The sequence below is a fragment of the Barbus barbus genome (assembly GCF_936440315.1).
Source record: "Barbus barbus genome assembly, chromosome: 21".
In the NCBI taxonomy this organism is placed as follows: Eukaryota; Metazoa; Chordata; class Actinopteri; order Cypriniformes; family Cyprinidae; genus Barbus; species Barbus barbus.
This window is the reverse complement of record NC_136749.1, coordinates 2,359,084-2,647,441: the sequence shown is the minus strand read 5'-3', so window position 1 is coordinate 2,647,441 and position 288,358 is coordinate 2,359,084. Positions and strand designations below refer to the sequence as shown.

Genomic DNA, 288,358 nt, shown 5'->3' with positions numbered 1-288,358 from the left:
ACTACTAATCACAGACTATGAGCATTCAATTATAGTCAATTATAATCATTCTTCTCCCTGACTGATCCTGAATACATTCTCACACAAACAGCAACACGAGAGCTGATTCTTGACAACATGCCAACAGACCACAGGGAAGAAAGGCTTGCGGTTGTTTTTTGTTTTGGTTTTTTTTTGCACTAAAAAGAAAACAAAAAGGAAAAAATAGGTGAAAACGTGTACGAGACAGTGCTCGGGGAGATGTGCAGTTAGATGTTTTCTTCTTGTTGGTGATGTTATTACTCCCACTTCCTGAAGCTGTTCCTCTTGCACTCTTGCAACATGCATTCGTCAATCAGGTGAAATCTGGCATCACATCTGCCGTTAGTTCTCTATATGGTAAGTGTGCACTTTACAACAGACAAGAAGTCAGAAACCGAAAACATCAAAGGCTTGAGTCTTGTAGTGTGCACTAGAGTTTAAAAGACACTAGTCTATATGTAGAATTCAGAAACCCTTGTTATTAGCGACACCACTGGCTGTTAAGTGAAGTGCAGCCAGCCACTTGTTGCTTGTGCACTCATGCATGTAACTTACAAGAGACTGAATGTGATTCAAGGCACCGATATACTCACAATGAGATTCTTTTTTGTTCTTTGCTTAAAATTAAAGCAATATACTGTTAACGAACATCTAGACGCTGTACATGCTGCTGAGAGCACACGTTTATGAATATGTAAATGTGCTGCAAGCTTTCCTCTCAAAAACTAAATAAAATGACAGCGGTGAGAAAGCATCTGATCATAGCGATATGTTTGCACCACCTCACCGGCATCATGCAGTGTACACACATTGTTGTGATAGTTTGATTAAGTATATTTGAGAGTATAGTTTGAATGAATTGCTTTTTTTGCATAACACATGGACATTACAGTACAGAATAGCACACCTAAATGTCACATCCTGAAGGAAACGTCCTTCACATTCAGTGTCCAGTCTTTCATAGGCAACATAGGAAGTCGGGGAAGGTCTGGTCTTTATTGTTTTATTAACAGCTTGTCGGCATGAAACGGATGTTGCGAATGCCTTTACTACTATATTGTGACATATTTGAGTAAGATGGTTAGCAGACATTACACAGAACTTTACAGAGTTTATTTTTCTTGGAATCAGCTGTTGAAATAGTTTCTGAAAATTCTGATATTAGAATATAGCTATATGCTGTTTAGATAGCAACATACATTTGAAACAACACCGTCGTCTCTGGTAGCATCCTGAACTATAAAGCGACAGCAAAAACAACTCAGTCTCGTTGCAGTTTGTAACTGTTTCACGAATTGGTGGCTAATTTGTATGATCTTATCTGTAAGTTTCCATACAATCTGCTACATCCCAATGACGGTTATGTTTAGAGGTGAGGTAAGGACGGGCCTTCATGCTTCCTTTTTTCTAAAAATCGTATGTTTTTATACAATCGATATCATACAAATTCATACAAAACCTCATAGTAAATGATTACATTTTTCCATGAGATCGGGTATGTAAAAACTCTGATTTAAACAACTCTACAATTTAAAAAAACCCATTTAATTAAGTTGTAAACCTCACATTTAAGCCTAATAAGTGATTATAACTGGTCTGAATACAAACAGCAGAAGGGCTGAATGAAAATGCCAATTCATTCTTATGGAAAAGCAAAAATACAGTGGTTACCCCAAAGCACTGCGGTTATAAACACTACTGTATTAGGGATAATACGGAGATAAGATGAAAAGAAAATGCAAACAAAATGTTTCTGAAGATGAGGGATGTGATGAGTTTGCAGGTGTTTAAAACATTAAAAAAGGTAGATGCATGTACAAATTGTTCATAATAAGACCAGCAACATGCATTAAGAAATTAAACAGTGTAAATTTTGATTCTAAGAGTTATAGAGAGGGTAAAATGAAGTCACAGAATGCAAAGTGTTTGTTGCATTGACTAAGAAGATTATTAGCAGTGATTTAAGGGGACACTATTACATGACAAAAGCTGGAATTTTGCTCTTGTCATCGTAGACAATCAAGCTCTGTTACCAGTCATTTACCTGTAGGTCCTGAGCCATTGCATGGCATTTACATCTCTGGTAATGAGCTCAAAATGAGAGCTGATGCCCTTGAGCAAAGTTTACTGCAGAAACAAATACATACACTACTTTCATCTCCAGTAGATTCACTCAGCATTCAGGGGCTAAAATGTCATTTTGGAACCTGTATAGAAAACCTAATTGCATAAATAATTAATATCATCATTTGTTTTCTGGTGAATACTTATATTTGACATATTTTTGTTTACAGTGACCAGGTTTAATGACCCTTACTGATTCTTTTGGCTTTCCGTGACTTCCAGATTGCAAAATGAGCTACTCTTGTTTGGACATGAAAGGAAAGTATTTGCAGGGTGGGCTTATCTGTCTCTCTGTGCCTGTCAGCACTGTGAATGTGTGTATGTGTGTGTCTTTGAGTTGGATGATAGTGAATGTGGGCTCAGGACTGCCACACAGAGCTGCTCCTGATTGTGATTATTTGTATAGTTTTTCACTTTTATGGAAAAAGCAATATCCAGTGTTTATCAGCCGCATATAGTTTAGCATAATGAGGCATGAAATAGACTTTCTTTTCCCTCTGACCTGTCCCCTGCCAACATTTATTCTGCCCAAAGCTTGAACAGCTTGAAAAAAAAAAGTGTAAAATCAGTGTAAAATATTTCAAACCACTCTAAAACTGAACAATTTCTGGTTAAGTTTTTAAAAACATTTTTAGCACTTTTTTTCAGCCGCTTCACTGAATTTCTTACTGATGAAGAAAGAAGTCGAATCTCTTGTACAACAAATTCAAAAACATCAGATTTGTGAGATTTAAACTTTAAACTGTGAGAATAAAAACATCTAAAATTCTGAGTATATATTTTGCAATTTTGAGAAAAAAATTCAGATTTCTGAGATAAAAAGTCTAAAATGTATTATTATTATAAAATCTTTATTATTACCTTTTTTTTATTAGTTTCCACAGGTGTGTGAATGGATATTAGGCAGCAGTATATACATCGTTTACAAAGGGCAACTGCAGAATGCAACCAAATAAAACTGAATTTCTCCCACTATTTGTGTGTGCTGTGTATTTTTATGCTTATTAGAGTATTGCATCATTAGCTTAGCGGCATGCTCTTGAAATCAATCGAGTCGAGTACACTTCACATATGGGCGCTGCTGTAGTGATCAAGTCAGTCGCTTGTGAGGTTTAATTTCAGATACTGACTCTGAAAGTGACTGCATATGAGTCTGCAGCTCACTAGATCCTGGATCAGAGTCTTAGTTTGGAAACACATCCCCTATAACTCCCACTGAATCCTCTTTCTATCACAGACCCTCCGTCAGCCAGTAAGTGGACTGATTGATGGCAATGTTCTCTTTCCTCAAGCTCACAGTCGCTATCGGTTGTTACACTTCACAGCACAGCTGTCTTCCTCCAACACAACAGAACACAGCTGCTGCAGTCTGACTCAGCACAACTCAACTTAACTCCTGACTGACAATCATTTCCTTATTATTAACATATGAAACCTGTCATTGCATGTCCTTGAGTGATCTCTGCAGTTTTACTAAAATGCCAGTTGTTTGGATGCAAGTGTTAAAGAAAGTCATGGATAAGCTATATGTGCAACAGAGCATTACATTTTCTAAATGTTATAGTTCTTATTGTGAACAATTCATCCATGCATATGTTTACATTTTTTGACATTGTTTTGACCTTGTAATGTTTAATTAAAACGTTGTAGCTGGATCTTCTCACTGTTGATGTATGCAGGACTTCTCCAAACATTTAGTCCTCTTAAACTCCGCCCCTTCGATCTAACACTCATCTGCCTTGTTGTTTGATAGCCACGCCCACATTTCAACATCCAGTCAGTAACTGATGCATAAAACCAAGCACCGTCCTACATTTTTTTTTTTCAATAATCAGTCATGGATCTGTCACTACTTTAGTCTAAATGAAATAAAAATCAACCTTTTTTTGGTTTTGAATCAATAAGTTAGCCTTAAGATTATATATAAGCTAATGTGATTTAAAAAAAAATGTGCATTTAGAAGATATATGCATTTGAAAGTCTCTCTCCACTAAAATATGGATCAATGATTTTGATTAAACCAAACTTTTTGTAACTTTTTTATAGCAGTACTTTCAAATTAAATCTAAAGGTGGAATCTTTAGACTGATGGAATACAACTGAATGCAACTGTAGCTGTCAAATACGACTTTGCAAGGATGTCATGTAAACACAATGCTATTGGCCATTATTAAAAAAGTTAAGTCACCTTTATTTCTATAGCACTTCATACAATACAGATTATGTCAAATCAGCTTTACAGGGATAAACAGGAAAACAATGATTCAATGATGCACATAGAATAGAAAAAAGACAAATAAGATGAGCCACTCAATTACATCAATACACTGAAGAACTCAAAGCACTTCAGTGGGACTTAGAGGGTATAGAGGTAAACGTTCAAACTTTCCAATTCTTTATTATTAGTTATGAATTACATTATCATGTAAGTATCATGGAATAACAATGAACAACATTTTTTACTGGTCTTATTAATCTGTGCAGCATCTGATTTCTGAGAAACGCTGTTGAAAGTAGATCAGGTCGAGCACCAAAACACATTTGTAGCCAATCAGCAGTAAGGGGTGTGTCCACTCATGAATGGGGAGGTGCCTGTTGTATAGCATGTTTGTGAATTTGGGGGTGGAGCTATCAAGAAAGGGGAGTGGCCTTCTGGATGAGGTGTGTTTGGTGATTTCAAATATCAACAGCATGTCTCAGAAATCACTTACTGTACCTTTAATTCGTAAATATTTTAATTATTAATTCATGTTTGTTGATAATATGAATTTATTCAACTTAAAACACATTGTAAATGTAAATTAGCTAACAAATGGTATAAAATATTATTGTTAGTTCGTGATAAGCTAACTAATGTTAATTCAACTTTATTGTAAAGTGTTAACAAGAAAAAAAAGATTTAGGAGAAGATCTTGTATGATGATGAAGTGGATCAGGATCAGACTCTGCTTATTGATTTAATTTTCTTTTTATGTCAGATGGGATTCCAGCAATATTTGAACCACCAACTGTTATTTTACCCATAAAGATGGTAAAAGTTCAAAATCCATGAAGGTGCACCAGACAGCAAAATGAAATGTAGCTTGAGTTACTGTATTTGTCAAAAGTCAAAGAGGGACTGTGAAAAAATACCAGTCACAGTTATTCTTATCTGAACAGGATTAGATTTGTCAGAGGACACAGACTTGTATATAAAAAAACAAACCAAAAAAAAAAAACATTGGGTCGTTTACCTCCTCATGGAAAGCTATCTCTTGTCCAAATAGGGAAGATTCACAAGTGGCTCAAGCTCTGATCCACGTCAAACCTGAAAACACCCCCTGGGTGTAAAGATATGCCGCACACTCATAACCTATTTGAGTTTCTAGCCTACTATGCTTATTAAAAGACCAGTTTTCCCTTTACTCTTTCTCATTTTATTCTAATAGCATATTATGTTATTTTCAGGACAGAATGCAGGAGCTGCTGTTTTTCATAGAAAGAAAGTGGGTGATGATTTATTCTGTCAAACTCCAAATCAGACTTTAAATTGGACTTCTGCACTATATTTCATGTATTCTGAGTCATACGATAGCTTTGTTTGAAGAAGACCAAAATTTAAGCGGTAAACGTTTTAGACTGAAATGATATCAGTAAATGCCAAACTAACAGGAATAATGTGATTGTAGGCTCATACACGGCACGGTGATCAGACTACAACTGACCTTGGTGCTGTGCACTTACGGTAAAAGACAGAGGTGATGCACATTCCTTCAAAACTGATAACGGATTATATCATGTATAGCTCGATTGTGTAACTTAAAGACATCAGGCAGCGTTTGTATATGAATGCACCTCCACTGGAACTGTTTCTCTCTGAAACATCATGCACAGTAATACCACACTTTAAAGGTTAACATGTAGGTATCTTGCAAATGAGTTCAATTAAAAATAGAAATTTTAAATACCATGACATGACACACAGGACCCCAGAAATGTGGCGGCAGCATGTTGCTATCAGCGCAGTACTTGACAGTGGGTTGAGGGCTCTTGTGCGATTTGTGCCAACCGTACAGCCCTGCTTATACATTAAATGGGTCAGGAGGACTAGTTTGTTCAACACCAAAATATTCGCTAATCAAACCAGTTTACTTAAAAATACCTCATATATAGAGTGCTGCAGCCGTGACGTCAAAACCCGGAAAGCTGATTCGCTATGGGTGCCGTGAGATTTGATAATGGGGATTTTCAATTTATGAGTAAACAACAACATAAAATAAAATAACACTTAATTTCAACATTTATTATCCTTATCCAGTACTATGTAAAGCATGCTGGGAACTAAAAATCCACGGCCCAGTTTTCAGTTATCAAGACAATTTCAGTAAGTTACTTATTTATTTAAAAGGGAATACGAATAAAAACTTTCAGCTCAAAAGAGTTTAAATTGCACACAATATTAAGTTGTGTAATTATGATCTACATCATTATGCCAACAGAACTCATCCCGTATGGAAATGTAATATACTGTATATTGCCCTATATCAGGAGTGGAATTGCATATACAATATATTGCCAAAAGTATTGGCACCCCCTTCTAATGAACATGTTTACTACTTTAGTAATTTCTATGAGCATAAATCTTAATGTTTAAGCATATAATGATATTCTAGGGAATTGTGTGCTTCTAATTTTATAGCAACAGTTTGGACAGGACCTTTTTCTATTCTAACATGACAGTGTCTCTGTGTATAAAGACACGGTTCAAAAAGACATGATTGATTGAGTCGGTGTGGAAGAACTTGATCCCAGCTGAACACCTCTGGTGTGACTTTATATGCAGACCTTGAGCCAAAAACTCATCACCAAACACCAATCAATCATTTATATAATATCGACATGTTTTAATGGGTTTTAGGATGGATATACATGTACATACACATACATATTACACATAAGTATTTGAATGGTCTAGATATGTATGTTAATATATAAAAAATAGGTTTCATACAGGACATGCTTTTACTTCATATGACAAAATATTTAATATATGGAAATTTTACTGTATATTGCATTTGTATATGGGAAAATAATGTTTGCAATTTAAGAGGTTTAATTAAATAAATAAATTTGGATTTTTAACTCACAACCATGCATTAAGTTGTGGTATGTCTCCTGATTTTGTTTTCATAGCGCAGGTAACAAAGGCTGCAAATGGTAATGATGAACCAATAACTTTGAAAAATGAAAACGCCTTCCAATAATAATTAACCAAACTCATTCAAATTGGAATCACAATTCCACTTTATTCACTGTAACGGTTGACCTTTCTTGGTATAACCAAAGGGTATTATTCAAGGGCTGAGAACAGTGTTTTATCAGAATAAATGAAGGCCTTTCTTCCCTTTCTGCAGGCACATGTCTCAATTTGTTCTCAGAGAACTGCCGCATTGGACTGGCAAGGCTGTCGACTCGTATTCGTCTTCATTTATCGTTATGGTCATTTAATAACACTCAGCAGGGAGGGGTGAAATGTTGCATGAGTGATATTAATTTTTATAGTGACTCCTCAGATCTGACTAATGGAATGTAATTACAAGACTAGGAAGAAAAATGAGTCTTGATGAGTCCCAAACATTTCCAGATTATTCCAGAGAAGATTTTGTAACCATGAGTGTGCCAGATTATGGCACGATAGAAGATCAAACAGAGAGAAACTAGACTTACTAAGTGCTTAATAAGTAGCAGTATTTTGTCATATCATTTATCATTATCCTTCATCACAACAGGCAGATGATAGCAATGATAAAATGTGGATAATATGATCAAATTATCTGTTAAGGTCTTAAAGCTGCAAAGCTGCTTTTTGAACCAACAAATTGTTTATGAAGACAGCAGGACATCTAGCCAGTAATGTAGTACAATAATCTAAGTCCTCTTTGCAATAGTTTTAAGATGAAGAATGTTGTTCCGTAAACACTGGAATATGGTTCCACATGCATTACTCTATTGAGGAAAAGTTGTCCCTAAAAAAATGACCTATGATCATAACACAGTAAATCAGTATTTTTGTATTTTTACTGCTGTACATACATAGTTTTGGGTACATTACAGCTATGTCCCAGGTATATGGATAACTGTATTAAGTTTAAATTTAAATTGTAGTCTGTTAAATTCAGTCATTATATTAATTGGTAAAAGCAAGTAACAACAAAACTATCAGTTTGTCCAACAGGGGGAGTGCTTAGGAGAACCGAAGTTTGTTATAGTTAATTTTCTATTTTCTATCTAAATTTCTATTTTTATTTAATTTTATTCAATTATACTTACTTTTAATGAATTAAATGGGTTTTTTCTGACTAATTGAATAGTTCTTCCTTACTCTATGCTGGGCGACTTCATATCATAAGCTTCGGTATAGCAACCTGTGAGGGCCTAAGTTATGTTTGTGAAATTATCAGTAACTATTAGTTTTCAATGAACAAGAATCGATTACAAAATCTACAGATATTTCATGTGATCTGATCAATAATTTATGAGGAATGCCATGCCTTGCCTAAAGTATTTTCATGCCTACCTATGATTGCAATATAATTTCCACAAAATAGACTACGATCGGTCACCTTATATTCTGTATCAGTGAGAAGACTTCCTCTTCCTGTGGGGTGAATCAGCTGCAAAGTGGACCAGACTCTGTGCCATTTCATTGCTATGCGAGCCTAGGCAAGCCCTGCAAAAAAAAAAAAAAAAAGTGAATGTCAGTCTCATGCTGCAAGCTATGTATTCAAAATGAATGGATGGACAATTAAAACATCAATTGCAAAACAGGTGGCAACATACTCAGGGACAAAGCAGCTGGGAGTGATGTGAAGACAAGCAGATTCAAGAAAACTGAGATTTCTACAATAGAGAAATGAATAGCAGAGTCAAATGTTGTAGAGTTTGTAAAAAAAAAAGTCTCAGTTGGCTGAAATATCCAATCCTCCTTTCATCTATTTGGAGTCTAGGTGTAATATGCACAAGGTTATTAAGAGGTCGCAATGGCAAAGCGAAAGCACCAGCCCTCCTTTAAATGCTCTCACGCCTGTATTGTTCCATCAAATTACACCTGCCCTGCCTGAGCTACGTAGTTAATAAAAGTCTGCCGAGAGTCACCCGCCGCACAGCGAGCGCATGAGGTCGAGATTGTCGCCATGGAAACGTGAGATAGCAAGCACCTGTTCCTTCCCAGGAGAGGGGCGACTGAGCCTTGTCCTCTAGGGAAGGTGTGGCGATTCCTTGGCTGCCAGATTCAACCCAACACAAAGATAAAACCATCAAGCTCCTGCTCAGCTCTGCAGCCAAACGATGTCAACAAACCAGCGAACAGAGCTGGCGGCGCTGGTACTCATGCTTACCATGCAAGACTTGAAATTGGGAGAACTTTGTAGTAGGAGCTTCAAACACCAATCAGCCAATTCTGAATAAACCAGAAACAAACATGTGAGGTTATAATGCAATCACACCAGGGCGGAATTATACTGTGCGAGAATACAAATGTGAATGCTTTGCATGATGCTGATTGTTTTGGTCTGGTGGTAAAAAAAACTTTCAGGTGGAGTTACTTTCAAATGTGAAACAGATTTTACTTACCTTGTTCTGGAAGGCGTTTGCCTGCATAGCTAGCAATAGCAATGCCATCAAGGGTGCAATTCCCATGTAATGCACATACTGATACATTACATTCCTTGAATGCTAAATGAATAATGAACGGTTAACTCCACTGACTTTGTCAAAGATCATGTCATGACATCCAAACCTGGAATACGGTTCGAATGTAAATCACTATAAATCTACAGCAGACAAAACGATCATTTTTGTGTTAAGCTACACAATAACATGCAAAGCTAAAAAAGAGCAAATGATACGTAGTCACATAAGGTTGAATGGAGATGAAATGTATATTTGCGCTGTCGTTTGGGTGGGCCACAAGTATCTCATATAGCACTCGGCTCAGGTTCTGCTACCAGTCTTATCATTAAATCTCACAGCTTCCACATTTTGTAACATTATGTAGTTCTGTTAACATAAATTCTGTTGCCTTTTGCATTCCAAATATTAATGTGTCAATAATTAATCATTTTTCTTCATTGTTTAATAACCAACCATTGCCTGAGTGCTATGAAAAGAAAAACAATGATTCCAACATATGAGAGGACAGCTTATGGCTCAAGACAGTGTGAAATGCTGTTTTTCATTCTGTAATCTAACATGCAACAATGCTACAATTAAAAAAAAAGTACTTTTCAGTCAGAAATTGATTGAATCACAACTGCTTTGTAAAAGACCGAGGTGATTTAGAGCAGAGGCGTTTGTGACGTCAACTGAAAGAGATGGCAAAATGATTATGCTTTGATAAAAATGAAGATAAATTGCTTTTCTTTGGAATAACATGCCCGACGAGACCAGGAAATGTTCATTAAGAAGCCCATTTGGATTTCAGTGCTTCAAGCATAAACATCACAAATAACAAGCTACTAAATGCTGGCTATTAAATCTGTTTCTGGAAATGATCAGTCATGATTGATGTCGCATGAATGTCTCTCACGACTGTCGCTTTAATATTATGCCGGGATCTGCAGGCCCATCACGAACAGATGTTTTGAATGTTATGCAAATCTTTGCAGCTTCAACACCTTGAGTAGGTGTAAGGTCCTACGCCTGAAGGACGATAAACAGCCTTGAAAAATATAGTCTTTCAGAATGTGATATTGGATGTATGTGAGATAGACGTATGTTCAGTTTAATTAATGTTATTTAGGTTAATATTATCAAAATAATCAAATATGCATAAGGCATGCTGTGCTGTTACTAGTCTAATGATTATGTCAAAAGGAAGCAATTCAAGTTCTGATTTTTAATACAAAAATAATCTCAGTAGCAATCATTAAAAAAATTACTAAAAGTATTACATACATATAAAAAGTGTGTCTCTTGCCAAGGATAATAATGTCTGAACCTAAAATCACTGGACTGGAGAGAAAAGATCAGTGAAAGACCTTTAATTCAACAGGGCATCCCCCAGAAAAGAGTTGATATGTCCAGCCAACAAATGCAAATATAAAAACCAATAACTCATCATAAAAAAGTGGATATTGCCATAATTTTACATCAATGAAAAAATACATAAATACATGCATGGCAGTTTGAATATTTTTTTTTTTTTGCAGAAGAAATGAACTAATCTATCAAAAAAAATAACATTACAGTTTGTTCTGACATATTGCAAAAGGATACTCTGTAATTTCAGATTTCATCAGAAAAAACAGACTGCCTCCACAGTTCCATACATTGTGCTTTTATAAAAAGGGAAATATGAATTCTAAACATATGCACTTGATGTTCTTGATTCATGCGTCACTGGACAACATTATAGCAACACACCAGCATATATGAATGAGCCTGCAGAGAGCATAACAGGGTTGATGCTTGCAAAATCCAGTTAACGTCCTATTTGACCGAAAAGAATGCATGTCACAGCAAACCTCTACAGTTATATATGTATTCATGCAAAGCTAGAGTCAGATGATTGCGTGCCATTTGTGCATGCCAGTTCTCCCAATGTGTCTCGTCACACATCGGAGTTGAGGCTGAGGTTGGCTAGCCGCGGGTCTGAGTTGATCTCGTATCTGTAATGGTATCCCTCCATATGATCTCTGCACGCATCACGGATATTGTACAACCACTTCTTGATCCCTTTCCTGTTAAGGTAAAGGACCAGAAGGAAGATGACCCCAATGAGGGCAAGAACCATCCCCAGGAACACATAGGAGGGCTCCAGCGCGCGGTTCATCCCATCTCCGGCGTTGCTCCAGCACGAGAGCTGTGATTGTTCCAGGGTTAAAAGTGGGACATTTTTTAGTTCTGCCGGGCCAGAACAGGTTAGGTTTAATCTGTCTACCACAAACTGATGCCTCTCCAGCCAAATCAGCATGTCCTCAATATTGCAATCACAGCGCCAGGGGTTTCCTGCGAGTCTGACTCGCAAATCAGGGATCGAACTGAGCTTCTCTAGGGTCACGTTGGACAGGACTTTCAATGCATTGTCTCGTAAGTCCAACTCTTTAAGTGCCCGATTCCAAAACGTATCATTCTTGATTGTAACAAGAGAGTTGTTCCTCAAATCCAAAACAGTGAGGTCCAACAAGCCCGTGAATATGCCTTCTGGAAGGAGCACCAGGTCATTATTGGACAAATCAAGATGGGAGACCTTAGACAGGCGGTGATTGAAAAGATCTGCAAACACACCGATGTAGGAGTGATTGTATAACGATTTGCTGAGGTTTAGAACCTCAATTTTGTTGTCTTGAGGTAAAGCCTCAACGCTGAACTGTAAGATCCCATTGTTGCTGAGGTCAAGTAAATGCAAACGTGGCAAGTTTTTAAACACCATGGAGTCTAATTGCTCCACTTGGCTTCCAGACACATAAAGGTTTGTTAAATGTTCCAGCGGCCTGGGGAAAGACTGATTGTTCAGATTCCTGATATGGTTTCCATTGATGTTAAGTGCGGTGATGTTTTCTGGAAGGGGCTGTGGGATGGATCTGAAGTTTTGGCTAACACAGTTCACTAGAGTGGTTTCACAGGAGCACTGGGCAGGACATGAAGAGAAGGACGAGCAGGAACACGTCAGGAAGAGTAAAACACAGAGAGTCAGGTTACACATGTTCCTCTGTTTTCTCTGAAGTTTAAGCAAATGCAGTAATCCAACATCAGACATTCTGAAGCGATCAAACGGCGGGAAAGTATTTCTCTCCACAGAGACGAAAGCAAAGTGCTCTTCTCAAACAACCGATTAACGTAAAATCTCACATCTTTTTCTTTGTTCTTTCGTTCAGGATACCTCCTCGGACTTTTAACTCCTCGGTAGTAAGCGAACGAGCCTGCGTTTATTCTGATTCCGTTTCTATCCTCACTTCTTTTCCAAGTCCAGAATACAAAAACGAGTTTCGTTTTCTCCCAATCCTGTCCAAAAAGTCCGAGCTGTTATTAACGTTCCTGATATTTTAAAAAGACACCGTAGATCCACAAACCTGTAATCGTGTGTTTTGTTGTGTAAAGCTCGGGGCTCGGCATCTCTGTCCCGCTGCGCGCGCTGTAATGACTCCCCCCGCCGCTCGCGCGATCCACACTGAGCGCTATTCACCGGACTGTACCAACATGAGCAAACAGGGGGCGTCAGGGACCACACACGATCCTGCAAGATCCAGCAGAGCTGTGAAGTTTTCCAAATGGTACATTCTTTCACGGGAATGTGCAGGTAAATAAACCAGTAGTTACACATTCTTGATATAAAACATTAGAAACATGACACAGCCAATAGACACCATAAATACAAGTGTCAAGCTTCTGTTACGCATTTAAAAATATCTATCTATCTATCTATCTATCTATCTATCTATCTATCTATCTATCTATCTATCTATCTATCTATCTATCTATCTATCTATCTATCGATCGATCCATCTATCATCCATCCATCCATCTATCTATCATCTATCGATCCATCGATCCATCCATCCATCCATCCATCTATCTATCCATCCATCTATCATCCATCCATCCATCCATCCATCCATCCATCCATCCATCCATCCATCATCCATCCATCCATCCATCTATCCATCCATCTATCATCCATCCATCTATCATCCATCCATCCATCCATCTATCATCCATCCATCCATCTATCTATCCATCCATCTATCATCCATCCATCCATCCATAAATCTATCTATCCATCCATCTATCATCCATCCATCCATCTATCATCCATCTATCATCCATCCATCCATCCATCCATCTATCATCCATCTATCATCCATCTATCCATCCATCCATCCATCCATCCATCCATCCATCCACCTATCTATCCATCCATCTATCATCCATCTATCCATCCATCTATCATCCATCCATCCATCTATCTATCCATCCATCTATCATCCATCCATCCATCTATCCATCCATCCATCCATCCATCCATCCATCCATCCATCCATCATCCATCCATCCATCCATAAATCTATCTATCCATCCATCTATCATCCATCCATCCATCTATCATCCATCTATCATCCATCCATCCATCCATCCATCTATCATCCATCTATCATCCATCTATCATCCATCCATCCATCCATCCATCTATCATCCATCTATCATCCATCCATCCATCCATCCATCCATCCACCTATCTATCCATCCATCTATCATCCATCTATCCATCCATCTATCATCCATCCATCCATCTATCTATCCATCCATCTATCATCCATCCATCCATCTATCCATCCATCCATCCATCCATCCATCATCCATCCATCCATCCATAAATCTATCTATCCATCCATCTATCATCCATCCATCCATCTATCATCCATCTATCATCCATCCATCCATCCATCCATCTATCATCCATCTATCATCCATCTATCCATCCATCCATCCATCCATCCATCCATCCATCCACCTATCTATCCATCCATCTATCATCCATCTATCCATCCATCTATCATCCATCCATCCATCTATCTATCCATCCATCTATCATCCATCCATCCATCTATCATCCATCCATCCATCTATCCATCCATCCATCCATCCATCTATCATCCATCCATCCATCTATCTATCTATCATCTATCTATCGATCCATCATCCATCCATCCATCCATCCATCTATCATCTATCGATCCATCCATCCATCCATCCATCCATCCATCCATCCATCCATCCATCCATCCTTCCATCCATCCATCCATCCATCTATCATCCATCCATCCATCCATCCATCCATCCATCCATCCATCCATCCATCATCTATCCATCCATACATCCATCCATCCATCCATCCATGCATCATCTATCCATCCATCCATCTATCTATCTATCTATCTATCTATCTATCTATCTATCTATCATATGATAATAAGAGTCATGTGACTCATGTGTTAGGTATGCCCCGTAAGCCCCGCCCCCACAGGGCTGACGCAAGAGAGGGGACTCCCTCGCCAGCTCGCCATGACACTAGCAACCAGCATACAGCGTAGTCCGTCAACAAGATATGCGCATAGCATAAATAACTAGAAAGTTTACAAAAAATATGACATGTTTGTGTCACAAGCGCAAACTGTGAAGTTTTACACCCCGAACCGTCCAATGACAAATAACGATACTGCAAGCTGAACTGTCCAATGAAATGTAAGGATACATGTCTGATGGGCCAATCAGAATTCGTCTTACTCGTGTGTCTACACCTCTAGCTCTTACTCAGCCGACGAACTCCACTGCAACATATTTGCTGCAAAACATCAAGGTTTCGTTTAAAGATGTTTCTGTGGATCTGCCGCACAGGAGACAACACAAACATGAGCTTTTCCTTCATCTAGCGTCAGGTGAGCGAGCGATACTAGCGCGGTGTGTTTAATCTGGCAGTGTTCAGTCTGCTTCATAAATATGATGATGTGTCAGGTCTCAGACATTATTATATCATATCTGCGATCGGGTCGTGTTTTAACGATTCATTATTTACTCTAAAGATCACAGTTTGATTGAGTCCCTGACTGAGAGAGAGAGGTTTGTGGTCTCCAGATGGTCACTAATGGCTTGAACTCAATCATTTGCTCAGTTGTTTGAGATTTAAACACATTTATGATCACAAAATGATCATTAATATCATAAAACTGATGCAGTGAGACTGAAGCCATATTTAGCTGATGGTGCAGGTGTCAAACTACAAGTGCAGCTCTTCATAATGTTTCAAGGATGTGGACTTTTGATTATGTGTGTTATTAACTAGCAAAGGTTATGCTAAACACTGACCTGGAAACTAAAAAGGATTATTCCATGAACTTTTGTTTAATTTATTTCTACTGAAGGAGTTTTATTATTACTTTTCTAATGCCATCGATGTATATATTTAATGTTTTGCCTTTTAGACCCAATCTTAAAATATGACCATCCATTTGAGATTTATTACATATGAAAACTGATAATTGCAATAAAGTCCACTGTTGAATATTGTTAGTAAATAAACTATTGAGTTTTAAAAAAGATTATTTATGTATTTATTTATTTTAAGGATGGCTGAATTAAAAAAAATGACCCCCCCCCCCCCCAAACAACAACAACAACAAAACAAACAAAAAGCACCCATAACTAAAGAAAAACCCCATCTATGTTATGCATAATTTTACATAAAACAGAACTAATTTGAGTGCTTTATGTGGTTTTCAGCCTAGTGTAGTCATGTAGGCACAACTGTGTGCGATCTGGTCAATTTTGCAGTTTAGTTGCTGTTTTGGTAGGATTGTTGTATAATGAAGTTGATATTAATCTGAAAGCCATTCTTCCTTTTCAGGCACCTTTTGCAATTATGGAGGCTTAAATGGTGGAGCGTTTTGGGGGGAAGGAGTCTTTCCCCTCAAGGTTGATGGACTCTTGAATGGACAGTACAGGATTTGCCTTTTGTAAAATACAATATATAGATAGATTACAAGTTAACTTATTTTTTGAGGAAACTGGAATATATTTGTATGCTTTTGTACAGAGAAATTAGTATTTTCTTTGATGCTAATGATTGTTCCAGAGGTTTTGTGGAAGGTGTTGACGCCATGGTGGCTTGAGATGAGCTAGATCTTCACTCCCGGGGCCGCTAGGGTGCTGTGGAATCTCAACACTTGCACAATTCTAGCGCCCTGAATTCACAGAAAGGCTATACCTATTCCCTAATTTTTTCATTTTGTTTTCTTTAATTTATTGCAGTCATTTGAGAAATTAATTTCTATGTTTGTCTGAGAAGTTGTGGGTGGAAGTGGGTATTTTTAATTTTTTGGGGGATTTGTAACTTAGCGGGTGGGAAGCTAAAATGAGTCTGGGAAGCCCAGACTGCACAGCAAAGTGCTGCTCTGTGAGGCACGCAGAGGAAGTGATCGCCGCTTTGACCAGCGGCTCGGAGGCCCGTCTGCGGGGCTTTCTGTCTGTCCACTGTCACAATGCAGCTACCCTGCGGGACGAGTTTGGACGCACGGCTCTGCACCTCGCGGCCTCTCTGGGTAAGTGTGACCTGCTTCAGTGGCTCCTGGACAGCAAACACGCCGACATGCTGGCGAAGGACAAGGAGTCAGGGTGGACCGCACTGCATCGCAGCGCCTTCTACGGGCAAATTCACTGCCTCATGGGGCTCATCAAGGTGAGCACTGCCTCATTAATACCAGTGTTTCACTGACTGCTGCCAATACAGTATTTAGAAAGAAGGGTGACCGCTGGCCAGTGTAATGCTGATAAACACTACTGGTCAAAGTCTGGAGTAATTAAGAATTCTTAATGTTTTTGGAATAAGTCTCTATTACAGAAATACAGTAGTATTGTGAAATATTATTATAATTTAAAACGTGTTTTTTATATAAATATATTGTAAAATGTAATTTATTTCTGTGATGCGCAGCTGTATTTTCAGCATCATTACTCCAGTCTTCAGTGTCATATGATCTTCAGAAATCATAATAATATACTGATTTACTGCTCAAGAAAAATTTCTGATTATTATCAATGTTGAACACAGTTTTAACTGCTTAATCTGTACTACAGTACCATTCAAATGTTTGAGGTCAGAAAAAAATGAAGAAATTAATAATTTTATTCAGAAAGGATGCATTAAATTGATCAATAAAGACGTTTGTAAAGTTTCAAAAGATTTAGGGCTGCCACTAACGACTATTTTCATTTCGATTAAACTATAGACTAATTTTTGGATTAATTTAAACGATTAATTTCCCACACAAAAAAATCTACAATTTTACTTAAGAATATTTTATTAAACCAAATTAAATCCAAATTTCTATGAAATCCTTTTTTAAAGCAAGAAGCAAGTGTCCATCTCAGTCCAAATCACAGTTCAGTATTATAGTGTAAGAATGACAACATATCCACGTGTTCCTGTCTAATAATAACATTATCATCAAAAAACACTTTTTAAAGGAGTATTTACCAGAAATATTATTTACCAGAATTTATTTAGGTGGAAAATTTCAGCAAAAATACTTATAAATATAAAATATAAATATAAAATCAATTAATTGGAGATGCTTTTTATTATTAAAATTTAATGGAACCATTAAAATGGAATCCAGAAAATAAAGGAAAACAGAATTTGGTACAGATAAAACTAAAACTCAATTAATTAGTCAGGCTTTTTGATTTAATAAAAAAAAAAAAAAAACTGAATTTGGAAATAAAACGGATTTCATAGGGCCCTATAATTATATTTTAAGTGAAATGCTATAGCTGCTGTAATTACATGAATATGTGGACATCAAACCGTGTAAACTCAGAGTGAGGTTTTGAGCTTTTATTTTGAAATCACGATGTATTCTCCTGATTGTGTGTAGATTTAAGTTCCCAGAAGAATGTTATAATAAGCCCAAACTCACAACAACATGCAGAGATGAGTTTGAGACGCTCCACATGTAAATGATAACAGTTTCTGTGGAGCTACTGTGAACGGAGACACACGTGCTTAACCTACACGCATGTACATAATTAAAGACCATATACTGTGTTAGTACTGCATCGCATATAATTATTTAATTAAATAATAGCGTTTGTGAATTCACAATTATGCTTAATTATGATTTAATATATCATGCAGCCTTGGAAAATAATCTAATAATGTGTTTTATGGATTCTCGTCTGTGAAATGCGTCACTTCCGGTATTTAGCCGCTTAGTCGACGCGAGCAAAATGAAGTCGACGATTTTTAAAAATCGACTAGTCGACTAAAATCGACGAATCGCGACAGCCCTAAAAAGATTTATATTTCAGTTGTTCTTTAGGACCTTCATTTCATCAAAAAAACACGAACTAAAAACATCAAATAAATGCTTGATGAAGTGAAATGATGTGCACAAAATTAAAAATAAAATTGCAGTTCATTTTGGTGTTTCTAGTACCCAGAAAAGTGCTATATAAATGTAACATTGTTATTATTATTATTGAGGCACAGAAACTGCACACTCGGGTTTTCACAACAAAACCTGCCCAATTGCTACTCAAAACTAGCCCAATGGTGTTTCGAAGGGGGTCCCCTGGGAAAAACAATTGTCCATAATACACATATTTGGCCAGGCTCTCCTGGTAAAATTCGCATTGCAGGGGCTAAAGGTCACGTTATTGGGGTCACCTCAACCTGAGGACATGAAAAACAGCCCCTGGCAACTACAGATTGGCAAGACTCTGCACACTTCACCTTTTAAAATGAACTGAAAACAAACAGTGTGCTTTTTTCCCATCCAAAACTGGCTGATATTGGAACGCTCATATTAGTGATAGACCACTTCTGTTAATTTGGCCAAGTGAGTATTATATTCATGGACCAGTAATCTCCAAATAATGCCTGATTAACTGGCCCGGGTGATACTTGAGTCAGTCACCAGAACAGCTTAATCTTTTCCTCCCCATTCCAGTGGTTTATTGGTTTGTGTGGTTGTCTTTGATTGCACGTGTTTATATGTTCTTGTTCCAGCGCGGTGGAGCGCTGTCCATCCAGGACAAGGAGGGTCTCTCTGCCCTTGACCTCACCATCAAGGACCGCCCAGCTCACGTTGTGTTCAGAAACACTGGTAATCAACATGGATTCATTTTCTTATTAATATATATGACTGTGCCAGTGCTGAAGAAGTATTTATGATAATTATTAAATGAGTTGTTCACCTTAACATTAAAATTCTGTCCTCATTTATCCATACTCGTATAATTCTATACCTGCATGTCATGAATATGTTCCCTTCTGCAGTAGCACTTTTGCATATTGACACACAACATCTAGTTATTAGACGAGTCAGAACCAGTAGTGTTTTTTGGTTTCATTAATCAGTCCAAACTAAGTCATTCACCTTCATGCTCCAAGATTGAATATGTGTACTTGTGAATGATATAAATGAAATAAATAAATAACAGTCAAATGAGGGTTTTTAATGACATGATGGCGATTAAATGAGAGTATGATTGTTTTTGGCTTAAACCTTAAAACGCTGAAACCAAAATTGTCCCTTATTAATCCATTTGTTTAGTCTGGCACCACCATTTCTGGACCCAAGAACACTATCAGATTCAAAAAGCAAACCACAAATGGTGCTTATATACACTCAGGCCGTGCTGTTAGACACCATATTGAGTTTGATTTAATTCTCACTTGAGACTTTGATCTGTAAACAGTATTTGTTTCCTCATAACTTAACAAACACAAGCACATAACTCACTTTGTTGATGTGATCTCATCGCAGATCCTACTGAAGTGTACACTTGGGGAAGCAACACAAATTTCAGTCTGGGACATGGAAACCTGGAGAGCAGACACCATCCTGAGATCGTGGATCTGTTTTCAAGGTCTCGGATCTATGTGAAGCAGGTAAATGAAAAAGTCAGGTTTTTTTCCATGTAGTATTTTTTGTTTCTTTTTAAAGTTTATTTTAATCAATGATTGTTGTTCCTTTTTTTTAATCAATTCAATCAACATTATTATTATTATTATTTATAAACAGGGGTGAACATATGTTTTTCAGCCTATTTTATATTTTAAAGTAAAAAGGGAGTATTCAGTAAAAATACAATAATTTTTTTATAGATATAAATATATTAAATATAGTATATTATTTATATGAATTGTCATAATTTTTTTAAATATTATATTTGAAAATAAAAGTGTTCAATAAAAATATTTTTTTTTTAGTGAGTATAGTTTTTTTATATGAATTTATATAAAATTATATATATATATATATCATTTATTTCCCTATTCATTTGTTATGTCTCCCAAAAGCCGTAATAAATATGCTTTTAGTCCCGGTGTCCTCAGATTTGAAAGCCCATGACATTGTTGATTTATGACACACAATTAAAAAATTAGACAGATTTAAATAATTACAAAATATGATCATATTTCCATAAGAGTGTCACTAAATTAATTTCAGACATTTTTGAAGTGGTCATGGTGAAACATCCAATCATTTGTTATCTCTGAAAAGCCCTGAATGTGCTCTGTACAGGACATCCAGACTTACAACTGTGGCATGTACAGCCTCAGAGAAATTCACTGAAATAGAATGTCCTCATGTGAGGCGCAGGGTCTTAAGAGGTGCGTTCACGCCATATCGTAATTGCGAGGTACCAACTTGAAAAAAGCATTCACGTCCTCGTAGAACTCGTAATTACATCTTGTGAACTGGGAGTTTTCAGAGAGCTGCGGCTTGTACCATGCGACCGCTGCACCTCACGCTGAACCAGGGTACCTAGCGGCGCTTCCAGTAGGAAATTAAGCAGTTGTTTTAAAATTTGTGTAATTGAGTTTTGCCGATGTAGATGTCTTCATACAAAAGTAATGTGAACATAAATGAAAGACATGCAGCACAGAGTTAGATATCTAGGCTATCCATGTAATAACAACCTAAAGAAATAATTATAACGTGTAATAATAATGCATTTGCATAGCAACTGTTACTTGTATTGTGTTTTACAGCTAACAGTAACATTCTTCCACGCAGGCTTATTTTGTCGCTATAGAAACTATAGAAATAATCCCCAGTCCTAGGACGTGAACTGCACCGAGTTGAATTATGGTATTTATGCCATGGTGTGAACGAACATTAGTTATGCATTTTTTTATTTTGGTCGCGCATGCACTCCTGCACTTATGGTGCACCCCTGTTTATAAAGCACTTTAAAAGTGTACCAAAGTTATGTGCATTTTTAATATTTTTGACACTCTCAAACTTCTCTGCATCATTATACATGTATATGGATTATTTTCTGCTGATGAGGCACATAGTGTTATGAAATCCTCATCTGCAATGCAACTCCCCGAGGTTCGTGCGAGCTAGCAGGGCCTAAAACTCCCCAGGGTTACGTGTGACAACAAGAGAGGACGGTAAAAACAGGACCTGCGAGTGTTGCCTTGATAACAGGCTCCTCACAGGGAACCTCCTGCAAAACAAAAATCTCCCGGCAAACCATCCGAGGACACTTAGACCTCTTTGTAACTCTGTAAATTGTTCTTGTTGATGAAGAGAAGCTCTTTGTGTTGGAACTTACGCTGCTAAGGTGAGCGTTGCTGCTTTGGCATACCTGACCCTGAAAGATGCCAACATCATGCTTTAACGCTGTATAAGTTTCCATTTTTCCATGGTCATCACGGGGACTCATTTGCATTTTGGATGGATAACCAGCATGTGCTCATATGTGGATGGGAAATGTGATCCAGTATTGTTGCATGATCCCATTGTCAGCCTTTCACTTGGGATTTGGGCATTTTTGAAAGGAGAAGCCCCAAGAGGTTAAGGTGCAATTAAAACGAGTGCATTAAGCTAAAAATGTCAGCCTTTTAGGATGATGGAAAACTTCTAGAGATGCGTCTTACCCTTGAGAAGACACTTCAGCAATGCATTTCATTTCTTATTGTTCAGTCGGTGTGTGTACTTACATTCGGCTAATTAATTTCTAAAGTGCAGGGCAGTCCTTTAATTTTACACTGCTCATTGTGATGCCGGATCTTGTTTCCTGACCCTTTCATCGGCTCTCCAATGACCCCTTACATGGAAAGAGAGCTCATTGTGACCCGCCACGCTGTTCTGCAGATGCTTTCGGTTAAATATTAAAACATTCATTCAGGGATAACAGCAGCAGATTAAATAAGCGCTGTGAATGCATGCGTATGGCAGCCAGTGAGAGCGGTTTGGACGCTTTACAGAACATCTCTTGCTTCTGTTTCAGCCTTGAGGAGTGTGTTAAATTAGTGATGATGTTGACCTTGGCACCCCTGCTCCGCTGTAGTCGACTCCGAGCCAATCCAGAGCTGGCATGCTTTGCAGAGAAAGGGCAAACCTGTCATGGCTAAAAGTCAAGCCCTCGTGATGAGCAAACGCAGCTGGTTCGTTCTGGCATGCAGTTATTCTGTCCAGGTCTCAGTTCTTAATCAACCGATAATCTTCAATGATGTCATATTTACAGTGGCCTTTTAAAGTATTTGCTACACTTAAAGAGGTCTAAATTTTATTGCGTTAGATGTCTTTGCAAAAATGGCCCAGAAAAGTGAAATTGGTCTTTCCGGGTGTTTTCTTTCATTTTGCAGATGCAACATGCTTTGGTGTTTTTGCAGTGGCTTTTAACCAGCTCGACTCAAAGGTTGTGTTTAAAACTACAGCTGCCGAATCATTCAGTGTGTTTGTGTGTATGAATTTACCTCCTAGAAATAGGCCTAGATCATTTTATTAAGCAGTGATGCAATTAATAAAAAGTGACAGTAAAGACATTTATAATGTTACAAAACCTTACTGTTTCAAATAAACTCCTTATTTGAATTTTCTGTTCATCAAAGAATACATCCTGAAATATGTATCATGTTTTGCACAAAATAAAAATGGGCAGCACAACTGTTTTCCACATTAATAATAATAATCTTGTTTCTTGAGCAAATCAACATATTAGAATGATTTCTGAAGGATCCAGTGACACTGAAGACTGGAGTATGAAAATTGCTGAAAATTCAGCTTTGATCACAGGAATAAATGACATCTTGCAGTATATTCACATAATAAAGTTATTTTAAATTGTGATAATATTTCATAATATTGCTGTTTCTCCTGTGTTTTTGATTTAAAATTATTAGATAAAGGCATATTAGTATACAGGCTGTTATGCAAATATAGACAATCATTGATGCATTTTTTACCTTAGTACCTGCTACTAAAAATTTACAACAAAACTACAAAAAAAAAAGGTAATTGTCAGTCCGTTCTATTATTCCAAACTTTGTTTTACTTTTAAAAAGTGCATTTATCATTTCAAAGCAAACATGAAATGTTTGCAGAAAGAGTGTGCTACATAAGTGCTTTAGTGTGCAAATATCGGTAAGCTGACGGTCTATCTTCGTTAACATGGTCTTGAATGATGATAGTAACATTGTGTTTTTGTGTCTTTTAAGGTGGTGTTGTGTAAGTTCCACTCGGTCTTTCTGTCCCAGAAGGGTCAGGTGTACACATGTGGACATGGACAGGGCGGACGACTCGGACATGGTGATGAACAGACATATCTGGTAAGATGCTTTGGTGTGGGTTGATGCATATATTTCTACATCTGCAGTTTTTCTAAGACTTGGTGTCCATTTTCATATCAAAGGTTCCCCGGATGGTGGAGGGGCTTTTGTCCCATCACTGCTCTCAGGTCGCAGCGGCCCGAGATCACACTGTTGTTCTGACAGAGGAGGGGTATGTCTACACCTTTGGGCTCAACACCCACCATCAGCTGGGCCTGGCACCACCTCCTGCTTCCAGCCAACTTCCTAAACAGGTAAGTCAGCCTGGATTTATCCATGACACACAGTATCACAAAACTAGTGCTGCATTAAAATAAAAAATTCTGGGTCAAGTCAAGCCACCTTTATTTATATAGTGCTTTTAACAAAATAGATTGTGTCAACGCAGTTTTACAGTATTCAATAGGAAAAATAGTAATAATGCAAAACAGTAAATACTCAATTTTCAGTTAAAGGCAGTTCATCATTGATTCAGTGATGTTATCGTCCAGCTCAGTTCAGTTCAAATAGTATCTGTGCATTCAAGTTGACAATATCGCTGGAAATTAAGTGCCTGGGTTTCTAGGTCTAGGTAATTCCATAAATTGCATTTTTTTTATGTTATTCTCTATTGACCACAGGTCACATCTAAGTCCCTGAAAGGAAGGTCTGTGATTGGTGTTGCAGCTGGCAGGTTCCACACTGTTCTCTGGACCAGAGATGCGGTGTATACCATGGGATTAAATGGTGGCCAGCTTGGTAAGCTCCTTAAGCACCCAGATATGTTTATCATATACAAACAAACAGATTGTTTAACTGATCTAAAGTCTCTCAGGTGTTTCGCAAATCCTCTTCATGCAATTTCATCAGAGCATCTGATTAATTTGCCTCTTCCCATATGAAAGCTTGTGGTCTGACCATTGTGATACATTCAGGTTACCTGCTGGAGCCCAATGGAGAGAAGTGCGTGACTGTTCCTCGACAGGTGTCCGCTCTACACCACAGGGAGGTGACCATCGCTGTGGCTGCAGCCAGCAATGGGGCCACTGTGTGCGTGACCGAAAAGGGAGATGTGTACCTGCTGGCAGATTATCAGTGCAAGAAACTGGCATCCAAGTGAGTGGTCTGTCGTTATGTTGTCTTAACCAGATTTTGTTCAGTCTAACCAGAAGACATTTCTCATCCATCTCAATCATCTAAAATATTGTTTTAGTCCTTCTGAAATGTCTGAGTCTGTCAGTCTGTCATCAAAATGATTTTGTATAATTACCTCCCAGAGGCGTCTCGCATGATTGAGTTCCCAAACATCAGACGTCCAAATGCAATATAACTTGACAGCATTTGTTATTGCATTTCGTCTTCATGCTCTGAGGCACAATTAATTTATTATGCAGGAAACAAGAGTCACAGGTTTCCCTGGCTGAAGCTACTCTTTATTATTGTATTACTGATACTTTGCAACAGTTTCCCAAGAAGTGATGATTTTGTTCTCTTGAACACATGAGATGGAACCTGCTTTATTTGTAAATGTTTAATGCAATGCAATTTTTCACAAGTTTAATTCACAGCTTTAAATGGAAAGTTAGCTTCTGTTAACACTGTCCTTGTGTTGTCCTCCAGACAGCTGAACGTGAAGAAAGTTCTTGTGAGCGGTGGTAGTTTGGATCATCGTATCGAGCCTCAGCTTCTGCATGATGGTGGAGGGGAAAAGCTGGTGATTTTGGCTCTAGATGAAGCTGGAAGGGTGAGTGATATAGACACATGCAAAAATATTGCCCAAAAATACCTTGTGTATTTAAGATAAACTTGGATTAAAGCCCAAAGCAGTCTGTTCCCATAGTGAACTGATCTGTCCTAATCATACAAATACACCTATTTCTCCCTAAAAATGCTCATGATGGAGTTGTTCCAATCCCTGTTTTAATATCTGTTCTTTTACTGAAAGAGTGAGTCTATCACCCAACAGTCAAATGAAGATGCTGTCTGAATATTCACATCAATGCTCAAGAGAACACACCATCAGTCTCAAATTGATATCAATATAGCTACTAAAAGCAAAATGTCTAGCTTTCCTCTGTAGTTGTAAAAGCTTCAAAAATAATTTTATCTAAAGTGCTTACGTTAATCACAATTTAGCAAATTAAAATGACTTGACATACATTCAGTACAATCCATCATCATGGAAAACTTTCATCTGAACTTTAATAAGTATGGAGATCTTTGTGGTCTAGATAACAGTGAAAACTAATGCTGTGTTTCCTAATATTATCACCTAAAGTACAAGAATAACAAAGGGGCTGAGACCGAGCCCTGTGGCACACCTTATTTTGCAAAAGTTTGGTCAGGCAGATTTTCATTTACACAAATTCAGTGGTAGTGATCTGACAGGTAGGATCTAAACCAAGCTAGGGACTAGTGACTGTCCACAACTGCCAACATGATTCCCTAGCCTGTGTAAAAGAATGTTTGATCCATAGTATCCAAAGCAGAACTTTGGCTCTAGCATCCGATCACAGAAATACGTAAGTTGTTACTCTGACAAGTGCCAAGTAGTAATTGGCCACTAAACCATTAAGTTTCCTAACATTTTTCAGTTTCATTTTTATTGCTGACTTTTTTTTTTTTTTTTTTTTAACACCCTCATAATACACTGTGATGTACAGTTGGTTATAATGTCTGTTTAACCAAGATGTTCAGTCTTGTGGGTCAGTACATGCCTGATAAAAGCCTATCAGCTGGACCAGCCCAGTTAGTGGAATGGGGTCCAAGTTGGATTTAGTCATGCTTAATGATTTTGCATTTTCACAGCGTTGATACCAGTGTGTTTTCATATCTATAAATTTTAAAACGTGTTTTTTCTATAATGAAAACTTCTTATGCTGCTATTGATGCTGGCATTTAATTAGCCAAGCACGTATGCCTGGCAATATGCCAGAGTTATTTGCTTTTATATATTTACAGCTTGTTAGTCCATCTGTTTATTAAATGCCTGCTTTAATTAGCAAACACCATCATTTTTGCTATTGCTCATAAGGGATTTAAACAAACCCTGGTCCCTCTGATCACATGGCTTGTTTGTTTGATAAGAGGTGCATTACTGCTTTTCTAAGAAGTCTGACTTAAGATTTTCTGTGATGTGGAAAATGCTGATGAAATTGTGGAATCCAGTCATAAAAATGGAATTTACTGAATAATGTATGGTCTCATGGAATTTGGTGAATTTTGGATTATTAAATCTAAAGTCGGACAGTGCTAATAATCAAATTGTGATATGCATTATTGTCTGAATATTTCAGCGCAAAAAGTCTATTTAGGAAGAGGAATTATGTTTTGATGGCATTTCAGGATTAATTTTTTATGTTATCAATTTTTAATGTTTCATGTCTTAATTTGATAACCACCATTTTTGATAGTAAATTTGTATTAAATTGCAGCCTAATTAAACATTTAATTGAGGCCTGTTATTGTAAAATATGATTAATTATTAAATGGGTACAGTATAAATTATAAAATTGTGACATTATTTGTGATTATTAAAATGTAATTAAACCATTGTAAGGAATCCAGAAATATAGAAATCAGAAACAGAAAAATAAATTAGAATATTGCAGGAAATATAACAGAAAATTTCATAGAGCCATAAAAATGACATTTGTATTAAACTTTTATTTATTTTAATTAATTAGACGTGATATTTGATTGCTAACATTTTATTTAACCATTACAATGAAATCCAGAAAAAAAACATACAGAAAATCCAGAAAAAGGTACAATGTATTTGAAAATACATAAATAAATGAATGAAATAGATTTCATAGAGCCTTTTGCCTGTGTGTTTTTGACTTGAGTCTGTAAGGCACCTACCACTCAGAACACATTAGCAACCATTTAGCTGGTGTTGTATTCATTATATTCATATTCCTGCTTTCTTCTGTGTTTCTCTGATGTTTCAGGTGTTTTGCTGGCGCTCTACGGGCACGTCAGTGAGACCGTGTCGCTGGGCATACAGCCGACAGGTCTTCATGTCAGACATCGCCCTGAGTAAGAACAGCATGATGTTTGTTACTCAGGATGGAGAGGGCTTCAGTGGACAGTGGCTGGGCCAGTACAAGAAAGCTGTAGACAAAAAAGGTACTGAGACCATCAGTTTAACCTGAAAATATTATAAATAAAACAGATGACCCATTACACATGAAAGCTCTGTTGTGTCAGATGGCATGGAGGTGTCCGGTCACCCAGACGGAGGGGGTGTTTATGAGCGAATCCGTCTGGAGAAGCTTCCTTACGTCCACAGAGCCGTCAGCATCACCATGGATTCTAAGGGCCGAAATTTTGGAGTACTGCAAGCCGATCCCAAAACCAGGTGCGGATAATGATGGGCACAGATGTGTGTGACTAAACGACTTTTCATTCGTTTGGAATGCTGGAATCTAACATTTCTGGCTTTCGGTGTCAGTGAATAGTTCCAGTTTATTCTGATGAAAGTTGTTTATTATACAAAGATAAACAAAAGTGGTCGTAAAATCAAACAGATTTAAAAAAAAAAAAAAAATGTTTTTATCAAATTAACATCAGCAATACCAGGAAGTTCCAAAAATTTTTTTTTTTTTAGACATAAAGTGGAAGTGTTATTAACCATCTTAACATATGGGGAAAGACTGTAAATACTGAATTAGTATCAGCCATGTTACCAGTTGATGAGTAAATCTGTCCCTAAATACTGAGTTTATTTGGAAGCAGAGCTTCACAGCTTGACATCAGCAACAGAAGAAATATGAGAGGCATTTTCTCCTCCCTCATAAAGATGATAAACTTGTTTGGTTTGTTTTGTTATCTTAACTATGTATGTTTATATGGTTGGTAACATTTTTTAAGTTTCAGTTAAGTTACTCGGCTAAAATATGTGTACACAGTGCTGCAATAGGAGCTCAGGGCAGCACTGCTGCTTGAAAACTGTGTTAGAACACAGAACTTATGCCTGCAACGGTGGTGGAAGAATGCATACACTCAAACAGGATTAATACAGTTAAATCAAAATAGGGTACTTGAAATAAAAATAAGCATTAGCTGAAATACAATAAAATATTTAAAAAATATTTCTACTACAGTAGCTGCCAAAGCAACATTTCTCATTTCATTTACCGGTAGTTTAATGTGATGCACTAATATAACTGAAAATTAATATAAAAAACTATATAATATTATAAATATATTGAAATATTGAAACAGTAACTAATATAAATGACACAAAAAATTACAAAAACTTTACCTAAAATTAAAATAAAGAAAAAATATAAAGAAAAAGCTATAATAGTATCTTAAAGGAACACTCCACTTTTTTGAAAACAGGCTCATTTTACAACTCCCCTAGAGTTAAACAGTTGAGTTTTACCGTTTTTGAATCCATTCAGCCGATCTCCGGGTCTGGCGGTAGCACTGTTAGCTTAGCATAGCATAGACCATTGAATTGGATTAGACCGTTAGCATCTCGCTCAAAAATGATGAAAGAGTTTTGATAATTTTCTTATTTAAAACTTGACTCTTCTGTAGTTACATCGTGTACTAAGACTATACCTAGCTGGGGACTACTTTCAGGTGCTGTGTAATATCACTGCGCCTGCTGCACTCACGGTACGGCAGAAAAGTTCCTTGATTATTACGCCGGATAGAGAGTATAGTTCCTAGCCATTTCGGCCTAGAAAATCGCAACTTTTCATTTTCCGTCAGTCTTAGTATACGATGTAACTACAGAAGAGTCAAGTTTTAAATAGGAAAATTATCGAAACTCTTTGGTCATTTTTGAGCGAGATGCTAACAGTCTAATCCGATTCAATGATCTATGCTAAGCTAAGCTAACAGTGCTACCACCAGACCCGGACATCGGCTGAATGGATTCAAAAACGGTAAAACTCAACTGGTTAACTCTAGGGGAGCTATTTTCAAAAAAATTGAGTATTCCTTTAATACTGCATTCAAGAACCATTAATGGAATCAATTTTTTTACAAATCATTATGTTCCTGTATTTAGTTCTGAACTGGTTCCCAATCTTAATTGTTTTGTATTATACTTTCAGCCTACTTGTTAACTTTTCTTCTTTTTCTTCAGCTTGTATGAAGTTCCCACCGCTTCTGCGTCCACGTTCTCCCAGCACTTCCAGCGCCTCCTGACCGAAGCCGATGAGATGGACAGCATCCATGATGTGACCCTGCAGGCTGGCGATCGCACCTTCGCAGCGCACAAATACATCCTGTCCGTGCGGTCGGACTTCTTCCGCAAACTGCTCCTGTCGGAGGGCTGCAAAGAGGGTATAGAAGATGGAGAGGTGAAGAAAGGAGAGGACGCGGTGGGCTGTGATCTGCTGGTGCTGGAGAAGGTTCCTCCTGAGATGCTGGAGCAAGCGCTTCACTTCATCTACACAGACTCCTGTGAGATGCTGGTTCATGGGACCCAGCCCATCATCCCTCGTTCTAACCAGCGCTCCGATCCTGAACCGCAGCAGCAGCTGATCCACAGTCTGCAGGCTCTAGGGCTGGAGAACCGCTCCGCTCTGGACGTGTACCGCTCTCTTCCTGCTAAGACTCAGGATGCAGACAAGCCCAAGGCCAAAAACAATAAGTCTGGGAAAAAAGGCAAGACTGGTAATGTCGGTGAACCTGGACAAAACCCTGTAAAGATGCTGCAGGGCGTCGCCAAAAAACTGGGCTTGGGGAGCCTCTCAGCACGGTGAGATGCTTTTTGAATGTATATTTCCTCTATAGTTCACTTGTAATGTTAAAGGAATAGTTGACCAAAAAAATGAAAATTTGCTGAACATTTCCTCATCCTCAGGCCATCCAAGATGTAGATGAGTTTGTTTCTTAATAGGAACAGATTTGGAGAAATGTTGCATCAGTGTCTCAGCAATGGATGCTCTGCAGTGAATGGGTGCCGTCAGAATAAGAGTCCAAACAGCTGATAAAAACATCACAATAATCCACACCACTCCAGTCCATCAGTTAACATCTTGAGGAGCCAAAATAAGTCCATAATCCATAATAACACTTCCTCCAGTGAAAGAGTCATTTTGTCCGAATCAGGAGAGAAATCTGCACAGATCAAGCACCGCTGACATGTGATGTGAAAGACAACAGGAGATTGACTATTTGTCTTAATGATGGATTTGGTTCTTACAAACATGCATCTTTTGTCTTCTCAAGATGTTAACTGATGGACTGGAGTGGTGTGGATTATTGTGATGTTTTTATCAGCTGTTTGGACTCTCATTCTGACGGCACCCATTCACTGCAGAGCATCCATTGCTGAGACACTGATGAAATGCTACATTTCTCCAAATCTGATGAAGAAACAAACTCATCTGCATCTCGGATGGCCTGAGGTGTTTTTGCTGCTGTACTTTCAGTATTTTTGTATGTAAATGCGGCGTCATTATTGGCTATTGCTGTAATTCATCGAGGTATCCTGGTTGCTAAATAATGAGTATTTTATGATTGACTAGGCTTGATGGGGTGAAGTTTGAAAATGGGAAGATCAGTGTGGTGCAGAAGAAGACGGGCAACAAGCTGCGATTCAACCAGAAAAAATGGTGTGTGTTGTGTTGAAGCAACAGTGGAGGTCATACACTCTTTCATTGGCTGTGAATACAGATCTTCTCATTGTGTGTCCTCAGCTCGTACCTCTGTGACGTCACGCTGCGCTCGGAGGACGGCAAAGAGTTTCCCTGTCACAAATGCGTCTTGTGTGCTCGGCTGGGTGAGATCAGATGTTTTATTTCACACTTGTGTCCTCTGAAGTAGACTTTATTCACACTGATTCAGTTGAACGTTGAAGCATTGAAAATATGTCTTTGCATCTTTTTTTTTTTTTTGGCTAAAGACAGGCATTTTCATGAAATGAATTAAAAGTTGACTGAAATCAAATAAAAAAACTAAATTTATTTTAGCTTCTTGCCAATGCAACACTTCTTATTTTCATTTACTTTATTGAAATAGAAATAACTAAAACTAAATAAACTAAAGCTTAAAAACTATAGACATAAAAATAATACAAAATTACAAAAATACATAACGAAATTACAAAAAATTTGTCTAAAATTTCAAATGGAAACGGAAAATCTAAAAATAAATTAAAGAATTGTTTAAATTATTAATGAATGTTAACATAATATTAAAAACTATAATAGAATTATCATTGATACTAAAATAACACCGATCAGTATGATTTAAAAAAAATTGTTTTATTTAGCATGGATGCATTCAATTAAAGTCATTTTAAAACCGCTTTGACCCTATTGAAGCAAAAACTAAGATTTTTTTTTAGAATGCTCTACTGCAGTTTTTCAGACAGTAATAGTTGAAAATGAGTAGAAGTGACTAGAAAATGTAAAACTAACTGATTAATTTCTTGCTGAAAATCTTTAATTTGATGATCCTTTAGAGCTTGACAGTCCCTGTTCACCTTCATTTAGCAGCTTGGACATTCTTCATGTCTGTTTCACATAAACAAAGTGTAGATTATCATATTTGAATAAGAAGGATTTAATTTTGACACTTTTATTCCTGCAGAGTATTTCAACAGTATGCTGGGCAGCCCCTGGATTGAGGTAGGATGAAATGATGTGAAGTAGAAGCACCGTCTCTCTGAGCTGGAACTGTTGTGTTCATGTGAATGTCTTCTGCCCTCTTCAGGCCACCAGCTGTACTGCGCTGGAGATGCCCACCACCTCGGAGGTCCTGCAGGCCATTCTGGAGTACATCTACACCGACGAGTCTCCCTCTGTCAGAGGTTCCACCCCAGTCTTTGTGCTCGGCTGTTATTACATTTCTTTCCTCCATCACAGGTGTAATCCATGTCTGTCTTTATATCTCAGAGTCTGTGAATGTGGAGTTTGTGTGTAACGTGCTGGTGGTGGCGGATCAGCTGCTGATCACCAGGCTGAAGGAGATCTGTGAGGTCGTCATAACTGAGAACCGTAAGTCTACAGTCTGTCATGTGACTTCAGAAAATATACGCTATCAAGTTTGCAGGGCTTAAAGTTCTCCGGCACCGTGCCGGATCGACGGATTGACTGCGCAAAAAAAAATCACTTTCGAGTCCATGAGTTCACCTACCAATGGTATGAAAGGAGCACAGCTTTCACTCTCTACCAAACTAACATTACTAGCCAATCAGATTTTTTGCTCTTAACAAGATAAACACGAGACACACATAATAGTATCCAGTAGCAGAGCTGCAGCCCTGATGAATAGAGAAGCGCGACACGTGAAAAAAGCTCAAAGCAGCAGAGCCTTGTAAACAGCTCAGAGTAATCATGTCATCTCCATAAGAACGATATGATTGCCAGAATATATTTACCGGGATTTTTGAAAAGGTCCTGTTCACACATGATGTGTGAAAAGGGGCTAAACTCTTCCTCTGCATATGCTGTGAATTTAAATAGCTTAAAGTTCATCTGGGAAAACTGTGTGCGTTATCTCACTAGATTTGTAACGAAAATCATTTATAAAACTTTGTCAACACAGGAGAATACATCGACCTATTTCTAAATATGCCATTTATTGTACATCGCGATTTCAAAATAAAAGTTTCTGAGTTTGCATGTGGCCAAATATTAAATTTAATGGATTTAAACGTTGTTTAATCACACTGTAAAGTGAAACATCACCAGGCCGTTGGCGCCCTCTGCAGGTATTTGTTATAATACATAATGCACTTACGTTGGTTATGTTCATATTATGTAGGCTAAAGGCATAATACATTATGTATTTTAACAGTGTTGTTCAATAAAATTGGCTTTGAGACAATTATTACTGCCTCATTATTAGTTTATATATAAATAGTAAGTAGTCATTCTAAAGCCTGGTTTTCACTTAGTAACTTTGTGTTACTAAAAATATCAGATTACTCAATTGTCAAAATAATCAGTAGATTACTTGATTACCAAAATTATTATTTTTTTGCTTTAACCCCTGAGTTTGTGATTGGTAAGATGTTTTTGAAAGATGTCTCTTCTGCTCACCAAGGCTGCATTTATTTGATCAAAAACAGTAATATTGTGAAATATTATTACAATTTAAAATAACAGTTCTTTAACAGTTCTATCTGTTAAAACGTTATTTATTCCTGTGATCAAAGTTGAATTTTCAGCATCATTACTCAGTCTTATAAATGTCTTTGCTCACTTTTGATCAATCAATTTAATGCATCCTTGATGAATAAAAGTATCTTAAGTAATTGATTCTTAAAAATAAATAAATAAAATCTTACTGACCATAAATTGAGCAGTCGTGTACACAGGCCAAATGTTGTTTTTAGTGCTCATCTGTTCATTTTCATTTACTTTCATTGAATGGAAAAAAAGCAGCTTAAATGTTGCCCAAAATCTGCCTGATCTCTTGTTGCCAAAAATAAATATCAGTTTTTGACTGTTAAAAACGTCAGATATAAACACAAAATTGTCATACACAATACCTAGTTAAATATATAAACTATAACCAAACATGCTTTAGACAAAGTAAATTCACGAATGCACACCTAAATAAGCATTCAGAGCTACAACATAAGCTAGCACGCAACAGCCAAATAGATCTAAGCAATCGCTGTCATTTTCAAAATTATAACTGGCCAGTTGGTAAAAACATAATAGTTCATGAGCCATCAGATAACGATACATCACTGTCAATAAATCTGAGTTTTTTTCTGTTTAGAACCAAATGCAATGAAAAAAGTCCTGAAATGTTTTGCTCTCAGTTCATGACAAAAGAACAGCTTCCAGGAACAACTCCCACTTGATATTTTGAATAGTATGGAGAAGTATTCTTATAACAGTTGAACTTTTTTCGTTCACTTTAATTGACTGCTATTATTGCATTGCATATAATACACTATGCAGAGTCCAAAATGTTGCAGTGCAAAACTGACATCAAAAGGAGGTGATTTTGTCGGTGTATTGTGTGCAGTGACGCTGAAGAACGCGGCAGAGTTGCTGGAGTTTGCCACGATATACAACGCTGATCAGCTCAAACTGTCCTGCCTGCAGTTCATCGCCCTCAACATGGCAGCGCTGCTGGAGTCCAGGTGAGATCGAGATATTAAACCCTGCTGCATAAATCTATTACATCTCACACCTGTTTAGCCTGAAAGCTTGCAAAAGTTTCCTCAGTTCACTCTTAACCTTGAATTTGTACATCCTGATTTTGCCGAGTTAGATGTGTTCCTAGGTCAACATATTTTGTTGACCCTGGAACAATATTTTAATCCAAAAATGTAGTCTTGACCATATCCCTACACCTAAACCTAACCTTACCCATGAGTAACCCCTAACATCAGAGGACATGATAGATGAATGACACTGATGGACAAACACTGATTGTAAGCCTAAACTTCATAAAAACTATAACCTGGTTCTTCCGATCTGATTGGTTAATCACAATGTTGTTCCGGGGCCAACAAAGATGTTGATCCAGGAGCATGTCGCACTAAAATCAGGTTCTGTGTGCAGCTCTGTTATATTTTAGAAATAAGGTGTAGTAGGTTGAACTTCCACTTCTTTGGAGGTAATGCAAGTTAAAGCATTGTGAATAGAAAATACTCTTGTATGAATCAGAGAGAAATTACATCCCAGAAAATAGAATGCTTAAAGAAGTCTCTTCTGCTCACCAAGGCTTCATTTATTTGGTCAAAAATACAGTAATATTGTGAAATATTATTACAATTTAAAATAGCTGTTTTCTGTGTGAATATGTGTTAAACTGTAATTTATTTCTGTGATGCGCAGCTGAATTTTCAGCATCATTACTCCAGTCTTCAGTGTCACATAATCCTTCAGAAATCATAATAATATGTGACCCTGGAGCACAAAAGCAGTCTTAAGTCGCTGGGGTATATTTGTAGCAATAGCCAACACTACATTGCATGGGTGAAAATGATTTTTCTTTTGGGTCAAAAATCATTAGGATATTAAGTAAAGATCATGTTCCATGAAGATATTTAGTAAATTTCCTACCGTAAATATATTAAAACTTAATTTTTGATTATTAATATGCATTGCTAAGAACTTCATCTGAACAACTTTAAAGGTGATTTTCTCAATATTTAGATTTTTTTGCACCCTCAGATTCCAGATTTTCAAATAGTTGTATCTCAGCCAAATATTGTCCGATCATAACAAACCATACATCAATGGAAAGATATTTATTCAGCTTTCAGATGATCTATAAATCTCAATTTCGAAAAATTGACCCTTATGACTGCTTTTGTGGTCCAGGGTCACAAATGCTGATGTGCTGCTCAAGAAACATTTCTGATTATTAATGTTGAATACAGTTGTGCTGCTTCATATTTTTGTGAAAACTGTGTAACATTTAATTTTTCAGGATTCTTTGAAAAATAGAAAGAACAGCATTTATTTGAAAATGAAACCTTTATAAATTATAAGTGTCTTTACTGTCAACAATTTATTGCATCTTTGATAAGTAAAAGTATTAATTTCTTCCTACTGAAAACTAACAGATGTTGCTCATGTGTCTGTCAGAGCTCTTGAGATCCTGAGCGATGATGTCCTCCTGGATCTAACAGCTGCATACAGGAGGATGGTAAGTCTAAATCATCGCTCTCGCCTGCTTCACTGAAGCTCTGCTCAGAGATCCTGACATCAGACTCCTCTGACAGATCCCAGCCATGCAGAGACGTCTCATCACGCCGTACGCCGACGCTCCGGATCTCAGCGCCTATGAGGACCGAGAGTGGGACTCGGCTGTGGACTGTAAAAGCGGCTCTGAAGCCGATCACTCCAGGTGTGAGATCCATCTGCTGAAACACTGCTATATGGATATGAAGGACAGTCCAGCTGTATTCAGAGTCTTCTCTGTGTTCAATCTAGTGAGAGCCTGCTGAAGAAGGCCAAGATGAGGGCTAAGAGGAAGCCCCGGCGGCGCTCGGACAGCTCTGGTGGATACAATCTGTCTGATGTCATCCAGAGCCCGCCCACTGCAGGTCAGCTCACCCACGCTGCATATTAAACACACCTATTAACTGTGTTTGACATCACTCTCACTAGTGCTTATACTGGGGAATATAGGGTTATCAGATCCCTCTGTGAGCTTTTTTTGAGCTGGACCAGTGAGCAACCATCCCAAAATACCTTAGCAATCACTCATAAGACACCCTATCAACAGATAAATATCTAATATTGATCATCTAAATTAGTGGTTCTTAACCAGTGGGCGTCACCAAATTTCTAAAGCAGCCACAGAATTAATTAAAATGATAATATGTAAAATAATCAAACTTAATTGATTAGGTTTGTGTTATTGTAGTTGTTATGGTTATTAAATGGTTGTTGTTGTTAGCTAAAACTCAAATTATATATAAAAAAAGTTATGTTCTTGAAATAAAGTAAACTTTAACTGAAATAAAAAATATATATATATTTTTTATTATTATTTTAGCTAGCTGAAAGACATTTCTCATTTTCAGTTAACTTGCTTGCTAAAACTTGAATAACTAAACTAAAACTTAAAAATTAATAAAAATTAAAAAATTAAGTAGGCATATATAAAAAAATAAAAATGACAAAAACAACAAAATTGCTTAAACTTTAATTAAAAGTAAAATAAAAAAGTAGTTCAAAATATTAATAAACTATAATAGTATATCACTTATACTAAATTAACACTGGTTTATGTATTTCTTATAATTATTTCTAATTAAATGTTTATTTCTTTAATTAAAAGCTACTACTGCAAAATGTAATTATTATTACTACTGTTTTAATAAATAATATACAGTTATTTAACAATTGTGGTTAATTTAATATTTTGACACTTGCTGTTTCTGTTAATAATAAAAAAAAAATTGATAATGGCATATATATATATATATATATATATATATATATATATATATATATATATATATATATATATATATAAAATGGCAGCAGAACATGGAAGAGGAATATTATAGGTTTCACGAGGAGCTTTCGAATATTGTGTTGGAAAATAGGGGCCTTTTAAGTAAAAAACAAAACTTTAGAAGCACTGATCAAAATGAGCTTTGTACAGCAGTACACTGAAAATCATGTGGTAATCATGAAGCAAAGATGAATTGTTAGGTCATTTCTGTTATTTGAGCAGTTTTAGTTTGGGTAGGATGTGGCTGACCTGGCTGTGTTCCTCAGGTTTGGGTCACTCAGTGAAGGCCAGTTCAGTGGAGTCTCTGCAGGAGCTCATCACGTCTGACTCTGAGGGCAGTTATATGGGAGCGGGCAGCCCTCGAGACCTGCAGTCCCCCGTCTTCCACGACAGGCCCGATGCACAGGTGAAGCCACAACACCTGCATAACATCAACTCACAAACTACACAGACACACATTTCATTCTGTCAGTGATAAAACATCACATTATTTAAAATGCTATTGTCAGTTTCACTTGCTGTAGAAAGCAACAGCTACAGTATGGTAATATTTAAGTTCAAGTTCATTTATTTATAACAGCCACAAGACTGACCAAAGTGCTGTACATAAAAATCATAATAAAACGTATGAATTTAAAGACCAAATCCAAAATTATTTACAAAAATGAAAATTCTTTTCAGTGTAACTTTAAGTTTTATGTTATTTTAATGCAAAATATATTAGACTGTACTCTTATATAATTATGTATTGTTTAACAATAACATTAGTAAAACGTGAAGATATACTAATAAAACTGTTGCTTATATTTACTATCAATCAGATGTCTCTTAAGATTTTTATTAATGTTTTGAAAGAACTGTCTTCTGCTCACCAAACCAGCATTTTATTTATTTGATAAAAATAAAGTAAAATCAGTAAAAACAAAAATGTAATTTTGTGAATTATTACAATTTAAAATAATTTTCTATGTGAATATACTGTAAAATGTAATGTATTTCTGTGATCTGCAGCTGTATTTTCAGCATCATTACTCCAGTCTTCAGTGTCACATGATCTTCAGAAATCATTATAATATACTGATTTACTGCTCAACAAACATTTCTGATTAAAACTGTTGTGCTGCTTAAGCTTTTTGTGGAAACTGATGTGTGTGTGTGTGTACAGTAGGAATTTTAAAGAACAGCCTTTGCAGTAGAATATTTTGTAACAATGTTAAATGTCTTTAATGTCACTTTTGGTCAATTTAATGCATCCTTGCGTAATTAAGCTATTAATTTTGTTAACACTTTATTTTAGGGTCTCATAACTCTGATGCTTATTAGCATGCATTACTAGAATATCAGCCATTTATTAGTAGTAATTAAACACATATTAATGCCTTATTCTACATCCCTAATCCTACCCAATACCTAAACTTAACAACTACCTTACTAACTATTAATTAGGAATTTACTGAGGGAAAAGTGGTAGTTAATAGTGAATAAGTGTTCCCTATTCTAAAATATTAATTATTTTAAATATTCTTATTAAAAAATAAATAAACACATTTTAATGATATACTTCACTGGTGTAGTGCAAAAAGCTGTGCTTTCTGGATTCAAATAGTTAGTCTGCTTGAAGTTTCATGCTGCTCTTTTACATGCAGTCAGATCAAATGATGAAACATGCTGTTGAATTTTTAAATATACTGAAATTTAAGTCCCTCCCACCAGAGATCTTATATCCCTTTAAGTATGAGGAAATGATGACAGAATTTTCACCGTTGCAGGAACTCTTCATATAAGAATATTTGGTGTTTGCAGGATGAGAGACGAGGACTGATAGGACTGAAGACTCCTCCTGGCACCCCTGTTTTGAAGAATGGCCCTGTCCCGACTCAGTCGTCCACCCCTGAGCCCATCCCTACAGTCAAAGCCAGGTGATTGAAATGCTCTGTCACAGCAAACAGTGGGTATTCTTGATTGGTATGGCTGTAATTCTGAATGTGCGTTCAGTCACTCTAGACCGGCTCCTGTCCTGGACCTCAGGGCCATCATGGAGATGGAGGCCAACTCTCTGAACAGGGGTGCTACACCCAAGAGTCCCAGCTCGTAAGCCTTCTGTCATGGTAGATCACCTACTTTAGACAGTTTACTGTGCTCTGTTTTTAACTCCGTTCTCTGCCTAACACCAGATGGAGCAGCAGCACTAAGGTCTCGGTCATCCCCAGCAAGATGTCTCAGAAGCAGAGGAAGATGATGGCTCTGGCCTCCAGAGAGGGCAGCACAGAGAGCATGTCTGCTAAATCTCCGCCGGCTCTTACTCCCGTTAAACCTGTGAAGACCTGGTGAGAGCCTTATTCCATTATGTCTCTCAAATGAAGTGGGTATAATGTAGGGTGACTATGGCCCGGTTTCACAGACAGGGCTTAGACTAAGCCAGGATTAGGCCATAGTTCAATCAGGACATTTAAGTAATTTTTATTAACATGCCTTAGAAAAAACATTACTGGTGTCCATCTTGAGACAAAACAAAGGCACTGATATGTTTTAAGACTAGTCAGTGCACGTTTATTTCACTTGAAACAGCTCAGAATTACATTTTAGTCTAGGACTAGGCTTAAGCCTTGTCTGTGAAACCGGGGGTATATGTCCTCTTTTCCCTGGAAATGTCCTCCTTTTTTCTTTTTTTTTGGTTTCATTTTTATATTGACATGCTCTCTACAATCCCCATAGCAGTGTTATTATACTGTCACTGAAAATTGTATAATAGTTTTTATTAATATTTTTATTTTTAATTACATTTTTTATATTTTAGTTTGTTTATTTACTTATTGGTATGTCTGTTTTTTTTTTTTTTTTTTTTCAAGTGTAGTTTCATATTTTAGTACATAAAGGTAAATTTAAATGAAAATGAGATGCTTCCTTGGCAACTAGCTGAAATAAAGCAAGTTTAAATTTTTCTTTTTATTCAGGTAAAGTTTATTTTAAATAATGATTTACAGATAATATAGATAGTTTTAGTTAACTATAATCACGTTAGACAGTTAACTATAATCACGTTAGACAGAAATGAGTTCACAAGCTAAATGAACTAAATAAATAAAATGCAATGTGCTGATTAACATTTAGTTAATGCATTTGGTATCATAAACTAACAATGAACAATACTTATTTGATACTTTTTTAAATGTTGGTTAATGTTCATTTCTACATATACTAATCAGTGTTATTTTAGTATTTAGATACTACTGGTTTTAAATTAATAGTTTGAATAGTTTGTTCATTTTAAAGTTAGTAATTTTGTGTTGTGTTTGTCTTTTTTTTTAATGTCTATATAGTTTTTCATTTTTATTTCAGGTTTAGTTATTGTAGTACATTAGGTTTAACTTAATGAAAATTAGATTTTATTTTTTAAATAAAGTTAAATTCTTAAAATATTTTGTTTCAGTTAACATTTTATTTTATTTCAAGTAATAAAACAAGTTTTAAATTTTAACATTTTAACATTTATCAAGATGTAAATATAGTGTATTTATACCTGCGGTAATGAATCCTAATGCATTGAATAGCGCATTAACTGTTACTATTTTCAGTTTTTAACCATTAAAAAAATAAAAGATGGAAGCATAAAAAAACAATATGGCCACTTTATTAGTTGGTGTCCTAGCTTAAGTCTATGGGTGATTTTGGCAGAGCCATTAACTTTGGCTCATTTGGACACAGTGATTGGCTAATGATGTTTTCGTCTAAATCTTATGTTTCGTCAGGTCGACAGCAGTTCAGTCCCCGCCCTCGTCCTGTTCCTTCCGGGATCTTCTAGTAGAGGAGGAGCGGCGTGGGAAACCCTCTCCAGTGTCCCCAGTGACGGCCAGGAGTCCAGCGGCTGCCCCGGGACCGCCCATATGTGCCAAAAGAGTGACCTTTAAATGTGCCGAGAGCAGCGAGCCGGAGAAACCAGCAGGGTGAGGATCAGCTCATTCAGTGCACTATATCCGTTCAGTAAACACCTGATGCACATCACACGCTGAACTGGAAACTCTTTCGGTCCCGCTTTATATTAAGTGGACTTAACTACTATGTACTTATTTTTTGATGTAAGTGCAATGTATTTATTGTATTGCAAAACACTTTTGCTGCTATTGAGGTGGGATGCGGGTAAGTTTAGGGACAGGTTAGGATGGTATGGGTAGGTTTAAGGCTGGGTTAAGGTGTAAGCGATGGGTCAACGGTGTAACTAGTTACAGATGTAATTACATGCAGGTATTTTTTAAAATATAAGTACAATGTAAAAACATGCATGTACGCAGTAAGTGCATTGTATCAAATGATTAATTTCAATGTAAGTACATAGTAGTTAAGGCCACCTAATATAAAATGGGACCACACTTTCAAATCTGATTGGCTGGATGTACATGATCCCGCTTATTACACGGCTACTCGCCACATAATTAGACACACTAATTGTTTACTATTGTCCTTTTGCATTAACACACTATTTTCCTATTTAATATTGTAACAATACAATCTGTATTGTTAAAAGCGCTATACAAGTAAAGGTGACTTGACAAAATATTGATCGGAGTTAAAATATTTTATTAAAGTGCAAAGCTTCTGCTAAGAAAAACACTTCCTAATAAACGGCTTAGTCGAAGTTCTGACAAATGGACATTTATGGCGTAATGTACAGTCGTATCACAAATTGGCACACAAGTAAAGATGAGGACATGAAATGATATTCGAGAAGAAAGAATTTTAAAATCATACCTGTTTATCTTGAATTCGTTTCAGTATACAAAACCGTTGTTCTGGCAACAATACTTTAGTGTTACAGCAGTCCTATTATTAATACTGAAGTCCTCAGTAAATACAGTACAGCAGTTGCAATAGCAGAATAAAACTAGAGAGAGGGTGACGGTGTGATATATGAGAGACATGAAAGAAGTGCCAGCCTCAAATACCAGTGTTATATTCAGCATTTCTAATGATGATGGGTGTTATCAGAAAATAAAACACCTCGGAATGATATGAATGACCAGAGAGAATCAAGTATACCAGAAAGCTGTGTTATAATGTTTATCACTGCTCATGAAGCCTAAGGAGCTGAAATGATAAGGGAGTTGCATTTCCCCGCACATGCTTTAAGTGGTTGGCCAATCACAACAGCCTGGGCAATCAGCTGACCAATCAGAGCAGACTGACACTAAAACAGAGGCAAAGAGATGCTACAACAGTGTACAGTATGAGAAAAACTGTTTTTTAAACTTTAAATTGTGAAAGTATTCTAGCAGACCCCAAAAATAAGATTATTAACTTTATATTGCATTTCCGGGGTTGTAAAGGATTCAGGCAAAATAAGGTGCTGCCTCCCATTGAAACCGTCTGCTTGCGGTTCACCAATGATGCCTTACATTTCATCTTTTGTAGACGCTCACCAGGTTTTGGGTCAGAGCTCTTGTGTGAGAGCAGGTGTTGTTCTGGTTCTCATTCATCTGTACGCTCCAGCAGGTGGCGCTGTAATGCTTCTGTATAACATATATATCCTGTGAGTGAGCAGTCTCGTATGATTGAGCGGCTGAAGTCAGTCATGTACAGTACATCTGCCGGCACGCTGTTTCGAGCGTGTGTGTTTGGAAGAATGGGACTTGTTCCTTTGTTCTCTTTTTCTCAAACAAATGGAATGTGCTTAGAACTGCAGCAAGTGAAGTGACCCCGAACTTGCTCTGTTTTTAATGGTCCGTTATTTCTTTATCTCACGCAATAAAAAGATACATTTTATTTTGTTGTATTTTATTGAAAAATATGGCTTTCCATACTTTCCCCAGTGATCTACTTTAAACAATGTGGAAATTAATAGCTTTGAAAAATGGCTGTGTATAATTGTTTAGAATATAAAAAATTGTTTAAAATATAAAAGTAGCTTTTGGAATTTAAAGAGAATTTTTCACAACCATATTAAAAAGCTGTCCACAGTTTGGAAGCAACAAAGTTGCTAAATAATAATAAATATATAAATAAATATAATTTTAGATATATACATTACCATTCAAAAGTTTGAGTTTGGTAAGGTTTTTTTTTTTTTATGATTTTGAAAGATGGTCATTTATTTGCAAAAAAATGTATCAAGGTCTGTAATACTGATAGTATGCTTCAAAATAGATATATATATAATAAAATGCAATTTTCAGCATCATTACTCCAGTCTTCAGTGTCACATGATCTTCAGAAATCATGCTGATTTGCTGCTCAAGAAACATTTCTGATTATCATCAATATTTGAAAACAATTGTGCTGCTTCATATTTTTGTGGAAACTGATACATTGTATTTTTTTAGGATTCGTTGATGAATAGAAAGTTCAAAAGAACAGCATTTATTTGAAATAGAAATTTTTGTTAAGTTATAAATGTCTTTACAGTCAATTTAATGTGTCCTTGCTAAATGACAGTATTGAATACATACCAAAAAATAAATTTTTATGCAGAGGAAAAGTAGCTGGTAAGATCATACACTTCTTTACTACCAGTTTCTGTCGTTTATTCAAATCCACCCCATCTGTAGATCGTCTCTCATGTTGGTCTGGAGTCTTGCAGCATGACGGCAGTGCAAACCAAACTGACCATGTTTTGGCTTTTGTCATGGCTGGTTTGTACACTGTGTTTATTACGCAAACCAGTGTTGTCTGAAGTTCAGATGATTCAGACGGTTGTGTTGTTGTTGAAGAGTGGACCGCGATGCTCTGCTCTCCAGGATGTCTAGCGGCAGGTTCTTCAGGAGGTTTCTCTCTCCAGCAAGTGTCGCGCTGATCTGACCCGAGGCTGCAGATGTGTGACTGTGGCCAGGCGTCTCTCTGTCTGTCTGTCACATCAGCTGCCCGCTGGACTCGTGTTTATGACTCCAGCGCTCAAGCACAGGGCTGAATATTTATCAGCAGCGCTCCACTGCCCGGCTGAGATCGTAATCTCTATTGATAAGGGCAAACTTTATGTCACAAACACACTCATCCCTGGGGCTCGACGTCACCTGTGTTTACGAGCACACGCTGAGAAGGCAGTAGCCGGTTGGACAGGCTTTAGAAACTCACCGTGTATCACTGTTCTCAGGTGAAAAGAGTTTTGGCTTATTTATTTTGTGTGTTGTGTATTATTTAAAGTTTTTAATTTGTGCTCATTAACGGAATCATTTAATGACTTTCAGTACTTACAGTAACATTTCTGGACCACCTTGCATTCTTACAACAATGTAGCAAAATATGCAATGTACAAGTACACTGTCCATTCTTTCAACCTAAAAATAACTGTTCATTAGCAGCATCATTAAAGCATAGTTCACCCGAAAATGAAAATTTGCTGAAAATTTATTCACCCTCAGGCAATCCAAGATGTAGATGAGTTTGTTTCTTCATCAGATTTGGAGAAATGTTGAATTGCATTACATCTGCAGTGAATGGGTGCCGTCAGAATGAGAGTCCAAACCATAAAAACATCACTATAATCCACACCACTCCAGTCCATCAGATAACATCTTGATAAGACAAAAGCTACCTGTTTTTAAAGAAACAAATTCATCATTACATTGTTTTTAACTGCAAACCATGTCTTCAGGCTAAAATATGAGTCCATAATAACGCTTCCTCCATTGAACTTTTTGTTTTTTCCCATCAGCCCTTGGGTGCTGAAGGCAGTTGGCAGCCCTCCGTCCACCTCTACATTTGCCTCCATTGTGGAGGAGGAGAGAAAACAGGAAGCCGCATTGATCCGCAGCCGCGAGAAACCACTAGCACTCATACAGGTAACGTTCTTCAATCTTGTGTGCATTTGACACAGTGACGTAGACATACTTTTATTCAGTGTCAGCAGATGTCGGCCAAGACGGTAACTAACCTGGCAATAACATTGGACATGTCAGGTTGTCAAATTATATGACATCTATTATTCAAAAACCATGCTGTTTGAATCAAACGTGTTCTGCTTTTAAACATTTCTACTTGGGAAAATGTATTACTGTTTAAGAATTTTTTTACATTTTCCTGGTGTTTATCATTTGATCCTTATATTTCGCTCATCTCGTCTTTATCATAGATTGAAGAACGAGCCATTCAGGACCTGTTACTCCATTACAAGGCCACTAATAACCCAGAGGAGCTGATATTGGTGGAGAGATCCCCTCAAGGTCCAGTCGCCATCCCAACCTGGAACAAACACTGATGCTAACGCAAGGTTGCTCATGACTTCCTGCTCATGCTCACGCTTCAGCTAGTATTAAGGTGCATCACAAGCCGTGTTCTGTTTTCATCACCTTATTCTGCAGCAAGCACACTTGCTTTCTTTGACTGCTTACTTTTACATTCTATATGCTTTTTCCATTAATTTAGATGTTTTCCTGTAAGAAGAGACTGGAATATAAAGTGTAATCTGTTGTTCTCAGCCCGAAGAGTTGCCACATGTGCCAAAATGTGTTTTTTTTAATTATTATTATATAATGCAGTGCTACAGTAATCTGCATCTCACAGCTCGTGTGTTTTTTTTTTTTTTTATGAAGAGCAAACTCACACATTGTAACCAGACGACGAAAATCCAATCAGCCGTGAAAAGCAATAAAGACTTTATTAGGTTGCTCACAAGGGCTGTTTGAAAGAGCTGGTGTAAAAGAAAATCAAGTGCACAATGAAAGGAGCTGAGATTTACAAATATGCATTTTATATGTTGCTTCCTCATGCAGTTAACATCAATAAAATTATCATTTGGTGTTCAGTATAATGATAGTTTATGTTTGTCACTAGAAGAATATGATTGGTACTACAGATTAAAAAAAAAAGAATACCACAGTCATCTTTGCTTAGTGTTAAGAGAAGATATTTGCAGTGGCATGCAATAAAGAGATGATTACAAGCATCAGCGGTTGTTGTTTTATGTGTCTTTTATAGGCATCTCTTAAAGTTTACCCTGTTACCCAGACAGACCCCGACTAAGTTACTGCATATAATCTGCCAGGAGAGAAAGTATTTAACATATAAATATAAAAAATTTGCCTTTAATCACTTCCCATTCCAGCTTAACTTCAACGCTATGACTCTGTCAATGCCAAGACCATATAATATTATTTTAGTTTTTTCATTTTATGCATTGGTTCAAACAGTCAAGTTTGCCAAAGACCCAAACCTCAAAATTGCTATGAACAGTATTTGTCTGATTCATTCACTTTATTTCTTCATCCTGTTGTATTTATACTCTTTTTACCAATTATTCCTTTTCTGCCCTAAATAGTCATAAAGATGTCAAGTTTGGTGGAATGCTTCCAGATTCCTACCACTACTCAAGCACACTGCCACATACATCTGTCGGACACTAGGTGGTGCTATACGAAGTACATTTTTGTTGTTCTTAATTTTGGCACCCTCTGAACCCTTTAGTCAAGTCCACAGAAGTCCATACATCATTTTTTATCCCTGAAATATTTATTTATTTATTTAACATGGTCCAATTGTAGCAATTAAAGGGATAGTTCACCTTTAGTTGGTCCCCATTGACACTGATGTGTTTTTTTCCATACTATGGAAGTCAATGGAGACCAGCTACTGAAGGTGAACTATCCTCTTAAGAATTGCTGCTTACAAACTTTCAATAAAAGAACATATACAATTTAAAATAAAACGGTAACCAAGATTAAAAAATAAATAAATATAAAGGAAAGTTAAATTTAACAGAAATATGTGCAATATGTTAATTACAACACTATAGAGGAAAATAAGGTATTTCCAGCATACATCTACATGCATATACAGTGCCCTCCAAAAGTATTGGGACAGTAAAGACAAAATTGCTCTGTTGGCTGTGGAGTCGAGACATTTACAAATATGATTAAAAGATAATATGAGAAAAAACTACAGAATGTCACATTTTATTATTGGGTGATTCAACACATAGATGTTTTACTAGCTAAGAAGTTCAGCACTTTTAGAGTTTCATCCCTCTATCTGATGTGAGCAGAAGTATTGGAGCAGTTGCCTCACAGGTCTTTCTAAATGATCAGCTGTGTCCTGTTGCATTAATTCTTCAGATATTAAAAGCAGGGAATGTGTCGTATCAGTTATATCCATTACTTCTGTATTCTGAATCTTGCATTCGATGATGACACACACAAACCAGGATGAAGACGAGGGAGCTGATTTTGAGAGAAAAGCAAGCAATTTGGATGCTAAAAGAAAAGAGGAAGTCAGTTAGAGCTCTAGCAAAAACAAAGGGCATGGAGAAATCAAGAGTTTGGAAACCACCAGCGACACCAGCAACCAACAACGACCTGATCGGCTGAGAAAACAACAGTAGTTGATGACAGACAAATCATAAAAGCTGTGAAAATGAACCCTAAAAGACATGACTGTAAAATTACCAACAACTTCCAGAAAGCTGGGGTGATGCTCTGACAATCTACTGTCCTCAGGAGACTTTGACACAGAATTACAGATGCTACACAGCAAGATGCAAACCTCTGACCAGCACCAAACATAGAAAGGCAAGGTTAGAGTTTGCAAAAAAAAGCACAAAGGTGAGCCAGAAGAGTTTTGGAACTGTGTTTATGGACCGATGAGACAAATATTAACCTTTATCTAAGTGATGGGAAAGCAAAAATGTGGAGAAAAAGGGAACTACAAATGATCCCAAGCATACAGCCTCATCTGTAAAGCATGGTGGAGGTGGTGTCATGGCATGGGCATGCATGGCTGCCTCTGGAACAGGCCCTCTCAACTTTACTGATGACTTAATGTATAATGACAGTAGCAGAATTAATTTGGAAGGGTACAACACCATCTTGCCTACCAATATTCAAGAAAATGCCACCAGATTCATTGGGAAGTGTTTCATATTGCATCAGGACAATGACCCAAAACACCCTGCAGGTTCAGTCAAGGAATTTATAAGGGCAAAGAAAGGGAAAGTCTTAGATTGCCCAAGATTTAAATCTGATTGAACATGAATTTCACCAGCTGGAGAGGAGAGTAAAGGCAGAAACTCCCCAAAACAAGCAACAATTGGAATTGGCTGCATTAAAGGCTGAGAAAAGTATTTCAAAGGATGAGAGCAAGAGTCTGGTGATGTCTATGGGTCACAGACTCACTGCTGTGATTGTGTGCAAGGGATCTGCAACTAAATAATAGCTCTTAATCTTTTATATCTGCCTTATGTTCAACTGTCCCAATACTTATGCTCACATCAATGAGTGGGATGAACTCTAAAAGTGCTGTTCTTTTTATTTGGTAAAACATGTATGTGTTGAAACGGCTAATAATAAAATGTGACATTCTGTAGTTTTGTCTCATATTCATCTTTTAATCATATTTGCAAATGTCTTGACTCCACATCCAACAGAGCAATTTTGTCTTTACTGTTCCAATACTTATGGAGTGCACTGTATATGTATTGTATGTATGCAAAAAATAGATATAGTCAAATAAATAGGGGTGTGTAAATTTACTCTACAGTTGTCATGTCAAGGGTACACACTGAAATCTTCACCAATCCCAAGCGGATTTAATTGTTTGTTTCATATTTTATTAAAAATCTTGATTTTGCCCATGAGAGAGAATCTCTCTTAGACAAGATTTTTTTTTTTCTAAAGATCCTTTATCATCCCTGGGACATTTTATTTCATTTTGAATTTTCTCCTCCTAAATCATTGGTTTGATTCTCATAAAATTGGTCATGCATCATTCCAAGATCTTTATGATAAAATGTTGGGAATTTTGATTTATTAAAGGGATGTGAAGATATAAGCCAATTAAACGATCTGGCATCACCAATTTTGACTGTTTGACTCTGTATCTGCTCAATACAATGCCCAAACTTTATGAAACTTGAAACACACAGAGAACAGCTCAGTTTGAGGACATGCACCAATTTGCGCCCAAATCTGCCAATAGGGGGCGCTACAACTAAAAGCATCATTTTGGATAATTGGGACATTTTTTCACCAGACATCTCAATGGCAAAAAAGTGTTCCAGTTTAAACGAGTTCACCATTCATTCTTCTGTCTGTCCTGTCAGCTTACCTACTAATTGGCTGTAATTAATGTGAATGTTTAAATAGTTCTGTTATGTATTAACATGTGGGATTTTGTCCAGACAGGAGTGAGTTGAGGCATAACAGTCTCATCATACCTCTGTGTGTTTTAGCAGAGCCGTTGACTCAGTGTTTCTTTACAGTCGTCGGGGTCAGAGCAGAACGTGTCTCCAGTGACGTGAATTGAGTGATGTCAGCTCTCTTTCATTTGTCAAATTTGCGCTCATGCAGTCATCTCAAGCCCGTCCTAATGAATTGGATGTTTGGTGTGATTTGATTAAGCAGACGGTCCTTTCCTTTCGAACAAACCTCTCTCTTTGCATATGTTATAGTCATCAGAGTATGAAAAAGCAGAGTGCATCAAATGACCCCTCCAGAAATAAGTGCATGATGTTTTAGGGTTCTAATGTGCAGTAATTACTGCGACCGTCCAGTTCAAGCATCTGCCAGACACGCAGTGAGGTGAATGATAATCACTTACTTGACTGAATTAGTCAGAGAGAAGAGATGAAGCCCTGCCAGGTTACCGGATATAGAAGACACTTTTCAACCCTGTTGTTGAGTTGCTAATTTAATTAAATTCTTTGTCATCATTACATCAGTTCAATAGATTGTCAAATATATGCCAAATATATTGTGTGTTGGAAACATATCAAAAGCAGCATTAAGGGGAATACGAACGTGACATGTTTGAGACAAGCTGCATTTCAAGCAGTTTGCTGTATGTCACATAATTACTTATCTATCATGTCTAATATTTTTCACAACTGTTCACTACTAATGCATCTATCCATTCGTTTTCCAAACCGCTTGTCCTGTGTAGGGAAACACCCTGAGTAATGGCAGCTCATTTGCCCGCAGGACGAAGTAAATCACTTACTTTGTGTAATTGTTTTAAAGGATGAACCATTTGATATGATGCTCCATGAAGGGAAATACATCAGAAAACCACATCATCATCAACAAACATGCATTTTGGTCTGTGTACTTTATGAAATCATTACAGTCTTGGACAAGCAAATGGAAATCAAATATTTGGATCTCCTAATGTTCTTAGTGTTGGATTGATTTATCTAATGTTCGTATTTGTTTGCTCTGAGATTTTATCATGCTGAATTCCTAAATTCCTCATGGAAAACTTTCTAGTCTTCTGTATGGAGAAACCATCCAGCTATCCTGAAATTTGCCCAGGATTCATTTGTGTAGACTCAAACCCAGCTCAACCCTCATAATTGTGCCAATATGCCACTGAAAACAACAATATTCATGGATAAAGTAACCAAATAGATTTCTAACTTAATATGTGATGTTTGCATGAATAATTCTATTTTTTATATATAACGACTTGTTCTGCTTATTGGTTAATGGTTTAATTTAATTATTATTACTATTATCATCATTAAATGAATAATTCACTTAAAAATTCAAATTAACAGGAAATGTGCTCACCCTCAGGCCATCCGAGATGTAGATGAGTTTGTTTCTTCATGTGAACAGCTTTGGAGAAATGTAGCATTCCATCACTTGCTCAGCAATGGATGCAGTGAATGGGTGCCGTCAGAATGGGAAACACATTCATCATAAACATGCTTTAACTTCAAACTGTTGCTTCCTAGTCAAAATACAAGTCCACAATCCATAATAACTCATCCTCCAGTGAAGATCTTGTTTGAATCAGGAGAGAAATCTGCACAAATCAAGCACCGTTTCTAAACAAGTATGTGGCTGGATTTTAATGAAAGTAGGATGACCATGCGTGCCATTTTTCCCGGGAGCATCCAGGCTTTGATTCAAAGTACCTTGAGAGCATTTCGAAAACATAAGGAACCAATACACCAATCAGTCTGCACATGCAAAAACAAAGCCAAATCCTAGATATTTTAGGCAATATAGAAATCCTGGCCAGGATACGTTTGGGAAAAATGGCACGTATGGTCACCCTAGATGTGGCCGACAACAGGAGATGGACATTTTCACTGGAAGAAGTGTTATTATGGATTATGAAGCAATTGTTTAATATTAAAACAAGTTACAAACACAGCTTTTGTCTTCTCCAGATGTTAACTGATGGACTGTAAGGGAAAGGGAAGTGGTGTGTGGCCAAGTATGGTGGCCCATACTCGGAAGTTGTGCTCTGCATTTAACCCATCCAAGTTACACACAGTAGTGAACATACACCCGGAGCAGTGCTGCAGCGCCCGGGGAGCAGTTGGGGGGTCGGTGCCTTGCTCAAGGGTCTCACCTCAGTCGTGGTATTGAGGGTGGAGAGAGTGTTGATTATTCACTCCCCCACCTACAATCCCTGCCGGACCTGAGACTCAAACCCACGACCTTCGGGTTACAAGTCCAACTCTCTATCCATTAGGCCACGACTGCCCCTTGTGACTACATGACTGTAGTGGTGTGGGTTACTTGTGGATTATTGTGATGTTTTTGTGATGTTTTTATCAACTGTTTGGACTCTCATTCTGACGGCACCCATTCACTGCAGAGCATCCATTGCTGAGAAAGTGATGCTACATTTCTCCAAATTTGTTATCATTGATGTCTTGAGGCTGAATACATTTTCAGCAAATTTTCATTTTGTGTGGACTATTCCTTTAATCATGTTTTTATTGCTGTATTTGAATGATTATTTATCAATAAGCATAAATAAAACAATAAAAATGGTTCTGCACATCAGTTATTGGACTTTTAAAAATAATATTAAAAATATAATTGAATAATCTTTTTTGCACTAAAACAATAGTTGTTGATTCGTAGTCTGTATCCCTATTGTTTATACATTATATTTATTTTATATGCATTATATAAGAATAATTTATTTCACCTTATCAAGTTTAGGTCATTCATCTCTGACACGTTACTTTTGATTTTACAAGGGAAAAGTGACGAAGAGACTTTGCAGTTGATGTTTCTTGTGTGGTTGTTAACCCAGATGCCCCGGCTTTTGGCTTTCATGTAGATTACCAGACTCTTGTTAGTCAACTGCTCTGAATAATTAAGGCTACGAGTGGAGAGTATTCTGAGCGTGCCCAGAACGTGCCTTACCCTTTCAGTGACGTCACTGATCTCCCACGCGTTTGACCTCATGGGGGTTCCTCCGTGCACGTGCCGCTCAACGCCAGATAGGATTCATTACGAAGGCAGGATAGAGTGTAGTGAGAAACAGACTTCTGAGAAACTGCCATGTGTTGCTGGGCGAGGATTGATGATGCTGCGCTGGGAAACACTTTGCTCTTTACAAAACGTAGAATAGGATTAGATGAGCTCCTCTGTGTTCTGACCTGAAAGGCCTTTTCTCCAGGACATACTGCTGTTATATGGAAAGTGACCAAACGTTATTTTAATTTAATTTACTTTTTGTTTTATTTAACCTAATTTTATTTTATTTCAAATATTGAAAATCATATTCCATCAATAATAACAATTATGTGAAAAAAGGGGTCAAATTTAATTGTTTAATGTTGAGTATGAAATATCACTGGTTGCTATATTTTAACTTATGAATTGGAAACTGGTCATTTATTTAAGATATTAAATAACGCCCATTTTCTTCCTGTAAAAATGGGCATGGCCATTTGTAAATTATAAGGGTCTTGCTTCCTGTCTCATTCACTTCCAGCTATTTTTAGCTGTACAAAATCACTCCTTCTGCTGCTTAATATTGCAAATTGACGTGTGTTACCATATTATTTTAATGGGTTACCTTAATTACAAACACACTAGTTTGTAGTGCAAACCGTTTTACTGTTTACTGCATGTTGTAATTCTCATTATTTCCCTCGTGGCTAATGAACCGGACGTTTCGCCCATTGGCTTACTTCTGTGTTGAAGAATAAGGTGGATATTTCAATGGTTTGTTCTCAATCAAAATGTTTCAAATAAAATGTAATTTTAATAGCCATCAGTTCATAGCCTTTCCCTTTCTTTTTTTGTGCAGAATAGGATGCTTCCTGTTAAAACTCCTTAACTAAAAATTCACCATGAATTGACATCATTTTGGGGGGAAACACCAGCTTGATCATCAGTATGCTTTAGCAATAGATTTGATCGTTTCTGTGATGTTTTGTAGCAATAGTTGCTTAGTTTCACTTTATAGTTTACAGCTCATGTGTGTTAACTGGCTAACTTTTACATTTTTATTTCCGTACTGTTATTTTTGGCACTAAATGAATGATTCCCGTAGCCTGTAATTGACTCTGAATATTAAGGTGGAATAGGAGAAATTATTTCACATAGAAAAAAATACATCACTTTAATGACCTGACATGACTAGAATGAATGAACTCATAAGGGACTGGAAACTCAATTCTGCAATGACTTTAATTCTGGCGTTCTCCCAAAACTAACTGAGCAGCGGTTACTATAGTTACTGAGGCTACTGGTCCAAGAAAACCAGAGTACAAATGACACATTCAAGCTCTCGTGTTTATGTCTCTGTCTCCGTGAACTACAGTCATTAACACAATCGTCAATGAGTCAGTTTGACACATCAGAACATTCAGTCAAATGTTTGGACACACATTTTATTCTGTATGTATACACTCTACAGTGATCGAACACAAAGAAATAACGTCCAGGAGTTCTGAATGAAAAACTTGAGAAGAACCTTTCTCTCAAAACCCTGAGCTGAGTGCAAGTGTCACCGGTGTTTTAAACACAAAATATTAAAGTTAATACAATACTATATAATATCCTCTAAACAGTCTAGCAATCTGACATTTCCTTTAAAGGTCTGATAACTGAACAGTTGCAGCTTTAAACCCCGTGAGGCATGATCTATAAACTAATATCACTGTAAATACTGTCAGTTACATGTTTTCTTTAAATGGACTTAATTTTTTTGTTCAGTTTAATGCATGTTTGTGTTTATACAAGGTCGCTTCATGCATCTTGACTGATTTATTTGCTGTCTGATTGAACACATAAATGTCTCTGCAAAGGGGTATCAATTTTCATTTCTACACTACATGCAAATATAGTTGACTTTAATGAAAAGGGCAATGCAAAGCCACAACATTTATGCATATAATGCAAATACAGTATGAGGCCTGAACGATGTTTTTACACTTGGCCGAGTCTCAAACATCAGTAATCAGCCATATTTTTTATGATCAGATAGCAATCTGACTACTAAAATCGCATAAAGTGACCAAATATAAATGCAACAGACATGTTTATTTCTTTCTAATTTGGTTTCTGCAGAGCTCATGCAAAAGTGTGGGTTTGTGAAGAAAAGATCAGTTAAATTGAACTTGATTGTAAACATTACGCTCTGTAACTGATGATGACTGGTGAAGATTTTAATGAGGCATATACAGACTGTTTGAACATTTGACCCTTTGAAAACAAATGTCCATACAAAGGTTCCCTCGTGGGACGTAAAAGTGCATGCATGAACACCTCCACACATTGTTGCCTGATGTGTTCAGCATGTTATTTCTTCAAATAAACACAATAAATGGCAAATAGCAGCTGATAGCTGACAGCACATGGTGTTTATTACATAGAGAGAGCGAACATGCCATACACAAGAGTTCAGCAGCAAACACATTTGCACACTTAGTTTGATTTGTGAATGTGTCAGATGTAATCTCAACATCTTTTTGTTTATTAGGATGCGGGTGTTTCTCAGCGGCGTGACTCAGATACAGTAAATGTGCTGTTTACTGCTGGAGAGCCGCAGCTCTCGTCTGGACGCTTCAGACTTCTGGCCCGGTCACTTCTGAGTCACTTATTGAAAACTGCAGCTCACTTTCAGATGTGCTTATGCCTCTATTTCTGAGTGGGCTAGTGATTAGGACCATGAGTGGGATTTTTGGAAATATGACAAATTAAGGCCTAAAGTGATCTTAAATCATAGCAGAAAGTCTTAAATTCATGACGATGCATTTACTTGAGATGCACATTTAACATATGAAGTCTTCATTTCTGAGAAACTGAATAAAATTATGTGAGTTTATGCTTAAAACAAGAACAAACATGGCATTGGGGAATTATTTTTTTCTGACCCCATTGGATGATATTTGTTTTGTTTTAATGATACTGTAAGTTTACTTCATTTTGATCAGTTTCTCATAAAACAAGACTTCTTATTTTATGTAATTCCCTTCTCAAGTAAATGCATCTTGATTTCAGAGTCTTTAGACATTTGCACTGGAAAACAAGACGAACATACTGACAGTTTTTTTTGTAGTGTGATCAAAAGGTAAAGTAAAAATGATTTTACTGTAGATCTATTGGAAGTTATATTTTCATATTTTAAAGCATTGCTCATACAAGAAATTTACATTTAATTGCATATAATTTCCAATTTATTCCTTAAAATGTCTTTAAAAGGTCTAAAACCAGGAGAAACCCATCAATTCTTGCAATACTGAATACTGATATATGAATATGACACTCACCATGGTATTGACCACCACAGGACTTTTCTTTCCTTATTCTGAAATATCATTCTTGTTTTTGTTTTTTTGAGGGGTCCTAGCTCCATTCCTCCAAATTCTCAGTTCTTTTTGCCAATAGTAAGCTGAAAGGATGCTATTTTTGTAGGCCAAAACCCGCAAACAAGTTGCATTTCAGCACTTCTGGTTCCATCGTCCCAAACATATATTTTGATTTATTATTGTGGATTTTTGTTTTAAATGCCTAAAATAAGGTCTGTGTTGACCACAATCTCAGGAGATTTTTACATTTATTGAAATAATAATAATAATAGCTTAAAGGTGCTGATGTTGAAGTCAAGGGACCGTGGTATAATCCAAAAGCCAATGGAAAAATGCTATTGTGTTTTGTCGAGTGAGCCAGGCTGATATGAACTTACAGGTTGGCCTATAAAATTATGTCATCGCTGCAGTACTTTATAAAAGCCAATCAAATTTGAGTGTGTGGCCCACAATGATCAATTCAGCTGTTCAGTTCAGAAATACATCAAAACTTGGCACACATGGACGTCCTGAGGACTCCTGACAAATTGTTTGTGATGGGGGCGCTGTAATATAAGAAAAAGAACTGCAACTGGAAATTAATGCTTTCTTTCAGATGTATCATTGTGGTCAGTTTCTCCACTTTTCCAGATGATTTTTCCTCAGTGGAGATCATGCCAAGCGAATAAACTGAAGCACAGAATCAAACTCTTCCATTTCCAGTAATCTGACAATAGAAGACTGTGTTTGGTTATTATAATGATAACATGAAAACCGTATTTTTTGTAAGTAAGACAGCTTAAAACACTTCAGCTTTAGCATTTGAGGGTGTGGATAAATACAAATACAGTATGAATATGGGTCAGTGGTCAGTTATAGGTTATGTATTATTGCATTCATCTCTTCTGCTATAGGTCTACTGGTCTTGCTCATAGGGTTTAGCCTGTGTTAACCTAAATGGGATCAAACAGATTTAAAGGGCTGGGTGAGTGCAGTGACGCAGGGCTTTGTGTCCGCTGATGAATCCTGATTGACAGCTGCTCCACTCTGACATGAGCAGAAGACTCGCCTCTGCCTGGCCTCAGTCTAACACAGATGGCCCTCGGTCATTTAAGTTATGAAGTTTGGACGTGGCACTTGGTGGCATTTTTAAAAATGAATGCTCAGTTGATGTTTCTATGAAGAACCTTTAACATTCATGGAACCCTTCCGTTCCACAAAAGATTCTTTATAATGGAAAAAGGTTCTCTATATGATCTTATAAGAAGTGTTCACTGAAGGTTTTTTTGGGGAACCAAACACGGTTCTACTATGGCATCACTGCAAAAAATGTCCTTTTGAAAGCTTTATTTTTAGGAGTGTAGATCAAAGTGTACGTGACTTTCAAAAGTCTAAGTGCGCTAACTAATGGAAGTGCAGGTGTTTACAGATGTGTAACAAACCAGATGGAGTCATTTGTTGTTCAAGGCGCTTTTCTATCACGTCCCTAGAGGGCAATAAAAGACACCAATCTCCCTGACACTCACCCTTCATTTACTTTGTTATATTGACTTGCATTATATTTCTTCTCACATGCAGATTTGCTAGAATGACATTTTTGCATTTTCAGCTGCATTACTGCTTTTATTAAACTTTCAAATAATGCACTTCTCTATGGTGTGATTTAATATGACTAATGCACATTACTTGTTTGTGATTTATTTTCAAAACAGGGTTTTTATCTATCTATCTATCTATCTATCTATCTATCTATCTATCTATCTATCTATCTATCTATCTATCTATCTATCTATCTATCTATCTATCTATCTATCTATCTATCTATCCATCCATCCGTCTGTCTGTCTGTCTTATCATCTATCACCTTGTAAAAATCTTGTGTTGAATGTGCATTTGTAATTTATTTCTAATCTTAAAAGTATGTTTAAACAAATTGTGCTTGCAGATAATGTAATATTAATGAAAAAGCCACTTAAGAGCACTTAAAGAGAGACTAATTCATTTCTTAACACACCTAAGTGCACTTTTAAGTACACTATGTAATAATGTCAAATTAAAAGTTCTACTCTAAAGTACATTTTAAATAATTGTTTTAATATGTTTTTTAATGATTTTGTCTTGCTTTAAAGCAGTACTTATTGTGATGTGTTGACTAGCTTACTAAAGCACATGTAAAGTACTTGATTATAAATTCAACTGTAGTGAGTTTTTTGGTATTACATTTAATGTAAATATGGTCATACTTTATATTAAGTGGCTTTAACTCCTATACTTGCATGAAAAATAAGTGCAATGTACTTATTGTGGTTATATTGTATTTCAAAACACTTTTGCTGCTATTGAGGTGGGATACAGGTAAGGTTAGGGTGGTATGGGTAGGTTTAAGGTTGGGTTAAGGTGTAAGGGACGGGGCAACAGTGTAATTATAAATGTAATTACAGATGTAATTACATGTAGTTATTTTTAAATATATAAGTACAATGTAAAAACATGTATGTACAAAATAAGTGCATTGTATCAAAAGATTAATTTCAATGTAAGTACATAGTAGTTAAGGCCACCTAATATAAAGTGGGACCATGTGTGTAATACTTTATTTTAAGGAGTCCTTGTTACACATGTATACTATTTTAATAACAATAAATAAAGCACAAATGCATGCTACACTAAGCCAAACCCTAATCCTAACCCATACAGTAAGTAGCTACATGTAGTTAATTAATATTACTCAGTAAATGTATTATTACACTGTGACAAGGACACCGTAAAGTGCAAGGTATCTGTGTGTATCTGTGTGCTAAATGACTAAATGTGAGTTTGAGCGCACAGCTGTGGAGAGATGGGCCGTGTGTTTTCATTGGGTTGCTGGTGTGTGTGTGTGTGTGGTGAGGTGATAGGCGTGACTTGAGGCGCACAGAAAGCTCCAGCTCTGCCAGACTGCTGTCATACTCCTCTCTCCTCTCTCCAGCACTGCGTGCGCGGATGCCCCTCTCCACAGCAGCACACAGAAGAAGGACAGACCACCGCAGCGTCTCTCATCAAGCGCATTATGCGTCTCCTCAGCTCTCCTCCTAACATCTCCAGGCAATAGATCGCTCCTCGACTCCTCCAGCAGACGCGACCATGGCTGAAGAGGACAGCGCAAACAACAGCGTGTTGAGCTGGGAGCAGGTCCAGCGGCTGGACCTCATCCTGACCGAGAGCATCCCGATCCACGGCCGAGGAAACTTCCCCACGCTGCAGATGAAGCCGCGGCGGATCGTGACGGCGGTGCGGAGCCGCATGCGGGAGCAGCGCATCCATGTGCGGGATGTGCGTCTGAACGGATCCGCCGCCAGCCACGTCCTGCACGAGGACAGCGGGCTCGGCTATAAGGACCTGGACCTCATCTTCTGCGTGGACCTGAAGGGAGAGACGGAGTTTCAGATCGTCAAGAACATAGTGCTGGACTGTCTGCTGGACTTCTTACCTGATGGGGTCAATAAAGAGAAAATCACTCCGCTGACCCTGAAGGTGAGTGCTCAGATTCATGAGAGTAGTGGACTTTACAGGTTCAAATTTACTTATTTGTAAAAGGGAAAGTTTAAATTTTCGGTGTTTTTTCCTGGTAGCAATTTCTTTAATCACATTTAGGCTACAGTTCATTTCCACAGTTCTGCAAATTGTTTTTAAAAGTCCAAAATCTCATAAGAATTCAATGCAAAATATTTAAGTTATTTTTGCGTACAAAATCTGGTTATGTTCTTCTTGTACAGTTATGAATAAAGAATCCTTGCAACACTAGCATGCGTTATAAATAATAATGTGCATATGCATATTCATTTTATATTTATGCAAAGTTATTTTTCTGGGCTGTTTCTAATTGTACAATTTTGCATTTCACACTCATTTCACAACTAATGTTTTGTATTCCTGCAAACAGTACAGTAAACAGTGACTTTACTTTAGCTTTGAGGGGCCACCATTTATTATTTATCAGTAGACCTTTGAATAACCTCAAACCGAATCTTTAACAATAATTCATAAGAAAGTTATACTCAGCAAATATGAAGTATAGCATGTCACACTGAAGGACACTGCTGTCACTGCTTGACTTCACATTGCATTGTGATTTTCCATTCAGTACGTTATTTAAGATCATCTGTAGACTCCAGTGACATTCAGTAGAAATGAAATTAGAGTAGTTTACTGATAGGCTGGTGAAATGTTGGTTTTCTGTCTGTAAGAGGATTGCGCTAAAGCAGGTTAAAGCCGATCGAGCGTTCTCAGCCTATTAGATCTCCTGCGACAGGTAATGATGGAGAACTGATATGGCAAACGGATGTGCGTTTGAATCTCTCAATGCATGAAACGCTGAAACAATTCCTTGTTTTATTTTGCAGGAAGCATATGTGCAGAAGATGGTGAAAGTGTGCAATGATTCGGACCGCTGGAGTCTCATCTCTCTCTCCAACAACCGGGGCAAAAACGTGGAGCTCAAGTTCGTGGACTCTTTGCGTCGGCAGTTTGAGTTTAGCGTCGATTCTTTCCAGATTAAGCTCGACTCTCTGCTGCTTTTCTACGAGTGCTCGGAGAACCCCATGGCCAAAACGTTTCACCCCACCATCATCGGCGAGAGCGTGTATGGAGACTTCGCCACGGCGCTGGACCACCTGCGCAAAAAGGTGATCTGCACGAGGAACCCCGAGGAGATCCGAGGAGGCGGCCTCCTGAAGTACTGCCATCTTCTGGTCAGGGGTTTCCGAGCCGACTCCGAGTCGGAGATGAAGTCTCTCCAGCGCTACATGTGCTCCCGCTTCTTCATCGACTTCTCGGACATCAGCGAACAGCAGCGCAAGCTGGAGTCTTACCTCCAGAACCACTTTGTGGGCTTGGAGGACCGCAAGTACGATTATCTGACGACGCTGCACGGGGTAGTGAATGAGAGCACGGTGTGTCTGATGGGACACGAGCGCCGGCAGACCCTTGGGCTGATCGCCATGCTGGCGGTGCAAGTGTTGGCCGAGCAGAACATCATACCCAACGTGGCCAACGTCACTTGCTATTACCAGCCTGCCCCTTATGTAGCAGACGGTAACTTTAGCAATTATTACATTGCCCAAGTCCAGCCAATCTTTACCTGCCATCAGCAAACGTACTCCACGTGGCTGCCGTGCAACTGAATGCCAAAAATATGACCTGAATCATTGCGTCTTTGAATTTGTTTTGCAATTGACCCTGAGTGCTACCGTCCACTTCCCCAATGTGCATCGATGTGAAATGAATGGGGTTTGTCTGTTATCTCAAATGAGTTTGTAAGGCAACTTCTGCTTTGCCTTGCCTAATTCTCGGCCGATCTTGAGGTTTTACACTTGCTAACAGTTTTCAAGTGTGTTTCTGACTGGTTGACACGTTGAGTCCCAAACATTAGATGCATGAGAAGGGAAGTGCGAGGTTTTGGAAAGCTGCAGTTGCACCCTTTAGTCCAAATGGAAACCGATGTATTGCTAAGAACCTTTTACAAAGATTCTCTGAATGAGGGGAAGAAGTCAAAAACCAACAATTACAGTTTGTACAAACCAAAGATTTTAAGATTGTATTTTTATACTACCCAGACTATCAAATGATGTGATAGTGCTGTCTATATTTGTACATGTGAATGCATTCAAAGTGCCTAACGTCAATGCAGTATGCTGAGGTGAGCAAAGCAACCTCAAAATCGCGAGACATGACAAAGAGACTAAAAGCTTGTGAACGTACATGATGTGTCCTGATTTACAAAACAAGCGTAAGTGTCATATTTGTTTGTGGTTCAGTCTCTGTCTATTAATTGAACTCTTAATTTATTGTTTCTGGGCAGCGTCCACAGCTTTGAGACGCCATCTTTTAGTTTAGTCGACATTTGCACCGGCTTTACAGAAAACCGTGGTGAGAGTTGAAAGCAAATGTGGCCCGAAAACAAAGAAAACACTTGTTTTGCAAGCGAGAGCAAAGTTTGTTTCCAGACTTTCTAGATGAAAGGTCCCACTTCTGATAGTGGGACGCTGTTTGCTGTAACATCCGAGCAGGGAATTCGACAGCTCCTGCTGAAGTAAAACCCGCTGTGTTCCTGCTCTCCCGTCACAGCTGCTCCGCCGGCTGAACCTGACCCCGTGTTCACCCACTGTTAACAGAGTCTTAACCTGTTCTTGATTAATAGCACTGCAGAAGGAAGCAGGCGAGGCCATGGCATATATGTTTAGACTTGACAAAGAAACTTGAGAGGAGAGGGAAGAGGAAAGCGAGAGTTTGAGGGAAAGCGAGACGCAGACGAGAGCGAGCGAGGGAGGGAGGGCTGGAGAGATGGGTGCAGCTGGTGAAGGGGTTTATCTCCTTCGACAAATGTCTTTTAATCAGTACAGCTTCTTTCAGTACTATGGGCAATTTGGCTGAACAGACTCGAGGATATAATAGGACTGAGAAGCACAGATCAGCTTGCTTCACTGGAATGCAAACTTTGCAGTCGAGTATATTCCTCATATCATAGCATGCAACTGACGTGTGCTCTATTGTAGACAATTTGGCATTATAAAGATTGAATAAGCAGAAATAAGCTTGCGTTTGCAGTGCACAACACGGAATTCGGATTATTTGTCTGAATGAGATTTTAAAAGGGTCATATCATACTTTTTCATTGAGGTCCACTCATAATAATTTAGCTTCTGATTTTAAATTTTTCGACCTCTTTCTGATCTTCAGATGCTAAAAATACCACATGTTAAACCTTGTGCTTTGTTTGGCTCATGCACAAGATTTGGGTTTGCTGTCAGGTCCAGTGTTCATTTAACTGTCTGATTTTTGTAACGGCATACTCTTTGTGAGTTTCCAATCACATCACTGATGCGTGAATAATGTATTCATCTGTCTGTTTTTTGGATGTTTTAGTCTGGATAAATATTCTTTTTGGACTGGGAAGCGAGTTTTGATTTATAAAATCAAATCAAAGTATGTTTATTCCCAAATGTATTTGTCGGCCGAAAAATATTTACTTGAGGTACATTCCTGAGATTTTAAATGAATATTTTAATAATTACAACAATAATAACAACACAGTTGTATGTTCACGGCTCTGATGTTGGTTAATTGTCACATGACATGCAGCTAAACAAATACAAACAAAACAAACTGTCTTTTTTAAGTGCTTTGTGTGAATTATTTTTATTTGTACAAAAATAGATAACTGCTATAGCAGCGAATCATATTTTAATACACCGTTTCATTCATGCAACCTTTTTCAAAAGTGATTCAGGATTCCTCTGTTTTTTGTTGGACTGTTTTCTTTATTCTTGCACTCCTGCTTATATGACTTACTAGGAGCTGCGGTGATATTTTAATGTTATTTTATTTTAAAATAATTTATTTTGATTTAGAAATTATTTTTTAATTAATTATTAGCTTCTTGTGAATGCCAGATAAGGAAACCCTAATATAGTACGTCCAAAAGATGAGGCAAAATGTGATTCTTCAAAATATGGCCCTTTACTTCAATGGATGCATTTCTGAAGAAATTAAGACAGCTGTTGCAGTGATTGACATCCAGCAGAATTTGCATTGACATTTGATTTGAATGAGTGTGATCTGCAGTGTTTTTACAGACTGATTCTGTGCTGATCATGACGTCTCTTTTAGTATTTTACATGTCTGTGGTGCTCACTCGCCCTCCAGTTTGTCTTAACATTTTGACAGTATCCTGTGGATTTTGCTGGCAGCGGGATATTTGACTCGCTCTGTGAAGTTTGAGTTACTTTCTTGGCGTTTCTGAATGATGCCAAATGCTTAGTGTTCAGATGTCTTGTAAAAAAAAAAAAAAAACATTTTTGGGACAAACACATATTATGCTTGTTTTTCTTATCGTATCAGTGAATTTAATTGTCATTCTGCTTTGAATTCTTTGTTCAAGCTGCTAAATGTCATTTTTTTTACTGCTTATTTTGTGCAGATTTTTTGTGTTCAATTGATTGACGATTTGACACGTTTTACTCAATAAAAAAATAAAAAAATAAATGTGTTGAATGCAGAATGTCCTTTATGTTGCATTTAACAGTATATTCTCTCAATACTTTTTCTTTATGTTCATTTATTCAGGTTTTGTTTTACTCTCCTTTGTTAAATATGCAAATCTAACTTTGATTAATTATATCAGAAAATTGAACACCTCTCTGCTTTTGAACCATATTTGAGTTCAATCAAAGAGCCAAGAAAGTTTTATCTGCTGGATAAATGTGTAGGATTTGTATGAACTAAAAAGAGGCAGTTTTGTTCCACAGATGAACCAAAACGGCCTTTAAAAAGGTACTTTATCATGTAGTTGTTTTATATTTTTTTCTGCACCACTTTCAGCATCTAATGAAAAAAAGAGATAAAATAAAGATAAATATGATCATATTTCTATGAAGCAATTTAAAAAAACACATTTATAATGTATATGCCCTCTGAATTTGAATTTGTGACAGAACAAGTTTTTAGAGAATAACTGATTTAACTATTTGGTGTAGCTACTATTAAAATATATATAAAAAAGTGAGTAAAAATTTTGGCCTAAAAGGAAATAGGAGCAGGAGCAGAATGAAACAGGGACTTAAAAATACAATAAAATAAATATACCAAAATATACCTAGGGAAAAATTTCCATCATATCAGCTAAAAAGAAATTACATTTTAGAGGCTGATCCAATTAATAGATGCACCAATAGGGACAATCATAATTTTATATTAAATTCCACCACCAGATTTTTGCCGAGGATCTTAAAATGATGTATAATGTATTACTACTGGATACTTTTCAGCATTAAACGTCATGGGTAGAATGAAACATAGGGACTTACAACCCGCAATGAAGAAAGCCAGCAAGAAGAACTGGAGTTCTCAGAGTGTTCTTATGGCTGAATTATACATTTTGAACACTTAACCACAAACAGGTCAGTCGAAAAGGTCATTTGGGGTGAACTGCGTCAGAACGGCTACAGTAACTCTGTGACTTCCACTGGTTTTACAGGAGCTCAGGCTTCGACAGCAGCTGCACTCAGTGAGCAATAAACATATATGTGTGTGTGAGATGACATTTGTGTAAAGCCACAGTCTGCTGGACATGGATATGACATCAGCAGTCACCCGGGGCAACCAGACCTTTAGATGGGTCAACCTTTAGTGCCCGCTAAGAATAGAGCCGCTATTGCTGTGTGTTTCTGCTTGATTGAGCAATGATTTTGTCAAATGTGACGTCACAGCTCTTGTGTTATGTACAGGCCAGTGGACTTTGAACTTAGTGTGCCAATGGAAACACTAGCTCTGTACCTCCCCTACATAGGCACCTACCTTCTAAGACAGCATCCTAACCATCATGGAATCTCATAAATTGCAGATGGTCACTTCTTAGATACAGAAACTCTCTTAATGGGAACTCATACATCACTGACTCGGAAGCAAACATTTTAAATGATACACTCAGCTGTGTAGTGTATACGGTTATCTTGTCAATCACAATCAGAGTCTGATAGCCCCTCCCCCTCTGCAACATAATTAAAGCTGCAACAGTTGACAGCATGAAGTGCTTTTTTTTGTTATTTACATGCATCATCCTGGTATTTACATTGCTCTTTTTTTTTTTTTTGTAACACTATACTACAAAACGCCATAGAATATGGGATAAGTATGTAATTGGAAATGCACCTACTGATTCTACTAATTTAACATTAGCATGTTGTTAAGCTTACAGCAAAATGCTGTATAAAGTATAGAAATGCTTATACATTAGGGATGTGCATCTCCATAACTGAGGCCGATGCGATACGCATCTCAATGCATAGCCAACGATACGATACATCAAATATGAAGGAACGTAAAAAAGAAAAAAGCAATTATTCCATCCATACTCAATCAGTGACGTGAAATAGTCCAGAACCCCCAAGAAATTAATAAAGCATTTCATGCCTTCTACCAAAAATGATATTCTTCCGAACATAATCCCGATGATACAGAAATAAATAATTTCTTACAACAATTAAAACTACCAACAATATCAAAAGAACAGGCAGATGCCCTAGACGTTCCACTTACTCCTGATGAACTCTATAAAGCATTACATATATGCCAAATAAACATCACCCAGACCTGATGGACTCCCAGCTGAATTTTATAAACTCTTTTGGCAAATTATGTGTCCGTGATTTCACAGACTACACTGCAAAAAAAAAAAAAGAAAACTGAGCAAACTTAAACATTTAAGGCAAGATTTTTGAGTTTTTGTTGTATAACATTTTTGTTGTTTAAACTTAAAACATCAAGTTGAGAAAACTCAAAAATCTGCTGAAACGTTTAAGTTCTCTCAACTTTTGATTTTTTACAGCACTGTAAGGTAACAGTTTAAGGTAACCAGCTTCAGCAGATTTTTTGAGTTGTCTCAACTTGTTTTTAGTTTATGCAACAAAAAGTTGATAAAACTCAAAAGTACAACTTTTTTTTTTTACAGTGTGTAGTGAAATAAAAAACTACATCTACAATTCTGCCACATATGAACACAGCCATTATGAATTTACCCCACCAGTTACCGCCCTCTCATCACCGAAGCACTAGCTACTAGAATAGAAACTATTATCCCGATGTTAATCCACCATGATCAAACAGGATTTATTAAAAACAGAAATGCTTCAGACAATGTCCATAGATTATTTAATTGAATTAATCTTGCCCAACACAAACAAACCAAAACTATTATTGTCTCATTAGATGCTGAAAAGGCATTTGGTAAAGTAAACTGGGCATTTTTATTCAACACCCTACGCAGATTTGGTTTTGGAGAGTCCTTTATGCATTGGATACAAATATTATACACCTCCCCTAGGGCTACAGTAACCACAAATGGGGTCGCATCACCAAACATAACAAAGCTTCACCGGGGGACCAGACAAGGATGCCCACTTTCACCGTCATTATTTGCCATTTTTATAGAACCACTTGCAATAGCAATATGACATAACAATAAAATCCAAGGAATACAAGATACTACCGCACAACATAAAATCTGTCTTTATGCAGATGACTTACTATTATGTTTACAGGATCCCCATAACTCACTACAAGAAACCTTCAAAATGATCAATATTAACACTAACATTTCAGACTACACAATAAACGGGAATAAATCAACTATACTACCACTTTCTGAAGATGCTTGGGATTCTACAGCTCATAATAATAAGTCCCAAACTTTCTTTTTAGAAACTCAATTACAATATTTAGTTAAATGGATTCACAAAAACAACTGTAGTGACTCATAGATAGAACTGGAACAAAATCAATGTAAAAATACCTCAGTCGCAGGTACCAATCTTCCCTTCCTACCAACTTCAATCATAAAAATGAGCTAATTCAAGCACATTATGACAACTCTGACAGCTTGGTGGAAAGTGAATAAAATTAATAATTCATCACTATCGCCATGTAGATACACCCCAATCTGGCTCAACCCTGACTTTCAGCTGTATAATAAACCTAGATTTTCTTCAATCATGGCAACAAAAAGGAATAACACATCTCAAAAATATCAACTTATATCACTTAACACTCCAGAAGTCCAGGAGAACAGTATCTCCAGTATCAACAAATAAAATCCATAATACAATCCAAGATTAATATAATAAATAACCCACTGCATCCCTCTCAGTTGATTGAAGAGATATCGAAAATCACCAATTTAAAAAAATGTATATCTTCATAAACTTACAGTGCCTTGGGAAAGTATTCATACCTCTTCATTTTTCTCACGTTTGTTATGTTGCTGCTTTAAATTAGTTTGTTTTTCTACATCAGTCTACACTCCATACACCATATTGACAAAGCAAAAACAGAATTGTCACAACTTTGTAAATTAATTACAAATAAAAAACTGAAATAAGTACACAGCACAAGTATTCATACCCTTAACTAAATATTTAGCTGAAGCAGCTTTATAGCCTCAAGTCTTTTTTGTTTGATGCGACAAGCTTTGCTCATCAGCATTTGGCAATTATCTGCTATTATTCTCCTCGCCTCTTCACCTCTCAAGCTCTGTCAGGTTGGATGGGGGCAGACACACATTTTCAGGTTTCTCCAGAAATATTTGCTTGGGTTCAAGCTCAGGCTGTGGCTGGGCCACTCAAGGACATTCACAGAGTTGTCTATAAGCCACTCTTGCTGTGTGTTTAGGTCCATTGTGAAATCTGTAGTAATACCTCTTCTATGACCAACAATACAAACCTACAACTAATACAGTACAAGATAATTCACAGGACCCACATCACTCAAAGAAAAAAATTAAAATGGGTCTAAGCGACAGATATTTGCTCACAATGCACACTGGGTAGCACCGATGACTTTCCACATGGACCTGCCAATTTTGAATATCAGTGACTGATAATTTTTCCATCATTATGGGCTTGTCAGTCCTCTGTCGTGTGTGTCATGTGTTCCCGCCTCTTGTGTCCATATTTGGTTTGTTTCCTGTCCTTGTTAAATGTAATTAGTTAATTCTTATCCAGCCGTGTTCGTCTCATTATGATTTACCTGTGTATTTATAGTCCTGTCTGTTCAGTTTGATTTCGTCTGGTCTACTCGTTACCCCCGGTGTTTGATGATCAGAATACACCACTGGGGCTCTATCTGAATGAGTGAACATCTCGAGTGGATTGAATCCACACAGAACCGGATTCACTCCTAAATTCCGATTCCCCCCTCAGGGCTTGGGAAAGATTTTAAAGGGGTCATTGGATGCCCATTTTCCACAAGTTGATGTGATTCTTTGGGGTCTTAATGAAAAGTCTATGACATACTTTGGTTAAAATTTCTCAATGGTATTGTAAAAAACATTTTTTTTACCCTGTCAAAATCAGCTCTGTTTTTAGCAAGCCATTCTAGTCCATGTTGCTTTAAATGCTAATGAGCTCTGCTTGCTCCGCCCCTCTCTTCCATGAGGAGCAGTACTGTTTACCTTAGCTGTGAAACTGGCTTCCTAGCACATATTAGAAAAGGCCATTTGAGGGCTCACGCAGGGCGGGTCTAAGGTAAGACGGCCTTGTCAATCAACTATTGTGGGCGGAGCCTGTACAGAACTACATCATTCTGACAGGAATCTCAGAACAGCCGGATTTGAGAAAGGGGATTTTGCAGTTTTTCTCAGTCGCTTTGGTACATTTCTCAGATCAGAATTGAAATTCTCGAAACTCCCTGTTCAATCTTCACATCATTGTGTCACTTGTGCACATCAAAAAAACAGTTTCTCATTTCTTTGAACAAGTCGAAAATGCTTTGATACATCCATGCAAATGATTATGTACAATTCTCTGCTGTTTCCTACATTATCAATTGCTTATGTCATGTTGTTCAAAATGTATTATATAGATCTCTGTGCTATTGTCTTACCCCTCGAAACATCTGGTCATTAGTTCATCGTTTAAGTCATCAAATGCTTGTCATAAACTGTCAAGCATATTTTCTACACATCTCTATTAGGCTTTTTGTAAATTTGCCATGAATTGTGCAAGTGAATCTTGACTCTCACTAATGAAGAGACTATAGATCAACCAATTATAAACCAATTCTCTGAAATAGCTCAAAGGTGCATTTCATGACCCTTCAATTGGAAACCATATATAGACAGAGGACAACACAAAAGTTACAAATTCTGACGATGGATGAACATCCAGAAAACGATCAGGGACAACATCCGAGAGGAAGAAGAGGAGTGAGGATGCATGGAAGTGTACAGAGACAAAACAGAGGAAGAGGAAGAAGAGGCCAAGGACAGAAGTGCATATCAGATGAATTAATGTTGTCTATCATGGCCTTACAATGACTGAAGGGTGCAGCTAAAAGTAGGGAGATCGACCATATCCTCAATAATTCAAACATTTTGAAACATTCTTTCAATCAATATCCCACATACAGTAATGTGTAAATTTGTACTTTTGAAAGTAAATATGGCATACATAAGAAGTGCAGCCTTCTGCATTTCAGTACAAACTGTAGCCATAGTTTACATCAGAATATCCCTCCAGAGTACACTGTTATATTGACAACATGACTAAGCAATTTGACTGTCTTATCCGTACACAATGACACAAGGACTTGTCATTCTGAGGGCACTGACATGTTCATTGACACAGATATTTATTTTAGAGAGATGAACTAAGTATTTGAGCAAGAGACTGGCTTTTGCAGGTAATCCATGGGGTTTTGCTGTTTGTACGAGTTGTTTTGAGAAATGCACTTACTGTTTTGCAAATGTCAAGGATGATTTGAGAAATGTACCAAAGCGATGGGGCGACCAAGGGATTTAAAAAAAACACTGGGTGGATTTTGCATCCAATGACCCCTTTAAAGGAGACGGGGTAGTAAATCAATCCTCCGCGCTGAGGGTGAAAGGATGACGATCCAGTGGGTATAGGCCTACTCTCTCTGGTGCACCACACACTCATTGAAATATTATGTTCAAGCAGAGCATTCCTTGCTGTTCCACTCTGAGGCCCCTGAATTTAGTATTTTTTTCTAAAGTCAATATAATTTTCTATATTTACTCAATCTATATCTTATTGATTTTTATTTCAGTTTTGATTGTAATTTTAGTGCATCAATTTAAACTAAATAAAAAAGAAATGTTGCCAGTTACCAGAAATAAAATACATGTCATTAGTTTCAAATGAATCTTAAGACTCCCTCTTCTATCCAAGATCATTGTTTCCTTTTTTTTTTTTCCCAGTTAGTTTTTCACATTCAGGGATGGACTCGTGTGTGGAGGACACATGTAATTCTGCCTTTAAATTTGGCCAAAATGCCTTATCTTCATCATTTTGATCAGTCTTCACATCAAAGAGCGCCTGATGCAGTTTGGACGCTCTATACGCAGCTCGGAGCTGAGGTTCGGATCAGAGCTGCAGAGTGCAGACTTCTGATCTTCTTTATGATCCTGAGCAGCCACAGGAAAGCACACATGAAATCACGAGCCCTTTGTTGAGTTTATTTTTTAAATCAGAGCCCAGCAAAAACTCTGGCAGTCTTGGAGTGATGTGAGTTATTTCTCTGTTCTTCACGGATAGGTATAGTATAGTACTGAGTAGTACTAAAACGTTCCCTCCGTCGCCTAATGCGTTTTCCAACCATGGACTGGAGGGCCGCCGGCTATTCCATGGGACCTTTTTCCTTTCGTTTCCGTGAGGCATTTTTTCCAGATGAAGAGATTTATGGAATTGGAGAAACACTGAAGGAAAGTGATACTGTTTCCCTGAGCAAAGCCCTCGTCCCAGTGTTCCTGCCGAGGAATTACCTCCACATCCAACAACTCTCCGCCCGCTGCCGACTGCTGACGCCACACCAATTCACCATCAGCCTCGTCAAAACAAACTCACTTCTTAAAGCACACTTTTACAGTAAAATACACACATATATATACACAGTATATACAAATACACAGATATGTATTTATTACTATGTATGTATTACTTTATAAGTACTAATAAACAGCCAATATTTTAGTAATATGCACGCTAATAAGCAACCAGTTAATAGTGAAAACTTGTTTTTAAACTAAAGTGCTGCCAAAAACAGTTGTGCTGCTTCATATTTTTGTGCAAACCATGATACATTTGATTTTTTCAGGATTCTTTGATGAATACAAAGAATAAATTGAAATGTTTATTAGAAACAGAAAGTTATTTGAAGTCTTTACTGTCACTTTTAATGAAAGTAATGCATTCTTGCTGAATAAAAGGATTAATTTCTTTCAAAACAAAACAAAAAAATGTATTGACACAAAAAGTTTGAGCAGTATATAGAATTGATAATGAAAGTCTGGATCATTCAAACACAACAAGACAATGGTCTATGGCAAAAACACAATGTGTATTTACTGTATGTTGATATTCAGCATAATGTAAGTCAGTCAGTTTAGCAGAGTATCCAATGTGTGCCAGGAGGACTTAAGAAAGAAAGACACTTTTTATTTTGAGTATTTCTGTACATTTAAGGTTTACCAGATTGCAACTAATAGTATTTAGAGATAAACTATAATTTCCATAATATACATCTTTGTTTGGAAATGACAATGTCCAGGCAAGGCAGGTTTATTTATACGGCACATTTTCTACACAATGGTAATTCAAATCTCTCTACATAACGTCGCTGTCGGGAGGAATCCCCACATCTCCAAAAGTATTATTTTTCAGGAAATTTTAAAAAACTGCATATTTTTTGAGTTATTAAACATTGTATCGTTAAAGTTGGCATTATACCTTATATTGCTATCATATACTGTTGTGTACCAACATTAACATAACATTTCCCCAAAATCATGTTTAATCCGAGATACAGAATTTCTGATTTGGGAGCAGGGAGATACGAGATTACGCTGTCATTGATAAGAATGGTACGGACAGAGACGTCGCTGCTGCCAGCAGTGTTCATCAAAGTCTGCGGTCGCGTTGAGCCTTTTGACAAGAGACAAGGCTTTAAGAGCTAATCAAAGCTAATGATTGTGGTTACATACATCTTCCTAAACTCTATTTTAAAAGATTAAGAGCTATAAGTGATGCAATACAAAAAACGATGAGCTGACTAGGCTGTCTAATAGGTGGAAATTTGTCTAACCTGCAAACTTACCTTCGTGGCTCACGGGCTTCCTTCTGCACCGAAGCATTACAGCTATCGATTTTTAACAAAACAGGCCTACTCAAATGTATCTAACCTAACTATTTTCACTCGTTATTGTCTAAAAAACAGTTATCCAAAGATAGGCTTACTTGGCACCAGTAGACAGCCCTATTTTCTCCCATAAATAAAAACGTATAGAGATAAAACTGTTATATATATAATATATAAACTGTTATTATATAATTCATATAACGGAATCATGAATAGTCAGTGTTTTGAGGACATTTATATTGGAGGACGTGTTGCTCGATGAGGATTCGTTGCGACTTTCAATCTTGAGGAGACATAAGCGAGGCTTCCGCGGAAGAGGTGGAGTTACGAGACTTCTCAGACAGTTGAAGTGTCCAATGGAGTTAAGAGATTTGCTCTCAAGCTATTTTCAACACTTTAGATTGGTTAATAATTTGCAAAAATAACAGACCCATGTGGGGACTGACCAATAGCATCGATTTGTGAAAAAATATGAAATTGACAAAATTTGGACATAGGAGGTTTCCGCCCAACAGCGACGATAAGCATAATATATTGTAGAGAAAGAAAAATAAAAAATAGTATAAAAATAATAAAAAATAAAAAAAATTAAAAATCTTCAAACCATTTGTCCTCTGTGGGATGTAAAATAATTTAAGAATATAAAAATTAATTAGAAAAAAAAAATTGTGACAAATAGCCATACAAAATAGTAGAATTAAATGGACATAAATTCTAAATAAAAAGACTAAAGTGACATATCCAGCTGTTTATCTCATCAGTGTTGTGTAGTGGATGGCACTTCATACCAGGTGAAAGAGGGTCTGTAAATGCTTGATGACACAACTAGGTAATTAGATTTGGGTACCATTCGCATAGTTATTTGGTGTTTTTCATCATTTGGCCTAGTAGGACTGAACATGAAAGGTCCAAACATTGAACCCTGAGGGACTCCAGTTTCAGCAGTTTCGTTTTCCTACAAAAAATCTCTGTTCTTATCACACACATCTCATACACAACATGAAAATGTTAGGCACGTACTGTTTTAAAAAAAAAATAATATGTGCCTCCTGTGGAAAATAAATGCTTATATATAAAAAGAAATGAAGGTAAGATGAGCTTTTGAGAGAGGTGTGGTGCTGCGAGAAAACAAAGAATGTGTGTCTCAGACCTGCTATGAGTGTTTTCTCATTGTTGTGCGTGTAACTCTGTTGTTCAGTATTTCAGACTGGGTGGGGTCTAGGAAGGTGATCCCTTTGTCTGTTGGATTACAGTCATTAGAGTTAGCAGGTTTGCATTTAGGCACTAGCTGCTGCAGAGATTATCACACATACATGCAGGGCAATAGGAAAGTAGGGTAAACCCACAGACAGATGAGACATGGAGCTAATGGAAATCCACAGAGCTGATGGAATCTGTCATTAGGGCTCCCAGAGAAATATTTTGCTGCTCAGACACTGCTCTATCATATAAAGAGGTAATAGAATTGAAGTTTTCTTAACCTTTTAAGATGAGTGTTCTTTCTACTATGACAACATACTGTAACTTTCAGGTCTTCTGCCTAGACTGTCTGTAGACCCATTTATTAAAACGGCTCATTCAGACATTTTTGCATTTCTGATGTCAGACCCTGAAACATGTTCACATGACCTCTATTGGTTTTTCAGAAACTTGGCCAACCCAGTCGCAGATGAGGTAAAGTAATGTGGAGGAAGTATTGTAGATACTAAGAAAGAAAGAAAGAAAAAAATGACCCTCCTGATTCTTCGGCTCCTAATGCGTAAGTATCAGGTACAGGTGTAAAAGGTGTAAAATAAGTATTTTGTTTGGTGATCACTCATTCACATTCAGGGGAATCAGAAAGGCATCTAGCCAAAACCATTTTATGTGTCCTACACAACAACGAAGGACTACCAATTTTGAGACTTAGCTACTTACACACCGATGAAGTAACTGCAGTGTATTGTTCTCAAATTGAAAACAAGTGATCACAGGAAATATCCTCCTTCAGTTTGAATGTATTTCAATCTTTTTTAAGGTCCACCAGGAAAGAAAGAATGAATGAATGAATGAATGAATACATAAGTTAGGTTACTTAGTGAGTCACTCCACAGCACCACACTAAATGTCATCTGGGTTTATGTGTAGAAAAGCACTGAGTGGAGGAGTGGACCAGAGCAGGTGTTGCTTGACGCAGCAGGGTGTAACCAAATGTTTACAATAGGCGTACGTGACATTCGCAATATAGCTAACATCAAAAACAAACATGGCACACTGCTTCACACCTCACAATCCACTAGAATGTCCTTACAAGTACAATACCATGTTAAATACGGTTCTGTCAAATACCATAGCAGTTACTGTTCATAGTGAATTAAAATGGAATTCAAATAGTGCACTCATTTTTATACTGCAAGAAAATGTTACTTTATGAGGTGAGTAAATGAAAGTAAAATATTGCAACGGATATGAATAGCTATATGTAGGCTCAAATATTTGAATGGAAATGTACAAAACACATACAAGGATATCTTAAAAATATAACTTGTGAGTCAAATGCTATTTTCTTAATAAATATAATGCTAATAATGTGAAATAAACATAGAACAGATGGATTTTTAGGCATTTATTTTGGTATGTCCAAATCAAATGATCACTTAAGGGATTTTCTTTTTCTGATGACAGAAGCTAATATGTTATAGTTTCATTGTAGTAACAGTAGCTAGTAACCAGGGTCAAAACCGCTTTAGACCCAATATTTAGATTATTGGTTGACCAAAATGGGTTTTTAAATGCTTTAGTCATAAGTGATTACATTTGGTCGCCTCTAATCCTGAACATTGTGCTATTTTGGAGGAAATGACCTTTACACAGGAAAAAAAAAAAAAAAAAAAATGCGGTAGGATTTACTTTTAAACTAATTCCACTCAGAAATTTCACTAATAATTACAATGACAACTAAGAAAAACGGAAAATGGCATTTTCTTGTAAAACGTAGTCCAAAAATTTTTGTTGTAATTTGAAAAATCTTTTTTTTTGCAATGTAACTTTTCTGTTTTTCTACAGATTTTCTAAACATATTTGATATTATCACCATAATAGCAAGAAATAACAGCAATAAAACCTTTTAAGTACACATACTTAGAGAAAATCATGATTAAATAGAACAAATGATATGTGTTGATCATTTCTACACACTCCTGCCATTCTGAGACAGGCTCAAATAAACAAAATTGTAAAATTCTTATTGAATCCTTTTTTTTTTTTTAGCAAAACTAAACTAAAGGGAAACACCTGTCACTTTATCCACATTACTATAAGCGTGGAATCCCAGAGAATGACATATTTAATAGCTCTGTTAAAGCCATCTGTGCCTGGAAAGAGAGCAAATGTATATCTTTATATGAGGCAGTACAAAGAATGGCTAGAAAATTGCTTTTTTGTAGGTTAATAAGAAACAAGAAAGAAAGGTTTAAAGAAGAAAGCAGATGGGTTTCTTTGCTCAAGATCAAATATTGTTTTGCTAATGTTCTTATTATCTCCTTCCAAATATTCCCACTTTTCCTGCAACAGTTTGGAAGTACATCCGTATCTTTAAACATACGCATAATAAAAGCATTCTTTCCACTAACTTTTATAAACATACAACGCAAATTCCATAAATGTTGGGAGGTTTTTTTTTTTTTTTTATAAAATGAAAACTAAAAAGACATTCAAATCTCATGAACCAATATTTTATTCACAATAGAACATAGAGAACATAACAAATGTTTAAACTGAGAAATTTTACACATTTATCCACTAAATGATAAATGCCTGCTACAGGTCTCAAAAAAGTTGGCACAGGGGTAACAAAGGGCTGAAAAAGCAAGAAATTTGGAAAAGATTCAGCTGGGAGAACATCTAGCAACTAATTAAGTTAATTTTCATCAGGCCTATAACATGATTAGCTATAAAAGGGATGTCTTGGAGAGGCAGTCTCTCAGAAGTAAAGATGGGCAGAGGCTCTCCAATCTGTGAAAGAGTGCGTAAAAAGATTGTGGAATATTTTAAAAACAACATTCCTCAACATCAAATTGCAAAGGCTTTGCAAATCTCATCATCTACAGTGCATAACATCATCAAACGATTCAGAGAAACTGCAGAAATCTCTGTGCGTAAGGGACAAGGCCGAAGACTTTTGTTGGATGCCCGTGGTCTTCAGGCCCTCAGACGACACTGCATCACTCATCGGCATGATTCTGTCATTGACATTACTAAATGGGCCCAGGAATACTTCCAGAAACCACTGTCGGTAAACACAATCCGCCGTGCCATCTGCAGATGCCAGCTAAAGCTCTATCATGCAAAAAGGATGCCATATGTGAACATGGTCCAGAAGCGTTGTTGTATCCTGTGGGCCAAGGCTCATTTAAAATGGACCGTTTCAAAGTGGAAAAGTGTTCTGTGGTCAGACGAATCCAAATTTGACATTCTTGTTGGAAATCACGGACGCCGTGTCCTCCGGGTTAAAGAGGAGGGAGTCCTTTCAGCGTGTTATCAGCGTTCAGTTCAAAAGCCAGAATCTCTGATGGTATGGGGGTGAATAAGTGCATACGGTATGGGCATCTTGCATGTTTTGGAAGGCACTATGAATGCTGAAAGGTATATAAAGGTTTTTGAGTAACATATGCTGCCCTCCATATGACGTCTATTTTAGGGAAGGCCTTGTGTATTTCAGCAGGACAATGCAAAACCACATGCTGCAGCTATTACAACAGCATAGCTTCGTAGTAGAAGAGTCCGTTTGCTGAATTGGCCTGCCTGCAGTCCAGATCTTTCACCTATAGAGAACATTTGGCGCATCATTAAACAAAAAATACATCAAAGATGCCCACGAACTCTTCAGCACCTGGAAACCTATATCAGACAAGAATAGGACCAAATTCCAACTCCAAAACTATAGAAACTCATAACCTCGATGCCCAGACATCTTCAAACTGTTTTGAAAAGAAGAGGAGATGCTATACCATGGTAAACATGCCCACGTCCCAACTATTTTTTTAAACCTGTAGCAGGCATCAAATTTTATATGAGCTCATTTTGTGCATAAAATTTTAAAATTTTCAGTTTAAACATTAGGTTATCTATGTTCTATTGTGAATAAAATATTGGCTCATGTGATTTGAAATTCTTTTAGTTTTCATTTTATTCAAATTTAAAAAATGTTGGTAAGCAAGATGGTATACTGTATAGGGTGTATTTTAGGTATCATAGCAACACTCCCAACATGAAGGCTGTTCTAAAACTAGGCAGTGTGATTATGGCATCTTCTGAGATGCTTCACAGATCCAGCCAAATGGTAAGCAAAATCTTTATTATATATTAAAAATATACTGTACTGTACATTATTTTTTCATTATCCAAACATATTCATTAAAATAGTCTAATTTAAAAATTATGTATTTTATTTTATTTTTGTGCTATTAGAGTTTAGCAAGATGATTGTTAAATGCTGCGAATCAAGTTACATGCACTTAAAGTGAGTTGTTTCTTATGTAGATTTTGTTACAAATTTTAGATATAGTTCATCCAAAAATGAAAATTTGCTGAATATGCCTTCACTCTCAGGACATCCAAGATGTAGACGATTTCGCTTGTTCATGGGAAAAGATTGGAGAAATTTCACATTTCATCACCTGGTCACCAATGGCTCCTCTGTAGTGAATGGGTGCCGTCAGAATGAGAGTCCAAACAGCTGATAAAAACATCTAAAAAATGCACAAGTAATCCACACCATTCCAGTCCATCAAAAGTCCAAAGTTTTTTTAAGCCAAAAGCTGCATGAGACAAATTCATCATTCAGACATTTTTAACTTCAAACCATTGCTTCAGGCTAAATTATGAGTCCATAATCCACGCTTCCTCCAGTGAAATAATGCTTCCTCCAGTGAAAATGTCCATCTCCTGTTGTCTCTCACATCAAAATCCACCCACATATTTGTTTAGAGCTGTTTTGCACTGTTTTCACCTGTAAATGGTGCTTGATCTGTACATACAGTATTTCTCCCCTAATACATGACATTTTTTCATGTTTTAATACATGATTTTTTCACTGGTGGAAGCATAATTATGGATTATGGACTTGTACAATATTTTAGCTGGAAGCAATGGTTCAAATTTTGAATTGATGATCGATTCATTTCTTACAAACAAGCAGCTTTTTGCTTTACAAGATGTTAACTGATGGACTGGAGTGGTGTGGGTTACTTGTGGATTATTGTGATGTTGTTTGGACTCTCATTCTGATGGCACCCATTCACTGCAGAGCATCCATGGCTGAGTAAGTGATTTCTACAAATTGGATGAAGAAACAAACTCATCTCCACCTTTATTTTCAGGTGAACTATTCCTTCAAAAGCAAAGCAGCTCACTAGGTTGTGATAAATATACACACTATTGCACATGTGGAAATGACTGGTGACAGCAATAAACTCTTGAAAAGGGTCTTTTAATAACTGTTATTCACTCACTGCTGGCACTGTGTGAGATACACATCACCAAACCCTCACAGCAGACACTGGATCTGAGATAGAGAAAACAAACAGAGGTGTGGAGTTAGAGATCAGAGCCGACAGGCGAGAGCAAATCAAATCACTTTTATTGTCACATCACCACAGCACATGTGCCTTCGTGAGTGAAATTCTTGAGAGCGTGCTCCAGACAGTGCAGAAACAATTTACATATAGACATTACCATACATACGTACAGACTTATACAGATGACAATGTGTAATATACACATACATATACTCAGTACAGACAGTGTACTATTAGACAGACATACAGTTACCGATACACATTATACACAGTATGCAGTACACATTCTACGTTATATACACACAGTAATATGCGAAGATGCAGCAGATTATATATAAACCGGATGTGCAAATGTCATGGATGTGCATTGGATGGTATCCAGTGCTGGCAAAAGGATTGTTGTATTTGTGCAGTAGTGTACTGGTAGTCCAGTTTGAACTGTATGGGATTAAAGTGCAGTGCGTGGTATATTGTAAAGTGGGAGTGTGCTTGAGTGAGCAGATGAAGCATCTACATGAAAACACAATCTACTTGACACTCAGACTAATACAGATTACAGATTCAGTTGAGGATGTAAAGCACCACCAACACGTGACTTTAAATGATGTCCAACCCTGATGCAATTTTGCCATTTTGCACTTTGTGCAACTTGAAAAATAAAGTTGAAAATGGCTAAATAATTTTGATGTTTTCAAGTAATGGAAAACATATGTTACTATTGATCACATTATTTACAGCTAATTTTACAAATGAAATCAATGTTTGACAAGACCAGTAGGTCACTTGCAATGAAACCTCTTTTTATTAAGCCAAACAAGTTCATGGGTTCCTGAACAAGCTATGATTCGTCAGATTTACTATCAGTTTATCCTCCATACAGATAAAAAGAAACAGCACAAACATTTGATATCCTTCTTATATTCTGGCACCTCCTTAGCCTAACATGCACGCGATTCGATCAGTCCGTAGAGGTCAAATTTGGGAAAAAACAAAAACATCTCTGTTTGTTAACAGTTTGGGAGGCTTGATTTTTTTATTATAGAAAACAGATGTTATATTAAAGCTTTCCCTGGCAAATTCTGTACTTCGACACCTCCGAGATCATATTTCTTTAATTTCCTGAAAGCTAATGCAGCCTCTCAGCTCTATTTGTAATACTGACTTGGAAGTTGTTTATGTTGTATTCATAGCATTTTAATTGAATATACAGTATGCGGTGGCTCGAAGGCACTATGTGTGGACTCAATGTTTGAGAAGCACTGTTCGTTCAGAAAACCTGCAGTTTAATGTGCACCAGGGTTCAACGCGTGACTTTCATTTGCGCCGAAGTTGCTGTTTCTGTGGATGGAGCTTCGTAATTGATTGTTTGACAGCTGTTTTCTTTTTTGTTCGCCTTCCAAACTGAGAAAGTAGCAAGTAATTCCTTACACAGGACCAGCTGGACTGGTTCACAAATAAAACTCAGACCCCGAGAGAACGACTTACATCAACACATCAGCAGAAATCCAGCTCAGATTCATGCAGATATCTCTAGCTGATCTGTTGCAATTTACAGTACAATTAACATTTACATTAAGGTAATTCTTTGAATAGTGTCTCCTTTGAATATTAATATGATTTCTTTCTTATCAACTTCTCTTAATGTTCATGTTAGTTAACTATACTAGGTAACAAGTCTTGTAAACATACTCCAATAAACCATTGATTGATATTGATTGAATCAAAAGTTGTATTTTTAATCCAAACTTGATCAATACTGTAACAAATGCATTAACTACTGTTAACTAATCGGACCTTATTGTAAAGTATAATTTAATAACCTTAAACTTTTTATGATTTCTATTTTTTTCCCCTAATTTTTAAGAGATGTCCTCTATAATAAATCGATTAAAAAAGAAAAACAAGTAGTTAAATTAATTTTTTTCTCTAAACAATATGCCGTTATTTTCACACCAATATCATCACACACAATCTTGAAAATCCAAACTATCAAAGGATATACCAAAACCACCGCTCAAATCAGCGTGAAAGATATGCTAACTCACCGATGTAATCGCTGGATCCCTGCGCTAGGAGACAATATACAAGCAATGTTAATTACCCATAACCCCTAGGTCTTTCAATAAATATCTGTTTTATAGCCGTTTTATTCTGAATTTCCTGTGCAATATGGCCCAAAAGAATGACGTATGTATGGGCTCAGTGTTTGGATGCTGAACTCTCCCCTGTGAGCTTATCAAGTTCTGACAGTGATTCTGCCCAGATGGAGAAATCAAACTGGACTTCAATTCCCATCCTTATATTTTGTGTTTACCTGACATGACCAGATCTCATAAATATAGCAACAAACATTTAAAAAAAAAAGGCTGCCACTGGGAGAAATGTCAGAAAGAGAAATGAAACTATATTTAGTATATATAACATGTCAATAAATCAACTGGTGCTGCAGGACAGTGAAACTACAGCTGTTTGTCAGGAAAAACGCTGTTTATAGGATAAATAGTTTGTCTGGTAGCTATTAAGAAATAACTGATTGGTAGCTATTACAAAATAATTGTCTGGTAGTGATTAACACAGTAAATACCATCAGCTATTAAGAGTCATAACTAGCATATCAATGCCTTTTATTGAAAACATCATTTTTTTCATGTCATTTCAATAACTTTGCAAAGTGGTTTTGAATCATTAGGCACATGTTATTTACAATTAAATGAAAATGTATTATAGTTTAACTGAACTTTAGAGGGTTTTTGAAGCAGGACTTAAGTACATCTTTATATGTAATTTCATAATTACTTCTATTATCTTGAAACATGGCTAATACTATAAGTGATACTGCTGAATGTACTGACAAGCATTTATTTAGATCAACTAAAATATACTTTAATGCCATTTCTGTTGAAACGGTCTATTAAAATGTCATGTACTTAATATATTTGTAATTACACATTTGCAATGATAAAATTGCAATTTAGTACATTTAAAATATATTAACTTAAAATGTATTAAATGTTCTATTGAATAACAAACTACAGTTAAAATTATAATCAAGTGTTTTGCACGTGCTTTAGTATGTTAGTCTCCACATCAAAATAAGTGTACTTCTTTAAAGCACACCAAAAGATTGTTTAATCATGATTTAAATTAAACTCAAAAGTAAATCTTCTTCTTGTAACATCATTACAAAGTGCACTTTTTAAAAGTGTGTTAAGCAGTAAGGACGTGTTTGTGAAAGTGAACAGTAAGTGGCCTAGCACTAGCCATATGAGTTTAAATTCCAAATTTTATGTCAAATTTAATTATATTGAGAATCAACAGTTTAATATGGTTTATGTGTTCTAAAAGACATTAGGGGGTCCTTTGTCAGTCAGTTCTGATTTTAGCATTATTATGACAAGGACAAACAGTACAGTAGATTTGGGAACACTGAACAATGAAAAGCACATTTCTCATTTAAATGTATTCATCTGGCAGATGCTTTTATTCAAAGTGACTAACAAATTAGCTATAAGCAATTTATCTACTTTTATACACAATATGCAAAACTCTTTGTAGGGTCCATGTGACTGGATTCCAGTAATGCTGGAGCATAACCTTCATCCACAAGTACTTTTCCCAAAAAAAAAAAAAAAAAAAAAAAAAAGAGAGAGAGAGAGAGAGAGAAAGAGAGACCATGACTCATGCAATAATTTGGAAAATATTAAATTTTTTTCTTAAGCTGAAAGTTACATATATCTTAAGCTGAATATCTTAAAGGGGTCATTGGATGCCCACTTTCCACAAGTTGATATGATTCTTTAGGGTCTTAATGAAAAGTCTATAACATACTTTGGTTAAAATTTCTCAATCGTATTGTAAAAAACACCTTTTTAAACCTGTCAAAATCAGCTCTGTTTTTAGCAAGCCATTTTAGTCCATGTTGCTTTAAATGCTAATGAGCTCTGCTCACCCCGCCCCTCTCTTCTGTGGGGTGATGAACAGTACGGTTTACTTTAGCTGCAAAACTGGCTAACTAGCACATATTAGGAAAGGCGATTTGCAAAGATTCATAAAAACCCTTATACTCGCTTCTTTTATAGGTGAGCCTGGATCACGAATGATTCTCGCGATTAGACGAATTTAGGCAGATCGGGGATCGGCGCATTCACATCAAAACGAAAGTATCGTTAATCCTCTGTGTCTTCAGCGGCTCAGATGTCGGGAGTAAATGACGACTGCTATATTCATTATTACATCCATCAACAAAACACCTCAATCGCTCAATCGGAGACATCTTGTCTTCCCCTGCACTGGAGTCGACACAATGGCGGACAGCTCTCAGCTCACTCAGGGCAGGTCTAAGGTAAAATGGTCTTGTCAATCAATTATCGTGGGAGGGGCCTGTACAGAACTACGTCATTCTGACAGGAATCTCAGAACAGCCTGATTTGAGAAAGGGGATTTTAAAATAGGGATTTAAAAAAAAAAAGTTAATGAATCAGATTCAACTCTTTCTTTTGGGAGACAATAACTTTATACACGTGCACTTTCATATTTAAAACTTTGCAGGATGTTTTCATTCACTTAGAGCTGTGTTACACACTGAATGAAAGGTCATTTTCAAAAATCCATAACATTAACTAATGGAACCTTATTGTAAAGAGTTACCTAATAATGGTGCAGGAATCATCAAGAACATGCAGGAACACTGAAAAATGGACAAAAGAAAAGTGTGTGATTAGAGTAGCCATATGTCTAAAATTACTGAATATTTCACAGATGTAACTTGACAAACTTTGGCAAATCCAGTGTGTTTAGTTCTTCCTCAGAAGTGCTGATTGTATCCACCTGGTACCTTGTAATCATGGCAGGACATCTGATAAAAGACTTGTGTGGCCTTACACTCCCGTTGGTTGTGTGAGGCTAGCCGATCAGATTAGAGCTTGCCAGGTTGAAAAAGTACTTTCCAGATTTTGAATATTAGAGGGTCAGTGAACAGGCTTTGGGAGGATCACTGGCAAACTGACTGAGGCTGATAGCTACTATATTTGACAAGACAGACCAGGAACAGGATGGTCAGGTCAGTGTTGGCCTTTTTGCACAGGCTAACCACATGTATTTACTCTTTGGTTAAAGGCATGTTCTAAAATAGTTGTTGCTGGAAGATCTGCATGAGAGCATGTGTTAGCATGTGTGTGAGGCTGTTTGTTTGTGTATGCGTGTGAGGCTGACGGAGAGAGAGCAACGAATTCTGAAGCTTCTTTCCAAACGGCTCTACCAGATCAAGAAGCCAAAGAGATAAATAACCTTTTCATCATCTTTTAAAGACATTTGAGTTTCATCCTTATATATCTTTGTGCGGTGACTCTCTCTCACACACACACTGACTCAGGAATTGACGCATGCGCTGATTTGTGACTGCGTGTTTTGAGTTTGAGCTCCATCAAGTTGATTCTTTATCGTCTATTTTCTATCTTAAAAATAATTTTATACACTATCATTTTCTTTTCTATAACGTGTGAATATATCCCCTATAGCATTCTAAAACAAAACCAATCAGAGCGCCTTGTTACCACTAGTTTTATTTTGATTTCTCGAGTCTGCTATTAGCTTATGTTTGACGTCAGCGAGTTCACGGATGTAGCATTAAGCTTTGTAAACACGCTAACCGAGCAAGCTACAGAAACCATAACGATAAGGACATTCTCCAATGAGAAACTGTGGGTGGACAGATCAATCCGTGCTGCGGTTAACACACGCACTGCAGCTTATAATGAGGCTCTTCTGACCGGGAATATGAGCAAGTACAAGGCATCGTGCTATGCTCTCCGACGCGCAGTAAGAGCCGCTAAACACAGATACAGAGAGAGAATTGAGTCTCATTTCCAGCTCAATGACTCTCGACGGATGTGGCAGGGACTGAGGACCATCTGTGACTTTGGAAACAAATCCTCTGCGGAGGTGAGAGCAGATCTGTTGCTGGCCGACGAGTTAAACATCTTCTACGGCCGCTTCGATTACAATGGCGGCGGCGCGTCTCTGCCGTCCAGTAATCACCATGTCGGAGGATGAGGTTCGGAGGGCGCTAAAGAAAGTGAACGTCAGGAAAGCAGCCGGACCTGATGGGATAACCGGCCGTGTTCTGAGGTCCTGCGCCGATCAGCTCGCTGGTTTGTTCACTTCCATCTTTAATGAGTCCCTTGCTACCTCCGTGGTTCCCACCTCATTCAAAAAATCTGTCATTATCCCTGTGCCTAAGAACAATAAACCCTCTTGCCTGAATGACTATCGTCCAGTTGCCCTCACATCTATAGTCATGAAGGTTTTTGAGAGACTTGCAAAGAGCCACATCTGCTCCTCCATCCCTGATACTTTGGACCCTCTTCAGTTTGCCTATCGCCCAAATAGATCTACTGACGATGCCATCTCTCACATCCTCCACTCTTCCCTCACACATTTGGACAGCAACAATGGGAATTATGTAAGGCTGCTATTCATTGACTATAGCTCAGCTTTCGACACTATAGTCCCCATCAAGCTGGCATCTAAACTCACAGACCTCGGCCTAAACTGCTTACTCTGTGACTGGATTCAAGACTTCCTCACCGGCAGACCTCAAGTGGTGAAAGTTGGCCAGTTCACCTCAAACCCCATCACCCTGAACGTAGGAGCCCCACAGGGCTGTGTCCTGAGTCCCCTGCTTTACTCTCTCTACACACATGACTGCGTGTCCTCTCACAGCTCCACATCTATTGTCAAATTCGCTGATGTTACTGTGGTTCTGGGCCTCATCTCCAACAAAGACGAGACCGCTTAATTGGACGAGGTAGAGAGACTCACATCATGGTGCCAGGACAACCGTCCCTCTCTGAATGTGAGCAAAACTAAAGCGCTGATCATGGACTTTAGGAAGAGACAGCAGCAGCCCTACACTCCTCTTATGATCAGTGGGACCCCTGTGGAGAGGGTGAGTAACTTCAAGTACCTCGGTGTAAACATCTCCGAGAACCTGACTTGGACTACACACATCCAAACACAGGTTAAGAAAGCCAGGCAAAGACTGTACCATCTGCGACAGCTGAGGAAATTCAGGGTCTCACCAGCAATCCTGAAAACTTTCTATTCAGGGACCATAGAAAGTGTATTGACTCAGTGCATCTCAGTGTGGTGATATTCCTCTTATTACTATTTAAGTCAACAACATACTGACCTGTACTGACCTGCACCTTTATATTTATATTTATATTTTTTATCTTTTATTTTATTTTATTTTATTCTCTTATTTTTTCTACTTTTTCTTTTTCTTAATATCTGTATACTTTATAATTGCACTGTCCTTGGAGCAGACCTGACTTACATTCCACTGCTGGTTATACCCTGTATAATTGTGTATGTGACAAATAAAAATCTTGAATCTTGAATCTTATAGCCCATTAGCATTGGCAGCATGGCTGCCGCTAATCTCGCTTAGATTGCTAATACTCTATTCACACACATTACCATTGTTTCACTGTTACTTGCTTAAATGGCGGATTTGTGTCTACCTTTGAGTGCAGGTAAGGACACATTCGAGCTGCATTTGGTGCAGCTGGAGCTGGAGGCCATGGAGAAGCAGATCCGCGACCTGGTGGAGAAGCAGGCCCAGCTGAGAGAGCGGAGAGCCACGCTGGAAACATCCCAGGCTGATGCTCACAAGTCCGGGGTAAGTATACAGCACGCTGCTAACACTCCCACCACCTCTACTCCGTGTGTTTCTGTGCACAGACCCTGTGCACCCAGGACACGATCTTCCCAGATGTCCTTCACTCCGGCGCCAGGAGGCCACGGACCCTGGGTGCACCAGCAGCAGAAGACGCGAGCCAGGCCCCGGGCGATGACCTCTCCCCCTCTGCCGCCTCAGGTCTTCGAGATCTCCACCCGGAACTGCTTCGCTCCCCTTCGCGAGACGGAACGCGAAGCTGTGATTGTCGGAGACTCCATCATCCGGCACATCTGTGCTACGTTAGCTGAAGGTAAAGTGCACACTCACTGTTTCCCCGGTGCTCGTGTTCTCGATGTTTCTGCGCACATACCCGCGATCCTGAAGGGCGACGAGAGCATCGGTGCTGTTAACGACACCAAGCTGCGGCAGACGGAGACACTGAAGAGGGACTTCAGGAGCCTGATCAAGACGGTACGCAGCACATAGCCCGCGATGACGATCGTCATGTCAGGACTGCTTCCCACGTATCGAAGAGGACACGAAAGGTTCAGTAGACTTTTTGCTTTAAACGAATGGTTATTGTCATGGTGTAAAGAAACTGTTCTTTTTTAATAATTGGAATATTTTCTGGGAGCGTTCTGATGGCCTGCACCCCAGCAGAGTCGGAGCGGAACTCCTGTCGGACAACATCTCCAGGACGCTACGCTCCATCTGACTAGTAAGCCAGTTCTCAAATAACTACTATGATGATTTTTGTTCTACCCACTTAAAAGATAGAAGTACTTGCATTGTCCAATCTATACAGACTGTTTCTGTTCCCCGAATAGCGAGGTCAAAATATAAATTTAATGCAGGATCTAGAAAAAATCTGATCGTGATTAAACCAGAAAAATGCAAAATAAATGATCAAAAACCATTTTTAGAGCTTGGGCTCCTAAATATTAGAGCACTCGCACACACAGCAGTTATTGTAAATTAAATGATCAGAGCAGAGTGGCTAGATTAACAAATAACCAGACGCCACCCAATCTAAATATTCCCTCAGTTTAATAGTAATGACTTTATGAATTTCTTTACTGATCAAATAGATAACATCAGAAATACAATATCAAATGTAGATTCTACTCTGTCTAGTATTTCAGCTTCATTCATCTCACCCAAAGAAAAACTGCAATGCTTTACAACTATAGGACAGGAAGAGCTAAATAAACTTATCAGTGCATTTTAACCAACAACATGTTTATTAGATCCTGTACCCACTAAACTACTGAAAGAGTTGTTACCTGTAGCAGAAGAACCGCTTCTCAATATTATTAACTCATCGTTATCTTTAGGTCACGTCCCCAAACCATTCAAGCTGGCAGTTATTAAGCCTCTTATTAAGAAACCACAACTAGAATCTAATGAACTGAAGATTTGAAATGGGCCTGTAATTTGTCAGTTTATGTCTAAAATTTTAGAAAAAGTTGTCTGCTCAATTGCTCTCCTTCTTGCAAAAAAATGATCTCTATGAAGAATTTCAGTCAGGTTTCAGGCCTCACCATAGCACAGAAACTGCACTTGTTAAAATGACAAACTTTACAAACTACTTGCTTCAGACCAAGGCTGCATCTCATTGCTAGTATTACTTGATCTTAGTGCTGCGTTCGACACTATAGACCATGACATACTCATAGATCGATTACAAAACTATCCCTGTAAGACCCACTGTTGCAGAATTACAACAATTTTGGTTATCCCCAAAAAACCTCTAATTTTTATTTTTTCTGGCTCAACCACATTAACATGATCATTAGGTCCTATTGTTTGTTCTCACAATGCGATTGGATCCAACATTTGTATATAAGGCCCGCCCTCAGGTCAAGAAGTCACACAATCTCCAATTTTTCGATCGAGCAACATCCCTTCGATTTACTGGACTGGATTCATCTGATTCAAGTAAGTAAAATGCTTTGAATATTTTTTTTTGTGTTTATTACAGTGTCTAGAACATGAACATAGGTCAGCCATACAGTGAAATGTCCACTTCCAAAGGGCCAAAACTACAAGATCTACGCAGACAACTACTTCACCTCTGTTCCACTGGTAGTGAAGCTCCTTGAGCAAGGAATCCATTATGTGGGAACAGCCAGGCAGGTCCGCCTACCCAACTGCAATCTTGAAGATGAGAAAAGCTTGAAGAAGAAGGGCAGAGGAAGCTTTGACCACAGAGTGGAGGGGAAACACAACATTTGTGCTGTCAAATGGTACGACAACAGGGCAGTCACACTTGTGTCATCCTTCGCTGGACCAGAACCTGTGCAGGAGATTCAACGCTGGGACAAAGCCACCAAAACCTACATTGACGTCGAAAGGCCTTACAAATTTATGGGAGGTGTGGATTTGTTGGACTCATTTACAGCAAAATACAAGTATGCCCTGAAATCCCGGCGATGGTACATGTACATCTTCTGGCACACCGGTCGCTGTCGTCAACGCCTGGCTCCTCTACAGGCGGCACTGCCAAGCTCTCAGGATGCCAAAGAAGGAGATACTGAACATGAGAAAGTTCCAGGCACAGCTAGCATCCTCTCTCATCCTGGTAATTATCTATTTCTGCTATTTGCCTTGTTTGTGATATATTAGACTAGTATCTTCATGTGCGTTTGAGATGTATATGAATTCATATATTTATTCTTTTTTTTCTAATCAGGTGGACACAACACTCAAAACTCCAAAGAGAGGACGACCATCTTCAGGCAATGGAAGCCCAGTTGCAGCAGGGAGCCCTTTGAATGCTGGAAAGGGACCATCCTTAGGTGATGGGAGTCCAAACGGTCCCTCTTCCAAAAAATCATGTGCACACCCCCCTCTGGATGTGCGCACGGACCTCACTGGACATTTTCCACTGAAGACAAAGAGAGGACGCTGCAGAAATTGCAGTAAAGGGTATACTAATACCCAGTGCAGCAAGTGTGATGTCCGCCTCTGTTTTTCAGAGGACAAGAACTGCTTCTGGGACTATCACTGTAAATAATGTAAATAAATGTCAAAGTTCTTGTTGCTGGAATAAATGACTCTTCATAACAACATGACTGAGATTATTATTCATGTTATATACTGGTTTGGGAAAAGCAAAAGCCTGCAAATGAATCCTTAGTTCTATATTGTTGCTCAGACAGTGAGTGAAAATACAGGATATTCTGCTCCCCATTAAGCCCAATGTTGCAATATTACAACATTTCTGTAAAAACTTACTAAAACATAACATTTTTGAAAACACTCAATTTTCAGCCCCAAAGGCCTCCTACAACAACATCTGAATGGTTGAAAAAAAAATTGTATGTGTTTTTCTATATTTGGGTTTTACACTATACTGGTATTCAAGGGCAGGCTTTATGATAGTTTAGATCCTGTCCGATCGCTACCACTTTGTTCATTTAAATGGGGAGTCATCTCAATTATCACCAGTAAAGTATGGAGTACCACAAGGATCTGTCCTAGGTCCTCTGCTATTTTCAATATACATGTTGCCTCTTGGTAATATTATTACAAAATACGGGATTAGTTTTCATTGTTATGCTGATGATACTCAACTATTTTGAGTCTATAATCTGCAAGGTCAAAATCATAATGTTGATTGCTTGGAAAACTAATGCAAGATGAGTTACAACGTCAAGTTTAACATTAAAGTTAAATGGTTCCTTTAAATTTCTAACTCTATTTATAAGCAATATTAGTCATGGTTGCTGTACCCATGAATAATAAAACATTTAAATTCAACTTTCCAGCAGTTTAAGTGCACAAGGCTCTATTCTCGGGCCTGTTCTATTTTCACTTTACATGCTGCCTCTTGGACCCATTATAGCTAGGCATGATATAGCTTTTCACTGCTATGCTGATGATTTGCAAATTTATTTGCCTATGGGATAAAAATATGCTGACACAGCTAGGTCATTAATTAATTGCATTAATGACATTAAATTATGGTTAGAGCAAAATTTCCTTCACCTAAATGAGGAAAAAACTGAATATATTTTATTTGGAGAGTCTGTAACTTCTGACATTGATGTGCTGACTTCCAAGCTTCGACCAACTGTCATAAATCTCGGGGTGACTTTTGATAGTAGCCTGAAATTTGATAAACAGATTGACAGCGTGGTTAAAGCTAGTTTTTTTTCAGGTACGTCTTTTGGCCAAGGTCAAAACTTTTTTGAATCACTCTGACCTTGAGAAAGCTATTCATGCTTTTATCAGTTCAAGATTAGATTACTGTAATGCACTTTATGTTGGTGTCTCACAGTCGTCCCTCAATCGCCTTCAGCTGGTGCAGAATGCCGCGGCCAGTCTTCTAACTAATACACGTAAACGCGAGCACATCACCCCAATTCTTTATTCACTCCACTGGCTTCCAGTTTCTTTTAGAGTTGATTTTAAATTTTTATTGTTTGTTTTTAAAGCTCTCAATGGCCTTGCTCCACTGTATGTAACTGAGATGCTGGCTTTTCGTCAGCCAAACAGGGTTCTTAGGTCAACAAATCAACTTTTGCTGGAAGTACCGAGGTCACGGTACAAACACTGGGGTGATCGGGCTTTTTCTGTAGCTGGGCCCAGACTCTGGAATAAGCTTCCCCCCGATTTGTGCACCATTACTGACATGGGTCTTTTTAAAGCTAAGCTTAAAACTCATTTATTTAGACTGGCTTTTAATATCTAGCAATGTTGTGACATTTTTGTGTATTTTATGTAATTTTTGTTGCTGGTTTTATATTTTTGTTTTATTGCTCTCTTTTCATTGGAAAGCACTTTGGTTCACCTTGAGTGTTGTAAAGGGCTGTACAAATAAATGTTGATTAATTGATTGATTCATAGAATGAACGTATGTACAGAACGCGTGTACGTGTCTCTTTCAGATGTGAAATCTATGAATCACAAATGATCTTAAACTTGCGCACAATTGAATGGTTTCAGCTCTCTGCCTCAACTAATAATTAATGTCATTAACATATAAAATATCACCAATCATCATAATTTAGAACAACGAGCTACAAGAACAGCTTACATTTTCAAAAACCTGCAATACTCTGACAATAAAAAATGCGTACGTCTGCACTTTTCCAGCTTCAAACATTCAGAACATGAAGGAAAATATCACTCACAATCAGGCCAACACAACCTTTTGGTTGCAGGATTTTCCCAGAGGAAAAGTGGAGGCATGTGACTTACAGTACGGTCATGTTTTGTGTACTTTTATATTCTATTCATCACATCTGAAATCACGTCTCTGGCATCTTCAGTTTTCTCGTAAATTGTGCCTGGATCAACATGAGAGATGTTTACAGTGCATGGGAGTGATTATACATAGAAAAAGGAGAGAAGTCTGCACACTGAAAATAGCTGCTCCAAATGAATTTATTAACAGCTACGTTTCGACATTTTACAACCCCAACTTCTGATCAGTAGGGGCAATATTTCTTAAATATGAATGCTTTTTGCAGTTTTAATTAAATTTCATTATTTTAATTTCAGTTTTAGTTGTTTTTTAATATCAAGTTAAACTAAATTGAAATGAGAAATGTTGCCTTGCAACTAGCTGAAATAAATTACATTTCATTTTTATTTTAGTGAATGATAATTTTACATTTAAAGTAACATTTGTAAAGTAATTAAGTAATAAACAATTTTTTTATGGTTTCAATTTCAGTTAACTATAATAACCCTGATACTACAACATGCAAACTACAAACACTTCTGTGGCTTAATTTGAGAAATATGTACTGTATGTCACCACATGGAGCTCTTGAAAAAGTTTTGATGGGAAAATGTGAGATGCGAAAAATGTCAGAGACTTTTCTTTAGTAGACGGTTTCAAAGTCTAGAAACATTCTTACAATTTGATTTAACATCATATACCAGTTTCTGGCACTTGCCATACGTTAAGTGAGCATGAGCATGTGTGGTCTGTCTAAATCTGTTAAACTGGTAATAACAAACCTTGGGGATATAAAACTTTACACATCTATGAGTGACATTAAGGCTCTTCTGCGACTGTTCTCAGAGGGAAAACAGTGAGAAAAGCTCAAAAACGATCATGAAGGCTTGAGTTTGACTCTTTTGTATGGATTTATGTGTGAGATCACTTACGCGTGAACGGCACACAGCTACATGTATCTGCCTGTCCTAAAAACAGGCAATCACTCAGGCCAAGGATTCACATCAGCGTCAGCCAGTGCTGTGAATCAAACGCTTGGATCAATCCTCTCCTGCTGGATACAGGAGGGGTGCAGTCAGGGATTTGAAGGAAAATACTTGCATAGTCAAGCTCAGAGCCTGAGGTGCTCCAGCCAGCTGCTTCAACACGATATCAGCGCTGTAAGGATGAGAAATGGGTTATTTTCCCCCTACAGGACTGCAGAGAGCTATGCTATGTGACATGTAGAGACAGGGACGGTTCTGTTTGCCATGGAACAACTGATTTCTGAATAGATGAGTGTGCTGTTGACATTGTCAAAACTCTTCTTGCTGAATGCAGTCCAAAGTCTTCTTTAAACCTTGTTTCTTTGGGTCTCATCCTTTTGCCTGAAAACGCAGTCTGTCTGGAATGACATGAAGAAACAGAAAAAACTGAGACAGACTAAATCCAGAAGAACTGTGGAGAACAACGTCTCCAAGATGCTTTGAGAAACCTACCTGCAATGAACATAAATAATGTACACACACATACTCCAATATTATACGTATAAGTAAAGGAACATTTACCAATGAATTTTTTTCCAGGTTTTCTTTTTTTTCAACTGCTTACACACAAAATCTTTACTTGTCACACAATTTTTGAAACCAGAAGCACAGACCAAATCTGCAAAACCATACACTAATTCTCGGCCTTTGACTCAGTTTTAAATTTCATAAAACTCTTTTTACAAAACACAACACAATTCTCTATGTAACAAAAATCTAACAGGAATTAATATTATGGCAAAGGTGTTTGCAAATGTTTCCTTTTGATATGTGTTTGTGATATTTTGAATGGAGTCCTTCATTTTGCAAGAGATGTGAGGCATTTTGCATTTTTTGTGTGCAATTCTTGGATTTGTGTGTAAAGTTTTGAAAAAAAAAGAGGCAAAGTTTTGAAAATATGTGTAAGCAGCTGAAAAAAATGATGCCTAATGTATGTCTGTTGACATAAACTAAATTCAACAATACTGACATTATGGATGAATAATGTTGAAATTTCATTGACTACTTGTTTCTTTTATTTTAAAGCAATATAGAATGATACTGAAATTCACCGTGATTTACATGGCATTCTGGTTCATGTCCAAAACCATGTGGTAATACCATGGTGTTTTTTGGCACTTTGTTATATGGGACATGTATAATGTGAAGTGTTAAGAGTATAGGTGTGTCTGTTTTTAACCCAGCTTGCAGGTTGCTCCCTATATCATGACCACAGTTTTTTATAACCATGTTTCCAAAGATAGGCTCACCTACTCCATACTTCATTCCAGAAATTCCTGCTTCCAGCTTCACAAGGTCGCCTGAGGGTCCTGGACGCTAAACCCACATGATTCTAAAGTATTCAGTCCCTCAATACCTGCCGGGTGTGCATGTGAAACCAGGTACTCATGTAACCAGCGCTCACGAAGAGATGCTCCATGTGTGCAGTCATTCTCACACTGACAAGCTTCTTGTTGAAGCGTTACAAATATTACTGATGTCAGCTACAGTCTCATACAGCAGTGGAAAACTCTCTCGAGCTCTGAGTCTGTCTTCACTTCAGTGCAGGTAAAGGTTCACACTCAACGCACACACTCTGTTGACGTGGATGATGATTAATCGGAAATGGAGATGCCTTTCTCATGAAGAATCTCCATGTCAAAAATCCATTCAGATGATTATCTGGGAGCATTTTGGTGAGCTTCTTCAGATTTGTGATTCACATATTCAGACCTCTTGGAGAACTGGTTTGAAAGAATCAAAGGAAACGAATCACTCAAAAGATTAACAAACCTGGTTCGCACACTGGATATCACTATTACTGATCCGCAAAGCTTTTATTGCTGTTATGATTTTTGTGCTTTGCACTCGCATATGTAAATATTATAAAATGTTACAGGAATGACGCATATTTGTAGCCAAAACCTGGAAATGAGTTGCATCGTTTTTTTGTGGTGAACAGATATGTTTTATTTGACATAAAATAAATCAGTAATTCAACCTTGTGATTTAAATTTTTTTAAAGATTAATTTCTCTTGAAACAGGCGGTTGCTAACAAGTGTCTAGAAGGGGTCTACAGAGGTTGTCAGACATTAAACATCATATAATTGTGCTTTAATATTAAAAATAAATTGCAAAAGTTTAATAGTGGTGACCATAGCCACATCACACCAAGTCCTTTGACTTAATATTTATCTGTTTTGGGTCCTAATTAGGAGACAACAAGCACACAAAGCATTATGCAATGATGCTTATATTGGTGAAGCTGTAAAAATGGCCATTCCTGTGCCCAAAACGAGACGTCTGCAGGTGAGAGTCCAAAACAAGCACTTGTGTGAGAACGCTGTCCTGCAGCACCTCACAATGAAGAAAGGGAATTTTCCATTGACATGACCACAGTCATTTATTATATTCAGCAACAACATCAGCTCGTTCCGTGCGTCATGTGTTATTATGCCGTTTCTACATCATTGCATATGTGCGAAAGAAATCCAATTTCAAATGTTTACATCACACCCATCTCAAACCAATTAAATTTTCAACCAATTTTTATTCCGATTGAGGTGTTTACATGAAGCGTTTTCATTCAGATTGGACTGTAATCAGAATACAATGCTCCACGTAAATGCTCCTATTGAAGTCCTGCGACTGTGTTGGGTTTTCAAACCTCTCCTGCAGCACCCAATTTTGTATTTCTTGCTTATATTTCACCCCACTTCAGGTCTTGCAGTCTAATGAGCTAATGAGTTGAATCAGGTGTATCAAATGATGGAGACGCACTCTACAAAATGTGCAGAGCTGGAATGAAAACCCCTGGTATAGGCTACGTTTAGCTTTTTACTTCTGCTGATTTATTTAATTTGTAACTATTATTATGATGAACAAAACGTGTAGGAATCATTAACTTTTATTGGTCACAGAGCTTATTTTCTGCAGTAATACAAAAGCCAATGGAAAAACCCCGTTGGTTTTTTGTCAAGTGAACCAGGATGACGAATTACAGATTGGCCTATAAAACTACGTCATCACTGCAGCACTTTTGCTTTGGAGTTAATTTGATAAAAATCCACATTTAAGCAACTCTTTGTGTTTAGAGAGAATTAATTAGCAGTCAAGTTGATGATATTATAGCACATGTGAGACATGTGATTTAATATGCGAGCAGTAGTTTCCAAGGGTTTTATAGCAGTCAGATTCTTGATCCTGGACCAGCATTTCTGTGAGCGTTCAGACTTTAAATAACGGTGAATGAAGACTGACAGGAGACAAATGTATTCGTGTGCAGATGTGGGATCACTGATGTGTCATCTCTCTTTTTCCCAACACAGCTGCTTTATTCCATGATCTTATTAACTTTTGAGAGTCACAAAATCAAGTGTTTTTAATTAGTTTTGAGGGCTCTGAAAACATCGCCAGATGCTGTAATCTAGTCACATTCCTGCTCTGTTGATCTTTGGTTTTGTTTTTGAGGTATTGGGCCAGGGAGATCTTTGGGAGAAATGACAGTTAGTGACTGTAAAGATATCCATGTCAGCGCACGTTTAAATGATTTTATATGAGCTGCTGTGTCAGATTATTAATGGCATCTAGTGTCATATGTAGTGGAGACGCTTCTGGAGGTTTTGTGAATCAGGAGATTGGCTCTTCAGACATCATATGACTTCTGAAGATTTTGGGGAAAATGGTAATAATTGCTCTACACATAATGACACTTTTTTTAACCTTAAAACTTTAATTTGAGTGACGTAAGGTAAAAAGAATTAAATTTGACTATGTTGCAGGAGAGACCATATTAAGTGGTGCAGGATAATTAAGCAATATCAAACATAATAAAGCTGCTGCTCTAGATATCAGATTTTTTTATTATGCTTTCATGCAACTGTTATATGCAACTTTAAAATGCCAGAATGATGTTTTCTTATGAGAGTGCTTTCGCTGAGTTTGTGAAGTCAAACGTAGCTCAATTTAAGCATCAAACTGTGCTTTGAACAACAGTGCAACAGAAGTGAAGCTGGGCAACAGGTATGATTCCTTCCCTTTGTGGTGCTTCGATCACAACCATCACAGCTATAATCCAGCATTTCTCCTGAGAAACTCCCATTTTTACACTCTCTGCCCAGTAATATTATTTTGAAAAATACATGTTTGTTAAATAAATCACCCAAAAATGTCATGACAATTTGAAGGAATGGTTAGGTTTTGTCATTATCTGCCCACACTCTGTTTCTTCTGTGGGATACAAAAGCAGAATTTGTAGCAAATCATACAATAATGGTTTTTAGAGACCACATCTGACAAAGTCCAAAAAAGCCATTACAAATCCTTTCTGCTGAGCTTCAGTTCACACTTCACAGAATGATACCTTGAAATTCTCCTGTATGATTTTATCATATGAGGCAGATTTCATAGTTTCATCAATGTCATAGAGCTCTTCTGATCCAGAAAGCTAAACCAAACCATTAGACTGTCACCATCGTGATTTGCATTCAGTAATAAGAACCTCATGCCGGCTGTAGTGTTTGGTTAATATTTTTCATTTTATCCATCCACAGAACATTCTGGAATTAAATGTGGTTGAGTTAAAAAACAAGAAATGTATTTCTTGGGTGATCTATCCCTTTTCTTTCATTTTACATTAAATAAGATAGTCCTTATAATGTTAATCTGACTTATTGAGATATAAGTTTTCTACATTTTTAAATTAGTTTATTTTAACATTAGAAGTCATGGGGAAAATCTCAATATTTTCTTACTGAGTGGTTCTTTGAGCAAGCTCATGGATGGCTGGGAGAGAGTGGTTTGTGTTAAATAAAGGAGGTTTTACAGAAGCCATATATGGATTTATTTGGCATTAGTTAGAAAAATGTAGATTCTGGATCTTCTGGCTGTTGTGGCTAAATAAACTTAAGGATGCTGCTGTCTGTGTTTATGTGTGTGATTCTGCAGCTGTACTCACATTTATTTGTATACAAGTGACAAATAGACTCATAGTCCTAATTCAGAATAGTCTCTTCCTAATACATTGTACATAGTCCATGCATATTCTTTTTCAGTGTAAGTGAAAGGTGATTTGTGAAAGGAATAATAATTAAAGCCTCTTCTTCTGGAAGCACATTTCACAGTTTCCATCAGTGTTGGGGGTAACGCATTACAGGTGACGCAAATTACATAATCAGATTACTACTGTAACCAGTAATGCATCACTTTTAAATTTACAAATAAATAAATCAAATATATTGAATGACAGCTCTCCTGTCCCATGTTGGAGAAACCGGGAGTAAGTGCAGAGGTGTTGTGTGTGCTGTGTGAACATGATGATGCTGTAGTTCTAGAATTCCTCAAAACTAATAATAACAGTTTAATGCAAACTCAAAACAAGCAATAATTAAATATGTGTAATTATTAAAAAATATGCAACACGAAAATCCTTTATGTATGTAATCCCATTTTATTAACCAGTGTTTTTCCTGCTGACCTTCAGTGATCCAATTCAACCATACTATTATTAATAATATAAAAATAAAGAAAGAAACACACATTTACCTAAAGTTTCACAATATTTACCTAAAGTCATTTTTGCTTAATAGTCTTTTAAGCAAAAAAATGACTGTAGGTAAATATTGTGAAACTTTAGGTAAATTTGTGTTCTTTCTTTCTTGTTCTTTTTTCCATCAGCTGGTTTATTCCAAAATTCTAAATCCTAAAGTCTGAAACTAATTTAAAACACATGCACCAGGAATTGTGTTGATGGATTTAGAAAACTTCGACACAATTTTCAAGAAACATTTTAACTGAATGACTATAAAAATGAGTTGTATTCTTTAAATAAAAAGCAATTACATTTTATTTACATCTTCGATAGACATGTACACACATTAAATATTTTATTTATTTATTTTTGGATGTCATTAGTGGTTATACCATGTATTGAATGTGACATAAGCTGTGAGGCATCTCACATGTCATTTGTATATTCAGATCAGCATCTAAAACTGCATTCATGTGTCTGAGAACTGAAGGAGACTCATCTGGTATTCTGTGCATTCATACTAATGTTTCTCGGCATTTCTGATACCAGAGCTCTGCCTCGACTGTCTCATGTAATCTTAAGGTCATCTCAAACAGACAAAACATTCCCTGAGCTTCACACACACACACACAATGCGCTCACGGGCATTTCACACTGCGATAAACAAACTTCACTCGGAGGCAAAGCTTTGACGTCAAATATTGTATCAATCCTTTGCTTCTTAGTGACATACGCAGACCTTTGATAAAAAAGAGGAAAACAAAACTATCACTGGGATTTTATCATGAAAGGGCTGCTGGAGGTTACTATAGAGACACGGCATACCTCACTGGGTAAGCTTCATTAGAGATAAGCACGAGGAGGAAAGTAGCTCATGTAAATGTAACACACACATTAATAGCCCTTACTTGATAATGATCCTTTTAGCGCCATAGTAACAAGCTGGGGCTGAATAAATGGCTTGTGAAAACGGTATCTATATTTTTCTCACCTCTTTTATGTTTTAGATAAAGATGACCATGCACATGGATCCAGCACTCTCTGCAGGTGATGTGATCCGTATCATGTGAACATACATCTGATGATTGATTAAACACAGGAAAAGGTCAAAGTCATCATCGGCTGACTTATGGACAAACCGTGATATTAACCACAGTCCACTGAATTGGTAAACAAAGATGCTGGTTTGTTCACGTCGATTGTGCATCGAAAACATTAAGAAATTGTGTTGTATGCAAATCAGAATATGATTTTTTAGCAATGATGACTTGGGCTGTTTTTGATTTGGAGTGACACGTAGACGGCACGATTGTGCGATGTTACCTTAATGCAAGACTTTAGTACTTTGTTTTTGGTCAGCCAGCAAAAAATAGCTCCAAACAAAGCCACAGGAGGATTGTTGCTCATCACAGTAGTGCTGTTTTCATCCTGAATGAGTAAATGATTCAATGGCTCACCCATAAATTCACTTATTTTGTTCCTAAATGAATCAGTTTTTAAATAAATCAGCTGAGTGCACGATTCAATAGTTACTCGGTCTCTTTTTGTTCCTAAACGAATCAGTGTTTTTCAACATATTAGTTGAATTAATTACTCATGGACTAAAAGTTACTTATTTCATTCCTAAATGAATCAGTGTTTATGAACAAATCAATGAAGTGAAGAATTCAATGACTCTCTTATAGTCCATTATTCTGTTCTTAAATGAATCAGTGTTTTTGAACAAATCAGCTGAGTGAATGATGCGATGACTCAATCATCATCATTTGTTTTGTTCCTGACTCATTCATAAAGTAATTTGTTTCGTTGAATGAAATGAAATATGTTTTTTGCAAATCAGTTGAGTGAATGATTCAATGATTCATTAATCACTTGCTTCATTTATAAATGATTCTTTTTTTAATCAAATCTTTTGCATGAATGAATCAGTGATTCACTTATAAAACCAGTCATCTGTCACCATTGCAATGTAACTAATGTAACCTCACTGAAATCATTGAAAAAGTAATTGAAAAATCCCAAATTTGACCTCATAATGTTTCATCAGAAAGCCATATTGTAACTCAGTCTCTGACGGTGTATACAGGACCTCTCCAGTCACATTCACACACATTCATCTGCACACACTTCTGAGTGCCGTTGGAAGCTGAATTAAAATAAGAATGATTCATTTAAAAAAAGAATAATGAAATGACAGATACAAGCAGCATAATTAAAGGGGTGGTTGACTGCGATTTCACTTTTTTAACGTTAGTTTTTAACGTTGTGTAATGTTGCATAGTGTAGCATAAACAATATCTGCAAAGTTGCAGCACTGAAAGTTCAAAGCAAACGGAGATGTCTTTTAAAGTTCTGGCAGTTTAATGCCTACATTGACGGCTTGTAGGGACTACAACGAGTTACTTCCCGGGTCCGTTACGTCATGAACCCAGATAAACCCCTCCCCCAGGAACATGCAGCAAAGGCTGCTTTAGAGAAGAGGAAGAGAAAACTAGGGGTGCACGTAAAAATCTATTCATATATGAATCACGATTTTGTCTTCTAATGATTCTAATGGATCCACAAGTTTCAAAATCAGTGTTCTAAAGCAGCAGCTCTCAATCCTGTTCCTCAAACATCCTGCTCTGCATCTCTCTCTCTCTCTCTCTCTCTCTCTCTCTCTCATTCAGATCGTCAGATCAGCTCCAGCAAACTGTTCCAACTATACACTTATTTTCACAGCTATGAGAAGCGTTATAGATGGACACGTGTAAGGTTGCTGTGCTGTATTAAAGCTTTAATCAGGATAAAAGCGTATATTAAAAGCTAACAGAAGCAGTAGCATTTACAAATAACAGCGTATCTAAAAGTATGAACCAACAACAAACAAAAAAAAAACATACCATTAAGAGCCGTGCTTGCACAGGTTCTGAGCGATCCTCTTCAATAATATTCTCTGGGTCTCAATCGGGCTCAAATTGATAAGCAATATAGACGGCGCCATTGTTTATAATACAACCGGAGCACATGCAGCTGAGCTGAGGGGCTGGACGTTCAGACAGTAGAGACGGTTTAGCCAATCACAACACACTGTACCAGCTAACCAATCAGAGCCCATTGCGTATTTCTGAGGGAGAGGCTTCATAAAACCAGGAAATAATCGGGCCGTTGATCAGAGAAGGAGCGGTGTAGAATAAAGGTAAATTATGTGAAAAATAATGTGTTTTTTAAAAAACGAAGCATGAACATGTTTGACTGCACCCGATAAACACAATCAAGTCTGGAAAAAAAACGATCAACCACCCCTTTAATATTTATTTCCTTTCATCTGCCACCTGGTGAGAAATTTTGCACTTTGAACAGGATGCTTCATCAGTGATGTAATGAAAGAAAAAGACACAAAAGACAGTCATCATATAAACAATAGTCTCCCTCCTTTAACTTGTTCCTGAGCCAAGAAAAAACAAACACAAGTCCCTTTTGCAGGCAGCCAGAGACATCCAAATGTTTTCAAGTGCAGGAGTGTTGCATTGCCATGTGTGATTCAGCAGCCAACTTTAACCAATATGAATTCAGATTAGCAACAAACACATGCCGACTAGATGTAGACAACGGATAAGGACAGTTTATTGAGTTTACTGAGTGCATATTGCTTCAGTTTAGATTGATTCTATTCCCAGGTTTTCGCTCATTGCTCTCCCTGTATATTTATTTCTTTGTCAGCGGATGAGGTGCCACTCGATGTGTTTTCCAAGTGGAACAATTCTTTTCATTTCACTCACTCGCCGGATACAGTTATAAAAAAATGAGTGGATGTAATTCCATTATGTAATGAAGCTGTTAGTTCTGTTGAGGGCATTAAACATATCTAAGACACATCTAAGTACATGTCTAGTCTAAGTGTGATCTTTTTCTTTATTTAGAAATCTGGCTCAAGCTATTTTCTACTGCATTTCCTCTGAGCTTTTATTATTTTTCCTCATTTGAACAACTTTTTGTCTGTGCTGAAAACTTACCAAACGTTGCATGCATGCTAATTGCATTTTGTGTAATTTAGGGATGAATGGGATATGGCTGCCAAGCAAGTGCAGTAAAATATGAAATATTTTATGTTTGTAAAATCCCTCCTACAAAACCACCACTGTCCCTGCACCCCTTTACCTAAATTCACTACTTCAGACCTATGTGCCACTAGAAGCTTGCGCTCTGCAAGTGAACGTCGCTTTATCGTTCATCCCAAAGAGGCACAAAATGACTTTCATGGACTTTTAAATTAAGTGTTGCCTCCTGGTGGAATGACCTGCCCAACTCCATCTGAGCAGCTGGGTCCTTAGCCATCTTCAGGAATCGGCTAAAAACACATCTCTTCCATCCTTATTTGACTGTCTAATTCTAATTATATATATAAAAAAACACTTACTGTTTTAGGCTAACGTAGACTTGTCATAGTGCTTGCGTATTGTTGCTCTTTTGTTGGTTTTGATTGCTTCTATTGTCCTCATTTGCAAGTTGCATTGGATAAAAGCATCTGCTAAATAACTATATGTAAATGTAAATATATTATTAAAAGCATTAGCCTCACTACTCAATTTGAGCAATATAGTGATTTCTATAGAAACCGTCAGGAAGAAATTTAAAGTGACAGGTGTCAATGTTAAGCTGTAATATTAGATGAAAGTCAGCTACATGATGTACCCAAGACCTGGCAGGTACAAAAGAGTCTAACTGATGAATTCTTCAATGGGGAGACATCAAAGAAAACGAAATACAACCTTGAGCTGTGGATTGATTTTTTTCCCCATTATAAAGACAGATGTCAGTCCGTTTCATCTACATCTTAACAGTGCTTTCTCACATCCTCAAAATTCTGTAATTGCTGCTTTTGTATTTGTCATTTCATGGCTGGTGAAGACAGGATGTGATACTATTAGGCAAAGAGATAAATTACGTGTCTGAGTTAGTGAGTTAGTCATTATCATTGTTTGCCTTGCTGTTAAAACCCGTTTAAACCAGTCTAAGCTGGTTATCTGCTTTCCCAACCTGGCCGAATTAGTCAGATTGGTCTGTTTTGAATGTTTCAAATTATGTTCTGGGAACTTTTCAGCTAAAACAAAGAATACCAATATATGTAAACCAATCTTAGGCTCGCTTCTTTTTTACAGTGGACTTGTGTTAATCCTAATTATGGTCATTACATTACTGTTACTTTTTGTATTTGGTAACACTTTATATTAAGGTGCCTTGTTACACGTTTCAATTACTATTGTAGCAACAATAAATTATGCATAATTACATCCAAGTAACCCTAAGCCAAACCCTAACCATATAGTGTGTACATATAGTTAATTAATATTACTCAGTACTTAAATGTATAATTTTAAGTCCGCGGGGAAATCAACGCCACCGTCCGCGGCTCACTCAAGTCCGCCGTCCGTGAGGAAGTCAAGCCTGCCATTCGTGGCTCACTCAAGCCTGCCGTCCACCCTCTCTAGCCCGCCGTCCACCATACATGTGCCCCTGGGACTATTAATTTAATTTTAGGGGATGTCTTGAAGTCCTGTTCCCACTCCTCCAGTTCCCACTCCTCCAATGCCCGTTCCTCCAGTGCCTGCTCCTCGCAAACGCCCTCCAGTGCCCGCCTCTCCAGGGCCCGTTCCTCCAGTGCCTGCTCCTCGCAAACGCCCTCCAGTGCCTGCCTCTCCAGGGCCCATTCCTCCAGTGCCCGCTTCTCCAGTGCCCTCTCCTCGCAAGCGCCCTCCAGTGCCCGCCTCTCCAGGGCCCGTTCCTCCAGTGCTCGCTTCTCCAGGGCCCATTCCTCCAGTGCCCGCTCCTCGCAAGCGCCCTCCAGTGCCTGCCTCTCCAGGGCCCGTTCCTCCAGTGCCCGCTTCTCCAGTGCCTGCTCCTCGCAAGCGCCCTCAAGTGCCCGTTCCTCCAGAGCGCCCTCAAGTGCCCGTTCCTCCAGAGAGCCCTCCAGAACCCGCTCCTCCAGAGCGCCCTCAAGTGCCCGCTCCTCCAGAGCGCCCTCAAGTGCCCGCTCCTCCAGAGCGCCCTCAAGTGCCCGTTCTTCCAGAGAGCCCTCCAGAGCCCGCTCCTCCAGAACGTCTGCAAGTGCCCGTTCCTCCAGACCGCCCTCAAGTGCCCATTCCTCCAGAGCGTCTTCAAGTGCCCGTTCCTCCAGAGCGCCCTCAAGTGCCCATTCCTCCAGAGCGCCCTCAAGTGCCCGCTCCTCCAGAGCGCCCTCAGGTGCCCGCTCCTCCAGAGCGCCCTCAAGTGCCCATTCCTCCAGAGTGCCCTCCAGAGTCCACTCCTCCAGAGCGCCCTCAAGTGCCCGTTCCTCCAGAGCGCCCTCAAGTGCCCATTCCTCCAGAGTGCCCTCCAGAGTCCACTCCTCCAGAGCGCCCTCCAGTGCCCACTCCTTGCAAGTGCCTCTCCAATGCCCGCCTCTCCATGGCCCATTACTCCAGAGCGCTCTCAAGTGCCCGTTCCTCCAGAGTTTTATTAATCATCTCGTTTGCTCCTTTGTACCATGTCTTTATAAGCCTTCAGTTTCTGTCTAGTCTTTGTCTCTGTTTAATGTTATTTTGAATGATATATGTGTGAAGCTCACAAAATACTCCTTTACGTCTACTCCTGTCTTCGTGCGTTTATCTACAACCATGTCCTGTGACAGTGTGTGTGTATATATATATATATATATATATATATATATATAAATTCATAAGTACTGTTAATGATACACAAAAAGTGATTTGTTTTCTATTCAGAATGTCAAACTTCATAAACATTAAAAATAAAAGTGAACCAAAACATGTTGATGTCAGCTATTGTCATGTACTAGTTTGAATGTGGAAGGGCAGATTTTCAGTGAACCACAGCTTTCAGTCTGTTCCTCACATCAAGTCATCGTACAGATTCAGTGGATCAACTGAAGCTCAGCAGCTAGTACTGCGTTCACATTCATCTAATACTACGTTCAGTTTTTTTTGCATGGAAAAGAGCAGCTCAAGGCATTCTGCTGAACATCTGCTTCAGTTTTCATCAGGAAAAAGTCAGTGATACAGCTTTCAAATGACATGATGTGAGTAAACAATGATGTAAATCTCTTTAAGGCAAGATATCTCACCATTTTCCCCTTGTAACGGTTCTTGATTCACCAGTTCCCTACTTCTGCTGATGGATCTGGTGTGGGAAGGGGTGAATGAAATCTGGGTGCAGGTTTAGAAATGAGAAAAATGTGCAGAAGTAAGCATTTATTTATTTATATTTATGGTAACACTTTATTTTAAGGTGTCCTTGTTACACGTTAAATGTACTTACAATTATAATAACAATAAATCGTGCATAATTACATGCAAGTTACCTTAAGCCTTGCATGTAATTATAAACCTTAAGTGTATAATTACACTGTAACAAGGACACCTTACAATAAATACAATTTATTTTTTTGTATTTCTATTCCTCCAGTTTTGTCATTTTTACAGCAAATTACTCTTAATTCATCAAGTAAATACTTGTAAAAGAAGACTAATCATAATTCAGCAAGCAAACATAGCATTGCTAAACATATTTGTAACATGAAATAACATTGTAATTGTCATTTTAAACTTTATTAATTAAATCTTTTTCATTCTTTTTTCATTACTTTTGACTTCATTGTAGTTTAATTCAAATATAATGCTTAGGATTAAAGGGGTTAAAACCAGTGTTATTTTAGTACCATTGAGACATCATGTTTTTGTGTGTGTTTTAATTTTAATTTGTTACATTTTTGGTAATTTGTTTGTTTTTGTAATTTTAATTACATTTTTTAATAAGTTTTATTTTTAGTTATTTCAATGCATAAAATATTTTGCAACATTATGCATTGAAATATAAGTTAAACTAAATTAAAATTAGAAGTGTTGCTTTGGCAACCAGCTAAAATAAAGGTTTACATTTTGTATATTTTATGTTATTTAATTTCAGTCAATGTTTGTTTTATTTCAACTAATTGTTTATGGTTTTGATAACACCTTGGGAACAGTGTTTGAGGAATATCAGTACAATGCTGTTTTGCAAACGCTATAATAAAACATCTAAGGCTGGTTGCACAGTTTTTACAATAGTCAGTCATAAATGTAGTTAGTGGTGGAAAAAAGTGGGATTGGTAATCAAATCCACACGCACTATCCCCTGAAAAATGACCAGTCACCATGAAGAATGCTCCTTTGGCTCATCTCTTGAGCTTTACAAAGACTCTGGATTTCCCACTGCATCTGACGTCATGTGTGAAGATGCTTATCTGATGGGCCATGCAGCAATATTAGTGACGAGAAGATTCTGGCCTCCGTTCTGACAGAGAACGTTCTGTGGCATGAATTACTGACAGATGCTCTGCTTTTGCTATCAAGAAGGACGAAGCGGACAATGGCGATGTCCCTCTGATAAGATATTAAACTAGAAGCTATATGGCAGAATCTTGGCTGAAAGGACTGAGAAACAAGTATATTCACATTTGTTTGTGTGTGTTTCAGTTTGATTTCTCTGGGTTTAACAGAGTTTTCAGAATGCATTTTATTCAGCTGCTTGGTGTATGAATATCAGATATGATTTCTTCCAGCGGTTCAGACATGAAGTGTTTCTCTGACACAACATTCCTTTGAACCAATAAATGTCACACTCCCATCTGCTGCTTTGTAATATGTTGTTCATACTTTCTGTGCTCAGAATTGCTGTATCTTTCCCTCCTTTTAGAAACTGAGATGTCTTTACTGTTGTTGAAAAATATTCTATCTTATGAAAACTATATGCTCAATGACTTTTATTGGCTTAAAAACATTAATTATTTCAGTAGGTGGTGACAAGTGGCTGACTTTATAAGAGAGTCATTGAAACGTTCATTTAACCGATTCTTTTAAAACGCTGATCGGGGTATAAAAAGTACTGAACAACTGTACTTTAGTAATGATACTATGTCAAACATTGCACATTATTAAGTATATTTACTAAGCATTTTAAATTGACTTTTAAAAAGAAGATTTTCGTATTTTAGATGCAAAACCTCAAAAAGCAGACATTAAAGTAAACCGATATTCTGAAACCTTCCCTCAATATGTTCAGCAAAAATTTTCATCAAACGATTTTACAGTAGTTTGACATTTGAATATAGTGATTTTAGACTAATAATAAAGACTAAACATGAACTGTGTTCACACTTGAGTCAAGTTCACCCATCTACAGTGGAGGTTGTTTAACAATAAAATACCATTTCAGTCTTTCTACTTCAAAATTTTATATTTAATTCATTGTGTCTTAACGTTTATTTATAATTATTTGGGAAATTTACTAGCAATTTCTGAGTGAAAACTGTTTCGAAGTAAATCCCAAACCCAATTATACCAAAAGCCACATCACTGCAGCGATTCATAAATTTGTTTAATATTGAATATGAAAATGTGGCAGCCAGTACAATAATTCAATAAGGAAAACGTGGATATTTCAGACAACACACGTCTTGAGAATAAACCCACATGCAACTGAACAGATGCAATAAATACAATCCCAATACGTGATATACAGGGGCTACAGACATTCTTTGCTTCTCTAATATATTCTCTATATGCAATCCTGAACAGAAATAACTAGAACACCTTACATCTAATACGTGATTGATGGCGGTTGTTCTGTTGAGTATAAGCGTTTAAGCTTGCATCGACCTTCAGGAGCTAGTAGACTAATTGTGCATGTCTCTCATGGATGTGGCCTTGGTGTGCTGAGATGTATTGTGAGATCAGTGAGAGGAAGGAGAAAGCTTTTATGACATGACGTTCTGTCTTTTTCTGTGCGACTCCTTTCCCGAAGCTTCATCCTGTGGAGATTACTGGATGTACCTTGCGTTGTGTCACCTCGTCCCAGCCTTGAACACGTCCTGACAGCCATGTCATGAGCAAAGATCCCATCTCATAATGGGAAAACGTTCACCTGTCACATGCTCATGGTCACTCTGAGCTGCAGGACACCCTCGCTGCCATCAGGGTTGCTGTATCCCAGAAGCCTTGGCTGCATTTGCGTGAGCTTTGTGTCAGCTGTATGTGGCCAAGGTAAATTCCTCATTACTCTTGCAGAGAGTATAGTGTTGCAATGAATTGATAAAGGATTTTAGAAAGGTTATTCATATTTGTAGTAAAACTATCCTCATCATGAAATACAATATAAATATATACTGGCATTATCTAACTATCTAAATAAATTACATTTTTAGGCTACACTTTTAAGTGTCCTTGTTACAATGTAATTATACATTTAAGTACTGAGTAATATTTTTTAACTACATGTACTTATTATATGGTTAGGGTTAGGATTAGAGTTTTACTTGCAAGTAAGTATGTATAATTTATTGTTACTATTAATAGTAAGTACATGTAATGTGGAATATTTTAACGTCTGATTTCAGTAAAATATTTGATGTTTCTCCATCCATGTTCATTGATTTTGTCCTGCAATGTAACGCCTTATTTCAGTATTAATGGTGTGCAATATGCAAAATAAGTGTGTGTGGTCCTGTTAAACCCTACTTTATGGGGACAAACTGTTCCCACAATGATGGCAAAATCTGAAATCATTGTCCCTGTGGGGACCGGGAATAAAATTATTAAAAATAGTAAATTATGTTTATTTGAAAGTGTAACAATGCAAACAGGTTTTCTGTAAGGTGTAGGTTTAGGGTCAGGGTTAGTGTTGGGTTAAGGGATAGAAAATATTGTTTGGTCTGTATAAAAGTAATAGAAGTCCATGGAAAGTTCCCAAAATTCACAGAAACAAATGTGTGTGTGTGTGTGTGTGGGGGGGGGGGGGGATGTAGCATATGATAGTCTAACTGTTGGAAGTTAGACTGAAGTTAGACTGAAGTTGAAGTATATGTCAAATATTTTATTTTAAAGTGATGTAGTTACACATAATACATGTACTTACTATAATAATAACAACATTATATATTATGCATAATTACAAAGTAACTAACCCTACACCAAACACTAACCCTGATCTTAACCCTATAGAAAGAACAGTACATAGGTCATTAATATTGCTCATTTCTTATTTATGTAATTACAAAAATATATGGAAACCTTTAAATGTTCAGCTGTAAAATTCCCATCAAAAACTTCAAAATGCATTTTTAGAATTATTTATTTATTATATTATTATTATAGTTTACGAGTACTGAACGTAAAAAAAATTTAATTTAAGTGCTGAAAATCATTTAAAATTACAGTGCCGTAAAAAGGTTTTTGCCCGCTTCTTGTTTTTTAAATTTGTCACACTTAAAAGATCCAGATCATCAAACAAATTTTAATATTAAGCAAAATAACACCAATAAATACAAAATGCAGTTTTGAAATAATAATTTCATTTATTAAGGGAACAAAGCTGTCTAAACCCGTCTGGCCCTACGTGAAAAAGTAATTGCTCCCTAAATCTAATAACTGGTTGTGCCACCATTTGCAGCAACAAATGCAATCAAGTGTTTGCGATAACTGGCCCACTCTTCTTTGCAGAATTGTTTTAATTCAGCCACATTGAAGGGTTTTCGAGCATGAATGGGCTGTTTAAGGTCATGTCACAGCATTTCAATCGGATTTACTGTAAGTCCGGACTTTGACTTGGCCGCTCCAAAACCTTAATTTTGTTTTTCTTGAGCCATTCAGAGGTGGGCTTGCTGGTGTGTTTGGGATCATTGTCCTGCTGCATAGCCCAAGTGTGCTTGACCTTGAGGTCACAAACTGACAGATGGACATTCTCCTTCAGGATTTTCTGACAGAGTGCAGAATTCATGGTTCCATCAATTACAGCAAGTGGTCCAGGTCCTGAAGCTGCAATGCAGCCCCAGACCATCACACTACCACCACCACCATGTTTGACTGTTGGTAGGATGTTCTTTTTATTAAATGCTGTGTTGGATTTACGCCAGATGTAACGGGACACACACCTTCCAAAAAGTTAAACTTTTGCCTCATCAGTCCACAGAATATTTGCCCAAAAGTCTTGGGGATAATCAAGATATTTTTTGGCAAATGTGAGACGAGCCTTTGTGTACTTGTTGGTCAGCAGTGGCTTTTGCGTTGGAACTCTCCCATGGATGCGGTTTTTGCCCAGTCTGTTTCTTATTGTTGAATCGTGAACACTGACCTTAATTGAGGCAAGAGAGGCCTGCAGTTCTTTAGATGTTGTTCTGGATTCTTTTATGTCCTCCTGGATGAGTCGTCATTGCACTCTTGGAGTAATTTTGGTAGGCCGGCCACTCCTGGGAAGGTTCACCACTGTTCCAAGTTTTCTCCATTTGTGGATAATGGCTCTAACCGTGGTTCGCTGGAGTCCCAAAGCCTTAGAAATGGCTTTATAACCCTTTCCAGACGTCAACTATTTTGTTTCTCATATGTTCTTGAATTTCTTTAGATCGTGGCATGATGTGTTGCTCTTTAAGCAGGCTTCATCAGACAGGTTCTATTTAAGTGATTTCTTGATTCAACAGGTCTGGCAGTAATCCGGCATGGGTGTGTCTAGTGAAATTTAACTGGTTTCACTTTATTTCGATAGTCCACTTTAGACATTTTACTAACTATAAGTAACTTTGTAACTACATGTCAACTACATGTCAGGTAATTCTCATTAATCTGCTAATGAGAATTAACTCTCAGAGTACACTGTTAGGTTTAGGGTTAGTAGAATAAATTGACATATACTTGCAAAGTTTCTCATAGTCAGTATGTTGTATGTTATGGACCCATCAAAATAAAGTTAGAAGTTACAGCATTAAGCAGACAGTCTACTAATACTCTAATGACTGCTAGTTGACATGTAGTTGCAAAGTTACTTACTGTTAGTACAATGTCTAAAGTGGACTATCAAAATAAAGTGTTACCATTTAACTCAGCTTTCTAAAATAATGTTGTTTTTTTTCTTTCATGATTTAACAGGAGTAAAAAGTAAACAATTACTTTTTCACGTAGGGCCAGGTAGGTTTGGACAGCTTTTTTCCCTTAATAAATGAAATCATCATTTAAAAACTGCATTTTGTATTTACTTGCATTATCTTTGTGTAACATTAAACAGGAAGGGGACCAAAACTTTTTCACGGCACTGTAAATTATATCAAACTGACTTAAAAATGGAGTTCAATCTCAAATAACTTAAAACAATGAAATTCAAATTGCTAAAATTAATTTGATTTTGACATTGATCATATATTTTTTACAGTGATTTGAGAGTATATTTGTAATATAAAAATTAATTTGTCACACAAAGCTGTTGAAAATTAATTGGTCAAGTAAAAATGAATCTCAAACATACATGTTCCCTTATACATTAACCTAAAATCTGGAAAAATGTCCTCGTCCATTTGTCAACTATAGCCACATAAAAGCAATGTTGGCTAAACAGTCTCTCCAGTTTTGCATCTTTCATCTAACAACGGTCTTTATCCTAATCTAATTACATTTTAATCTACTTTATGCCATTGAAGTTATTATTTACAGAAAGAAAAGGCACCGTTAACCAAAAGCACAGACCACGTTTGACACAACATTTCATCTCTTGTGAGGTCAAAGATATCGACCATAATAGAACAAAGGAATACGTTGTATTTCTTGCTGCCAAATGATTATTGACAGCTCATTATTCTGTATGTTTTACTTTAGGGAATTTGGGATTTAAATCTGTTCTTTATCCACAAGACCAACCTCCAACCAAAAGTCTAAGTGTCTAAGTGAAAACACACGGCTGTAGACGCTGTGTGATGTGTTATCTCTTGTCTTTGAAGCCCAGCTGTATTGCAGGCGCTGGTAAGCTGTGAGAGAGAGAGCAATGTCAAAGGCCAATGTGCGGATGCAGCATGGAGGCCAGTAAGGCAGAACATAAACCCATCAAACTGCCCTCAAAGACAGCCAATGCCAAAGGCTAATATGAGTGCATTACCCACATCATGAAGTCGTGTGGCAGAGAGGAGCATTAACAGTACGTGCTCTCTTCAACTATGTTTTGCTCGCTCATCTTCCTTATAGTCCTAATGCCGCAGACTCTCAGCGATGTCCAAGAGATGAAACAGATGTGCAGCTTATATGCCAGAGATGGGCTGGGTGCTGGAAAGCTAAAAATATTATATCCTGGTATTTATATATTTGCTGTGAGATTCTTCAAAAGGGATTTGGACCACTTAGCAGCTGCTAGCAGATTGATTCAAAATGTTTAAAGTAATAGTTATATACAGTAATATACATTTTGTCATTATTTATTTTCACACATCTGTTCTCCCTACAATGATGGGTAATAATGTCACGGTAGTCCAAGAAAGAATAAAAGCCATTGTGTGACTACATCAGTTACACTTTATTTTGATATTCCACTTCATACATTCTTCTAACTATAAGTAACTTTGCTACTACATGTCAACTAATTCTCATTAATTTGCAACTACATGTCTACTAATTCTCAGAGTAGACTGTTAGGTTAGGTTTAGGGTTAAGCAGACAGTTGTCACGATTGCCTGACTGTGACAAAACGAAGAACACTGGAGACGAGGATAAATTCAAACTAAAGTCTATAATAAATCATCCAAAACGGGGAAACACAAGACAGGAAGACTCACAGAAACACAGCATCGACATTAATACCGGATGCTGGACTGTGGAAAACACAGGGTTTAAGTAACAGAAACTAAACGAGGTAATTAATCAAACACAGGTGGAGCTGAATTAACTAAATGGGGACTTAACGGGAACAGCAAAACCAAATGTACAAGGGAAAACTAAGTCATGGGGAGCACAAAGACAGAAAACACACACAGACAGTCCTAGGGTGTGACAACAGTCTACTAATACTCTAATGACTGCTAGTTGACATGTAGTTGCAAAGTTACTTACTGTTAGTAGAATGTCTAAAGTAGACTATCAAAATAAAGTGTTACCTCACTATCTTTATGGTGCCTTTTTTGTGCTTATCTTGCTTACGCTATGTCTACGTCCTCCGTCGTCCGCTGGAACGCCACTCTCTCGTGACCATGTGTACAACAGTTAGCAGAAGCTAGAGATTGTGGTTTATAAAGTTTTAAATATGGATCATATTCTTACACATGCATTGATTCACTTGAGAAGGCCTTTATTATCCCCCAGGTGCCATGTTGAGCCCTTTTTAATGATAAATGGATGCACTTTATTTTACTTCAAAATCTGGACCCCTATTCACTGCCATTATAAAGCTTGAAAGAGCCAGACAATTGAACTCTGATTAATATAACTCTGATTGCATTCATCTGAAAGAAGAAAGTCATATACACCTAGGATGGATTTTCAGGAGAACTATCCCTTTAATCCTACCCAATACTTAAACTTAACAACCTTATTAACTATTAATAAGCAGTAATTAGGAGTTTACCGAGGCAGTTAATAGTTCGTTAATAGTGAGAACTGGACCTTAAAATAATAACAAGATAATCGATGCACCTTTTCTGCTAATTCAACAAGATTTTGGTCACACTTTAGTTTGGGGGCCAATTCTCATTATTAACTAACTATTATGACTTTTAACTCAATAAACTGCTATTTTGCTGTTTATTAATAGTTAGTAAGATAGTTGTTAAGGTTAGGTATGGATTAGCTAGGTTTAGCTTTCAGCATCAGCATGGCTTCATTAATAGAAATATTACAGATTAAATACAGACTGTCCCATCTATAGTAAATCTGTTAAACATGTGTATGTCTCTCTTCAGGTGTGTGATGTACCATGTACACTCAGATCAAACTGAAAAGCTTTAAGAACAGCAGATGAAATGCTAATGTATGCTTGTTCTATGGACAGAGAGAATCCATTCAAACAATTTCATGGCCTGTGAAAGAAACAAAAGATTGTATATCTATTCTCCATTTTACTGGGGTGTGATGAGATCACAGAGTTCATCATCTGGTTTCTGTCTTATTTCATCAGAGAAAAAAACATTCAGACTAATGAAAGCAATGAAGAACTGGAATGAAGGTTAAACTAGGACACTGACAGCAGCACAAAGTCAACAGAAACAGCATTTTCTTTAGAGGTGTACAGCAAAAAAGGGCTTCATTTTTTAGGCGATAGGAAAGAGAAAGCGTGATTATAGGAAGTGTTTTGAGTGCTAATCTCAGGCAGCTGTTTGACCGCTGGCTTCCTTTGTTAATCTTGGTCGCGATCCCTCCCACTAATTTAAAGCATGTTTTAGACTAAATGTTCTGAAGCCTCTTTAAAGAGGTCTGTCGGTTTGTTTTCTTGCCATGTTGATGGATGGAATTATATTTAGGTCTTGTTTATGTTCCTGACACAAATAGACTGTCAACATCCATCACTGTACAAATTCTCATTGTGTCCGCAAGTGTCTGACCAGCTGATATGGTTAGCTTTGCCAGCTGTTTTAGAGCCAGATAGCTAAGGTGTACTTGACTAAATAATTAATTGTTACTGATTTGTTTATTTTAATCATAAAATGCATATACTCCGCTCTTAAAGGGATAGTTCATCCAAAATGTAAAACTCTCTACTCACAGTCAAGTTGTTCGAGACCTGCATGAGTTTCTTTCTTCTGTTGAATAGAAAAGAAGATATTATATATAGGCATTGACTATTGAATCCAATGGCTACACTCATGCATGTTTGAAACAGCTTGAAGGTGATTAAATGATGATTGAATCTTCCTTTTTGGGTGAACTATTTCTTTAAACAACATGCAGTACATGAGTTACAGAACTGTTAATGAGTTGTAACTGTATATGATAAAGGGTAACACTTTATTTTAAGGACCAGTTCTCAAAATTAACTTATTAGCGTGCATAATATGAGCATATTGACTGTTTATTAGTACTTATAAGCACATATTAATGTCGTGTTCTGCATGACCATACTTTAGATCCCTCAGTCTTTAAACCCCATACTTAAATTTAACAACTACCTTACTATTAATAAACAGTTAATTAGTTAATTGAGTTTATAGAGGGAAAAGCTGTTAATAGGGGAATTGATCCCTAAACTAAAGTGTGACCTGATAAGCAAACAAATACCTACCTCCACAATTTGTACTTTAAAGGATTTTCATTGTAACATGGAAACAATAACAGTGCAAAATTTGTCATCTGATTGATGGTTTATACTATTTTATCAAGTAAAAGGTCTTCTAGTACAATTGTACAAAAATACACCTTCAGCTTGTGTTTTACGTGTGTTTGCTGTCAAATCTTTACTGATTTTTATAAAAAAACAAGAATAACTTTAGTAAGATGAACACATACTGTACTGAAGCATCTTAGATTTACTTGATAACGCAGATATCATTTTTTTAGAAAAATCCTGTTCAATATATCAAATCTGATCATCAGGATTTTGGAGAAACGTTTATTTGTTCATCTCTCAATCATCATTGCGCTGCATTGTATTATATGTTTTGAAACTACCAAGCTTTGATCATCAAACTAAGCATTTAAATGAGATGATATTTTACTTACTACTTACCAAGATTTTTCTGACCATACTTTCATATGTCAGGCTTTGATGTAGCACAAAGACGACAGCTCATTCAAGCCCTAACTGTAGCAAAAATGTTGCTTTTTAATGTTTCAAGCCAAATAAAACCAAGAAAGTGCTTATTTCTGCTATTATGGCATGCAGTGTATTATAATACAAATGTGCTCATTTGAACTCACTCTTTCACTTCTGTGTCATTGTGCTCAGCACACAGCCTCAGACAGCACTTCAGGTGCTCTATTGCTTCTAGAAACTATTAAGAACAGTTTTTTATTATCAACTGTTTCACAATGCAAATGAATTAAATATCAATCATGAAGTGATGCACACAGTTGGTGAACAGTTGTTTCACATCAGAGCTGTTATTATACCATTTCTTTCACTGCGGCTGGAACATACTGACCAATCAGCATCCAGACCTACAACTGTTAAATCTATCCCATTTCAGCTATAGCCTATTGCTCTCTAGACAAAAAAATTAATACAAACATTCATCTTCCAATAAAGATCTTCAAATGTGTTTTAATTGATTCTAATGCACCAAGACCATCAAAATCAAAGAAAAAATTATATTAACACTACTTGCTCTATTCTTTTTCTATTCTATGTGTTTTCTTTATATTATATAATAAAAAAAACTTGCTACATGTACTATGTTAAGCTAACTGAGACGTGTCATAGCACTTGCATATCATTGCTCTTTTGTTGATTTTGATTGGTTCTAATCTATTTTGATTGCCCAGATACAATTACACAAGCTCATATCTATCGATACACTGTTTGAGTGATTATGAATGTCGATTTCAAACATTTAATTCAAAACCGTCTGTCATTACTTACCAATTTTATCCTGCAAACAATGTTATGGTAAAGAATGTATGGTAAAATTCCAGTACCATACATTATTTTTATCTGTCGAGTAAGTGAGCACAATAACATCACACTGACATACAGTACATTCAGACAGGGGTCCACTATATGATGTTTTGTATGCAATTTCAATGGCAAGCCAATTTAAAATGTTATACAGTTTATTCATTAAAATATCTGTTGGCCAAAACAATAATTTGACAGTCAAGCCAAACTTCCTTTCTAAAACATGCAATTAACGCATCTGTATTTTTGTATGTTACCTTTCAAATGTTTACCTTTTAAATGTAACTTTAAAGTTTTGTGTTTTATCATTGTTTCATTTAGATTTCGCTGAAAAAAAAGTTTCCTAAGCAATAACAGTGGAAATGTTTTTAGTGAAGACTACTGTATGTGTCTATAAAGAAGTTGACCCTGACAAAAATAAATCCATGAGAAATATTGACTGGAGTAAAAAGTGTGACAACTAGCTCGTTCTCTTTAATATACCCAGTTATATTTATACCAGTCTGAGGCAGAATCTCTCACCGAGTCTTCAAGAACTGTAGACTGGCATATCCTTCATTTATTATAATACCTGCTGGGCCATGTGGTCCTGTGTGTTCACAGCAGGGGCTTTTTTAATACAGTCTCTTTAGGAAATCCTTTTAAGCCAGTATAAAGTGATTCCATCAAAGGCCTTGAATTACTGCACCGTTCTGGTTCTAATAGCAGAAAGAAGCAGCACGACCTCCTTTATGACAATCAGCAGCATCTCAAAGACTTGAGAATGAGGTTTGAAGACTCACGTGTCAGAGGCTTTAGTCTGATGTGAGCTGCCTGTAACCGATTCCTTGCTTTGACCTTTATTAAGACACTCAGTAAGTCTTCTGCAAACTGAAAACCAGGAAATGAAGTGATGTTGTCATCTGGAGTTACAGTTCATGTTGCATGAGATATCTGCATCCAAGTCACGAGCAAAAGTTTTCCATCTTGCCTTGTATGTGTGCAGACAACCAGTGAATCCGTGAGATCCCAGATTAATGTCATCCTGCAGCCAGCGCTGAATCCTTAGGAAATACGCATTTTGATAAGACAGTGGTATAAGTCAAGTCAAGTCACCCTTCTGGGAGAAACCAGGCTCAGTCAGGGGGCCAGTTCTTCTCTGGCCAGGAGATTGTTGTTTATTTATTGTTTTAATTAAAATTTTAAATGTATAAATATATTATATTTCTATTTTATATTGTTGCAATTTATAACAATAATAGTATTATGTACTTAGGTATTTTATTATATTTTTAGTTATTTTATTTTATTTTTAGTTTTATTGTATTTAAGTTGAGGTCCCCGGGCTCATCCAGGTGTCCCGCCCTCTGCCGACGATCAGGGAGACATCGTATATCTCAGACACACATGTGGTTTGAGGAGCTTTAGTGCTCTGCTTTGGCCCTAATCAGGGAACTTTAATCTACCAATATGTACTGTTTCATTTGCATGATTGCATCTCATTTTCAGAACACCCTTAAAATGCCATGAACCAGAAGTCATTCATATTTGCCTAGCAACCATCTAAAGCACCCTAGCAACAGCTAGTTCCCACCCAGTATCCAAAAAATGCAGGAGTGCAGGTTCATAAAGTGTTTATAAAATTATTCAGTTTGTGCACAGCAGAAGCACAATTTGTAAGGCTAACACTGTTAATTAGTCTTTAAATAACTATAAAACTAAGGTATATGCAAGTATTTGGAGACCATTTAAAGGGTTACTCCACCCCAAAATGAAAATGTTGTCATTAATCGATATCTTTCATACTTTTCTGGGCCTCGACAGTGTTAATTGCTTGGCAGTCAATGGGACAGTCACAAGCCTCCCGGTTTTCATCCAAAATAACTTAAATTGTGTTCCGAAGACGAACAAAGCTTTTATGGGTTTGGAACGACACGGGGGTAAGTGACAACATTTTCATTTTGGGGTGGAGTAACCCTTTAATACAGAGCCATTTTGGAGAGTATCGCATACATACGTAAACAACATATGCAATGTAGGTACTCGGATACGTTGATTACATTCAGATCAAAGCATAAACAACGTAAACAGTGTATCCGCGTACGGTGCTGCTGACACAGAACAGCATATGTTGTTTACATACTGGAGCTATAGGGTGATGCAGAGGAGAAAAATTGTTGAATAAAGTTGTTATTTTTGTTTTCTTTGCACACAAAAAGTATCCTCGCAACTTCATAAATTACGGTTGAACTCCTGATGTCACATGGATTATTTTAACAATCTCCTTGCTACATTTCTGGACCTTGCTGTCTATGGGAGGGTCAGAGAGCTCTCGGATTTCATCAAAAATATCTTAATTTGTGTTCCGAAGATGAACGAGGGTCTTACAGGTTTGGAACGACATGAGGGTGAGTAATGACTGAATTTTCATTTTTGGGCGAACTAACCCTTTAATGATGGATTTGTTTCAAGATGTTAACTGATGGACTGGAGAGGTGTGGATTACTTGCGAATTATTGTTATGTTTTTATCAGCTGTTTAGACTCTCATTTTGATGGCACTCATGTCATAATTTTAGGGTGAGCTATGCTTTTAAAGGGACCCATACAGTTGGTTTGTTGGTCCTACTTGTAGTAGGATATCCATCACAATTTATTCAGTGGGCTCCTAATAGTTGGTTTGTAGAAATTGAGAAATTTCTACAATCTGTGACATCTGATGGATGCATGAGATGGATGGATAAATGTATTTTTAGTGGCATTAATTTAGTAAAATTTGTTGAAAACCTATAGTATCTCCATCCACTCCAATACCACGACCCCCTAAACTCATTTCTGCATTATGTCAGCAGTGCAGCAGGATGCACGACAAATTCACAACCAGACCAATCTTCAGAGGAGGAAGTACCATTTCACTACATGAAAAGTTCAGGAGTAGTAATTTTATCATGGTTTTCTCATCTTGATATTTGCCCAAAATATCTTGGTGACTGCCAATCTCGTCCACATCCTGGACAAAGTGGAAGAATCAGTCTTCTTTCTCACCATCTCTATCAATGAAGTGGCAAAAGAAATAAACTAAAATAATAAAAACACATGGGTTCTTCTTAGGATGTGATCTGTATGAGGGGTGAGGGCTGCAGATGGTTCTTGCTGGGAGTTTAATTTTTCCAGTTATGCTGCAGTATCAAGGGACGAGTATGATCTCTTTATTACAAGACATCATGGCACACCGACTCAGCAGGGGCTTGTTAGTGGCTTCCCAGATGAGCATCCAGACAGATTTATACTCTTTTTTTTTTTTTTTTTGTTACTGGAGGAGGAACTCAAAAGGATCGTAATGGGATTTTAACCTTAAAACATGCGACACAGCTGTTGTAAGCCTTTAAAAACATTAGCAACAATATTAGAAACATAAGACAAATTGAATAGAGAGAAATAAACAATAACCAAACCATGATACTTGGAGCTGGAAATTCATGATGACCACAAGCTCATCAGACTCATCTGTTGTGTAAAGTGGGATGTTATTATGGTCCAACATGCAACAGCTCAGGTTCATATGACCATCTAAATATAAAGGCTGAAATCACTGGAACATCTTGAGCTACGTGTGTGTTGTTTTATTATGACTTATCAGTTTTACAGTATTCAGTTTTACCTGAAAATGTCCTGAAGACAATATGAATCTAAAAGAAGACATGTTTTTGAATGGAAGCAGTGACAGATTGCTTCCTTGTACTGCAGATTTATCTGGGAAAAATACTGATTGTATTCTTGTTCAAATGCACTTCTTCATGAAAATATCAAGGCCAGTTAAAAATGTATTGTCATGAGAACAAATGCTTTCTCAAGTACAACAATTGTTTCTGCTATTGCTGCCAAAACTATCTGTTGTCAACAGAGCGCAATGCATAACTCAGCTGGTTGCATTGTCAGCACTGCCGCAAGCGGATATTAACATAAACTGCAGCACACAGTGATTCAAGACTCAGATCCATTCAAATTGAGTTTGGACACTGTGACGCTCTGATATATAACACATTCAATATTTGGTCAAATAGTTTTATTTAAAACATTAAAAAATTAAATAAATGAAAACAACACAAAACAATATTTACCATATTTTCCCAAATATAAAGCACATTATTTTCCATCCGAAACATGCTGTGACTTGCATTCCCAAGTGACTTATATAATGCAGTTAACTTCAAGAATGCAAAACATGCAAAAAGTGCACACACTGTAAAAAATAAGTGTAATTTTAACTGTAAAATTTTGTAAAAACGCTACTGAAAAAAAAACTGTTAATAGGTTAAAAATATGTTCCCGTACTATATACAGGGAAAACGGTAAAAGATCTAACCAGACATTTCATGTAATTTTACAGTAAAATGCCGTTAATTGTACAGCTTTTAGGAGTAAAAAAAATAACAAATCAATGTATAATTTACAGTCAAAAACTGTAAACTGATATTCCCAGAATTCCTTGCATGTAGTGGTTTTTTTGGCGGCCTGTTTTAATTTTAGTTTTAGTCTAGTCTTCGTGTGAAGCTGTCATTTTAGTTTTTATTAGTTTTAGTCACGTTCATACTCTTTTTAGTCTAGTCTAGTTTTAGTCGACGAAAACTGATGACTATTTTCGTCTAGTTTTTGTCGACGAAAACATAACATTTTAGTCTAGTTTTCTTCAATGAAAATTGTATTTTAGTCTCTTTTTAGAAATACAATTCTATTTAACCCAGTCAATATAGTATAAGTACCTAGTAACGTTAGTATAGACGAAATCAAAATTTTCTTTTAGCCAAACCCATTTCAAACAAGGTTATCTTATTATATTATTGTTACCTTATAGACTCAAGAATACATCCATTCCAGACACGGAAGATGCTCGGATTTGAATTTACAACATTTATATTACCAACCAAACATGTTAGAAGTACACACACATCTTCCAAAGACGAACCCCGTCTGGCCGACCATCGGTCCCTTTCTCTGTGTCAGACTTTGTTGTCGTCTTCTAAATAATGGTGCGAGTGGGGCTTGAGGAAGTGACGTCGCCTGCGTCTGCCTTTCAGTGCGACCTGAAGTGAGACACCGGAAACAGAAATACTGCAAAATAATAATAATAATGCGACTAAACGAGACGAAATAACATTATAACATTTCGTTTCGTCTCGTTTTAGTCAACGAAAATGAAGAGACATTTTAGCATAGTTTTTATTTTGTAAACCACATTTAGTCTCGTTTTTATTCGTCAACAATATTGCATTATACATTTAGTTATCGTCATCATCACATGACCAGCATTTTCGTCTCGTCTAGTTTTCGTCACGTGATAAAGGTTCGTTGACGACAATATTTCGTCATAATTTTTGTTGACGAAAGAAACACTACTTGCATAACACCACATTTGAAAGTATTTTGTTTAAATCATTTTTTATTATTTTTTTATATATATTTTGTTATCAGTTATGTACATTTGGGCTTTATGTTACATCTTCTGTTGTTTAATGAAAGTTCATTGCATTATTTAAGCATCACGTGTGTTACCATGATGGTGTTTTGTGTTTGCATGAATGACTCTGTGCACCTTCTATATATTAGTATATACTTCTGCTTGTGGCGAAGCTACTTCTGATGAGCTTCATGTGGCTTTCTCTTTTACCACCTGCATTATTATGGTGGTTGTCTGTATGTTAAAGGTACAAAACAGATTTTAATTGCAGTGTATAGTTGAATTTAGTGGTTTACATTCAAATTTCGTTGTTTGTAAATTACAGTTTTATACCGTAAATTTTACAATTTTGTTCTGTAAATGTGTTTACAGTTTTTCTGTATTTTTTGCTAAATGATTCTGGCAACCATAGCTGCCAAAATTATTTTGTAAAAACTACAGAATTTTTTTACAGTGCACATTTGTATGGCTGTTGAGAATGTCAGCTCAAATGAAAGTATATGTAGCACATTGCCCACATGCCGGTATTTCAGTTTCATGTCAAATATACATTTTAGACTTAATAAATGTTGTTTATGTTTGTTTCATATTTAAATATCTTATTCATATTCTAGGAGAACTAAAATACATGAGTGTAGCATTTATAATTATTGTAAACAAATCATTTTAAAACGGTTTATTAATCAATATTTTACATTTTAATGTAAAATGTTCTCAATAAGTTATCAAAACAAAAAACAGTTGTTCTGAACATTAAGAGGACATTTTGTTTTGCAAAAATGATGGAAATATTAGTTTTGAATGTTCTCTGAACATTCAGGAACAAGTGGCATCATTCAAAACATTGTTAGATGAACATTCAACTAAAACATTACAACATTGCATAAACAATGTATAAATTATGTTTTGAAAACATTATCATGATCATTATTACTATCAAGACATCAATAAAGACAAATGTTCCATTAATAATACTGAAAGAATGTTTTTTTTGTAACGTGAGGAACATTCCCTGTTCACGAGGTACACAGTGATCCAATTTCTAAATCTGTGGCGTTTTCTTCCCAACAATGCATTTTTGACCCAGTGCAACCTTTTCAGAAAAAAAACAAAAAAAAAGCAGTAGATTGAAACTACTTTTTACAGATACTTTGCAACATTAAGCACAATTTTTATATTTATAATAAACATTTCACTCACTTCATCTGCTGTCTTTGATGATGTTGACCATCAGTCCTGGTCATCTAAATCTAAACTGCCTAAAATATGCAGGTTTGGCTTTGTTTTCCTGTTGACATTCTCTCTACTGTCCTCTCTACTGTGTTGGGGAAAGTTACTTTTAAAAGTAATTAGTGCTCTCAAAGTTAACACGTTAATAACGCGTTAAAGGTGCCATAGAATGAAAAACTGTCTTTACCTTGGCATAGTTAAATAATAACAGTTCTGTACATGGAAATGACATACAGTGAGCCTCAAACACCATAGTTTCCTCCTTCTTTAGTGAAATCTCGTGGATAAAAAAAGACCACTGGAAAACAGGCGAATCTGAACACAAAACTGACTGTGACGCAACAGTCAGGATCACTACGCCCCCAACATTTGCATAAACCCGCCCTTGTTTTAGGCCATGGAAATAAATAAATGTTATGTTCCAGGCTGTGCAGGGGATGTGAAGTGCAGGGATGGGTTAGTGTCTGTATTCAAAAAGGCACAGAAAAGCAAACACTAAAATTCTACTAAAATAACGCGAGCCACAAAAGGGACATGGTTAGCTCCTTGCTAGCGGTAGCCTGTTACACTGCAGTACATAAGATTTCACTTACCACATAAACGGAGTAAGGAGAGACGAGGATGATGGCGAATGATTTACAGATCCTGAGCACCACTGACAAGCATCTGTAGCAAATTAGCTCAAAGTGAGATGAACACAATTAATCATAACGGGTTGTTATCAATTATATATTCATCTTCAGGAATTAACTGTAGCATTAATAGTACAATAAAATGATTTGTTCGTCCGCAGTATGGACAGTTTTAATCGTCTATTGACTCTAAGGAAAATTATTTCTCTGGCCACGAAAAATTATTTCCTCGCTAATACATCGCTCATAGAGCATGTAACAAAACCGGAACGCTGAAGTGACCTCGTTCTGTTAGTAGCAGACACAGACAACCAAACGTGAATACATATGGATGTTTATTTAACTACACTACAAGGGAACATGTAACATCGAACTAGACACAAACATACACACATTAAACACAGATGCCAATGCAAGGAAGGCATGGAGAGAGAGAGAGCGCTCATGCGCAAGAGAGTAGAGTGTAATGGCAGGTAAACACATTAGCTAAACACAACCTTTTAGAACCATCAGAGAATCACATCACCTTAATTAAAAGGGGTCGAAGCGCATATAAATAGCGGTTACTTGCATATTGGTTTTGTTGGTGCGGAGTAAAGTGTCCTGGTGCATGTATAATGCGTAGATTCTTGATGAATTCCTTTAGGAGTGAGAGCTTCGTAATTTCAGCCACGGTTTGATTGGTCCAAAGTGACTCGCCAAAGTTACTGGACTTAAAACTGACAGAAGCTCGGACTCCCCCCGAAAGGGGAGTCGTGAGATTTACAAGGTAACAATGCGTGTCTCCAGGGCACCGAAAGTAAAGAGAAGAGCTCGCCTTTTGGGAGTGGGAGAAGTTTTATCTGGTTTCCCTGTAACACCCATTTTTATCTGGTTTCCCTGTAACACCCATTTTGGTTAGTTTGACCAGTAACAAGGCACATAGTTTCAGCGGGAAAGTGTTTCTTTGTCCCCCTTCACACCTCATTTGCATATTTTATGACTGATCTGGAGACACGGTGTAATTTTTCCCACATTATAGTAAAAATAGTATGATGCATTTCACGATCACATAGTGTACATCATTGTTTGAGGAATAAAGAGCAGATAATTTTGACATCAAGAAAGAGACATCTAAAATATATTAAACCAGAGATACATTCATACACCTGAATATGAGTGCTTAGAGCTTACTAATACAAATAACGAGTGGTAATATAATAAGGAAACATACAAGCAACACATGCATATACCAGATACATTTGTAACTGATTAATTATGGTCTAAATAAAGAAAATGTCTCTATGTGTGTGTTATGCATCTTAATCATGGGGGGTAGTCGACTGGTCAGCCAGACCTGGTACCGAGGGTCATGTAGTTCTTCCTGGAATGTGTTTGAAGTCCGATGGAGAGAACAGATAGTCGATTCTGTTTAGCATCTTTTTGACAGTGGGGGGGACAGCCACTGGTAATTTAGCACCCATATAAAGGTAGAATGTGGGGTCAGGCTGTGAATTATATGCAAATGTAAAAAGGCTAAAAGGGTGTCTTAAGACATGAAGTCCCAATGACCATCAAGGATCATAAGAGATGCTACACATCTGATCTTGTAAAATGTGTGGTAAGTACTGCCGCTCCATAATATAAACAGTTCGTGCAAGATTTCAAGAGTTTTATTTGTCACATACACAATTATACAGAGTATAAATCGCGTGTTATCGCAATTATACAGAGTGCAATCGCGTATCTTGAAAGTGAAACTATAACGCGATCGACCAAACGTTCAAAAGCAGTTTCAATGCCTCGCATATTAATAACGGCTCCCTGATGCCCGCATTTTATATACAGCATAATTACCCTGCGATATAACTGCGAGAGAAAGTATTTAAATATATATATTTTCCTCCCTGTGTTTCCTTATTGCTGTGAGTTACTGAAATGAGCCGCACTGTGAAACAGCCAATCAGAGCAGAGCTCAACTTTGAGCAGCAAAGTTTCTGGAGATTTTTTGCCCTTACCTAAGCCACATAACTTCTATGTAGATATCAGAGAACAATTTAAAATACTGTATCAATGCATTCTATGGCACCTTTAACGCAAATTAATTTTAACGGCACTAATTTTTTAACGCGCGATTAACAGCGCATATTCTCTGTTTGACCCGTGGCCCAACCCATAGTTGGAGAAATGGAGATGCACAGTGTTGCCAACTTAGCAACATTGCAGACCCCTTTAGCAACTTTTTCCTTTCAAAAAAGTGCCCATTTAGTTTCTGAGAATCGCCTGTACTGCCGCGCGAGCACGAGGTCTTGCTCTCCCAGCACACGCACACCTCTCTCTCTCTGCTCAGTTTCTGTTCAGCGCGCGGCAGATAGAAACAGCACTTTAATTCAGTTAAACACAGTCTGTTATACAGATATTATGTTGCTTCTCTAATTTTACATGCAAGTATAGCCGAAATCACAGCACAGCTATTGTCTTTATCTTTTCTGTATTTTTAATCGATTGACAGCCCTAAAAGTAATGCATTACAATATTGTGTTACTCCCTAAAAAGTAACTAATTATGTCACTTAGCTACTTTTTACTTGCGTTATGTAACTTTTGCGTTACTTTTGCATTACTTTTTAAATATGAGCAGGGCTTGATTGTTTTTAATACAAGAAGTTCTAATTACAACAAATTGAAAAGCCCTTTCACACCAAAAAGTGTAATGAATAAACCTCAGGCTGAAGGAAGAGTAAATTCATGTCTGTAAAGTAGAACGCTGGATAAGAAGGTTCAACACTCTTCAGCAATAACAAAAACAATGAAGCACAATTGTTAGTTTATCTAAAGTCCATTTTGCTTATTAGTATGATTGAACTGGATCATCAAAGGTCAGCAGCAAACACATTGGTTAATAAAATGGGATTAGATACATTTGTGTTGTTTAACATATTTAATTAGTTTGCATTTCAATGTTTTAATTCATTTAGATGAATACAAAAAATCATTTTTTTTTTTCAAGTGGGATGAATTTATGCACATTCAGTGCACTGTCAGGCAATAAATGGGGAAAAAAGTAACTGGCGTTACTTTTTGAAAAAAACAAAACAGATATTTTCTTGTAAATTAAAAAGTAATGCGTTACTTTACTAGTTACTTGAAAAAAGTAATATTATAACGTAACTCATGTTACTTTAAATGCCTTACCCCCAACACTGCTCATAAATTATATGTATGCGTATTTGCATTGCTTTGACCGTTCTATGTTGAATTCCCACCTTCTCGCACGCCATGATTGATTGATTATGCACAATGCCTACACGCTATTGGTCAACTTTTCAGTCATTACCTTCAGCAAGTTTGAAAACAACAGGAAAACAAAGCCAAAACTCCAACATTTTAGGCAATTTAGAAATACCAGCCACAATATAAGTGGGGGAAAAAGGACATATGGCCACTGATGCGTCTTATGGAATTCTTTACAAAAGACACACATCATTTGGCCAAAACAAGTTATCTTGGAAAGCAGCATAATGTTCATTTATTCCTTTGGAAGAGGTTTTGCATCAGGACGTGCAAGAGATGCCTTCAAATTGGAAATTTGGAATAGACCTCACAATGTGCACAGAAATGCTTCTAGACTGCATAGATGAATACTACCTCCAGGTAAAGTTATGACAGACCCCCTTCAGACAAACATGGCAGCATCGTTCTCCTGCCACACACGTGCTCTGACATGTCAACGGCTTCTGATGCAGTGCTCTGGAGATCAAGCACAACCAGTGCAGAAGTGTCCAGGAGCCTCAGGGCTTCCAACAGCTGCACGCTCTCAATGCCATCGTCCTCCTGGAAGTATGACATTCCTGGAATGATTAACCTAAATATTTTCCTCAAAAATTGAGCCCTAGACTGAAAACATGCACAAGGAGAGCAAGAGAAGTGTGAGAATGCATTACTGGCCAGAGTGGCTCTCTTCGGTGTATAAGAGGCTGTGAGGGCTGTAAGCAGCGTGTTTAAGCCAGTCATCTGGGTAGTCAGACCATCTGCTGACTGATGCATTACATGAAACCTTTATGATGGGAAAAGAGCGGATGCTTGAACGAACGCTGCAGTCCTGGAGAAAAATAAAAATAAAAAGCACCCACGAGCAATTAAATATACGACTCTCTGGCTCTATGCATTAGCAGTAGCCTTTTAATTGTACATTACCGCTAATTAAATGTGAAATGTTAAAATCTGTCACAACCATAATGCTTTTTTAGTGCTTTTAGGCTGTGAGAAATCAAAATAATCCAAATTAAAATGAGTAATTTGCCCAATTACAGAGCAGTAGAAGCCTTCCTGCTTTTTAATTTAGATATATAAACATACAGTCTGTAAGCAGTGACATTTATCAAAGATGTTTTGCTTTTTAAAGTGTTAGTGTGAGAATGACTGCTGCGGTGCAGACACAATTCTTGTGTTTATGTCAAACATTACTGTTACTAATAATCTTCCTATTGTTATTATTATTATTATGAATGAAGGTCTTACAGGTTTGGGACGACATGAGGGTGAGTAATCAGTGACAGACGTTTCATTTTTGGGAGAACAATCCCTTTATATATATGTGTGAATAGTAGTTTTGTAAATATGTATTTCTATGATTTTTAATTTATACCTTCTAAAATTCTACAGTCTAAAATTTTACAGTGTAGCAATAGTGACGCTGGCCTGAGAAAACACCATGAAATATATAAACTAGGTGCACAGAAAACGGTGTAGGATTTCTCTTACTGGTGTACAAATGTTTACATGATCAAGCCCCTAGTTATCTCTCAGAGCTGGTGCATTCTTACTGATAGCACACGTACATCTCCGAGACGTCTATTTGATGTCTGCATTTACATCTGCAAGACGTATTATTTAGGGTGTTTGCTCATCTGCAATACGTCTATAGGACGTTTCCTTTTAGATGTAAAATAGACGTCTATTAGATGTCTTTAAGATGTTTATGATTTAGAATGTATGTAAAACTAACATCTGAAAGACGTCTGCCAGACGTTTGTAGACAGCAGATGCTTTCCAGATCAAGAGATCTTTAACAGACATCTTGTAGACGTACGTGTGCTATCTATACTCCCACTAGAATTCTAAGATCCAGTGATCAGAATCAGTGTTGGGTCCGAGTCCACCTTGTTGAGTCCTAGTTTTTAATCAATTGAGTTTAAGTGGGAGATGTTTATTAAATGTGGGCTATGCATTTTTTCAAAAATGCTTTAGAAAACTGAGTCGGGCCAGTTTCAAAACAAACTTGTAGCCAATGAGCAGTAAGGGGCGTGTCTACTCATGATGCAGGAGAGAGCGCTCATCAGTGCACATAGCCGAGCCGAGCGACTACAGAAAGATAAGAGATGGCAGAAAAAAAAAAAAGAGGAAAACGTCTGCGGAACAAAAGAAGGCTTACCAGACCGGGCCTTCTTAACAAACTTATTTATTTAAACCGTTAATGGATGATTAATTTGGAGGAGCATGGGCACACCAGGGAGCATAAAGTTGTATATTCGATTTGACCAGATCAATCAGCGTCTGACTTGAAGAGCGCGAGCGATTCGCAAGCAGATGCGGTAAACGGTAATCGCAGTTTCTCCAGCACGGCTGGCTGCACAAGCTTTGATAATGACAGCTAATTCACAATTTACTAGACTCACTCACTGGTTTCATCCCGTGCTTTAATAGGGTTACAAACTCTTTTCATTATATTAATGCTATAGCGTATTGTGTCATGTTTATCAAAATAAAACCAATAAAAAAGTGAATCAACACACAAAAGATTGTTCTACATTGTTCAAGAGCCGGCATCAAGGGGGTGCATCCCTTTCCATCCTCTCCCCTCCTTGCTGAGCGTGTTTGAATGTGAAAGTGAAATCAGAAATCTCAGAAATCTGATCAGAATCTCCTTTTAGTCCCTCATTCAAGACTTAAACGTAGAGGGGGTCAAGCTTATTCTGTGGTTGGGCCTCGGTTATGGAACAATCTGCTGCTAGAGATTATTGCACCTTCCCTATCCATTTTCAAATCCCTTTTAAAACACACTTGTTCAACCTGGCCTTCTAATACCCCTCTCTCATTACATTGTAGTATGGCTTTCATTTTTACTCTGTCTTCAGAATGCTTTTCTGTCATTCTTTCCGGTCTTTTAAATTTATATGTTTTATTTCTGTTTTATGTTAGATTTAGGGTTAGATTTTTGACGTACACAGCACTTTGGTCAGTCTTGTGGCTGATTTTAAATGTGCTTTATAAATAAATGAACGAACTTGAACTAGGAATTAATGAATGATTTTCACTCAGACATTTCTAGTAAACTTCACAAATAATTACAAGGAAACTGCAAGTAACACATTGAATTAAACGTGAAAGTTTGAAGTATTTTTTTAAATAAGTTTTTCTTTTAAACATGCTCCAGTAATCTTGGTTTTAACGACAAGTTTGAAAAAATTATTATTATTTATCTTTGTGTGTGTGTGTGTGTGTGAATTGAGCACAGTCAACCAAAAAGCCAGGAAACAGCCTCTGATTGATCAGGTGTGTGATGCAGTTGACAGATGTGTGTCACTGTACGGTGTGTGCTGAGTCTGTCAGACTCTCCACTGGATAAATTGTTTCTTTCTTTGTCCTTTCAACCTAAAATTTTCTCAAAAGCCGCAAAGAGCCTTAAATATGACTCTCCGCTGCTAATTAGAGACTGTCTGTCCTCGTTGGGCATGGAGCTCACATCAGGACAGGCTAAATATGAAAACGAAACACATGAAATTTAGTGAAAGAAAAAAACTATATAAAAAGCAAAAACAACAATATCCTTTGTCTAGGCAGGTTTATGTTCCTCACTTTAGTGGTTTTAACTGTTAAAGTTAGTGTAGCCTTTATGTTCATAGTAGTTTGGCGTGTTTTGTTTTTATTATTTGTTCAATGTATAAATATACTTAGACATTTGGATAGTTTAAAAAAATCTTTAATCTGCTAAACAGCTAAATCAAGTTTAAATATCAGTCAATGCCAACTTGTCCATTATAGACTTCTAAACCATGAATCAACAGAACTGGGTTACTATCAAGTGCTCAGCTTTAATACAATACTATTTTTGCCCTTGGTTGTAATCAAATAATCTGTACTTAAACTTTGATAGCTAATGTTGTTTCCACTTGTGGATTTGTTCACGCTTTAAATCATAAACTTTTTTTATTTTTAGGTTTACAAACTCTATAGCTACTACAAACATGCAAATGCAAAAAAAAACATTATTTGCACAGGGGTTTATCATATGTCTTAAAATATAAATATATTTCACTACCTTGAATCAGGGTTATTACAGTTAACTAAATAAAATCAATTAAAATATATAAAATTTTTGTATATATATATATATATATATATATATAAATAAAGCTTCAAACGAAGCTTCAAATTGAAAAGGTCAAGTTTGAGTTCGTATGATGAGAAGATGTGTAATAGAAAATCTAAATATCAGAATCTATTGGCTGAATTCAAACACCACAAACTATCAGAAAAGCAGAATATCTGGTGATTTACTCATATTAAATGTCTGATTGGTGTGGCATCATATCCTGTTTGTTGACCGACTGTGGTGTAGTGTTTTGTAAAACCCTTTGACTAACTAAGGCAAGTCCTTAATGACATCATCTTCCAGGAAGTGACATCATTTTTAATGAACAAACAACAGCACAAACATCAGTGGTGTAAGCAATGCATGTGATGAAAGATGGTTTGTGTCAGACTAAAATATTTAATCTGGGTTGGTCAAGTTACAGAAATCAATATGATACTACTGTATCAAAGCTAACAATAAAGATATGAAGAAAACATCAGTTAACTTCAAGCTGACAAGCTCATGCAAACTACTGTAACTGTGAACGTCTAACGTTAGCTCTTTATTTCCATCCTGTTCCTGCCAGTGTGAGATTAATCGGATTATAACGAATCAAGTTTGAACTTGATCAGAACAGATTTCAGGAAGACTATTTTACTCTTTTGTGAAAATAAATGCTTAAATTACCAGAAGTGGTTAAAAGTTGCAGAGAAACAGCACGGAGCTGGAAAATATTATTCTCCAAGTATTTATATTGTTTCGTTATAAGGGGTTTCCCAATTTTCTGGTGAATATTCAGTGTTTACTTCTGTTTTCCATTCTTCACGTTCAGTTCACAAGCAAAGCTCATCATCTTTGATGGAGTCCATTAATAGTGTTTTAAGCCACAACGGCCAGATCCAACTTGGCAGTACAGCACCACCCTGGATATTGCAAGAAAATTGTTGCCACGTATCAATATCATTACATTTTACTGACGTGACATCTCGTGACGTAAGTCCTTCCAGCACTGATAGAAGCCACTCTCTGTGTGATTGTATGTGTGTTTTGATCCAATCCCCAGAGAAAGAAGAATGCTTTCTCTCTTCATATGCTTCCCTGACTGACCTCAAATGACTCATGCGTTCTCCAAACTCAAATTACACTGCTTAGGATCCTTCGGCACCTTCCACTGCCATTGTGCTCAGAAGAACGTCACTCAAAAAGTGAGATGCAGCTGTGTGATTGTTCAAATCAGGTGTGTTAAAAATGGTCCAACTCGTGTTGTTTTCCTGTGAATCTTCAAAATGAGAATTTTTGAAGAATTCTCACGCAGAGCTTCTCCATAAAACAGCAAATGCAGTCAAGCTCTCTAAATAGATATCAGAAAAGCACAAAAGTCTAACGATGGCTTTCACATTTTGACAGAAAAACAACAGACAGACTCACAGCAGGTTTGTCAAAACCAAACGTGATGCACTAAAAATGAAAAATGGAGAATGCCATTTAAGAGCTACAGTGAAAAGAGATTACAACCAGTGTTGGGAAGGTTACTTTGGAAATGTAATAGGTTACAGATTACAAATTAACCTACTGTTAATCACTTTCAAACATGAAAAACAGACAGGGTTAACCTTACAGTAGTACACAACACTGATTACTGTCAGACTTTCCTTCATCGCTTGATTTATGATTATAATATTTTAATTTTAAAGGAGACATTGGATACCAAATATCTTCATTTGCATATAAATGTGTCTTGGCAGTGTGTGGACACAACCACCCTACAATGATAAAAAGCCTTTTTTAATCCCCCAAAAACCTAAAGAGTCTCAATTATCAAGCCATTTTGATTTTGGAGTGAATAACCAGCGCTCGCTTCCACCTTCAGTACCATGACTGAGGTGAGCAGCAATCGAACCCCCAACTGCTCCCCGGGCACCACAGCAATATGGCTGCCCACTGCTCCTGGTGTGTGTTCACTAATGTGTGTGTGCACTTGGATGGGTTAAATGCAGAGCACAAATTCTGAGTATGGGTCACCATACTTGGCCACATGTCACTTCACTTCACTTTCACTAAATTTGTTTGTCTGGCTGCGCAAATCATTTGCTCCAGACTGTTTTCTGAATGAGGGACAATTCAAGGCAAAAAAGATTTTTAACTCAAGGATGGAGCAGTACCCATTGTTCATGATCCAGCTGCACCTCCAGAAGAAGTAAGTCTCACACTTTATATTTTTTATGATTATTTGAGAATCGCCTTTGCTTTTCCACAGAAGAGAGGAGCGGGGTGAGCTCATTAGCATGTAAAGAGATATGCAGTGAAACAAGTTGCTGTGAACAGAGCTGTTTCTGACGATGTAAAAAGGGTGTTATTTTTCACGACCACTGAGACCATTTCAAGAAGACCCTAAAGAATCATACCAACTTGTGGAAAATGGGCATCCAATGACCCCTTTGAAGCACAGCCACCATACAATCAGACTTACTTTAAAATCATTCCGGTTAAATACAAATTTTAAATCCTAAGATATAGTTTAATAGCTATGATACTGTTTTTGAAATCAAATCTTTGCATAGCTATGACAGGAAACACTAGAATCTAACATTGCCTTAGAAAAAAAAACCTGTTAATCTTAAAAATAAAGCATATACATAAAGCCATATAGGAAACATAAGAGTTATCGGATAAGCATGTTACAGTATAAACTTCTGAAACATTGGTGTTTCATATTTTAGAGCAGTCACTGCAGAAATAGCTGCAAGAGCTGATAAAATGTAAAAACTGTAACGAATGCAAACCAAATCTCCAAAACCATAAGCTACTGTATTTCTCAGCCTTTGACTCAGTTTTCAATTGCATAAAAGACTTTTTTCAAAACACTGCACACAATTCTCTACCTAAAACACAAAAATCTAACAGGAAGTGACTTGCTTTCCTTTTCCAAACACAACCAATCAAAATGCTTCACCAGGTCACACACACACACTCCTCACATGTGCAAACACTAATTGCTTAACTGATCACTAACCAATCACTGCTTTACTTTAATTTTGTCCACCACTGTATATAAACTTAAAGGGATGGTTGATTGCGATTTCACTTTTTTTAACTTGGTGTGTAATTTTGCTTTTTGAGTATAAACAATATCTGCAAAGTTACGATGCTAAAAGTTCAATCAAGCCTAGAAAAAAACAACCCCTTTAATTTAGTTGAATTTTTTTTTTTTGCATATCATAAGCAGCTTTGTGTGGCTTTTCTGATGTAATAAACTTGCTCTGTAGCACACCCGGTACAGAACTGCACTGCACGCTCAGGTCCCTGAACCGAGTGAACATGAACCGAGTCCCATGAAACATGAATCATGATAAATGTACTCAAATGCTTGTAGAAGCAAGATAAAATTACATGGTTACTTCAGCAGATGTGTTTAAACTCAAAAAAAAAAAAAATCTTAATCTTTCCCTCTATCCTTCTCTCCCTCCCTTACTAGCCTGTACTTATTTGAGCAATGACTGAGACTTGGTGTTACGAGCACTTCCTCTGTCTAATTGCCTCTTCAAGATGAATCGCTTTTTGTATTCCCCAATTGTAAGTCGCTTTGGATAAAAGCGTCTGCCAAATGACTAAATGTAAATGTATCCTGTTTCCCAAAAGGAGGTTTTTGTAACAGTGTTTTGAATTGATCTCAATAGTGTTCTCTAGGCAGGAAAGTAGTGTGTGTGTGTTTGACAGGTTTGTGTGTCATCTGAGGCCAAAATTTGAGTCATCTGAGGCCTAAAGTATTTGATTTTGACCTGGAAGTTTGAAGTTTACATAAGTTGGTGTGTAGTTTTGAGATTGTGTTTATAGTTGTGAGAAAATGGTGAACTGTTTCATGAATTGTGCGTTAGCAATCGAGAAAAACTTTAGGAAGACCTTTAAGTGCCTCACTTACAAAAAATTCCTTTTTTGAAAAAACCCTTGGGAGAAATTATGTTTAGTTTAGGGATCAATTCTCCTCTGGCCAACAAATGAACATGGTGTGATTATGATTCAGTGAGCATCACAATTTAGTGTGAAATATACAGGAGGCCTACAAGTAGCTGGAGCTATTAATCTCATTTAAATACAATCTAAAATCAGGTTACATTTGTGGCAGAATGTGAGTGACCTTTAATGCATTTCCAGAAATAAAGTCTCACCAACATCTGTTGAGTGCCTTTTCACTTTCTCTCTTCTCCTCTTTCCTGATGCTTCCTCTGTTGCACAGTACTCTGAACACTTTTCAATTATTTTTTCCTCGTGTCAATTAGGGGTTGACACTCTCCTAGAAACAAACACACAGTATTCAGTACAATTTAGTTCATTCCATTATTATAAATGATGTACTGATGCTATTGAGAGCGAAAGTGAGCTGGACAATGATATGAATAATTTCTACAGATCTGCTTATAACAAATTGCTGAGCCATAGCATAATTACATGCATCTATACAAGGGTTGTCACTAATTGGATAATATAATTATGATTTGTTTTATTATAGTAAACAGCATTAAAGCGGTTGTTTTGTCTCTCTATCAGACTTCAGTTCTGTGTGTTCTGTGTATCATAAGCACCTCGCGGCGTTTCCTCTCATTTTCCTCATCTCAGCGGGTTGAATACGATATCCGTGAAGTCTTTATACATCTCTCTAAAATCATAACTAAAGATATATGAGGACATTAGACGGTATACTCACCGCTAAACTGGATGACTCGATTAGTCGTTTCTTCTCTTTTGTCACAATTGTGAATGGCCTCAGGCTGTAATGTTGTTATGCCTTTGTGCTTTAATTGTGATAGTTCACATATGAACGATGTTGTCAAACCAAAATGTATTTTATACTTTTATATCCATCATGCAGTAGACACTACGGAAAAGACGAGTAATCAGCTGCTGGCCATTACAAAATAAATAAATAAACACTTTCCAAGTCTACTGTAACCATGGCATTAGCTACATGTTGCACTTCAGTACAGAGCCTATACAAGAAGACTTTATTGGCAATGAAAATTTAATCAGACAGACTAAGAAGTTGTTGCATCTGAAATCTTCACCTGCATTTGAGCGTATCACTGAACTGCAGTTATATTGTATCTGTACTTTATTATACTGCAAATGTACGGTTGCACTTCATTGTACTTCAGTTTTACTGCTGTCGAACTTTAATGAACTGCAATTATATATTTCATTATACTACAAATGTCCAGTTGTACTTCAATGTACTGCAGTAATTTTTAGTAAGAGCTCTCACTGACATTTCATTTCCAAACTGCCTTGATACGTACAACAACCAAATTCATAAAACCAGGTTTATGTTTATCCCTTTTGGATAAAACTGAATATGCTTTTAGCACCACTTTGAAAGTGTCGCAAAATGTGCAAGCAGCAACATAATATTATTTTGCAGAAATGTCAACACAGATGTTTCCAATGAGCTTGGGCTGTTTAAAACATGTTTGCACCGAAAGTTATTGCTTGAAGACTGGGAAAATAGTACACTATATGGTTAAAAGAAGATTTTATGATAGTTTTAAGGGCAAAAGAAGACTTTGAGTCTATAAGCTATGAAAGCCTGTTTCCGCCACTGAATAAAAAAGGTAATTGCAACTTTTTTTCTCAGAATTTTGAGATATAAACTTGCAATTCTGAGAACATATGAGTCTTCTTTTTTTTTTTTTATTCAGTTTTTTTTTTTAACTACAGCACACAATTCTGGAATGACATGAATGTGATCAAATGAGGACAGAACTATATATAGCCTACTATAAATATTAATAACTCATCATAACAGCATCATCCTTCTTGCAATTCCTCCACATTTATTGATTTAGTTTTTTTTTTCAACTTTATGAAACTGGAAAAGGTACTGTTTCATAGCAAACATGGAGAGATGATGGAAAAGTACTACAGCAATCTGGACATATGCAGGTTAAATCTGTTTTAAGGACGCCAGCTGTAACAAACACTTATTCAACAATGGGTCTGGCAAATTAATGCCATAAGACGTCAAAACCAAGTTTACAAAGTTCATAAACTTTGCTGTTATTAGGAAGGTTACAATAGTATTTTCAGTAAAAACTTGCTGCCAAACTCATGAACAGAAATTAGCCATAGTAGACCCTTTCCATTAGGACATAAGTGTGAGCTTTTGACAACTTAACACTAATTCAGGTTCATTCTTCACTGGTGACATAATCCTGTTTATTTCTGTCCTGTATCCTACTGTAGCTGTCAGGTTTTGAGATTCAAGACTGCACATTTACAAGCTCTTTGAAATATATATTTGCGTTGTTTACATATGTTTATTTACACATACGGGATGACAAAAAGGCAAAAGGTGCATTCAAGTAGTTCTTTAGTTAGTGTCTGCATTGCGGTCATCTATTGGCATGCATATGCATTACAAAACTGAGTTTTATCTAAATTACACTGCACAAGTCAGTTTTATAGTGGCACTCTATCTGCCATAAAGGTGCTGATTCTCTTGTTGTCTTTGCTGCTAAAGCACAATAATAAGTTTCATGAGCTATGTTTTCATCCAATGTTGCAAATTTAACTTATGCAGAAAATGTGAATATTACATAAAAAATTACATAAGCACCATTTTCATTCCATGTGTTCAAGAGAACAAAATAGTCACTTCCTGGGACACTTGCACAAAGTATTTATAATAAAAATGAAAGTTTCTGCTAACGAGTAAGCCTGTGACTCTTGTTTCCTACATAATAAATGACTTACTCTTCAGAACATGCAGATGAAGCACAATAACAAACGCGGTTTCTGAACGCACTCGTGGGAGATGGTTCTGGGAGGTTTTTATACCTAATCATTTTCAGACTTTGGCTCAGGCATTTCAGAATGACTAAAATTATATTTTAGATGGTGTGCACTGAGACTGGTTTGCTGGTTAGTCCAGTTATCCAATACCATGACCTGTAGCACCTTCATTACATTAATTTTTTTTGCGTTTTTTGTTGTGCTTGGATGAATTTATTCTGTAAATACCATCATAGTTTATGTGCTTGATTTTTTATAGGATAGAAAATTTATCCAACTTGTATGGTTTTTATGCACATGTTGGCATTTCAATCCAGCAGTTTTTTTCAAAATTTGCTTAAAAACACACAAAGAAATTTGCTAAATTTTCGTTCCTCACATCTACTACAACTATGCTACTAGTGTATCTGCATCCAATCAAGGACAGAAAAGATGGTGAACATCGGGTTACTCATGTAACCATGGTTCCCTGAGAGGGAACAAAACACTGCGTCCCCCTCTAAGGGACACTGTGGGGAATACTACCAGCATGACCGTGTCTGAAGCACGTGTAAAACAATGCCAATCCTATTGGTCCACGTGGCCCGTGACGTCATAGGCGGGTACCCAAAAGTATAAAAGGGCACCTGCTGAATATGTAACCAACTCAGTTCTCTGAGGAGACGTAAACAGGCAGGCCGAAGGCATGGCGAGGGGACACAGTGTCTTGTTCTCTTTCATGGAACCATGGTTACATGTGTAACCCCAGACGTTCCCCTTCAAGGGAACTTCAAGCTGCGTCCTCTAAGGGACACTTTGGAGAACGATATCCAGTCACGCTATGCAGAGGCGCATGCATGTCCGTCCACCTGGTGAGAGAGCACCAAGTAGGTGACAGACATACAACAAACCTTTCCTCAGAAAGGGGCCAAGCCACTGACGCCTCGGAACACTCACATAACTTGGTAGAACCCGATTCCAGATAAGGGGGAAACACCCTAACCAAGCTAGGAACACAACCATCCTCAGATAGCTATGCTATGTGAGCAATAGTAGCCAGGATACATGAGACCTCCGAAGAGGCTGGAAACCTAGAGGAGCTCAAAGATTGCTACTAACAATCCCAGCTAGAACACAGCTATCCGCAGATAGCTATATCCAAAGGGTCTTATGAAATTAACCTTCCAAAAAGCTGCCCCAACCAGGGAACGGGCATCTACTTACAACCCTAGCAAGGGAGATAGTACTGTCTAGGCAAGAGCTCAGGGAAACCGCTACTTAAAAACCCCAAGAAAAGGAGCAATCACAGAGTTAGCACATAGCTATACTCAGATAGCTATATATCTAGGAAGAGGCTACAGGACCAAAAACTAATAAAGTTACTAGATAGACAGCTAAACATTCCTGTGAAGCTACCCAGACCACAGAGGGTGGGCTATCTACTTACAACCCTAGCAGGGGAGGTAGCGCTGTCTAGGCAAGGGCTCAATGAGACCGCTACTTAAAGACCCTAAGAAGGGGAGCAGTCACTGAACTAGCACATAGATATCCTCAGATAGCTATGTACCTAGGAAGGCTACCAGAAGGGGACTGACTGAGACTACCCAGATCACAGAGTGGACTGTCTACTTCAAACACAGAGCTACCACATGACTATCCTCAGATAGCTAGGCTGTAGGAAAGGGGACTACTGCAACTGCCAAGGCCACCAGCAGTGGGCTGTCTAATTGTAGACCCCATAAGGGGAGACAGCACTATCGAGGCAGGGCTCAAGGAGCCAGTAGATAGTTACCCTCAGATAGCTATGTTTCCAGGAAAGGCCAAGGTAAAACACAGCTAGCCTCAGATAGCTGTATCCAAGTAAGCCTGTCCTGCCATAACAATAGCTGAAATATAACCTGCTCAGATGGCTATACAAAGGGGGTCCCCAATCAGTGTCAGTCCCACAGTAGGCTAGGGAGCACTGTATATTGACCAGAGGATCACAAGAGAGAGATCCAGACCACAGTAAATGATTCACTAAAAAGTGAACACATAAAATACCATTAGAGCCCATTAGTCCAAGATCAAAGCCTAATGTAAGCATTGGCCATAACACTAGGTGGCTGGACACAGCTATCCTCGAAAAGCATTCGAAAGACTCAGAGGGAAGGTAAGCGTTTACACAGTATTTATTCCGTAAAATATTAACAGATGATAGTGAGTCACAATAATTCATGTTTAGTTGTATAAACATTTTGGTGTAGACCACGTCCTTTATCCAAATCCTGGGGATGCAGATTTTGGCTGATCCTGGCTGAAGATGAAGGCAGGGGTGGAGCCTACCCCCCAGATGGAAAGGGCCAACCTGGTGGTGGTGGGGAGGATGGAGGGGAACGTCAGCGTCATCAACTGAGAAAAATGAAATGCAGAGTTCAGTGCTTATATACTCCAGTTGTCAGGTAGTGATTGGCCAGACCTGTTAGTGTGAATGTATGATGTGGCATTGGAGTCTTCCTGAAAGAACTTGCGCCTACGCTTTCTTTTCCCTCAGATAAGGCTGAAGTTGGCAAAGACCTGATAGAGCTTGTGCCAAAGGGAACCCAACCTAGTCATAGACGCCAGGCTAGAACATAGCTGCCCTTAGACTGCTATATTCCAGAGCAAAACGAGTGGTTTACACGCACCAGCACTTATTTGCCTACGTCTGTTACATTGGGATAGGACAATATTTGGCTGAGATGCAACTATTTGGAAATCTGGAATCTGAGGGTGCAACAAAAAAAAAATATTGAGAAAATTGCCTTTAAAGTTGTCCAAATGAAGTCCTTAGAAATGCATATTACTAATCAAAAATTAAGTTTTGATATTACAGTTGAAAATTTACAAAATATCTTCATGGAACATGATATTTACTTAAAGCTGCAGTCCATAACTTTTTGTTTGGTTAAAAATGATCCGAAATCAATATTTGAGCAAGTACATAACCAGCAAGTGTTCAAAACTATCTCCTTACTTTAGCCCGATTCACAACGGTTATCTTATAATAATGTTTTCTAATTTGAGTGGTACGTGTAGGTTTTCGCAGGAAATCTGAGCATGGCACTGCGTCATTACCTCCCGTCTATAAACATGAAGAAGTTGTCCCAGCTACTAGGCTATTGCATGTGAACATCCTGCAGGTGACGCATCGTTTAACCTTTTATCACAGCAGGTGGAATTATTAAATGTATCATTTTGATGGCGGATTGTAATCCACAAAGGATTATGTGTTTATGAAACACATGTGAACGAAATTAAATTATATTCCAGTTTTAAATGTGCTTCTGATTACAGGTAGCCTGGGATTGCTTTTTGGGTTAGAAGAATTTCTTAATATGACATTCAAATGGCATGACAATTAAATTAGACTGTACAGAAATTGAAATCTACACGTTAATACACACTATACGCATAGTCACGCAATGCTGATGTTTTTAACATTAATAATTTGAGAATAAAGTATAACAATAATAATAATTTGCATGGTTTGATGTGATATGACCTAACTGATAGGTATATTTAACTACCATTGGTAGCGATTTATTGTAATGCTTTTTTCCTCAGTTGGTCAGAACAAATGTGGCAGACTTGTTACTTACTTGTTCAGATGAAAATTCTTATTTGGGTCATATATTCCAAGACATTGGCTAGAATCTGTGATTGCGAAGTACATTAAACATCCACACTGAGGCGGTGACTGACAGCCAAACATACTCTTCAAAACATTAGATTCATCCGCGCTGGAGCATTGCCGGAGTACATCCCACGCAAGCAAGATAATTCAGCAAGTAACTGCAATTCCAGGTTTTCAAACAGAGATGGTGACAAAGAGGCAAAACTTACGGACTGCAGCTTTAATGTCCTAATTATTTTTGGCATAAAAGAAAAATCTATAATTTTGACCCATACAATGTATTGTTGGCTATTACTACAAACATACCTGTGCTACTTAGGACTGGTTTTGCAGTTCAGGCTCACATATTGGCTGTTTATTAGTACCTATAAAGCACATATTAATGCCTTAGTCTGTATGAGAATATTTTAGATCCATTAATCCTATCCCATTAATTAAGTGAATATGTGTTCCCTATTCTACCAACACATCATACAGTACATCAAGCTCAACTGTCTATCTGCTTCCCATTTTTCCCTCATCTTTATCTGCACCCATTTAGCTTCTAATAATTTATTTGAGGAACTGACTCTTTCAGTTCATGAGTGAGAATTTGAAATGAATTGGCCGTAACACATAGGAAGTTGAATCTGAATGACAGAATTTGAACTAAGAAATTCAGCACAACTAATGTGTTTTGGGAAATGACATGCTCTTCCACTCAGGTGATCTCTTTTTCTGTCCTAAAAACTTTCAGAGAAATTTTTAAACTCAATATTTAAAAGGAATCCCAATTCTAAATGTTGCACAACCCTGTTTGAGATTTACTTCAACACATGTTGCTGGTACTTTTTCTGCTATTGCACATAAAATATGTTTGCCTTTGTCATCTAAATCCACTTCTCAAATGGATTTCCTTTTTGGCTAACATCATGAATTCCTCTAACTTTTTCAACCCCTCTCTTCCAACCTCATGTCATATAAACACTTTTAACTTTCCCATCAATTACTACAAGATCAAATTGTCATTTTTGACACTGAATATCCTGTTTTGCTCTGAAATGCATCAGATTTACATCACACATCATGTCTGATTGAGCTCTTGTCAATCAGCAGAGGAGTAATTCCAGTCATTACAAAACACACTTCATTTAGAATTCAGATTCATCACATTAACATAAAACTATTTGTCAGATACATATTTAATCCAGGCCATTTCTCAAAATAGTAACCAAACTGAATGCAAGCTTTATTTTTATGACCTTTCCCATTATCTCTGTAAAATTTTTAAAACCTCTATAAATTAATCACAACTTTGGTTTCATAGACCATAATGGCCAACATTTCTTTCCACTGTAATATTGGGTGCATGAATGCCAAATTTTTTTGCAATAAATTTAAACTTTTCATACTTCAGTAACTTCAACAGCAAAACAGATGATGGACTATTTGGTAGCCAAATACTGCACATAAATGGCATTTAGCTTAGCCTGATCCATAGTTGTTGCCTTATGTTCAGACCATTGTGTTTGTAACAGTATATTGTCTAGCAAATCCTCTATAATGAATTAATTGTAATGCATTATGTATTTTACAGTGTTGCTTTGGCAAGATGCTAATACACTACAATTTCCCATATGAGAACAATAAAATAATTACCTGTCTATTTGACTTGATGGGGAAACCACTGTTCTTTAAATCAGTGCTTCTTTACTAATAGAATGCAAGGCTTTTATGATGGATCATGAACAAGTAAAAAACATTAAAATCAAATAAAATACAACTATATATAAATAAAATAGGACAACAAATTATACAGGCTTATCAACTTAAAGTTTTTTTAAAATATATATATACTAGGGATGTGCATCTCAATAACTGAGGCCGATGTGATGCCGATACGCATCTCGATGCATAGCCAACAATACGATACATTAAATATACAGCTTCCAATGTGATGCGATGCAATACGATACATTAAATATACAGCTACCAATGTGATGCGATGCAATACGATACATTAAATATACAGCTACCAATGTGATGCGATGCAATACGATACATTAAATATACAGCTACCAATGTGATGCGATACAATTTACCCCTCTTATGATGCAGTGCGATCAGATTGATTTAATGCAACACAATGTGATTCAATGCAATACGATGCAATGGAATAAAATATGATGCTATGCAATTCAGTATGGTAGCTGTCAGGCCCTCTATCGTGTGTGTCATGTGTTCCCGCCTCTTGTGTCCATATTTGGTTTGTTTCCTGTCCTTGTTTAATGTGATTATTAGTTTATTCTGTTCAGCTGTGTTTGTGTAATTAGCCTGTGTATTTAAGTTCCAGCCTGTTCAGTTTCATGTCGTCTGGTCTACTCGTTACTCCTGTCTGTCAGGCTTGCCTTGTTTGGAGTCATTAAAGACTGTTATTTTGAGTTTACTCCTCGGCTGCATGTTCCTGTATCCTTCTCGTGTGTGCACCGTGACAGTAGCCTACAGATAGTTGGCTTCTATTTCTTTCGTTAAGACAGGAAGCCATGTTAATCTATATGTGACTCTCAGGACACGCCTCGGTCTCTGTAGTGTTGCAATACGTCATATTCATGTAGCAACAGAGAGAACGTGCTTCAATCTACATTTAAAATATTGGTCACTTTATAAATAATAAACGTATAGCGTATCACTTAAAGCAAAGACCACATTATTATTATTAAAAATATATATAATGTTAATTAATAATTAATAATAATAATAACAATAATACAAATTTTCCTCAAACAGCAATAAGATCAGATAGCTGACCAGATGAATGTTTATACATTTGCTTTGAACTACTTTCATTGTAATATCAGTAGTATGGTTTATTTTTATGATGGTTTAAGGAGGTTATTTTTAAACTCTCAAAAACAAAACAAAACACTTAAATCCTAACCACTCACAGGATGTAGTAAGATATTGTGCAGATCTTAAATAAAATATAATATAAATTAAGTGGATTTAAAATGGTACTCATGTTCTAAATAATCATACTCTTAAAAGTTAGAACCACAAATGCGTAAGTATTATATTGTTATAATTATGATTATTTATGAGATGATACAACATTTTTTTTTTATATATAATGAATTAATACCTTAATACCCTTATAGTGCATTAGAAATATGGCTTCATAGAAAGTGTTACCACAAACGCTTTAGTTTCATGTAAGATACTGTAGCTCTTATTCAGGAAATTATCAAAAGTCAAGATCCAGCTACAGTCTAGAGTTGAATGCATTGTCTAGGAATGTCTGAAGGTTGTTATCAGTATGAGACCTCAGAGGCCACATATTCATGATCAACCATCTGATGTTTACAGACAGCATAAAATGACTTAAGAACTTTTCAAGATTCAAGATTTTTATTTGTCACATACACAATTATACAGAGTATAACCAACAGTGAAATGTAAGTCAGGTCCGCTTCAAGGACAGTGCAATTATATAGAATACCAATATTAAGAAAAATAAAAGTAGAAAAAATAAAAGATAAAAAATATAAATATAAATGTGCAGGTCAGTATGTTGTTGACTTAAATAGTAATAAAGAGGAATGTGCAAAAACGTTGTACAGGGTATTTAAATAGCAGCAATATGAGGTAGAGAAAAATTATGAATAGCTTATTGATATAGTGATATTTACATGGAGTCAAGTGATGTTATGACACAGAGTTAGAGTTTAGGAGCCTGATGGCCTGGGGGAAGAAGCTCCTCCTAAGTCTCTCAGTTTTTGCCATCAGGCTACGGAAGCGCTTACCAGATGGAAGCAAAGTGAATAGATGGTTACCAGGGTGATTAGAGTCCTTGATGATTTTAACAGCTCTATTTTTGCAGCGTTTGAGGTAGATGTCCTGCAGAGAGGGGAGAGCAGACCCTGAGATGCGCTCAGCTAAGCGCACAACTCTCTGTAGTGCTTTGCAGTCCTGATTGGAGCTGTTTACATACCACACTGAGATGCACTGAGTCAATACACTTTCTATGGTCCCTGAATAGAACGTTTTCAGGATTGCTGGTGAGACCCTGAAGTTCCTCAGCTGTCGCAGGTGGTACAGTCTTTGCCTGGCTTTCTTAACCTGTTAAGATGGCATCGTCCGTAGATCTGTTTGGGCGATAGGCAAACTGAAGAGGGTCCAAAGTATCAGGTATGGAGGCGCAATTGTGGCTCTTTACAAGTCTCTCAAAAACCTTCATGACTATAGATGTGAGGGCAACAGGGCGATAGTCATTCAGGCAAGAGGGTTTATTGTTCTTTGGCACAGGGATAATGATGGATTTTTTGAATGAGGTGGGAACCACGGAGGTAGCAAGGGACTCATTAAAGATAGAAGTGAACAAACCAGCGAGCTGATCAGCGCAGGACCTCAGAACACAGCCGGTTATCCCATCAGGTCCGGCTGCTTTCCTGACGTTCACTTTCTTTAGCACCCTCCGAACCTCATCCTCCGACACGGTGATTACAGGATCATCGCTGCTCTGCCTGCTGCTTCCTGACGCGCTGGACGGCAGAGACGCGCCGCCGTCGTTGCAGTCGAAGCGGCCGTAGAAGATGTTTAACTCGTCGGCCAGCAATGGATCTGCTCTCACCTCTTCCGAAGGCACAGATGGTCCTCAGTCCCTGCCACATCCGTCGAGAGTCATTGAGCTGGAAATGAGACTCAATTCTCTCTATGTATCGGTGTTTAGCGGCTCTTACTGCGCGTCGGAGAGCATAGCACGATGCTTTGTACTTGCTCATATTCCCGGTCAGAAGAGCCTCATTGTAAGCGGCAGTTCGTGTGTTAACCGCAGCACGGATTGTTCTATCCACCCACGGTTTCTGATTGGAGAATGTCCTTATAGTTATTGTTTCTGTAGCTTGCTCGGTTAGCGTGTTTACTAAGCTTAATGCTACATCAGTGAACTCGCTGACGTCAGAAGAACTCGCCCGGAACATGTCCCAGTCGACGTCATCAAGAGCCGACTGTAGCATAGCCTCTGAGTGGGAGGACCAGTGCATCACTACTCTCTGCACCGGGGGATCCTGAACGAGCCTTTATTTGTATTCCGGTGTGAGGAAAATGGCGGCTTGGTCCGATTTGCCAAAAGCCGGTAGTGAGCGGGCTTTGTAAGCATTCTTGAACTGAGTGTAGCAATCATCCAGTGTGTTCGGTCCTCTAGTTGGACAGGATACATGTTGATGAAAGTTCGGCATGACCTGCTTGAGGTTGGCTTTGTTAAAGTCTCCTGCGATGATAAAGGCAGCGTCAGAATGTTTGTTAATGTAGCCGCTGAGCACATCGTGAAGTTTAGACAAAGCCAAGCCGGTGTCTGCCTGTAGTGTAATGTACACAGCAGTAACTATGATCAATGAAAACTCCCGGGGCAGATAAAATGGGCGGCAAGTAATGGAAAGATGTTCCAGATGAGGCGAGCAGGAACGCAACAGAATGGAGATATTCCTGGGATCATACCATTTCTTGTTAATCATGAAACACACTCCTCCACCCCTGGATTTACCGGCCTCTGCTGTTCTGTCCATCCGAAAAACAGAGAAGTTATCACTTGGCATAACAGCAGTGTCCGGGACCGAGGACGAAAGCCATGTTTCGGACAAACAAATGATATTACAGTCCTTAATGTCCCGTTAGAAACTAATCCTGGCTCTAAGATCGTCCATCTTATTCTCCAAGGATTGGACATTTGCGAGCAGAATGCTCGGAAGAGGAGGACTGTGAGCCCTTTTTCTGAGTCTGTCTTGAATCCCAGCGCGTTTCTTGATCCTTCGCCTCGGGGGGTTATTGTTTATCTCCGCGTTCCGAAGAATCTCCAGAGGCCACGATGGATTCGTGGATAGAGTGTCCTGGAACAGGTTAGAGTAGCGGTTTCCAATGTCCAAAAGTGTTTCTATGTTATAGGTGAATAGTGCCGACGTGAAATGTGTAAAAAGAGAAAGTAAAAGTAAAAAAGTAAATTAAAGCAAAATCTAAGTGGAGTGGCCTGTATGGTGTCCGAACACAGTGGCGCCATCTTGTTTTCCTTCAAAGGACTTCAGAAATCCATCTTGGAGTAGATGGAGAGAAAATGCGGTTCACATGCCAAGGCTGAATATGCTTGAATAAGGCTGTCCTTGCTTCATTTAACTACATAACCTTTAGGTTTGTATTTATTAATAATATTCTGTTTAGAGCCTTCAATTAAATTGGATGATAATGTATTTCTTTGGTTGCTTGTAATGCATGATTTTCAGTTTACCTAAAAAATAAAATTGCCATCATTTACTCACCATGGTTGCCAGGTCTGCATTCAAAATCAGCCCAATTGCTATTCAAACTAGCCAATCATGTTTTTTTCCATGGTTTTCCCCTTCGTCAAAATTTTAAGGGAGAGATCACTTTAACCAGTGAGCTAAAAAACAACCCAAGGCAACGGTGTTAAGGTAGTGTAAAGCAGTGTAAAACCACAGACTTGGCAACCCTGCTCGGAACAATCAATTTATTGGCTATTTATTAATCAATTGTATTAATTTGATAAGCAGCCATCAAAAAAGCAAGATCACATAAAAGTGCTTTAAATGTTATTTTTGTTAACAGTGTGTCTGCCACTGTCTTGGTTGTTATTTTGTATTGCATATGGATCTTAATTACATCTGTCAGTCTAGGAAAGCCATCGCTGACAGGTTCACCCAAGCATGTGTCCGTCATCTATGTTATTTGACGTTTTGCACATTCCTCCGTGAAGGAAGCACGCCTCACACGAAGCTCAGAGGGGAGTGTAGATCTGATCTCAGCCGAGCGTCTGTGTGAAGATCACTGGGGCCGGATTTAATATGCTTAAGTGAGTAATGACAGTGTGCGAGCGCAACGGACGTTAGAATACACTCAACCTGAGGTCATCTGAGTGCCGCGCCCAGCACCGAGCCGCTGCGGTCACACACCACCAAAATGAAAGACGCCGATTTATCTTTATATTCTGTCCACGGTTTGTGGTTTAAGTCTTGCTCAGCATCCGTCTCTGTCGACAACACACAGTAAAGCTGCAGCTAGGTTTAGAAGAGAGATTTATTCAATTCAAACAAAGATGGTACATTCAGCAACTCACCAATAAAACACACAAGATTCAGCTTCAATTAAAGTTTAATAACAAAAAACTAAACGGAAGATGGTGACATCCAGGTAACAGCGAGAGTACAGACGGAAGAGCACAGCAGCCGTGTGAAGTCCACATGTTAGTGTTCAGAAACCACGTTTATCCTCTACACACACCATTCAAGGACGTTCTCGTCCGGTAACATGGTCCCATCTACAGGTAGAAACCCAGTTAGCTGTGATGGTGGAGTTATGGACTGGTTTGTTCAGTGATGTAGAGGAAGACGAGTTCTCAATCTGTGTCGCCTGTGAACGAGAAAAAGAGTTCAAATGCTGGTTCAAATATTTACAGAATCGGCTGAGTTCTGGGTCTGTGTGCAGTTGTTGTGGATCACATGACTTCAGTTTTATGGCAACAGCATCTACAGACTGTGTCCCAACTGTGTAATAACCTGTAACAGCCAAATATATTTGGAATTACACTGAAGTGAAAATAAACTGAACCTGGAGCCTGAACGCACGCAGCATGAATCTGGCAATGGAGTACCGCTGTCTTACAACAGCCTGGTCTTACCAGAAACAGTAAAGAGCGCTGATACACTGTTTCTGAACACATCTGAGGTATAAGAGCATGTATGAATCTGTACTTGATATTGATTCAGTTTAACTTTGAAAAACCGGTCACACACAATCTACTCCAAGCCTTCTGTCGTCTGACCGATAGTTTAAAGTTCTGTAGCAAGTAAAAGGTCTTTTAGTCTAATTGCTTCACATGTCTTTTTGCTCTGAAATCTTAACTGATTTTTATCAAATAAATTTAAGAATAGCTGAGATATTATTAGTAATATTTCCAGATTAACACTTGCTGGACTGAAGCAGCTTGGCTTTACTTGATTATCCAGACATCATTTATTTAAGAAAAATCAGTGATCTTCAGGGTTTTGAGGATCGTTTATTTGTTCATCTCTCAAACTCCCCAAAACAATCAACGATTGGAATTGGCTGCATTAAAGGCTGGGAAAAGCATTTCAAAGGATGAGACCAAGAGTCTGGTGATGTCTATGGGTCACAGACTCACTGCTGTGATTGTGTGCAAGGGATCTGCAACTAAATAATAGCTTTTAATCTTTTATATCTGCCTTATGTTCAACTGTCCCAATACTTATGCTCTCATTAATGAGTGGGATGAACTCTAAAAGTGCTGTTCTTTTTATTTGGTAAAACATCTGTGTGTTGAAATGGCTAATAATAAAATGTGACATTCTGTATTTTTGTCTCATATTAATCTTTTAATCATATTTGCAAATGTCTTGACTTCACAGCCAACAGAGCAATTTTGTCTTTACTGTTCCAATACTTATGGAGGGCACTGTGTATATCAGCATCGGCACCAAACTATTTTTGCTCATTCCTCTGAATGAATTAAGTTCCTTATCCTCACTATAGCATACTATACACTCACCTAAAGATTATTAGGAACACCTGTTCAATTTCTCATTAATGCAATTATCTAATCAACCAATCAAATGGCAGTTGCTTCAATGCATTTAGGGGTGTGATCCTGGTCAAGACAATCTCCTGAAAACCAAACTGAGTGTCAGAATGGGAAAGAAAGGTGATTTAAGCAATTTTGAGCGTGGCATGGTTGTTGGTGCCAGACGGGCCGGTCTGAGTATTTCACAATCTGCTCAGTTACTGGGATTTTCACGCACAACCATTTCTAGGGTTTACAAAGAATGGTGTGAAAAGGGAAAAACATCCAGTATGCGGCAGTCCTGTGGGCGAAAATGCCTTGTTGATGCTAGAGGTCAGAGGAGAATGGGCCGACTGATTCAAGCTGATAGAAGAGCAAATTTGACTGAAATAACCACTCGTTACAACCGAGGGATGCAGCAAAGCATTTGTGAAGCCACAACACGCACAACCTTGAGGCGGATGGGCTACAACAGCAGAAGACCCCACCGGGTACCACTCATCTCCACTACAAATAGGAAAAAGAGGCTACAATTTGCACGAGCTCACCAAAATTGGACGGTTGAAGACTGGAAAAATGTTGCCTGGTCTGATGAGTCTCGATTTCTGTTGAGACATTCAGATGGTAGAGTCAGAATTTGGCGTAAACAGAATGAGAACATGGATCTATCATGCCTTGTTACCACTGTGCAGGCTGGTGGTGGTGGTGGTGTAATGGTGTGGGGGATGTTTTCTTGGCACACTTTAGGCCCCTTAGTGCCAATTGGGCATCGTTTAAATGCCACGGCCTACCTGAGCATTGTTTCTGACCATGTCCATCCCCTTATGACCACCATGTACCCATCCTCTGATGGCTACTTCCAGGATAATGCACCATGTCACAAAGCTCGAATCATTTCAAATTGGTTTCTTGAACATGACAATGAGTTCACTGTACTAAAATGGCCCCCACAGTCACCAGATCTCAACCCAATAGAGCATCTTTGGGATGTGGTGGAACGGGAGCTTCGTGCCCTGGATGTGCATCCCACAAATCTCCATCAACTGCAAGATGCTATCCTATCAATATGGGCCAACATTTCTAAAGAATGCTTTCAGCACCTTGTTGAATCAATGCTACGTAGAATTAAGGCAGTTCTGAAGGCGAAAGGGGGTCAAACACAGTATTAGTATGGTGTTCCTAATAATCCTGTAAGTGAGTGTATAAGCCATAAATGCCTGATGCATGAAATATTATACTGAAAAAAAAAAAACTACATATGCAATTTTTTATTATTTTTAAAGATCCAGTTTAACTCCTTCCCCACCAATGATGGAATTTTCCAGCTTTCTGTGTTTTCACTGTTATACGATAGGAGTCGCTTTTATGCATCTTCTGAAAGAGTACTGAACGCCTGGATCAGACCTCAGGCGAAGAAGAAGCATAAACAAGTGATTGCATATGTAGGAAGATGCATATATACAATACAATGATCATCAAACAACTGCCTAACTTTACGGAATGAAAGGACGATCCAGGAAGTGGTATAGGAAGTTTTGGATGTGTTGATGGAAACGACTCCATCCATATTTTGATCATCATTCTGAATCTGATCCAGACATTTTCTCAGCATTTTGTTAAGTTTTCTCATGAAACTTACCCACATTCAAGTGTTGATAAAAACAAATGCATGAAGCTAAAATAATTAATTTTTATTGCTGCCGCTCTGTTCGTTGTTTTGATGTATTGAATGTTTAGATATTTAAACAACAATATATTCTGAGTACCATTAAACTTTTGTGAAAATGATCAAAAATGCTGGCCGTGGCTGGCAAGCAGGGAAAGAGTTAATGTAGTATTTCATATGTCAGGATTAATAGGGTTAAATAATGATGTTACATTTAAAAAAAAAAAAAAAAAGAACCTACCTTTGCTTTAGTAGTTGATCATACGCTTGACCGCCTCGAAGCACTTCCACTTGTCAGGGATATAGAAGGGCTCAAAGATGTGCGGGAAGGGCGTATCATACCCACAAACCCTGCTGATGGGAGCCTCCAAGTTGAGGAAGCACTCCTCCTGCAGAGAACACAGTCAGCTCCATTAACACTGTACCATACAAAGAAATGTTCTTCTCAGAACCCATACAAAGGCTGTCAAAGTGGGTGAATACTTATGAGATCAATTATTTTCACATTGTACAGATCTGATTTCACTTCTATTCCACAAAAACTCAGAGGCTTCAGAGAGTTCATAAAGAGATCATGAAATTCAAACAATCACTCTGCCTTATATGATGAAGAGATTTAATGTAGGCTTTTATTTACATATAGAGCTCATCAAATATGGTAAACAGAAGCTCAAACATGCTTGTTTGATGTGAAAGAACCAACAGGTTTAGCGTTGTACATCAAGATATTGATTAAACCACTTGATTCAATGTTTTTTTCATCTTGAGGCTAGATTTTCAATGGGAGGTTTCAACAGAAGGTTTCATAAGAAATATCTGCATTTGTGTTTTCATATGTGTACTGAAAGAATTGTGGGAAGCTTAATGGTGGTGACAGTGAGGTCATGTGACTTTAGCTTATTTCGTTCTGTAGTCTAGCTCAGCATTTCACTTGCGTTGATTTTATTTAGGCTTCAAAACCAACTTTGTGTTCATTTGTGAAGACTCTCTTCTCAGACTTTTATTGGTAAGAGTTTATTTTCTGCAATAATCCAAAGCCAGAGGAAAAATCCTACTGGGTTTTGGTCAAGGCAAGTTTTAACCAGACACAGTCAAAGCCAACGCTGAACCAAAGAACATGACCTGAATATGGAGGCACAAGAAATGAATTACAGTGTCCAAATCAAGAGCAACATGATCAACAGCAACGAATGGAAAAATCTGAGCGTTTGTCCTCAGTCGTGACCCCAACGAGCAGTTGGTTTCTATTTAAGCTTCTAGTGCAGCTTTTGGAGGACTATAAAGACGGTATCAAACCCCAAATGGAACCTGAACAAATCCGATAAAAACACTACACTTATTTGCACAGAACCATCAAAACTTGTGCATCAGAAAAAAAAAAACATTAACAGAGTCTAATGTTTCCCCTCATACAAAGCCAACACTGAAATCTACTGTCTATGAAGACACCTCCAACTCTCGAGGGACACTCACTGTCCAAATCCAAACACGGAAAACGCATGAGCTAAGCGCGAAATATGTCGCACTTTGGGCGAACTCCTTCATCTGCTGGTGTTTTCTGAAGTGGCTACAAAATAGCGTCAAGCTTCATTAAAAGGGCTTTGTGCTTGCCTTACATGACAGCCTGGATAAACACAAAAATGTGTTTCGGATTTGCATTGGGAAGCAGTTCCAGCTCTGAGGAGATATGTCATGACACATCAGTAATAGGACACATCATGACATCGGCTGATAGACAGCAGTTCAAATCAGATGCAAAACGTTCATCCGCTTCAGTTCACTCCAACACGTTCGTGCAATGCAGGAAAACAATGTGCTCTCAAACTTTTGATGTTTTGATGTCAGTTTCAGCAACATATGAGAAGAGCATCATTATATCATTAACTTCTCAGTGTAATGATAACTGGACAGTTCAAATTAAAAACAGAAGTTAAATGCTACTTTCTTTCTAAATGTGTTATAGGATGTGATGATTCATATATTTGTAAATGTGGCTAAAGTACTAAATACTTGTTAGAGCCACTGTACACATATATGGATGTCATCAAAAATACAGTAATATTGTGAAATATTATTACAATTTAATATAACTGTTTTCTGTGTGAATACACGTTAAACTGTAATTTATTTCTGTGATCTGCAGCTGTATTTTCAGCATCATTACTCCAGTCTTCAGTGTCACATGATCTTCAGAAATCATTATAATATACTCAAGAAACATTTCTGATTATTATCAATGTTGAATGTTTTATGGAAACTGTGATGCATTTATTTTTCACGATTCTTTGAATAATAGAAAGTTCAAAAGAACAGCCTTTATTTGTAACAGAAATCATTTGTAACATCAACAGTGTCTTCTGCTGTGACTTGATAAATGCATCTCTACATTAAAGTAAAAAGTAAATACAAACTAACCTCAAACATTTGCATGGTAGTATATATACACACAAACATACACTGTATATATGCATTTATATATACACTGCCCCACAAACACAAACTTTTGGCTTTCAGAGTGGAAACAGCAACAGCCGCAGATTAGAGAGTATTCAAAGACTAGCGTGACACGGAAATGCCAATATTACTGACCGTGAGAGCCAAAAAAGAAAATTGTGAAGTGGGTATTTGAGCCCAAAGCCATATGAGGATAGACACTCAAACACTCACATACTCTGAAAAAAGATGAAACACTCAGAGATTCACAGTCAAAGAAAGCAGAAAATTCACTGACATGAGGTTCAGTGCCAATTCATTTATCAAGTTTCCCATGTGATACCACACGAAACAGAAAATCAATATAAATTAGGCTGTTTATGACCTGTCATTACTGATAAAAACTAAGTACAGAAATCTTTTGTTTCTGGGACACACTGTAACTTCCCAGCTGTTAACTGCAGAACTAGAAGCAGTAAATCTACAAGAGTCACTCAGATTCACTGACACTATTACAGAAGCTCCTCCGAGTCACTCAGATCCTTCGGTTCCCTTTAAAAGCCGTACATCACACACCAATCTGAAACGCTGATCTCAAAGGCCATTTTTAGACAATCATTCTGAACTTCATGCTATTTTTCGCTTGATAACCCGGTCAGCGTTAGAGCATGTCAGAAGACTTCACTGTCACTAAGAGCAGAGCCATCAAATCGTCTCAGCACAGGAACTAATGTCAGGACTGGATATTTCTCATGTTTTTCCTCCAAATCAGAGCTGCGTGACATTCAGACTCAGAAATGATTTATGTCTGCCTTTTAAATCACATTTCCTGAATATGAACTGAAGCAGCCGTCAGAATGCAGAACTGTAATATGAAGTTAACGACGCTGAATTATGGAATTATGTTCTAAGAAACTCATTTAATTATATATACATACACCCACAAACATTTCACTAATTAACTTTCAATTGGTAGAGGTGTGCTCCTATTACCTCTGATTTTGCGATCCATATGTGGAAGTAGTATGTTAGTTAGTTTACATGAAAAATAGCTGCAATGTATTAGAAGTAGTGACACGTTTTCATCTGTCTGAGTAAAACTGATTATTAAAGACAGTAAATGTAGGACGGGACTTGGTTCTATGCTTCCGTTATTGATTGGATGTTGAGATGTGGGCGTGGCACTAACTGAATGCAAGCTATGCAGTTGATAGTAGGAAAGGGGCGGAGTTTAAATAGATTAAATGAGTCGTCGTCATTCACCGGAACATCATTTTCATGAAATATGATGATGAGGTCATATGATGCTATTTTAAAGATCATTATTTGGTGTATGGTGTATATCAGAATATGTTGACATGCTTTAATGTTCAAAAAGCACATTATTTTTCAAATACTGTACATTATTGTAGGTCCTCTATGCCCCGCCTCTCTCAAACGCGTCGTTTTCTACAAAGCCCCTCCTTCCGACAAGCGCAGTCTGCGCTGATTGGCCAGCTGGCACAGTGCATTGTGATTGGCCGAACACCACAAGTACGCGTCCGAAATGTAACGCCCCTTAATCACAAGCTTCAGCTTTCAAAGTAAATATAAAGACAGTTAATAGTGTCCTTAGTTTTAGCATCTGTTCAAGCCTGAAAGTGGAACAGATTCGATTGACAGACGCAGTTAAGACAGCTGACTCCACTGGTGATGTGACCCTGTCTCTCTCTCTCACACACACACACACACACACGCTTAAATCCAGAGGAATCTGGCTGCTTTATTCATACACACAGAGCGAGACAGATGATATTGAATATAATTCCAACTATTCCATGGAGTTGTCCAGGAACACAGAGATAAATGTGAAAAATATCCCTGTTCCAGGTCCTGGTCCAGGAATAACAGTACACTGTCACAGACTCAGCTTCTGTTAGATCCTCTGCTCAATGATTTCAGCTTCTCTGCTGTATGACTGTCTCTACTGTGATAGAATAACACAACTACATTTATATCATTTCTGGAGAAATCGTGGTGTTTGCCTCAGAAAACTCTGTCAGCACAATGGCAAGCTGGTGACTGCAACTAGCAGGACGTTACAATGCGGTTACCCCTTCTAGGGTGTTTGGGGTGACTTTTAACACCATACCTATGCGTTTGTTAAGCTGCTGCCATGTAAAAATTGCATTTTAGTGAGAGAGAAAAAAAGTGTTCAAGTGTAAGTCACAAATGTAGTACTAGTTTTATTACACTTAAAATGTATGTAAAATGCAATAATTTTGTATTGTAAAAAAAAATAAAAAAGTAAAATTAAACATTACTAAGGCAGCACCATGTGTATCTTTTGCAAATAATCCCTTAAAACTGTAAAAAAACCTCAGTGAAATAATCATCCAAGATGGCAGATGAAGTGAGGGATAAATCTAAAAATTCCATTAATATTGCAAAGTATAGATAAAAAAAAGTTGTATCAATCTGATGGGATTCTCCAGAAAATAAGTTGCACCATTTTTGAAGATGGTCAAACAAAAAAATATTATTATTTATTATTATATTATGATTCAATTTTATTATTACATTCAGAAATAATGTAAAATACTGGAAATGTTTACAAATATTATAAACACTATTTTATTTTCCCTCACTCCACAAGAACCTTTCAAATTAAAAGTTATACAGAACAAAAATAGAACAAAACAGAAGTACAAAATAAATTAGTGCCATTCATTCTAAACATCAAGCCTAAACAAGTGAAAATGCAACTTCCAGCATGTGTGAAATTCAGTACACAAATGAACTTGATGTCTTACCTTAAACTGTGTTATAGTTAAATGTGAGGAGAGATACAAACTGAAAGCCACAAGATAAAACACTTCTGTAGGAACACACAGACCAACAACTGACCACTGCACTGACTGTTATTAACACCTATTTTCCAAATTCAAAAAACACATAATTAAAAACTATTTTTGATCTACAGCATTTTTCCTACTTCACTATATGTGAATAATCAAGCTTTCCATTGATGTATGGTTTGTTAGGACAAGGGCAATATTTGGCTGAGATACAACTATTTATAAATCTGGAATCTGAGGGTGCAAAAAAATCTAAATATTGACAAAAATCTCCTTTAAAGTTGTTCAAATGAAGTTCTTAGCAATGCATATTACTAATAAAAAATTAAGTTTTAATATATTTACAGTAGGACATTTATAAAATATCTTCGTGGAACACGATCTTTACTTAATATCCTAATGATTTTTGGCCTAAATCCCCTGAAAATGAATAAATACATTAATAAATATGATGAGATAATGGTATTGTACAGCTGAAAAGCTGACATCAAGACCAAATTTATGAGTTCATGTAGCGCTCATGTGGATTAAAATGTTTCCATATTCACAATGTAATGTTTGTTTGCTGAACTATTATTTATTATGCAAGCCTGTACTTCACTCCTCTCCCAATATCCATGTAAAATGAAACCTTATTTAATTTCATTATATGGTATGCTTATGGAAAAAAAAGACTTGGATTCGGGAACATACTGTAATTGTTGACAGTATTTAAATTTTTAGCTGGACTAACCTTTTAAATACAACAGAACAGTTGTTGTTTTTCAGAATTTGTCTTGTGGAAAGTAACTTGCGGTTTATTTGAGCTATTATTTCAAGCTGGATAACAGTGCAGGAAACACTGTCAGAGTTCTGTTCACAGCGGCAGATAGGCTATATGCTTGATTATTAATAATTAACTAATGTCATTTATGTAATATTGTGATTTTTAAAATAGTTACTTAAAAACATTCAAATTAAATAGTTACAGTAGTTTTTGCTATGGTACTGGAACTAACTGTGAAATCTTACTGATATTGGTAACAACAACTGAAATATTGGTATCGTGACAACACTAGACTGCAGAAATGGCATGTGCTTTACGTTGGGTCCTGGGTGTTTAGGTGAAGGGCAGATACGTTAGCCGCCGTTATCGCAGACGTCAGTAGCTTGACCACAGCTCAGGCTAAAAGCCTTTTTTAGCATCTTTTCTGTTCAGTGCCATTATCTGAGCACATCCGGCTGACTCACCAGCGCCCAGTGTGTCCACCCCGCTCACAGGTGCTTTAACAAACTCTGACGTCTATGGAAACGTGACTGATGTTTGTGCTTAAAGGCCAGCCCTGCATCTATGCATGGACCAATCTCTTGAGAAAATTTCCACCATCAGCATGAGTTCGCAGAGGCCCGAGACACTCATGAATGTGAACACGACTGATCAAAAGCTTGCGGTCAGCATGTACTTGAACTCAGCAAGGATGCATTAAATTGATCAACAGTGAAAATAAAGACATCCATCCATCTATAATAGATTTCTATTTTAAATGAATGCTGTTCTTTTCAACTTTCAGTTCATCAAAGAATCCTTAAAAAAACATTTCTGCAAAACTATAACTGTTTTCAGCATCGATAATATTAAGAAATGTTTCTTGAAATACTTTGACTCAATTTGAATCCAAAAAATAAGGCAGACTGCCCCTTGACTAACTACTAGTTGGTCAGACTGGTTCTTAAGACAGTCGGCTTCTGAATCAAAGAAAGGACTTGCGTTGTTTTGAAGACCGGCCTTTTACCTGGAGAAACAAAAACTTGGAAGGACAAAAGGACACAAAACGAATCTTTGTGAGAACTGAGATGCGCTGTAATCTTGTTGCTCAACTGACCGTCCGAGCACATTAAAAATACAACATTCCTCATTTGATGCATCCTTGATATCAAGCACACTTGCAGAGATTTTCATATGTCTGTACTAGCGTTCATGAGTACTGAGTTTTGAAGGTTGATGACGCAGTACAAGAACACACAGAGCTAAGTTTATGCAACTAGCCACAGGTCTACCAATAAAATCCACAATTTTTATTCTTAAAGTCCAAAGATTATTTGGTTATAGTGTCAAAAAGCAGAAAATGAACAGTAATGAAACACTTCTGCATCCTGCTCCATCTGTAAGGCATGACATCCACAAGAGTCTTGATTTCCCATCTGATTCTCACCTGAACCGTAGAGCTGATCTCCGCTGCGAATCCTCCGGTCACTGGAGCCTCATGACTGATGAGCAGCCGACCCGTCTTCAACACGGACTGGAAGAGAGAGAACAGGAGCTGTTAGTAAGTCTATTTTTAATCAAAAAGAGACATGGAAACATGCACAAGCCTCAATATTTTATCTTTATTATGTAACATTATAATTCTGGCTCTGAATTCCAGCCCCTGAAACCAAAAACTAAATATGAGTTTAATCAAAACTTTGCATTTTTACACCCCTAAATATTTCACGCCATACCAAACAGGCTGAATTGGGCTGCCCTTACCAAAAAGTAGTATACTACTACAAGTTTATTTTATTAAGTATAGTTTTAAGTATACTTTATGTAGTAAGTATACAAATATCAGTGTACTAGTAATATACTTGTAAGTGTACTATTTCAATACTCCTTAGGACTATATTGGCCCACTTTCTAGTATATAAAAGTATACTTTAAGTATAACAGTAGTAAACTTACACAATTAGTACACAATTAGTTTACTCTATGTATTTAGTTTGTACTGCAACTATACTAGAAGTGAACTTATAGGTACAGTCATGGCCAAAAATATTGGCACCCTTGGTAAATATGATCAAAGGCGGCTGTGAAAATGAGTCTGCATTGTTAATCCTTTTAATCTTTTATTTAAAAAATTCACAAAAATCTAACATTTCATGGAATAATAAGAATTTAAAATGGGGGGGGGTATCATTATGAAATAAATGTTTTCTCAAATACACGTTGGACACAATCATTGGCACCCCTAGAATTTTTTATGAAAATGTCATTAAGTATATTCCTGAGAAGTAAATAAAGGCCATTTCTGAGAAGTATGTAAAGTAAAGCACACAAATTCATGAAACATCAGTTTCTTACAGTTTAAGCAACTGTAGTTTGATCCTATCCTGTCTCAGGACATTTCTAGACCCAATTAACCAAAGGTGAGGTCTTTAGAGAGTCAAACCATGACGTTCAAACAAAGAACACAAAAACATTAGATCAGATTAGCTACGTTTACATACACCAAAATAATCGGTAAAACTTTACTTTGATGGTCCCTTTTGAACATTCAGTTGACAATAAGTAACTTTGTACTCTCAGTAGAGTATTAGTAGGCTCTCTGATTAAAATCTGCTAACTCTTTATAGTGATAGTCTCCCAACAGATAATCTACTGACTATAAGTAACTTTGCAAGTATCTGTTAACTTATTCTAACCCTAACCCTACCAGTCTACTTATACTGTACTAACACTAATGAGAGTTAGTATATATGTAGGTGCAACGTTACTTATAGTGAACAGAATGAGTTAAAGGGACCATCAAAATAAAGTGAAACCAAATAATCTGCTGACTAATAGTTTAAATTAATAGTTAAATCAGATTGAAAAGCCTTAATCCAAAGACCTCAAATTTTCAAATTGAGATCCATCCAAATTAAATTTATATTGTATAGAAAGGGACGATGTAGACCTAAAATAATTTGATCAAAAGGAAAAAACTAAGTATGCAAATGCCTGAATCTTCTCAGTCAGATTCAAAAATACCTTCTTACCAATATGCATGTGTTTATTGACATCTTATGAACTTGCCATTGAATGAAACTGAATATTTAGTAAACATTTCTTCAAAATACAAAAATGCATTTACAAACAAATGTAAATCAATTTTTTTAGGATTCATACAAGCTGATTTTTTATGAAATTAGTGCATACACTCTCTTAAAAATAAAGGTGCTTAAAAGGTTCTTCACAGCGATGCCATAGAGGAACCATTTTTGGTTCCACAAAGAACCATTCAGTCAAAGGTTCTTTAAAGAACCATCTCTTAAAGATGTTCTTTATGGAACCATTTAGTCAAAAAAGGTTCTTCTATGGCATCGTGAAGCACCTTTATTTTAAAGAGTGTACACGTGGACACCTATTGTCCACATGAGCACCGCAGCTCATGTATTTGAACACGTGGCCACTGCATTTATTAATTAGTGCAGACTGAAAACAACATTTGCTGCTGATTATGAATTTTGTTTGAAGTTCATACTTCACTGTCAATGGTCATTTTGACTCAAGTTAAACAGTCTTTCTGTTAGCCTGATCAAAATAAACATCAGGTCACAGCTGCAGAGCACTAACAAAACATCAGACTCTATGAGATATGAAACTGACAGATCTTGCTGCAAAGTCAGCTCTTCAAAGGAGAAAAACAGGTGCAGAACAGCACATAATAACTGGACTTTCCTGCAGAAAGATCACGGTTTGTTCTGTAATCTGAGTATTTATATAAAAGCCTCAAATTTTATTGAGATAAAAAGGACTTTTGCCATTTCATGATCCTCCCTATATGCAAAACATGAAAGTTGCGTAGGGCCCCAAAACACCAGGGGGCCCTCTTGCTCTCAAAGATGATTTAATTACTACGGCTGTGCAATTACTAGGTTATGAAAACACCGTCACGTTCCATTTCTTCCATTTAAAGCTATGCGCTGTCAACCTTCCTATGTTACATCCATATCAGTTAAATCAAGTAACATGACTGTTGTAATATACAGTCTCCAGCCAGACGTTTTTTGAAAATCAGGTGACTCAGCCCCCACCAGAGTGTTTTGAAAAGTGGAAAAGATGCAGGGAGAACTTTAAAGGGATCATGAATGGAGAAACCAAAATTTCCTTGACCTTTTGACAGTCTAAAACAGCTTATATTGAAGGAAGTCTGCCAAAAATGAATTCTACTCTATGATGTAATAGAGTGAATAAGCACCACCTCTGCAGAAGAAGATCAACGCCTGCTTCTACAGTGCCGCCTGTTTAGCCCCGCCCACTGATTCACACATGTAGTGATCACAAGAGAGGCTATGCAGAAACCAAATGATAACGATGCTCTGAAGACAACAAGATGCTGTGCAGTGCAAAGTTGTGGAAAAATTGTGTTTGCATTGCTTTCCTTCTGATCCCAGTGTTAGGAAAGAGTGGATGAACTAGATCACAACAGTGGGCGTTTACTTCTACAATCCTCCACGCCCTTTCAAACAGAGCGATCTGATGAGGGGGGTTGAAAACAGGGCAGAAAATAGCTTATTACTTCAAAGTTATGTTTTTGATGTAAACATCTTAATAACATTATCAGTGGACCTCAGAGAATATAAATATATACACGTAAATATTTTAATATTTTAAATATACAGTATATATGCGTGTGTCTTTATATATAGATAATAAATATACACAGTACACACACATACATTATGTAAACAAACTTTTATTTTGGATTAATCGTTTGAAGACCAAAGCGTGATGTGTAAACTCTGCTGATCACTGATTGGCCGGAGAGAATCATCGAACTTGTGACGAGGCACAACAGACCCGCTAGATTTAAATCCGCACAGCCAGCGAATGATCGCACGCAACTGTTTTGAACGAGTGCACCTTTTTTTAACAACCAAAAAAATGGTTTTGTGGTCTGTTGAGGAAGTACAGACATTCCTCTCGTTGATAGCCGAGGAGCGGATCCAGCGAGAGCTTGATGGAGTTTTTCATGAGTCACGGCAATATGGGAGGCGCAACTATAATGACATGTGAATAATCGCGCCCACTACTAAACTGCAGCGGAACCGCCATTAGACCGGCACTGCCAGTCTAACATCTTTGGGTAGGTGTGGTTGAGTGGGTAAATGTCTGGTAAACCAAAGGTTGCATTATTGGTTCTTTGAATAACTTTTAACATCAATGGAGTCCAATCCACAAAAGATTATTTATAGTGAAAAAAGGTTCTATAAATTGTTTTTAACTGTTCTTCTAATTAAGAAAAAAAGGGTTAATTTGCCAAAGAAAAAACTCTTTGGAACCTGTATTTGAGTGTTGAGTAAAACGCTGCCTGTGGTTACTTTGGACTTGGCAGTTAAAGGAAGAGTAATGAATGATTTAATAATAATTCCACACCTCATAACCAAGTTGGTGATATGTCAAACTCGGGAGTCGCTGAAGCTGCTTCTGATGCCAGCGGACGGAGACGGGTACAGCGGCAGAATCTGGAGACTGTGTGCTAACAAGGGTGTGAGATTTCGATAAGAGAGCAAGTATGCAGGGGTGTGACCGGAGGCATTTTCCTACGGCTGTCCCACGTTTCACTGTTATTAACCAGGTCTGTCTGATTGAAATATAAATGTCTTTCAAGTGACTAGATTCAGACATCTTCAGACCATGAACATATTTGACTGAAGTATATTAACGCACAACATTTGGCCAACACACAGCAGGTGATCTGTCTGATGAACATATTTAACTTGCATTAGTGTGGCAGTAACAAATCTCAGTACTCGAGGGGGTGATCAAATGCCTGTGTGCTCTTAAACCAGATGTTATTCAGGTAGCTAGATATAAACATGTCGACGGTTTAACGATCTTGCTCAGCACGATTCTTCAAACTGTGGCTCTGTCATGCGAGTATTTGACCCGAAAGAGAAAACTGACCAGAATAGTACAATATATAATAATCCTTACAATAGGGCCTTTTGCAGCAATGCTGATGGAGATAATTGTGTTGTGCTGTAAATCTCAATCTGTCCCCACTTCAGATTCTGTGTTTATATACAAGAATCTTTCAAACCTTGAAATAAACTAGCATTCAATGTTTGGAGTCAGTACAATTTGTTTTGTTTTTGAAAGAAGTCTCTTCTGTTCACCAAGGCTGCACTATTTGATTAATAATGCAGTAGAAACTTTTCTATTGTACTATATTTTAAAATGTATTTTATTAAAATACTAAAAAGATACTGAATAATACACTTTTTTTTTTTTTTTTTTTTTTATAAATGGTGCTATATAGCACTAAAAGCGGTTCGAAATCATAGGGCAACCACTTTTAGTGCTATATAGCACCATATATTTAAAGGTGCTATACAGCACCTTTGTCAAATGGTGCCATGTAGAACCATATATTACATTGTATTTCTTCAACAAAAATGGTGCTAAACAGCACCAACAGTGGTTCTTTGGCTCGTAAAGAACATTTAAAACCTTAACAGGTTCTTTGTACGGCAGTGGTGCTATATAGCACCTTAAATCACCCCAAAGAACCACTATACAGCACCAAAAGTGGTTCCCCTATGAACCAAAGAACCACTATACAGCACCAAAAGTGGTTCCCCTATGAACCAAAGAACCACTATACAGCACCAAAAGTGGTTCCCCTATGAACCAAAGAACCACTTTTAGTGCTGTATAGCACCGAATCTTGGTGCTTCAGTGGTTCTTCACCAGTTCTTTAGCATGAATGAGGAGCTATATAGCACCGCTACCATACAGAACCTGTTAAGCTCCTGTATGGTTCTTCAGTGGTTCTTTGGGGTGATTAAGTACTGCCGTACAAAGAACCCGTTAAGCTCCTGTATGGTTCTTCAGCGGTTCTTCAGTGGTTATTTGTGGTGATTAAGGTGCTATATAGCACCACTGCCGTACAAAGAACCTGTTAAACCCCTTTAAAGGTTCTTTACGAGCCAAAGAACCACTGTTGGTGCTGTTTAGCACCATTTTTGTTGAAGAAATACAACGTAATATATGGTTCTACATATGGTTCTACTTCCCCTATGAGCCAAAGAACCACTTTTAGTGCTATATAGCACCGTTTTTTTGTTTTAGAGTGTACTGAAACTAAACTGAACTAAAACAAAAATAAATTAAACCTAAACAGCATTATTTTTTTTTTAAATGACAAAAACACAAAATTAATAAAAAATTAAACTGAAAATAAACACAAGTCAATTCAAAATATTAACAAAAACTGTAAAGTATATAAATAATATTCAAATAAATGACTTTGGTAAAATGATTTTTAAACTCAGACCATATGTGATAAATGAAGAAACAATTATATTTATTAATGTTTTTGTTTGGTTTAAGATACTTATTAACCTTCAGTTCATGAAAAAGTTGTACAATCATTTTAGTCTTAGAATAGCATGTGTACGTCATGAAATCCAGTTTAACCAACAAGACTCATGTTACTTATTATTACATGCATGCATACGGTATATTAAAGCAGGATTTTAATTTGATGTTTTGGGAAGGAGACTCTTGCTATCGAGTTAACTTTCTTGTTACGTTGGATTGGATGCTGGCAGATCTCAAACCGCCAACTGTTATTTTGACAAAATAAGGTCAAGAAGGTAAAAAGGTCAGCATCCACAATGAAAGTTCACCAGGCAGCACAAGAGGAAATTTAGCTTCATATACACTGGCCACTGAGTTAAATGAGTCCGGTCAAAGTGATGTGGCACTACCTAACCCCATCAACCCGGTCATCAGCCGAGTTAACAGAGCGTCAAGGAAAATCCTGAAGAGGCACAGCACATACCGCAGATAGTTCAGACACAAACAACCGACTGTTATTACTGTATCCCGGGACAGAATGTGACTTCCCTGGAGTGAGAGTCAATGACCGGCTGGAGAAACGCCTGGTGGTTTTCCAGAAATGCCCCTGAGACGTACTGGAAACGCTAATGACAAATGACTGCATTAATGGATGCTATGAGGTTGAATAATATCACCGAGAGACAGCTCTTCATGCGTCATGCCAGAGGCGCTTTTCCTACTGCAGTGATATTAGCCAATCACAGCAGTGGGTGTTGATTCAAACAACTGAAATAATAAGTGGACTTATATAATAGTAAAACAAGTAAAATAATACGACAACAGTGTGTCGTGAGCCATTTATTTGTGACGCAAGTCTGCAAACACTTCTCAGGGCCGCTGTAGATGCCTCAGAGCAAACAGACACCAAATAACAGCCACACAACACTTTTACTTCATTAGGTCGTTTAGAAAATATGAGTGTTTGACGTCAGTAAGATTTTTAATGCTTTTGAAAGAAGACTCATTATCACCAAAAATACAGTAATATTCTGAAATAGTATTACAATTTAAAAGAGCTGATTTATGTGCAATTATCTGTTAAACTGTAATGTATTTCTGTGATCTGCAGCTGTATTTTCAGCATCATTACTCCAGTCTTCAGGGTCACATGATCTTCAGAAATCATTCTAATATACTGATTTACTGCTCAAGAAACATATCTGATTATTATCAATGTTGGAAACAGTTGTGCTGCCCAATATTTTTATGAAAACATGCTATTTTTATTTTTTCAGTATTCCTATTCTGCCCCATTATACAAGATGTAAAATAAGTCCCCAGAGCGTATATGTGAAGTTTTAGCTCAAAATACCTGACAGTATTTTTTATAGCTTGTTAAAATTGCCACTTTTAGGGTGTGAGCCAAAACGCTCTGTATTTGAGTATGTTGCTTTAATGCAAATGAGCTGTTGCTCCCGGAGAAGAGGGCGGAGCTTCAAGAGCTCAAGCTCTAGATTAGCAGCACTAGCCTTTGCAAATAAACATTCCACGATTAGTACAAGCCTGTTATCTTTACAGAAAACTACTGTTTCAAAGTCAGTCATCTGATTGTACTGTGCATAATAAGTTTGCACTTATGAATTACACAGAGAGGGAGCACGGCGCGATGAAAATAACAACATAGCTGGTCTCATGGTGCATGGCATGCTATCACAAACTTCATAAGAGTTTCAACAAACTAGTATTGCTTTCGTGTGCAACTTTTAAGCACCTCATTCCTAAGACAGCACCAGTGAAAACAGGCAGAGACGATGGTAGCTTTAGCATCATTAGCCTTACGGAGTGCCAAGAAGCTCTTTCAGAAGGGCATTTTGGAAAATCTGAAACAGCTCGTTCTGAGAGACTGTTTATGATTTTTTTTAGATTATAAATAAATGAGTTGGTGGATTTTTACCATTATAGGCTGGATGTTTTCACACACTGCAACCACACAACTGTGTTCAAACACCTTATAAAAGTGATTTTTGCATTATAGGTCCCTTTTAATGAACAAAAACTTTGAGACAGAATTCGTTCGTAACAAAATAAATGTCTTTGCTGTCACTTTTGGTCAATTTAATGCAAAGTATTAAGTATGAATTAACCCCGAACTTTTGAACAGTAATGCATGTGTTGGCTTGTCTTGTTAGCTGCACAAAACACCCTTTAGTATCCCACTGCCAAACCCAAGTCCCTGCTCTCTCACACACCCTGTCTGTCAAAACAGCCTTCAACTGACCAGGAAAAAACAACTCAAGGAAGAAAAACTAAGAGTACAAACACAGGTCCAAAATGAAGTCATCCAATTTTGTCTTTATGAGGTTCCAGTGGCATTTTAAAACACGTGTCTTGTCTTCTTGAACTGAAGAGACAACTTAATGAGAAGCTAATGTGTTGACATTAACTACGGCCTGCGGCGCAGATGACGATTTTATTGTCCAATGTGCTGTACGTATGTATCCCAGAGAGATGAATGTTTCTCATTGCCTCTCGGATCCAGAACTCTGTCCTTCTAAAAATGACCAAGCTAGTGGTCAGCGCTGTCACCTAACTGCTTATTTACAGCTGACCTCTCAAAACCAGCAGGTCAATGCACCCATTATAAACACTGCCCGACCCGAGACACGACGCATGATGAATACAGAGAGCAGTCTTTTCCAGGACGCTCAGACTTTCTCTTTAAACAGGACATACTTAAATGCAACTTTAAATGTACAGTTAACACAATAATGAAAATTAGCTGGTAATGTCCTCACCTTCTGAATATCCAAGGTGTAGATGAGTGTGTTTCTTCATCAGGTTTGTAGAAATGTGTCTCTGCATCAGTGTCTCAGCAATGGATGCTCTGCAGTGAATGGGTGCCGTCAGAATGAGAGTCCAAACAGCTGATAAAAACAAATAAATCCACCACTCCACCACTAGTTTTTAACGTCTGACTAAAGTATTTTTTTTTACTTTTTGTTAATCCATAATCCATAATAATGCTTCCTTTAGTGAAAAGTGCATCTCCTGTTGTCTCATATTTGTTTTTGCTTGGAAACAATGTGCATATTTCTCTCCTGATTCAGACAGGAATTTCTTCACTGGAGAAAGAAATATTATGGATTACGGACTCATGTTTAACAGAAGCAACAGTTTAAAGTTATTAAATGCATTAATGGTGGATTTGTTTTTTACAAACATGCAGCTTTTGTCTTCTCCAGATGTTAACTGATGGACTGGAGTGGTGTGGATTATTGTGATGTTTTTATCAGCTGTTTGGACTCTCATTCTGACGGCACCCATTCACTGCAGAGCATCCATTGTTGAGACGCATTTCTCCAAATCTGATGAAGAAAAACTCATCTACACCTTGGATGGCCTGAGAGTGAGTAAATGTTCAGTAAAGTTTTATTTTTGTGTGAACTACTCCTCTGCAAGAGTCACGCTCATAGTTTTTTGTATTGTTGGGGCTTTACAGCTCATGGCAGTCCTAAAAAAAAATCATGTTTTTTATTTTGTGAACATGACAAACAGTTCTGGTATCGTATTTGGATGCCCAAGATTTTTCTGGGTCCTAAAGCAAAACAAGTTGGCAACCGTTGCTTTAGCAGTCCCTTTCATCATCTTAGTCTCCTAAATTGCCTCCATAATGTAAAATGACCGCAGCGACAGCAACACGGCCTCAACTATAGGAGGTTGCACAACAGCCATACAATAGCTCAAAATAATTACACGTTACTCAGGGAGAAAAAAATTACACACAGCGTCTGAGGTCTTTATGTCAAAGCCTTGCCGTAACAGAGCTCTCTTACCACAAAAGGCATCATAATGATGAAATATCTGAAGGATATCACACAGCTACAAAAAGATCAGAGAATCTTCTGACATTAAACACGGTCTAGAAAAGACATTACAGTTCACACTGAAGATTTACCATTAGAGACAATGTATACACTCTTACTGTATTCTGTCACTTTTTTCTATCATATAATAAAAGTCAACATGAGACGACATTCACAGCACATTTTACTTCCATCATGTGTCCACGGTTATTATAGTTAACTAAAACCATAAACATTTCTGTTGCTTGAAATAAAATAAACATTAAAAAACATTCAACTATTCAACTAGATGGCAAGGCAACATGTCTCATTTTCATTAAGTTATAGTACTAAAATACAATAAAACTAATGAAAATTACACAACAATTTAAAAAATAATACTAAAAGTGACAAACACACACACAAACAAACATTAAGTTTAGATAAAAATTAAAGAGAAAACTGAAAATTACAAGTTGATTAAATGCTAGGGGTGGAATAAATGCTGCATTCATTTTTTCATATTAATATTTTAATACTTGTCAAATATTTAAATTTGTGGCCTTATACATTTACATTTATTCATTTAGCTGAAGCTTTTATCCAAAGCGACTTACAATTGCTATATATGTCAGAGGTCGCACGCCTCTGGAGCAACTAGGGGTTAAGTGTCTTGCTCAGGGACACATTGGTGTCTCACAGTGGATTCGAACCCGGGTCTCTCACACCAAAGGCATGTGTCTTATCCACTGCGCCATCACCACCCACTATGTTGTTTATATTGTTATAATCAAATGAAAATGTAATTAATCCTTTTATTCTTTTGCTGCACAACAGAGGTTTAATATTAAAATTAAAAAGGATGAAACATGCTGAGATATTCCATTAAATAATGTTTTAATTTTATTATTACTTTAAGTAGTAGCTACATTCTGCTGTACAATAATGTTACAACTGCTTCAAGTTACACCAAACTTTCACATTGACAGGCTGTAGTGAAGACCTTTGAGTTTCTGTGAGTATTTTATGATGCTAAAATGCATTATGCTTTAATAAATCACAAACACCAGTCCATATCAAGATACATCTATTTTCTGCACTGCATAAGGACCTAGATTTGTCAACAGCTATTTTAAAATGGCCCACCCATCAGATTTTAGAGTCTCAACTATCTGTTTAATAAATGAATGCAATCATTGTTGGGGGTAACGCTTTACAAGTAACACGAGTTATGCAATCAGATTACTTTTTCAAGTAACTAGTAAAGTAATGCATCACTTTTAAATTTACAATGAAATATCAGTGTTATTTTTTCAAATAAGTAATGCAAGTTACTTTGTTTTCCCATGTATTCACTGATACCTCTCCTGTCATTTTGAGAGAAATTGGGAGCGAGGTGCAGAGGCCCTTCCTTCAGCCTGAGGATTATTCATTTCACATGTGTGACCTTGGACCACAAAACCAGTTTTAAGAATCAATTTTTCAAAATTGAGATTTATACATCATCTGAAATCTGAATAAATAAGCTTCCCATTGATGTATGGTTTGTTAGGATCGGCCTTTAAATTTGTCCAAATGAAGTTCTTAGCAATGCATATTACTAATCAAAAATGAAGTTTTGATATATTTATGGTAGGAAATTTACACAATATATTTACTTAATATCCTAATGATTTTTGGCATAAAAGAAAAATGTTATTTTGACCCATACAATGTATTTCTGGCTATTGCTACAAATATACCCGTACTACTTAAGACTGGTTTTGTGGTCCAGGGTCACATATGGTGTGAAAGGCCCTTGACTTTGCCAAAAATATAACTTTTAGGTTTTTTGTTATTAAAAAACAAATAAGCAAGCCCAGCCCAGGTGACAAAAACATAGTAACAGTAATGTTACATTACTTACCATAAAAAGTAATGCAATTAGTTACTTTATGGCATAACGCAATATTGTAAATGCATGACTTTTCAAAGTAACTTTCCCCAAGACTGTATGCAATATTGTGCTTTTTGCACAATAAAGGACAGCTACACTTATAGACGGAGAATGAGGGGTTAACGTCCTCTCTGCCCTGGTCTCAGTGTCCGCGGTGGCGACGGTGGCGGCTCCTTTACTGCATATTGTGCAGCAGGGCTGTGATTAGGACGGGCCGCTCGCTGGAGGGAAATGTCATGTTTACTGCCGTTCCCATACACACCCTGCATAATGAGGCCTGCACTGTGCCAGGGGTCCTGCTGGACAATCACTGCGTTTGAGGTCAATGGGTTCCAGTGAGAAAGCAGGAGACTAGTTGATTAGTCCTGCCACTAGTCTTTAGCTGCACTTGTTCTATAAATGGCAAAAGCGGGAAGAAAATAGCAGCCCGCAAACTGCCTAACCAAATATCTAGTCTGTTAAGACATTACAGGAAGAGAACATTTACACATCCTGCCCACAATATAGACATTGTTATTTTTTAAAATGGCTTGTGAACCTTTAATCGGAGGCAACCACATGGACATAAGTCACAAACACCATGTGACCTCCATGATGAATGCTCTTCAAGTGCAGCCTGAATTCCTAATCAGCGCTTTAACGCTTTTAGCGTTATTAATATGCATGGGAAACGGAAGGCTGGAGCGTAATTCATGCACACGCATATCAAAGCGGCATTGCCCTTGCACAGGGCTGCCCAACATGAAGCCGGGACGCCAGGGGAGACCTCAGACCAAAATAGCTCCAAGCAAGCCAGAAAGCCCAATTAAACACAATTCTGCCAACTCAGGAAGGCCTGACGTGACCTGGCTTTATCCCTTAAAACAGGCCACCAACCCTAGAGCAACAGAAAGATCAAAAACACACCATAAACACCTTCAGTTTCTCACACTTAAGAGCTGAAGGAAGGGAAACCAGAAGCACAAGGAAAAACAAACCGCTTCAGGCAGAATGCTCAAGTCATGTCAATAAACAGGTTAAGTCCTTGCTGCATTATTTTTCAGCCCTATATTTAGTTGGTCAATTAATGTTTAAAACACACACACATTGAAACTTGACCTTTATTTCTGATGTGATCAATGTAAGTGATTGCAAGAAAATAAAATAAATGGCATTGTTGAGAAAGAATAAAAGCTAATAAAATAAACACAAACACACAAAAAAACTAATCAATGTTTTGAGGGCGAAAAAATGGCAATAAATCACATTAGTAAATTAAAGGGTTAGTTCACCCAAAATTCAATTTGAAAATAACCCTGTGTTTTACTCACCCTCAAGGCATCCCAGGTGTTTATGACTTTCTTCTTTCAGACAAATCCAATCAGAGTTATATTAAAATGTTTCCTTGTTCTTCCAAGCTTTATAATGGCATGGGTGGGTGTTTCTGTTCAACAGTCCAAAAGTAGTCAAATAAAGCGCGTGCATCCATAATAAAACATGCCTCACACGGCTCCGGGGGTGAATAAAGGCCTCCTGTAGTGAATCCATGCGTTTTTTTAGAAAAAAAATCCATATTTAAAACTATATAAAACGTTTTGCTAACTGTTGTAGGCACGTTCACAAGAGACTGTCTTTCCGGCTGATGACGCAGGACGTAGAGCATGGATGTGTGAGTCTCGTGAAAACCAACGTTTGTTTACAGGAGCAAAGGAAGCAAAGTTTCCATACTTTAGGTAAAGGGGAAAGGGAAGTGATGTGTGGCCAAGTATGGTGACCCATACTCGGAATTTGTGCTCTGCATTTGAACATACACCCGGAGCAGTGGGCAGCCATCGGGGGTTCGGTGCCTTGCTCAAGGGTCTCACCTCAGTCGTGGTATTGAGGGTGGAGAGAGTGCTGGTTATTCACTCAGACCTGAGACTCGAACTCACGACCTTCAGGTTACAAGTCCAACTCTCTATCCATTAGGCCACGACTGCCCCAAAAGAAAACCAGTCTCCTCTTGGCTTATATCGAAATCTTCCGACATTTTTCTTAACAAATCCTCGTTTTGTGCTTCTAATTCGTGACATGCGTTTTGTTTTGTTCTCTCCACTACATGTTCGCATTTGTCACTAATCACCGGCACTTACACTACACATACATCCAACGTCATCCACCTACCACAGTTTACAGAAGTGAAAGAAAGGTGTTTATAGCATTTTAAATATGGATATTTGTCTTACAAAAACAAATCGATTTGCTACAGGGGGCCTTTATTCACCCCCGGAGCCATGTGAGGCATGTTTTAATATGGATGACGCACTTAATTTGACTACTTTTGGACTGTTGAACAGAAACACCATGCCACAATGCCATTATAAAGACTGGAAGAGCAAGGAATAACTCCGATTGGATTCGTCTGAAAGAATAAAGTCATAAACCTAGGATGCCTTAAAGGGATCCCCTGGTATTAAGACTTGTATGGCTTAATATAACGTAAATGATGTCTCTCACTGAAATATGTAGTAGAAAACCCATCAAAGATTTGTGCTATTTTAAAAAAAATCACATCGTTTTATGCATATTTTGAACTATGGGGGGCGCCATTATTCTGATGACGTAAAAGGATTGCACTCGGTGAGCTACTAGCGCTACCTATTGCTATATTTACCACAACACAACTCGAAATAGACAACTCGGAAAATAAAATACTGATATGATGACCACAGCTACTGAAAGAGCTTACAGGTGGCGATGGATATAATATAGGTTTAAACCAAATGCTGAACCATCGATTTTTCCCCACAAGAAGCCCCGGATATTGAGGGAAATGTACCGCGAGTCATGATTAGCGTCGGCATGTTTACGATGGCATCTAGCGTTTCTTGTCTCAGCCGTTTGTAAGCTCTTTCAGTAGCTGTGGTCTACTAAGACTCAAAGGCATCAGGGCTAAAGTGGAGAGAAAAAAGAAGCGGGTTTTTATGAAGTTTTATTCGTCCACAGGCATCTTCCCATGCTTTTCTCCTCCTATTATCGCTAGGAAAGCATTGCTTCTCTTGTTCCCCTTTGACTGAAAATGACAACCAAAACCACACAATGTGGTATCGTATCAGTATTTTATTTTCTGAGTTGTGTTGCGGTAAAAAGCCAAAGACCATAGAAATAAGCGCCATTAGCTCACCGAGTGCAACCATGAGACGTCATCGACGCAGAATGTACTGTGCACACTAAGTAATGGCGCCCCCCCCCCCCATAGTCCAAAAACGATGTCGATTTTTTAAAATAACATACATTTTCATGGGTTTTCTATTACATATTTAAATAAGAGACATCATTTACGCTATATTAAGCTATACATGTATTAATACCCGGGGATCCCTTTAAGGGTGAGTAAAACACAGGCTAATTTTAATTTTGGGGTGAACTAACCCTTAAAGTCGGTAATAAAATATTGGCAAATATCAATTAATAAAAAAATTTAATGTTTACAATATAGCTCCTTTGACAACAAATACTTTAAGGCCGGGACGCGGCAAGGCGAGCATCTGTCAGGCTAGTTTGTTTGGTGTGTTCCACACATCGGCCGTCGGTGCGAGTGAGAACTCTGATTGGCTGTTCAGTTTAGCAAACGAGTCCGTGCACCAGAATTAAAGCGAAAGTGATGAAAACAAGTAAATAAATAAAGGCGGTACAGAGGGAAGGCTGTTCTAATGCTACATGATCTTACCCAAGCATTCTAATATGTGAATATTTTCATAACATGAGCTTTTAAAAATGAAGAAAGTTATCAACATTACTGATATTCAAAATGGTAAGCAAGCACTGCTTTGCTTACATTTCGTATATCTGCGTTTATCTCCTGTATCTTTGTTTCAGTTTCTTATTTGAATGACGAATACATATTATTGATAGCTGCTGATATAGGCCGCTCATTCCTCTCACGCAGGCGCAAAACACGTGTGTTAGTTTGCAGTCGTTTGTAGTCTGTGCGGTGTGTTGAAGCGCAGCTTTTTGACTTGGTGTGTCCAGCCTTTAAATTGAACAAAATTCAGAACAGAACAGGAATGAAAAAAATAAAGTATAAATCAAACAAATTAAAGTGGGAAACATTATAAACAACATTATTATTATAAATGCCAAGGCTAAACAAATTTAAAACAAACTGAAACTACAGGTATGTTTGGAAATGTGCTTGGGCTCACATACCTCTCACAAATCCAAAAGTGTGCACTTTGTGCATATAATGTGTGTTCTTCACATTAATTGCATTATATAACTTTATGCTTTTATCCAAAGTGACTTGCACTGCTTTCAAGATGCACATTTTGTCAGTTCTTGCTTTCCCTGGGAAGCATTGTAAGAGCTGTGTATTATAAGGCTAATGTATGCATTTTACGTGCATCAAACTGATATTTATATAAAAGAACTCAAAAATGAGTTTGTCATCATTTACTCAACCATTGGTCATTTCAATGAGAATGAAGCAATAATCATGCATGCATTTACAATGAATGTGTGCAGATGCTTTCAAACTTCAATAAAGACACAAAAATATAGTCTTGAGAAACTTACGAGAAATTGACTCTGTTATTCACAGATAATGAAGAGCCACGGTCAGATGGAGTTAGTGGAGCTCTGTTTAGTGAACAACTCCTTCAGACTGATTCTGTGAACTGCTTTAACCAATGAACTGAAAATCTACTTTAATGACACTTTTTGGTGCTTTTATATCCCTTTTAAAGCGTGAATGTTTCAGCCTCCATTCTTTGTAAATGCATGGAAAAGAACGAACAACATTACATTAGAGCCAATAATTCCATGAAAACCAATATAATTTTCCAAAAGAACAATATTAGCTAAATTAATATCCACTGTGGAAGAACAACAACCAATACTTGAATCTCAGAAGGACTGGAATATATTGTCTGAGTCTTGGACCGCTTTTGTTGTACTTCTACGATTCTGTCCATGTTGGAGTTTGAGAGTATAAACCATCTACTTTTATTGTATGGAAAAGACCAGCCTTTAGTTTCACGGAAGAAGGAAAGCTTTTTCACATTAAAAAGACATTTTCCTTCTGCGTCGGGCTGACTAAACGATCATCAACACAGTGTCTCTGTGAGTGCAAGATCTTAGTGTGCTGCCATTCTGCACGTTATTAACACGAGTTAATCTGCTGGTGTGAAATAGAGATATCAGTCATACTCATTTTCAAATTGTAAAACTTAAAAACATCTCCTAAAGACTTGGACAGTGGCCGTTTGGGACACTTTTAGCTCTAGAGTCTGCGTGACCTGGACTGCAAATCACTGAGCCACATGATTACACTCGAGCAGAGCCAACCCAGGCCTTACTGCACTAACCATAACTAACTCCGGTCCTCTCTGGAGGCCAAAACCTCCATTCAATTACACAGTGCTGCCACTGGAGCGCTGCTGGACCATGGGCAACTAATTTTCTCTTCATCAGAGCTGCTGAGCAATCAATATCCACAGTTCTGTGTAAGCCATAGTGAAGAGGGTTGGGGTCCAAACAATATTCGACCCCACTGACTTCTCCTTATATTCATTTATCAGTATTCAAGCAATAATCTCATTAAAGCATCAATACTATTGGTAATGAAATCTGAAAATAATGGCTATTTGTGAAATGTTTGTGTAATTTGTGAAATGTTTGTCAAACATTTGTGTTCTTGGTTCCAATGAAATGAGTCATGCCAAATCTGTTTATACCATTTTACATATTTATTTATTTACTTACGTACTTTTATTTACTTTATTTTTATTGGCTAAATAATTAAATTGTCTCAAGAATATTAAAATTCTATGGCTGATTCCAATATGTTGATAATTTTCAAGTTACTGATAAATTGTCTATATTAGAATTCTAAAATATTCTTAAAAAAAAAAATTTTTTTTTAATTTTTTAAAAGCTACAAGTTAATGTATGCACCACAACAATATATTGTACAGTCTTACTAAATTAGTGTTTAACTAAGTCTGTGATTGTGGCACAGATTATTTAAAAACAGGGAAAATTACATTCAAATAAATATATAATATTAACTGATATTCCCAAATTTCAGTATTATATAAACCAGTGTTATCTATGCAACTGTAATTGCAGCGTAAATGCATCTAAAAGCTACTTTAGATGCAGCTTCTATAATGACAAAATGGATTTTGTGGATACTAAATTAATTTAATTGATAAATGTCTTATTTTTCCAATTAAATATATTGAGTAAAAATACTAATTTGACAAAGGATGATGAATACATAAGGTTAGAAAAAAAAATTACATGCTAAAACTGCCCAAACAGCTTGGCTATTGGTTTGTTTCAAAGACTGAAATTCAGTTTTAATTTTTTATATTAATTTTGAATCACCAAAACCCACCACCACCTACACAAAGAGAAGTGAAAATGTACATAAGCTGTGATAGAAAATATTTAATTTGCCTTGTTATAGAAAACAACAGTTATGTCTCAGGACTGCTGTAAAAAGTGACGTCACTATGAAGTAAATGATTAAGTCATTGGCTGGAGGCACTCTAAAGAATAACTTAGGGGAGAAAACAACAGCTTTGAGTGAATAAAAAGCCACTTATCCCTCGTTTGCTTTTTATGAGCCTGAGTGAGGCTCTCCTGCTCTCATCCAAGCAATGACACAGAGACAGAGAGGAATTCTAGAAATCTCACGAGTGCCGAGCCGAGGAATGCAAACTCTGCAGGAATGAGTGGAAAAGCAGATCTGATGAGGGCAGTAAATTAAGTGCGATTAAAAAGGAGAAGAAAAAGAAAGGAGTAGGCTACTCATAAATAAAGGAGGGTGGGGGCTGCTTACAACTAGAGGAGCACATAACCAACCACAGTAAATCCTCTGTGATCTTCATGCCGGAAAACAATGACACATCAGGACTCCAGTCAGTACTCTTACAGAAAAGCACCTGTACTCAACTCAACTGAACTCACAAGAAAAACACTCCAGCACACGTATTGAATTAAAGAGCCTCTTTACAGGTCATTTATTTGGAAATCAAATCCAAATGGAGCATTTAACAAAGTCATGTGAATCATCAGGGTTACATCATTTCCTGCAGCTCTGGAATCATTAGTCACAAGAACAGTTGACCTGAAATTGGATGAAAAAACTGTTCAATTTTTTTCAACAAAACTTGGTAGCACCACGGTCTAAGAGTACCTGCCATTCAATTTTTTTTTTTTTTATTAAATTAAATAATAAACACCAAATCACTAAAATCAATGGTTTTAGGCACCACTAATATTATATTATACAGTATGAAAAGTTTCTCATCTATTTTGACAGTCCTATTAATTTACAAGTGTTTAAATGCATAATGGAACAAGTAAGCTAAATGTAAAAATAGTAGAAATGACTATGTGAAATATATGTTTTCAACCAATATGCTTAAATTATGGTCGATAAATTAAAAAAACAAAAAAAAAAGTCTAATATTGGCTGATGTGTACATGGTAGTCTGTATGTGCCAGATGAACAACAGCTTGACTCCAAATGATTTAGACCGCTAATTAATTTGACATACGACAATGTTAATTCGTTTAGTCTTGGCATACTACATCTGCTACGCATGCTGCTGCTACAGAGCAAGTATGGACTTGATACTGCCAACAGATACACAGACACACTGCTATGAGAATGCGAGTTTTGTTGCTGCATCTTGAATAGGCACAAATCCCATAGCAGACCTAGACAGGTGGTGCTGGGGAGGTGGAGGGTTCCTGAGGAACTGCTATTATTTAGAGGAATGCGCTGCAGGACCAGCTTACTGTGAACGCTGAATCAGATTATTTAAACACTGAGCAAGCAACATCAGCTGCAGAATCTGTCTATCAGCTTGCTGTGTAAATTATGTGATTGCTGCATGTAAACAACCTGCATCTTAGTGTTTCATAACTAAATTAGATATATAATGGATTCATTTAAAACTTAGAAACAAATTGTTTACAAACTGGACACCAGGACCTATTAAAATCACATTCCAGTATACATGCAGTACATGAAGGCCTTTTCAGGTCTTCAGAATAACATTCAAGCATTTTAAGGACTTTACAGTTCTTGAATCTACGTGTCAAAATTCAAACACTTTCAAGGACCAGTAGAAAGCTATAAGAAACACACCGTATATTTGTCCAAAAGAAGCACTGTTCCAAAACAAACTAATTACGGTAGCAGTAGAGTATTTGTAGTTCACTAATATGGACGCCTGAGGGACGGCTGTCACATGCGCTCATACAGCATGTTAATCAGAACACTCGCTGCACAGCATTATGCTACACTAACCCTCTCCTCTGAATCCCAGGCAAAGCCTTGAAAAACAGACAGTAAGGTCTGTGGGCCACATGAGAACAGAGCGGATCCAGGGCCTGATGGGTGTTAGGTTAGGCCACGGTCCAACCTGAAGGGAAGCATAAAGCGTTGGATTCGGATCAGACGTGAGTAACTTTCCACTGCTTTTCCACAAATAAAGCACTGAAACAATGGCCACACATGACAAAGTTACGACACCATCTCCTGACATACATGTGTGAACCACCGAGTCTCAGAACATCCAGTGGCTGCAAACCAAAGTGATGCCTGTTAATAATGTAATTATATGTGTAAGAGTCGGTCATAAATATGCAGGACGCAAACCAAGCCACCAGCCTTTCTTCCTCTGCCATCTCCACCAGAGTCATTCCCAGAGACTTACAAACACAACCTGCCAACAATATTCTCGTACTGTGGTCATCATCAAACAGTCCTTAGCCCTGTGAAGCACAGCGCTGCACCACTTCCTGTTCAAGACATGTGACTGTTTTAGTGTTCCTTTAGCTCAAGGAACTGCCAAATTATTGGACAATTTTACAGAGAACATTAGGAGTGTAATGGTGCACAGAATGACGGTTGTGAAGTCATGGTTCGGTATGTTTTCAGTATAGCAGAGAGGAAAAAAACAAAATTGCATGGGTTTTTCTTTTTGATTAAATAGTGGTTTACTGAGTAAACTGTCTCTGTCTTATAAATAAAATCAATTATGATTTAAATGTTCTTAAAGTGCCCCTATTATGCCTTTTCAAATATTACCTTTCATGCAGTGTGCCATGTAGCAGTATGTGAACAAACTTTCTGCAAAGTTGTGAAGCCAAAAGTGCACGATAAAGTTTTAATCAAAAAAAGATAAAGATAAAGTCTATCAAAAAAAAAAAAAAAAAGTCAGCTCGCAATCGCCTAAATGAGTTGTTAGGAATTCAAATCTTATTCTGTTACAGTTGTACGTCACGATGTAACACATTTGCATAATGTCCGCCCATGGGCTGTACGCGGTAGACCAATCACAAAGGACTGCGCCATCTGACCAATCACAGCAGTGAGGGCTCACGGAAAGGAGGGGTTTAGAGAGACTGATTCTTCGAACTGCTTCGCATTAGTTGTTTAGGAATCATTTAGAAATCAGGTAAAATTAAAGCTATTTTGAGAAAACTAAAGTGTTTTTTGACCTTGGATGCATGTAAACCTGTTTTAGGAGACTCATAAAACAATATTAGCAACCTTAAAATTGGCATAATAGGGGCACTTTAAGTATAACAAATCTATCTGCTGTAAATTATATAGGGAGCCATATTACTTCACATTACTAAAATATTACAAAACTATTTATTTATAGATACAAGGGATGTTTTTTTAAATTTGAATAAAATGAAAACAAAGAATTTCAAAATCACATGAGCTGATATTTTATTCACAATAGAACAGATAACAAATGTTTAAATTGAGAAATTTTACAATTTTATGCACAAAATTAGCTAATTTCAAATTTGATGCCTGCTACAGGTCTCAAAATAGTTGGGACAGGGGCATGTTTACCATGGTGTAGCATCTCCTCTTTCAAAACAGTTTGAAGACATCTGGGCATCGAGGTTATGAGTTTCTGGAGTTTTGGTGTTGGAATTTGGTCCCATTCTTGCCTGATATAGGTTTCCAGCTGCTGAAGAGTTCGTGGGCATCTTTGATGTATTTTTAGTTTAATGATGCACCAAATGTTCTCTATAAGTGAAAGATCTGGACTGCAGGCAGGCCCCTACATCACCCGGACTCTTCTACTATGAAGCCATGCTGTTGTAATAGCTGCAGTATGTGGTTTTGCATTGTCCTGAATATACACGTCATCTGGAGGGGAGCATATGTTACTCTAAAATCTTTATATACCTTTCAGCATTCATAATGCCTTCCAAAACATGCAAGCTGCCCATACCATATGCACTTTATACCCCATACCATCAGAGATGCTGGCTTTTGAACTAAATGCTGATAACATGCTGAAAGGACTCCCTCCTCTTTAGCCCGGAGGACATGGCATCCGTGATTTCCAACAAAAATGTCAAATTTGGACTCGTCTGACCATAGATCACTTTTCCACTTGGAAACAGTCCATTTTAAATGAGCCTTGGACATGACACGAGGACACGACGGCGCTTCTGGACCATGTTCACATATGGCTTCCTATTTGTATGATATAGTTTTAGTTGGCATCTGCATATGGCACGGCGGATTGTGTTTACCGACAGTGGTTTCTGGAAGTATTCCTGGGCCCATTTAGTAATGTCAGTGACAGAATCATGTCGATGAGTGATGCAGTGTCATCTGAGGGCCTGAAGACCACGGGCATTCAACAAAGGTCTTCAAGCCTGGTCCCTTACGCAAAGAGATTTCTCCAGGTTCTCTGAATCTTTTGATGATGTTATGTACTGAAGATGATGAGATTTGCAAAGCCTTTGCAATTTGATGTTGAGGAACATTGTTTTTAAAGTATTCCACAATCTTTTTACGCACTCGTTCATAGATTGAAGAGCCTCTGCCCATCTTTACTTCTAAGAGACTCTGCCTTTCTAAGACATTCCTTTTTTTTGAAAGTCTTTTAGGTTTTCATTTTATTAAAAAAAAACAAAAAGTCTCGACATTTCCGGAATTCGGGTTGTATAATAAACACTCAAAAAAAAAAAAAAAAAAAAAAAACATTGTATACCAACATGTAAATTTCACATAAGGAATTTTTAGATTATCTTCTATATTTGATTAGAAAAACATTTACTGGTTGAGCTTCCTGATAAAATGGAGAATTTGAAAGATGGGACTTTGCTTCTTATTGAAAGCAACAAAACTCAATGCTTACTGCGCTGTTGGATGGGATAAGCATTGTGAAAATATACATATTAGTGTGTATATAATGTCTAGTGAAGTTTTATTCACATGAACTGACAAGACTGATAGACTAAAAGTTCAACCTAGGGATTTAGGATTTGATATTGATTTTTTAAAATGAATATATGTTAAAACTAGTTTCAAATTAAGTTCCAAACATAAAGTGTCTAAAACACTGCTATGAATCTAAAAAAATATGAATCTACTTCTGTAGATTCTGTGAAACTCTCACTTTTCACATATGCGAGTTGCTTCACTTCACAATAAATGAATGAATGGGCCATTTATAAATGTCAGTCAAGGTTCTCGGTTGCATTCATTTATGTTGAAATCACTGAACATGCGTTGTGGACATAAACATATGGACGGTCATAATGCATCCATCTGTCTGGCATCAAGAAAGTTCAGAACAAGTCATTCCTGCAGTTTCTGCAAATGCTCTCTTTAGACTGTGCAGAATGTTCTGAACATTACAGTATGATTTCCGAGCTCAACGAACTCATCTTGAAAGATCAAGGTCTGCAGAGTATTAGATAACTGTGCAAAGCCTTATATGACACCAGAATGAAGCAGGACTGAAAAGGACGAGTTCAGCAGTCAAATGAAAATGGCTTCAGAGCCTGATGGGATCAGAGAGCCATTAACCTGTTCACATGTCCATCAGAACTTCAACAGACACGGTGAGTTCAAGCTAAGTTGCACCACTAAATTACACTGGAAGCGGCTGAAATATACTGGGCCACTTTCTGGTTGCATAACAAGGCAGTCTTGGCAGAACATGTCTTCAGTTTTCCATCCTGACTGGCTAGATCACATGTTCTAATACGGGAAATCCAAAATAACTGAGTAATACCAAAAGTTAGGCTACCCTATAATAAAAGAGGATCTGTAGGCTTCAGACCTACATTTCGTAAATTCAGACAATCCCAAAATTACATGATTCATTAATAAGGAAAAAAAATAACACAAAATTGAAATATGCTGATGAATGAAAATTAAATTAGCATGAAATACCATTTCTATCACATGAGGGGAAAAAAGAAAAACCTTTTTGGTAAATCATAATGACATAAACGTCCTAATTATGAGATAAAAAGTCTAATCATGAGATAAAAAGTTATAATTGTTCAATTAAAAATGCAATTGACTATCCAAAGCATGACTTCTTATTCTTATGACAGAAATGGGCTTCTATAGATTTGAAAGCTACGGTGAAAGGGAGGATTTTTTTTAGCAAATCCTAACTTAAATGAGGGTCACTTTCTCACACAAACACAACATATGAGTTGGACTATATAGTGCATGAATCATGTGAACTGCTTTTATGGCACTTGCCATGTTTTGAGCAGCATCCATCCACTTTTCTTTCACCTTATGGAAAAGAGAAACATGAACATGCTTTGTGTAGAGAGGCACGTGAATTTTGACAACTAAAAAAAATAAAAAATCTCAAAACATGCCATCAGAGCAACGCTAATTATACATTTTGGATGGCTGAAGTCACTGACCGAAAATTACACTCCACAATATTACACAATAATTATTATTTTATTTACCCTACAGTCTTCATTATTTAATGTATGTTTGAACAATCTGTCATGAAAACATGCTTTTTATTACAGCCAAAGTTTAAATGTTTATGTTTCAGAAACGTACTGGTGTAGAAGCAATTACATCATTAAAAGTTTTAAATATAAAGACAATTTACATGCTTTTATACAGTGCTGCTGGAAAGTTTGTGAACCCTTTAGAATTTTCTATATTTCTGCATAAATATGACCCAAAACATAATCAGATTTTCGCACAAGTCCTGAAAGCAGACAGAGAGAACCCAAATTTGAGACAAAAATATTTTCTGTGTCATTTATTTATTCAGGAAAATGATCCAATATTGCATATATGTGAGTGACAAAAGTAAGTGAATCTCTTGGATTAGCAGTTAATTCAAAGGTGAAATTAGAATCCATCTGTGCAGAGGTGTTTTCAGTCAGTGCAATGACTATCAAATGTGACCTGTTTTATTCAAAGAACAGGGATCCAAGTCTGATCATGTTTGTGGAAGTGCATTATGTCATGAACAAAGATCATCTCTGAGGACCTCGGAAAAATAGTTGATGTTGCTCTTCAGGCTAGAAAAGATCTCTAAAGAGTTTAGACTCCACAAATCCACAGTCAGACAGACTGTGTTCAAATGGAGGAAATTCAAGACCACTGTTACCTTCCCGAGAAGTGGTCGACCAACAAAGATCACTCCAAAGCAGAACGTGTAATAGTTTGCGAGGTTGCAAAAGTTCCCAGGGTAAATTGTAAGCAACTGAAGGCCTTTCTCACATTGGCTAATGTTAATGTTCATGAGCCGACCATCAGGAGAACACTGAGCAACAATGGAGTGCATGGCAGAGCTGCAAGAAGAAAGCCACTGTTCTCCAAAAAGAACATTTCTTGCTAAAGATCATGTGGACAAGCCAGAAGACTATTGGAGAAAGTTTTAATGGATGGATGAAACCAAAATAGAACTTATTGGTTTAAATGAGAAGCTATTATGTTCAGAAAAAGAACACACTGCATTCTTAAGAATCTTATCCCATCTGTGAAACATGGTGGTGGCAGTATCATGGGCTTGGGCCCGTTTTGCTGCATCTTGGCCAGGACAGCCTGCCATCATTGATGGAACAATGAATTCTGAATTATACCAGCAAATTCTAAAGGAAAACGTCAGGAGATCTGTTTAAGAACAGAGTCTCAAGAGAACATGGGTCATGCATCAAGACAACAACCCCAAGCACACAAGTCATTCTACCAAGAATGGTTAAAGAAGAACTTTAAAACTCCTACATGTTATTGTGCAGGACTGAAAAGCATTTACAAGAAACGTTACCTTCAGTTACTGCAACAAAAGGGGGTCACACCAGATACAGAAAGCAAAGAGTCACATACTTTTGCAGCGCACATATGTAACACAGGATCATTTTTCTCAATAAATAAATGACAAAGAAAATATTTTTCTCTCACTTGTTTGATTCGGTTCTCTTTGTCTACTTTCGGGACTTGTATGAAAATCTGATGATGTTTTGGGTCATATTTATGCAGAAATATAGAAAATTCTAAAGGGTTCACAAACTTTCAAGCAGCACTGTACATCTCAGTTTTTAATTTTGAGTGTTGATTATTAAATACATTTAATAATTTGAACGCTGAATAAACTATTTTGGTTTCCGTTTTCGGCTAAATGAAAACTTTCCGTGTTTTGGTAAAATTTTTTAGTGCATCTCAACTTTTGTGTTCCACGGAAGAAATAGACGTAAGGAACAAAATGATTAAATGAAAGTCTTTGGTTTTTGGTGAACTAACCCTTTGAGTTTTACGAGAAGTGCTGCTTTGGGTTGTACAGCTGCATCTAAATGAATAAATAATTGATACAGGACATCCATCTGGCTTTCAGACAAACACACCGGTCTGAACCATGAGGTTTTTGAAGTAGATCAGCATTAGAAAGCGTGGCACTTAGCAAATGAGGCCGACTGATTCATCTGGAGTGTTTCTCTCCATCAGATGAAAGCAAGACTCGGGCTCCAACACTCTTCCAGTAATCATCACACCACGTCGAGCACACAAGCACGCAATTCCACATCCAGAGTCAAAAACATGTCACATACAAGCTGATTCATTATCTTTATAGTCATTGCACCAACACAGTCAAGCCTGTGTTTGCTGTGAAATGAGACATGTAATGATGCGCACTTTCGTTGTGGGGTTCAACAGGTTCAGCCAACAGCGCTCCGTCTCCACATGGAATACGCTCTGGAATTCCATGGCACGCATGCGCCGTCTCACTTTACAGAGCAAACAATCCCATTAAGATCAGCCGGGTCACTCCTCTATTCATCTGTGCGTGGATCCATCAGGTATCGGCACGGCTCCACGGGCCTCAGGTTAGCGAGGGCGCAGATGATGCATGACCTCAGATGAACAGCATTATCTCGTCAAGTAGCCTTCATCAGGAAACTCATTCTCTGAAGCAAAGGGAACAGTTGTGCTCCAAACAGAGTCTTTAAACAGAACCAACACAAACACTGCACAAAACTCTCCACAGACAGACAGCTGTAACACTCTTGAATGCGAGCATGGTGAAAGGTGGAAACAGGTATAGTGTTTTATTAACTGCTGTGCATTACAGAACTCTATTATACAATATTCATAGTGAGGTCATGATATGACCTTGCGTAATTAATAAACTGCAGAAGTGTTCTTGCAACGGTCTAGCAACACCAAGGTTGTGGGTTTATTTCTAGGGAACACGCGTACTGACGCTTTGGCAGTTACGCTTGTGTGATGTTAAAGTGCTGCGGGATCAACGAGGTTTATCATTTGCATACATTTTTAAGCCTTGTCAGCTTAAAGGAGCAAAATGTAATATTGACAGCTAGTGATTGAAAGGGGAAATGCAGTCGGAATTAAAAATATTGGAGAGAGTTGTTTCTTCCACCACATACTCCTCAGACTGGATGCTCACACGGGTTGCCAGATTGAGGACATGCAACAGGAATAAGCACATCTGACGATGGAAGGTGACGAGCCTTACACACTGCAAGCTGATTGGTGGATTTACCGGTGTTTTAATATGCCTGTGTCAGAGCATTTTAGATGGATGCAGATGCTTTTTAGAATCTGTGATCCCTGACCCAGTTCATTTGCTGGCTTCCATGGCTGCAATAAGCTGTGTTTTCAACTAACTGGCAACCCGGAGTATCGAAACACTGTTAGGTACAATTTCAACACGGAACACACATCTCAAAGCAGAACAATTAGCTGTAGCATTGGTTTTAAGAAAAACAAATATTATCATATTTTCTAAATATATGCAAACATATAATAGTATTTTTATGCTTTTATAAAAAACTTACAGCACCTTTAAACTTTCAAGTAATTTGAACTCCCATAAGCACAATAAGACAAAGAAAATTTGGAGAGGGCACAAAAAAAAAAAAAACAGTTGTCAAACAATGTTTCAGTACTGAATTGAGGTTTTTCTTTTGTTTGTTTTTGCATTAAAAAGTTGATATAAAACAACCTTATGCATAATTTAAATGCTTATATACAACATATTTTTCGAGTTAACAGTGTTAATTATTAAATGTATTTCGTTGAAACTATTTTTGGTTTCTGTTTTCAGGCTAAATGTAGCTTTTTGTGCTTAAATGGTCAAATACACACTAAAACATCTATAAACATGTCTTAAGTAGGACTGTTGATTTAACATTAATTGTGGTAAAAAAAAAAAAAAAAAAAAAAAAAAAAAAAACATTAAAATGATTTACTTAAACACAACCCACCCCATTTTATAGTTCAAGATTCATAAAACAAAAAAAAAAAAAATTAAACTACATTAATGGCTATTTAAAACCTTTATCTCTTCGCATTTTTTATGCAATTCTAATTCTAGTGTAAATACATTCATGCCACCTCTGAACAGATAAATGCCACTTCAGATGCAGCTTCTGAAAACAATGATATGGCCACACAAAACGTGTAATAAATTCTACATTGAATCTAAATATTTCTTTTTAAAACTATGTTTCTCATTTAATACAATGACTTCATCCTTTGGAGGGTACTTAATATCGGGTGGCTAATATGACATTCTCACTCTAAAGAGCATTTGTGGACAAAAATGTTTGTTGCAAGAGCCATAAAGATTTTTGGACTATTTTACCAGAAGAGAAAAATAGGAGCACCTTTGAGGATGTAGAGTAAAAGAAAATAATATTCTTAGTAAATTAAACAGGGAAACTACAACAGAAGTCTTAGAGAATGCAGTTCACTTTGCATTCACATCGTGCTTGAATTTGAAAGAGAACGGAGATCAACTTGTGGTCCATTTTAATCAGACTCATTCCACTTTTAATTCACACCACATATGCCTTTTTTACGGTCTCTTTGATGAAACCAGTTTCAGAGTTGGAAAACACAGAATGGTGCAGAAAAATAAAATGGCATCTCTTCATTCAGGTTTGGCTGGTCATTTGTGATGCATGGCTTGTTTTCGGGGAACCACGGCCTTTGTTGCATGAAATTTCATGTGCGTTTAAAAGACTGATATTGATCAGGTCTGGTTCTGTGGACAATCTGCACTCAGTTCATATGCGTAACATTCGTTTGTGTTGCCTCAGCATCTTCGCTAAGCTGAACATCCTTTGAAATTTCAGAAAAAAATAAGGAAAGTAGATGTTCAGGACCACTGCTGAGGCAGAGGAGCTCCAGGAACTCCAACCTTCACGTTAAAAGTAACATTCTGCAGCACTGCACAAACATGCAGCATATCTCAACATGCCTTTAGGTGCAAATGCAAGAGCAGCAAACCGCAGGCCTCAGGGCACATCTTGATCATGTTAACCAGACAAGGCAGAGCAGTTTGCTTTGGAACATCAGCTGTGCTGCCGAGACGGCCAGAGAGTGGAGCAAATCAAAATATCCTTTAAATACAGAGCGGAACCCATATGGAAACAAGACTCCCATTGTAATGAGGATTTGGCCTTTCCAAGGGTCTGCTGACAACAGGCCTTCGCATATGTAAGGAAGTGCCATCTCCAATTGCAGCTCATGAAGAGGAGAGGACCGCAGACTGGGTCACACACTGGGAGTCCAGACAAAAGAACACAAGCAAAAGAACATGCATCTGAAACTTGACCTGGGCAACACCGTGTCTGTGACTGACCTGGCTTGAGGAGAAGAACCAGGAATGAGAAACACATCCTCATCCAAGTGTAGGGCACCTCTGGACTTCTCAGACAGACACTTATGATTTATGGGCCTGAATTTAAATGAAAGTGAATTTGTGCTGTTCACGGACTTGCAAGGTCAAGGGTTCGCCAAATCTCCATGAAAGTTATTATGCACTACCGTTACAAAATTGGGGGTCGGTAAGATGTTTTCAAAAGAAGTCTCTTATGCTCTACAAGGCTGCATTTATTTCATTAAAAAAAATAAAGTAAAAATGTGAAATATTATTACAATTTAATATAACTGTTTTCTAAGTGAATATGTTGTAAAAATTAATTTATTCCTGTGATCAAAGCTGTATTTTCAGCATTATTACTCCAGTCTTCAGTGTCACAAGCTCCTTCAGAAATCAATATAATATGCTGATTTGCTGCTCGAGAAACATTTCTGATTATTATCAATGTTGAAGACAGTTGTGCTGCTTCATATTTTTGTGCAAACTGTGATGCATTTTATTATTCAGGATTTTAAAAGAACAGCATTTATTTGAAATAGAAATCTTTTGTGACATTATAAATATCTTAACTGTCATTTTTGATCAATTGCATATGCATCCTTGCTAAAGTATGCATGCATTTATAGTTAGTTATTCCATAAATAATGTCCATACAACTTCTGCATAATATTTGAGGTCTTCTTTAGTCATGAAAAACAAAACTCTTCCCTTCCACCAAAGCTCTGAAAGTGTCTCTCAATTCTACATTTTTAGAGCCAAATGATGTCAAAACTGCCTTGATCATTAATGTGAATGCACATGCATTTCAGATATTTAGTGAAATGCTAAATTATCAGCAACTAATGACTTAAATTTGTTCTTCACATGCAGCAATTGTATGACTACAGAAGACAATAAGACAGGAATAGAGCATGAGTCATATGGACTACTGCTGTGGTGCTTAATGTATGTATATGTATGCATGTATTGATTGATTGCCATTTTTGGAGCTTGACAGATATGATCTATGGATCTATCTGTCATTATATGGAAAAGGGTTGCATGAAGATTTTCAGATTTGAATCTTTGTCAGTTCGAAACATCATGAAGGTGAATGTGAATCTAACCCGTTATGGCCAAGAAGGAAACTCTACTAATAATTTTACTATTGAAACCATTTGTGCTCACCATAGGACACACATTATGATCATTTCAAAACATATCCTGGCCGCCTAAATTTGAATGAACAGAAGGAAAAAACACTTTCCACATTATATCATCTAGGCTTCTGGTCTGGCAGGGGCAAACTGGCCATTTTGTTTATCCTTTAAATGAACGTCTATTACATTTACTGAACGGTTCCAGACCCCAGAAGGGAATAAAAACATACACACAGCTTTCAGTTTAACTGCACTTTCAGCCGATTCCCTGTGTCAACAAGAAGCCTGCGTATATATATATCTCTGCAGATCGTCCAGAGAAAGTAACAAGAAACCGAAAACAACATGTTCTAGATACGTGTTGCTTTAATGACCACAGACAGGAAGCGTGATTAATATGTATGAGACGCACACAGCCAATTGTATTTCACTGGCTGTTTGATACACTCGAAAAATAATGAGGCCTAAATACAATTTCCATTGGCCTGGATTACACAGTTTTAACTTAAACTAATAAATATAATGTGATGCATATTTGTCAGTCATGCATTTCTCATGCAATTTAGCAACTGAATATCACTTGTTTCATAGCTAGCCATATTCATACATTTAACATAAAATGTATTTGTTTTCACAATTAACCGATTTATGCAATACTAAGCAACACAAAAAAAATGGTAGTTAAAAAGTTTCGCTCAGAAATTGCAAATAAATTTTAAAAAATTACAAAGAAGTGACAAGTCACACATTGAATTAAAGTGACATTTTTAAGTAGAAAAACAGAAAGATAGATCTATTTGTGTGTAATCCAAATGGATGGAAATTGTTTTTGCAATTCAAATACATAAATCCTAAACTTAGGCCTAAATACAGTATATGGATTTCCATAAAAATATATAGTAAAATAAATGTAAAATTGTCATGTCAAAAGTATATTTCACTGCCTAGAAATTGCTCTCTAGATAATGATTTTTTTAAAATCCAAGTCAAGTCAAGTTGAGCATTATTGTCATTTGCATGGGGTTTCAGAGGGGGGCAGGGTGGTTTGAGTTCAGGGCTCTCACAGCCTGGGGGAAAAAGCTGTTGAGCAGTCTGGCGGAGCGGGCTCTGATGCGCCGGTACCGTCTTCCTGATGGTAGGAGCTGGAAGAGACTGTGGGAGGGATGGGTGGAGTCCTTCACGATGCTGTTGGTTTTGCTGGAGCATCGTGTAAGGAAAATGTCCAGGATGGAGGGGAGAGGGGCGCCGATGATCTTTGCAGCTGTGTTCACTGTCCGCTGGAGGGTCTTGCGGTCAGCAGCACTGCAGTTCCCGTACCAGACAGTGATGCAGCTGGTCAGCACACTCTCAATGGTGCCTCTGTAGAATGTGGTGAGGATGGGTGGAGGGAGACTTGCTCTTTTCAGCCGGCGGAGAAAGTGTAGGCGCTGTTGTGCCTTTTTGGAGAGTGACATGGTGTTGTTGGTCCAGGTGAGATCCTCTGTGATGTGCACCCCCAGGAATTTAGTGCTGCTGACTCTCCACAGTCGAGCTGTCGATGGTCAGTGGGGGGTGGTCAACGGAGTTTCTTATGAAGTCCATCACAACCTCCTTTGTCTTCCCCACATTGAGGGACAGATTGTTTGTGCCACACCATTCAACCAGCTGTGCCACTTCCTCTCTGTAGTGCGTTTCATCGTTGTTGCTGATGAGACCTACCACTGTTGTGTCATCAGCAAACTTGATGATGTGGTTGGAGCTGAACTTGGTAGTGCAGTCGTGGGTCAGCAGTGTGAAGAGCAGCGGGCTGAGCACACAGCCTTGTGGGGCACCTGTGCTCAGTGTGGTAGAGCTCGAGGTGTTGTGGCCGACACGGACTGACTGAGGTCTTCCGGTTAGAAAGTCCAGGATCCAATTACACAGGGAATTGTTAAGGCCCAGCAGGTTTAGTTTATTTATGAGCTGTTGTGGGATTATTGTGTTAAATGCCGAGCTGAAGTCAATGAACAGCATTCTAACATAGGAGTCTTTATTTTCTAGGTGGGTAAGAGCCAGGTGGAGGGTGGAGGAAATTGCATCGTCCGTAGAGCGGTTTGGACGGTATGCAAACTGGAGCGGGTCGAGTGTGTTGGGGAGGCTGGTTTTGATGTTGTGCATGACTAACCTCTCAAAGCACTTCATCATGATTGGAGTCAGTGCTATGGGACGGTAGTAATTTAGACAGGACACAGGTGACTTATTTGGTACCGGTATGATTGTTGTGGATTTGAGACATGTGGGGACGACTGCCTGGCTCAGTGAGGTATTGAAGATATCTGTTAGGACATCTGTCAGCTGTGCAGCACAGTCTCTCAGAACACGGCCAGGTATGTTGTCAGGACCCGCAGCCTTGCATGGGTTAATCCTAGATAGGGTCTTCCTTATGTCGGCTGGAGACAGACAGAGCGCCCGGTCGTTGGGAGGTGTGGGCAGTTTTTGTGCAGGTGTGTCATTCTGCATTTCAAACCGTGAATAAAAGTGGTTGAGTGCATCAGGGAGGGATGTGTCCTCATCACAGGCCTGTGGCGGGGGCTTGTAGTCAGTGATGGTCTGAATGGCTTGCCACAGGCTCCATGTATCTCTGCTGTCTGTGAAGTGATTGTTGATTTTTTGACCATATGACCGTTGCAAACAAAAGAAATTCATTATAGAATAAGTTTAGGTAGTGGTCTATGTGACTTATACGAGACCATAAGGACCGCTGCAACCCAGTCTAGACTTCTTGAAAGCTGAAATTACACTTTCTGAGATGACATACACCAAGTGTGAGCCGTCAGTAAAACTTCAAACAGCACACAGTTTGTGAGCCCTCTTTACATCGCTCATCTGCATGCAGGTGTCCAGACGACGCAGACGATATTCAACTTCACAACGAAAGAAAGGGGCACACGGAGGAAGAAAAATGGGACCATGGAAGAAATCAAGTTACAATTTCCATTTTTAAAATAGTGTTTAGAAAGTGACGGATTTATGGAGCTCCTTCAAGATGCAATTAAAACTCAGATATCTATCTCAAGAGAGAAAGCTTACACTTACTACTTTATCATCTCAATGCTCTATTGCTCTAACACTAAATCCACACATTTACCGACATGTCACATTAGTTTTGAACAACGAAAAGGAAGCCTATTTCAGGCAATACATTTGTTCTTTTTTGCACTGTTTGCTGGATAGCTGAAATCTGATTGGTCTGAAATCACACTCCAAACAGCTTTATATTAAACACCACATACGATTGGCTGGATCTGTCATGTTACACAGCTGTTTTGTGCTCAGTGTGGAAAGACAATACACGTATTAGTGAAAGTGAAAGTGACGTGACATACAGCCAAGTATGGTGACCCATACTCAGAATTCGTGCTCTGCATTTAACCCATCCTAAGTGCACACACACACAGCAGTGAACACACACCCGGAGCAGTGGGCAGCCATTTATGCTGCGGCGCCCGGGGAGCAGTTGGGGGTTCGGTGCCTTGCTCAAGGGCACCTCAGTCGTGGTATTGAGGGTGGAGAGAGCGCTGGACATTCACTCCCCCCACCTACAATCCCTGCCGGCCCGAGACTCGAACCCGCAACCTTTGGATTATGAGTCCGACTCTCTAACCATTAGGCCACGACTTCCCCGACTTATTACATTATGTCTGTGCTAAATGAAAAAAAAAAATCATTGCATTCAAACAGAATCATTTGACCATTTGAATGAGAATGATGACTTTATTTTTGCATACAAACAGTCCTATGGCACTAAAATAAAATGGGTTTCATCGTCCTTTTTTGCAAAACTACTTAAATTTTCTTTTTTGATTTCAGGGTTGTAAAAAAGCCCAAGTATTTATTCATATCCATTCAAACGGTATTCATCGATCATTAATCACAGAGTAACACATAAATCACAACCCAATAATGATTCCAAAGGCTCTTGACTCTTCCAGTCACTTCTAAAGCTTGTGAAGAGTTCTAAACTTAAACCTGAAACTTATTAGGACATCTAGTGGTGTTGATGGGTATCAGTGTCATATACACAACAGTTCAAAAGTTTGGGGTCTGTTAGATTCTTTTTGATTTTTTGCAGCTTTATTCTGCAAGGACGCATTAAATTGATCAAAAGTGAGAGTAACGACATAAATATCAAAAGATTTCTATTTCAAATAAATGCTATTCTTTTAAACTTTCTATTCATCAAAGGATCCTGAAAAATAAGATGCATCACATTTTAAGATGCATCACAAGTCCAAACAGTCAGTAAGCGACAGATGCTTGTAAACGCTGTTTTGTAAATGATTTATTGAGGAGTCTGCTGCTTTAAGACAAAGTGAAAGCGCTGCTTCTCTGCCGCTCGCTGCTCAGAACAGACGCCGAGAGAGGTGACACTGCGCCGGGAGAGAGACCTCGCGCTCGCGGGGCAGTACTGGAGACATCTTCCAACTGAATGATAAGGTTTTTTTTTTATTAAATTTTTTATTTTTTTTTTAAGTCGCTAGGTTTGTTAGTATGTACCCGTTATGGGAAAAAAGACACCTAAAGGGTCTGAAAGTTACTAAATATTGTTCTAAAGTCGCGCTCGTGTGTGTGAGACGCGGGAGCATAAAGTCTATGTGTGCGAAACACTGACCATATCCAGACACAATATTTTAAACTAACCATTCGGAGACGTCCTGCTGTAGCCTCTGAGTTGCAACTTCTTCATCTGGTGCTTCTCCATCCGGATCAGATTCTGGGTCAAACTGAAAAGCTTGAAGGACTGCGTGTCTACGAGGCATTGCGATACATCCACTGACAACATTAGTGCATGGTACCGTGGCCGCAAGCTGCAGGACACACCCACCCTCCACCTTGCCACGCCTCTCTCCTCATTAGCATTTAAAGCTACAGACACAGAAATGGCTCGTCCTAAGGAAAGCTCATTTTGGGACTGGCTCGTAGTGGCTGAAATTCTGCACAAAGGCTGAATTTCGGGAACGAGACTTCAGATACAGTACTAGGGACCACTTAGGCCTATATAAAAGCATCCAAAAAACAGCATGTCATGGGACCTTTAACATGGGAAAAAAAGACTCCTTTTTTCCACAGATGGCAAAGCATGCAAGACTAAATGCATTTAAGCTGGTATAACAAGACTAGAGAAAAATAAAAAACAACCCGAAAAAAGCTTAAGCGAATTGCTTTTAAACGGTTTCACAAAGTTTTTCTTTTTTATTGCTATTCACAGACACATCATGCACACACATATACATGGCAAATGAATAAACATGGTACAAAACAAGCTTTTATAAGTGCATTTTAAAATTCTCATCAATCATCAAACGCTGGTCTGAGTATTATGTCTCCTGTTATTCATTGGAATGATCAGTGTTTTCATCTTTTGGTCCCACAACAACAAACAAGTCACTAAGCATTCAGAGATCTGCATGTTTGTTTGCTTCGTTCAGTGAAGCTCGATGCACATCTGGATCCAAAATGTTTCTGCTCTGCACTTTGATACCGACTTTATAGAAGTTAATAGAACACAACTGAATTTTCTTGGGTCATGAACAAACAACCATATTCCTCAATTGTTTCAGTTGTTCCACTTCAGGGCAAACTGCTTAATTACAAAGTTACTCTAAGCTGCTACCAAATTACGGCACATGTGTGTGATATACAGCGATATTTGCATTTGGATGCAAATGTTAAGCCACATATGAATATCACTGCATTAGATCAAAGTCTCTAAGACAAGTCATGTCACTCGACGGCTGTCTTTGAAACGCCTCTCGGGCATCCAAGAGCAGCTCCTATCACTTTGTATGGGGAAACATCAAATTTTCCAAAACTGTTCACTAAGTTTACGATTAAATTTCATATCTGAAATCACCAATGAAATCGGACAACAACTGTGTCATAAATGTTGTTTCTTTTGCTCAAATAGCGTTATAAAAAGCTTATTTTTCAGGCTAGATCAGCCAGTGCATGCGCAGTCCTGAGCGCGCATCTCAAATTAAGTTCTTAGCAATGCATATTACTAATCAAAAAAGAAATTGATATATTGACAGTAAGAAATTTACAACATGGAACATGATCTTTACTTAATATCCTAATGATTTTTGGCATAAAAGAAAAATAGATAATTTTGACCCATACAATGTATTTTTGGCTATTGCTACAAATATACCCCAGCGGTCCAGGGTTACATATTACATCTAACTTACATTTCCAAACATTGTAAATGCAGACGCACATGTGTGGAGCAAATATAGGAGATAAAATACCAGTTGATGGAGAGGAGTCAAAAATATAATTTCAAGGGTGAAATTCTAGCATGTGGTTTCCCAGCAGTCCGGTGAACACTGTGTAGAGCTCTACTGTAAACACACTATTGAGTTTCATGCGGGCAGTTTAATGGCTTTCATGTTTATTTAGGAAGCTGCTTTCCAACAAACAACCCATGAGAATCTGCATCTCCTCCCTGATCACGCTGCCAAAACAATCAGCTACAGCAAAGACCTGCTCCTCTGTTACACTGCTCTGTCACTACAATTACGGCAGCTACTGGCACTTTGAGAGTCAAATAAAGCATATACAACCCCAATTCCAGAGAATTTGGGACGTTTTGTAAAATGCAATAAAATCAAGAATCTGTGATTTGTTAATTCTTTAACTTTTATTTAATTGACAAAAGTACACAGAAAAGATTTCCAAGGTTTTCACTGACCAACAGAAATGTATTTTGTAAATATGAGCAAATTTTGTTTTTGACTGTTGCAACACATTCCAAAAAGTTGGGACAGAGGCTAAATAAAAGTGAAAAGGTTATAGAATATCCATGTTAAACAGTTCTGAAAGAGTTCATAGTAAGCAGGTGATTTGGTAATAGGTCAAGGTATCATGTTTGGGCATAAAAAAGGAGCATCTCAGTCTCAGAGAAGTGTCAAACAAATCAAAAATCACATTTTGCAATGCAAAATTGCAAAGAATTTAGGTCTTTCACCAAGTACCATACATAATATTGTGAGAAGATTCAGGGAATCCAGAGAAATCACAGTACATTTAGGTCAAGGTAGGAAACCTCAGATGAATGTGCTTGACCTTTGAACCATTAGATAGCATTGCATAAGAAACCGTCATGCTTCGGTGTTAAATATAGCCACATGGGCTCAGGAGAACTTCAGAAAACCACTGTCGTTTTCCACAGTCTGCTGCTGCATCAAGAAATGCAACTTGAATCTCTGTTATAGGAAAAAGCTGTACATCAATTCCATGCAGCCGGGTTCTCTGGGCCAGAGCTCACCTCAGATAGTCAAGACAACAGTGAAAATATGTGCTGTACTCAGATGAGTCCACATTTCAACTTGTTTTCTGGAAAAATGGGTTTTGAGTTCTCAGGCCCTAAGACCAAAGTGACCATCCAGACTTTCATCAGCGACAGAAGCAAAAGCAAACGACTGTCATGGTATGGGAGTGCAGCAGAGATAACAGCATGGGTGACTGGGATATGTGCAAAGGTACCATTGACATGGAGGCATATATTGGGATTGTACAGAGATATATACTGCCATCAAGATGATGTATTTCATGGTTAGTCCATGGTTATTATATCAAGACAATACTAGGTCTCATTCTGCATGTGCTACAACAGCATGGTTTGGTAGGCAGAGTGAATGTGCTAGACTGGCCAGCAGATCTGACTCCTGTTGAAAATGTATGACCAGTCATGAAAAGAAGAATCAGACAATGAAGATCACAGGCTGCTGAGCATCTGAAGTCGTGTATCAAGCGAGCCCGGACAAACATTTTGCTTGCAGAACTTTAACAATTAGTATCCTCAATTCCCAAACAATGAAACATTATAATTAAAAGGAAGGTTGATGTGACACACTGTTAAACATGCCTCTTTTCTGGAGTGTGTTGTAGCTTCCAAAATCAAAATTTGTTCATATTTACAAAAATACATTTACATTGGTCAGTGAAAACCTTGGCAAACGTTTCTTTGTACTTTTGTCAATTAAATAAAAGTTAAAGAGAATTAACAAAATCACAGATTCTTGATTTTATTGCATTTTACAAAACGTGCCAACTTCTCTTGAATTGGGGTACAGGCAACACAATATTAATATCTGTGGCTCATGATGATATATCGAGGTCTTATAAAGCGAAACAATCAGTCTGTGCAAGAAACTGAAGATTAGTTGCAACATTGTAACCTGTAAATCAGAGCCTCAAGCAAACTGGGATATATGATTATTTTCCGCTAATTGTTTCTCTCAGTTCGTTTCTGGTTCAATCATGGTGCTAAAACTGATAGTTTGCTTGTCCGAAAACATCTGCATACTAAAATCATTAACAAAATGGGAAAAGACACCAAACACAAATTTTACTGATTAGTAGCTGACTATATTTCCCTATATAGAATATAATTATAAGAATGATAGATTCAAGAGCCTGAATAACCTTTCACTTTCATTGTTTAGAAAAGAGCAGCTTTTAAACATATCTCCTTCTGTGTTTCACGAAAGAAGGTCATACTTTTGTACAGCAGGTGAATGGCCATCTTAATTTTAGTCTGAACTATCTCTTTGGTTTGAAATAACCCAGCGAACGTGTGTGTTCACATCATACCTTGCAAACCGTCTCTGCGTCCCAAGGCAAAATGGTCTGCAGGTCGATGAGCTCACAGGAGACACCCAGCTTCTCCTGTGCCATGGCAGCCACTTCCCTCAGCACATGCACCTGCAAGCCAAAGGTCAAAGGTGAACTCACAGTTAACGGGGAAGACTAAGAGATATGGCACTTAGTTCTATTGTTTGCTGCTGTTTCAGAAGCTCTCCAGCCAGTGTAGACTGTGAAGGATGTAGACCAGGGCTCGGCTACCTTTTAGGCATGACGTGCCATTTTTCATTTTTCTGGTTAACCACTGTGCCAATACACCCAAACAGTAGAAGGGCAGTTCATGACCCCATTAATGCCTCTTTTATTAAACAAAGTATTAATTTCTGTATTTAAAAAAACAGTTATGAACTGTAGCATAGATCATAAATATTTAATTTATCTCGAAGGCCTGGTTTGTGTCTCATGTAAGGAGTCTCGATGGGATGAATGAAAAGAAACAGGAGAGCACTGTTGAGTAGAAACAAGCCTATTTGTGCATCACTGGCGAGGTCCTCGTTTCCCCCTGACCTGTAATTCGTCTCTGCACAGTCATATCAGTCGTTCAGCAGGATAAGCCTGTGGAGTGTCTGATCTGAGCTTCAGGACCCCCAGAGAGCTTTAGAAATCATAATCCGATGATGGACACAGGAGTAGCTGCTGTTCTGACAGACGTACCTGTGTTCCCCAGGCCACCATCGTGAGATCACTGCCCTCCTGCAGCACCTCGGCCTGCGAGAGCGGGACCTGATAGGCTTCTGTGGGCACCTGCTCCACTGCAAAACAAAACCACACATCAGCCCACAAAGCCTGACAGATTAAAACATCAGTCAGAAAATTTTAGATTAGGGAACACATATTGACTATAGACTAAGGGATTTTAAAGGTCCCATGACATGCTGTTTTTTGGATGCTTTTATATAGGCCTAAGTGGTCCCTAGTACTGTATATGGAGTCTCGTTCCCGAAATTCAGCCTTGGTGCAGAATTTCAGCCACTACGAGCCAGTCCCAAAATGAGCTTTCCTTAGGACGAGCCATGTGACAGGGTTAACAGCAAAGGTTTGAACATGTTGATCATTAAGAGGCCTGTGTGCATCAAATACAGTAGGCTTTATAAGGTTAAGATTAAATCTATAAGCTGTGGAGGAAACTGTTGTATTGCTCAATTACTGTATGTAAAGAGGGGGAAAGGACATGAAACAAAATGAATGCATGATGTTTTGTGACACGTCAGTTGAAACCCTTCCTATCATCCATCGGTTCATACTGGCAGTACTGAAAAAGTAAGGAACAGTAAGTTTGCATCAGGACAAGTTTTGCACGGCTGTAAGAAACAAGATAAAGAAACTAGCCAAAGAAAGGTTGTGTGTCATCTTGAAGCACGAAGTGCAAAAAGAACTTTTCGCAGCTGTCACATCTCATGTCACTGTTTTAGATCCTAAATGCTGAATTATCTTTACGGTTAAATTATGTTTAATTAGAGCCATTTTCCTCATCCCAGTTTATGCGCTTATTGAAGTCATTGTCTTTGTGATCTTCTGGGAAATCGTACTGTTCTGACAATGAGGTTTAAAGTCATTTAGCTGAAAGTTGATGTTAGGAGCGTACTTTTGCTTAGAATTAGAAACAGAAGCTTGTGAAAATTCCTTATGATCTTGTCTATACCAGTATGCATTTATTTTTGGCCTGCACTAGAAGTAAAAACTTTCTTTGGAAAAACAGCAGGAGCAGAAACTGTGCGTTTTTAATGTTTCACATGTACAGTAGCATTTTCTGTCATATTTATTTGTTGACTGCAGATCTGGATAAATAAAAACGAGTGTTTTTTTAATATTGGCCCACAGTGTGATAGAAGCCTTCATATTCTTCGAACTGTCTCTGAACCCTGAAGTAATGTTTAGCAGCTACACATATAGCAAACCACTCCAGGATTTTAATGCAGTTTTCCTGCAGCACATCTGATAATGATAACCTCCAAAAACATAATCCAGTAAAGTAATAAAACATTTTACATACTGATCAAGAGCAAGAAACGAAACAGACATGAAACACTGCCAAGATGATTGCGAATTGTGATCGAGGAGAATGAAAGGCCTGCTTAAACTTTACTACTGCCTTCAATTGCCAGAACTGGTGGACTGTGACGCTGAAGTCCTACACAACATCTGACTCAAACATGCACAAGATACCTAGAATCTCTGAATGTTTTAGACACCTATCTCTCATGTGCACAACATTACAACTACCAACAAATCAAATGTAGGGCTGTCCCCAACTAACAATTTTTCTTGTCGACTTGTAGACGCTAACTTAAATATTTACTGGGGGAATTAATGAGCTTTTAATATATAGCCTATAACACAGTCAAGCGCACACATAGAGCTTGTGAGCGAAGCCTATAAACCAAGCAGTGAAATTAACTAAATCAAATGAGTTCGTTTCACTCAAATAATAATGAAAGTTCATTGGACTTATTTGAAGAAAGTTCTGATGATTGCACAGCTTCGACAATCTGCACAAACACTTGGATATAGGCCAGGGATGGGCAACTTCTGTCCTGGAGGGCCGGTGTCCTGCAGAGTTTAGCTCCAAACCTAATCAAACACACCTACCTGTAGCTTTCTAGTGATCTTGAAGACCTTGATTAGCTGGTTCAGGTTGGAGCTAAACTCTGCAGGACACAAGTTGCCCATCCCTGATCTATGCTAAAGTGTAAAGCTGCTAAAGTTTGGATTTCCTGCCCAATATACTGTAATTACCTCAATGAACAGCTGTTAATGATCTGTCTGTCACAGACACTTTGTTTTTTTTTTGTTTTCTGTGACTAACCGACTAAAACATTTTTGGTCGACTAAGCCCCTACTCATTAATTAACATTTAGTCGACTATTAGGGGGGCAGCCCTAATAAAATGCAACTCAGAGTAACCTAATGTTCATTTACAGCCTGTTTCTGGATTCCAACACCAGCAAGATTCTTGCAGCCTAATATCAAAGTAATAAAGCTACACACCACACTGAAGGGAAAGCGGTTCAGGCTGAGCTCACTGGTTTCGAGAGATTGATGAAATCTAGTAAAACGCATCACTAATGTTCCAGACTCTTGCTAGTGGTAGACTGTTGGATGCCTGATGTGTGTTTTCAGCTGACAAGTGCTCTGTCATTAAAAAATACTGCAGGAACTAATGGTAAAACCACTCTTTAATAAAAACAATAATTCACATACAGGGAAACATACAGGGTTTGAACAAAACAATGTGAACACTTGGGGAAAAGGCAGCATTTCATAACTAATGTGTTTAACCACCGTTTGCATTTAATACAACCTCCAGCCTTCTTAGAATATATTCACATGCTTTTGAATATTCTCCAGCTGAATGTCATCAATCATCGCCTGTCGTTTCAGAAACGTTGACCGAAAGGGAATCTGCTTCTTACTTTTCTCTTCAAAACGGTCTACGGTGGTTTGATAATATTGACAGGTGATTTGTCTGGCCAGGGAAGATGAAGTTCATCTTGGTGCTCCAATTGTCCAGGTTTTATAATCATGACTCCATCTTTTTCTCATTTTAGCATTGGTGTCTGTGATTGAAGTTTCAGCTATTGCAGCTCTTTCATGGATGTTGCTTTGTGAAGCTCTCTGTGCTCGGTTTTTGTGGAAACAGGATCTTCAAGGTGGATATTGACATTTGCAGCAATTCTGTGTTGCTTGGTCTCAATCCAGTTCCTGTCATTCATCTTATAAGGTTTTCTATCTTATATCTTCTTTACTGATGAACTCTTGCCATGCTACGTGTTTATAGTCTTGATCATAAAGACTATTGTGCTTAAAACGCCAAACAAATGGACTGTCGTTCCAAACCCGTAAAACCTTCGTTCATCTTAGGAACACAAATTAAGATATTTATGATGTAGCTTTCTGACCCTACGTAGACAAGGTACAAAGGTACAAAGCTTCTGTTAAACTGTTATGTTAAATACAAATTAAGTCATATTAAAAATATTCTATAACATGACCTCCATATGCTACTTGACAAAAAATATATAATATGTAGTTAATAGACTACACTATTACATTATAGGCTGCTTTTAGCCTTACCCTGGAGTTGGTTCATTCTCCGACTATGAAAATAAGTAAATAATTAAATTAGCATGAAATTATCATGTATCGTGATCTCACAGACTGACGATAGGACGATATGACTATGGAGCATATCGCCCAACACTAACCCCCACCCAAAAGCATCACACCCCTATCTTGACAGCTCCACCCCCAAATTCATGAACATGCTATGCAACACATGCACCTCCCCCATCATGAGGGGACACGCCCCCTTACTGCTGATTGGCTAGAAGTGTGTTTTGGTGCTCGGTCCGAACAGCGTTTCTCAGAAATCACTTAATGCACCTTTAAAAACACCTTAGCAACTGCACAGCAGCAACCTAGCAACCAACAAAAAAAAAAAAAAACTACAGCACAGCAATTGTCGGAAATTGGAAAATTCCACATTACCATCAAATAAACAAAGCTTTTCAAATTAAGAATTACACAAACTCAATGCCAACACATTTATTGCCATCTTGTAAGAATAACTGCATAAAAAAAAGAAAAGAAAAGCACCACTCTAAAATTAAAACCAGATAATGATAACCAGCCAACGATTCTAAAACAATCCCCAATGTTCAGTCAGGAAATGAAAGTCATTCGGCAAAATTCTTGAGAGACACATAAGTCAGAGTAGCAACAGACAGAGAGCAGATCTTACACAGGAGATGAATATGCTCTAATCCTCATGGCAAACCACACTCGCATTGGCTTCCTTAAAAGTGCATTCATTTCCTTTTCCATTCTTCATTCATTTCATTAATAAACCATTTTTTATGGATATGAGAATTGTATGTGTACTTGTGCTTTAAACTGCACCAAATATTCTTCTTATAACCAAAGGCTCAAATTGTGGTTGGTTAGTTTTTGGCAGTGGATACTCTAGCCCCTGGTTAGAGATGCTGCAACTACACCATTTGCAGAAGAAAAGACAGTTTCTCCATTTACATTCATGACAAGTTTCCTGAAGTGACTTGTGTCGCGATACACATTTCACTGGGAATCAAACCCATGACCTTGATTTTGATAATGCCATGCACTGAAAATAAATAAATAAAATGTTTTAAATACAATTACAATTTATTATTTTAATAATTAAAAACAAAAATTGCATTGAACAAACCTAGAGTGAGATAGTGTCTGATCTGACATAATATCTTGTATTATGATAATAAAATTATCATAATGTCATAATGCAGCGAAAATACTGTCAGATATTTTCTTACATAAACAAAAAAGAAAAAGGTGTAGGGCGGGACATGGGTCTATGCAATGGATGTTGAGATGTGGGTGTGGCTTTTCAAAGTGTATGCAAACGAAGGTGAGATTGAAGGGGCAGAGTTTGAGCAGACTTAATGATTGAAGAAGTCTCATTCACTGGAAGATTAATTATATAGATTAAACATTATGAGGTCAAAACACTGACTTCAATGCCTCCCCTCCACATTCCTCTCATGACTTGTGATTGAACTGGAGAACCATCCTGCGCTGAAGCGTTTGATAGAAATGGAGCCATACCTCAGTGAAACATGTACAGTGTAAGACAATGAAAGAGAGAAAAGAGAAACAGCATGTCTTCATTCCCAGCTGCAAAGCATCAAGCAATATTAAGACCATTCAAGATTCTCAGTGATCTGTCTGAAAGATCAAAACACTCAATGGTCCACACTGATGTATGAGCAGGTAAAATGGGAGCTGAAACGACCACAGACTGACTGACTGAACAGGTAATGTGATACTACTAACAATGTTTCTCTTAAATTGCATATTTTTCCATTTTCATATCTGACAGGTCTGTAGCTGTTTGTGTTATACATAGCTCATAACTTATGCATGACCATAACCAATGATACCAGTTTTATAAATAGAGAGCAGGGTTTCCAGGGCCAGTATAACGCATACATTACAGCTCATAGAACATTACACAAAAACATTATCCACAAAAAATAATGAGCACTATTCAAGTGAGCAGACCCAAGACAGAAGTCAGTCTAATCTGGTCAATAACTGTGCCTGACCAACGCTGGCCGATCAGTCTACCTGTGTATATATGTATGCATGTATAGTGTAAATAATCAAATGCGATAGTCAGTAAAGCCGGTTGTGTAATCAGTAGTAAATCTCCATCTCCTGCTTTCAGATGGAGCAGCATTTACTACACAGAGCCGTACTTCACTGACAAGCTACGCGTTCATAATCGCAGGTGATATCATTGCCGATAATGAATACGATATTAATAAACAGAATTTCCCCTTGCTTTCCCCTTGCTGTGAGGCTATTTAATGCAACATGCATTTTACCCTCTCTTGAGTTTTCTTAAAACCCGTATTATGCGTTTTCATGCTTTACTTTTTTGTGTGTGTGTTATGCAGCTGTGCATGTATAAGATTTGCAAAGAGACAAAGTTCAAAAATTCCCAGTAAAGGATTTTTATCTATCTAGAACAAAAGGTTGACCAAATCTTGAGCTCACGATTACGGTAAAGGAGTGTTACATTGAGATGTTTGGAATGAGTAGCATTCATTGAGTTCATAAAAGCTACATGCATAATAATTTGCAGAAAAATGTGACTTTAAATCAAATTCCTGTACAGCATGTTACGCTGAAGAACAGGTCAACTAATGTCAAGAATCTCATGTCAGGTACCCATAATCCCATTGTGACTGTTCATGATCTCTCACCTGCTGCTCTGTACAGGATTTTGGGCTCAAAGAAGATGCAGGGGTTTTGATCAGCGATACAGGCCAGAAGAAGACCCTTGGCCTGGACCGGACCTCTCGGCACAACAATCTAACAGACAGAGAAAGGGGGAAAGAAAGCTATTATTTGTTTCATAAAAAGGAAAACAAATAAACTTGACGTTTACACATTTATAAGGACACATAAGACTCCAAAGGCGGCACTGTGTCTCCCCATTGGGCTCATTTTAAAGATGTCTCGAGATGGAAAAAGTGATTCACTATCAAAAGCCACATGTTCCCAACAGCAACACAGATTTCCAAAGTGACCCATTCTAACGGAATAGACCACTACAGATGAAGACACAATAAAAGATTTGCCACACAACAACAAAGACTGGTGATGCACAGAGAATCAGATGGTAAATCCGCTCGCACACTCCACATGTCAAGCCTGCAGTCCCCAGACTGATCAGAGAGTCAAACATCCATCTGCTTTGAATTTGATGCAAACTCCAGTTTTCTGAACGTTTCAATGCAGCTTGAGAAATGTGTTGCAGTACAAGTGAGACGAGTAAAGAGCTGCTGCTGCTTAATCTACCTCACATTGCGTATTTTTAGCACACAGTGCTGCTTTTTTAAATATTTTCTATATTTCTGCATAAATATGACCCAAAAATCAGCAGATTTTCACACAATTCCTGAAAGTAAACAGAGACTACAATAAAACAAATGAGTCAAAGTTATTTTCTGTGTCATTTATTTATTCAGGAAAACGATCCAATATCACATATCTGTGAGTGGCAAAGTATGTGAATCTCTGGGATTAGCAGTTAATTTAAAGGCGAAATTAAAGTCCATCTGTTCAGAGGTGTTTTTAAACAACAGGATGACTATCAGGTGTTTTATACAAAGAACAGGGATCTATCAAAGTCTGATCATGTTTGTGGAAGTGAATCATGTCACAAATAAAGAAGAAGAAGCTCAGAAAGAGAGTTGATGTTGCTCATCAGGCTAGAAAAGGTTACAAAACCATCTCTAAAGTGTTTGGACTCCACAAATCCACAGTCAGACAGATTGTGTACAAATGGAAGAAATTCAAGACCGCTGTTACCTTCCCGAGAAGTGGTCAACCAACAAAGATCACTCCAAAAACACGGCCGTAAAGACGGTGAGTGTCTGTCGGGCTAGTTTGTTTGGTGTGTTACACACGTCAGCAGAAGTTTGCCCGATACAACATGTTGAATTGGCGTCTGGACCGTAGGCTCGAGTGAAAACTCTGATTGGATGCCCAGTTTAGTGAACAAGTCCATGCACGAGAATTAAAATGAAAGTAATGAAATGAAGGCGGCACAGACAGAGGGCTGTTCTAATGTTACGTGATCTTTCCCAAACATTCTAAAAAAAAATGATGAAAGTTATCAAAATTACTGATATTCAAAATGGTAAGCAAGCACTTCTTTGTTTCGTATACCTGCGTGTATCTCATATATCCTTGTTTCAGTTTCTGCTTTTGAATGACGGATGCATAGTATTGATAGCTGCTGATATAGACGGCTCATTCCTCTCACGCAGGCGCAAAACAGTTGCATAGGTTACCTACCCCAGGGTAACTTCTAAGCAACTGAAGGGCTTTCTCACATTGGCTAATGTTAATGTTCATGACCCCACCATCAGGAGAACACCTGCTTGGGCCTGTTTTGCTGCATCTTGGCCAGGACAGCCTGCCATCATTGATGGAACAATGAATTCTGAATTATACCAGCAAATCCTAAAGGAAAACGTCAGGAGATCTGTTTAAGAACAGAGTCTCAAGAGAACATGGGTCATGCATCAAGACAACAACCCCAAGCACACAAGTCATTCTACCAAAGAATGGTTAAAGAAGAACAAAGTTAATGTTTTGGAATGGCTGAGTCAAAGTCCAGACCTTAGACTGCTCCCGTGTGTTTCTGTGAGAGCGATAATCATTGTAGCCAATCACAGTCATATCTGGTGAGAGCTTGAACACCAGGACCATTAAGAATCTGCTCAACAGCACTCAAATGTTAGTGGGAAATGGATGTTTTTAAAATTTCAGCACCGAATGGTATTGCAGTCGGTACTTTTGACAACACTAATCAGAGATGTTTCTTGAGCAGCAAATCAGTATATCAGAATGATTTCTGAAGGATCATGTGACACTGAAGACTGGAGTAATGATGCTGAAAATACAGTGCTGCATCACAGAAATAAAGTACAGTTTAAAATATATTCACACAGAAAACAGCCATTTCAATTATTTTCACACTTTTACAGTTTTGACCAAATAAATGCAGCCTTGGTGAGCAGAAGAGACTTGATTCAAAAACAAGAAAAATGTCTATTTACATAATTCTTTTGACAAATGAAGCCATTTACTGACTGAATACATCAATTTTAGTGGTTTGGTTTTAGATTTTCCTTCATTAAAAATATAAATGTCCAATGTCTTAAATCATATAAAGAGAATTTCAAGAGGAAGAGGACAAACAAAAGTCAAATAAAGAAAAACAGTCCAAAAGACAGGCTTCATTCTGTCATCAAAATATCATTTTTAATTTGGTAACACTTTAATGCGTTTACTCACTATTACTGGTTGCATATTAGCATGCATATTACTAACATATTGGCTGTTTATTAGCACTTATAAAGCTCATATTAATGCCTGATTCTGCATGACCATATTTTAGATCTCTTAACAACTACCTTTAACAACTATTAATAAGCAGTAAATGAGGAGTTTGTTGAGGCAAAGGTCAGAGTTTTCTTTGAAAAGTGAGTTAAACGTTGTGATATTCACCTTAATTCCAGGACAGTGTGCGAAGAAGGCCTCTGGACACTGGGAGTGATAGAGCGAGCCGTGACCCACGCAGCCCCACGGAGATCTGATGGTCAGCTTCCCGCAGTCGAACATGTTCCCGGAGCGGTACCGGTACTTGGCCGCTTCGTTTACGATCTTCAACAGCATCAAAAGATATAACAGAAACAGAGATAGAAACAGGACTTTACCTTTACAACTGACATCTGTGTGCAAGAAAAGATGGACTGCTAACGCAGTCGTGTCCAAAACTCCTCTCATAAAACACTTTTTAGTTTAAAAGGCTATTTTTCATGCATTTACCCCAATCTTTTTAAAATAAAGCGTGGAGCCAGGAAACTCTCTTACAATGCTTGACAACAACTGCTTGGAAGGAACAATGTAAACTGGGGTTTTATGGACTCTGGCGGCAGCATAATTGCATGATAATGAAGAGAATGAAGCAAAAAAGCTTCCAGAAATATCAGAGACTGTCCAGACTCAAATCCTCTGCTCACCGGAGGATCAGTTTTTGGTTGTAGAGAGTGACAGGGTGACTCATAACGGTGCAAACTGTTCCTGTAAAATATTATTGTCTCTGGCATTCGGTTGCCTTGACGATGGAGGGAAATTCATCCATCTTCAGTGAGACAAGGACACGTGAAGAACAACAGCGCCGGACCGACAGCGTCTTGCAAGTCAGGCAGCGTCTCACAAACACCCCAAAACTAGAGTGAGAAACCTGAAAGTCCTCACGCTGCCCTCATACTGTTACTGACATCACTGTATCTTGATATGAAAATGCATTAAATAGAGGAATAATTCAACTGGATACATATCATGCAAGTTAGGGGTGTGCGATATGACGATTTTTGATCGTGGACGATAAAAATGTCTCCACGATCTGCTTTTTAAGAAATATCGTAGTATCGCGCTACAGCACACATTATGTCAAATACAGTTCTGGCGCCGCCGTCTCATACTGTACAACACGACATACAGCAGTAGAGTTACTCAGACAGGACACTGCACTTATTCGCGATCGCAAAAGTACATTATTTGCATACAAGCCTTGCTGGTTAAATGTTTAATTCGCGCGCTGGTCTGACGTGCGCTTGTTCTGAGCGCATACACCTGAAGCACGCGCACTAAAACGCCTGTCTAACAGCGCCTGATTACTCAACTAAGTTATATTTTGCGCCAATACTGTCAAAACACACAAGATTTACATACAGACTGAGTTGGTTATCTCTAAAATAAAAGTAAATAGTTAAGAGAGAAACAGATGCGTGCCTGTATATTAGATGCGTGCAGCTCTTAAAGGGACAGGACACTAAACGTGCTGTCGACTGTCATTAAAGGGATAGTTCACCTAAAATTTAATTTCTGTCATTATTTATTCAGTGGAAAACCAAACAGTTGCTGGTCCACATTGACTTTGATAGTAGGAAAGAAAAATCCTATGGAAGTCACTGAGGACCAGCAACTGTTTGGTTTTCCACCTTCTTCAAAATAGCATTTATGTTCAGCAGAAGAAAGAAACTCATTCAAGTTTAAAACTACTTTTGAGTAAATGATGATATAAAAATAAAACATTATGACAGAATTGACAGACAGATGACAGAATATTAATTTGTGGGGGAACTATTCATTTAACGTTAACAAAACAACAAAACGCAAAAGAGAAAAATCACTCACTATTCTTGACTGAAAAACTTTAATACAGTTGCTTTAGGAATCAGTCTATGTAGTGTTTTATTTTGATATTTGTTCATTCAATTTCATTGAATGCTCTGCTAAATACACCTATTGTACCTGGAAATAAAGCACTGTTTGTTTTATTTGTATATTATGTGTATTTGTAATGTGTATCTTTGTTCTTATTTTTTAATAAGAAAAATAAAATAATGACAAAGATTTTTTTATCTTCGCCCACTTTGGCCTAAATATCTGCCATGCATCTTTGTCTTTCTAGTTTGGCAGTAATGCTCAGACAACTTGTAAAACCAAAATAGTAAAACTAACAAAGAATCGTGATAAAAATCGTGAATCGTGATATTTCTATAAAAAATCGTGATATGATATTTTTCCCATATCGCCCACCCCTAATGCAAGTCATACATCAAATCCTCCTCAGTCCAAAAATATAAATTTAGGACCAGATTTACTAACGGTAGGGCTGTGCCCTAACAGTCGATTAACCATTAGTTGACCAGAAGAGGCTTGGTCGACCAAAATCGTATTAGTCGCAGAAAAAATAATTGCTTGGATTAAACCTCTCGATTCATATGGATGTGGTTTACAATGCCTTCATGAACTTTCTGATGCGTCAAAGTTTAGATGTAATAGACAGAATAGAGGGACAGAAATCTCAAGTTTCATTAAAAAAAAAATAATAATAATTGTTTCCAAGATGAAAATATTAAGGGTTGGGAAATACATGCTTTGGAACAAGTGATGATTTTCTTTATTTCTGGGTGAACTAACAAACAACTAATAGCTAAGGGTAAGCATATGTAAAAAAAAAATGTCCATGGTGATGTTTATAAAGAAAAGACCCCTGGAAACAAGCTCACCTGATCAAACGCTGGGTAAATGTAGTCGGCAAACTGAATCTCTGCAATAGCGGTGGCTCCTGCAGCAGCTGCGCCGATCCCAAAACCCACGATGCCTTGCTCACACAGCGGGGTGTTAAACACACGGTCCTTACCTGAGGAGAAAACCGCTAGATGTCAACCTACTCCACACTCCAATCAGTTTAAATGTGCAGTTTTAATCAGCATCTTCACAACAGGTACAACCTCCAATACGTTCATCTGAAAAACAAGTGCATGTGTGACAAGACGTCAGGAACAAACACAAACAGACCTGATGCAGCAGCAGATGAAGTTTGGATGACTGCCAGCATGCTTCAACAGACCGTGGGCTTTTAATATATAGATTTCTTATGGTTTTATATTATGTAGTATAAAGCAGGAAGTACTAACCTCAAACTATAAAATCTGCTTTTTTCCCTCCTTCATGACTGAATTATATTACAAAACAAATCAGGATAAACATACAAAAGATCAGGGAAACACAAAAACAAAGCCTGTTTATCGCCTCTCCTTTAATGCAGTAAAGAACCACATGAAATAGTCCCTGTATACAGAGCGGAAAGTTATTTTCATTCATACCAGAGCACATGAAGAGCTCTTCCACCGACGCGTCACTAACACATGAGACATAACTGAAGATATGACAGAAGATATCAACTGATGATGAAATCATGCATGAAACACAACACCGAGTGAAAGCTGCTAACGGACTGTTCTGGGTTCAGTTCATGTCTAAGGACACATGCTGCTGATTACCACAAAACCACTGACTCTTTTCTCAGTTTACGAAAACAAGCAAAAATTGGGTTTCACGGTTATAAAGCTACAATGTCAAAGTGGCAAAGTGATGCAATGCACACTGCATGATTTAGCCATCTAAAAATAATTTTGAGGATCCTTCACTCTTATACAAAATAAAATAATTGCCATTGATGCTTCCCACGAAGATCCTTTAACATTCATGGAACCTTTCGATTCCACAAAAGGTTGTTTACATTGGAAAATAACTTCTTTAGATTTTTAAAATGCTCTTCGCAATAAGACAAAAATGGTTCTTTTAAGACAGCGGTGTCCAATCCTGCTCCTGGAGGCTCAACATCTCGCAGAAATGCTTTTGCAAGTCTTCTGATTGGTCCACTTATTTCTGAGTAAACGTTGAAATTCAAGGCATCTTAAAGATGTGGCACGGCCATACACTGCAGTCTAACGCATTTGTGTTGCATATCATAAAAGACCATGTTGGCATCCATTAATTAATAATAATTTAAATCTGCAAGAATTTGTGACGTGGCAGATGACTATAGTATTTCAATGACACATTGGTATAATTATTCACGAGACTGAGTGTGTTCTTAAGCTAATGCGTGCTTGTGCTCTGTGCGAGTGCACTGATCAATGTTTATATGTGAATAAAAGCCTAAATTAATCACTTAAACAGATCATGTCTCTTCAGGAGATTTAGATTAAACCTCTCAATTCATATGGATTACTTTTACAATGTCTTCAGGAACTTTAAAAGGTCTGGTGTGATAGTTTTTCAGTGGATGGACAGAAATCTCTAAGGTTTATTTAAAATGTATTCATTTGTGTTTTCAAGATGAATGAAAATATTATGGGTTTGGAAAAACATGTTTGGAACAAGTGAGTGATGATTTTTATGATTTCTGGGTGAGCCAACACTAAAAATGCAGCTAAGGGTAAAGATATTTTATAAAAATATCCATGTGATGTTTACAGAGAAAAGCCCCTTGAAAACAAGCGGACCAATTTTGAGCTTTTCTGAATCTTCCAGGTTTAAAATCTACATCATGTTGCCGACAGAATGTGTGATGTGGCAGTATTTCACATTAGTATAATTATTCACGAGTTATTGTCCTAGAAGAGAACACTTTGCTTAATTATTCACAACAGCAGCATGTGTTGATTTCCTACGACAGATGCTTCAAACGATGAGATTGCATGCATTAAGCATGAGGTGCCTTGACCCACAAAGTGGTATTCGATGCAGTCCATCAAGCTTTTCTCATTTTAAACATGAAACGACTCCTTAAGAAATAATGCAAAAGAGGAATTTGCTGGTTATTTCAAAGTTTCAGTCGACTTTATTCACGGTCCTTGAACTGAAAAAGCGTCTTTGTTGAATAAGGCATGCATTCAGCGGGTTGCAGATGGGCATTTCAGAGATAATACAGTGTTTACTGGCTGCAGTCTGTAATCCACTTCACAGAAAGCAATTTAAAGCAGACAGAAGGAGCCGCGTGTTCAGACGGTCAGCGGTGGCACTGCATTATGGCCGTGTGTGCGTCAGTCTTTCACACGCCGTTGACCTGCGCGTGTTTATCAGCACCGCGCAGGAAAGAGGGCAGAGACTCTCTCAAATGAGTGGCATGAAAACCCAGTTCCCGTCTAACGAGACGGCACGGAAAGTAATGATCCCTCTCAAAGGTCAACACCTCTGACGTCAATAACAAACAAAAGGCACCCACGCGGCGGGAGACATATTGGAGTCGTGGATCTGTGTTTATTTCAAAACATCACAGAGTGCCTCTATATATAGCGCTTCCGTCCAAAACGAGTGGCAAACAGATTGTTTTTTTAATCATTACCATAATGTTTTCCTCCTCTTTCCTGCCTCTCCGCAGCAGCATAATTTAACTATTAATGGCATGCGAAAACTGTAGAGGGTGTTCTGTTCAATCTGAATCTACTTCATTTACTCTTGCATAATTGATGAAGTGCAACAAAACGAATGACAAAGAGCTCAAATGCACAATGAAATTTGGTTTAGAGCTTTAACAGAACAATTCATTCACGAATGTTTAGAGGGAAACACAATCAAAATGTCAAATGCATATCACAACAGATCAGAAAAGGTGCTAATTACAATGAAAATGACCTGTTTCAGTGGAGTTTCTACATTAAACAAGACATCAAAACTGACAGGATTCAATTTTAATATTTAAGTAGTGTATACAGTAAACACAATGTCTTATCAGAATCACCTCATTAACCCTTTGATGAATATAGTGATAAACTGAATGTAATCATTAACAATGTGTTTCTTGTTTATAATGATGCATCTTTTGAAAGTTGCACATCCTTCAAGTACAACTCATTTCATTTTGAATTTACACTAAAATTCAAAAGGTTTTTTGTTTGTTTTTTTACATTTTTGAAAGACTGCATTTATTAAAATCGTAATTTTTTGAAATATGATTACAGTTTAAAATAACTTTTCTATCTGAACTTTTTTTTTTTTTTAATTTTTAAACATTTTAAGAAGTAATTTGGAAATTGTAAAATGTAATTTATTTCTGTGATCAAAGCTGAATTTTCATGATCGTGTCACATGATCTTCAGAAATCATTCTAATACGCTGATTCGCTGCTCAAGAAATATTTCTGATTATTATCAATGATGAACACAGTTGTGCTGCACAATATTTTTCTGGAAACAGTGATACATTTTATTTTTCAGGATTCTAAAGAACAGCATTTATTTGAAATAGGATTCTGTCATAACATTATAAATGTCTTTACTGGTACTGTAGATCAATTTAATGCATCCTTGCTGAACAAAAGTCTTAATATCTTTCAAACAAAAAACTGAATAATAAAAAAATAATAAATCTCTAACTTAGTCCTGCAGCAAGACTCTGAACATACGAGTGGGTCCACAAGTGAATGGTTAAAGCAGAAGAAATGTAGTGATTAATGGCCAAGTCAAATAGAAAAGTTGGAGAAACAGCTGAAGAAAGCGCCACTGAGCTGAATCCTGTCTAAACAAGACTGGGTCAAACAAAGCCAATGTTCTGGACTGATCTACAGTTATTTCTGCTCAATTATTCAACTTAGTCACAAGCTTTTTCCAGCAGACCTTCAACCTTGGATGATTCTGCTTCACAAACAGGCATAAAAAAAATAGACAAGCTTTGTGTTGTTTGTTTAATTTAGTTCCTTTATTTAAATACAGGACTTAAATGAAGATTTGACCTCAATGTTTGTTAAGTTTATGCTGATTTATGCAGCTTTAAAATTTAGTTGCAAATGAACACCTCTTAATATGACCAATTAACATAAAAGCAAATAATTACCATCTAGACAGACACTAAATGGCCAAATGTGCAGAATACAACAGGCACAATGCATCCCACAATGCAGTGCACTTCAACCAGACCTTCCAGTTCAAGTGTGCTGAGCAGTGATTAAAGGCTCTGGTATTTTAGTGTCATTGATGTACGATTATAGCTTGTGTTGATATTTTGAATTAGATGATATTTTTTGATTTTCTGTTGTCAAATATGTCCCTGGAGCACAAAAGCAGTTATGAGTAACACAGGTATATTTGTAGCAATAGCCAACAATACATTGTATGGATCAAAATTATACATTTCTCTTTTATGCCAAAAATCATTAGGATATTAAGATCATGTTCCATGAAGATATTTTGTAAATTTCCTACCGTAAATATATCAAAACTTAATTTTTAATTAGTAATATGCATTGCTAAGAACTTCATTTGAACAACTTTAAAGGTGATTTTATCAATATTTGGATTTTTTTGCTCCCTCAGATTCCAGATTTTCAAATAGTTGTATCTCAGACAAATATTGTCCTATCATAACAAACCATACATCAATAGAAAGATTATTTATTCAGATGATGTCTAAATCTCAATTTAAAAAAATTGACCTTTATGACTAGTTTTGAGGTCCAGGGTCACAAATTTTACTTAAAGTTTTAGTAATTTTGTTTATCATTTTTGTTAGCTTATTTAAAAATATGTCTATATGTAGTTTATAATAATTTTTAATTAATTTTTAATTGTCTTAGTACTTTAAACAAACTAAAATGAGAAATGTTGCCTTGCAACTAGCTGGAATATATACTTTTTACATTTTATTTCAATTAATGTTTATTTTATTTCAGGTAATGAATGTGTTGTTTGTGGTTTGATTTGTTGTTTTATTTACCAAATAACCCTATTTCAGGCACATTCTCATTTTGGACTCTTTATTTGATAATTCTCACGTTTTTACACAAAACTGATTTCAAAAATAAATAAATATTTGACATTTATATTTCCCGGCTGATACCTGACACCACTCACACTCATTTTCTTGCTATTTACTGTGTACTGCTTATTTGTGAAGTATGCCGTACGCAGTGAATAGTAAGCAGGTATTTCATTCTATAGCAGTGCTGCCATCTAGTGAGAGACACACAGACCAGCACACTTCACCTTGTGTGACCCATGAGCATGAAAACTCACCGTATTTATCTCGGAGGCCGACTGTGCATCGAAACACCCCTCCAAACGCCACGTCCTCTCCGAAAATCACTGCAGGAGACAGATGTGTTAGCATCACACCAGCTGAAGCACTCAAGGCAGTCAGATGAACAGAGAGGTCAAGCTGCACTCGTACCTGCCGTGGGGTCACTGGCGAGCATGTTGTCCAAGGCACTGGTCACAGACTGGAATAAATTCATCTTCTGTGTGGGGCCTGCAGAGACACTCAAGTCAATCACACAGTAGTGTCTCCAGACTCGTAACGGCTACAGACACTTATATTTTGCTGCTGGAAAATATCAGAGGAGTTTTGCTGTTGTTTGTTTGCTTTTTTAGATGCATTGGTATTACAGATATTGTCAGTTCACACACATACCATACTAAAAAATATATATATTAACATTGTAAGCAAACCTCAATGAAACTTAAAAAGGCAGGTTATGACCAGATTAAATAACCTTTTAACAAAAAGGTCTAGCAATTACCAACCACAGATGTTGATAATGTTTTTTTTTTCTGTGGAGTCAATATCTGTTTTTAAATAGCATAATCTATAAATGTGTGTATGCTGAATATGCATTATTTGATTGTAGCAGGTTTAACTGTAGCACTTTCCTTAAACAGCAATAAAAACAAGTATTATATTGATGTGCAGTGATTATGAATGTAAAAAAAATATTATTTTTTTTTATGAATATGAGTATTTCAGTATTGTTTTAATGGTGTATTGTAACAGGGAATTATTAAAACGTCTTAAAAATCAGTTCATAAAGAAAAAGTTTAGCTGACGGAGGCAGATTTTTTTTATAGTTTCCTTTATTAAAAAAAGTTTTTTTATTAATCATCTATAAAGACTGCTGAATAACTTTTAAGACAACTAAATATAATTTTCATAATCAACTCATGCACTGTCAAGTACTTTTGTGGTCAGCGTTTAAAATTATGATATTAATTGTGTTGTCATATATATGTGACCCTGCAGCACTAAAGCAGTCTTCAGTCGCTGGGGATATTTGTAGCAATAGCCAACAATACACTGTATGGGTCAAAATGATACATTTCTCTTTTATGCCAAAAATCATTAGGATATTAAGATTCATATTTCTGATTAGTAATATGCATTGCTAAGAACTTAATTTGAACAACTTTAAAGGTGATTTTCTCAGTATTTTGATTGATCATGAAGCAGCTATAAACGAGAATTACAGATGTCATGTCAGCCGATGCATTTTCAGATTTACGTTTGTTTGCAAAACACCACAGCAAAGCCAGGCTTACGCATTATGAGTAGTATTTAAGAATGAGAGCTTTATAGATGAATCATATGAATATCTCCAGAGTAAAGTGTAAACAAGGGCATTACCGTACTGAGTAGGCACGGGGTCAGGGTGATAGGTGAAGTGCGCTGCATGTCTCCTCTGGGCTTTCGGCTTGGCTGTGCAGTCAGGGGACAGTTTCAGCAGAGATAACCCCAAACTGCTGTGCACGCCACCGGTTAACGAAGACTTAACGACTGAAGTTCTCAAGAAGAGCCGCGTCGCCGCCATTGCGCTGGAAACCAAGCACGGGAACGGCGCTCACGTGGTCTAGCGCTGCTCTGATTGGCTGGACGCGTGGGAGGAGCTTTGATTGACACCGTACGTCAAGTACGTCACATACGGGCCGTGTTTCTGCATTTTGGGACATGAGAAAAAAGTTATGGAATGCTGTCTAGTTAGGCCTCTCACTAGATTTTGAGACACGACCATAATGTACTAATCGTTTTAGTTTGGTTTATCGTAACAGATAATTAAACATAATTTGAGCTTGGAATATTACAATTCACGACTTACTAAATATTACTTTTACGAGTAATTCGTGTTATGAAGTATTAGTTCACCTAAAAATGTTAATTCCGTCATCATTCACCCTGCACCTGTATGAGTTTCTTTCTTCTGTTGACCACAAAAACAAAATAAAGAGATATTTTGACAAAAGAACCTCGTATATGTTTGGAATAAGTGCAGGGTGGGTAAATGATGACGGAATATAATTTTTGGGTAAACTAATGCATATGCATTACTTATAAAACACGATACAAGCAAACATTTGTGTTCTTTAATCATAATATCACAAATTATGTTTCAAACAGCACTTTTTTGTGAGAGAATATAGTTTTGGTGCCCAGAATTTCCCTTTTATTATTATTATTTTTTATTTTTTTAAACCAAAGTCAATTCCTTGATGACATCACACAGGAAGGGACACTATTTTTTTATTTATTTTGGTGGAATATTTCAGGAGGAGCCTTCAAGAATCTTATAAATGCAAACCGCAGAAAGTATTTTAATCCATTGATGATCACAGAAAAGCAATCATGCATTCTGAGGAAATGGTACCAAGACAATAGATGCACTGAATAATGATTAAGTGTTGTGAAAAAATGCATCATATTGCAAAATTAGAGTTACTTCCAAGAAATGACATGTTAGAAAGAACACCACATTTGGAATATCCCTGACAAGGTGCGTTTATTTGTCATGTACACTTTCTTAGATTGCATCATGTGGTCAAATAAAATCAGAAACAGGAAGAAATGGAAAACAAACATCCATTTGTTGAAAGCTTCTAGAAGGAAGAGTTAAGCACGATGGCAGCTGTTTGACTGAGAGCTTGTTTAATGTGAGAGATGTGTCTCGGTGGCCCCTGAGCGTTTGGGAACAGTGGTTTTGAGTCCTGCAGGCTTCATCATCTCCATCCTCGTCATTTCCATAGCGTCTGACTGGATGTTTTCACACATTCAGAAACATCTAACTTCCTCCCGCTGTTGCACATCTTGGCCAGGTTCTGCAGCGGTGGTAGAGAAAGATGTTAAACATTTTAATAATATTTTTGCTTCAACCTTAAAAAGCCTACTGCATATATGATACGCAAAATGATCAAGTTTGCTGTTAAACCTGTTGCTCACAATCTACTGCATGCCTTCAATCATCTGATTGATGGTTTTGACTTTTTGCACTGTCAAGTACTTCACGGTTTAAAATTATGATATTAATTTTGTTGTTTTGTTATCATATATATATGACCCTGGAGCACAAAAGCAGTCTTAAGTCGCTGGGGGATATTTGTAGCAATAGACAACAATACATTGTATGGGTCAAAATTATACATTTTTATTTTATGTCAAAAATCATTAGGATATTAAGTAAAGATAATGTTCCATGAAGATATTTAGTAAATTTCCTACTGTAAATATATCAAATCTTCATTTCTGATTAGTAATATGCATTGATAAGAACTTCATTTGAACAACTTTAAAGGTGATTTTCTCAATATTTAGATTTTTTTGCACCCTCAGATTCCAGATTTTCAAATAGTTGTATCTCAGCCAAATATTGTCCAATCATAACAAACCATACATCAATGGAAAGATTATTTATTCAGCTTTCAGATGATCTATAAATCTCCATTTCGGAAAAAATGGACTCTTATTTGGTTTTGTGGTCCAGGGCCACATATGATGTAATTTGTATCTGTTGAGTATTGATGAGCATCACTTACACTAGCAGCTCTGGCGATGCTGTTGGGAGACTGAAGAGCCGCCAGTTCATTGAGGATCCTCTTCAAATCACCGGCACACGGTTCTGCTGGGAATCATCACATTAAAACACAGAACTTGCTTTAGAGGGGTTGCTTCCATTCCTTTAATGAAATTAGTCAAAGGTTAAGTGTATAACATTGTTTGAAAATAAAGTGACGTTTTAAGGTACACACCAAGCAATATTTAACAATCAAAAGTTTTACACAAAGAAATAATAGCATTCTTAGGAAATATGTTAGAAATTATTAACATGTTGTGCAAAAAAATGTAAATCTTGTAAGCAACAAAATCACAAATATTTAATTATCATATTACAGGATTTCTGCAGGTTTTATGAAGGAAAATGTAAGACTTTAACGTAATATGTCAAGTCACCTTTATTTATAAAGCACTTTTAACAATACAGATTGTGTCAAAGCACTTAACAGAATCAGATTGGAGGATAGCGTGTCAGTAATGTATAATAATAAGATTAAACACTCAATTTTCAGTTAAAGGCATTTCATTATTGAATTCAGTGATGTCATTGTCTAGATCAGTTTAGTTTCAATAGTATGTGTGCAATCAAATTGACGATAAATCACTAGAAATGAAGTGTCCCCAACTGAGCAAGCCAGAGGCGACAGCGGCAAGGAACCAGAACTCTCTCTGTGACAGAATGGAGAAAAACCCTTGGGAGAAACCAGGATCAGCTGGGGTGGCAGTTCTCCTCTGGCCAGGAGATTGTTTATTTATTGATTTAATTAAAATTTTAAAATGTATAAATGTATTATATTTCTATTTTATATTGTTGCAATTTCTAACAATAATAGTATATAGTTAGGTCTACACTATACGTCTATATAGTGTCCTTCTGTAAATATCTAGGGAGCATACTTGTAATAGTAATCTTGTATTAGTAGTTATAAATACTTTTTACTTCCAACAGATCTCCATTACTTCGTAATATTTATTTTTAAAAAATCTGTTCACGACCACTAGAAAATGAAAGTAACTTATGAAAGCAAATATGATGTTGTTGCTTGTTTTTGTCTTGTTTTCTTCTGCAAATGTCTCAAGATTCTTAAATCAAGATGCATTAATTTCAGACATGGGATTAAAGAGTCTTGTTTTCTGTCAAACTGATTCAAATTAATTGTGAACAAGAACAGATATTCAATGAAAAATCGATGTCATTCAAAGGGAACACAAACATTCACTTCCCCGCTGACAGCACATGACATCATTTCTTAATTTTGCATCTCACCTAAATGTATCTTGATTTGAGAATGTTTAACTATTTGTAAAACAAAAATACTGAGGATGATGATATTATGGTTGATGCTATTATTGATATCTCATGGCTTTATTAATATTTTAACTTTTTATTTTTATACTTTGTTTTCATTTTAAATTGATTTGAATTTTTAGTAATTTTGGTGTTATTTTAAAACTTGTGTTTTTTAAATTTCTTGAATGTATTGATCAGGGATGTGATTTTTCCGGATTAATCCGGAATTCCGGATTTTCCGACCTGAAAATGTGACCTATGTGAATCATGCAGATCTGTTAAAAAAAAAAAAGGGGGGGGGGGGGGGGGGGGCATCTCACAGCCGTCACCATGGTAACCGTCAAGTATACACAATGCGCGCGTGCGCGACTGCGCGTTTGAAGTTGCGCTGTTTGACGTGACGTATGTGAGAGTGCAGCGTATGAACAATATCACATATAAAATGTCCAAAATAAAACTAACCGCGTAAGAGTTGAAAAAACATCACCTGTCTGCAAAAATTACGGCACGGGACAGAGCAAAATAATTTGGTAATGACTTTTATGAGGATGGGGGAATGATGTTCTGTAAATCCTGTCAGCACACCACAGTGTCAGACGGCACTGGAACATCTCAAATCCGCTCGCCACAAGAATCGAAAGCAAAGTTCTGTTGCTAAGTTTTATTTAAAGTAATATTTACTTATTGTGTTGTAAAGTTCGGAAAACTGTTTTCTCTTAATACATCCTAAATGAGAACGTATTAGTGCTGGGTGGTGTATTTTTCAAATGCCGTGACATAGCGGTGCAGAGATGGAGAAAAAAAAAAAAAAAAAAAAAAAAAAAAAAAAAAAAAAAAAAAATCAAAAGGCCAACAAAGTATCAAGTCACGATAAAGTCACGATTGTCTGTAAAGCGAAAAAAACCTTTATCCTGACATCTGCGTGTTCTGCACGTCTCTGTGAATGAGCGCCGCAGTGTCAACTACTACACATACTCGAGTACGCATGACGCTCGGCCGTCTCACTATATGAGGACATTATGGCAAGCCGTTTTAGCATTAAATACTCTTTGCCATACTAGTCATAATTCAGTTTTGATTAGTCATAATTCCAATTCCAGATATCTATTCTGCAATTTTGACTCGTCGTAATTGCAATCAAGATATCTACAATGTGATTGTGACTAGTCGTAATATACATTAGAGATATCTATATTGCTTTTATGACTAGTCATATTCTTCCATTAACTTCCATTGGAAAATATTTTCAGATATCTACAAATGAGTTTTGACTAGTATAAATTGTAATTAAAGATATCTATAAATGAATTTTCACTAGGCAGAATTGTAATTAGAGATATCTCTAATTACAATTTTACTAGTGACAATTAAATTAGAGATATCTCTAACTGAGTTGCCACTAGTGCAAATTATAATTCAAGATATCTCTAACTGGGTTTTTACTAGTCATAATCCAATTGGAGATATCTTTCATTCGTCATTTTTAAAGATATCCACAAATACATTTGTAGATATCTGTAAATAATTTACTACTAGTCGAATTACAGTTGTAGATATCTTGAATTGGATTTTTGACTAGGCAAAACTTGATTAGAGATATCTTGAATTGGAATTCTTCCTAGTCAAAACTTATTTAAAGATATCTGCAATTTAATTATGGATATCTCAATCAGATTTTCGACTAGGAGGATCTTTCTTTGGAGATATCCGCATTCAGCTTTGTGACTAGGAAGAATCTGAATGTAGATATCTAGAATTAACATTCTGACTAGTCATAATTATTTAATAGATATCTTAATTGTGTACACAAACCACCCCTTTGCTAAGCCCCGCCTTAACCATGGTCTTCGACGAGCGCGCCAAAATCTCAGAACGGCCTGACCTGGTTTTCAGGTAATTAAATAATTCCTGTAGGTTAACACTGTAATTGTAACTGCATTATTTGCAAATCATTTACAACAATGCGTTCATTGCGTTGTAAATGAACAGCTTGTAAGGTAATATATATTATTACTATATAGTTGTCAGAGATAGCGCCGGAATTTATATTATATTTAGCCCCCTAATAATTTACGTTTATGTTTTTCATTTTGTCGTAATGTTGATTTAATTCATAAATTGCAATGTCAAGTAAGGGATAATGTACAGGCAGCCGGTAGTTATCGCGAAATAAGCCCCGTCAGTGTGATCAGGACCCGACGAAATATCTTCAAATATAATTGCAACTAGTCGAAACGGAATTAGAGATATCTCTAATTACATTTGCGGATATATGACGCGTCTTTTAAAGATATCTATAACATCATTACAGATATCTTAAATTGAGTTTTGACTAGTCAAAATATGTTTACAGATATCTCAAATCCGATTTCTTACTAGTGCAATTATATTTGCAGATATCTCTAATTGTCATTCTGACTAGTCAAATTATAATTATCACTCGTCAAAATACAATTTTTCCTATCTGTAAATATATTTATGGATAGTCTGAACGAAGGTTTAAATGCTAAAACGGCTTGCCATAAGGACATGAACTTCATCTCCGACTTCATCCGAGTCACTGCACCAAGATATCTCCATTTCACTGAGAAAACTATCGTCAGATACACACGCAAACTCAAAGCTCTTCACTACAATCCGCCAAAATAAAAGTTCGTTTTAACTTTGACAGAAATTATGACAGAAATATATTGCTATATTGTGTGGTAGAATGAACTTCTCAAAGTAATATTAATAAGGAATATCAAACAATTTCTCAATTTTTGCATCCATGTTTAAAATTTAACCAGCCTAAGCATCTGTTGTGCACCACATTGCCAATGAAAAGAAAATTGTTAATGTCTCATCAGTAAATTTTTATAAATAGAACATTTGTTTTTATGCAATGGTTATATTTTATGTTTATAATATTAAGCCCTGTCAAGTAAAGAAGAATATACAGGGGGTGGGGGCTTTGTGGGGGTCATCCTACCACCCAGCACTACAACGTATTAACAGTTTGTATAGCTCTTTTATTTTGCTTTGATATATTTACATTTAGTCATTTATCCAAAGTGACTTACAAATGAGGACAACGGAAGCAATCAAAATCAACAAAAGAGCAATGATATGCAAGTGCTATGAGAAGTCTCAGTTAGCTTAACGCAGTACATGTAGCAAGGTTTTTTTTGTTTTTTGGTTTTTTTTTTTAGAAAAAGAATAGAGCAAGCTAGTGTTAGAGGCCTTTTTTGCCTTGGTTAATTTTATAATGAATAAAAAGAAAACAGATGAAATGCAAAAAGATTAGAAAAGCTAGTTTTGTTTTTGTTTTTTAAGAATTAGAAGTATAGAGAAGTGAAGTGACATACTGCCAAGTATGGTGACCCATACTCGGAATTTGTGCTCTGCATTTAACCCATCCAACATGCACACACACAGCAGTGAACACACACACACCGTGAACACACCCGGAGCAGTGGGCAGCCATTTATGCTGCAGCGCCCGGGGAGCAGTTGGGGGTTCGGTGCCTTGCTCAAGGGCACCTCAGTCGTGGTATTGAGGGTGGAGAGAGCGCTGGACATTCACCCCCCCTAGAGCGAGGGAGTGAGTGCGCCCGCGCCCGCGAGACAGAGACTGTTCTCCAAACCGCGTAGCGCGTGAATGACAGAGGTGAGAGAGAGCAAGAGACCGCGTGTGTGTGCCTCATGGTTGTTGTTATAGAGAGAGGTGGTGATGGAGCAGTGGACAAGACACTTGCTTTTGATTCCCACTGTTACACATCCACCAAATAAGTTGTTATGTGTCATACTGTACAAAAAAGTTGCATGTTAAATAAATTAAAATGTATTTTTTTGTTCAAAGAAGTTGTTATGGGTCCTGCTTTACTATCCATATAGATCCGCCACCAGTTTGATCGGCGTGGGGGGGGGGGGGGGGGGGGGGGGTTGTCTTAGTATATTTTCCTGCTTTTTTGTCCTTAGCCAATCACATGCCTGGTTGATTTTTAATTAAATGTGCTTATTGATTTTATTTGCGTTAGTTATTTTAGTGCATCAGGTTAAACTGAATTAAAATGAGAAATGTTGCCTTTGCAAAGTGGATCATTTTTAAAAGTTCACATTTTTTATTTTATTTAATTATTTTATTGGTAACACTTTACAATAAGGGGTCATTTATTAACATTAGTTAATGTATTAATTAACATGAACAATGCATTTATTACACTATTTATTAATCTTTGTTAATGAAAATACAGTTGTTCATTGTTAATTGATGTTAGGTCACAGTGCATTAACTAATGTTAACAAACACAACTTGTGATTTTAATAATGCAAGAGTAAATGCTGAAATTAACATTAAGATTAATAAATGCTGTAGAAGTGTTGTTCATTCTTAGTTCATGTTTTCTAATGTTGTTAACCAATGTACCTTATTGTAAAGTGTTACCATTTTATTTATGCTTATTTTATTTTAAATGTTTTAGCTAACTATAATAACCTATAATACTGAGGAAGGTGTTCATTGTTTGCAATGCATTTAATGCCATGACTTTATATATTTAAGATTTTCTGCTCTGATTTAAACTGTGCCTCAAATTGTTTAAAGGCAAAACAAAACCTTTAGATTTGTGACAGTAGTTTGTACCTGGCTCAGGAGCAGGTTGCGGTCGCAGCTGCAGGTACGGATGATCGAGGAGCTCTGCTATGGAAATCCTCTCTCTAGGATTGCGAACTAAACACCTCTGAAACGGACAACAGACAGACGGTGAACACTAAACATGAAACTGTAGGGGTTATTATGCGACTGATCAGCACAGCCAAACATCCTGCTCACCTTCAGCACGTCAAGCAGGTCCTTCTCTGGAATATCGGGGAAGTCGATCTCGTGGGACGGGTCTATGATGGCATGGATTTTGCTGATCTGATTGGTGATGTTCTGGAACGGAGTCTTTCCATAAGTCATGCAGTACAGGATACATCCCAGAGACCACACGTCGCCTTTAGCACTGATCTGAAGACAGCAGGGAATGATGGGATCACACTGTGCAATCTGTTATGCACGCTTCCTGACAGGAGCATATTAACAGGAGATCCGATAATGTTTGAGGCACTAAATTAGGAAGTCTTCTCACCTTTGACCCTGGCTTCCCATTGGAGGATGTGTCTTTGATGGCCTCTGGTGGCATATAGTTTAGAGTCCCCACCTGACAGACGTTTTAAGAACGAGTAAATCAACGCAGAACAGTCTAGAAACACAATTTCAGTAACACTAGATCAGTCCTGTCCTGACCTGCGAGTCCTTCATGATGCTGGTCACGTCAGGCTGAATACGGTTAGCGATTCCAAAGTCTATCAGTTTCAGTGAAGCATCCACAATCACAAAATTAGCTGGCTTTAAATCACTGTGGACGATACCTTCAAATGAAAAATACACAGAAATCCATCAATTAAACAGAGACATACATAAACAAACTGGTCAATAATAGTAATTAAAAATTAGGATTTTTGTTGTTTTCCAGTTCAAATATCTAAACATTCCTATTTCTTACATGAGACCCCAAACAATTAAAAATTAAAATTCTAAAAAAATACAATGGGTAAGAAAAATAAACAAATCAAAAGTTTATTCTTCTTAAAACACCTTTCAGAAAACACGAAGCAACGTGTTATTTTGCTTCAAAAGTGAACACATCTTGATTTAAGAATATTTAGATCATTTTACTGGTAACCAAAATATGTAAGAATGTACAAAATATTTTAGAAAATCATTTCATCTGATTTCTGGCATAAACATCTAAATATCAAAATGTTTCAAAACCTCATAGGGGTGTACGATATTGACAATAAAATAAAATCTCAATATTTTCTGTGATTTTATCGATAACAATAATTAGGCAATATTTCACGGAGTGTGTTATCTTAAGGACTACCGTGGACTACATTTGGGCTGTTACCAAGCAAATTAAATCAGTATCAACAAAATTCATCTTTGCATTGCAGAGGAAACACAGAAGCTGCACCTGAAGTGGTTTCAGATGCGTTTACACACTGTTTAATGCAAGACATGAATCCATTTAACCTGCAGTTACAAATGCAGAAACAATGCTTTAATATATCAAACAAAACGTTGAATTCTGATATTTGAAATGATAAAAAAAAAAAATGAAAAGATACTTTAAATTAAAGCCGCCAGCAGGTCACTGTTAATAAGGGAGTCATTGCGACTGAACCGAATCATTTAAACGGTTGAACGAAACACCGTCATGTTGCTCAGAGACTCAAAACAGCGCTGTGGCTGTGTTTGCAATTATTTTTGTTGTCGAAAAAGAGCAAAAACAGGCAATATGGCGTCTAAAACGTAAGTCTCTAAATTAACTTCTTGTTTATTAAACTGTTAAAAAAAAAAAAAAAAAGTCAATACCACATTTGTAATGATGCAAATTTTTGGAGAGAAAAAAAAACATCACTCTTCATGTGATATTAACTATATGAAATGATATAAATGTATACATTTTCTGCCCCCATATCTTGAATTTGGTGCTCATTCTAAATGCATTTTATTAGACTGATTCATGCAGTGAAAGACACACTCTGTACATGCATTTGTTTGGTTTTTGCGAAATACCTGATAATGTCAAATCACACATTTTTAAAACAACAATTATGATATTATCGCAGATATCATCGTAGTATATCATGCTGTTTTTAAATGCAAGATCGCATTCTGTGTGAACGAGCAAATGTAAGCGTGTGAGTTCAGACAGTCACCGTGTTTGTGGATGGTGTGCACAGCCTCCAGCATGTTCCTCCAGTAGCACTTCCTGTCCAGAGGGTTGACCGACTTGCGGTTGCGCAGCCAGGTGTTGAGATCCAGGTGACCGCACTCCATCAGCATGTAGATGTAGCTGCTGGTGATCTCACTGCGAGCGAACAGGAAGTCATGTGATCAGGAGCACACTAGAACAGCTAGTACACCGTTCCCAAGCACAACACACTTACTAGTCATAGAGTTTAATGATCTGATCGCTGTACTGTTGAAGATGATTCAAGTGCTCGATCTCATTCTTGTAGCTTTCCACGGCCTGAGCATCGGCCTCCTCCAGATTCACATATTTCAAAGCATACACGTGCTTCTTATGGTCAAACACCTGATAGACCTGAATACAAACACAATTATTTCTGTTACGCACACACTGGATCAAAGGAAAGACAAAATGAAATACAGAGAATACGTCTTATTTCACACCTTACTGGAGCCGCCTCGGCCGATCATCTTGAAAATGAAGAACTGTTTGCCCTTGATTGTGATGGATTCGTTTGAGAAAGCCGAGGCAGGGGTCTGAGAGAGAAAGAAAGATCGCAGATTGTTCATTTAATTAACATTTCACACAAAGGGAAATCTGACTCCATACTGCTATGTAGCAGCCACTTTTCATGATCCAATCAATTATTGATGGATCAAGTCAGATTGGATTTTTAATCATTCCCAGTATAAGATTTTCTGTTAATTCCTGATATCAGGAACAGATTTAAAAATATATATATATATTTTTTTAATATCATTAATTGCATTTCCACTACTAAAAATGTGGATTATTGATATCAAAAATAACAAAAATCAATCACTTTCAGAAATATGAATTCTTATTATCAAGAACTGAATTTGCAACAGTAAAAAGTGTCATTCTTGATATCTGTAACTGCATTTCCGCTAGTTAAATATCACTCCAAAGCAATTAGATATCAATCATTTCTTACTAGTTCAAATTTCAGTTTCACATATTCTTGACATATTCTTGACTTTCAACACGTAAAAACTGAATTGTTGACAGTAAAACTTAATGTCCAGACAAATGCAAATTTTAAATCAGCTTACAAAAGGTATGACATTATTGCAAAATTTTACTAGTAAAAATGTAATTACAGATATCAAGTATAACAGTTTTTAATAGTGCTGAATGCTGATGCCATTTTTGCTATAAAGAACTGTAATCAAGAATTAACGTTGCAAAAATTTAATTACTACTATCAAGAATGATAATTTTAAGTAATGAAAATGAATTCCAGATATCTATCTTTCATATTCTGCTAAATCTGTAAAGTTCAAACAGCTTGCTATGGGTCTGGTCTCAACTTGCATTTTATTCTAATCAGGTTTCATTCAAAAATAACCTCAGGATCAGGATCTCCTGTTTGTAACAGTCATAAATATACAATTATGCAAGCATATGTGTTTCTACAATGAATGACACAAAGTGCATTCAGAAAAAAAAATGCAAGCAATGTATGAATCATAATTATCTAATAACCATGTAATTATTTACTCATGGCATATTACAGACTTTAAGAAAGTGTTATTTTAGCGTCTCTGATAAACTACTAGTTTTTTATATATTTATAGTGAGCTTACTAAAATAAGAAATTATGCCTCGGCAATAAGCTGAAATTAAATAAGTGTAAGTGTTTAATATTTCAATTCATGTTTATTTGTTTTATGGTTGTAGTTAACAACAATAACCCTGCTTTGATAAAATAAAATAAAAATCAGTTGAATGGTCACATACATAAAGAAACAAACATAAAATACTCCCTAAACTGCTCTGCATTTGGTTCATCCAAAATTAGGTTTCTCTCTATCATGTTGTATGTGATCTCTTCACCTGTGACGGCTGCGGGACGCAGGACACCCGGCTCTGAGGGGTGCAGGGCAGCTGAGTGTGCCCCATCGTTGGAACAGACACAACCACTGGCCGCTGCTTCACCACAGGAGTGACGACACTATAGAAGGACAAATGGAAAGCATGGTTGAGCTTAAGACATGAAGTCCACGTCTGATCCATGAGTTCGGCTGTGTTTTTACCTGTTTGCATTCGGGTCTTTGTAGTTGGGAGTCTGACAGCTGAGAGAGGGGTGTAATCTGGGAGGCACAGGTGTTCTCATAGCATGAAGTGAGAATGAAGTGGAAACGGGGACTGTGGGAGCTTTACGATCCTGAATGGAACCACAAAACAGATTGATCATGAACCAATCCCAGCTGAGTCCACAATCATGCTCAAATATTAAGTTGTGACCAGACCTCCGGAGACGCATGTTTGTTGATGAGAGTAGGGATCTTCCATTCTGATGAAGGTTCCTTGGCAAGAAGCTTTTGCTGCTCCTCAGGAGCCTTCACTGGATTTTCTTCTTCCTTTCTGTTACTTAGTGCCTCCACACTTTCTGCAAAACCAAACATTAGTATCATTCTTTTTTGTACAACCATTTTTCACATTAACCCTAGAACACACTCAAAGGAAATCAATGTTTGTTTGTTTTTATTGTAAAAACGCTAAATGTCTCATTAGATGTAGGGTTAGGGTTGCATTACTATGAAACAATCATCCTTAACTTTTTATAAAAAAATAATAATTAAATGGGGGTGGAAAAAAAGAATCATTCCCATTGGATTTAAGACAAAAATGTGAAGACCAAAATGTGTTTCAACTTCAAAAGAAAGAAAGAAAGAAGAAAGGTATAAAAAAAGAAAATCAGGTATAAGACACTGAAAAGATGTCAGTCTGCATATGTGTGTACAGACTAAATAGGCTATATATATTTTTTAAATAATCATAATAATGAACTCAAATGTAGCCACTAACAGTGATAGCCAAGGTCCAAGCACCAATGGCTCATGTAGACAATATGGTAATACAATGGCCATATTATAACAATATAGTATGATTTCAATGCATTATGGAAGTATTATTCTATGCATTATATTAAAAAACACAAATTATGTTGTCTCTTCATTTTAACTCAATAGCAATGCATTCAGTCCCGCTACTTGACAAATGTGTTTTCAATGTAAAAATGATCTTTAAGTATTTTGGAGTTCACAGATTTCTATAGACCCTTCATGACAACACAAATGAGTCTTGTGTGAACAACACTGAAGTCCACCTCAAACAAACAGACAACTGGACTGCTGTGGACTGTAGATCAGTGACAGGCAGATGTCCAGCAAGAGCGATTAGTGTGAAAACACTTGCAAATACACAGCAGCAAAAAAATAAAGACAGCACTAAAGTGCACCTCAGAGAAGAAAAAAAAAAGTCTCCTTTAACAGAAGAGTATGAGACTAACCAGCAGCGTTCTCTTCATGCTCCGCAGGAAGCAGATGAGTTTTACCAGAGTTCAGATTTCTGATGGCAGTCTGCAGCAGTTCAACCGGCCGTGCCTTTGAGCTCAGCGCTTTCTGAAGAATCAAATTACTCTTCCTAGAATTACCTGAGATATACAGAACATGCAATTAAACAGGCTTTAAACATGCTGCAACACCATGCACCTTCACTGTTAAAGAGCCAAAGAAATGACACAGTTTTCACCCAAGCATGTCGAAAGATCTTACTTCCCACCTCTGAGGTCATGATTATGAGTATGAGCAAGTCAGATTCATATGTAAGAACAGACAACATTTGATTGAATAAGATTTTAGATAAACACATCAATGCAATTATAGAAGTCATCAATATATTTGGTCCATCTTTTCCGATGCTAAATTTAACAAGTTCCTGCAGAAAGTAATTATTCTAAGAGAACACTTGCAAATACCTGACCTCAAAGCTGGACAAAAAGCCACAGAAGTCCATTTTTGATTGCTTGGGTTAAATTAAATTAAACTACACCAAGAAATGTCATGTTTTACCTTGTGAGAGCTCAAACTGAGCATGTGCGATGTGCACAAAAGCAAAAGCTTTACTGTGCGATCTGGCAATACTGAAATGATCTTGAGCGTCTTCTGGATCCTCAATCCTGTAGAGGTGGCAAAGAATAAATTACTCAAGATTACCAGCTGCTAACATGAGACTTGGTGCAATCAATCCACCACTGACTCACCCTTTCAGCTCTGCATATCGCACCAGCATTCGAGCATAGCTTTCAGTTTTGCAATGCTTTGCCAAAGGAAACCTGACGAACACTTTAGAGTAGTATTCCAGGAGTTTGGAGAGAAACGCCGAGTCTGAACGAGGGTCTCCTCTCTTTTCCAGGTTTTTCAGGAAGATCTGACAACTTTCAGGACAGTTTGTGCTGATGAACTGGTTTATGTCAGTGGTTTCTATGAAAGAACGATAAATATCAGAAAAGAGTGCACTGCAACAAATAGTTGCCTGAGCAAACCCAACATCCTATGATAGTTTTGAGTAAAAAAAAAACACTAAAATGAAAGTATTCTGGGTCAAAATATAATAGATATAATATGTAAGAATTACCTTCCATTCGAGCAGTTTCTTTTCTTTCTGCTCTTTGTAAGAGTGCTGTGATGGTGCCGCCCTCTTCAATGTCTTCCCTCAGATGATCTGGACTAATCAGAGGAGGCTGAACAGAACAGAACCACACTATTCAGTATTAAGATACTTAACATTTACGTTCTGAATGTTGTTGCTATGACTCATAACTCTCAGCACTGGTGAGTTGAAGTCCGGAAGACACTTATACCTTCAGGTTTAATAAACTGTAGGAGTCCCCATCTGGAGTGCCTTTCTTTGAGGAACACATGGGGAATGTGGAGCGGACATTTGAACCACTTGTTTGCCTGTAGAAAAATCAAACATTAAAGCTTGATAAAGAAATCAAGACTACAAATGAGACAGTTTAACACTTTTACATTATTATTGTTTTTATTAGTAAAAGAATTAACTCATTTTTATAACTTAAATCAAAGTACTTGAAAAACATATTAAAAGTATTTGTAAACCTAACAATTTTTTCTCTTGTATTTATGCAATTCATGTGGATCATGCTTCTTGTAGGAAAATATGGAAATCCATAAAAATAAGGAACAATGACATCCCTGGAGTACTTGACAAACTCGCTGAATTACAGTACTCAAATTACTGATATTTATTTTGGGTCATATCGCCACCCCTGCACAGATGCACATCTCTCACCTGGAGAAACCAAAGCCGTGTGCCGCTGGAGCTTCTGGTTTCTGAACACTGTCACTGTCACTGCTCTCGTTTTCAGGGATAGAGAGAGGCACCATGGGAACTCTTTCTGCCTACAGGAAGGAACACAAGCAAACACATGAATTTCCACTTTCAAGTGTGCTTTGCTGATGGGCTGAGTCCTCTCTCATCTTACCATGGCTGTTCTTCTGTGATGTGACCCTGCTCTCCACACAGGCACGTTCATGTTCTCTGGTGGACTGAACTTCTGATCACTCCTGGAACGCAGACTGTTTATTAAAATCAATTCTTCCATGGTAAAAAAAAAAAAAAATTATAAAAATCTGTCATGGGACATATACTCCCTGCTCACAACAGGCTGTAAATTGGAAATATTGTGCATTAGGGCTATATACATTTTTTTATTAAAGTTTAAAATAGGTAAGATTTTTTGGATCATTCTTCTGCTCACCAAGCCTGGGTTTACTTGTTCAAAAATACAATAAAATTAGTAATATTGTGAAATACAATTTAAAATAACTTCTATGTGAGCATAAAGCCAATTAATTGCTGATTTGCTGCTCAAGAAACATTCCTGATTATTATCAATGCTGAAAACAGCTGTGATGCTTCATATTTTGTAGAAACTGTGATGCATTTTATTTCAAAAGAACATTTATTTGAAATAGAAATCTTTTGTAACATTATAAATGTTACTTTTAAATCAATTTAATGCATCCCTTCTGAAAAAAAAAAAAAAAAAAAAAAAAACTGTACTGACCTTGGAACGATCATTTTTGAACAAAATGTGGGATTATTATGCGATACGTTTTTTTGAACTACATGTGGTTATTCTTATCTTTTAAATGATATTCAATACATTGCTTGATTTGATATGCCCTGCAAACTTGTGATTAATTTCCCATGAAAGGGCAGAACTTATACCCGTGGCTCTGCAGGTCACACGTTCCATCGGATCTTCTGGAGCTGCTTCTCACAGACTCGTGTGCATCGTCATGTGCAGACACTGCAGATATTTCACAAGACGCGTGTAATTCATGAAAAGCAAAAGTACACATTACAGGATTTAAATAAAATATAACGAAAACATTTACAGCAAATCTTCACTTTTTATTTTTTTTTTTTAAACAAATTATTGATTTATGCAGCCTCATGTTGTTCTAACCTCTATTACTGACTTACTACTGTCAAATGTTTAATAATGCACTGGTAATTTTTTCACTGGATTTACAACTGGACACAAAAGTATGGAAACCTGCTTCCGCCACAGAAGTAAAAAAAAAAAAAAAAAAAAAAAAAGTGACTCACAATTTTTTTTTAATCATAGGTGCTAGTGTTGTCACGATACTGGAATTTCTAACTTCGATACGATACCTTGAAAAATATCGATATTCGATACCATTTTCGATACCACGGTGGAAAAAACTGCCACAATATTAAGGGGTAATTTTTTTAATTTAAAGATAAATGTAACAAGTCGAGAACATGCGGTATATTTTACATGAACAAAAAAAATGTCTTGAGGTACTGCATTTGTTGATTTATTTATTAATCTTTTATTAATCTTAGTTAAATGTTAATTGAAACTAACGTTTACTAATACATGTACTAATTAAAATCCAAAGTCTCATTTGCTTCATAACCAAAATATTTCCAGATATAGGGCCCTATGAAATCCGTTTTATTTTTCCCCAAATTCCGTTTTATTTTTTTCTACATTAAATTTTTTCCATTTTAATTTTTCTGGATTCCGTTTTTTTCCGTTTGAATTTTTCTGGACTCTTTTTTTTTTAATGGTCAAATTAAATGCTATGTCTAATTAATTAAAATCATGAAAATTATACAATTTAACATTTAATTTATTAAAAGTGTAACACAAATGACACGTTTAGGGCCGTATGAAATGTTTTATTTTTTTCTCACCTTATGTTTTATTGTTACCAAATTCTGTGTTTTAGCATGTCTATTATCTGAATGCATACAAACTATTTTTATTTATTCTTACAGTAGCCTTATGAAATGTGTTTTCCCCCTCAGAAATTCTGTGTTGTGTATTTAAATTTTACTGGATATCAGATGAAGGCATAAAACTATTTTAATTAATTTATATTTGAATTCATGAAAATTAAACATTTACATTTTTGGCAAGTGAAGGGGATTTACTATTAAAATTAAAATATTTTGTGATTATTTCTTTAAAAAAATTAACAGTAGTAGTAAGTAGTAGTATTATGTACATTCTACTAAATAATAGTAATATAGCCTATTTCTGGCACACGGTCTTTAATAGGATAAGTTAAACAGTACTTTTATTTTGACGGGTTGCCGTGAATACTTTTAAAGTTCTGTGTGTGTATGATGTGATGCTAGTTTTACTCAAATTAAATGGTAAAATGCTCGTAAAGTGTCTTTCAGATCAGTTCTGGAGATATTGTTGATGTATTTATGTCCTCATTGAGACGGCAGACGCTGAAATCAGCGCGAGCGCCACATTAGTAAACACAACCGCACGTGCAGCACATTCACACAGAGACGCGCAGAACATGCAGGATTCATATTTAAATCCACTTTTGCAGCTTAATATTTACAGATACTAGTCCATATCGCGATTTGATTTAAGTGTAATGACCTACTTTTGATTAATTCATCCAAACTTTGACAAATTCTGTGACATTCCGCGTTAAACTGTAAATTCCGTTTTTATGACTGGATTCCGTGGCGTTCTCTGCATCGCGGAGATCATAGATCCCTACAGATAGCGCTCCTGCTGTGTTATTTAACAACCAGAGCAGTCATCTTTCTATTCACTTCACTTGTGCTATTTAACCAGAGCGAAGGAGACGAGTGCGGTCACATGTGGTGCTTGTCCACGCGACTCTGGAGAGAAGTGAAAGTGACCGCTCGGCTAGTATCGGTGTATCGATACTTCGGGAAATTAATATTGGTACCGTTCAGATATTTCAGTATCGATATTTATCGAAATATCGATATTTTTGACAACACTAATAGGTGCAATTAATAGGTATTCTGGCTTTTTTCCTCAGTATATAGCGAATTGTGAGATTTTTTATTTTTTTATCCTATATCGGAAACAAGCTTCCACAGTAAAATGCAGTCAACATGATGTAAACTAACCTGTGAAGTTCTCCTTATCTTCATGTGAGAGGAGCTGGCGTTTGCCTGCGTTTAGATTCCTCACGGCAGCCTCCAGAACACGCCTGGGCTTAGCATTCATTTCAAAAGCCTTCTGAAGAATCAAAGTGCATTTCTTAATGTTGCCTGGAGAATGAAAGGAATTAATGACTTTACGTTCTTCTCAATCAGCAAACATTTCTGACAGAGGCAAAAGCTCACTCCATGCCTAATATTAAGTCTCCTTACCTTGCAAAAGCTCAAACTGAGCGTAAGCAATGTGAACAAAGGCAAAATCCTTACAGTGGGATCTCGCTATGTCAAAACTAGCCTGCGCATCATTTACATCTTGGATGCTGTTGATGAAGAGAGACTTAATTAAATAATGCATGGCAGTTGAAAGTTGTTGATTTAAGAAAAAAAAAAACTGTTCACCTAAAACTACAAATCTGTCTTTATTTTCTCACCCTCACAACATTTCAAAGCATATTAAGGACATTTCATAATGGATAAAAAAAAAAAAAAAAAGTAGTATATAATATTAATTATATACTAAATAGTATAATAGTATATATATGTGACCCTGGAGCACAAAAGCAGTATGGGTCAAAATTATTGAATCTAAATAAAGATCATGTTCCATGAATATATTTAGGAAATTTCCTACCGTAAATATATCAAAACTTAATGTTTGATTAGTAATATGCATTGCTAAGAACTTCATTTGAACAACTTTAAAGGTGATTTTCTCAATATTTAGATTTTTTTGCACCTTCAAATTCCAGATTTTCAAATAATTGTATCTCCAATACAACTATAGCCAAATATTCTCCAATCATAACAAACCATACGTCAATGGAAAGATTATTTATTCAGCTTATTTTGTTTACTGTGTTGAGAGTTGCTGAAATCGCGTTTGGTCTCATACTGTATCGCGTATCTTGTCAGTGTCTGAACTTGCTTGGCCATTTGGATAAAAGCGTCTGCTAAATGACTAGTTTTGTGGTCCAGGGTCACATATATATATTAACTTATCTGGGTGAACTATTCTGTACAGATCATTACGTACAGCATTTCCATAATAATGAAAGGATGTTATAAATAATTTCAAATCACAGTGAAACAGAGACTTACGCTTTTAACTCTGCAAATCTGACCAGCATCTTGGCGTAGCTCTCGACCTGACTGTACTTGCCCAGCGGCATGCTGGAAAAGACTCGCGTGTAGCAGTCGATGAGTTTAGTGAGCAGGCTGGGATCCGTTTGAGGATTGCCTTTCCTCTCCAGATTGGTCAGAAACGTCCGGCAGGTGTCGGGTGAGTTTGAGCTGATGGCCTGGTTGATGTAATCCGTGTCATCTGTACAGAAGAAAAGCTGAAGATGTTCTGCTCTGCTCGACTACAACCCACGATTCTGGTTTCGTTTTGACCAATGAATTTCCTTCTTTCCTTCATGCATTCTTTCATGATTACTGGATCAGGATTGTTACTAAACATTTCAGAGATTGATTACTGGAAGATGAATATTTCAGAGTACATCAACAAACATTTCTATTGGAACTACAGGACTTTTTAAAGTTAAAGTGAAAGTGAAGTGACATACGGCCAAGTATGGTGACCCATACTCAGAATTCGTGCTCTGCATTTAACCCATCCATGGTGCACACACACAGCAGTGAACACACACACACCGTGAACACACACCCGGAGCATGCTGCGGCGCCCGGGGAGCAGTCGGGGGTTCAGTGCCTTGCTCGAGGGCACCTCAGTCCCCCAACTGCTCCCCGGGCCCGAGACTCGAACCCGTAGAGTCCGAATCTCTAACCATTAATTTCCGTAACATGATCATTCCCTGATTTATCCATGTTTTAAAGTGTGGGATATGAGTTAGCATATTATTACCATCGTTGTATAGCTTCTTCATCTTGGCCAGTCGTTGACACAGCATGGCGATCTGCATCTGTCTCTCTGTGCTCTCTTCTTCATCCATCTCTGCACACTAAACAACACAAAACACACCAGTACAGCACATTACTGGACTGCGATGGCATCTGAGGAAAGGTCTGCATGCATGTCTCTCATCCCAAACACGTCTCACCAAACCCTTAACTCTTAATAGATCTTAAAGCATTCTAAAGAACTAACGTTAGGTCCAGGCTTTAGCAAGATAACATTCAAAGCTTGTTTTGATGATATTACATGTTCGTCATCCATGTCTGGGGCCCTTTCAGCATCTGAGCCAGATCTGTATCCGCCTAACTAGATCTGAACTCTCATCAAATGTATAATTTGACAGAATTTGCAGTGATTATTAGCCCGTGGCCTGATGCTTACTAACTTAGCATCCGGCTAAACTCACTTTACAACAGAAAACCCCTCGTTGACAATCGTGTATTATTGATTTAATTATTGCCGATATACACCTTGACGCACTACATCGCACTGTTTGCATTTTGGACGATGTTATAGAGTATTTTAAAGCAGTATACTTACAGTGAGACGGAGAAAGCAGGCAAATTTGAAGGTGGGATCGATCGAATGTTTTGTTGAACAAACCGTTTCAAAATCCGCGACTTCCACCAAAACGCGCGTTCCTATTGGTCCATTTGTATTCCACGTGACCACTTCGCACTTGAGGGGCGGGGTCTCCCTGCTGCTTCAGTCCTCCACCTCCTGGAGAGATTTGGAGATTTTGGATAATATTGTGTCATAAAGTAACAGAATTCATCCTGTAATATATAAACTAGAATGTTTTTAGACTATTAGTTAAATATTTCCAGTGTAGATGTAAAGATATGTAGAATAGATAGGAAATAAACAATGATATAATGATTGTATTTCAATTTAAATGAGATGTGGGCAACATAAAGCATGTTTTATACAATTATTGTTATTATGCAGAGTTCCACATACATGCAATTAAATTGATTAAATCCATGTAAATGTAGTTTTTAAACACTGATAAATGTATATTTGTTTGCCATAGAAATTTGGTAGAAATGTTGTTCATAACGAACACAGCATTTCTTTAGTGTTTTTAAAAGCAACAGAATCACAAAAAGATCCATTCAGTTTACTGCAGATTACAATTTGTGTTGGCAATGAATGCAAGTTATATAAAACATCGCCCAGCTCCGCATCTTTTGTGTAAAAATCACTTTGACATGAATGACTTACTACTTAATCGAATGTTAAAAGTTCAATATATTACACTATTGTCCATTTACTTGTTTCATTGTTCCAGTAATACTAATATTGTAATAAGTTGTGGTTATGTTTAGCAGTAACTCATAAAAATTTAAAAACTAGATGCATTTTTGTAAAAAAAAAAAGACAAATACAACATACTTTATTTTATTAATGATTATTTCAGGTAGTGAAGCTTTTCTAAAGGCGGTAGAACAAACCAACCTCACACACATCATTCCTTACAACTGCTGGAATAAATAAATTAAAAAGCAAAATGAGGGGTTTTTTTGGGAGAATGGTTGGAATACATTTTCCAAGCAGAGAAATGTTTCTGTAAGCACAAATGTAATGAGCATATAATAGGTTAGATGACCACATTGGTACATAATGAATCAATTTAGATTAAGAGTAGATCAGAGACCTTAAACAACACTTACTTATAAACAAGGTATGTTTAGGAATGACAGTGCTGTTTTATTAATCATATCTGCGATGAAGTGTGCAAATGCAACATTTTACAATCTATGCTTTAGCATGCTAGTCTATCTGCTGGCCTTGCTTGGGTCCTTCCAGCTTCCGAAGAGTTTCATCCCACTGTGAAAACTGTTTTGATAAAAGAAACATCTGTGGAAGAAGTTAAGGATAGTAAGGCATTCATGTGAATAAATTCAGATGTTCAAGAATGAGCTTATTGTGTGCGGTTTTTGCTCTCAACACATGACAAGCAGTGCAATAATTGAGTCTTTCAACACATGGCCAGCACTACAAATATGAGTCTTTCACCACAAGCAAGGATACCATTTTGTTGTATTCTTCAAACAGCTTCTTCACTTCAGCAGATAATTCTTCATTCTGGTCCTGTGGAAGTCAATCGGGATTAATACAAGTTTATATGGGAAGATACATCAGAATGCTTCAGGACATGTTCTCAAAAGCATGCTAATAAAGATAGATATATATAGATTTTTTTAGCAATAAAAGATCTCTTTATTTTTTGTTACCTGCTGTTGAATGTGAATTTGTGACAATCGCTGCACTTTAGTGGTCAGCTCTGGAACCGCTGTGATACCATGATATGAGGGGAAATATTTTAAAACAAAAAATCAGTGTTGTTATAAATATAACCAGATAACCTTAGTCATACTTAAAGAAAAGGCTAATTTACATATCTGACAAATATTTAGCTTGAGTCAGTGTTTCACCTTTAATGTGGTTGCTGTCCAGAAGAGGCTGCAGATTGTGCACCTGCTCCAATAATGTGGCCTGAGATCGCAAAAAGTCTTCCTCTGTAGATAGAGAATGAGCAGCTTTATACACTGTTTAGATTCAAAAATATGATATGTTTTAGTGGTTCTCCACTGGTGAACCACAACTCAGCAAACAAATAATAATAATAATACTGCGTTGCATCCAGTTCTTTACTATATAAGTTTTTATCTGATATGTTTGACTATTTATCTCACAATTCAGATTTATTTTTTTTCTTGCCATTCTGAGTTTATATCTCAAAATTCTTATGTCAGAATATCTTAAAAAATTGTGAACTGAACTGTGAAATGTAAACTCAATTAGTTTATATCTTGCAATTGCAAGAAACATTTTACCCCATCGGCATTGTGAGGTAAAAGCTGCAATTGTATTTTGTGCAGATTCATCTACTTGGTAGAAGTTAGTCAAATTAGCCAGCATTTGATCTTAATCTTACAAACCATGAACAAAACTACACGAGGTTAAAAAACAACAACATACAATTCAGACTAAATAAAGGTTCACCTACAATGATGTTTTGTGCAGTGGATTACTGCCGACTGTCTTTGCAAATTTATTAAAAATAAAAAACTTAAATGATTCCATTGCATAAGTATTCATACCCTTATCTGGGACAGTTGGAATTTAGCTCAGGAGCATTCATGTTACTAGACTTTGCGTGAAGGTAACCTGTGGCAAATTCAATTGAATGGGTATGATTTGGAAAGGCACACGTCTTAATAAAAGGTCCAACAGCTGATAATGCATATCAGAGCAAAAACCAAGCCCTGGAGTCAAAAGAACAGTCTGTAGAGCTCAGAAACTGGTTTGCGTCAAGCCACACATCTGGGGAAGAGTTCAGAAACAAATTCTGCTTCATTGAAGGATCACAGAAGCATGTAGTCTCGGTTACCCTTAATGGAAGAAGTTTGAAACAACCAGGATTCTTCTTAGAGCTGGCCTCCTGGCCAAACTGAGCAACTGATGGAGAAGGGCTTTGGTTAGAGTGGTGAGGAAGAACCTGATGGTCACTCTAGTTGAGCTCCACGATTGTATATGCAGATAGGATAAATCTACAGAAGGCCAAACATCACTGCAACACCCCACCCCGATCTGGGCTTTATGGCAGTGTGGCAAGGCTCAATCCTCCATTCAGTATAGACACATGAAAACACACTTAAAATCTGCAAAAAAGCTCCTAAAGGACCCTCAGACTGTGAGAAATAATATTATCTGGTCTGATGAACCTCAATTCCAAACATCATGTTTGAAGGAAACCAGATCTGCTCATCACCTGCAGAGTACCATCCCAAAAGTGAAGTGTGCTGGTAGCAGCCTCATGCTGTGGGGCTGCAGGGACTGAGGGAATCGTCAGAGTAGAAGAAAAGCTCCATGCACCAAAATATAGAGATAGCCTTAATGAAACCCCAGTCCAGAGCATTCAGAACCTCAGAAGGTTTACCTTCCAACAGGACAATGGACCTAAACACACAGCAAGAGTGGCTTATAGACAACTCTGTGAATGTCCTTGAGTGGCCCAGCCACAGCCTGAGCTTGAACCCAAGCAAATATTTCTGGAGAAACCTGAAAATGTGCGTCTGCCCCCATCCAACCTGACAGAGCTTGAGAGGTGAAGAGGCGAGGAGAATAATAGCAGATAATTGCCAAATGCTGATGAGCAAAGCTTGTCGCATCAAACAAAATAGACTTGAGGCTGTAAAGCTGCTTCAGCTAAATATTTAGTTAAGGGTATGAATACTTGTGCTATGTACTTATTTCAGTTTTTTATTTGTAATTGATTTATGAATTTGTGACCATTCTGTTTTTGCTTTGTCAATATGGTGTATGGAGTGTAGACTGATTTTAAGTGTAGACTGACTGAATTTAAAGCAGCAGCATAACAAACGTGAGAAAAATGAAGGCACTTTCGCAAGGCACTGTAAATGTCAGTGTTTGATCTTAAGGGCTGATTTGATCATGTGAATATCAGAGCACTAACCTGCTAGAATGAACTCTAGTTTCATTGCATCTGGCACAGAAATGAAGTCTGTGAACTGGGGGTCCAAATACTTCAGCAAATCTTCAACTGACAGAAAAGACACATTGAAAAATGATACATTGAACATTAAAACATCAACAGTATTGCAAAGTTAGCTGAGAGGTTGTCACTTTTCTTGTGAAGGATCTTGACACGCTCTCTCTTGTTGGCGGTGTTTGCCAGAGCAGCACTGATCCTTGTGAGTGATTCAGCACACTGACGGAAGGAAACACAGATTAGAAATCAGCAAAACATGCACACACTGCTAACAAAGATTTGGGAAGAACTTTTATACAAAAAACGGATAAGTCTGATCTGTTCGTTACAGAGAACCACTTCTAAGCACAAATATTTCATGTGATCTCTGAATCAGATTGTGCATAAAGTTATAATTCTTAATTAAATAATACATTTATATAATTTATCATTCGCAAGTATTCTAAGTTAGTGATTCTATTTAGACTAATTGTTTCCATCAAGCATTCATTCACACAAATAAGTAAAGTTACTACAATTTACTACAATCTTTACAATTACAATTGAATTAGACTAAATTGAGTTTGCAGATGTCTTGTTTTGATCTGGTGACAGTGTCATGCGAACTGCACGTGTATAAACGGACACATTTGATTGACAGAGCGCTTTTAAAGGAACTCCGAGATGTTTAATGTGCACTAGTAAGTGTACTAACTAGACGACAGGAAACACGAATCCACCCTGTTTATGTGTCACGAGCCCTGCTGCCACACCCGCCCTCACTACTGCATCTGACACAACTAATAAACACAATCAGCACCGACTAAATATCATGTCAAATCAACATCAACACACACACACACACACACACACAGAAAGAGAGAAAGAGAGAGAGAGAGAGAGAGAGAGAGAGAGAGAGAGAGAGAGAGAGAGAGAGAGAGAGAGAGAGAGAGACACTCACACACACACACACGCGTGTCTGAGGCGAATCACCTTTACTGGTTTATTGTTTTTTCCTCCTCTTTCGCCATAAACGCGTTTCTCGAGAAGCTGAAGGCGAGCGTCCAGATCATCTACATTGTTTTTTCCTTCCATCTTGTTGTCCAGTGGCTCTGTTCTAAACCGGAAATGACGCCTGGGGGAGCGTCTTCTTCTGCGCGTCACACCGCCACGGTCCTCCAGCTCAACCAGCGTTTATTATAGTCTCTGACAAATACTTTGTATAAAAAGGTGAAATATTTTAAACTTGAGAAGAGATCATCACATAACTAGTTCAAGTCTTTTTGACACCGGATGCTCAGACTGGTTTTAATGTTAGAACGCGTTTTACTGATGTTATTGTTCCCCAAACAGAATCTGCCCAGACGTTCATATTTAGTTATTTTGACAAAAAAGCATTACATTACCTAACGTTTTGAATATTCAGATTCAGTCTTGGGAGTCTTAATGCTTTCATGTGTTCCTCAATTCTTTTTGAGGTTCCAGCAGGGAGAACAGGTCAAAAACATCATATATAGCCTGTTCTCATAGATATTCCTCACATCTCACAATAAAACATATGTTAGCCTAACTTCTTTTTAATAGCAGAGATGACGTCTTAGTTCATGGCCTATGTATTTTATGTTACTTTATGCATGATATTTTCCAAGTAGAATGAGAATGAGCTTTATTGGCCAGGTATGTTTACACATAGCCTAGGAGGACTTTGTAATAATGACAGAAGCTCCACAGTGCAACAGGACACAGATAATAAAAGAATAATATACAAATAGACAAAGCAGCACAAACACAATATAGCCTATAATATAGACTACTATGTATGTACAGGTCAAGTATGTGCAAATTAGAAATGAGAGAATAAAAATAAAATAAGAGTGTGGTGAATGGATAATATATTATAGTTGTGTGTTCCACGTTTATTTATTGAGTGTTCATGAGATGGATTGCCTGAGGGAAGAAACTGTTCCTGTGTCTGGTCGTTCTGGTGCTCAGAGCTCTGTAGCGTCGACCAGATGGTAACAGTTCAAAGAGGTTGTGTGCTGGATGTGAGGGGTCCAGAGTGATTTTGCCAGCCCTTTTGCTCACTCTGGATAAGTACAGTTCTTGGAGAGTGGGGAGGGTTGTACCAATGATTCGCTCAGCAGTCCGGACTACCCTCCGTAGTCTTCTGAGCTCAGATTTGAACCAAAAAAGAAACAAAATGTTTGTTTTTGAGTTTTCTTTCTTTTTTGGTTACAAAATGATGGTGGGCCTAACTGAATATGTGTTAAATTGTTTCTTACTCCTCTTTACAGAAACAACAGAAAGAAATATACTTCCTTGAACTCACTAATAAAATAATGTATAATGGGCCTATAGTGATTAATCCCAAAATATATAGTTACAGCCTTGCAAACAACTCATTTCCATCTTAAATAAACTGATGCACTGCAAATTAGTGAATGAAACAAATGAAAAGTTAATGAACAATGTATCTTTTATATTTTGTAAAAGTGATTTTTAAAGTATAAAAAACAACTTGTGGTGGAGTGAACTATTACAATCAAATTGGCTTCTAACGAAAATTATGGTCTCAAATCGAGAATGGGTATGATTATAAATAGTAGAAAAATAAATCATTATTTTAAAAAACTACTAAATAACTCATAATTAATAAGTACTTTTGTCAAGTATGAAAACTCTTCTGAAAATGTAAAAGATATGCAATGTAGGATCAAACACAGATCCAAAGTAGCAAAAAAGAAAAGAAGAGTATTTAGTAAATCGTGTGGTCCTGCGCAGAGAGGAGGGTTAGGGCTGGAGAATGCACCTGTTTGTGCGCATGCGCAGTAGAGCGCTGAGTCCAGGGGAGCGACCCGACAGCCGCAGTGATGCCAGAGAGCCTCTAGGATGCTCCATACACGGATGGGTTTATTACCGTCTGTTTCAGCCCCGGGCCTATAAGCGGATCCGGTTAGATCTGGGACGAAGGTGTTTTATTCTCAGCACGGAGGAATAACAGGATCTCGCGACCTTCATTACGCGACGGTAAGAACGGAAGCATCGCTGCGACGACACTAAATGCCAGTTTAACGCTAAATCTGTGATTTTGGCTGGATGATGATGATTATGTGTGTTTTAGGGTGTAAGAGAGGCGTCTTTTGCATCGCATCTCTTGTAACCTGGCTGAACTAATAACAGTCTTCTTCTAATGGTGGGTTTGGGAGAGGCTGTGATGGGGGTCTGCCAATGTATGTTTGATATTCAACGACATATTTGACCGCATCTTTCATATACTTCAACTGAAATGATGCAAGTGCATCCCTTCATCAGTAATATATTCAGATGTTGTTGAGCAGATATGTTCTGCTGAATTACACCCCTCCTCCCATCACAATACACCCTTCCCCATCCCCAGCATCATGACCTCTTTTCTCTCTTCTTCTCAGACTATTAGGATTTGAGTCTCAGCGATGGATATCATAAAGCATATAATCAACGACACCGTTGAATTCTACAGATGGAGTCTGACCATCGCAGGTAAGCGCTCTTGACCCTGTGACCTGATGTCAGTGCTATAGATTGTGCCATGATGAGACAGATACTGCAGGCTTCGCTTTCGGTGAACAACAGCAGATTCTCTGATTCAAACAAATATAAATGTTTGAAACTACACAACACTGGCCATTTTCGGCCATTTGGCTTAAAGATAAAGGTTTGTTATTATCATTGATGGCTCCTTTAACATCCACAGAACATTTCCATTCCACAAAACCTTCTGGAGAAAGATTCTTTAGATTAAATGTTCTTCACAGTAAGAAAAAAAATTTATCTTTTACCAAATGTTCACTGACAGGTTCATTGAGAGGCACTTTACTTCAGAATCTCACTATTATTAACTAGTTGTTTATTAGCATGTATATTACTAGCATTTATTAGTACTTATAAAGCACTTTTCGTTTGGTTTAATTTTGCTTTTAGAGCATGAAGAACAAATTGGCTCCGAAAAAGGAAAAAATAACCACTTTTCCCTTAATAATATAAACCTAATCAGTGCTACTGTTGTTTCCACTGATCTGCAAGCTGTTCATATATGATAACATCTCAAAAAATGGGTTTTAGGGTTTCATGACACTATATTCTGCATGGCAGTGACCAAAGTGTGACCAATATCTGTGTAACGGAGCCAACGAGACGTGAGGCGTATGGATCCATGCTTTTATTAAACAGAGACGTGGTTTAAACACAGGCAGGGTCAAACATCAGATATGTTGAGGACAACACACAAGAGTATTCTGAGGGCATGCATACATTATCCAAAGGGTTTAGACAAGAGGGGTAATCCGAGAACCTGAGCAATAATCCAAGCAGGGGCAAACACAGTCCAAACGGAAAGACGAAGGGTTAATCCAGGAAACACGGGCAAGAATCAAAACACGAGAAAACAGACAAGGCAAGACAACTAAGTGGGTTCCGTATCGCAGCTAAAACTAGGAGAGTAATAAACGCAGAACAATACTGGAACTAAACAGAAACACAGTAAGGCAGCTAACAGAAGGAGACTGCTATACGCAGCAAATAGGAACTGAATGTGCTTTATATGGTGTGTGTAATAGTTCTCAGGTGTGAGTGTGTGATTAGTGCAATCAGCTGTGTGTGTGTTGTCAGTGCAGTAGATGATGGGAATTGTAGTCCGTGGGTGACGTGCAACAGTAGTGTGGTGCAAGAGTCAATTCGATGGAAGGCGACCTCTGGTGGCTATCAGGCGGAGGGCCACAGACCGGACAATCTGATTGCTGTTTATCATCCGTTGTCTCCAATCAATGACACCCCAAAAGTCGTGCTGCCTAAATGTGCTTACAAAAAAAAACATTATTGGGAAACTCAATGCTTTATTTGTACAAAAGTGTCTTTTTTCTGTTATTATTTATTTATTTTTAATTATTATGTAAAGCCAACAAATACATTTTGTTTTATTTTACTGCTTTTAAAATCCTTTTTAAAGTATTGAGACAAGTTCACACTAAGGATGATAACAAAAACTACATATTGTCTATATTCAGTGTTGGTTTTCTTAAGAAACTGTTTTTAGATTGGTTGGGCTTAATAGAATTGATTTGCATTTTGTGCATAATTGTGAAGTTATTTTATTTTGTGTGAATTTTGTGAACTAGTGTGGAAATACATGCAAACAAACCCATCATCATTTCTAAAATCAAGGACCACAATGGAAATGAGTTAATGCAACTTTATTATCTGATCCTTGACAAAGAAGATGTATAGCAGCTGTATTGCTACTTTTTATGTCAAATAAACTCATAACGATAACTATATTAGCGTCATGCCAGCAGATGATAGCGTTCTGTTTATAATAAGCGTATGCTGCAGTTTTGTTGTCTGCCGCAATAAATGTAGGATCTTTAAAGCAGGATGGATTCTGATTGGCTGTCAGTGTTTTTAATAATTCTTCAACTGGACAAAAAAAGTTAAAATTCTGAAAGTGATTCCTCCGATATCGCTCTTCTGCTTGGTTATTGTTTTAGTTCTGATTAGTGCTGTTAAATGATTAATCGCATCCAAAATAAAAGTTTTTGTTTACAGTATATATGTGTACTGTGTTATGCATAGATAAGTACACACAAATGCATTGTATATATTTCAGAAAAGTATGTTATGTTTATATATTAAATATATGTATTTATAATATAAATTATATGAATATAAATATATACATGTAAATATTTTCAAAATATATACTGTATGTGTGTGTATTTATATATACATAATAAATATACACAAAACACACACATATATTATGCATACAAAAACGTTTATTTTGTATGCGATTAATCGCTAGTAATCATTTGACAGCACTACTTCTGATGTTAACTTGACTATTTTCATAGAATTAGAAAGATTAATAAAACTTCATAAGGTTATCATTATCGCGCTTGGTGTGAACGGCCCTTTAGGATGGGTTTAAAAGACACTCTTCACAATGCTTGTGAACTTAAATGCTCCCCTGTTCCTTCTATTTCTCTGTAAACAAATAGAAAACTTATGCATTATATTCATTTGAAAAATGTACTTGCAATGTAAATTGAACAAGAATTGTGTTGTTTTATGCTTACTTGAAAAAAATAATCTGAAATGTTCTGCCAGGAAGCAGGAAATACTGAAGCCAGTGCAGTTAATGGGTGTTTGTAGATGCCAGATGAAAGCGTATTATGATGGGGTTTGATGTGTGTGTGTAGACAAGCGTGTGGAGAAATGGCCGCTGATGGACTCTCCGCTCCCCACGCTGGCCATCAGCTCCTCGTACCTGCTGTTCCTCTGGCTGGGGCCGAAGTACATGGAGGGCCGAGAGCCCTTCCAGCTGAGGAAGACCCTCATCCTCTACAACTTCAGCATGGTCATCCTTAACTTCTTCATATTCAAAGAGGTGAGCTCACCCACACTCACAGCTTCCCAGAAAATGACACTAGTTCTTGTATTTTTAAATCTCGGCTTTGGTTTTCTTAGTTTTTATAGCTTATATAAATATTTCAGTTATTTCTTTTATCATATGTGACCCTGGAGCACAAAACCAGTCATAAGGGTCAATTTTTCGAAATGGAGATTTATACATCATCTGAAGCTGAATAAATAATCTTTCCATTGATGTATGGTTTGTTAGGATCGGACAATATTTGGCTGAGATACAACTATTTGAAAATCTGGAATCTGAGGGAGCAAAAAAATCTAAATATTGAGAAAATCTCCTTTAAAGTTGTTCAAATGAAGTTCTTAGCAATGCATATTACTAATCAAAAATGAAGTTTTGATATATTTACAGTAAGAAATTTACAAAATATCTTCATGGAACATGATCTTTACTTAATATCCTAATGATTTTTGTCATAAAAGAAAAAATTTATAATTTTGACCCATGCAATGTATTGTTGTCTATTGCTACAGATATACCTGTGTTACTCATGACTGCTTTTGTGCTGCAGGGCCACATTTTTGAAAATGATCATTTAGACTTCTTCTTATTTTTCAGTACACAGCAATAACCTGCAATCATTACTTTAAAGAAATATTTCTACCTGGTTTAACCCATAGAAAGTACTTTTGGTGGTATAAATGAATGTGTTTCGATTGATTCAACGATATTAAATAATATAAATAAAACTGGTTCATTTAGATGTTACCGTTTTTTTCAGTGTAGCCTGTAAGTTTTCATCTCCTATATCTGCCTATGATCAAAACACCTGTGTTTATTAGAAACGACATATTGATCCGCACCAGATAACTGCAGCACAGAGCTGTCCATTAAATGTGCTATAAATGTACCACTGCTGCTATATTTAGCTATTAATTGTATCAACCGTTACTCTGGGCATTTATGATTCAGCAACATTGACTTAGTTTGGATCAGAATTGATAAATGAATGAAATCAGACCAGCCAACATAGATTGAAATGAGAAAAATAACATTGTTTTCTGATTTAATTTTACTTTTTATTTTAATGCACATTCATAGCTTTGGTTTCTTGCTCATTCTTTTGAAAAGTCACATTTTTATTTTCATTAAAGGAGTAGTTCACCCAAAAATGATAATTTGATGAAAATCTATTCATCCTTCCAAGATGTAGATGAGTTTTGTAGAAATGTGTCTCTGCATCAGTGTCTCAGCAATGGATGCTCTGCAGTGAATGGGTGCCGTCAGAATGAGAGTCCAAACAGCTGATAAAAACATCACAATAATCCACACCACTCCAGTCCATCAGTTAACATCTGGAGAAGACAAAAGCTGAAACAAATCCAGCATTAAGACGTTTTTATCTTCAAACTGTTGATAAAAGCAAAAGTCCATACTTCATAATAACGCTTCTTCCAGTTAATAATTAGAGAAATCAGCACAGATCAAGCACCGTTTACAGTCCAAAACAGCTCTGAACAAGCATGTGGCTGGATTTCTATGCTAGAGACAACAGGAGATGCACTTTTTCACTGGAGGAAGTATTATTATGGATTATACACTCGCATTTTAGTGGAAAACAACAGTTTGAAGTTAAAACGTCTTAAAGAATTTGTTTCAGCTTTTGTCTTCTCCAGATGTTAACTGATGGATGGAGTGGTGTGGATTATTGTGGTGTTTTTATCAGCTGTTTGGACTCTCATTCTGACGGCACCCATTCACTGCAGAGCATCCATTGCTGAGACACTGATGCAGAGACACATTTCTACAAACCTGATGAAGAAACACACTCATCCTAGTCTTGGACGGCCTGAGAGTGAGGACTTGTTTTGGTGAACCATTCCTCATATATCGTTTTTCAGTGATAGTCTTTGTCTTTTCATATGGCAGTGGATTTCATTAGTGATGGTAACCTTGCTAGAGTTGCTGTCTGTTTTATGCATAAGATGAAGAAGCTAATTATGAGGAATTGTCCTTTATAAAGTAGTCCAAACGTCTGTTGTATTTCAGCTCTTCCTCGCAGCGCGAGCGGCCAACTACAGCTACATCTGCCAGCCTGTGGACTACTCAGATGATCCCAATGAAGTGAGGGTGAGTGTGCTGATCACAGACTGTGTGCTGAAACCAGACGCAGAATTCTGCTCTCCGGTTACTGGCCTAAAGTGTGTTATTGGAGCGGGAAAACTGGGGAGTTTGGTTTCACTCTGTGATGTCACATTAACACACTCACACACACCATCTGGCTTTGACACTCACACACTCGTGGATTCATTACAGCTAGACTGAGCACCATTGAACTGAATTTGAGGTGAATTAGGATGCAGAATGGTCATTTGAATTTGAAGTAGATTACATTTTTCATTTTTTATATAATTATTGAGTCATTTCTTTGGATTCTTGCTGTCATTCCTATTCATCATCCTGTGGCTATTTAAACACAGTCATGTGAGAGGGAGCCAGTTCTTAAATTCAGATTTTGCCCAGCTATGATTTTCAATGAGCAAATATTAAGTCATAATTGTGTGAGGATTGAAAACAGCTGAATCTTTAGCCATATGCACTGAAAAAAGACCATGTCATTTATTTAAAGGGGTCATGACTTGAGAAATTTTACCTTGACATTTTATGTAATTTACCTTGATCTTTTGACATGTAAGAGGTCATTTTGCTATTAAAAAACATCCTGTAAGTTTCAGAGCTCAAAACCTCCTCATTAGTTCAAACACAGCTTTTATTTATTTATTTGACCATTTTTGATGGAAAAATCATGCTAACATTATAAGTGCACCACAGGAAACATTCTGAAATAATAAAAAAATAACAATAAAAAATGCAGTTCATGACCGCTGTAAAGTGCATTTTTATATCAGTCTAATTTAAAAATCATGTTTTTCAGTTTAAACCTTGTCTGATAGCAAATATCACTCCCCATAGGAAAAAAAATATCGTGGCTTTTATTAATTTATTATTGTTATTGTTTGTTAGTATATAACAGAAAATATCATGCATATTTTAAAAAGACATCAAAATAAACTGTTACGGTGTTTCATAGTTGTCTTTATTTATAGTAAGTTAACTAAATCAGACATTGAGATTTATTTCAAGTGAAAATTCTACTTCCATTTTATAGTTAATTTAGCTTTTATTTATTGTGAAATTTGTGTGTGTGTGTGTGTGTGTGTATGTATGTATGTATATATAATCTTGACTTACATTAAGTGACATTATGGGTTGGGTTTAAAAACAATTGTCTGTTGAAAATTGAAAATTGTCTATTTAATGATTTATTGTCTGATTAATCGTATTATTTGTGATCTACACAACAAAATTGTGTTTCTCTTCTAAACTCGATTTCTTTGCTTTCAATTAATAAAATTCTGTAAAATGTAAAATCTCCGATAATTTTTTTTATGAATATTAAATTCAAATATAGTGTTTGAACCATTTTTTTTTAAGAAAAACTATACATTTGGTTGTAATAATTTGAATTTTAAAGTATCCAAGTTCATAGGTCTAAAGTATAATTTCTTTCTGTGTTTTTTTATAAAGAATGTAAAAGTGACTCTAAAACACAGTGGAATAAAGAGACTTTATAAGCGCTGGAGTCCCTGACGTCTCTTCTCTTCTCCTCGTCTGGCAGGTGGCAGCAGCTCTGTGGTGGTACTTTATTTCTAAAGGTGTTGAATACCTTGACACTGTGTTCTTCATCTTACGCAAGAAGTTCAACCAAATCAGCTTCCTGCACGTCTATCACCACTGCACCATGTTCACTCTGTGGTGGATCGGCATCAAGTGGGTCGCCGGTGGACAGTGTAAGTATCAAATACAGTAGCACTGTACACAGGAATGGAAAATTATCATTCTGTCATACTCCTCTTCGGATTGTTACAAAAACATACTGTACATTGTATGCAAATGAGAAAGATAGAAGTATCTGTTTTCCACACAACAACAATTCCAATACAAATCACATCTGTCAAACCCAAAAAAGAACAACATCATCATCATACTGTATGAGTCATGCGCTGGATTACAAGTTCTCGTACAACAACTGTGTGATTAACAGATCAGATGTAATGTCTGCTGACAATCTTCCACTCATTAAATGGACTGAATGTGTATTTTTCTCTTTCGCAGCGTTCTTCGGGGCTCATATGAATGCAGCCATCCATGTCCTGATGTACTTGTATTATGGGCTGGCTGCATTCGGTCCAAAAATACAAAAATTTCTGTGGTGGAAGAAGTATCTGACCATCATTCAAATGGTAAATGCTGAAGTTTTACAAACATTTGTGGGAAAAAAAAAACACGGCAAATTTGAGAATGATGTGGAATTTAAGGGTGATTCTTCAGATAGGGGAACTTTAGAAATAAATATGATTCCAGTTTTAAAGTACAGATTTTAGTGACTTTTTATATCAAAGTATTTGTCAGTCCTCTGTCGTGTATGTCATGTGTTCCCACCACATGTTTCCTTATTTGGTTTGTTTCCTGTCCTTGTTTAGTGTGATTATCGGTTTATTCTGTTCAGCTGTGTTTGTGTGATTAACCTGTGTATTTATAGTCCTGTCTGTTCAGTTTGATTTCGTCTGGTCTACTCGTTACTCCTCGGTGTTCCTGTCTGTGTCAGCCTTGCCTTGCCTTGCCCTGATGTCTATGTTAAAGACTGTTCATTTGAGTTTACATCCTCGTCTCGTGTTCCTCGTTCATCCTTGCTGTGTGCACCGTGACAGAAGACCAGACCACAACTGTAAGCGGCGCCCCTTCACCTCGTTTTGTTTTGTTCGTTTTTTGAAAAGTTGTTTGTTCTGGCCGCCTGCTGTTCGTCAAGTTCACGGATTGCCGCTCCCTCAATCATGCCGCCGTCCACAGCTCTCCCAAGCCCGCCGTTCACGGGAGATCGACTCCGCCGTCCACAGCTCTCCCAAGCCCGCCGTTCACCCTGTGAGGGTCCCTGATTCCTTGTCATGCCCAGAAGAAGCCTCAGCTTCCAAGCTAGCCCAGGAGGGCTTCCTGTTCCTGTGGGCTGTCCTGTCCTGTCTTGTTCCTGTTTGTCTAGTCCCGGAGGCCTGTCCTGTCCTGTTCCTGTGTGTCTAGCCCCGGAGGCCTGTCCTGTCCTGTTCCTGTATGTCTAGCCCCGGAGGGCTGTCCTGTCCTGTTCTGTCCTGTTTGTTTAGCCCCGGAGGGCTCCTGATACCCCCTAGCTGTCCCATGGAAATTTTGGGGGAGGGTAGAAGGGTTCCGGCTGGAGTGGCCTGGCTGAGGGACCTGTCATGGCCTCCTGAGCTCCCTGCTCCGCCATGGCCTCCGTTCTGTCTGTTCCGCTCTGGAGGTCCCCGTCCTGTGATCCTGTCTATGTCTGTCCTGAGGGGCTTCCAGAGCACGGGACGCGCCTTCCAGGAGGGGGGCGTTATGTCAGTCCTCTGACATAACTAACCTGTGTGTTTATAGATGAGCATTAAAAAAACATATTTTGAAAGGTAGTGTATGTTGTATAAGTTTCATTGTTATGTTGTCATTTGTTCCGCAGGTCCAGTTTCACGTCACCATCGGCCACACGGCTCTGTCGCTGTACTCCGACTGCCCGTTCCCTAAGTGGATGCACTGGTGTCTGATCGGATACGCCCTCACCTTCATCATCCTCTTTGGGAATTTCTATTACCAGACGTACCGCCGCCAGCCCCGCCGCGAGACCGCAGCCAAACCCGGCAAAGCCCTTCATAACGGAGCCTCCAACGGGGCCCTGACCTCCAGTAACGGAAACGCTGGCAAGACGGGCGAGAAACCGGCAGCGGCCGAGAGCGGCAGGAGAAAGAGGAAGGGCAGGGCGAAGCGTGATTAAAACGGCTGACAGGTTAAAGGTCAGGAGCTGTTCGCACGCATGCGGTCAATCCCTAATGGTCAACAAACAGTATGACTGCAGAGAGAGAGAGAAATGAGACTAGATGTAGAGAGACTGAACAATATCTTTCCTTACCGTCCTCCTTAACAGCTCACCCCAAAATTATTAACTCACCCTCAAGTTGTTCCAAACCTGTACGAGTTTCTTTCTTATGTTAAACAAAAAAGAACATATTTTGAAGAATGTTAGTAACCAAAAAAATATGGAAAAAATACTATGGAAGTAGGGCTGCACGATAAATCGCATGTGATTGTCAGTAAAGCCGGTTCTGTGATTAATAGTAAACCTCCATCACCTGCTTTCACATGGAGCAGCATTTACTACACAGAGCTGTACTTCACTGACAAGCTACGCAAAAAATCACAGACGATATTATTGATATTATACATCGATATTATGAAATCGTACGCGATAATGACAGCTGTTTGCGTAGCTTCTCAGTGAACTACGGCTCTGTGTATTAAATGCTGCTTTATCTGAAAGCATGTGAAAATATCACATTTAATAACATGTTTTTCCTCCAAACTCACTTCATAACATCAGTCGAGTGTTTGAAATAAATCCTTCTGTGAGATGATGATCTTCTTACAAAGAAAAAGGCACGCAACATATTTATATAGTGATAAAGGCATTGCATTATTATATACTTTATTATAAGTAAAATTATAATAATAAGAGCTCAGATAAACCATATATTGTCGTAGTCGTGTTTTTATTAGTCACCCTGAATCAATGGAAGCAGTTAAATCTTCAGATGGAGATTTGCTACTGATCACAGAACCGTGCTTCACTGACGAGATGCATGCATGAATATTGCAGCTTTTGCCTGATATCGATTGTGATTTATCATGCAGCCCTATATGGAGGTCAATAGCTGGTTGAGGAGAGTAAATTATGACAGAGTTTTCATTTTTGGTGAACTATACCTTTAAGTTTGGCACATGTCTGCCTTTTTTACTTTGCTGTCCTAATGCCAGAAAAGCCCCGCGTCTCATCAGTGTACGATGATTATAAGAACGAATTCAAGATATCAATGGGTTTTTCATCATTTATTATGGTGGGATCCAAAAGTCGACTAGTGAGGTTTCTTCACTGATTCTATTATCAGCATGACAAAGTGTCTCCAGCATGATTTGAGATCCAAAACCCTCCTGGAAGAAGAGAATCTGGCCGTCTGTACAAAGAGTGACGTGATCAGTGACACTCATTTACTTACATTTGATTAGTCACCTAGAAATAGTGCACAGTCTGAAATGTTTCATCTTCATTTTACAGATTTTGGACCTCACTGTATATCAGTTATTTGTAAAGCATATTTAAGTGTCTGTTTATTTGAAGCGCTCATGTTTCATGTCAGTTGTTTAGCTGCTAGCAGGATATACCATCGGTCCAGTGCTTTAAAACACACATCATGCAGCTTCAGCTTCTCTCAGAATTAGAGATGCAACTTACCAAGACCAACGACTGATAATATACAGTTATGTTGTTTTGTCTGTTGTCTTAAAAACAGTGTTCAGAATCAATCAAGCCTCCAATATGAATGATGGGAAAGATAAATATCAGTTCAGTGCTTCTGTGGCTTTGAAACGGATCAAATATCTGCTTCCATTATCGGATGAATCAGACCAATACCGATCATTTAGTCACTGATATTGGCTAGGACGGATGCATCATGCATCAGCATTTGAATGATCAAGTGTCTCACAGGATAACACGGCTTGTAGTTAGATTGGGAAATCTCATAACCTGAACTAAACAGGATTGGGAAATATGTTTGTAGCTACTATACTGTATTGTGCGTAAATAAAGTCTTAAGCTCCACGTCATTGTTTTTCATTTCGAATATTTCCTGAAATATATCATGTGTTTTGTCTTGAATTTTTTATAATGTTGTATATTCGGTGCAATTTTGTACATTGTGCTTTTGAAAACGCATTGTTCATCAACTGCTCGTTGTCTTTTCTTTTCAAATGACAGATATACATTGCTGTATATAAAAATAAACTAAATGCCAATGCATAGTCACTGTTATCAGACGCTTCATTTCCCAGAAATGTGTGGTGGACATGACATTTCAAGCAGCATCTTGCCTGGTACTTTATAATATTAGATGTCTTGAGTAAATGTTATTATTATGAGTACTTATTATTTGAGAGAATAGATGGAATATGTATTTTTTTTATAAAATAATTGGACCCACTTAAGTGTCTTTACCTATTACTAGCATTTAAATTAATAATTTGATACAATGCACTTATGTTTTTACATTTTGCTTATATTGAAAACCCTGCATGTAATTACATCTGATTAATTTATGTTATTACATCTATAATTGCACGGACCCTTCCACCACCCCCTAACTATACCACAATAAAACAAGTACATTGTACCTGTTATTATTATTAATATTAATATCATTGTGGATACACTACCATTTAAAAGTTTGGGGTAAGTAAAGATGGATTAATTTAATCAAAGGTGACAGTACAGACATTTATAATGTTACAAAAGATTTATATTTCAAATAAATGCTGTTCTTTTGAACATTCATCAAAGAATTTTGAAAAATAAAATGTATCACAGTTTCTGCAAATATATTGGGAAACACAACTGTGTTCAACATTGATAATAATCAGAGATGTTTCTTGAGCAGTATATTATTATGATTTCTGAAGATCGTGTGGCGCTGAAGACTGGAGTAATGATGCTGGAAATACAGCTGCGCATCACAGAAATAAATCATATTTTAATATTGAAATCATATTTGAAATTGGACAAATATTTCACAATGTTACTGTTAAGAAACATTGGGTAGAGTAGCTATAACATACTGGCATAAATATTTATGAAGTTTTCTTTTCAAAACAAGTTCATGCATATTATCAACCCATATATGATAATCATAACAACAAAACAAAACACTGTAACCCTCAGTAGAAAGATCAGTGTATTTCTATGTTCTTTGTGGTTTTATTCCGTGGCCTAACATGAGGTTTTTCTTCCCATTATCAGTGGAGGCCTCTTCTGTTCAGCTGCTGCACAGGCCTCTCCTCTGCTGTTTCCGGTCTGAGCTCCGCCCACTCACTCATTCACAGAGGACCAATCAGAGCGCCGCCTCTCCTCCTCCTAGGCAAAGACAAAGGTTTCCATAGTAACGGACCACACCTGCTCTCTGACTGATGGGATTTACCATCTGCTCTTGCTAATGAGTGTCTGATGCTTTAATGTGACACATTTCATTCAGCTGCAGTCAGAAGAAGAGATTATGACACGTGACAGTTTTAGTACTAATGACTATGATGAAGTACACAAAACACTTTTTATTTGCAAAATGTATTTTATTTTATTAAAAACAAAATTCATATTTGAATACAATTTGTTTATATATCTACACTGAAAAAATGGTAAGTTATAATATATATGTTGAACATTTCTTCAACATTTCTCACATTATCACAGTTTATTCGCTATCGTTTAGAAAATGGTAATGAAATATGACAAGAACTCAGTTAAAGAACAAACTGATCTTGATAATGTCAGATAACTTTGATAGAAAGGTATGTAATGAATTTGGTTAAATGTAAAAGTACATAATTAGATAATACCAATTTACCAATCAACCAATCACCAAGCAGTGCTTCATTGTGTTCAGTCTGTGGTGGAAAAAGGTCACATTAGCAATTAAACACTTAAGCAAAACATGCTCTCGTCAAAGTGTATAGTTGCTCCTAAATGATCAGTTTTACTGGTAGTCCACTGTACGAAGAAGGTTTTGGTATAATATGTCACAATTTACTTTATTTTGCTCTCTTTTACTTGCATTTATGAGCTATAGTGTCCTGCACCCACAAGTAAACAAATATCAAAAAATTATATCTGGTGTCTGAATAATTTATATATGCATACAGTATATATATGAAGAGTTCATTTGCAAAAACAGATAACTCTGTTTTTAACAATTCTCAGAAATCATGTTTTTTTCATTGTGCATTAATCTCAATCAAACTGCAGCTGGGTTATTTTGACTGGGGTAAAAAATAACTAAGAAAACAGCTAACTAACACAATAAAACACAATAAAACATGATTTTTGAAAATGTAAAAAAGCAGTTATCTGTTTTTGCAAATAAACTCTTCATATATATATATATATATTGACATGATACATGTGTGTTGGTTTATGTTATGTTAACCTGTTGGCAAGTTCTGCTTCTATTGTAACATTCATAATTTGTTTTCATGCATTCATGCATCTAACATATTTGTTAGGAGGAACAAGGATGAACAATGAAATTCATTATTATTTAAAGAATTAAAGATTCTCTGTCTGATTTTTTTTAAATCATGGAAATGTACTTTAAAAATCCCCTTTCCAAACATAAACCCATTTCATTGACAAAAAAAGAAGGCAAGCCAAGCATCCAGCCTGACAGTCCGGACTCGATCAGAGCTCGCTCCTCATGTGACTGAGGAAGCAGACAGGCGTCTCTGTTCTTCCCTGCAGCTCTCGCTCTGATTCTCCACGGAGGCCGCAGTAATGCAATCCTCTTCCTGCCAGCCGGACACTCAAATCATCTTTATTTTATTCCTCCCATCACAAATAGCAGTAAACTACTGCAGAATGCAGAAAACAAAGAGAGAAGAAGATCACACAGACAAACATGTATACAGATATAAAGTACAATGTGGGGTCAGTGAGGTTTTTTTTAAAGAAATTAATGCTGTTAGCAAGGATGCTTTACAGTAATCAAAATTGACAGTAAACACAGTTCTCTATTCATCTGTGAATCCTGGAAAATAAAATGCATCTCGGTTTCCATCAAATATTGTGCAGCACAACTGTTTTCAACATTGATAATAATCAGAAATGTTTGTTGAGCAGTAAATCAGTATATTATTATGATTTCTGAAGATCATGTGACACTGAAGACTGGAGTAATGATGCTGAAAATACAGATTTGATCACAGGAATGAATTACAGTTTAATGTACTGTATATTCACATAGAAAACAGAAAAACAAATATTTCACAATGTTACTGTTTTTTAAACTTTCAAACGGTAGTGACACATAACTCGAGGTGTTGCTGTGATCTGATGTGAATTGTTCAGAAAAGCACTATTTGAGGAATCGTTCATGTCTGTAGCAGAAACACATTACAATACTTAAAGCGATAGTTCACCAAAAAAACCCAATGAAAACTCATTCATCATTTCCTCACCCTCAGTTCGTTCCAAACCTGTATGAGTTTCTGTCATCTGCTGAGCACAGAAGAAGATATTTTAAAGAATATCGGTAACCAAACATTTGTTGGTGCCCATTGACTTTCATAGTATGGAAAAAATGAATGGAAGTTAATGGGGACCAGAAACTATTTGGTAACAAAACATCTTATTTTGTGTTCATCAGAAGAAGAAAGAAATTCATACAGGTTTGGAACAAACTGAGGGTGACACTATCCCTTTAAGGCTGGGGTTTGTTTCAGTCCAGATAGGTGACTTTATGCTCAAATGAAACACATCATTTTCTGTCATATGGTTACACACTTCATCATTACAGACTCCCAGTTGTGAAACACCCATCCATTACACTGAATAGACTCCTCGCTGATGCATTCCGCTAATGGCAGCAATTAGAAACCCTGCCTTACGTTTCCCAGCTGCTGCATGGCCTGCATTCAGATACCAGCTGGACAGAGAGGGTCACGTGACTGTCCACCCCCGCCCTGCACACACACACACACACACACACACACACACACACATTGTGTATTACGTCAATTAAACACTGCCATCTCTGAGGCAAATCATGGAACAAATGGGCTGACGGACAGAACATCATGAATGCATGGAAACAATGAATCAATAACACAAAGGCAAAAAGCAGTTATCTATTTTGTCAATATTAAGTTACGACTGAAAGCAGGTCTTATGATCATAGATGGGTTTGACTTCACTGTGCCCAGACTCAGAGAAATGATTCAGAAGGTTCTGAGTGAAAATTCATATCAGATCTTTTTTTTATTGCAGAAATATAGTTCAATACAAAAGAAACAAATAACACAGAACAAAAAACATAGAACATATGGGGGAATACAGAGGAGAGAGAAAAAGAAAACAAAAATAAACAATTTACTTACAAATCATTCTATAATACGAGATGTCTTCAGAGCTTTTTATTGGAGGAGACTTTTTGAAGTGATGACATTAATGAATGTAGATCAGAAGATAAAGTTTTGCAGCTGGGTTTAAATTGAAGGTTATACATATACCCCCGGTTTCACAGACCAGGCTTAAGCCTAGTCCCAGACTAAAATATAAGCCTGAGCTGTTTCAACTGAAAGAAACTTGCACTGATTGATCTTAAAATATACCAGTGCCTTTGTTTTGTCAGCACTGACATCATCTACAAACTACAAAATCACACCCAAAACATTTATCAAACTGATTTTACAAAGTCACTGGATGTAAAAATCAAGATTTTATGTATGTTTTGTACAGATAGATAGATAGATCATTATGGATGGATGGATAGATGGATGGATAGATCAAGATTTTATGTATGTTTTGTACGGATGGATGGATGGATGGATGATCGATAGATAGATAGATAGATAGATAGATAGATAGATAGATAGATAGATAGATAGATAGATAGATAGATAGATAGATAGATAGATAGATAGATAGATAGATAGATAGATAGATAGATAGATAGATAATAGATAGATAGATAGATAGATAGATCATTATAGATAGATAGATAGATAGATCATTATAGATAGATAGATAGATAGATAGATAGATAGATAGATAGATAGATAGATAGATAGATAGATAGATAGATAGATAGATAGATCATTATAGATAGATAGATAGATAGATAGATAGATAGATAGATAGATAGATAGATAGATAGATAGATAGATAGATCATTATAGATGGATAGATAGATAGATAGATAGATAGATAGATAGATAGATAGATAGATAGATAGATAGATAGATAGATCATTATAGATGGATAGATAGATAGATAGATAGATAGATAGATAGATAGATAGATAGATCATTATAGATAGATAGATAGATAGATAGATAGATAGATAGATAGATAGATAGATAGATAGATGATAGATAGATAGATAGATAGATAGATAGATAGATAGATAGATAGATAGATAGATAGATAGATCATTATAGATAGATAGATAGATAGATAGATCATTATAGATAGATAGATAGATAGATAGATAGATAGATAGATAGATAGATAGATAGATCATTATAGATGGATAGATAGATAGATAGATAGATAGATAGATAGATAGATAGATAGATAGATAGATAGATAGATAGATAGATAGATCATTATAGATAGATAGATAGATAGATAGATAGATAGATAGATAGATAGATAGATAGATCATTATAGATAGATAGATAGATAGATAGATAGATAGATAGATAGATAGATAGATAGATAGATAGATAGATAGATAGATAGAGTCAAACGCCTCTGATGCTCCAGACCCCGCCCCGCGGTGACGTCACCGTATTGATCAGTTTAATGGTGGTTGTAGTCGCTCTACTCTGCTATTATTTTCTCCCCGCACCCTGAGGATGAGAAGATGAGATGTTAAAAGGTAAGAATGGTGTTCGTCTGTTATTGAGGGATGGTTAAGCGTGTTGTCTGTGCGTCTGTTGCTCGGCTGGGTATAAAGAAAGGCTTCAAAGATTGATTCACCTTGCAAAGGTTATGAGAAAACACCTCACCGCGACGATATTAAACCCAGTCGGTGTAAGAATGACAAATAAAGTCTTGCTTCACATGGACACGAGGCTGTGGAATCTAGGATGGAAATTGTAACAATAGCCTTAGGCTATTCTGAATTAATGTAACAGATGAGTCTCTGCATATAAGGCTAGTAAATAATAAATTATGATGCTTCTCTTTTATCTTTGAATCTCAGCTGCTGCCACATGATCGATGTCTTTATTATTTTTATTTTTATTTTCCCGTCCATGACTCGTTATTGAATATCAGTCGGGCCCATAGGAAGATAATCGTACCAGTGAAAGAAACTGTTCATTAAAAAGATCTTGATTTGATCTGAGACTTGCTGTAAATGTTTACCTGAAAAAGCCTAGGCCTGTGATGAATGATGACAACATCTGATCATCCTGACTTCAGACGAATCACCCTTAAATTTACCTTTTATTGTAGTAAAAGTGGAGTAACCATGTTTTCTGGCACATTGATTACCATTTTAACCACAGTTTTACTACAAATACCATGGTTAAACAATACTACTAACCATGGTTAATTTGTGGTTACCATGGTTTTACTATAGTAACCATGTTTTGTGTTTTTTTTTTTTGGTTTAATTTGCAGCAAAGCCATGGTTAATTTTTGTAAGGGCAACCAGACACTCTTACAAGAGCACATACATTCTTCAAACCTTTTTTGAACAAAATAATACGAGACAAAGACATATCCCCATTAATTGGGCGATGGGTTGAGCCCACTGCTGGGAAATCTGCTTTAGCTGGTTTCTACTGTATCTGGTCCGTGCTGGTCATTGTATCTGGTAGACCAGCTTTGAGCTAATATATTAAGATTATGAAATTCCATTATGGTCTATATGCGACTACAGATCCATTATAATAATTAAAATATTTAAACATTTTCCCTCTCAGCTGCATGCAGGAAAAAAACGTGAAGGATCAATTTTTTTAAATTGATGAATAAATAATCTTTCATTGATGTATGGTTTGTTAGGATAGGACAATATTTGGCTGAGATACAACTATTAGAAAATCTGGAATCTGAGGGTGCAAAAAAATCTAAATATTGAGAAAATTATAGTTATAATGCAACATATAGTTGTGATATATTTACAGTAGGAAACAAAATATCTTCATGGAACATGATCTTCACTTCAGGGATAGTTCACCCCAAAAATAAAATTATGTCATTAATTACTCATCCTCATGTCGTTCCAAATCCATAAAACCACTGAAATTAAGATATTTTTGATGAAATCTGAGAGCTCTCTGACCCTCCATAGACAGCAACACAACTGAAATGTTCCCAGACCCAGAAATGTAGTAAGGACATCAATAAAATAGTCCATGTGATAGTGGTTCAGCCATCATTTTTTGAAGCTACGACAATACTTTTTGTGCACAAAGAAAACAAAAATGACTTTATTCTTTATTCAACAATTCTTCTCCTCCAAATCCCGTCAAATTCCGCCATTATTAGTACCATGAAGCTCTCGGATTCCTTAATTTGTGTTCCGATGATGAACGAAGGTCTTATGGGTTTGGAATGACATGAGGGTGAGTAATTAATCACAGAATATGAATTTTTGGGTCAACTATTCCTTTAATATCCTAATGATTTTTGGCATAAAAGAAGAATCGATCATGTTGACCCATACAATGTATTGTTGGCTATTGCTACAAATATAGCTGTGCTACTGATGACTGCTTTTGTGCTGCAGGGTCACAAATGGATTACGCACACAGATGACAGAATGGACTCTGTGGAAAACAGCAGCATGAAGCAGCAGCAGCGCGCGTCCTCGCCAGCCAGATTCAAAGACTCGCTGTCCAAAGCAGCTTCCAAAAGTGCGCCTGGCAAAGCCTCCGGAGGCGCATCAAAGAGCGGCGGTAAGAGCAGCCGCAGTAATTCTCCGGTCACCAGCAAAGACCGGCATGCGGCCCGAGGCGCGGCAGCTGTCCACGGCAGTGGAGCAGAAAGCCCAACTCTGAGACGCGCGGAGAAGAGCAAGAGCATCGAGGAGCGCAGCAGCTCCTCCGAGGAGCCCTACGCCGCCGACGAGCCGGGTCTGGGGGCCGACGCTGCTCGGGTGGTGTCCGATCAGCCGAGCTCCACCAAATCCTCTCAGGGCAAGAGAGAGACGATGAGAGCCGAGGGAGGCAAGACGGCCAAGAGCTCTGTAGGCTGTGGCCCGGGCTTCTGGAGGGAGGGATGCTTGCAGTCTGAGCTCATACAGTTTCACATGAACAAAAGCTTGAAGAAGGAAAGCGGCATGAAGACCCCAAGCTCGCCGGTAACGCTGCCGCCCGCGGACGCACACTGGCCCTCAGAGGCCTTGCCTCCACCAAACCTGGAGCTGCAGGAGGATATCGAGAGACTGGAGGAAGAGAACGAATACCTGAAGGTAGGATGCAAAATGTGGCTGGAAATATGCCTTTATTAAAAAATATTTAAAATGAAATGCATACAATCTCTTTTTGTAATGAATTAAATTGATTTAGATATTTTTTGTAGGACATAAGGCCATCCTGAGAACAAAGATGAACTACTTTACATTTACATTTTCAGCTGCTTACACACAAAATCTTTCCTTGTCACACAGTTTCTGAAAGCTGTCACTCAAACAGCAGAAGCACACACCAAATCTGCAAAACCAGACACTAATCCTCAGCATTTGACTGAAGAATTTCATAAAACACTTTTTGCAAAACACAACACACAATTCTCTATGCAACACACACAAATCTAACAGGAATTAATATTATGGCAAAGGTGTTTGCAAATGTTTGCTTTTGAGATGTATTTGTGATGTTTTGAATGCAGTGCTTCATTTAGCAAGAGATGTGAGGTGTTTTGCATATTTTGTGTGCAATTTTTGCATTTGTGTGTAAAGTTTTGAAAAAAAGAGGCAAAGTTTTGAAAATTTGTGTAAGCAGCTGAAAAAAACTGTAAAGTAGTTTGTCTTAAATCTTTTTTTAAAAAGATGATTTATAAGAATTATTGAAAGAAAATATTGTTAATATTTGAAACCATGGAGCCATTGTTGTTTTATAATGTGATGAGAAAAACATAAATCCCCATAAACTCACGACTGTGATCCAAGACTGAAGAAAAACAAGTGTAGGATTTACTTTGACACCATTTTCACTCAGAAATTGATAATAAAATACACACATAATTACAAAGAAACAACAAATAAAACATTGAATTAAATGTGAAATTAAGTAGAAAGACTGAAATGCTTCTTTCTTGTCTTATTTACAGCTTGAGTGAAATTCAGTGATATTTAGTAAATATTTCAGATAATTTGCCCTTTAGTTCAGTCAACGTTCAGTTGATATACAGTCAAACCAGCACTTATTGAGACACCAGATATGATTTGTGATATCTTTTTACTAGTGAGTGCAGGACACTATAGTTCATTTCTGTAAGTGAGGAGAGCAAAATAAAGCAATCTGACATATTACACCCAAACATTGTTCATACAGTGGACTAGCAGTAAAATTGGGGATCAAAAAATATTCAGACGCTTTGACCTGAGCATGTTTCGCTTAAGTGTTTTTCTTTAATTGCTAATGTGACCTTTTTCCACCACAGACTGAACACAATGAAGCACTGCTTGGTGATTGGTTGATTGGTAAATTGGTATTATCTAATTATGTACTTAAATTTAACCAAATTCATTACATACCTTTCTATCAAAGTTATCTGACATTATCAAGATGAATTTGTTCTGACTCAGTTTAACTGAGTTCTTGTCATATTTTATTACCATTTTCTAAACTACAGCAAATAAACTGTGATAATGTGAGAAATGTTGAAGGTGTCTGAATAAATGTTGTATAAAACACAGTACTTTGATGCCGTACAAATACTGTCAACTGCATGATTAGAAAATATTTTCCCTTAAAAATATGTTTGACAACTTGAATAATTAATATCATATGTATTCAAAGTCTGAGACAAATATTATTAATGATAGTAAATAAAGTTACTATATCATAACTTTTGTTGAACATGCAATAAATGTTTTTTAAACCAAAATAAATTGGTTGCATTGGCTCCGACATTTTAACTAGACTTTAAAATGTTCCACTGTTATTTGTCACTGACCAACATAAAATTATACATATTAAATATAGTTATGCATATTTTTGTAAGCAAACCTGACTGACATGAGAACTTTTGATTTATTAGCATGAAATTGAAGAAATGCGAGCAGAGATGGATGAAATGAGGGACACGTTCTACGAGGAAGACGCCTGTCAGCTACAGGACATGCGGCGTGAACTGGAGAGAGCCCATAAGAACTGCAGAATCCTTCAGTATCGCCTGCGAAAGGCAGAGAGGAAGAGAATGCGATTTGCAGAAACCGGGGAATTTGACGGGGAACTGCTGAGGAGCCTGGAGCAAGACCTAAAGGTAGAGTCAAATCCTCAAGGCAAACTACAATGCATGTAAACAAATAATGCACGGGTCAGATATGACGTTCTTCACTATGCTGCTAGACTACAAACTAGTGTCAAAAAATCACAAAACAACCATGAATATACACCGTGACAGTCAAAAGACAACACGAGCTCTACAATGTTCATTCCTCTACCAGGTGGCCAAGGATGTGTCTGTGCGTCTGCACAACGAACTGGAGAATGTGGAGGAGAAACGAACGAAAACAGAAGACGAGAATGAAAGACTGAGGCAACAGCTGATTAAAGTGGAGGTGACCAAACAGGCTTTACAAAATGAGCTGGAGAAGACCAAAGAGGTGAGAGTATACAGATGGCAAACTAAGCCATTTTCAGTGCACTGTGAGAAAAATGGTATTGAATGAACCTTTTTTTAACAATTTTCACTTAGAAATTGCTATAATTAAAATTACTAATACTGATTACTGAATTATGACATTTTTAATTTTAAGCAGAAAGACTGATGTAGTATTTTCTTGTAAAACATATTCTTTTTGTTTACAACTTCAAAAAATCTTTTTTTGTACGATTTGTCTCTCTATACTCATTTAAAATATGCACAGACACATCAAACATCATTTGTTTTGCGAATACGGATACTTTCTGTATAAATAATGAAGTTCCATCATTTTTACTTTCAATATATATCAAATTATGAACATGCAATCATATTTCTGTCAGCTCTCTCTGAAACGAAGAGGAAAATCAGAGAAGAGGACTCCACAAACCCCATCAGAGGTAAGAGCAATGCTGTTTGCATCCAGAGCCTTCCTGTAGCTCAAAACAGTAGAGCATGGTGCTGTAGCAAGGCCAAGGTCATGGGTTTGATTCCCAGGGAATGCGAGGACTAACAACGTGTATCTTGAACAGTGTTGCCAGACTAGGTTGATGATTTCCAGCCCAAAACGTTCACTGCCAAGATAATGTGATACAATTCTACTGTCATGTCAGCCAAGGTTTATATAAGGACCGTTTAACTTAATAGTGACAAAATAAATAGTGACAAAATAAAATTAGAAAAATTAATCCATTTTCCCAACAGGAAAACAGATCAAGACATGGCAAATAGAGCAGATATAACAAAATGTTTCTACCCAAACAGGTAGAAATTATTCAAGTATGTCAGATATTTGCAAATGGAAGTCAAGAAATGAACAGACCTTAACTCTTGGAAACGCACATGCATCGTTTTCATTGTCAAACGCAAAATCAAGCCAATTCAAACGAAGACAAAAAGCTCAGTATATAAGTGATCGGAATAAGCAACATAATTAGCAACATAATTAAAAATAAGTTTTTGGGTCATGCCCACACCAAAAGAGCCAAAAATGTGTAATTCGTGCTTAAAAAATTAACAACAATAATAATAATATGCTTACCTTCATGTTGTTCAAACAGAACAAAAGTTGGGTTCCACTTTGTAGTACAACTTATATTTATGCCATTTTAGCATAGCCTAACACTAAGGGTTCGTTTGCCAGTTTGCCTGTAAAATGTAAATTGTTGAGCGAAGTTACTTTTAAAGTTAATGTTTTACAATATTGCGTTACTCCATTAAAAAGTAGCTATTTGTGTAATTTAGTTGCTTTTTGTGGAAAGTAATGCGTTACGTTGCTTTTTTGTTACTTTTTGTCACCTGGGCTTGGCTTGCCTATTTGTTTTTTAATAAAAAAAAAACCCCAAAGTTATATTTTTGGCATCTGTAAAGGCTCTTTCACACTAAACGTGAAATTAATCAGCTGAAGAAAGTGCCTCTGCCTCTGAACTTACTCCCAATTTCTCCCAACATGGAGACAGGTGAGGTGTCATTGAATAAACTGGAAAACAAAGTAGCTGGCGTTACTTATTTGAAGAAGTAACTCAGATATTTTCTTTATTTAAATTTAAAAGGTATGCGTTACTAGTTACTTGGAAATTAATCTGATTACGTAACTCCTGTTACTTGTAATACATTACCCTCAAATCCCACCAAACTGATCCTAAACCAACCCAAATTTTGTCCACTCATCCAAAGCAATTTTGACCAACACAATCAAATTCAAAAATGCCCATTTGGGTGGAAATCCTCCCAATCTGGCAACGCTGCCCTTGGCTGCAGTGTAGGCAGGGCTGCCAGGTTTTCACAACAAAGCCTGCCAAATTGCTGCTTAAAACTAGCCCAATCGCGTTTTGAGGGGGGTCCCCCAGTAAAAATCACTTTCCAAGGGGTAAAAATATACGTTTTTTTTTTGTTGGGGTTCCCCTGGTAAAATTCGCATTTTAGGGGCTAAATATCACATTATTGGGGTCGCTTAAACCCAGAGACATGGAAAAACAACCCACGGCAACAGTGTTAAACTTGGAAACGCACTTGGCAACACTGAGTGTAGGTACTCTCTTTGGTTTGCATCAACACGTGGACAATTTGAAAGTAAATTAAACACCATTTCAAAACCATGTTTTCTTCCATAGGAGGAAAATGAAGATCTGAAATGCCAGTTGGCCTTCATCAAAGAGGAGGCTATCTTAATGCGGAAGAAAATGGCTAAGATAGACAAAGAGAAGGACCGTCTAGAGCAGGAGCTGCAGAAGTACCGCTCCTTTTACGGTGATGTAGACAGTCCTCTCCCCAAAGGCGAGGCTGGAGGTCCTCCAACCACCAGAGAGTCCGAGCTGAAGCTGCGTCTGCGGCTGGTGGAAGAAGAAGCCAATATACTAGGCCGCAAAATCGTGGAGCTGGAAGTGGAGAACCGCGGGCTGAAGGCAGAACTGGACGATATGCGTGGGGATGAGCTGTCTGGAGGGACGATGGACCCCTCGTCCAGAGAGCAGAGCGAGGCGCTCTCCGAACTTCGGCAGCAGCTGCAGTTGGTGGAGGACGAGGCCGAGCTTCTGCGCCGCAATCTGGCTGACGTGGAAGAGCAGAATAAGAAGATGACCATTGAGCTCAACAAGCTCAAATACAAGGCCGGGTCGCACGAGGGATCGCGCTTTAGCAGCGGAGCGATCGAGGGAGCGAAATTTGAAGCCCTGCAAGAAGAGCTAAAAGTGGCTAGGCTGCAAATCAACGAACTGAGCGGGAAAGTGATGCAGCTGCAGTATGAAAACCGTGTGCTGCTGTCCAACATGCAGCGCTACGATCTAGCCTCGCATCTCGGCATCCGCAGCAGCCCGAGAGACAGCGACGCAGAGAGCGACTGCGGCCGCAGGGAAAGCGACGACGACTGCTCTCGCCTCACACCGCATCGCAAACGCGAGGGTCCCGTCGGCGGAGAAAGCGACTCAGACGAAGTCCTCAACATCCGGTGCCTGACTCCCACTCGCTCCCTTTACACCCCAGAGGGACGCTTTTTACCGAGAGGTTTCAAAGACCGCCAGCAGATGATTGATATCCGCATGGAGGCGGAGAGGTTGAGCAGGACCATCGACAGACTCATCGCTGATACTAGCACCATCATCGCGGAGGCTCGTGTTTACGCCACCAACGGAGAGCTGTTTGGAAGAATGGATGAGGATGACGAGGGCGGTCGGATACGAGAGCACGAGCTGCTTTACCGCATCATTGCTCAGATGAAAGCCTTCAGGAAGGAGCTGCAGAACTTCATTGACCGCCTGGAAGTCCCAAAACCAGAAGACCGAGAAACTGAAGAGCCTCTGTCCGTAAGTGCAAATAAACGCGAGACATACCCAAGTCTGTTTAAAGGAATATTTGGCCTGAAATTAACATTCAATCATTATTTATTAATTCTCATATCATTCTGACATTGAATGCCATTTTTGTTTTTTCAACAAAGGAGATATTTTGAAGAATAATACTACAGGTTTATTCTCATCGCATTACAATCTGACTAACTTCAGTATTCCTATTCATTCATTTTCAAGTGATTTTGACAGAATTTAAGTAGTTTATATTCACTGCAAATCTTTGCATTCTGCCATGAAATGAAATATAGCATCAGGTTTGACCTCGATGATAATGTTTGCATGATGTTTGCAGATGTTATTGACATTGAATATGGCATTTTGATGTGACAGCTATGGTGGAGAACAGATTTTTTTTTAAATAATGGCTTCAGTTTTGGTCTGTTTGACAGACAAGGCAATCATATGACTTCAAAAGGCTTGGTATAAAATGCATGATTAAAAAACTGCATAAACATTTGTTTACTCTTAACATAAAAATAAATAAATAAATAAAACCAGCGGTTTTAGGAACCAATTCTCACTGTTAACTATGATTTGTATCCCAATAAGATCCTAATTTGCTGCTTATAAATAGTTAGTAAGGTAGTTGTTAAGTTTAGGTGTGGGGTTTAAGGATTAAGGGATCTAGAATATGGTCATGCAGAATAAGGCATTAATATGTGCTTTATAATAAACTAAAGTGTTACCAAAACAGCATACGGGTTTGGAACAAGGGTGAGTAAATGGGTTGGACTTTTCCTTTAATTTCATATGGTTTGTTGCCTGGATAAATTTGGTACTTTTTAATCTTTGAACATATGTAATGAATATTTCACTGTTCTGCTTCTCTCTAGACTCACTGTTCCTCTCTCTCTTATATTTCCTCATCCATTTTGATATCAACCCAGATGTTTCAACCTATTATTTTGCTTATTCTCATCCTTGTCTTATTTTCATCTTTATCGTATGCCACTATTTTCAAACTAGTCTTTCTTTTCACTCTTTTCTTTGTTCTCTGAACTTCCATTTTTAATTTATACTACAGTTTTGTTGCTTTCTTCCTTTTTTTTCTGCTTTCTTAATTTATCATATTGATTTTGGACATGCCATTAAGGTTACGCAGGGCACAGGAAGCGATCATCATTTCAGGCACAGACTACAGTCACTCAACCAAACACAAGCTTGCATTCAAATACAGCGATGACAGCTGCGCTTCACTGATTGCATAGTATATTTGGTGAGTATTTTTGTGTATTTCATTAATGTTACATTTAATAAAGTTTAACTTATGCTTTTGCATTAAGTCCTAATTATCTGAATATTTATACAGAACATGAAATCTTCTTTGCTCCAACATTTTATTGACTGTAAAACATGTTTTGCAACCAATAAGAATACAATTTGTGCATTGTACATTAGTAAAGCAACGTGTCATTGATTTCTGCAGCATGTTATCCTATTTATATTCTCCCTGTTCCCTCAAGAACCTGTTGGCCATATGGTTATTTGGAGATTTATGTTACATTTTAGGTGATAAGTGCATTGGTAATAAGTATAATCTGTTAACAGAGACTAAATGAAGCCCTTCTCTGACGCTCCAGTGATTAGATGATTTTCTAAAGAACCATATAACCATCTGACATCAGGATGAACAACCCATTTGAAACCTTTATTATGAACACTGCACTTTTAAAATAAAGAATGTGTGATATGTATATATCAAATTTAGTTTTAAAGGTTGATGATCTGCTTTACACTGAAAACTGTGAATATTGGCAGCTGTTTTATTTTCTTCTTTTGTACTCATAGAAATCCTTAAAAATTAACACTACTGCAAAATGTGGTCTTTTCATAGTTATTGTCAGTATGACACGAGTGAATGGAGTGCATAAGTATTTTAAACTGTATAAATCTAGTGAAAAGTGTAAAATACTCTAAAAGCGGATATATGCAGATTTTATTTTTAGGATCTTTTCTACCTGATATAACCTTTGAAATTTAACTTTGTTACTAATCAGGTTGATAGCCATACTGAATATTTTGGGATTTGTCGATAAACCAGCATTTTGGTGTTAAATATTTTCTCCTATGCAGCTTAAAAAACCATAAGTAAGCCATTCATAGTCTAATCTTCTGGAGAGTTATCATATTTGCATGTAGCGCTATGATATTCCCTCATTTGTTTTGAGCGGCCCTCTAATCTGCCTTGACTCTGGTTGGTGGAGTAGTAATTGTTGATGGGAGCGTATTTGGAAACCTGTTTTATTTTACTTACAATCCTGTCCGGTGGCGCCAGTGATGTAGAAATCACATGCTTCATATATATTTATTTTACAGTTTTTTTCTAAACATCTGAAACTGTGACATTTTAGTCGATTGCCACTGTATGTTGATGAACTTGGATAAAATGCTACTTGTTAATTCTGATTAGAAATAAATGTAAAAATATATTGAATACAGAGTGTAATATTACTGTTTAAAAAATATTCTATTTAACTAAAATATGGGTGCATACCAGTTTTCAGTCATCAAACTGTTTGACAAGAAAGTGTCAAGTTGTCACATCCTCTCTGTGATTATTCCTTTTAGTTTCCTTTGTTTCTAAGTAGGTTTTCATTTTTAGGTTACACTTTCTTTTGATAGTCCACGTTCTACTGAGTAAAGTACATGTCAACTAACTCTCAGGGTAGACTCTTAGGTTCAGGGTAAGTAGAATAAGTTGACATAATTTAAAAGTTTCTCATAGTATGTTGTTGACCCATCAAAATAAAGAAAGTGTTAGAAGATATTACGCAGACAGTCTACTAAAGTTTTTTTCAGCTGCTTACACACAAAATCTTTCCTTGTCACACAGTTTCTGAAAGCTGTCACTCAAACAGCAGAAGCACACACCAAATCTACAAAACCAGACACTAATTCTCAGCCTTTGACTCAGTTTTCAATTTCATAAAACACTTTTTGCAAAACCCAACACACAATTTTTTGCAAACACACAAGTGTTTGCAAATGTTTGCTTTTGAGATGTATTTGTGATGTTTTCAATACAGTGCTTCATTTTGCAAGAGATGTGAGGTGTTTTGCATTTTGTGTGTGCAATTCCTAGTTGACATAGTTGCAAAGTTACTTACTGTTAGTAGAAAACCTAAAGCGGACTATCAAAATAAAGTGTTGCCCATTTTTACTATTGTTTTATTACTGTTACCATTATGCATGGTTATGCATTATGCACATTATGGTCATTTTAAAGATTTTTTTTTTAGCACACCTTAGCCTACTGTAAACCGTAAAATCACTGTAAGGTGTCAATGCATAAGTTAAAGTTGAAGTTTCTTTGTGCATAGGACACTGAACTACCAACCCGATCTCATAAAAGTGCGTATAAATTGACTGGCGTGCATATACTACGCAATGGGTAGCATTAGGGTTGTGGGGTAGATGCGTATCATATGCACGCCAAAGTCCATTTTTGCACATCAGTACCACGAGTTTTTGTTTTTATTTGGCCTACTATTTATACGCATTTTCACGAGACCGGGCTCCAACAGACAGGCCTAGTGACAGAGGTAAAAATACATGTGATCTCTTACATCAGTGAGCTCCGAGTATTATTAGAGTCTATCGGTGTCGTTTTCAGTCTGAAGCGGAGTAAGCTAATGGACAACTTCATTCTGCAGTTCACTAGATTATTTCATTTAAGGATAAAATAATGTAAACTGAGAATTTATAACCAAAAGGATGTAGTTGAGAGGACGATACTATTTTCACTGTGAAGCCGACGGCAGAGAATGACAGGTTGACCTTGTCCTTTATTGACATGGAAGCAACAAATGCGCGCGGCGCGGAGGAGAGGGCAGAGATGGCTGGTTTCGGATAATAAGAAGTGTGTGTTATAAAGGGACTGCAACTGGACATAGTTAAAAAGAGGCTGTATTTCGTTGTGACTGAAAGATGTGGAATGCGTTTGGAAATGGATCGAGCGGGCATGTGAGCAAGGCGCAAGGCTGGGAGTTTGTCCCGTGCTCGCGTCTGGAGAGGACCGGGAAGAAGCTCCAGAGTCCCGCCAGGGTTCGGTCTTTCCCGAGCAACCTTCTGGAGCTGCCACCTGGACCTTCCGCTCCTCCTGCATCCGATGCGACTGGAGGACAAACTCCGAATCAGGAGCTACAGAGTCCGCACACGCGCACAAAAAAGAAACTCGGGGAATTAAAGAAACGCTTCGATCATGAGAAGGAGGAGTGGAGAATGGAGAAGGAATTGCTTTTGAGACAAGTTGCTGATATACAAGTACAAACGGATGCATGCATGCGACATGGCTGAGTGGATTTGACCAAACAACGGTGTGCAACGACGTCTTCTCTCTTATTCTGCGTTGTATTTACAGGGTGGAGAGAACAAGAGGATATTGTTGGATCTGAAGTGTGTTTTAGAGGAGGTGCAGTCGGGGGTGAAGCGTGAGGAGAGTAAACGGGGTGAGCTGGAGCTGCAGTACATGAAGGATCGATGCGCATGGGAACTAGAGCGATCAGAGCTGAAAAGTCGCATTACTCAGGTATGAAAATGCACATCTCTTTATGAAATATTGATAGGCCTGCCGTCTCTGATAGCAATTTTACTCCAGTGAGTGTTTCTCAGGGTGGGTTTATTTGTGAAAGTCCGTTTCTGTACGCATGTGTTGACTAAAAACAGCTATTCAACAGATGCACGGTTATTTCCCAGAGTTAACGATACTGTTAATTGAACACAGACTATAGCGAGGCGTTGTCACACTATGTGGGGTAAGTTGTCACAATGTGAACTTGATGTGAATTTAAGTTAAATAACTTATGGCATATGCAGTAGAGCTATTGTATGGAATAAATCTAAGGTTAAAAAAAATCTACTCATGCATTATTCAATATTTAATGTCTTTCAGGGGGAAAATAACCATTATGAAGCACAAACCATTTCAGAAAAAAAAAAACTTTATTTTTTTATTTTAGTTTAGGCAGAAACACAAATAACATGTCAACAAAATAACAGCACATAAAAAATAAATGAGACATTTATGGAAAAGAAACTTGTTTTTAAGTTTTTGTTTAAAAATTAAACAATCTCAGTTGGCATGTAGATAATGCACACAGATAATGCATGCTTTAATTATTTGTTGGTTTTCAAATGCTTGTCATTGAGCATAACTCAGAGATTGCATAGGCTTTGTGTAACACAAACACTATCAAGTGCAAATATATCCTGTCAACAGCAGCTTTGTGGGTAAGCAGCCTCACAAGACCAGCTATTAGATAATATCTACAAAGAATGAAAAAGTAATTTGACATTTCACGGTAAGAGTAATATGTGGAAACTGTTACCAAACTAAAAATAGCACCCACTTCTGATTAGTTTTCACCTTAGTGCTTTGCCCCTGTCTTTCATTTCTGTTTATGACATCCTTATAAAGACACAGTCCAGATCGTCTTGTGTTCACTATCTACGGTGAGAGAAGATCAGGGTTTTATACATTATTGTAAATGTGAACGAGTGACTCAGACACTCCTAATACAGTAGCACAGACAGCATTGCTCATGAGATGAAGAGAAGAGCAGCTTTGAATGGTTGTGTGACGCCGTATCTTGTGACGAACTGCACCTCAGGACATATATTAGCCACAAAGCGTTAACAGACAGACGAGACTCCATCATGCTGTGGTCCAAGTTAAACGCACAAACAAAAGAATAGCCTTATAATGGTGCGCTGCTGTTTAGTGACTCTGCGGACTTCACTGCAACTGCACTTGTTTGAATTCAGAAAACAGTTTAGGTTTAGCCACCCAAAGTATTAGTTGGTGCAGAGAACAGAATTCAGGGAGGGGTCAAACTAAACTGTAAAAAGTTGTTTTCTTTGCCGTCCACATCCTACCACAGCGCACATACTTTTGTCCCAGGGTATGTCCCAGCATATTTCTGAGCATAGTTTTGATCTTTAAAACAGAGATGAGTTCCTCCAGGGCCCCAGCCTTAGGAATGTGAGATGCTAAAGGATTGGTCTTGCTGTCTATTAATAGAGAGCTGTTTTTGTGACATTGTTACCCAGACACAGAGCGCACAGCAACCGTGGTCATTATATTTTACTCTTAAAACTACAGAAGCACCCGACCACTGTTAGCTCATGGCACATCAGTGTTTCACATGCCCTCTGCTTGTAAACACGCGCTGCTAGCGCACCCAGGAGAACGCAAAGGTTTGATGACAGTGTGCCAGCACATTTTAGTGCTATAGGGGCGCACTCTTTATACAAACACTGCTTCACTCTGGTTCGTTGCTATGAGAAGCATAAATAAGATTCACCTATTCTTGTCTTGGCGGTTGCACAGATTTCATGCAGGTTTAGTGCGAGCAAGGCTTTAAAACATCTCAACTGAGTTCTCAGCTATTTTAAGATGGCCAATTTTGTTGGGCTTAGCAGAATAGTGGCATCTTCATATGTTCAGAAGAGATTTTTGATGTACACTATTAAAAAACGATTTTAATGTTCTTGAAATATTTCTTATGCTCAACAAGGCTGCATTTATTTGATTAAAAATACAGTAAAAGCAGTAATATTGTGAAATATTATTACAATTTAAAAAACTGTTTTCTATGTGAATATGTGTTAAAATGTAATTTATTTCTGTGATCAAAGCAGTATTTTCAGCATCATTACTCCAGTCTTCAGTGTCACATGATCCTTCAGAAATCATAATAATATACTGATTTACTGCTTAAGAAGCATTTCTGATTATTATCAATGTTAGAAACAGTCGTGCACCTTCATGTTTTTGTGGAAACTGTGATACATTTTATTTTCATGATTCTTCGATCAATAGAGAGACCTAAAGAACAGCATTTATTTCAAATGGAAAGCTTTTGCAACATTATAAATGCCTTTACTCTCACTTTTGACCTATTTAATGCTTCCTAGCTAAACGTATTCTTAAAACTTTTGAATAGTATTAAAAAATTATAATAAAACACAACAAGCAAAATTATACTGCATCATTCATGCAGACTATGGGTCTCAATGAAATCTACAGCATCTGTCAGCTGCAGAGTTCAATCAAGCTCAGTGACGAATATGGATTTAGTGTCTGCCGTCTAGTGAGCTCTCTTTCCAGGATCATCGGGGGGTCAGCATACCGACGTGGCCTCTCCGTTACATTCAAAACTCTCGGCACTAGTCTGAGCTGTTTGTGTGAGTAGGCTTAGGCTGGGCATCTGATGAGGCCTTGGTGAGGACTCAAGGTCCATTTCATCCTGTTGGTGATAGGTTTCCCCAAACTCCTCTTTCCTCTTCATATATTTGCTTTTCTCTGTACAACTGTCCTATACACCCATTTCCTATTTGGTGGTCAGCAAATCCCTGCCTCTCTTCCCCCACAGTTAGAAGCCCGGGGATGTAGCGTGGTGGTGGATACTGTGAGGAGTCCAGAACTAGGGAATACACTGAAACAGGAGAGAGCAGAACAAAAGAAGCTGCTGGCAGATACTCACAGTGCGGCCATGGACCTTCGCTGCAGGCTGGAGAATAGTGAGAAGGGCTGGGTGAAGGAGAAATCTGAGCTGCTGGAACGCTTTGAAGCTGAGAGGAAGGAGTGGGAGAACCAGCTCATGGACATGCAGCGGAGGATTGAGGAGGTGAGTCTGCGGATGTGCGCCACTCCCCACAGCTCAGCTGAGAGAACGGTTTCTTGTTTCAGACTGACTCCCTAAGTACTCCTGTTTACTTCCATGCTAAATGAACGCTCTGCAAGTAAGCCTTGATGGATAATGGTAACACCTAAAATTGGAAGTGGTGAAGTCACATTATATAAACCTTGGAATTGCAAGGGACTGCCAAAGGAAGTTTAGCCCGGTGGTGACTGGCAATCATCAGACAGAAGCTCAGAGCTCCAAGCTAATCGTGGTGAAAGTGCAAACATGTATGCATTTGGCAGATGTTTCATCAAAAGTGCATTTAAGCTATGCATCTTATCAGTATGTGCAATCAAACCAAGATCAAATCAAACCAAGAACCAAGGTGTTGCTAGTGCTGTATTCTCTACCATTTTAGCTTTTACCATTTCTTAGGTCTAGTTACAGACCTTTCCATAAACTAATGACAAGTTCGCACTGCACGATTTTAGCCCCGATTTTCAATCAATCATCTGACAAATGCCCAAAATCGGAGGCAAATTGGTGCTCGTTAATGCAAATGACAGTCACGCAGTGTGAATTATCAAAGACATGATTTGACAGAATCAGTGAAATATTTGGCATGCTAAATATTTGGACCTGTCGGTGATTCCAAATCCTGCTGTGTGAAATGAGTTCTGTCTATAAAATACATCGGCGATGACCAACAGCCAATGAGAGAGTAAGATACAGAGCAGCAGTGTTGGGGGTAACGCATTACAAGTAACAAGAGTTACATAACCAGATTACTTTTTTCAAGTAACTAGTAAAGTAACGCATTACTTTTTAATTTCCAAGAGAATATCTGAGTTACTTTTTCAAATAAGTAATGCGAGTTACTTTTTTCCCCATTTATTGATTGACAGCTCTCCTGTCCTCATGTTGAGAGAAATCAGAAGATGTTACTGTTGTTCTAAAATAAATATGAATATGCATTAATTCATCTCACTCGCAAAAAAAAACAGATTCAGTATTCCTCAAAATGAATAAAAATAATGCAACTCAGAATATGACGTAAACCAAGTAACGCCATCAGGCTCCTAAACTCTAACTCTGTGTCATAACATCACTTGACTCCATGTAAATATCACTATATCAATAAGGTTTGAGTCTCAGGTCCGGCAGGGATTGTATTTGGGGGGAGTGAATAACCAACACTCTCTCCACCCTCAATACCACGGCTGAGGTGAGACCACCGAACCCCCAACTGCTCCCCGGGCGCCGCAGCATTGGCTGCCCACTGCTCGTTGTGGTATTGAGGGTGGAGAGAGTGCTGGTTATTCACTCCTCCACCTACAATCCCTGCCGGACCCGAGACTCAAACCCACGAGTCTTCCGGTTACAAGTCCAACTCTCTATCCACTAGGCCACGACTAAAGGGGGAAACTATGTTTAACTAACGTAATTAGTTACATTTTTAGGGAGTAACGCAATATTGTAATGCATTACTTTTAAAAGTTACTTTCCCCAACACTGCACAGCAGCAGGAAGTTCAGGGAGGGGTTATAGACCACAATATCACAATAACCATTTCCTTCTCCATAATCTGTTTTTCTTTTTTGCCCTTTCGCTGCACATCAGTGCACAAACCATATGTATCGTTAACGTCTTACTGGCTACCATTTTAATAACATTTCCTGTCTCGCGCGGGAACACTAATCTCACGTGTGTGCTTGCGTCATTTCCTTATCACTTCTCAAGTGCGTTTGGTTGTGAAACGTAGTTTGCGGACCAGACAGAGTTGTCGGCGATTCTTCCTATTGTAAAGGCATGCAGTGTGTAGCCCCCTGTCGCCGATCCATCGTGCAATGTGAACACAGCAGCAACTGAATGCTACCCCAGATAGTCGTGCAGTGTGAAAACAACGGTGATCTAATGATTTTGAAAATCATGCAGTGTGAACCTTTTCCATCCATTCATTTCCATCCAAGTCTGTCAAAGTGTAATCCCATAGAGCTTGACTTCCAAATGCTTAGCTCTAGATCAGGGTTTTTGGTATGTATTCGGTATGTGGCTACATATGCATTTTGGCAGACACTTTTATCCAAAGCAACTTATGCCATATTCATGGTATATATTTTATAATTTCTTGCATTATCTGGGAATTGATCCCACAATATTGGCATTGGGAGGCCATGCTTTGTCGAAACCTTCTCCTGTAGGGCCACTGTACTGCAGAGTTTTGCTCCAATCCTAATTAAACATACCTGAACCAACTGACCAAGGTCTTCAGACTAATTAGAAACATCCAGGCAAGTGTGCTGGAGCTAAACTCTGCGGGTCGTTTGGCCCTCCAGGAGTGGGATTAAACAACCCTGCTCTTATGACAAGAGTTTTGGAAGATGTACCAAGGACTACATAATTGTTTTGTCTTTTCTAGTTGTACAATGAAGTGAGGGCCCACCGTACGGGAAGTTCTCCAAGACCAATTACTGATGGACAAAATGCACTAAGGCTCAGCTCATGTTCTGCCAGCACTTTGTCGAGTGCAGTAACCTATCCCTCAGACGCCCAGAGCAATGAATACTCTGAGGCTCTAACCCAGCAAAGCAATGCCAGCATCGACTCCCAACCAAGTCAACTCAGTCACAACACCAGTGAATTCAGCGACCAGTGCAACAGCGATCAAAGCGAACTATTAAATCAGCAAGGTGCTGCTGAACAACAGGCCATAGACACTGCAGAGATGGAAGAGATCCTGGAAAGCTGTTTGAAAAAGAAAATGGGGAAAAAGTGCTTCATTGGACAAGATGACCTCCTTAACCCTTTCAAAAACTTTCAGAGCATGGAAATAACCTGTGGAAGTGACAAAAAGAAGAACAATACTGCCCTTAATGCGGTGAGACTTTGTTGTTCATACCACTCGGTAACGGTGGTACAAATACTAGGTCATCTCTCAGGATTTACTATTATACTCTTGCTATACATTTTTGCCAAACCTCATGAACTATTCCTTAATGGAAACACAAAACCTAGGGAGCTGTAAATCAAATCATCATGCATTATATACCATATTAGGATGCTGCTATGTGGGGCTAGAGATGCGCTATATTATATTGTGTGGTCTGAGGTATAAAATTTGCATCTAAGTCCTCTTATTCATTAACATCTTGTAGGCACTTATGGAAATTGATCGTGTGAGTGAAGAACTCTGTAGCTACCAGGATGAAACAAGGAAGTGGCCTGATATTAAGAGGTAAACCTGGCTGCAAACAGGTGCTGCATGCATCACAAATAAATCAGATCAGTGCTTCATAATAACATCACTTTGTTTGGTTTTCTTTCTTAGAAGCCGCAGTGAGTCAACGTTTTTTCCAAGAGAGGCTGGGATGGTGGAGAGGGTAAAGGACAATTCGGAAATGGAGGACACAGTTTTGTACTTGAAAAACATGAGTGAAGACCTTAATTCCCTCGATGAGCAATACTGGACAAATTGGGAAGGTTGTAACATGGAATCGCAGCAAAGTGAGGCTAAGCCACAATACAACATGAGACAACAAGCCCCACCCATACCAGCCCGTAGTACATCTTGGTACCTAAGCACTCCTTCCGTTTCAGAAATAGAGTCCAGTGGTACAGAGCAAGGGTGTCAACGGCCAGGAACCCACACAGACAGAAAGTACACCAACCCTGCTATTGTACGAAAATTTGAAGCAATGCTTCAAGAAAATGAGGGGAAAATTTTGACAGACTCTGGGAATGTAGCCTGCACCATGCCTGTTGATTCCAAGTGCAATATCAGCTGCTGCCAGAGCCGCTGCTCCTGCGATGGAAGTAGATTTGGCAGCAACAAGTCATCCAGATATGTACCTGTTAAGAGATGTCTCTCAAATGTGGACATTGCAGCTGCAGCCTCAGATCGCAGTCTAAACCAAATAGATGAACAAAACAAGGGTGCATATCATCCCATGAACATGCCTCCAGATTCTGTTGCATCGCTAGACTTTATTTCGCCATATCCCAGTGCTACCGCGACTCCCAGAAATGAGAGACTTGAGCAGAAAACGGCAGAGTTCAACCGCACGCTCTTCCAGGCAGGGATGGGCGTTCGGTGTGATGAGGACATTTCCATGAATGTATCCACTGATTCTTCTCACAGTCTACCAGAGGTCGTATCAAAGGACACGCTTATAGACAGTCCTTCGAGGCATGTTGAAGACAATCCGAAGGATTTGCTCTCGGATCTTGTGGCACAGTGCTCAAAAGAGGAGGGAAGAAGGAAGGAAACCAAGGACCTTGTCACTAAGTCTTCATCTCTGCAGCAGGAACTTAGTCTGAAGCAAGACAGTGAAGTTAAGTCTTTACAGACTTCACCAATTTCAGTTGACCAGCTTGTTCCAAGTGTTGGAGAAAAATGCTTTGAACTGAGTGTAAGTCCACCACAACTGCAAACCCAGTTGGAAAGGTGCAGCAAAGTTCTGGACGTTGGTACAGACCAACAGCAAGCAGACAAAAAACCCAAACAGACAAAAAAGGACACGTGTTGCACCAGGTCTCGGATTCTAGATGAAAATCCATGGAAGCCCTCTACGCTAGCGGCTTATCCTCGTCCGATGGAGTCTAGGTCCAACTATGGAGCTGTTGAGAGGATTCTCAAAAATTACGAGGATTTGGAGAGATCTCAGGAGCAGCATCGGCAGTCACAGCCCAGTCCGGGGAAGAAGGAAGACCTCATGGACCTCTTGGAAATGTTGGATATGCAACATGAGCCCAAATCCAGTCAGAAATTAACACACACACCGCACCACCAGGTCATAGCCCACAAAGAGACACATGTAACAGTGCAGGTCAGTACTGAACACACTCCCGAACATAGACCCATGCCATTCAAGCCACAAAAGCACACACTTTCACCCGAACTGCAAACGTTCAAGTACATGCTAAATGACTCAGCCGGAGAAGTGTATGAGGTGCAAGTGTAGATGACTGCAGGGTATTAAAGGGATAGTTCACCCAAACATGAAAACACATCCTCAAACCTGTATGAATTTCTTTCTTCTGTTGAACACAAAAGAATATATTTTGAAGAATGCTAGTAACCAAACATTTGACGGTAGCCATTGACTTCCGTAGTATTTTCTTCCATACTATGGAAGTCAGTGGGTACCGTCCAGTGGAGGGTGAGTAAATGATGACAGATTTTAATTTTGGGGTGAACTATCACTTTAAAGCCCAACGTAGCTATACTTCGTTTTTGCACGTGTACAAAACTCCATTTGATGTTGTGCACTGTACGCTTGCCCTCGCGTACATGTAAAAAGTGAAGTATACTTTGGTCTTAAGTAGCATTTTATTCAAGTCAAGTCACTTTGTTCCCAATGCATTTGCTAAAATGTCTGAGAGCCTGTGTTGTACTGTGAATGTACACATGGTTAAAGAGTGCTGGAGCACCTGTGAACTTCTTCAGCTGTGAAATGCAGGTAAAATTGTTGCTGTATAATAAAAATATTAAGGACACTAATTTTTATTAAAACATTTTATTTTAGACATAGGTTAAAAGGTTGATTCTATGAGTGCTGTAGTCTTACACACAGTGAATGTGTGTGATCAGAGACCTTTCTCAGTGCTAAGTAACAGTAACATTAGACATTGCTTAGAAAGATTATACAAATTTGAAAGTCTTTTCTCAAGTCTGGAAATATTTAGAATGTATTGTTAAAATACTTAGTTCCCACAAAACCATCTAAGCAACACAATTAAAATTCCTTAAGTTGACTTTCTGTCAGAAAATATTGGCAGATTGCTCAAAGCAAGGAGCCCAGAAGCTTCTTTTTGTTGGATTAAGGCTTGAAATGAAAAGGCACCAAAGTTTAATTTGCATCTTTCATGTCTAGCTCTTTAGAGAACCTCAATGAACTGTTTTTTTTTTTTATAGGAGGCCAAGGTATGTGGTGTAATTACAGAAACATGTAGCGTGGCCAGGAGTCTAGTGAAACTAGTCCTCTGCACGGACTGCCTGCTTTGTAAATTACACAACAAAATGACTCGAAATGATTGTCAGATGAGTCAGAAAAGCATTAGAGAGATTTAATCAGTTCTTTTATTTTCACTTAGTTCTTAAATGGAGAACATGTGCAGGAGACAAAAGTTCAACCATTGCCTTAAATGCAATGTCATTAAAAGAAAAATACAAAAAAATATATTATGCTTTTTTTTTTTTTTTTTTTTTTTTTTTTTTTTTCATGACAATTAGGCACTCCCCCCCCCCATGCTGTATTACACTTATAAAAATCATCCTGTTGTATCAAATACATTTTTTATCAGCTTTGCAATTTCAATAATATATAATTTCTCTGTATTATACGCTATAGGTTTGCATCATAGATTGAATTACATAAACGAGAATAATTCAAATTAGGCTTCTTTTATTAATGCAATTTAAATTGAATTTGGATATAAACATTGTGACAGTTCTTGTGAGATTCATTCACACGCTCTGCGATAGATCTTTACATGAAAGCACACCGAGCTAATGTACGTTATTGTGCTATTGACAGGAACATTTAAATCCAGTGAGATTTCATAAAAATATTTGTCTCAACAGCAATGCAAAGAGTCCTCTATAACTATCAAGAAGAGCTTTTCACGACCTGCATGTCCGGCAAAGAGACGTTTGCCCTCTCGTTGGGCTAGCCGCTTGTCTGTCTCGTCTGCATCGACTCCCTCACCGCCACCAACAACACCACCACCCACAGTCTTCACCCAGAGACAAACACTCACCTACTCCACCTTTCACACAGAGACCGTCATCTAAATGGCCGTTAGATTACGTCCAATGCCTTTAAAGCTGTACATGTTGCCTGATTACCTGTGTAAAGACCAACAATGACTGTCCAGCTTTGTTGTTTACATTTAAATAACCATGAAATCAAACTGCCTTTTCATACTTTTTCTGAAAGACCGGTGTATGTACATTTCATTTCTACCAATGTGACTTGTTTTCGGTTTTCATAAACCAGTTTTAATCATATTTTATAGCTGCAAATGTAGACCTGTTTTCTGTCCGTGCTTCAAATGTGGCCTCGTTTGTGTGTGAGGTCTGATTGAGAATATCTTTTACCAACTTTACCAAAACCCTTGACTTGTGTTATTACAGAAACCAACTGGTTCTACACTGTTTACGTGCTTATCTGCCCTGAGACATATCGTTTAGACAATGCCTTCGCAGTCCTTTTTCTTGATAGTATCACAAATGAAACTGTATTCAGCATTTATAGAATAAAATACTGTCACTCATTTCTAGATGTAGATGCGTTTTATTCATAATTCATCTTTTCTTTTCAAAACTGGTGTTTTGTATGTGTGTTTTTTTTTTTTTGCATTTAATTAAATTCATTATTTTAAGTAAATACCTTTCATTGAAGCAGTATTTATGATCTTAAGAATGAATGAAGACCCAATGGACACAGACAACAGTAACCCTTGGCTTTCTATGTGATACCATGAAATAACACAGCAAGACAAAACTCTACAACATCTATGATTTTGTAAACGAAAGCAGAAGAATATTTTGGATTAAAGGCACATGCACTAGCAATACACTAATGAGGACTAAACCTGCTTTTCTGCTAAACCTTTTCCCAGTATGGGCTCGATGTGCCCATGAAAACGCCACTTTGACTACAATGTCCAAAGTACAGTTAATTTTACATGCTGAATTTGCTTTGTACCTCACATTCCTGGATCTAAATGTCTATTTTAGTCAGCTAGTTTAGACATTTAGACTCCAACCTTGCTGTCTTTAGTTACAGAATTAAGTCTGAAAATGTTTTCACAGCTGCAGCATCCTGTCAGAAAACCTTAGCCGACATGCCAGGACAAAGATCACCTTCCCTTGGTGCAAATCTGCTCATCCTTGTCCACATTCATTCCGCTTCACTCAAACATCTTTCCCAACAGGAAGCCAGAGGCCCGACAGAAAGATGGAGCATCTGTTGACCTGTCACTGAGCAATCTGACATCTGACCACACTTGACTGTCAAAGAAAGGCTCCACGTGTCTGTTCCTGCACTCTTTTAGGACTAGACATTATTTTATAATGTACTGTATACTGTATTGTTTCTGGTTCTAGACATACATGTACATAATACTATGGCAGGGTATATATAGTGTATATTTTATATTAGAGGTTCCTTAAAACCAGTGTTGGGAAGTAACTAGTTACATGTAACCGAATTACATAATTTAATTACAAAATAAATGTAATTGTAATCAATTACAGTTACTGAGAAAAAAATTACACTTTATTTTAAGGTGTTACAGTGTAATTATACATTTAAGTGCTGAGTAATATTAATTTACCAGGGCCGGTTTCACAGACAGGGCTTAGACTAAACTAGGATTAGGCCATAGTTCAATCAGGACATTTAAGTAATATTTATAAATGTACTTAGGACAAAACATTACTGGGGTGCATCTTGAGACAAAACACTGGCACTGATATATTTTAAGATCAATCAGTGCAAGTTTCTTTCAGTTGAAACAGCTCAGACTTATATTTTAGTCTAGGACTAGGCTTAAGCCTTGTCTGTGAAACCAGGGGTTATAGTTATTATATGGTTAGGGTTTGGCATAGGTTTACTTGCATGTAATTATGCATAGTTAATTGTTATTATAATAGTATGTACATGTAATATGTGTAACAAGGACACCTTAAAATAGTGTTACCAGAAAAAAAAGTGTAATTACTGTAAATTACAGTTAAAAATGTTAAGAATTACTGAATTGTATTCACACATACCCACATAGAGATTTAATTGATTTCTTTCATAAATTGCATTGACTGCACTAAAATATGAGACACCAATTGTTTCAGGAGTTTAGGACACATGCTTACTCAACAACTGTTTTATTTCCTATTTGGATGAATG

At 37.4% G+C, this 288,358-nt stretch overlaps 10 protein-coding genes across 14 annotated transcripts; 6 read left to right on the top strand and 4 right to left on the bottom strand.

Moving 5' to 3' along the window:
• Positions 1-11,013: 11,013 nt before the first annotated feature.
• Positions 11,014-13,022, bottom strand: LOC306887139 (trophoblast glycoprotein-like). Its single transcript, XM_079444681.1, has one exon. It carries the CDS (start codon positions 12,881-12,883, stop codon positions 11,735-11,737), a length of 1,149 nt encoding a protein of 382 aa, XP_079300807.1. The 5' UTR covers positions 12,884-13,022; the 3' UTR covers positions 11,014-11,734.
• Positions 13,023-15,170: 2,148 nt separating this feature from the next.
• Positions 15,171-47,018, top strand: LOC306887600 (inhibitor of Bruton tyrosine kinase-like). Its single transcript, XM_079445463.1, has 28 exons — positions 15,171-15,560; positions 16,526-17,356; positions 19,688-19,784; positions 20,448-20,572; positions 24,140-24,250; positions 24,334-24,504; positions 24,871-24,988; positions 25,165-25,345; positions 25,850-25,973; positions 28,183-28,360; positions 28,442-28,592; positions 30,336-30,953; positions 31,726-31,812; positions 31,897-31,979; positions 32,792-32,829; positions 32,915-33,011; positions 33,097-33,198; positions 35,186-35,303; positions 36,760-36,820; positions 36,897-37,021; positions 37,108-37,220; positions 38,407-38,546; positions 39,944-40,059; positions 40,136-40,231; positions 40,315-40,467; positions 41,890-42,084; positions 45,783-45,909; positions 46,200-47,018. Exons 2-28 carry the CDS (start codon positions 17,033-17,035, stop codon positions 46,323-46,325), a joined length of 3,975 nt encoding a protein of 1,324 aa, XP_079301589.1. The 5' UTR covers positions 15,171-15,560; positions 16,526-17,032; the 3' UTR covers positions 46,326-47,018.
• Positions 47,019-59,726: 12,708 nt separating this feature from the next.
• LOC306887286 (terminal nucleotidyltransferase 5A-like) lies at positions 59,727-64,597 on the top strand (the record flags this gene model as incomplete). Its single annotated transcript, XM_079444912.1, has 2 exons — positions 59,727-60,116; positions 60,986-64,597. 2 exons carry the CDS (start codon positions 59,727-59,729, stop codon positions 61,763-61,765), a joined length of 1,170 nt encoding a protein of 389 aa, XP_079301038.1. The 3' UTR covers positions 61,766-64,597.
• A 9,997-nt stretch (positions 64,598-74,594) lies between these two features.
• Positions 74,595-90,591, top strand: LOC306887867 (uncharacterized protein). Its single transcript, XM_079445869.1, has 5 exons — positions 74,595-74,745; positions 74,936-75,048; positions 87,382-88,245; positions 89,509-90,108; positions 90,220-90,591. Exons 2-3 carry the CDS (start codon positions 75,018-75,020, stop codon positions 88,011-88,013), a joined length of 663 nt encoding a protein of 220 aa, XP_079301995.1. The 5' UTR covers positions 74,595-74,745; positions 74,936-75,017; the 3' UTR covers positions 88,014-88,245; positions 89,509-90,108; positions 90,220-90,591.
• Positions 90,592-149,711: 59,120 nt separating this feature from the next.
• On the bottom strand, positions 149,712-218,802 carry LOC306887421 (2-oxoisovalerate dehydrogenase subunit beta, mitochondrial-like). The gene is made up of 11 exons (XM_079445119.1): positions 218,558-218,802; positions 217,331-217,408; positions 217,177-217,245; positions 211,885-212,018; positions 209,312-209,467; positions 206,494-206,602; positions 200,387-200,484; positions 199,682-199,792; positions 160,358-160,444; positions 153,137-153,284; positions 149,712-150,061 (listed from the first exon to the last, which is right to left on the bottom strand). Exons 1-10 carry the CDS (start codon positions 218,739-218,741, stop codon positions 153,144-153,146), a joined length of 1,167 nt encoding a protein of 388 aa, XP_079301245.1. The 5' UTR covers positions 218,742-218,802; the 3' UTR covers positions 149,712-150,061; positions 153,137-153,143.
• A 699-nt stretch (positions 218,803-219,501) lies between these two features.
• On the bottom strand, positions 219,502-239,674 carry LOC306886936 (dual specificity protein kinase Ttk-like). Of its 2 annotated transcripts, none has more exons than XM_079444321.1 (25): positions 239,588-239,669; positions 238,997-239,093; positions 238,231-238,453; positions 237,346-237,452; positions 237,100-237,243; positions 234,889-234,970; positions 234,140-234,221; positions 233,947-234,056; positions 233,495-233,591; positions 233,269-233,374; positions 232,895-233,114; positions 232,704-232,810; positions 232,142-232,285; positions 231,099-231,238; positions 230,883-231,013; positions 230,683-230,800; positions 229,269-229,361; positions 229,022-229,179; positions 228,791-228,942; positions 227,313-227,437; positions 227,155-227,226; positions 226,857-227,033; positions 226,668-226,764; positions 220,735-220,820; positions 219,502-220,020 (listed from the first exon to the last, which is right to left on the bottom strand). In XM_079444321.1, exons 2-25 carry the CDS (start codon positions 239,082-239,084, stop codon positions 219,937-219,939), a joined length of 2,943 nt encoding a protein of 980 aa, XP_079300447.1. In that variant the 5' UTR covers positions 239,085-239,093; positions 239,588-239,669; the 3' UTR covers positions 219,502-219,936. The 2 variants fall into 2 exon arrangements, with proteins under 2 accessions (XP_079300447.1, XP_079300448.1); XM_079444322.1 differs by having other exon boundaries at positions 219,682-220,020; positions 220,735-220,817; positions 239,588-239,674.
• Positions 239,675-240,413: 739 nt separating this feature from the next.
• LOC306887023 (dynactin subunit 3-like) lies at positions 240,414-244,698 on the bottom strand. 2 transcript variants are annotated; one of them, XR_013785657.1, is made up of 8 exons: positions 244,539-244,676; positions 243,701-243,785; positions 243,531-243,617; positions 241,486-241,569; positions 241,285-241,343; positions 241,082-241,141; positions 240,721-240,907; positions 240,434-240,614 (listed from the first exon to the last, which is right to left on the bottom strand). XR_013785657.1 is itself a non-coding variant. In XM_079444483.1 (7 exons), the coding sequence occupies exons 1-7, from the start codon at positions 244,638-244,640 to the stop codon at positions 240,821-240,823; spliced, it is 564 nt and encodes a 187-aa protein (XP_079300609.1). In that variant the 5' UTR covers positions 244,641-244,698; the 3' UTR covers positions 240,414-240,820. The 2 variants fall into 2 exon arrangements, 1 of the variants encoding a protein (XP_079300609.1); XM_079444483.1 differs by having other exon boundaries at positions 240,414-240,907; positions 244,539-244,698.
• A 1,682-nt stretch (positions 244,699-246,380) lies between these two features.
• Positions 246,381-257,900, top strand: LOC306887164 (very long chain fatty acid elongase 4-like). Of its 3 annotated transcripts, XM_079444709.1 has the most exons (8): positions 246,421-246,572; positions 246,667-246,738; positions 246,974-247,064; positions 249,779-249,966; positions 251,998-252,078; positions 253,628-253,799; positions 254,125-254,252; positions 255,518-257,900. In XM_079444709.1, exons 3-8 carry the CDS (start codon positions 246,998-247,000, stop codon positions 255,827-255,829), a joined length of 948 nt encoding a protein of 315 aa, XP_079300835.1. In that variant the 5' UTR covers positions 246,421-246,572; positions 246,667-246,738; positions 246,974-246,997; the 3' UTR covers positions 255,830-257,900. The 3 variants fall into 3 exon arrangements, with proteins under 3 accessions (XP_079300836.1, XP_079300835.1, XP_079300837.1); XM_079444710.1 differs by lacking the exon at positions 246,667-246,738 and having other exon boundaries at positions 246,381-246,572; XM_079444711.1 differs by having other exon boundaries at positions 246,567-246,738.
• A 5,534-nt stretch (positions 257,901-263,434) lies between these two features.
• On the top strand, positions 263,435-272,150 carry LOC306887200 (microtubule cross-linking factor 3-like). The gene is made up of 6 exons (XM_079444778.1): positions 263,435-263,531; positions 265,395-266,078; positions 267,872-268,096; positions 268,281-268,439; positions 268,822-268,878; positions 270,592-272,150. Exons 2-6 carry the CDS (start codon positions 265,428-265,430, stop codon positions 271,879-271,881), a joined length of 2,382 nt encoding a protein of 793 aa, XP_079300904.1. The 5' UTR covers positions 263,435-263,531; positions 265,395-265,427; the 3' UTR covers positions 271,882-272,150.
• Positions 272,151-275,435: 3,285 nt separating this feature from the next.
• Positions 275,436-286,830, top strand: LOC306887415 (uncharacterized protein KIAA0408-like). The gene is made up of 7 exons (XM_079445111.1): positions 275,436-276,087; positions 276,185-276,352; positions 279,198-279,452; positions 281,869-282,327; positions 282,605-282,684; positions 282,778-284,275; positions 286,033-286,830. The coding sequence occupies exons 1-7, from the start codon at positions 275,752-275,754 to the stop codon at positions 286,240-286,242; spliced, it is 3,006 nt and encodes a 1,001-aa protein (XP_079301237.1). The 5' UTR covers positions 275,436-275,751; the 3' UTR covers positions 286,243-286,830.
• Positions 286,831-288,358: the final 1,528 nt, after the last annotated feature.

What these genes read in the sequence shown, in the direction of transcription:
- LOC306887139 (XM_079444681.1), bottom strand. Translation starts at nt 12,883, where the DNA reads ATGTCTGATGTTGGATTACTGCATTTGCTTAAACTTCAGAGAAAACAG.
- LOC306887600 (XM_079445463.1), top strand. Translation starts at nt 17,033, where the DNA reads ATGAGTCTGGGAAGCCCAGACTGCACAGCAAAGTGCTGCTCTGTGAGG. An exon ending in CGTTGTGTTCAGAAACACTG is followed by an intron (nt 19,785 to 20,447) that starts GTAATCAACATG and finishes ATCTCATCGCAG; the next exon opens with ATCCTACTGAAGTGTACACT. An exon ending in CTCTAGATGAAGCTGGAAGG is followed by an intron (nt 25,974 to 28,182) that starts GTGAGTGATATA and finishes CTGATGTTTCAG; the next exon opens with GTGTTTTGCTGGCGCTCTAC.
- LOC306887867 (XM_079445869.1), top strand. Translation starts at nt 75,018, where the DNA reads ATGACCCTCCTGATTCTTCGGCTCCTAATGC. An exon ending in GATTCTTCGGCTCCTAATGC is followed by an intron (nt 75,049 to 87,381) that starts GTAAGTATCAGG and finishes CTTTGAGTGCAG; the next exon opens with GTAAGGACACATTCGAGCTG.
- LOC306887421 (XM_079445119.1), bottom strand. Translation starts at nt 218,741, where the DNA reads ATGGCGGCGACGCGGCTCTTCTTGAGAACTTCAGTCGTTAAGTCTTCG. An exon ending in TGGTGGCCTGGGGAACACAG is followed by an intron (nt 199,793 to 200,386) that starts GTACGTCTGTCA and finishes TTTGGCTTGCAG; the next exon opens with GTGCATGTGCTGAGGGAAGT. An exon ending in ACGCAGAGACGGTTTGCAAG is followed by an intron (nt 160,445 to 199,681) that starts GTATGATGTGAA and finishes TCTCTCTTCCAG; the next exon opens with TCCGTGTTGAAGACGGGTCG.
- LOC306886936 (XM_079444321.1), bottom strand. Translation starts at nt 239,084, where the DNA reads ATGGATGAAGAAGAGAGCACAGAGAGACAGATGCAGATCGCCATGCTG. An exon ending in GAAGAAGCTATACAACGATG is followed by an intron (nt 238,454 to 238,996) that starts GTAATAATATGC and finishes TCTTCTGTACAG; the next exon opens with ATGACACGGATTACATCAAC. An exon ending in TGTGACCTGCAGAGCCACGG is followed by an intron (nt 234,222 to 234,888) that starts GTATAAGTTCTG and finishes TCTGCGTTCCAG; the next exon opens with GAGTGATCAGAAGTTCAGTC.
- LOC306887023 (XM_079444483.1), bottom strand. Translation starts at nt 244,640, where the DNA reads ATGGAAGGAAAAAACAATGTAGATGATCTGGACGCTCGCCTTCAGCTT. An exon ending in AAAACAATAAACCAGTAAAG is followed by an intron (nt 243,786 to 244,538) that starts GTGATTCGCCTC and finishes TCCTTCCGTCAG; the next exon opens with TGTGCTGAATCACTCACAAG. An exon ending in GGACAGCAACCACATTAAAG is followed by an intron (nt 241,344 to 241,485) that starts GTGAAACACTGA and finishes ATGGTATCACAG; the next exon opens with CGGTTCCAGAGCTGACCACT.
- LOC306887164 (XM_079444710.1), top strand. Translation starts at nt 246,998, where the DNA reads ATGGATATCATAAAGCATATAATCAACGACACCGTTGAATTCTACAGA. An exon ending in ATGGAGTCTGACCATCGCAG is followed by an intron (nt 247,065 to 249,778) that starts GTAAGCGCTCTT and finishes GTGTGTGTGTAG; the next exon opens with ACAAGCGTGTGGAGAAATGG. An exon ending in GTGGGTCGCCGGTGGACAGT is followed by an intron (nt 253,800 to 254,124) that starts GTAAGTATCAAA and finishes TCTCTTTCGCAG; the next exon opens with CGTTCTTCGGGGCTCATATG.
- LOC306887200 (XM_079444778.1), top strand. Translation starts at nt 265,428, where the DNA reads ATGGACTCTGTGGAAAACAGCAGCATGAAGCAGCAGCAGCGCGCGTCC. An exon ending in AAGAGAACGAATACCTGAAG is followed by an intron (nt 266,079 to 267,871) that starts GTAGGATGCAAA and finishes TTGATTTATTAG; the next exon opens with CATGAAATTGAAGAAATGCG. An exon ending in CTCCACAAACCCCATCAGAG is followed by an intron (nt 268,879 to 270,591) that starts GTAAGAGCAATG and finishes TTTCTTCCATAG; the next exon opens with GAGGAAAATGAAGATCTGAA.
- LOC306887415 (XM_079445111.1), top strand. Translation starts at nt 275,752, where the DNA reads ATGTGGAATGCGTTTGGAAATGGATCGAGCGGGCATGTGAGCAAGGCG. An exon ending in GACAAGTTGCTGATATACAA is followed by an intron (nt 276,088 to 276,184) that starts GTACAAACGGAT and finishes TTGTATTTACAG; the next exon opens with GGTGGAGAGAACAAGAGGAT. An exon ending in TGAAAAGTCGCATTACTCAG is followed by an intron (nt 276,353 to 279,197) that starts GTATGAAAATGC and finishes CTTCCCCCACAG; the next exon opens with TTAGAAGCCCGGGGATGTAG.